Below are 288358 nucleotides of genomic sequence, written 5' to 3'. Positions count from 1 at the left end.
CACTTTCATACTAAATATACTTTATACTAAAACAAATACCAGAGACTGCTTAGACAAATGTCTCATGTGCTGAGAATGTGCTAACGTGCTAACCATAAATATATAAATCATAAAAGTTTAAGAACCACTTCATGGTCAGTATGGCGACCTTTTGAATCACGCTTGCGCCAGAGAATTATTGCACCTCGACTCAAATTGGTCAAAATGCTCCGTTCGACTTTTACGAGACCCTCTACTCTTGTGTTCTGAATTTTTTCTGAAAAAAGCTGTATTTTTTTAAAACATAATATTTACAGTGTAAGAATTCAGAACCAAAAATTAGCTGTTTGAAAATACATATTTATAAAATTGTGCCATAAAAAAATAAATAATTCAATTTGGTTAAATATGAAATGTCCAGAATTGGAGTTTAAAAAATTATAATTCAAACCTATTTAAAATACAACGTAATATTACATTTGGCAAAAATCACACTTATAATTCAAATTCAAAAGTCTATAATTCAAATTCAAATTCAAATTGATTTGGCATAATTCTGGCTCCATACAGTAAGTAAGTGATTTCAAATGATTTTCATAAAAGAAATTTGTTTTTTCTTGTTTATGTCCAGCATCATGCAACTGAGTCAACTAATGTATGCCTTGAAGAGATGAAATATGAAATTGGATCAGATGAAGCACTGAACCTTACTTTACCCAAATCCCCTGTCTATCACCAATAATAGAACAGAATGGAACAAAATCACCACACAACCAGGGTTGGTTAAATTTGTTATGGTGACTTTAATGCAATGCTACTATGGAATAGTATCATTATCATATTACATGGACAATCCCCCTGGAATAACCTGCAAGTCAGTGCCTTTCTGAAGGGAGATGGCTTATGGCTCACTCCTGTTAGGGAACAAACCATTCTTTAGTTTTAAACAGCATATTACCAAGTCACCATCTCAGTGAAAACACATTTAGCTTGTACTTCAGTGTACAGCATCTTCAGGCCAACAACCTCAACCATAACCCCTGAACCCAGTCCCACCTCTAAACCAGGTCAATTGTTTGTAATTAAGCAGCTTAGTGAGGAAAAACCGGCACACTAGCATCTAGTGTGTAAAACACAATGTGGTGGTATCCAGCAGCTGTACTGTTTTTTTTTTCAGTGTAGGGAGATTTCAACTGCAGCTCATATTTCACTCATGCAAGCTGATAATAATACAGAGGCTGATGGAATGGTTGCACAGTTTCCGTCCTGCATATAAGACATGAGACAAGTCCAATGAGAACCATCACAATTTTCAGTCTGCTGACAGTTAGTAAATAAGACTCAAGCATGAAGGCAGTAAATAAAGAAAGATAAAAGGTAGCCTATTGAGTGAGGAGAGAATGATTGCATGAAACACAGAGAGAATAAGCACACACACACACACACACACACACACACATGTTGGTCTACCTATCATTATGAGGACTTTCCATAGACATAATGACTTTTATACTGTACAAACTATAGATTCTATCCACTAAACCTAACACAACCCCTAAACCTAACCCTCACAGAAAACCTTCTGTATTTTTACATTTTCAATAAAACACTGTTTAGTATGATTTTTAAGCGATTTGAATTATGGGGACACTAGAAATGTCCTCATAAATCACATTTATAGCATAATACCCTTGTAATTACTAATTTGTAACTTACAAAATTGTCCTCAGAATCACAAAACACACACACACACACACACACACACACACACACACACACACACACACACACACACACACACATGCCCAAATAACAAAACCCAATAAGGCATCTGTGAGAAAGTGGGGCAAGTTGGCACACAAGCTATATCTCAGTAGCTATAAAGAGTCAGTATTTGAGTCTGAAGTCCAGTCACACAAATGTGTGCTTTCTCTACAGAGAATTTTCTAAGAATTTTCTTACAGAGTATTTGGTCTTATTTTATAGTAAAATATCAAACCATCCTTCAAACAATAAAAAGTGAGATATTAAGTATTGTTTTAAAGAGGCCCTATTTTGCTTTTTTGGGATTTTAATCAATCAATCAAATCCAGTCAAATCACTTTATTGTCACACGACCATGTACACAAGTGCAACAGTAGGTGAAATTCTTGTGTGCAGTTCCGAGCAACATAGCAGTCATGACAGTGACGAGACATACCAATTACAGTAAATAACATATTTACACAACACAATAATAATAAACAATGTACAGTAAACAATACACAAAATAAAGAATACACATACAATAAAAAAATAAAATAAAAAGTATGTAAAAAATATATATACAGTAGTTGTATTGTGGAGAATATAATTATGACAGTCCAGTGTGAGATATAAGCTTAATAAAGTGCAGTGATGATTATTGATCGTGACAGATCAAGTGTTCAAAAGTCTGATTGCTTGGGGGAAGAAGCTGTCATGTAGTCGGCTGGTGCGGGTCCTGATGCTGCGATACCGCCTGCCTGATGGTAGCAGTGAGAGCAGCCCATGACTCAGTGGCTGGAGTCTCTGATGATCCTTCAAGCTTTTTTCACACACCGCCTGTTATATATGTCCTGGAGGGAGGGAAGCTCACCTCCGATGATGTGTCTGGCAGTTCGCACCACTCTTTGCAGGGCTTTGCGGTTGTGGGCGGTGCTATTGCCGTACCAGGCAGTGATGCAGCCAGTCAGGATGCTCTCTACAGTACTGGTGTAGAACCGTGTGAGGATGTGGTGGTTCATTCCAAACTTCCTCAGCTGTCTCAGGAAGAAGAGGCGCTGGTGAGCCTTCTTCACAACCTTTACCTTTCCTTTCGTGTGTAATATAGCTGTTTGTGCATATAAAAGGTCTGCAAAGTTACAAAGCACAAATAAGTCCAAAGCCCACTCTTCCCCACAGAAAACACTGCCCTGAACTGCATGAAACGCCTGGTTTGCAGTCCAGCCATTACTTCCCCTATGTAACTATGTAACAGATTTGCATAAAGGCTACTTTAAGCTGAAACTCGGTTATGGTAAGGGCAGTAGGGATGGGCGGATCGATACTAAAGTATCAATACTTCCGATACTGATGTGGTTTCAAGAATATCGATCCTCACATAAAAATATTGATTCTGAAGATGTTGGTTTTTTTTTTAACTAGTGTTATTATTATTTAGATAACATGAATATTAATGCATCTCATAAGCTTCTAAGTGCAAAAAAAGAATTATAAGAGCAAATTGTTGCATAGAATTGGAACTATTTTTTTTCCGCTCATCTTGACATGCAGAAATGCTAAAATACACTAGCAGTCAGAGAAAGCCCTCACCCTTTCAGTTGACCATTTTTACAGGTTTATTTAAATTCAGACTAGTTAAAACATTGATAATGATCTGGAATCCTTGTTAATAAATGATAACCTTATGAAAACTACCATGGATTTACTGTAGTAATATCGTATTAACCATGACTGTAGTAACCACAGCTGTAGTAACCAGGTTTTTTTGTTTTGGCAGTAACCTAGGTTTTGATACAATTAACCATGGTTTTGCTACAGCATTACTGTAGTATCCATATTGTAACTTGTTTTTAGTAATAGTAGCCATAAAATAATATCTATGGTTAATTTTGTGTTTTATATGTTGCTTATACTCACAAATTTTTAAAAGATAAACAAAGCAGCCTAATCATTTTCTGCTCAGGCCTATAAATATAATTTAAGTTTCTAATTTTATCCAAAGAATTCGTAAAAATTACATTTATTAGAGGTATTGGTATTGATATCGCAATACTGGCCTAAAAGTAATTGTATCGGATTGAAAAGAAAATATACATTTATGCATTTGGCAGATGCTTTTATCCAAAGTGACTTACAGTGCCCTTATTACAGGGACAATCCCCCCCGGAGCAACCTGGAGTTAAGTGCCTTGCTCAAGGACACAATAGTAGTGGCTGTGGGGATCAAACAGCAACCTTCTGATTAACAGTTATGTGCTTTAGCCCACTACGCCACCACCACTCCACTACACTTTCGACACATGCTCTAAGCAGTTGACCAATCACAAAAGACTGGGCCAGCTGACCAATCACAACAGACTGGGCCAGCTGACCAATCACAACAGACTGGGCCAGCTGATCAATCACAACAGACTGGGATTTGTGGAAAGGGGGGCTTTAAAGGAGCTAAATTAGAGCGTTTCAGACGGAGGGTGAAAAGTGGTGCTGCAGCAATGTACAATGAGAAATATAATATGAGAAATATAATGTGTTTTTTGAATTTAAACTTGTTTTCTAAAGTTATTTTTCTTTCTCCAATGAAAAATATATTTTTTCTTGTTATAAGCATAAACACTACTACATTTTGTGTGATTTTCAGAAAACAAGACAACATATCTTGTTATTCTGCTTCTCAATTTATCTTGTTTTGGTTTTCTGAATATTTGAAGAATTTTTACTGAAAAACAAGACAAAATACAATGTTCTTAGTAGGATATTTTTTTCTACTGTAGCAGTGGTTTTGTTGAGCATGATATTCTGTTGCTTAACCACATATATTCAAGGTAAGATTTGCACATACACATATTTATTTGTCCCTGAGCACCACAGAGACAGCTGTCTTTAAATGATGTTGGCCTCCTCAACTCTGTATACTCCCTCTGTATCTATTGCTATCTTTCCAACAGCTCCCACCCCATTTATAAGGTTAGCCTGCATAGGGTGTGGACGATTGTCTGCAGGAGCTATTTATTGAGCCTTGCCATTTATCTGGGGTGAGATTGCTTTCCACACTAATAGGTTGTCTCTAGCTCTCTGGCCCCCCAGAAATGAGTGTTATTTCATTTTATGTGAACAGTGTGTACATTCATAATTTATAATGACAAAATCTTTAAGCTTGTCTGCTGAATCTGTCAGGTTTGGGAGTAGAGAGGTATAGATTTAAGCGCAGAGTAAGTAAACAGGCTTTATTAACAAAAAATGAAAACAAAACAAATGAAAACTTACTTTTAGGGTGAAAAGTAACAAGAGGCAGGAAAATATGGCAAACAAACCTGACAGAATCAATGTGCTCACACCAAACACAGTGACAAGACAGTAGAGCACATGGCCAACGAAACCATCACTGACCAAGTACTCAAAAAAAACATAAAAGACAAGACAGATGAGCGCATGCCAAAAGAAACAATCCTAAAGCCATGTGCTCACAAAGACGAGACGTGGAGCACGAGTATTCGGATCCTGATTCAGAAACAAAACCAAACTGGACCGAAGAGTCAGGAACCAGACACCATGCTCCGAACATATAAACACAGACTGGACAGAAGAGCACGCAGCAAGGAATACAACTCCAAAACCGTGCGCTCACACGAAAAACACAGAACATGAGTGTCAGGTTCCTGTCACCACAATAAACATTACTGACAAGGTGACAGGACCCTGACAGAATGTTTGATAGCACTTTCATCATAACCAAATTCTTACACATTCCTCTCTCATGAAATGGCCCTTTCATAAATTGTTGAATGCAATTACATATTTTTAAAGTAAAGAATGATTCTCTCACACACTCATTCACGCAGCAACAGGTGCCCATAGAATACAACACTGGAAAGGCATCTTGCACTCATTATATATTGTTTAGTAAATAACTGAACTGAATCTTGTTCTGTTCTGATCTTCTCTTGCAGTGGAAATAGAGGAATGAGAGATGAGGGGACAGGAGGGACTCTTCCTGTAGCCATCAATACAACTGCAGCACAAGACTAGAGCTTTGCTCTGTTGCTCGCACACACGCCATCCATCCATCAATCCATCCATCAATGCATCCATCAATCCATCTGTAGCCTGTGGTTTGTAAATAATCAACTCAGGAGACAAAACTATTTTTGGGTGGTTTTATCTGACAGCCGTTTAACAATAAAAACAAAACAAACAGCTGTTGATGGGGTTTTGTATGTATATATATATAAATAGAATGCTGATAAATGTCAGCCCTATGAAACACAGTAGGATGATAAACAGTCAAATGAAAAATGTTAATGAAATTAAATATGGTAATGAAGTACGGTAGAGGCTAATGTTAAATGAAAATACAATCAGGGCATAAGCCTACTGTATATCATTCACAACATTTTATGCATTTAACGTTTGGTTACGTATGTAACCTCCGTTCCCCGAGGGAGGGAACGACACGTTGTGTCGGAGAAGCGACACTAGGGGTCTCTCTTGAGCGCCGATATTCACCTCTGATCTATTGAAAAGGGCCAATGGGAGTTGCCAGTCAGTATTTGCATACCCCGCCCCCGGACATACAGGTATTTAAGCGGGGCAAATACGGGAGTTCATTCAGGATTTTTCTGAGGAGCCGGAAATGGTCCGGCCACAACAGTGGCTCGGTTCAGCGACATGGCGGAGGAAAGACACAACGTGTCGTTCCCTCCCTCGGGGAACGGAGGTTACATACGTAACCAAATGTTCCCCTTCTGTCGCTCTCTCCACGTTGTGTCGGAGAAGCAACACTAGGGGACCCATTCCAAACTTGTCATGCGCTGAACCGTGTACGTGAACCGCCGATACAGAGGCGGGCAGGGATTTCATCCAGTGCCGCGCATCGTCTGTACCTGGCTGCACGTACCCTTCCCCAATGCCCCATAAGAACATCGGGATCCTTCTAGTTACCCTGGGAGGGGAACAAGGTGATGTTTGCCAACATGGGAACGGGCCAGCCTGGCTGGGCCTCTTTTCTCTCTATTTTTCTCGCATAGAGCAATCACGGCCGGGGCCCTTACACGCATATAGGGAAGGGGTCTTACCCAGACCCTGCGGAGACCACACCTGCCCTTTTTCTTGGGGAGGAAAAGTGGTAGACACGTCACACAGCCGTCTTAGGGCTCATGTGGAAAGTATGGCGCGGTGGTAGATCCAGCCTCGAAAGGGGGGAGTTGCTACAGCACGGCGACCGGGCAGCTGTAACTGCCTAAGGGAGACACGGGGTCCGCCGTAAGGGGACAGAACCGTGGAATTACACACAGGGGAGTCCGAACAGGAGGCCTTCTTATTTTACCTGTGGAGCCCCTATACCAGTACAGGGTGGCCACCAGGGTACCCGCAGTGGCTTGGGTCGGCAAGTTCCTCCGCTGAACCGCGGACCCGGAGGGCTGGGGAGGAATCGACCAGGGTCCCGACTCGGAGTGGGAGCCCTGGGAAGAAGGCGACTACTTTACCTTGACGCCAGGAAAGGGCGCTGGGCGCAAGCGATCCACCCGGCCGGTCGGTCTACGTGTTACTGAGTTCTCACGGGCTCGGACCTGAGAAAACACGAGACGCAACCGACTCAACGCGGAGGTTGTAAAACCTCGCGAAGGTGTTGGGTGTTGCCCAACCCGCGGCTCTACAGATGTCTGCTAGGGAGGTGCCCTTGGCCAGTGCCCACGAGGATGCAACACCCCTTGTTGAGTGAGCTCGGACCCACAAGGGTAGGGGCACGGCCTGGGTGTGATAAGCCAGTGTGATGGCATCGACAACCCAGTGGGCGAGCCTCTGTTTGGAGATGGCATTCCCTTTCTGCCATCCCCCAAAGCAGACAAAGAGCTGCTCAGAGCGTCTGGTGCTCTGTGTGCGGTCCAGGTAAATGCACAGGGCGCGCACTGGACACAGCAACGAAAGGGCTGGGTCTGCCACCTCCCGGGGCAGCGCTTGCAGGTTCACTACCTGATCTCGGAATGGTGTGGTAGGAACCTTGGGCACATAGCCCGGTCGCGGTCTTAGAATCACAGACGTATCTGCCAGACCGAACTCCAGGCAAGTGTCGCTGACAGAGAACGCTTGCAGGTCCCCGACCCTCTTGATGGAGGCGAGCGCGATCAGCAGGACCGTCTTAAGAGAGAGGGCCCTGAGTCCAATTGATTCAAGCGGCTCGAAGGGAGGTCTCTGGGGTCCCCAAGACTACCGAGAGATCCCAGGAGGGAACTAGGCCTGGCCGGGAGGGATTCAACCTCCGGGCGCCTCTCAGGAACCTGAGGATCAGGTCGTACTTGCCCAAAGACTTGCCGTCTACAGGATCGTGGTGGGCAGCAATGGCGGCAACATAAACCTTGAGGGTGGACGGGGACAGCCTCCTGTCCAGCCTCTCCTGTAACACCAATCTGCAAACAAGCGCCACTTTAGGGCGTGAAGGTGCCTGGTAGAAGGGGCTCTGGCTTGGTTGATTGTATTCACAACGGTCGCCGGTAAGCCGGCTAGCTCTTCCGCGTCCCGTCCAGGGACCAGATGTGGAGGTTCCAGAGGTCTGGGCACGGGTGCCAGAGCGTGCCCTGTCCCTGAGAGAGGAGGTCCTTTCTCAGGGGAATTCGCCAGGGAGGAGCTGTCGCGAGAAGCCTGAGTTCCGAGAACCAAGTCCGAGTGGGCCAGTAGGGGGCCACTAACGTGACTTGCTCCTCGTCCTCCCTGACCTTGCACAGCACCAGTGCAAGAAGGCTCACTGGGGGAAATGCGTACTTGCGCAGCCCGAGGGCCAGCTGTGTGCCAGCGCGTCTGTCCCGAGGGGAGCCTCTGTTAGGGCGTACCAGAGCGGGCAGTGGGAGGTTTCCTGGGAGGCAAACAGGTCTACATGGGCCTTGCCGAACCATTCCCAAATCAGCTGGACCGACTGGGGGTGAAGCCTCCACTCCCCGCCGGGCAGGCGTTGTCGTGATAGCGCGTCCGCTACGACGTTGAGCTTGCCGGGGATGTGAGTGGCGCGCAGCGACTTGAGTCGCTGCTGGCTCCATAGGAGAAGACAGCGGGCGAGTTGTGACATGTGGTGGGCGCCAGCACGCCTTGGCGATTTATGTACGCCCCCACTGTGGTGCTGTCCGATCTCACGAGGACATGTTTGTCCCGAACTAACGGGAGGAACTTCCTAAGAGAGAGAAGGACGGTCAACAACTCCAGGCAATTGATGTGCCAACGCAGCGGGGCCCCTTTCCAACGGCCCGCTGCTGGGTGCCCGCTGCACACGGCACCCCACCCGGACCGGGAGGCGTCGGTTGTGACCAGAACGCATCGGGACACCTGCTGCAGGGGCACTCCTGCCCGTAGAAAGCAGAGGTCTGTCCAGGGTCGGAGTGTTTTGAGGCAGGCGGGGGTGATCCTTACCCGATGTGTGCCGTGGTGCCATGCTTGTCTCGGGACTCGAGTCTGGAGCCAGTGCTGGAGTGGTCTCACATGCATCAACCCCAGCGGCGCGACCGCCGCGGAGGACGCCATATGCCCCAGGAGCCTCTGGAAAAGTTTTAGAGGGACCACTGTGCCTGGCTTGAGGGAAGCGAGGCAGTCCAGCACCGACTGAGCATGCTCGCTCGTGAGACGTGCTGTCATTGAGACTGAGTCTAACTCCAACCCGAGAAAAGAGATGCTCTGAACCGGAGTGAGCTTGCTTTTTTCCCAATTGACCTGAAGCCCCAAACGGCTGAGGTGCCAGAGCACCTAGTCTCTGTGTGTGCATAGTAACTCTCGAGAGTGTGCTAGGATGAGCCAGTCGTCGAGGTAGTTGAGAAATGCGGATGCCGGCTACTCGTAGCGGGGCAAGGGCCGCCTCTGCGACTTTCGTAAAGACGCGAGGGGACAGAGACAGGCCAAAGGGGAGGACTTTGTACTGGAACGCCTGGCCGTCGAACGCGAACCGTAAGAAGGGTCGGTGACGTGGCAGAATTGAGACGTGGAAGTACGCGTCCTTCAGGTCTACCCTGCGAACCAATCTAGATGCTGAACGCCAGCCAGAATATTTCTCTGCGGAAAACAGCAAGCGTGCCGGGGAGGCGGGGGGTTTCAAGGGGGTTCACCCAGCGAAACGCAGCCTGTCATTGACCCCAGATCGTTTTCATCGCCAGCGGCGCCTGCCTCAATCCCGTGGGAAGGAGGCGAGGCGGGGGGGGCGGCTGAAGCGGCTCTCTCTCACTACAAGAGAAAGCCTACGACCGCAATGCTGTCATGGCTATGTTTTCGTACTGAAAACATCGTTCAGTTTTCGTACTGAAAACATAGACCATTCATAAAAAACGCTGCCTGCGTGTTTCGCAACCCAGGTACGCCAGGCGGTTTTTATGACCGTCAGAGGTGGGGAGAAATCACCGCCTCCAAAAACTACACAGGGGCGGAAAGGCATCTTCAGAAAGACGCGTCCTGAAAAGGACGTTCAACGCCGCTGTGTTTGCTCTTTTAGAGAAATTTACTCTTTTAAAGGTGGGGTATGTGATTTGCAAAACGGCCGGCAGATTTTGAAAATACACAACTCATAAGGTCCTACCTTCTCTCCTCCAACGCTGGCCCTGACTCCACCCATTCGAAAAACATGGAAGCGCAATCATGCACGATGCGCGAGAGCGAGCCAGGCTAACATAGGTTGGAGTTTCTGCATGACGTCACCATTTACCTGCTAAGACCGTCAACATGGCACAACATTCAGCGGTAAGTTGCACCAGATATTATTAACATTCAACAGTCACATAAATCATTAGTATTGTTAGAAAATTGATGTTTTTGAAATGTAAATATATATTGTATAAATATATATAAAATATATAAAAATATATTGGACATCCTGGTTGTCACCGAAGTTTATGGCTAAATATAGGGCTGACCGATATAACGTTATCAGATGAGATTGTTATGCGCATCTCGTCAGTAAAGCACATAACATAAAGTGCATTCATTGATTAGTAAATCGCCATCAGCTGTTTTCAGATGGAGCGGCGTATACTACACAGAGCCGTAGTTCACTAACAAGCTGGGCCGTGATAATGAAGGGTAAATTGCCCAGCTTGTCAGTGATGAACTACAGCTCTGTGTAGTAAATGCCGCTCCATCTGAAAGCAGCTGATGACGAACGGGACACGCGCGCCAGGGTGGTGGGGGGTGGGGGGCATGGTACGACCGTTTGATTGACACATTTTCTGTCCAGTGATTCTAGATGGTCTTGAAAATGATCGGCTGGAGTTTTTCGAGTCCTGCCCGTTCCACAGATGATTAAATTGCTTAATTTTCATTTCAGTGCTTCTAATTTACAGCCAGTAAGTGGGTTAGGAATAGGATTTCAAGTTATTTTGAAAAAATGGTCAAAAAAGAAAATCACATACCCCACCTTTAAGGAAAATAACTCTTTTAATATACATACTTTAAGGACATGTATAATTCTCATTACACATGTTCACCTAATTGGAAAACACTCTGGGCTATAAATCATTAAATAAGATATGATTCATTCTAAATGTACATACCCAGTCCTTGCATATGCACAAAACGGGGTCAAACTCCACACATGCAATCCATATGCATCTTTCAAAAATTATCCATAACAAACACTCAGTTTTAACATATGACTCTTCTGAACAGATATTTAATGCAATTTATAATCATTTTGTGTAAAATTTGATATTTCCCCAAGAATTCTCAACCGATGAACAAAATTAGCAACTACATCAACCAAAATGTGCAGTATAAAGCAGAGCACACGGTGTAGAATCCAGAGTGACGAATGAACCAGAAGTGACTGCTCAAAGTTAAAACATTTACACAAAATGTGAAATAATTGCATTTACACTATCAAATTTGGTAGCATGCAATTTTTATCTTAATTGTCACCTCTATTTCTACTTGATCCAACCCTTAACCAAACAATTTTTCTGGTGTAACCTAATATATGTTGAATAATTTATTTACCTTGGATGAAATCAGTTTATGTTGATGTTACCACATGAAGCAATTTTTTTGACCTGACAAAACGTTTTTAAAAATGAAACGGCATTTTCAATTAAACATACAATGATATTAGGTGATGTGACCGACAGTGTGACTAACTACTGTTTGAAAGGTTTAGCATTGCATTGAGAATACTGTTTCACACATACATATATATATATATATATATATATATATATATATATATATATATATATATATATATATATATATATATATTGAAATAATACTTTGTAAAAAGTAGTAACCTGCGATTGTTATAATAAGAAGTTATTTCTACCTGATCTTACCCTTAAAATGAGTTTTGTTGGGGTAATGGTCACACCACACTGTACAAACTGTAACCTTATGTAGTCATGTTTAGAAATGTTAAATAATAATTTTGACTTGAATGAAACCAGTTAATTTAATTTAGGTATAAACACAAAAAGCATTTTTTATTCAGTGAATGTTATGTACATGACTGTATATACTGCACAATGTGCAGTGAGCAGCATGCAGTGTGATATCATGCCATTATCAATATCTACAGGCTATGTATGCAATAGCCACAGAGAGAAAGAGAATGCAAGTAACAGCATTACACTGTCTCTGCATAATGAGATGATGGCAAAAGAGAGCAAAAGAAAGAGAGGGTTAGCCCTGGGTGTGTGTATATATATGCCAGCGAGTCTATGGATGTGAGGTCAGGCAAATGACTCAGCAGGTAGTCTCACACATGGCCTGCTGGGCGACTGAACGTGTGTGTGTGTATGTTCGTGTGTAAGGGGTTTGATGTCAGCGCTGCAGGTGATGTAATGCAAGCAATCCCGCAAAGTGCAACTTAAAGATTACATTTCGGAAATTAGACGCAACATCAGAGATAAGCTAATCGAAGGGACACTGTCCTAGCTGGACTGTTTATTTTGTGCGTAGATTGTGTGTTTGATCACTAGTATCTTTCCTCTTGTTCCATTAGATGCCATTAAACATATTCTGTCTGCACTCCACACCACAAAACATCCTACAAACTGATTAGGAAGACAGACAGAGAGGGAGACAGGGAGAGGGAGTGAGATGGAGCGAGAGAGAGAGGAGTCAGAAAAAACAGAGATTAAAATAAGGTGAAGATGGTTTGCCAGCTGGTTTACCCTGGTCATAGTTAGTTTAAGGTAGTCTAGCTAGCCAAGCTGGGCTTCAGGTTGTCCATCTGGTCTTGGTCTGGCCAAACTGGTGTTCAGCTGAATAAGCTGGTCAGTCAGCTCCTCTCCCCGCATGCCCACCTGCAAGTACCCAAAACCCTTCTAAAGCCAGTAAACAGACCAGCATGACCAGGCTGGGAGTTTTAAACTGGTTTAAGCTGTTATGTTCAGCAGGATGTGTGTGTGTGTGTGTCATTAAATTCTAAATCAAACTATTTCCTCCTGAAAACAATATTGATGTTAAAATAAAAGAATAAATACTTGTTTGGAAAAAAGAAAGAAAAAATTGCAACTGAAAGAGGTGTTTAGCACATCTGTGGCATTGCAGTTTACATCCAGCCATGCAAATACATTTCTGAGGGCACGATGATTAACAATATGACTAAAGCATGAATTAATTACTGAGCAATTTGCACAGACTAAAATTATTTCTGCAATTATTACTATTCAGATGAACCTTGGATCAAATAAAAAGTGCTAGAATGGTTTGCTGTGATGTACAAAAACACATGTTGCTGGCTGCTGGGCTGAGTTTTTATTTTCTTCAACCATGTTTTTACGTGCATTAAATTGTATTAAATTCTGCCTCCAATCTTTACGCTCTGGCCTGTTGCAACTGAGGCAAAAAGAGAAAAATATTAAACTGATCCATAAAGAGTCAAAGGCTTGATGCTTTATAAATGATTCATAAGCTAAGATTCAGCTCTTTTTCATTTTTGCATGTTTTAGTTATTGGATTAAATCTCAAGGGTAATCTCTCCTTCACACACACATTCTCACACATACAAACAGAAATACTGCCTTAGAGAACCATCAGACATTTTTTATGTTTTTCATCATAAGTGCACAATGCTTTTTACCTCCTCAAATTGCCATAATAGGTGAAAAAATAAAGCAATTATTTAGTCTAAAAAAAGTTTTTATAACTTCTGTTGTTTGTGGATAAAAATGTGGCGATTTTTCTCAAAGGAGTGACAAGAAGAATGTTTGCATTGCTAACCCTGCCAATCAAAAACAGCTTAAAACATTATGAAATAGCTTGATGGTCTTAACTGGTTTTAACTGGTCTTCCAGCCAAAACTTTCTGGTGTTTAGCTGGTCGGCCAGCTGGAGTGTCAATCTGACCAGCTGAAAAGAGTTCAAAAGACCTCTAAACTACCAAATGATGCCCTATCTACCTAGGACAGGTTGGCCTTGAACTTTGCAAAGATACTAGAAACACTGTCAACAACTCCAGAAAGTTTGTTAAATAAGGGAGACATTCCACATGTGCAGTGCTGGGCTCTTCCAGGACCAGGATGGAGAAACACTGCTATATAATGTGAATGTAAGAGTGGATGTGCAATGCAGGTGTTACTATGTGTGTGTGCCTCCAAGTTATGTTTGCACTCTAAGATACTGCTTATCCACTCTATTCATCTCTCTTTTAAGTAGGGCAGTGGATCAAGGTGCTTTTATTTCTCTCTCCCTGCTCTTCTGTTCTTTCTGATGACTGCAGCAGAATGGAAGTTTGAGGGTGTTCAGCTTGGGTTAGACCAGCCTGATCTTTAAACCCATTATACACATCGCTCAAAGCTACAACATCAAAGCACCTCTGTAACCGATGCTTCCATCTGAGCTCTGCTTTACAACTCCACAGCAACCTCCAATAACCTCCACAGTCTCCTCAGCTGCCATCTGCCTCTGTCTTTCTTTACTTCAATCACTATCTCTCTCACTCTCTCCCTGTTTCTAAAACTGAGTGAGCTGCCCCTGGCAGTGAAGGCAAATATGAAGACTTTTCCAACCAGAAGGGAACTTTAAGTAATTAACTTGCCTTCTAAGATAACTTCTTTTGGCTAAATTATTAGGCAGCATCCCATGTATCCTTCACGTATAAAGCAATGCCAGAATGAATTGTGGCAAGCTCTTTGAAAAAAGAAAACCAAAATGGTTGATGAAGTGAAAGAAATGTTGGTTAAAAATGTACTTAGAATCCATTAAATACTGAAAACCGTTAAAACAAAATAGTTTAAAAACTGTGTGCTATGTGTTTTTATGCTTAGGCTCGTACATCATTCATTTTTAATCTGAAGATTTATTGTCAATATGGACTAAATATTGGTCTGTTTCACACAAACAGATCATATACTGTTTCTTCAGAAGACTTTGATTAAACAACCTGAGTCACATTACGTTTATGCTGCCTTTTGGGCCTTTTAGGAGCTTGCAAGTTTTGGACCCCATTGACTTACATTGTATGGATAAAAACACACCATACATCTTCAAAATATCTTTGTTTGTGTTCCCCTGAAGAAAGAAAGTGTTTGTTGTTTAAAATGTATTTTTATGAAGCAAATATTCAGGTAAAATTTTTGTTAAATATATTGAAAAACATATTTTGTGAGGTAACCTAAAAAATCTGCTTCATGTAGTAACATCTAAATTAACTGGTTTGATTCAAGTCAAAATATAATTTTCCTTCACTGAATACACCTATATACATTAGGTTACACCAACATAATTTATGTAAATATAACTCTCCTGCATCACTAGCTGACTGCCACTATCTTGACTACAATTATTCTCAGTATACAAATGCTCAGTACTCCTGTTATATGCTCAAATTGATCACAATGAAAACCTGAAACACCTCACTGGCTTTCAGAACCCCTCACGCTATCCTGCAGTGATTCAGGGGCTCAGCGACAGACAGACAGGCTTTTTCCCTTGCGAGAAGGGTGATTTATGGAGGCTCTCAGATCTCTGAAGTGCCTACCGCAGTATGGGTATTGAAGGAGGAATGCAGAAAGAAAGGAGTACAAATGACAGCACAAAGAGATAGCAGGAATCTTAGAGACCTACAGAGAAAAATATGTCCTCTGTGCTGAGGAAAATGATAATATTAAATGTCACCCCTTTATTCCATCACTTCCTTTCTTGCTGTCTTTATCTCTCTGCATCCTCTTTCCTCATTCAATTTATCCTCCCAGAGCTTTCTTTCCTTCATTTCTCTCCCCTTTCTTTCTTCTCTCCCTTACTCCCTTAATCCATCCCTTCCTCTCTCCTCCAACATGCTCTTCATAGATTCCATCCATCATTCTGAATCTGGGTGATGGTGTTCCATTGGGCCATGGCAGGGCTCTTAGTGGATGGTGACAGGGAGCAATTGCCCAAGCCTTGAAGAGCACCACAGCAACAGTGAGCCTTCACATTCCACAGTGCCTGTTTTAAAGATGAGGTCACCTTGGAGACAGGAAGAGGAGGGGCATGGGCATGTGTGTGATTTAAGGGGTCTGGCAGACAAAAAGAACTCCGCTGAGAGGAAACATATACTATATGTCAAGGGTTTAAATCATCTGCAGAATATTATCAAGTGAAAACAGTAACTACTGCATGGGGCAAGTGGTAAAACAGTGAAGATATTAGAGCAGATATTATGATCATCTGCTTTGAATGGGAAGGAATGGAGGAGACAGTATGTGCATGTTCACATTAAAGTGCAAAGAGTGTGTGTGTGCACTGTAAAATGTTTTGTCACTGGATGTTTTTTGTTTTTTGCCCCATTCTGAGAAAACTCTAGAAACTGTTGTGTGTGAAAATCCCAGGATATCATCAGTTACAGAAATACTCAAACCAGCCCATCTGGCACCAACAATCATTCATACGATTGTCTAATCAGCCAATCGTGTGGCAGCAGTGCAGTGCATAAAATTATGGAGATACGGGTCAGGAGCTTCAGTAAATGTTCACATCAACCATCAGAATGGGGACAAAATGTGATCTCAGTGATTTGGACCGTGGCATGATTGTTGGTGCCAGATATATATATATATATATATATATATATATATATATATATATATATATATATATATATATATATATATATTTACATTTGAATTAAGAAGTTTACATACACTTAGGTTTAAGTCGTTAAAGCAAATTTTTTTTTACAACTCCCCATATTTAATATTAGCAAACTATTGTTTTGTCAAATCGTTTAGGACATCTACTTTGTGCATGCCACAAGTAATGTTTCAAACAACTATTTACAGACAGATTGTTTAACTTTTAATTGAACATATTACAATTCAAGTGGGTCAGAAGTTTACATACACTAAATTAACTGTGTCTTTAAGCTTTGAAAATTATGTCAAGCACATGCCTACCTTCAAACTCAGCGCCTCTGCTTGACATCATGGAAAAATCAGAAGAAATCAGAAGACCTAAGAAAAAAAACTGTGGACCTCCACAAATCTGATTCATCCTTAGGAGCAAACGCCTAAAGGTGTTCATCTGTACAAACAATAGTGCGCAAGTATAAACACCATGGGACCACGCAGCCATTATACTGTTCAGGAAAGAAGATGCATTCTGTCACTGAGAGATTAATGTAGTTTGGTGCAAAAATTGCAAATCAATCCCAGAACAACAGCAAAGGACCTTGTGAAAATGCTGGAGGAAACAGGTAGACAAGTATCTACATCCACAGTAAAACGAGTCCTATATCGACATAACCTGAAAGGTTACTCAGCAAGGAAGTAGCCACTGCTCCAAAACCGCCATAAAAAACGCCAGACTACAGATTGCAAGTGCGCATTGGGACAAAGAACTTACTTTTCGGAGAAACGTCCTCTGGTCTAAAGAACTGTTTGGCCATAATGGCCATCGTCATGTTTGGAGGAAAAAGAGTGAGGCTTGCAAGCTGAAGAACACCATCCCAACCGTGAATCATGGGGGTGACAGCATCATGTTTTGGGGGTGCTTTGCTGCAGGAGGGACTGATGCACTTCACAAAAGAGATGGTGTCATGAGGAAGGAAAATTATTTGGATATATTGTAGCATCATCTCAAGACATATGCCAGGAAGTTAAATCTTGGTCCCAAATGGGTCTTCCAAATAGACAATGACCCCAAGCATACCTCCAAAGTTGTGGCAAAATGGCGTCAAGGTATTTGAATGGCCATTACAAAGCCCAGACCTCAATCTGACTTGAATCAATTAATTTTGTGAATTGCATTTGTTATGTATTTTTTAATAACTTTTTCACATAGTTGACCAATGAAAATATAAAGAAATGTTTGTGTCTTAGGTCTAATTTTTCACCACTTTTACACACACTTTCACCCTCACTAGTTAATTTCAAATGGTCCTGTGGTGTGATCATAGAGTTTTATGCAGTTTCTTAGTTAATATGAAGTCATAATTGCATTAAAAAGTATGTATAGAATGATTAAGAAAATGCTGTTTAAAAAAGTTTTAGATGAAGTATAACATGTCTCACTGACTTCCCAATTACAGTACTGTACTTTGTTTCAACTTCATGTGGAATTAATATTAATCAATATAAGCATGAAACAATTTTAATTAAGCGGGAGACATTCATGATTTACTTGCTAAGGACTCTTGACATTTGATAAGGCAGGTCCTCAATAAACCTTTACAACAATGTTCACACAAGTTATTGGCTTTATTAGCAAAACAGTTTACAATGATGCTCGTATATTTGGATTGGGAGAATTACATTAGAAGGGAACTCAGGGCACAAGTCACACAATAGGCTGTGAACAACAGGCTGCCTGGCATTTTGCAGACATTTTTCACCCAAAGTATCTTAGTGTGTCAGATGAAGGAACAGTCTGCCTCAAGCAATCAGGGATTAAATGCCTTGCTAAAGGCCACAATGTTTATATAGTTATCTCTGTGACTCCAAATCACAGGATGCTCCCTACTGGGATTGAATCTGCAACCTTTGCCCAACCAGCCCAAGCCTCTGCTCAAAAGACCATCACAGCTGGTCACCAGCATATGTTTGGTCTTGGATACTTGATTGATTGATTGATTTGCAGTAAAAAAGTCATACAGATTGGAACAACATGGAGGTGAGTAAATGATGAAAGAATAAAAATGTTTGGGTTATCTATGAGATAATATTACAGTCTAAGCTGACATCTTCAGCAGGACTTTCTTAGCTATTAATGTAGTATGACTCAAAGTGATTTGGTATAGTTATAACCATTTTGATGCAGTAATACAAATTACCGTGACAAATGTAAAGAATTTGAGGGACACAGTCATAACACTGTAGTAGTTTTGACACTGTACCGTTTGGTTCTGACCTGTAATTTGCCTGAAGCTGCTAATATGACAGCCTCATGATAACAGCAACAATTAAAAACAAATGTGTATATATGTTTGTGTGTTTTACTCCCCTTGGGGCCTGTAGTCAGTTTGTCAAAGGTGAGGAGAGCCAGATGATTAGTGCTTCTGCTGCTTTGCTGCAGTGATGCATCCCTAACCTCCACCCCTGTGCCCACTCACTTCAGGCATGAAATCATAGCAGATGTCTGCACTTTGACGGGATTTCAGAGTCCAACATAAATGAATGCAAGAATACCTGGGCAAAATAGACTTCCCACAACTTTTTTAGACTTTTTATCCAAAGTGACTTACAAGATGAGGAAGGATCATGAAAAAGCAGACAGAGAGGGAGTCTGCTTAACAGAAGGTCATTCCACCATCGAGGTGCAATAAAGCCAAAACTCCAGGAAAATGATTTGTTGCCTCTTTGTGTTGGTACAGTATCACAAGGCACCATTCATCTGCAGAATGCAGCCTTCTGATGGGAACGTAGCTACAGTATACAGGAATGCATATGGGTTTGCTGCTGCAAAACCAGTGACTGTCTGTAAGCCAGTATCAGAGCCTTGAACTTCATACGGGCAGCAACCGGTAGCCAGTGCAGAGACAAGGAGGGGTGTAACGTGCGCTCTTGGGCTCATTGAAGACCAGCCATGCTGCAGCTTTCTGGATCAATTGCAGAGGCCTAATTGCACATGCACGAATGCTGGCTAAAAGTGCATTACAGTAATCCAGTCTAGATATGAAAAGAGACTGCATATTTGGAGAGGAAGGATCTCAACTTCATAATGTTATAGAGGGTAAAACATGATCGACTGTTTTGGAGATGTGGTCGGTGAAGTTGAGTTGGTTGTCGATGGTAACTGGCCATTTTGGATGATTTTATTGTAGATGAATCCAACTGAATGGTATTGTGCTCAACAGTAGGGTTGGCTGGAAAGATGATGAGTTTGGTCTTCGCTAGATTGAGTTAAAGGTGGTGATTCTTCATCCAGCCTAAATGTCTGCCAGGCAGGCTGAGATCTGAGCAGTCACCGTGGAGTTGACAGGCTCGAAAGACAAGTAGAGCTGTGTTTCATCACTGTAGCAGTGGTAAGAAAACCTGTGTGCTCGAATGATAGGTCCCATTGATGTTGTGTATAGAGAAGAGAAGTGGGCCAAGTACTGAGCCCTGAGGTACCCTAGTGCGAAGCTGATGTGTTTGTATACGTGTGTGTGTGTTTGTGCAAGTGCATTTTCTGTATATGTACCAATAGTTTTGGGACAAAATAAAAATGATTCATCCATAAAATAATGTTTATTATTATTAGTAGTAGAATTAGCATTGTAAAATGCATTAGGTTTTCGTGTAGGGGTATGTTTTGGTTTAGGATTTTGTCTTCATTTAGATAAAAATGTGTGTATTATGCTCTAAATAAGAGAAAACCGAGTTCATGTTCAGATCAATTTCATAAAAGTCAAAAATGTATATTTAATTATTACATACACACCCCAACAAATATTCACCCTGACTTTGACAAAAGCACACACACACACACACACACACACACACACACACAGAGCGATAGAGCCCCTTTGTGGTATGTCCTTATTATATTAGGATAGGCAAAGAGATTTAAAACTCAACAGCAATTTGAAGGGCTTTACATAGGCATGATACATAAAAGGAAAAACAAAGTCATATATATATATATATATATATATATATATATATATATATATATATATATATATATATATATATATATATATATATATATATGAATTCCAATATGCCAGTTTCTGATTTAGTATTCCTAATTAATGCCAACAGCTGTTCAAGAATTAAAGTTTAATGCAATTGTCACAAGTCATGTTACTATATAAATTACTTGGCCATTTTAATGAATGTCTCAATGCAAATAGGCCTTTGCAAATAGATTTGGTTAAGAAGGTGGAGGTGTGTGTCAGATACCACTCAGACTACTTACTGTTCTAGAAAATATTTGTGGCTCTTTACTGAAAATTAATGAAATAAAGAACAATAAACACTTTGTACATATTTATCATCATTTCAATAAACAAAAATAAATAAACACAGTCTCTAGATATCCCTTCAGTCCATATATGGAAATTCTTTGTCAAATCTTTTAAGTAATTTCATCATTTTCTGAAGAAAATGAGAAGTGTTCAGAACTCAATCACTTAACATTTATGCATTTGGCAGATGCTTTTATCCAAAGAAACTTGTAGTGGCCTTATTATAGGGACAATCCCCCCACAGCAACCTGGAGTTAAGTGCCTTGCTCAAGGACACAATGGTGGCTGTGGGGATCGAACCAACAACCTTCTGCTTAGCAGTTCAGTGCTTTAGCCCACTACGACACAGTGGTTTGAAGGAATCAAACTCCATTCATGCATCAAGAGGGTAACAAAAGACCATTATATTCCACAGACTGACCTGTATCTATACAATACAAATACCTATTTAAAACAGGTTCAGCTATTTAAAATGCACATTTACCATGACATTTTCTTTAGTGTGTGACACATTTTACCTTATAGAAACATTGAACGTATACTTTTCATAATTTATGTTGTACAACATATCTAATTAAGTTCTTAAAGTAACAAAAATAACTTAAATCACTTTAAACACAATGTTGTATCACATTTCTTTTCTTTCAATTTATATTTCACCAAAATGACTTTAAATGCATAAAAAAGACATTTAGTAACATAAAAACATTAATATCACAAATATGCAAATTACATACCTTCTGGAATTTTCTAACTCACTAAATCAACTTTCATTATGTTTTAGCCACCTAAAAATACAATATAGGTAATAAATATGAATTTCTTTGAAGTTGAAATCAATCCTCAACTCGCTTTTACAGCTATTTTAAAGCATTTAAAACATTAACATCAACTTCAGGTAACATCCACCATGTTATTAACATTTAGTCTACTATCACAATGGTAATCAACTCACCATTTAAGGGATGAAAACAACAAAAACAGTGTTTCCAACTACAAAAACGATGATATAATGATTCAAACTCTTTTGACACTTTTTTAACTTAATGTGACAGGGCGGAGGGCAGGGCCGGGTCATGATTCTACACACCTGGCCCCTTATCAGGCTAATCAAGCCTTCGAGAGGGATAAAGGCCAACTGCAGACGGTGCGAGATAGAGAGAGCGTTTACGGGCAGCTGTCCGTCACATGTGTTCTTAATTAAGTTCTTAATTAAGTTCTTAACTAAATAATTTATATTGTCAAGCTGGTTCTTGCCTCCTCCTTTCCATAACTCCCTTTACACTTAAATATACATTTTATCTCTCAGTATTTCTCTTGAGACTCCTCTCTGTCCCAATCCACTGAGCTACTGATGCAACAAGGGGGCGAAACTTAGACAGTAACCTCTTTGATTGGTTAACAAGTGTCAGTTTCTTAAAGAACCACACACATTCACATATAACTCAATCTAAAATGCATGAAACCATATACATTGAATCCAGATGTTTTATCTGGGTTGCATAATCTTCTAATCTACCTGGTAAATACCAGTTTCTGAACCAGTATTCCAGTTTTATTGCCAGTTTCTGATCCAGTCTTCCAGATACATTCTGGTTTCCAATGCAGTATTTCAGTTTCATGCCAGTTTCTGGCCCAGTATTCCAGTTAATGGCCAGTTTAGATCATTTCAGTTCAATGCTAGCTTCAATTTCAGTATCATATATTAATGCCAGTTTCAGATCCAATATTCCAGACAAATGCCAGCTTTATTGTAGTATTAAAACCAGCTTCTGAGCCGGTATTCAAGATTAATACAGGTTTCTGATCCAGTACTTCAGATAAATTACAGTGTTTGTCTAGCATTCTATTTTAATGTTAGATCCTCATATATTTTTCAAGTTATTGCCAGACCTGATTCAATGTTAATAAATGGTCCAATATTTCTTTAGTAATGCCTTTCTCTGATTCAGTATTCCAGATGTATGCAGTCTCAAATAAGCACAGTAACTGGTGTAGAATCTTCATTAGCTGTTGATAAATGGCATTGCTGTAATAATGCCCTCCCCGCTATAATGACTCGCTTATTAGCGACACCGCACACAAATTAGTGTGTATCTAAAAGTGTGTGTGCAACTCTAAATAGCAGTTAGATGAGTAGCAAACACAAGATAAAAGTATCTCTATCCCTGTCTCTAGCTCTTTTTATCTCTCTTTCTGCTGTTTCTCTCTCCTGCTTGATTGACATCTTATGTCAGTATCCAGGGCCCTGAGCCAGACAGCTAAACTGTGTGAGTCATTTTGAACAGAGCAACCATGCATTTACACACACACGCATGCACACACACACACACACACACACACACACAAAGCAATTTATCTCACACCTTCCTCTCTTGCTGACACAAGCAGTCAACATTTTCAAACCATAATTTATTTAAAAAAAAATTATTTAATTTTTTTAGCAGTTCTATTCACCTTTCTTGCATTAATTTAGTTCATTTAAGAATGGTGCTGCTGCTCAAAAAAATGAAGGGAACACCTAATCATCACACAGTATACCATCTAGGTTACTGTCGTAACCCCCATTCCCTGATGGAGGGAACGAGACATTGTGTCGGTTAAGTGACACTAGGGGTCTCTCTTGAGAGCCTCACTTGCCTCTGAGCTTTGAGAAAAGGCCAATGAGAATTGGTGAACAGAATTACCATGTCCCTCCCCCGGACATACGGGTATAAAAGGAGGGAATCGTGCATCTGTTCAGTCAGATTTTGCACTGAGGAGCCGAGAACATGGTTCGGCTGTTACAGTGGTTGGTACAGTGTTATGGCAAGAGGGACACAATGTCTCGTTCCCTCCATCAGGGAACAGGGGTTACGACAGTAACTTAGACGTTCTCCTTCTGTCACTCACGCGACGATGTGTCAGTGAAGTGACACTAGGGGTCCCTATCCAATAACGCCACGAAACTAAACCGTGTTACGTGAACTGCTGATGCTGGTGCAAGCAAGCTGTTGCGTGCCAAAGGAGCAGCCTGCGCCAGGCTGTACGTAAACTTCCCCAATGCCCCAAAAAAACGTCATACACTTTATAGGTTCCCGGCCTCCCTCTTTCTTTTGAGGGGGGGAACAATGCAACGTGCCAAGCATGGGAGCAGGCCACGCCAGCCGCTGCATTTTCTTTCTCTATGTTCACCATAGGGCTGTTAGAAGTGGCTGGGGCCATCTAACATTATAATACTCATCAGGGAAGGTGTTCTTTTCCGACTCCTATTCTTTCCCAAATCAGCTGAACCATCTGGGGGTGGAGCCTCCACTCTCCGCTGAGCGTGACATGTTGTGACAACATGTCCGCTGTCGTGTTGAGGCTGCCTGGGATATGAGTGGCATGCAGTGACTCCAGTCTCTGCTGACTCCAGAGGAGGAGATGGCAGGCGAGTTGCGACATTTGACGAGAGTGCACGCCGTCTAGGTGATTTATGTACGCTACCATTGTGGTGCTGTCTGAAAGGATCAATACGTGATTGCCCTAAATCAGTGGGAGAAACCTGCGGAGGGCAAGATCTACAGCCAGAAACTCCAGACAGTTGATGTGCCAATGCAGTCGAGGCCCTGTCCAGTAACCGGTGGCTGCGTGCCTGTTGCACACAGCGCCCAAACCCAGTTTGGAGGCTTCTGTGGCAATCACGACGCATCTGGACACCTGCTGCAAGGGGACTCCTGTCAACAGAAAGCAGAGTTCTGCCCAGGGGTTGAGTAGTTGACGGCAGAGAGGGGTGAAAAACACACAGTATGTGCTGTGGTGCCATGCACCTCTCGGGACTCAAGTCTGAAGCCAGTGCTGTAGCGGTCTCATATGCATCAACCCGAGCAGCGCGACCAGCACCGAGGACGCCATATGCCCCAGGAGCCTCTGGAACTATTTTATGAGGGACAGCGGTGCCTGGTTTGAATAGGGCGAGGCATTTCAGAACTGACTGTGTGCACTCGTTTGTGAGGCGCACTGTCATTGAGACTGAGTCTAACTCCATGCTGAGAAAAGAGATGCTCTGAACCAGGTCGAGCTTGCTCTTTTCCAGTTGCCCGAGCACCTGGTCCCTGTGGGCACTCAGTGACTCTCAAGAGTGAGATAGAATCAGCCAGTCATCGAGGTAATTGAGTATGCGGATGCCCACTTCCCTTAGTGGGGCAAGAGCTGCCTCTGCGACCTTCGTGAAGACCCGAGTGGGCAGCGACAAGCCGAAGGGGAGGACCTTGTACTTGTACTGAAAGGGTCTGTGTCTGGGCAAGATCGCGACGTGGAAGTACGCGTCTTTCAGGTCTACTGCTGCGAACCGATCTTGACACCGAACACATGTTAGGATATGTCTCTGCTTGAGCATCTTGAACGGGAGTCTGTGTAAGGCCCGGTTGAGAACTCACATGATTGTCCGCAACCAACTGTATTTCTTAGGTAGTAAGGAAGTAAGGGCTGTAGAAACCCTTCTTCATCTCGGCTGGAGGGACAGGCTCTAGTGAGCCCTTGTGTAACAGGATTGCGATTTACGCCCACAGGGTGTTGCCGTTCTTGCCATGCACCGAAGTGAAATGGATGCCGCTAAAGTGGGGAGGGCGCCTGGTGAACTGAATCGCATAGCCGAGTCGGACGGTCCTGACCAGCCAGCGCGATGGGTTGGAAAGCAAAAAGGGGACGTTCATGTTTGACATACCTGGTGGGGCTTCGCAGCATTGGGGAGAAGGAAATGTTGCTTCAGGAGGCAGAGTCACGTCCTGGGCCGCCTGTGCTGAGAAAAGACTCAAAGCACTTACCTCTCTCCGCATACCCAGCAGGGGCTGGGTTGGTGATGGAGGAGGAGGAGGAGGTCCTGTGGAGACATCCTTTGGACTCATCAGAACCATCCGGCTGGGGGTCTGCACGTGATACAGTTGCTGCCGTGGAGGCAAGAGGTCTGCGTCCGAGATGCTGCTTATTCTTTGACAGTATCTGTTTGGTGCCGGGCTGCCGTGAGAACGGCGTGTGTGTGCACCAGCTTGGTGACCCAAGTAATGAGGGAATTGCTCTTTTATTGAAAATGTGAGTACCGCAGCCCGAGCGGTGTGCGGCAAAGAAAAAGAAGGAAACCAAGGATTCTCCTCCTGGCCCTCCACTGAGGGATGGAGTGGTCTGTCTACCAGCTCCAGGCGAGCATCGCGTTCCTCGGGTCTTCCGCCTCAGGAACGTTTGGGAGCCTTGGGGTCCTCGACGAGGTTCGAGAGGCGGGGATAAGCCCGCTGGGCCCGGCTTTAGGCAGAGCTGCCTGTTGCCTTACAGCCGCAGGGGGAAGCCCACTGCGAGCAGACGGGGGTCGGCTCAAGTTGGAATGGCACCAAGGCATGATATGCTGGATCAGCGCCATCTATTCCTTTACTGCCGAGAACTGCTGGGTGAAGGCATGCAGGGCGGAGGTGGCCTGTCCAGTGGCACCATCAGGGACGATGTCATTCTACAGGCATTGGAGGGGAATGTCGAACGATCCCGCCAGGTGGCAGCGTTCTGTGGGCACAGGTGCATCGCAATCGCTTTGTCCACCTGGGAGACCTCCGTGTACCCGTGGGCCGCCCCGCCGTCGAGGGTAGTGAGAGTGGATGAGCAAGGAGATTGGATTTGGGCAGTAAAAGGTGCCCTCCATGATTCAGACAGCTCATTGTGCACTTCCTGGAAGAAGGGGACCGGGCAGGGGGCATGGCTATGAGCGGCGCCTTGACCCAAGGAACCAATCATCTAGCCACGAGGGTTGACAGGAGGATGCAGGGTTCCAGTGCAGCCCTATGCTCACGGCGGCCCAGGCAAGCATGTTGGCCATCTGCGCGTCGCCCTCAAACTGGGCGGGTCAACCCAAAGGTGGCAGCCCAGTCGAGTCCCCCGCGTCTGACACCGCGACGCTCTCCGATGCAGTGGTGACGTCATCATCCAGCCCGGGGGGTCCGAAGGAGACATCACACTGGCCATGGTGCGAGCTGGTCTCATCTCGGACCCGGACGGAAGCAAACAAGCATGCTGGGGGGGCGGGTGGTTCGTGGGGTTTTACCCGGCGAAGCCGTGCCCGCTGAACTCCCCAAATCTCGTCCATCGCCAGCCGGGTCAACCTCCATTCCGTGGGAGGAAGGTGCAATGCAGTGGGCGGCTGGAGTGGCGTTTCCTTTCAGAAAGGAAAGCTGTGACCGCAACGTTGCCATGGTCAAGTTCTCGCAGTGAAAACAAGAACCATCCACAAATGCTGCCTTGGTGTGATCAGGACCCAGACACGAGGCAGCACCTATGACTGTCAGAGGCGGAAAGATATCTGCCGCATCCAGGAACTACACACAGGCGGAAAGGCATCTTCAAAAAACGTGTCTTCAAAAAGACGTTCAACTCCAAATGTGTTACTCTTTTAGAGAAAATTATACTCTTTTAGAGGATTTATGCTCTTTTAGAAGCACTGTCGAAGTGCCCACGGCCGTGCAGAGAAGAGAAAGCAGCTGATAACTTGCCATAAGGTACAACAGCAAAAGCTCTGTAGAGTTGAGTGGAACAGTCGTGAACACCAGCTCGCTGGACACACAACCGCTCGGCTCGACTAAACAGATGCACGATTCCCTCCTTTTATACCTGTATATCTGGAGGAAGGACATGCAAATTCTTTTCGCCAATTCTCATTGGCCTTTTCTCAAAGCTCAGAGGCAACTGAGGATCTCAAGAGAGACCCCTAGTGTCACTTCACTGACACAACGTTGGGTGAGTGACAGAAGGGGAACACCAAGTCAATTAAACTTCAGGGGTATCAATCTGTCCAGTTAGGAAGCCTAAGCAATTGTGAATCAATGTCACATGTTTTGGTGCAAATGAACGTGACAACAGGTACACTGGAGAGGCAACAGCATGACAACCCCCAAAAAGGGAATGGTTTTGCTGGTGGTGGCCACAGACAATTGCTAATTCAGAAATCCTTCCTGACTTATTCTTCTCTAGTTTTGCATTTTGCTAGTGTCCTAGCATGAGGCAGTACCTGCAGCCCATTCAGGTTGCACAGGTAGTCCATTTCCTCCAGGATGGCATGTCCATTCGTGTCATCGCAAGAAGGTTTGCTGTGTCTCCCAGTACAGTCTCAAGAGCATGGATGAGATACCAAGAAACGGGCCGTTACATGAGGAGAGCTGGACAGGGCTGTAGAAGGGCATCAACCCAGCAGCAGGACTGGTATCTGCTCCTTTGAGCGAGGTGGTAAAGGAGGGGCACTGCCACAGCCCTCCAAATTGACCTCCAGTGGGCTCCATGAGGGTGGCATGAGGGCCAGACATCCTCTAGTGGGACCTGTGCTCACAGCCCAGCACCGTGCAGCTCGATTGGCATTCACCAGATAACACCAGAATTGGCAGGTCCGACATTGGCACCCCATTCTCCTCACAGATGAGAGCAGGTACACACTGAGCACATGTGACAAATGTGAAAGCGTCTGGAGACACCGTGGTGAATGTTATGCTGCCTGCAACATCATCCAGCATTACCAGTTTGGCGGTGCGTCAGTGATGGTCTGGAGAGGCATATATTTGGAGCATCGCACAGACCTCCACGTGCTAGTCAACGGTACCCTGACTGCTGTTTGGTACCGGGATGAAATCCTCAGACCCATCGTCAGACCTTACGCTGGTGCAGTGGGCCCTGGGTTCCTCCTGGTGCAGAACAATGCCGGCCTCATGTGGCAGAGTGTGTAGGCAGTTCCTGGATGATGAAGGCATTGATGCCATTGACTGGCCCTCGTGTTCCCCAGACTTGAATCCAATTGATAACTTTTGGGACGTTATGTATCAGTGCATCCCACACTGCCAAGTAGCGCCACAGACTGTCCAGGAGCTCACTGGTGCCTGCTCCCCTGATTGATTTTCGTTGTGAGTTTGAATCCAGCCCTCAATCGGTTGGTGATTTTGGTTTCCATTGACTGTTTTTACTTAATTTTGTTCTCAACGAATTACACAATGTACAGTAAAGATTTTGATCTTCGATATATTTCTTTCATCGAGATCCGATGAGTGATTTAAGAGTTCCCTTAATTTTTTTGAGCAGTATATTTTTAAGTACAATTATTTAATGTAGACTTTCTTTAAAATTCATAAAAAAAAGAGTTCATAAAACTTGTGTGCATAATAATTATAAAGATATCAGCAGAATTCTAGACAAAGAAACACATATATTATTGATACAGTATAACACTGTGAATGTTGTATCGTACATTATGTACTATCCCTCAGGCTATAGCATGCTTATACACAACTAAACAGGCAGTTCAGAGTGGTTTCTATTAGCATCTGAAAATTGATATAATAAATGAATAAATGCATGAATACATAAACCATATATGAAAAAGAAATAAAGCAGAATACTAAATCAGAATGACTAGAGGTCCTTAAATAATTTCCCTTCACGCATCAGAGCAACACATTTGCATCTTAAAAAAAACTGAGCGAGCCTGTATAAGTATATGTTTCTGTGTTTGTGGAAGGACAAAGTGAGTCAAATTTGATAAAAATTATCTTTGGAAACATTTGCAGACATCCTCAATTAGAAAATCAATTCAAAGTAAAACTTGTTTTTTTAAATGCTAAAAAGTTAATTATATTGTTAGTTTATGGCATGTAGATGTTTATATAGCTAGTTTAGTATCTCATTTAGTATATCCTTTACTCTGGTCAAATAGATTGTAAAATAAACTATACAAACAAGTCCACCCACATTATGTCCTTCTCTGAAAAGCTAACCACAGGAAATAGATTTCTGGTTCATGCAGAATGTGTGCTGCATAGTAAATAAATAAATAATAAAAAAAACTTAATCAAGGGGTCTGTATGCATTATAGTACAATAGCTGCATATAAGTTGGGCCAAGTGTGACTCCATGTGGTACACCTTGGTGAAACAGAGCCATTTTGGTTTGATTAGTTTAGAATACCAGTGCGAAAAGGCCACATTCAAGCCATTAGAAAGAGCATATCTTCAATTGTTGAAACAGTGCATACTCAAAAGGAAGGTTTGTCACTGTCCTTTTTGCCCTGCGCCATTTTGTGGCCTGTTCTGCATAATTAGTTGGCTCATTTCAGCTTAGTCCTGGTTCTTCCGATGGCCAGTTTGCCCCTGATTGGCCCCAAAGTGCATAGGACCACCGGTAAAACATCTGGTATACCAGATTACCAATCTAGCCCTGATTCTCTCCCACAGACAACACTGCTCCTGAACTAAACAAAACGGGGTGTTTGTCACTGTCCTTTTTTGCATATCCCTGCGCCGTTTTGTGGCCTGTTCAGTAGTATCTATGTCTCTATGTAACACATTTGCATAATGCCCGCCTATTGGCTACTTTGGCCGGCCTGCCAGAATGAGTTGGGTTAGTGTTGTCGCCATGTCGAGAAGATGCTGTTTTCTTCGCTGTGAAAGCAAAACCTCTTTGTTTGGAATTCCAAAGGCAGACGAATTGAAAAATCAGTTGTTAAAATGTATTTTTTACCAATATTCCTTTGCTGTACAACCACAGCCAATGCCGGATTTTTAAGACAGTTTCTCCTGAAAGATGGTTGTAGCAGGGCGGAGGGCGGGGCCGTGTCGTGATCCTATGCACCCGGTCCCGTATTAGGCTAATCAAGCCTTCGAGGTATAAAGGTCGACTGCAGGGTGTCGTGTGGGAGAGAGAGATCGTTAGCGGACATGTCCGTCATGTGTGTGTTTGTGTCTTCTTCTAAGTTTCTCATTAAACTATTATTTATATTGAAAAGCCGGTTTCCTGGTAGTCCATGGCTAACTTGCTCACTAACTCTCTCCAGAGAGTAAGAGGCTTACTCTCTGGTCCAACCAGGAGTAAGCCTCTGTTCTTTGTTAATAGCTCTGGCAAAAAAAGTTCAGCTACACCCATTCCAGCAAAAGATTAATAATTTGTATCCACTGCGTGTGTTTTACTTAAAGCTTTGTTAGGTTCACAATTATCAACAGTGTTCTTGTAAGAAAGCTACAAAATTCTCAAGTCATGCTTGCAAAGATGGTTCGGTCGATCAGCTTGTTCTTCCAAACTTTCATTATCAGACTCTGGCTCAAACTGGTATGACAAAAACCAGCGCCACTGTTACCATAGTTACAATAGTGTCTACAGTGTTTACTCGTTTATGGTAAGGGGTGTTACATTTCCGACACATGCTCTAAACAGTTAACCAATCAAAACAGAGGGTGAAAAGAGTTGCTACAGCAATGTACAATGTACATTATGAGAACAATAATGTGTTTTTTGAACATTAGAGCATAAATCTATTCTAGTAGACCACCAAAATAAAATGATGAACCTGTAAATTAGCATAATATGGGCTCTTTAAAACAAGATTTTTTTCCACAATTGCTGTGCTGTGGCCTCGGTAAAGGACGGTCTTGTGAGGGTGGGACAAAATCTGCCTCATTTGTTAGGGGAGTGCTACAGATGTTAGGAAGTTGGTAATGGAATGAAGGGAGCATAAGAGAAATAAATGGAGGGAGAGAAAGAGAGGGAATGTTGCTAGTCTTGGGTTGTGACAGCACAGATATCAAGGTTGGTGATCGTTTTTGTGTCTTTAGGGTGTATGGTATCGGTTTCATTAAAGGCAGTGAGGCATGGTGGTTATACAGCCATGAAAATAGGATAGATACTGATCATACACACACACACACACACACACACACACACACACACATGTTGTGTTTTCATGTTTTATGGGGACTTTCCATAGACATAATGGTTTTTATACTGTACAAACTTTATATTCTATCCCCTAAACCTAACCCTACCCCTAAACCTAACCCTCACAGAAAACTTTCTGCATTTTTACCTTTTCAAAAAACATAATTTAGTATGATTTATAAGCTGTTTTCCTCATGGGGACCAACAAAATGTCCCCACAAGGTCAAAAATTTCGGGTTTTACTATCCTTATGGGGACATTTGGTCCCCACAAAGTGATAAATACACGCTCACACATACACACACACACACACACACACACACACACACACACACACACACACACACACACACACACACAGTTTATCAGTGGGAGATGCCAAAGAAAAAATGTGTAGTGACATTATAACATGACACTGTATATGATCTGACATCAGACAGGGCAAAGAACACAGATACGGAGGTCAGTGCCCAGTTGCATAAAGCACCATAAGTTACATTTTCCCTTAAGATTGCCCTGAAGTTTCCCTTAAATTTAATGGTGTTGCAGAAAACAACTCTTAAGTTTTATTGGTAAATGTCATAATCCCCTACAATTTTGATAAAATTGTAAAAGAGTAAAAACAAAAGAGTGTTGGATAAAGCCCCTTAACTGCCATTTTCCTAAGTAAATCTCAAGAGTTACAAGGTTTCTAAAAATGGAGAAATGGCGAAGTTTATTAAACCAGTCGAAGAGTACAGCATGCCAAAGCAATTTGTTTGCTATAGGGAGAGCTCTTTAGACCATCTTAGCGATATTAAACAAGTGCTGGATTACTTTGGGGTATCGCTAACATGATGAAAGGCAATCTAATATAATACATCTAACACCTAAAATTCGCCTCACTACTAACTTTCAACCTCCAGAAAATTTGATTTAAAAATGTTATGCTGTAATCAAAAACGACTGTAATTGATGCATCCACAACAGAGCAGAGAAAAGTAACAGGTGCCACGTGACAATGCTGTTTATGCAATAATTCGGTAGAGGTCGGACAATAATTTACACATCAATAATGATACTGAGAATCTTTATTAGTCTAAAAACAGTAAAAAGTTCAAGTATTCTTTGTGTTAAAATTGCTCCAATGTCATAATAGTTCGGTGGTAGGGACATGAAGAACATGTCCATGGTTAGAGTAGAATCTTATTACGGTAAAACCTCGCTCAATTTAGTAAAAACCTAATGGTTTCCCTTACCTACCAGAAGTGTCTAAGGGATTGTATGCAACACCCTCAAGTCATTCCCTTAGTTAAGAGGAAATAACGCCTTAAGTGTTACATTTAAGGGTAAAACTTAACGTGTGTTATGCAACTGGGCACTGGTGAATAACTGGAGAAAATGTCATAGCAGTGGGGCCCACCCAAATTAGACACAGGCCCACACAGAATATTAGACTTTAGTTTTTGACTTCAAATATATATTTATAAAACAGTTTAAAACTGTATAAATTCTTATTTCTGAAAGTTTGAAAGAAATTCTTGAATGTGCCACTTCTCTGTTGTTAAGAAAAAAGTAATTTCCGGGCTACTATGCCCTTGTGTCACATGTGAACAGGGTGTAGGTATTTAATATTTTTTTGTATTACAGGAATAGTTCTTATTTTTACATGTTATTTTTTTAATTTTTTATATACCGTCTTGTCATACTAAGTCTACAATGCTTTTTTTCTCCATACCAAAATGCACCATTGGTAGTCAATTTGACTAATGTGCTGTATTCAAGTCTTTTGAAACCATACAATAACTATGTGTGAGGAAAATATTAAATGGTTTAATGAAAATCGTTCTCGCACTCGTATCTCATGATCTATTATTGATCTAATCTAAAATTATGCAAATGTAACTTTATAGATCAATGGACTGGAAATATACATAACCCAATACCTAGGCTTGATTATTAAGAGCTGCTCCTGGGGATATTTATTTCACAAACATGACATTTCACAAGATTAAATATTGTGACAGCACATGGATGTCCATGTCACTCAAGGTTTTGCCTATGCATTGCAAATGTGTGTGTTTTTCAGCTCACTCACTGCTTGCATTCATGTGGAAAACACTTGACAACGAGGTGTAGGAAATGCAGAGTGTGTATATGAGAGATGTGAGTTTATCCAGAGGCTGCATGTGCTGCCATTTAACTAAACTCACAAGCTTGCGCACACATACACACACACACACACACACACACAAGGATCCTTATTATTACTTCGGAGTAAAATAAATTATTAAAAACAATCTCTAATTTATGTCTGTCTTTGAAATGGATATGTGAGAGTGTGACCAATAATGTTTTTAACTGTGACATTTTTAATGTCAGACATCAAACATTCAGTCATTGAGCTGCCAGTTAACTAAATGTCTAAACGACTATGTGAATGTGCTGTTATAAATATTCTATATAAAAAAATTTCTTGTATCCATGGAAAGATTTCTTCACCCCTTAAAGCAACCTACAAACTACATGTGAGAGTATGTAACTAAACATAAACATTTGGGAAACTGTCTTTTATCAACACATCATTGCCCGCATCTGTTATGATTTCCAGTTTACTGTCACTGTATTGCACTGAGAGGGCAATAATGGAGTACTGCCCTAAAGGGACAGTTCACCCCCAAAAATTTTATTCTGTCATCATTTAGTTACTGTGGCTGTCAGTCCCTAACATACTGCTTAAAATCTACTTTTGTGTTCTACAGAAGAATGTCATACAGTTTTGAACTGCATGTAATTAAGTAAAGGATGACATCATTTTCATTTTTGGGTGATCTATCCCTTTAAGGCCCACATTTATATGCCTACTGGAAGTGTTGGGAAGTAATGGAATACATGTAACAGGATTACCTGTACAAAATATAATTAACTGTATTCCACTACAGATACAATTTAAATTATTAGTCATTAGAATACAGTTACATTCAAAATGTATTTTGATTACAGAAGACATTACTTAATTAATTAAGAAGAAAGTCTGGAGCAGAAGAAATAGAAATAACATTTGTGTAAATTGTCATCTTTACGTTAAGCTAAAATGCTATTTCTAGCCATTTTACATGCACGTTACCAGGCATGGTCATATTTATTATCAAGAAAATTCACAATGGATCATTATTTCTTTTTTCCTAGTAAGACCTTTTTTATTAGGGCAAAAATCATATTCTTTATAATAATTATTGTATCGTTTTCCTGTAAAAATATCTAAAAATCCTTAAAACAAGATAAATTAGATTCATCTTGTTTTAGAAAAAACACTGCATAAGCAGAAGCGGTTTTAACCACCATGCAATTGTGTAGGGCCCAGGATGTCGGGGGACCCCACCCCTAGTTAGGAAAGCTCCTAAGAAAAAAAAACAATTTTTTTTTAAATATATGTAGGTAAAAAGAGCTTTTTTTTCACTGTATTGTGGAAAAACTGGAAAACATGCATTAATGATCTTTATTGTTATTTAATTAAAAATGTTTAATGTACTTGACTACAACAGCTGATAGGATTAAAAAATAAATGTCATGTAGTTTTTAATGCATACATTTCAAAACGGGGCCGGAGTTGGTTGGTTGGTTGGGGCCTCAGAAATTGTTAACCCGCCCCTGTGCATAAGATATTTAGTTTTTTCAGAGAATGTATTTTTAACATGTGTATTTTGTCTTACTGTACTGACAGAGTTTTTACAGTAAAAACAAGAGAAAAAAATCCACCAGGGCTGAAGAAGTAATCCAAAGTATTTAGAATATGTTACTGACCTTGAGTAATCAAACGGAATATGTTACAAATTACATTTTGCAGCATGTATTTTGTAATCTGTAGTGAAATACATTTCAAAAGTAACCCTCCCAACCATGTCTACTGGTAAGTGTGCATGTGTATATATTCAGTGTGATTTGTGTGTGAACGTGTATTGTAATGAGAGTGAATATAGTCTATAATGGGTGCAATTTTATGGCACTTCATTGTGTTGTATGTGTGTGCAGTTGTGCGCCTTTCTTATTAAATCTTATTTTTCTTCCTTCTACCGTTAGCTAGTTTTTCTCATTCCAGGAAATGAGGTCTTGTTTGTTCCATCCTCGCTCCACTTTATCTGAATTTGTAATCACTGTGTTGAAAATATCAATGTAAGTACAAAAGCTTAAATTCTATTTTCATTGGGTTTCTATGAAACTCTGTCTGAGTCTCACTTTTGAAAGTGTGTGTGATGAATGAGCTTGTTTACCATTCACTGAGAATAGTGGAGCAAGAGAGAGAGTGTCGAGATATCTGAACTTTATCACAAAATAGAACCATCAATCATGTGCGACACACTGCACTCACACACACACACACACACACACTCAAACACACATAGACACTGCAGTTGTGGTAGATAAATCAATATCCTTATTGATAAATAATAGTGCTTTCATATTACGCAGCATTACAACAACAACATTCTGACTAGCTTTAAAGCTCAATCTAATTATGCATTTGGAATCTCTATAATTCATCTACACAGGTTTTTTTCTTCTGTTTTCAATCTGGGAAAAACAAAACAATGACACAACAACAACAAGAAACATAAATGGTTTGATGGTCTTAGCTGGTGTTCAGCTGGTTTGGCTTGTCTCCCAGTCTAACCCAGCAGGGTCTGTTGGTCTTTTTTGATGGTTTTACAGGGGTTTTAGGTACTTGTCAGACTGGGAGACCAGATAACTAGTTTTAAGCTGATTTAAGCAGTCTTTTTTTTCAAGCAGGTTTATAATTTTGGTAAAGTAATGACACTTTTTGGCAAGCTGTGTGTGTGTCAGTGTGTGATGATATCAAGCATACAAGAGTGATAGAACCTACACTATGTGCAGAATGTATTGAACAAATCCCAAATCCAATAAACAGCATCCAATAACATAGTACACAGCAATATCACAGAAACAGAAGCAATCAAAGGAACTTGACTCCACTTCATACTGCACAGAAATTCTACAAAAAAGAAAGACAGTAAAGGGAATGATTTCATAATAGGTGCAATTAACAATAAACCAGGACAGGTGAACTGTACAAAACATAAATGGATTGTCAATTAGACTGCAAAAGGTTGGTATCAGTGCACAGGTTAAACTAAAGCATGACAGTGAGTGTTCTTATGATGTGCTTAATCTGCTTATCATTTCCAGCCTTTAGATGAAGCCAAAAATATCATAATTTTGAGTTACATGCACATGAATGACCAAGTAAAGATATATTTACCAGTGGGAAATGGACGATGGAAGTGAATTTTCATCAAAGGTGACCGAATGGAATCCTGCAGTAGATGCCAATGAATGATGTTGCAAAGTCATCTAAATTTTAAGTGCTGCAATGAAATGGTGTTGTATAGGACAGATCTTATAGCCAACTAATAGGGTTGGGCGGGTTACTTTTGAAATGTATCTACTACAGATTACAGAATACATGCTATAATATGTAATTTGTAATTTTTTCCATTAGATTACTCAAGGTCAGTAACATATTCTAAATACTTTGGATTACTTCTTCAGCACTGGGAGATTGTTTTCACTTGTTTTGACTATAAATATCAGCCAGTACAGTAAGACAAAATAAAAATACATTCTCTGAAAAAACTAAATATTTATGCAGTGTTGTTTCTCAAGCAAGATAAATCAAATTGATCTCATTTTAAGGATTTTTTGATATTTTACAGGAAAACATATTTTCAAGAATATGATTCTTGTCCTAATATCAAAGGTCTTACTAGAAAAAAGAAATTATGATCCAACGTGAATTTTCTTGATAAAAAATTAAGATCATGCCTGGTAATGTGCATGTAAAATGACTAGAAATGTAATTTTAGGTTAGCGTAAAGCTGACAATTGACACAAGGTTTATTTCTATTTCTTCTGCTCCAAACTTACTTCTCTGTCTGCTTGTATGAATGTAACACATCATAAGAAAGTGTTTCACCGCTGTTCAAATGCACTTCCGATCGCATCATTTTTATATGTATAAATGTTTTCCATCTGAAAGGACTAAATATTAAAAAGATACAAATGACAATAAAATGCAAAGTAAATAAAAATACTTTTTTAATGTAACTGTATTCTAATGACCAATTATCTAGATTGTAACTGCAGTGGAATACAGTTACTTATATTTTGTATTTTACTCCCGTTACATGTATTCCGTTACTCCCCAACCTTGCCAACTAATGTAAAGCTAATGACTTCATGGTTTGCTTTTTACGAATTCATTTGTTATTAGCTACCATACATGAATAAATCATATTGTGAAAAAGCACTGCCGTAGATTAGGGGAGACAGCGGGTACACGTCCTCCCAATAAGGGGGTGAATTGTTTTCTATTGTAACCACTTTTGCCATGGGTGATGTATTATATGTTTGTTTAAAAAACTGATAGAATTAAAAGAAAAAACCTTGTTTATAAGGTCATTCAGTCAGTGATACTGTACCTATTAGAACACAACTGTGATAACACTATAATTATGAAAATAGTGTTATGACACTATACAATAATTTTAAGTGTTCACTTTGTTTTAAAAACCATTAAATAACAAAGTCCTAATGCAGTATTTATAAGCAATATTTAAGAAAACAGCCCATGTTATATGCTATGTCTCATCAGATCCACTGATGCAACAAAAACAAGAGTGGATGTATTGGGTGGATGCTTTTATACAAACTGAATTACAGTGCATTTGGGGTGTGCATTTTACCAATACATGTGTTCCCTTACATTCAAACCCATGGCTCCATATTTTGTTTCCTACTTAATGCTTCATATGTCATAATAATGACTTCCAAACAAAGAGATGACCAGGTGCACATGAAGACAGCAATACTCACTGTACTGTATGTGTCTGTGTAATTGGAGTTTAGGGAATTACTATAGACCCTTTACATTTCATGGTTTAGAATATGAAGTACATCAGGGCAGATTTCTACAGCTCTAAATGGAAGACCACTGCAAATGCAAGCAAATGACAAGACTCTGATTAACTTTCGTTTACTTTACTTTACTGAGCAATAATTTTAAAAAGGCAGCAAAACTGGAAAAAGTGAAATAGCACTTAATATCACTTAATTCTCAAGAAATTCAAGATAAATCTTGTAAAAAGTCACATATTAGGATGGCAGCAATGACACTTTGTCGGTGGCATTAGGAGATAATGCTTTCAAATGTGAATGCGTGTCTGTGTGCGAGTCTGTCAGCTCCTGGAATATGATGTTGAGGTAGATTATGAGTCAAAGCTCTTTGCACCTGGAGACAGGATTTTTAAAGCCTGTCTAATTAACTTATGGTTAGGGCACCGCTAATCAGCCCCTCAGAATGCCTGAATGGGTGCTAACACGCTAACACTGCCACACAGGAGCAAGGGTTTGCGTTAAATACATGCTGACTACAGTTTAAAGGGTATGAGCTGTCAGTCACAGATTAACAGAAAGAAACGGATAGAAAATGTTGTGTTTCCTCTTAACCTAGCTGCAAACACATGCACACACTCTCTCTGTCATTCTCTCTTGTTCAAGCACTTTCCCTAAAAACACTCAGCTTTTCTCACAGCAGGGTGTCACAGTGAAGACTGATTCTTTTAAGAGGGGCAGTCAACAGTTTTCTCCAGCAACAAAGAGGAGGAAAAAACAAGAATTTGAGAGAGAGAAAATGACAAAAAAATTGTCTACATTGCTATACTTCTGTCACTTGGGAGTTGATAGGCGAACTTATAGGTCGTTATTATTGTCTAAAATGATAAGCTTAGAAACTGTGGTGATACCTGAAGTAGAGGTCTTCACGGGTCCCAAAATTCATGCCCAAACCCAAAGAAAATAAATGTATTACCCACATCCGAACCGGACCAGTCTATTATTTGAAAGCTTGGACCTGTACCCATGCAGAACGAGAAATGCCGGACCCGAACCAGACTATCACTTAAACGCTGGGACCTGGCTGGGAGACACAGACCCGATCGACATAGATTTCACAGCTGATTGCTATTAACAAGTTAATATACAAGTTGTGAAAACAAAACTTTGTGTCTTACCTAATGTAACATTAGTAGTCTTCTCCCCTGTGCCTGGTCGTGATGCATATAATTCATCCTCCTTGTCAAGAAAGTTGGACTTTCCAACTTTCCAACTGGCGCCTTGTTGACGGTGCTCGGGCTTGTAAAATGGTGTTCATGACTGAACGCGTCAGTTCTGGCACGTGTAGAGCGCCAGTTCAGGGAAGAACGTATCACTCGGATCTATCGACGCAAACCAATCATGTGGGTGTATATGCGATAAGATCCGTTTTTGAGTAAGCATTTTGAATGGCTGCTTTATAAGTGCATGATTTAAATGTCTCAGATCCAGGATTGGCCAAAGTCTGCCATCACCATAGGGAAGCGGTTGCGCATAATGTGTAAGTTTTTTGAGAATGTATGAGCATCTCGTGCATTTGCAACAAGTACTGTATTCTTTATTGCATTTTGTAAATAATTTTTATTGCATAGGACACAGAAACAACATTTTTCAAAACATTGTGAGCAACAACATTCTTCTCCTGACGAACAGCAGTGGGAAGGTGGGGTAACAGTGTTCTGTGTCTCTAATCGAGCCTTCTTCGGAGCACCAGAGGGAACCACGGGCTCAGTTTTTGCTTCAAAGCGTTGCGCCAGTCAGGAGCATTTCCAATGCATGGTGGAGTTCCTCCCGTCGGCAGGAGGTGAGCGCTGGTACGGCTGTTTCTGTCTGGGCCACGGCTTGCGTGGCCTCACTGGTGGCTCTTTAGCCGGGCACTGGCTTGAGACAGAGTGGGGGTGAGGTGTCTGCGCTATGCTCCGTTTGGGGATAAAGTGTCTTATGGCTTGTGACTGCTGCTGAGATGTGACATAACACTCACTGTGCCGCCAAATAGGCTGGCTGGAGACACTGGAGCATTCAACAGAGATTTTTTTTCTCTGTCACTCATCTCCGTGAGTATCAGCCATCTATGCCGCTCCAGGACGACCAGGTTGCCCATGGACTTGCCGATGGCCTGCACCTATATATATATTTATATTCATATAATTTATATATCACACAAATTACAATGCTTTTTGTTTTTCAAAATGATACTCTACTGTTGCCGACACGCTGTGGAGAATCAGGATGCTGAGGTCCATTCACCATCGAAGCGTCAAGTGGCGAGGCGGAGAGATGTTCGCTGGAACACTGCAGGGGAGCGGAGAGTCTTCTCGTTGCTGTGAAGATTCCGACCGCTGGCTTGTGTGTTTTGACGGCGAAAGGTAGAGGGCTTCAAGACAAGAGATGATCGCTGTCTTAAAGGAAGAAATTCTGAGGTAATGGTGTCTGTGCACCTGTTTTTATAGCTGTCAGTTTCGCGCCAATACAGTCGGGGCTCAAACACCATTAATATATTGCTGTTATTATAGAGGTTTCAAATAGGTCATGTATGAAGGCATACCCCATGTGTTAATATGCAATGTCAAGTGAACTGAGTCATAAGGGAACTGACGTCGTTCATTATTTTAAGATGGAGTAACGACTGTTTCCCAAACCAGCACGTAGATTGCTCATTATAAAGTTGAACGTAAGTGTTTCGTTATGGGAGTTGTGCAGTCCAAAGGTGCTCATCACTTTGGCAGATATGTCCAGATGTTTGTCTTCTCAAAATGAAAATAATGTGGAAATACTAACAAACATGGAAGTTGTTTGTAACCTTGTCAAGGTGCTAAAATTGATTAACTATTACAGAATACAAATAAATAATTAAAGCTTTGGTAAGACAGGGTTTCAGATGTTTGCTCATCTTATAGAGATTCATAAAAGTGATGCAAGGAGTGCATGTAACGTGAATTTACCCGATGATCATCACATCATAATAAGGGGATCTCGTGTAGCCTGTGTTGCTTCTTTGGCTGGAAACTGAACAGAAGCACAAAGAACAGGATTAAAATGATGGACATCAGTACTAAACTACTCCTTTTATAGACCTTTCTAAACCGAATGAAGGGAATCTCTCATTGCACACTCTAACCTCAAATGATGAACATATTTTATTTATTTATTTAGGCCTATTTATTTAAGTTTTAAACTGCAGGATCACTTTACCCACATATTTCTAAAGAAATCTGTTTAATAAGATAATCGCTATCATAGTTATGATTATAAAATAATGCCAAGAAAACATTATACTGTATTATGTGTTATGTACATTTAGATTTATCTTTAGACCTATCACGTTACTGACTGTGCAAATTGTCAGTTGATTACAATAAAATGTGGATCCTAAGAAGTTTATGATGATTTTATGGGGCGTTGGGGACTGCACGTACCCTACGCATCTGACGCATCCTGTCGCTTTGGCATACAACTGCCTGCCCGCACCTGCATCAGCAACGCACGTCTATGTATAGAGATTTGTTGTGTAGTATGTAATTTTGTATGTAATTGTAATTTGTTTTTTCTTTGCAACTTTTTGGCTGCCTATCTTGGCCAGGACTCCCTGGGAGAAGAGTTACTGTAACTCAATGGGACTTTCCTGGTTAAATAAGGTTAAATAAATAAAAAATTTTAAAAAACGTACACGGTTAAGCGCACAATGTCGAAGTGAGCGACAGACAATGTCTAGGTTACTGTAGTTACCTCCGTTCCCTGATGGAGGGAATGAGACGTTGTGTCCCCCTGGCCACGGCGCTGAACCGAGCCACTGCTATGGCCGAACCTCATTGTCTGCTCCTCAGTGCAAAACCTGAATGTACAGACGCATGGTTCCCTCCTTTTATACCCGTATGTCCGGGGGAGGGACATGCAAATTCTGTCTGCCAATTTCTCATTGGCCTTTTCTCAAGTTCAGAGGTAAATGAGTCCTTCAAGAAAGTCCCCTAGTGTCGCTTCACTCGACACAACGTCTCGTTCCCTCCATCAGGGAATGTAGGTTACAACAGTAACCTAGATGTTACAAAAAGTAGGTTTAGTAGGATGAAGCTTACAACTGATTCAAAAGCATCAAGTTTAGTTAAAAAATTATCCATTATGTTTCCCATGGTGTGTAATTACACAAATGTTCATAACATTTATGACTTCACATCAGGAAAATGATTATCATCTAAATGGATCAATCGATCAATTGAATTCATACTTTTGGGCCACAGCCCTGGCAGGGGGACATGAAGTACCTAGTCACCAGACAACAACCTTTGCGTTTGCAGCCCAGTAACTTAACATCACCTGCCTCAGTGTGTCTGCTCACTCCTATACTCTTACACAGAACACATAAATTATATTCCTATACATTTAATTGTCTCTTATTAGCACTGTTTAGTCTGCATCAACAATTAAAGACTGAGAAGATTGATGCACTAAAATTTGAGAATACATTAATAACATGAAGAAATGGCAGATATTTACATCATAACATCTGGCTTTATGTATTGAAATTCCTTGCATGAGCTATAATGATTGTTTTGAATAATACATGAGTATTTATGCAGTTGTTTGACAGATATACTGAATTGCCAATTAAACATTTCATACAGGGATTCTGAATAAAAAACGTTACATTTTTAAACAGTTGTGTAGATTAATATCCAAACAGATCTGCACACACAGTTTCTTTCTCACATGCGATTTTCCCCCTCCCCTGAGACACACACACACACATGCATATAATCTCTGCAGAGTTGTTTTGGGATCTTTGCTCCGCCTGGTGTAGTGTTCGCTTAACTAATTGTACTCAATGTTAATGCAGAACCATTTTTTGCAGTGATAAATGATTAAGCTTCATTCATTATTCATAAAATGTAATAACGTATGAGAATAATGGAATGGGGTACTTTGAAATACTATGGATGGTTCCTTGTTTAGAAATAGGAAAACAATCAGAAACAACGGTTTTCACAAAATAAAAAGGAGTGGTGGTGGTGTAGTGGCTAAAGCGCAGGGCTGTTAATCAGATGGTCGTTGGTTCTAACCCCACGGCCACCATGATTGTGTCCTTGAGCAAGGCACGTAGCTCCGGGGGGGATTGTCCCTGTAATAAATGCACTGTAAGTCGCTTTGGATAAAATGTGTGCTTCGTGTCATAGATAGATTTGTTGGTTGGACACCAGTCATTTTGCTTCACTGCTGCAATCCAGGTTACCCCTTCATAATTTGTTTTTATCAAAAAAACAAACAACATGGTCCAAACTTTAAAGGTCACATTTCATTACAATCAAGTTAAACTGCTACAAACCAAGGAATATTCTTTGAATTGGTCTATATCCAGTTTCGCTCAGAAATACGTCATAATACTGAAGTAAAAAAATGGGTAACCATTTCATGTTGACTTTAAAGACTGAAAATTTAAACGCAGCACCTCATAGATCAAGGTGTTTTTTTGGAAACTGTGGCAGTGTGGAGGGTGGGGCCGGGTCGTGATTCCACACACTTGGTCCCTAATCAGGCTAATCACGCCTCCGAGAGGAATAAAGGCCGACTGGAGACTGCAGTGTGACAGAGAGAGAGTTACGGGCAGCTGTCCAACACCTGTGTGTGTTTTTGTCTCTTTGGTTTAGTTTTATATTAAACTATTATTTATATTGTCAAGCCGGTTCTCGCTTCCTCCTTTCCATTAATCCCTTTACAGAAACTGATAAAAAAAAAAAAAAAAAAAGAGTCTGTGTGTGTATACTTTTACTCACCCCTGTGTTCCATTACTGATACAAGCAAGCCAAGGTTGGTTTCATCTGTTAATGGACTATTGAGTTTTTTATGGTTGTTTTGTTCTACAGCTCTGGAATTAAGCTGGTCTGTTATCTTTCGAGCAGAGGACAAACAACTCCTTTTCCGCCCATCACTCTCTTATAAACACAGAAAAACAGCTGCTCCATGTATTGAAATTCTCAAAACAAATCTCTGTCTGTGATGCACTTTCGGAAAGCAGCGTTTGACACATTTCTGTGATTCTGCTAGAATAAATAAAATAATGAATTGAGAGAGTGTGTGTGTGTGTGTATTCATACTCAAGTGTCTAACTATATATTTGTATGTGTGTGTTTGTGTGAACTAGGATGTTGAAAATCTCTGAAGGCCAGAAAACTCAGTGAGAATGAAAATGTCGGTTTCTATTTACACTGAGATGTCCTGGCTCTTACAAGGATGTTCTTTTGGCATGCCTGCCTTGTAGAATTTATGCTGATGAGAACAGCTCTGCAAAAGGCCCATCAATATGCACTAGAACACATTCTTAAACACCAAAATACTTTCACATATAAATATCTCCTCTGTTCTGAAGGCCAACCTGGACATTCACAGTTATATTTATTGCACAATTGACAGGAAAAAGCCACCAATATCATAAATGCAGCCAGCCTAATGCATTTTTCAGGATAAGACACATTCCTGTAAATCCCTATTGAGTTTAACACAACATATTTTTAATTAAATGCCACAGTCTAAATGCGGAAAGTTATAATATGTCTCATCAGTGTGATTAGACTGAAGATAAAAGGGGTAATTTATGGATATTACGGAGTTGTGTGATTGTCAAAGTGCATGTTGCCATGCGTCTCATTCTCAATTAAATAGCTCTAGATCTCTTTGTCAAATCACAAACCTTTTCCTCTCGATATACTTGAGATCTGTGCTCTGCAGTTTGTCTCCCATGTTTGATTGCTGCTCACAGGAACAGTACAATTTCAGAAATTGCATGAACTCACAGGTGAGAGAACATGTATTTGGCATCTGTCTCTGATGATGACGATGATATAAATAAGAGGCCGCCAATTATGCTTTGTGAAACTGGGGAGTGTTTGATTGCAGAGCAAACAGCCTGCAGAGAGGCATCACCATAAGGGCCACTGCACGAGGGAATGCAGAGTACACATTTGGTAACGATGCTCCAGCATAAATTAAATTAACAATGAGAATAAACAGGGTTACCTAAAACAACTGCACAGGGCTTAGCTATTTCTTAGTATCATGTGTATTTCTTAGAATTTTCATAAAAATTTTTTAACTAAATTTGCATAGATTGCATGAAATCCTAAATCAGAGCCACTTACCATTGTCATGACACTCCATCTTCTTTTCTGTTGACTGTGAATGCAAATCAACACACCATGTGACACATGTGGTTTAATAGATGTAAGAAAGAAAGACCAATTACAATTAAGTACTAAAGAAAGTATGCCAATCAGACACATATATGCACATTTTACAAAGATGTCATTGCGTTTGGTTACATTTTGAATAGTAAATGGGAGATTTACTAACTTTAATCTACAACCCCAATTCCAAAAAAATGGGACTGTATGAAAAATGCTAATAAATGCAAAAAGGAGTGATTTGTAAAATATATTCGTCCTTTTCTATATTGAAAAGCACTACAACTACACATTATATGATGTTCTCCAGGAAGGAGAGGGCGATGTTAGAAACTTACTCTCTGAGTCCTTGATTGTGGCGGATGAGTTGTGTTGCATAGGAGCCGTTCTGTTCAATGCATGCCTTAAGGATCCACTTGGCACATGGCAGATGGAAGGGCTGGGGACCCTCTCCTTCTGGGAATTTTTTGGATACATCTATCACCAGGAGTGGATTTCACCTCAATACCGTCAACTCTCCCACACTGGGCATCCCACCGTCCCAGCCTCAGACTGCCAAGTCCCCAGCCATTCCCTTACCCATTCGTGGAGGAGGAGGAGTAGGACACCCAATCCTCAGTCACAGCCAGTGCCCACTCCTGCCACAGCCAAAGAGCCAGCGCCCATGCCTGCCACGACCAATGAGCCAGCGCCCATGCCTTAATTGAGATTGAGAACCATCTGATGTACTCCAAGTCTAGAGAAACGTTTTTATGCAAAGACTAACTTGACAATAGATTTTATTATTATGACTGATAAATGCCCTCCATTTGTAACCTAACGCCCCCCTCTCTACTAATTTGCTCTCAGCGCCCCCTGGCATCCTTTGAATGCCCCCGTTAATAACCCCTGGTCTATTGTGACTGTAAGTTCACAAAAGTGGAAGCTACAACTATAGGTATTAGGCTAGAGTATACAAGTTAAGTACCCAGTTTAAGCAAAGTATCATCAACTATGTAGTACATAGAGCCAGACCATTTCATTCAGGGAATGAAGTGTGGGGGGCATTCATCAAAAAATAGGTTGAGAACCACTGCTCTAGAGGGTTGTGTTGTGCTGTCAACTGGGCTTATTTACCTTTTCCCAGAAGTCTTCATAAAAGCATCATAAACTTATGACACTCTTCAAAACAGGGAGAGGTTGATAGACTCCTCAGCTCACTTGACCTCCAATCTCATATATGCCTCTATAGCTTGTATTAACATTAGAATATGTTGTAAGAGTCAGGATCAGAACTCAAACTGAAACTTAAATGGGTGTGATGAGCCATAATTGAGACATTGCAGTACTTTGATTTGGCATAAATCTGAAGCATTGTGCTACCACACATCTGAATGGTTCTATTACACATTTACATAAAAATCTTTTGGAGTGTGATTTTGTGGCAGTACTCTGTTGGTTTGCAGAGATGAAAGCAATCAACCCCTCAGGGTTGGTTTGTTATTGGCCACTCATACCCACCCCCAACCAATCACCTCTCCCTCCTCCTGCATAATCCATCAACGTAATTCCACTCCTGCAGATATAATGATTAATAAATGTCCACACCGTGCTGACAGAGCCCTTCCAGAGGCTCCTTAATCTGTTTAGTTTCACACTGATGACAGCTTGGGCTGTCACACAGCAAATTGGAAAAGCTTGTGTTTGGATGCATGCTGGAACACAATGCAAAGATTTTAGACAACATTTATCAGCCAGACAGCTCTGCAAACTCTCGTCCTCTACTTTTCTTTCTACTGCTCTTTCACATCAGCTGCCTTTCTCTGAATGCTTGCTTCACTCTGTCACTTCCACTGAAGGGATTCTTCAGATGATGTTTCGGTTCTCTCCTCCTCCTCCTCTACCTCTCCCTCTCTCCTGTCATTCATGACTTTCCTGCGCTCTTCACTTGCTGATTTTGCTTAGTGGTTCCCCCACCCTTTGCACTCCTTCTCCTCTCTCACTCTTCTGTTTCTTTATCTATACATACAGCAGAAGAGTACTATTGGCAGTTCTGTTTTAGTGAGCTAAATACAGTTACTTTTGCAGACAGTTCATTTATCAGCCTACTATATTATGACCAAATTTAGCGCTTTGTCTCTTTCATGTCTCTTTTTATACCCTTACAGTTAATTACAGTCAGTGGGTGATCAAAAAGTAAAAAGTAAACATTAATTCTAGTCATACATTGCACAGATGAGGGAAAACCCACCATGCAACTTCTCTCATTAATGTTATGCAGTGCACTCATTCAATTGCGTCATATATATTAATACTTTATGTATTAATAAAGTTTATGTGAAGATGCCCCCTTCTCGGTTTACATAAGATCTTTTTCAATTTTCAATTGCATTATGTTTTCAAAAGTCTGGCGATTAAAAATAAAAATGACATTCAATCTTAAACTGACTATGTGTACACAGCCTCTCTTTCTCTTTCCCAGCACCACTCTTTTGTTTCTTTCTCCGTTGACACTTATCTCAATTGAGTCTCTATTTCCCTCCCTTATGGATGCTTTTTCACTGATTTAGTGCACAGAAGATTTTCTTGGCATGATCCCCAGTGATGCAGACACAGCCATGAGGAGGGTCTGACTACACCAGATTATGAAGCTGCTGATTAAAGGATACGAGGTTGGGCTCTACTGAGCTCACAAGTGTCATTACTCCAGTCTAACGAACACTATAACCAGCAGAGCACAGATGGGTGTAATGTCCCAGAAGACTGCAGAGATATCAATCTGTGCCCTGGGGAGAGCTCCAGATTTACAGCCCAGGGCTCTTGAACACAAATGTTATATTTTTATCCTTCGATGGGGTAATTGCATTGGCCTAATCATTCTAAATGACTAAGTAAGACACAAGTACTGCTATAAAAGTAGTTTTGAAAGTGTAGTCATTGTAGCAAGCACAAAATAAACAAATACTGAGTTCACTGTTAATATAAAAAATTTTTGGACCTTTGGTTTTCCCGATTTTCATCTCAACCAACAGAGCAATTTGTGAAAACGAAATATAAAAAATTCACATGTAAATTAAATAGTCAGTTCAAAACAAAATTATGGAAAAACCATGTCTAATTGTGTAATTAATTAGGTTAAATGTGTATAAACATTTCCAGCGAGGTAAATTACAAATATTTATAAAGTTATGCACAAATATAATGAAGTTACACTGTCGAGCAGCACTATACGGTCACATTTCAGAACCTTGCACATGGACAGCAACTCAAGAAGCACTTAAAGCATGTCCTAGCACGTTCAGTTTTGAACGCGCGAGGACACACTTTAAGTGCTTCTTGAGTTTAAAGTGCAGTTTTGAGAAACGTACGTCAAAAATAATGAATATTTGTAAAATTGCTTGTAGAAAATGCTCTTATCCGCTGAGATCAAGATCTCGTTATTGGGGCCTAGATCAGTCCAGAGTCAAAATGCACCATATAGGCTAATTCTAATCCTTCACAGCAGTCAGTTCTGTTCACAGAATCGTACCCACATATCAGACTAACCAGAAATAATGTTATACAATTGTGTTAATCCTTAACACAAATTTTTTTAATGTATGCCTACCATCAATTAAACATGAATTCCATGCGTCCTGCCTGGAGAATTTCTGCAAATTTGTTGTAAAAGTCATCACGTTCACCTCTTATCTATTGAAATCAGTCATTAGCCACTGATGACAGCATCAGGATCTTTCCTTTCTGAGTGAAAAGGTCTTTTAAATCATATTTTGGGCAGCCTTTGGACAACAATTCCCTTTTCACCCTGAAATTAACGTCGATGAGCAGTTAATATTTGCCATCTTATTTGAATATTCTTTTATCCTTTTTTCCGTTCTGTTAAAACAGACTAAAATTTAAAATTAGATAAACAAATTTAAACTAAAAATCTGGAAAATGAAAGACAAAGAGGACTGAGGATTTTAGGCTAAATATAATAAACAAATATAATTTATTTACACAACAGGTGTGAACTTCAATAAAGAGTGATAAAGAGTTCAAACACTCAATCTTCTTGTTTTTACATGGCCCCCATGGGGCTCCCCCATAGCACCGACACTGCTTTACTATTCTTTACTACTAATAAATTTGATCTAGCCACATGTCTCATAGTAATTATAAGTTTAGTTTAATCACTGTGAAAATAAAATTGCTGTTGATAAAGGTTGATCATTTAACATATTCAGAAGTGTTTTAGGGCACATCTGACCCCCTAGTCACAATCATAAACCCTAAAATATGCTAATTTTGTAATATTTGCTTTCTTACTTTCGGACAGGCACATCTTGGGACAGAACGTTTGTTGATGGACCCCGCAGCATGTGAACATGGCGGCGGTCACAAGGCTGTGCTGCGTCCTCCGGTTATCATTTGATGGTGAGTTTTGCTAATTAACTCTCGTCTTTTTGATGCCTTTCACCTGCGTTAAGTGCAGAGACAATTGTTTATGAATTATGTGAAAGATCCGTATAAAGAATGTGTCGGTTATAGCAGGTTTGATGAAGAACTAGTCTGATCATGCTAACTGTCCCTGTCAGAAAGCTCGAGGAATGTGATGATTTACCTCATAATATGTGCCAAACAAAGGTTAACTTCGAAAATCATACATATATAACCGCAAAATATCTACACAACACCAACATAGATATCGTTCTCTTAGTCATGACCTCTGAAAATTGAATGCTGTCTTAAAGTTTACTTTTTTATTTTAAATGGCTTGTATAAACAATTTTTGTCATTTTAAATCGGGCTTTCAACTAAAATAGTTTCTTAGTAAGTGTGTGCAGTGATTGGTTTTGATTAATGCAGTTTACCAGGCAGCACTATACGTATAAGTATAGTACTATAAGTACTGCTGTGTATTAGCAGCAGTGTTGCCAGAATCGTTTGACATTTTCCAGCCCAGTGATAGCTCAAAACCCACCCAAATGCATATAAAACTGCCCAAATAGTGTATATGAAAATGAAATGCACATTAACCACAACACTACAGCATTTATTTTACTACAATGACATCACAATGAAGTGAAGCAAAGATAAAGTTTCCAAAAACCTTTCCATTCACCCATTTGTCTTCATTCACACATATTAACAAACACATGGGCACCGAAAAGGAACAAATATGCTGCTTTGGGATTTCAAGAAGCCAAATAAAGAAAGTATGCCACTGTGCTATGATTGCAGTTATGTTTTGCCTTTCAATAGGCCTATTTTTTATTTTTATTTCTGCCCAATTCCTAATGTGCTCTTAAGTCCTCATGGTGGTGTAGTGACTCACCTCAATCCGGGTGGCAGAGGACGAATCTCAGTTGCTTCCGTGTCTGAGACCGTCAATCCGCGCATCTTATCACGTGGCTCGTTGAGTGTGTTACCGCGGAGACATAATGCATGTGGAGGCTTCACGCTACTAGGCCCTCATAAATAGGCCTATTTATGAATTAATATGTCATATAAAGGTTAGATATAATCTGTCATACCATTTTACGCTGTTATGGCTCATTCCAAATTCCAAGAAAACTACATCTTTGTAGTCATTCAAGTAAGGTGAATTTGCTAATACACAGAACAGTCGAAGTTCACCTTGAGTGCCAACTTGACGATATATCCCACAGTGTTCTCAACAGCATTAAAGTTCTAGCCAAAAGGCACCAGTGGCCTGGTCTAGAGGTCGACCGATTAATCGGCCGACTTTTTACATAATCGGCATCGGCCAATATCCACGCATATCAAGCCGATTATTAGGCAGGCGCATCTGTGGGCAGCCTAGTGTTGTTGTGGAACACGTGTTCGATGCACGCTGCCCCTAGAGTCATTTTCCAGCAGAGTGAGCAGACCTCACCCAGTGCCTAAGGAGCTCTAAGTTCCTTGGAGAAAACAGTAAGGGTTAAATTTGTATAACTTCTTTAGATTTAATTAAAAACTTTTGATATGTTACTGCCAACTTCAAGAAAAAAACGTGACAAACGCGATAGTTGACATGACGTTCGGCTACTTTGGATATTGATAGCGTAGTTGAAGTTGCATTTTCACAGCAGAAGGGTTGCTATCATGTCACAATAAGGAAGCAAGAATTTTGCAATTACAGACAGTGAATCTGAGACTTTTATTTGTTCTGTTTGTGTGTCTTATATTTGAGAGGGTTGTCACTCAATGCAGATAAATAAGTAATAAAAATATACCAACTTAGTATAGGCTATTGAAGGACTGGCTTTGGTAAGCTCGGACGTTATCGATTCTGCTGTCGGTACTGGAGAAATTAAGAAAATACATTCTTTATTGCTATAAAGAGAAAGTTATTTTATCTCGCCAGCCATTTCTATGTATAATAATATGAAACCATTTGTTTGTGATGCAATTTAGCTATTCGCAGTCAGAGAGAGAGAGAGAGAGAGAACTCGCTCACGCGGTGCCACAGCGAGCACAAAACACGAGCCCTGCTTAATGAGTGACAGAACTAAACATTCAAACATAGCCTGGTTTAGATCTGTGATTATTAGTCTGATTTAATTTTAGATTTCGCCTTCCAAATATTATAAAAATAATATTTATACATAAGCCGCATTCTGTCTAGCACAACTTCCTTCCCTTCACAGCGGTGCACTGACATTTCTCCCTAAAACTCAAACTTAACATCAGAATCAGCACGATCGGTGATTGTTGTAAAATGCTACTGTTGCTAAATTGCCTGACGCGTTTAATAATAAAAAGAGCGCAAGAGACAGGCTACCGTTCCCAAGGCGGCGCGCACTCCGAAACAGACTGCAACGAGACAAGCAAAGTATAGACTACTTTGGGTTTCATGCATCTAAACGATCAACTATACACAAAAATATGTCAAAACGACAGGCTTGGAGATTCACTTAAACACAGTTTATGTCTTAAATGGACGTAGTTATGGAAATAGTTGGGGAGAAAATATGCTGCATCAGGAGCCTATTAGATCTGAACTCGGTCTTAAAGGGGAAGCTGTCTATTAAACATGTGACGATTGAGCCATTACTGCGAATCAAACAACAAAAGGCAAAGAGAAAATCACTTACAGCTCTTGAATGAATAACTTATGCATTAATAAGCATTAATCTATCTATGATAAACTATGCAGTGTTATTTTACAATTGATTACTTTATTAGATTTCTTTTAGACCACACCTGAACAGCAATGTTAGACCTTCCTGAAATAAAATTTTATATATATATATATATATATATATATATATATATATAACAAAAAGAACCGTTAAGAATACCGTTAAAGTACCGGCTCGATAAGCAGTATCGGTAAGATAGTAATACCATTAAAACCTTAACGATACCCATCCCTAGTTATGCCTGTGCTTCTCTTGGATGCTCTGAATATTGGATTACATGTCTGGATTGCCCCTTAATTAAAGCTGCATTTGGATCTCAACCTTCGTGTCTCGGAGCAGTTCGTAACACCTGCTTTGTTTATTTAATATATTTGTTATACATTATTTATAAAATATGTTTTTAAATTATACATTTTTAATTTTAAGTGGTCAAGTGTTCAATAAATGTATTTGTTGAGAAATTTTTGTCTATCTTAAGTAAATATTTGTGTTACATTTTATCTTTCAAATAAAAGGTTCAAATAAGAGGTTAAAAACAAGCACATATCGGCCAAATATCGGCCAAAATAAATCGGCAGCATTAATCGGCCATCGGCCGACCCGGATTTCAAAAGATCGGCATCGGAATCGGCCTGAAAAAAAAACAATATCTGTCGACCTCTAGCCTGATCATTGCAATTTCTCCAAGAAAAACTCCACTGATTAGTCCTGGCATTAATCACCAATTGATATAAGGATAATTTCCCCATTTTCGAAATGTTCTCTTACATTTTTACTGCTTTGTCATTCTTAAGATTGTCTAATTTCTATCACAAAATTAATGAGCAACACCTGCAGATCGCATGCATTCAGAACTTACTGGTGGGTGTGGCGACTCATAGCTCCTCTAAACAGGATTAAACACATTTTCTGTCAAATAGTGTTCTGACTATTTGATTGAATGATTGTGTGTGGAGACATTTTCTTTATTTTAGTTGCACGGGCAATGGAAATTCTTAATTTTATCATTTCAAAAACCCCGCCAAAATCTTTCCAAAGCAGCCCAAAGTTTGACCACCCACCCAAGCACATTTTTCCCTGCACAAATCATTGCAAGTAGACAATTATTGTAAATAGACCAACAGTGGGAACTCGCCCAAACTGGCAAAACTGATTAGTAAGGTAGTGGTCTTATATTTTTTTTGTAGCCCTCCTGTTCTTGCCAGTGCTTCAGTCCTTGATTTTGTTGCTCCTTTGACTTAAATTAAAAAAACTTAAATTATATATTTTCTTTATTAATTAATTTATCAAAACAGCATGTTAAGAACTGATGTTTCAGAAGCATTTGCTACATTTAGACTCGATATTTATCAAAACTATTAAATGTTTGGGGTGCAAAGACAAATCAGAAACCCATTTACAGACTGTCTGATCAAATTAATCCTATTATTGGTGGTGTGGTGTAGTTGATGTACTATAGTGTTTAATGCTGAGTACAAGCAATCAGATGCTGGTTTTGTTACCTTTTTAATGTTTGTTTAATTATTTATTTTAATTTACATTTAACTGTAATAATTCAAACACAGTGGAAGACAGGCTCAAGGTGTGAGAAAGTGAAGGGAAATATAAATAGCTTATGTATATAGGCCTATGTAGTATATGTTTGTGTATATATATATATATTTATATATATAAAACGCAGTATCAGTGTGTGAAATGCATATGAAATGCTGCATTATATGTATCCAAATCACCTTAGTGCCTTTGAGCATGACACTTTACCCCAGGTTACTCCATAGGAAATGTCCCTGTGATTAGTGTTCTGTTGCTTTGGATAAAATTTTATATTACATTGTAGCACATACTACATTTAGAAAACCCTACACCTCCTGTTCTAAGTCACCCTGCATCCTACTACATGTATTTTATTGGAAAATGTTCTTATTTGAATTTATTTGAATTTTCTCTCATTGTTATCCCCTGGTCCTGTTTTGGCCAAAATAGTTTTTTGGGTAATGATGTAATAATAATAATAATAATAATGGTTTGATAATCTTTATTTTATGTAATTGTTTGACCTCTGTCTCCCTTGTCAACAGGTGTTGGAACACTTAGAGCACTAGGGGGCGCTGCACACTTCTCCCTCTTGGCCAGACGCAATCCCACCCAATATGCACCAGTCACTGTAGCCCTGCAACAGACCAGACATGGTAGCTTCTTCAACAAATGTAAGTATCATATAATATGTATTCATTGGATGTTTTTAGATTCCTCAATGATTTTCATTGTGTGTCGATTAAAATCCTGGAGTGATGGTGTCTTAGTGGTTGGGTATCTGGGCTGGCAGCCCAAAGGTCTGGTTTGAACCTTGATGTTATGAGCATTAGTTAATGAGATCCCTTTTCACTGTTGTGGCTTAACCTCAGGCTGCTTCAGGTGGTACTGTCCCTGTATTTTGTTTACTGGAACTTTTTTCTGATTTAAGTATCTAATGAATGAAAACTGACAATTTAGCAATCCTCATAGCACTATTTTGCAAATGTTATGCAGCAAACTGTCTCATGGCAGTAGTCACCTTCAGATGCACCATTCTTAAATGGAGTACAGCAATTTGATCTGGTCCAGCTCAAACTGCAGATAGTTTGGGGACAATAGAGAAAGTATATGAATAGGAAATTCAAATCTTATAGGAAAAGTTAACCCAAAAATGAGAATTCTCTTATTTACTCATCCTCATGCCATCCAAGATGTGTATGAATTTCTTACTTCAAACAAACAAAGATTTTTAGAAGAATATTTCAGCTCTGTAGGTCAATGCAAGTGAAAAGTGATCAGACCTTTTGTAGCTCCAAAAGCACATAAAGGCAGCATAAAAATAATCCATATGACTCCAGTGGTTAAATCCATGTGTTCAGAAGTAATATAATAAGTATGGATGAGAAACCAAACAATATAAAAGTGCTTTTTTAATATCAATCTCCAATTTTCTCCACTCACTTTTTACATTCATTTTCTTTTGTTTTTGGCGATTCACTTTCTTCATGCATATCGCCGCCTACTGGGCAGGGAAGAGAATAGAAATGTATAGTCTTTGATTTAAAAAAAAGAAAACTGTCTCCTTTTGCGCTAACATCTATACTTTTCCAGCTACATTGACAACTTAGCATTGTGATGCTGTAGATATTTTAGACTTTTGGAAGGCAAAAGTCGCTTTGGATAAAAGTGTATGACTAAAAGTAAATTAAAATACTGCCATACAAGTCACAGTATCTACATCAACAAAACAGTTACCTGATTTTAGTGAGGATGTTGTAGTTATTTTCACAAGCAATTTTCACAAGACTGTCAATTTTCTGACTTTCACATGACAACATGATCTAAGATACACGATTTTGGTCAAAAAGTTAAATTACTGTGTTTGCCTTTACAGCAGATTAATCAATAATAAAAAATGTATATGTATCAGGAATCGTTGTGGAATCAGATTATGAATTGTAATTGGAATCGGAATTAATCGTGAGGTACCTAAGGATTCCCAACCCCAAATTGTGATGCCCAATTGTTTGAGAATTGTTTGTATTTGTATCATTTGTTCTTTTAAATTAATTGTTTTTACAGACTTATACATTTGTCTGAATGTTCCATTGTCATGAAAATACAATGATTATAAAGTGTAGATTTTGGTATTATAGAGACTTTCATTAAAATAGTGTGAGCATAGGAAATTATACAAATGAAAAACAGAAATCTGTGCATCTAAAAATGTATTAGTTTTTTAACTTCAAAACTGCTGAAGGATGTGCCTTCTGCATCTCCCTTGCAGATGGTGTAAGTGTAGGCTATGTTAAATGCTTTGGTTTCGTGCGAGACAGTGTGTATTTGGCGATGTTTGGCTGTCAGATAGAATTATGATATTTTTTAACTGCTTTTGTTGTAATCGAATGCTTCATTAGGCCTGGCAGCCTCTCGGTCTCATCTAATTAAGTCCTAATTAAATCAGAACAACATCAAACAACTCCCAATGTCCCACATTAGCCAGCCCCTCTAAACATACACAGAATATGGATGAAAAATGTAACAGAGCTTTGCATTTTTTTAACTCTGCTAACCATGCGTGTGTGTGTGTGTGTGTGTGTTCATCGCTATAGTTTTGGGACAAAACTTTCAAAACCTCCCTTTGGGAACATTAGAGAATATCCTCAATTTGAAAATGGATTCATAATGCAAATACTGTTGCTTTGTTAATATACTGTTGCAGTGCTTTGACTGTAGGTGTGTGTTTATTGACATCATTATGTTCCTTTCAGTGACAGCTGAACAGCTTTGGCGGGGTGTCCTAGCTGAGACTGGCGCTGGTGCCAGAAAGGGCCGGGGAAAGAGAACCAAACGAAAAGTGAGGAGAGATCTCAACAGAGGCCAGAACCTTGGAGAAGGTACATTCTATAATCATCCTCTCTCTTCTTTGTCTGCTTTAGAACATTGATGTTACACACTAAGACATTTAAAAGGGACATTTTCTACATTATTTTCTCACACTCACTGATTTTAAGTATTCAGCAGGCTATTTTTGCTAATCTACCCTCATTACTGTGTTTAATGATTTCTGTTGCAATTGGCTAACCTCAAAATAACTGTGTAGCTCTCACTTCCTTCATTCACACATAGTCATGAATTCTGAACAGGTGTACATATAGGTGGTCATATGTTAATGTGGGCATGGTCGTGACGTCAGTGCTGTTTCTAAACTGCCCATTTTTGCTGCATAGTTTCCTTAAATGGTCCAAATAGAGGGAGTTTAGCATTGGTAATGTTCAGAGTATGTTTTATTTCAAAAGAGAGAGGAAAATACTACTTTTCATTATATGTCCCATTTAAAAACAGAACTACATTTATTACCCACCAGAACTAAATGAACTGGTTTCCTATGGACAGATTTACACCCAGAACTACATTGAAAAGGCGATAAAGAACAGTTACCCGTAGCTATTTAGTCAGTAGCACTTCTTGGTGTTTTCCCCCTCTAAACCAGCGATTGGAATCTAACCTTCTAAGCTCTCATCACACACACAGAGGGCCACATTTATTGAGTGGCATTATTTACTTTCACATTAAAAGACCTCAGGGCAATTGATCGATTTTGCTCTATCACTCACTCTCTCATGGAGCCTTTTCTCAAAACAGGGTTTCAATTAGGAGCCAACAGTTAAGCGCTTGTGTGATTTCTTGTGTCCTCCTCAGGCCGTGCTGGGTACCTGTGGCCCGGTCTGAACACGGCAGTGTATAAGGATGGGTCTGTCCAGAGGCCCTCACAGCGGGGAGAGGCAGAGCAAAAGGAGGTGACGGAAGCCCTGGATCGCCAAAGAGATGAATGGGACAAACGTAGAAAGACCAAGATAAAAAGAGAGAGAGGATGGACCGGCCACTCCTGGGGTGGGATCAGTCTAGGCCCTCCAGATCCAGGGCCTAATGGAGGTGTGTGCCTATGTTGCTGATCATATGTATTACATACATAGATATATATAGTGTGGTTCAAAATTTGTGAAAATGCTTTTATGTTTTTATTTTTTTGTCATTACAAATTATATTATCAGCAAAGGTTGAGTGTAAAATTTGGAATGTTCCAAAGAGCATCTTGTTTGCTTTAATGGAAGTAAGGAAATCTGGCCTTTTCTACAAAGGAATTTACATGGTAAATGTCATAATTTTTAAAAATTTGCTTGCATTTAATTTGTGCAGAATCTTAAATATCTTCTTCAATTTACTTCATAACGTTTTTGTTTTAAATGTTTCAAAATCAAAACATTTTCCAGGTTTAAATAAGATTTTGAAATCCAGATTTTCAATGTGAACTCAGACTTAAAACCCCTCTTTACATACACATTCACATTACTACATACTGCTTTCATGCTGCATACTACATATGATGCAACACTTGCATCTTCAAGCTCGGGTTGCTTTGACACACTCAAACATACTTCTCTCCCAAAATGAGATGCAGACAGTGCAATCTTGTTGTAATTTGCACTGCTGTTCAGCGCTGTTCGGCCACTCACCATCTTGCCGTGCAAATGGTTTTCCTGCTGTCTGATTGGCCGACAGTAGGAAGGTGCAATCTCTGCTAGTCGTGGTGATGGATTGCCCAGACATGGTGAGGCCTAGAGTCTAAATCATGTCATGGCAACACCCCCACCTCCATCCAGGAGATATGCCTGTTTCTTTCTCAAGCAAAATGAAACACCTGGAATGAGTTTTTGTCATTTAAAAAAGCTGTGACTTTTGTTTGTCCTTTTTGTTTTTTCAGAATTGTACGAAGATTTTGAATCGCGAATCATTGAGGTGAGTACACACACCTCCTAATAATAAAACATTTTCATTTAAAGTCACAATTCAACAGTGCACATTGCATGTATTTCATAGAAAAAAAGTTTCATCCAAATGTAATAACTTGCTTCAACTCTGTAATGACTTTCCTTTTGTTGCTGAGCTCAGGGGCGGATTACCGACCGGGCCAATGGGGCCAGTGCCCAGGGGCCCTTGACTACCAGAGGGCCCTTGAATGCCCAGTGGTGCCCTGGGTTTTAGGGCTGCGCAATGTAGTTTGGTGATTCCCCCCCACTTGAAAACCCTTTTGGGCATGAACAAGTCATATGATTAAGTCATATGACAAGTTATGATGCAAGTCATAATCCGTCCCTGCTGCTCACATAGATCATGTGGGCTATTGGTTAATGTTAACATCACACTGATTTCATGTAGACAGTTTGGGCTATTGGTTAATGTCAACCAACAGCCAAAAAGCTACTTGGGCGTTGTTTTTGACTTGTGTTGTAGGTAATGCGAATTTCTAAAACCTGTATGTGATAGCTGTGCAGTATGCATAAGCCTCACTCCCCTGGCTTCAAGAGGCACACTAGCGACTGATGCTAGAGGCTGTAAGCTGTGCTTGAGGGTGTGTGAGCGTCTCTCTCATATGTGGCTGTATGCATCTCTGGTTTACTTCAAGTTACTGAACAACTTTTAAATGGGAGGCAGTCAGGGCACCAAATCTGCACAGTGCAAAAATTACCATGTACTAGTGTTTGAGTGTCTGGAGAATTATCTAATTATACACAACAATGAACGTTTGATAAACACATCTCTGCATAGGGCCCCAGGCTGGCACCAGCAGATGTCATTTTAGAATGGAAATCAGTACAGCAATTCACCTCAGGCCCTCTTCTTTGTTTCACTCTACTGTGTTTTGCCTGTTGTCTTTGTGTTGTCCTCTGATCCTTTCATTTCCAAAAAGCTTTATTGGAAGAGAAGTGGATAGGTTTACAGTGGAAGCTTTCCCCCTAAATGAACACTGCAAAGAATCAAATGGAACACAGGCGGATAATTCAGATGATTTAGGTTAAGTGATCTCGCTCTCTCATTCTGTCAGTCTTGTTCTCTCTATCTCTCTTTCCTGTCTCGTTGATGGATATTTTTGGGCTCTTGGCAAGAGTGACTAGACTGAGCCACCACAGACTGAGTCAGGCCCCTTCAGTCTTTTTCAGTCCCCAGCAAATTAACTTGTGTGGTGGAAAATATATTGATTGTGACTGGACACATGGTGGTGATACTGTTGTGTCCTTATATTACCCCAAGAGGCATGTGATCTAACCAGAGACATAGAAATTTTCATAGAGCTAGTAAGAGAGCTAGTTTTCATATTAGAGGGCTGACACAGAAATAAAGAACTTCAGCAGTTCTCCATAACCTTGAACCCCAAATCAAATTGAAGTGGTTCTGAAAAGCTTGGTGACATTATCAGGCATGCATTTTAAGTGCCACACATTTCTGACTCTCTGTGTTCTCCATCCCTCCCTCTCCCCCTCCTTTTCTCTCAGTCTCCTGGGTGTCCTAGAGCAGGAACAAGTAAAGACCATAAGAGCTCAAGTACTTATAAAGGCACATGAATTAAGCTAAATATTTCCTGTAAACCCAAGGACAAGAGTCGTCTGCCAAGAGAGAGGGAAGAGAGCCATAGTGCTCTTGATGGATGATGCATGAGAGAGAGAGAGAGAGAGAGAGAGAGAGTGACCTGGAGGGAAAGGGATATGAGAGTGATAAAAAAGATATAATGGTTATGTAGATGGATTAAAACAAGAGGAAGACTTTTACAGTTTCAGGCTCCCATCTGACAGATTTTTACTTACGTTTACCATGTCTTGTAAAGATTAGACGATCTCTTTCCTTCTTGGTTTCATCCGGACCGCGAATCATCATTACAATGGTTGCCCCATCTTACCGTTTCTACAGTTTAAGTGAGCAACATGTCAAAACTTTGGAGCTGTACACACCACGCTAATTCATATTTTTCTCTACCGCTGAACTCATTTCATTCCCGCTCAACCTGCTATAGACATAAGGTGCCGCATAAACCCTGATAAGTAGTTATTTTAACAACAGAAGAGACACTGTGAGCTGCAATATAGATGGATACTAGCATCTTTCACCTAAACATATTGCAGAAATCAAGAATGAAGCCAAGTGAAACAATTTGTCTGATATATGACTCTGATGGTTCAGCTAAGGCAGGTTTGTGACCGGACAAGTTAACGTGGCGCCTATAACACTTTTTTTCCCTGTCTAAATTTAGCTTCATTAATCAGCATGTTAAGAGCCTTTCATAATACACAAACTGATTTTTGTTGTAATTTTGTGAAAATTAATCAAAGATATCATCATCTCTGGCATGGATTGCAAATAAAGGCAACCAAAACTTTGAAATGACTAGTTATCCTAGTAGAGTTCTCTGCTGTTGAGAACGTTTTCATTGTTTCATAGTCAGCCTATTTATACCTACAGCCTATAAATCTATATATAGCAAACAGTATTTTTATGCTGCACTGTTATTTAAAATGTTTTTTTTGTGTTAGTAGATTGTCACTTTAAGGAAGATATAAAAATTGTCCATTCACACTTACATTTTATTTTAGGGGGCACCCCTGAAACCCCCATAGAGTATTTTTTTGATCTATCAAAAGGCCTCCTATACCCCATACATTCAAACACAAAAACTGGACTGCTTTCATTCAGCTCAAAAACAAACTGTTGATCTTATCTTTTAATATTCATATACATTTGCTCTCTACTGATGAACTCCATTAAATATTTTAATCTTTTTGTAGAACAGATCCCTCAGACCCCAACACTTTGGCTGCTCGGCCCCAATTATTGTTCAAAACACAGCACCATGGGGCTCATCTTGCTACAAAATCACCTGAGCTTTTTGACAGTTCCCCTTAAAAATCCAGACCAGAATGGTAATTGTGTCAAATGGAAATGATAAGCTATTCAATTGGAATTTGGAAATTAATGGTATTCAATTACTCAGGAGGTCAGTCCTTCCTGAGTATAGATGATCTTTCACATTGAAGTCCCCAGGATGACACACCCAAAAAAACTGGGACATAATTTCTTTAAAATCTAAAATGTATGCATCTGTGGAAATCAGACCATTGTGCCAATAACATGGTGACCATTTATATGATACCAAACATGATTGTTAAAATCCCTTTCATTCACAAAAACGTTATATTTTCATACTGTTGTTCTGAGTGATTTGAGTCTAAAGAGGATGGATTGCCGGTGGAGGGAGTGAGGGGAAGAGACAAAGACAAAACTCTGTTGGGAGAGAACAGATGAGGAAGAAACTCATTCACTCTGTGGGCTGTGGAGACAAATGTCTGTATGATAGTTTTTCTGCATGTGTGTTGTCCATCTCTCTGGATATCTCTAGATATACTCGCTGTAGTCGAGTCCAATTGTAGACACACTTTACCTTTTAGTCAAGTTTACATTGTAGGAAGTCTTTGTATTGTAGTCAAGTTTATGCTGTAGTCACACTTCACATTAATTAAGATTGCATTGTAGAAACTTAACACTGTATTCAGGTTTACATTTTTATTTAGATTAGATTCAACTTTAATATCATTGTGCAATATACAAGTAAACAGCCAATGAAGTGCAAATAACTTATATATATATTATTTATGGAGTATATACAATGTTTTTTTTTTTAGAGTGCAAAGTTATCAGGTAGAGAAGTAGAGACCAGCTCAATGCTGTCAATTAGTCTATGAAGTACAAGTACAAGGTGCAAATGAAGAAGTGTAATACTGAAGGTGCATTGTACAGAATGAAGTATAAATATATTTATATGGCCGGTGACCATAACAGTGCAAATGGCATCAGGAGGTAGAAGAAATGTGCCAAGAAATGTGCAAGGGAATGTGCAAAAAAAAATTGTAAAAAAAGTGTCATTGTAGACACTTTACATTGTAGTCAAGTTTACATTTTTGTCAATTATTATGTTGTAGTCAAGTATGTTGTTGTTTTGATTTACACTTTAGTCAAGTTGACATTGTAGACACACTTTGTTGTAGTCATGTTTACACTATAGAGAGCCTTTTCCCTGTTTTCCCCAAATTTAAAGTGTAGTCAGGCGTGCCATGCTCCGACCCTTACACACATCACTCACATCAGATTTTTTTTTTTCCATTGCACATAGACAATTCCTTTACAAATTAGTTCACAGAGACTCCAGTTAAAAAAAGATGGCTCCTGTCAAAGCTATCCTTTTTAAATTTCTCAACTGATGCAATAAAATGGATGAATTCATACTTAATAAACAGGAAGCAAAGTGTACTTATTGGTAATACTCAATCTGCATACCTAAACTGTAATATTGGTGTCCCCCAAGGGTCAATACTAGGCACAATTTTGTTTAGTTTGTACATTAATGACCTGCCCTTAACCTGTCCACCTGTCAACATACAAATGTATGCTGATGAAACCGTTCTTTATGTACATGCTAAAAACAAACATCAAGCTGCAAATGAACTAACAGCAGCCATGGCCCACATATCAGACTTGTTAAACAACTCATGTTTACACTTGAATGTAAACAAAACTGTTTGTATGTATTTCTCACTGAGACCTTCTGAGTCTCCCAAACCTGATGTTCTTGTTAATGGAGAAATGTTACAGTAGTGTCTGATTTCAAATACCTTGGAATCATCCTAGATTCAAAGCTGACTTTTAAAAATCAGGTTAAAAAAATCACCAACACCATCAAATTCAATTTGGCTAATTTTAGACACATCAGACCATATTTAACAACCGCAGCAGCCAACCTCTTTATGCATGCTATGATCTTTTCCCATATAACATATTGTTTCACAAGCTGGTCTCAAACAAATGCTACAACTTTGTCTGTTTGTCCCTATACAAACAGACAATAAAGATTTTTGATAGGTTCCTCCATTGTCATATAATAAAAAAATATAATCTATTCAATTTAGATAGTTTTAAAAATGTTGTAGATGCTTGCCTCATCTTTAAGGTGTTACACGGGCTTGGCCCTCCCCCGTTGAGCCAGTTCATAAAGCAGAAGGATAGCAGCGGTAGGGTAACAAGGGGAGTTACCAGAGGACACTGTACAGTACAGACGTAGTAAGTTTGGACAAACCGCATTCTCAATTAGGGCCATCTGTTACTGGAACAGTTTACCTACTGAACTGAGAGAAGGCACTAATTACCTAATGTCTAAACATAAACTTAAGACCTGGCTTAAGGCAAACCAGACTTGTAACCACTAGTAATCTAACAACCTTTTTACCACACTTTACATAATCTTTGTTTTTTTTATATACCTCTGTCACTCTTGTTATGTATTTGGTATTGTACTTCTCTTGCAGTACTTGCTGAAGCACTGTACTGAGGATAGTGGGCACTGATTTGTTGTAACCTGCTCAGGGACTATGGATGAAAATGAGTTTATTAGCTAAATCTGGTTCATTTACATTGAAGTGTAAACTGAAATGTTGATTAATGTGCATTGTCCCTGGTAAATAAATAAGTTCAGCAGATAGTAAGAGGTATAAAACAAGTGTTTTGACACCCTTAAAGTGCAACACCAGCAGAACAACATGCATCTCGTTTGATATAATACTCAATTGACATCCTGCTTTGGGCATGCTATTTAATTGGGGAAGTAGGCATAGTCGGACAGTCGGTTGTTTAAAAAGAGTGTGAAATTGAATGAAAGTGGTGGTTTAGGGCATAATCAGCCATGTAATTCTAATTTTCTAGATTAATCAGCTATGTAATTCTAGATTTCAGACCGTTGAAAGGACTCATGTAATTTCCTTTGAACTTGTGTAGTTCTTTCCGGTAGGTGGGCTTTTACTTTCAGCACAAAGATCCCTATCATATCAATGATACTCCTACAGCAAACCATTATGTAACAGATTGCAAAAAGGTGCAAGAGAGAATTCTTTTCTCTAGTCATTGTGGTAATACTGCCTTCTGCTGGTCACTTAGAGGAAGTACACATGAAGAAACTGGTCCCTTGCAGATATTGACTCCAATGTCATTTGTACTGTTTTTTATTTGATTAACAGGTCAAGAGTGTGTTTAACATCACAGCCAAGGAGGGCAGGAAAAGGTCTATCAGCGCTCTGGTTGCTGTTGGTAATGGAAACGGTGCTGCAGGTGAATCAGGGCACACAAACACACAACTTTAAGATTCTGTGAAGGCTGGATGGCTTGTTAATGGTAACAGATGACAGTGTGACTTTATGAGGAGAGGCAGATCTTTTAATCTCTCACACAGCCAAGTCTTGCTTTCAGGCCACTGTCTTTAATAGTCATAAACTGTCTGCAGTATATGGAAGAGGTAGGTTATAATAAGGTAAGGATTGCTATGCAACATCAGTAGTCTTTGCCATCTCTGGCAAGTACAGCACTGCTTTGACTGACGGTGTGTGAGTGGAGATCACACAGTGTCTTCACAGATGAGAATGAGAGCTCAAATATCTCCATTGACATATTCATGTTGCTTATATTGTCATAAATGGTGCGAAAACTGTCATGTCCCTCTCACTAAATGTTTCTGTCTGGCTCTGGCCAACACTTAATTAGTTTCATGGTGGTTCGCAAGTATCTTGGCTTGTTTATATACACTATGTGAACTCAGATGTAAGACCGTCTCCAATGTCTGCAGTGGTTCTCTTATCACGTTTTTCATAGAATGCGAAGTGCTCCTTGTTATTTTCACTTGTAATTCCGTATACATTTTGCTGATATAGGTTTTTACTATTCAGAACAATTATTTTTATCAAAATTATAATAATTAATCGTGAATATTTGAGAACATATCAGGACATCTTTTTTATTACACATTTATTGCACTTTCATGTTAGTCCTGATGGTTACACTTTACAATAAGTTTCCATTTGTTAACATTATGTACCTACATTACACAGAATATTGTTTCACTAAATGATAAAATACTAGACAAAATAAAAGTGCTAAATATCAACTGAAAAATAAAATTGTAATAACACTCTTATTAGAGTTGGGAACTGAGAACCAGTTCTTGTGCAGAACCAGTTTCGAAAAAAGAAAAGAAAAAAAAGTTAACGTAACCGTATGATTGTTACGACTTTCAGTTCAATTAACGGTTCATCAATGCGCATTTCTATGCTAATGGTGACACAAAACTCGGCGTGTCCAGTGTAGTCCCATTCCCAAATAAATAGCTCTTATGAGCTGGCTATTTTTAGTAATTCATAGTAATTTTTTGAAATTGTCATGTATTATTGTACTTGTAAGACTTCAGTCAGGCAGTATAGTTACTGTTTGGTTGTTCATATGACAGCGTGCTGTTAAAGATACACATGATACACGGTAGATGCAATAAGAGTTTCATTTCTTATTTTCAAATAATTCTTCTTCAAAGGTACTAAAATAATCATGAATGTAACTTCAAAAAAATTCATTATTCTGAAGAATTTAACCTGGATTCCTTAATTCCTTACGATTCCCATCACTAACTCATGTGAAGTAAAAACAATGATTTTGTTTTGTTTCAATGTTAAAACGAGCATAATTGAATTCACGTGATTCACAACTAATACAATCTAATATGTGGTTGGAAAAATACAGTGCTGATGTCATTGCGCTGTTTTGTAAATTTCTCTACAGGATTTGCGCTGGGGAAAGCAGCAGACAGAAACACAGCACTAAGAAAAGTAAGCCACCAGTCGCTCAATTAACACACAGCACACTTATTGCAGGGATGGTTCCCCCTGAGGTTAAATCAAGGGCAAAATAAAGATGGAACAAAACTCTGGTTTTAATAACTCTTCAGTTTCCTTTGCACATTTGCAGGATTTAAAACTCCAGTGTTCTGCTAAAGCTAACCAGATCAGGTAATGATTAAACCAATTTGTTTTACAGGCTAAGAACCGAGCTGTGCATTATCTCTACTACATCGAGAGATACAACAACCATACTAGTGAGTCATACTCTGCTGTCATATTACTTCACACACAAAACTTAAACACGGTAAATATCATGTGTGTTTGAGGGAAGGAGGTCACTCAGTTTATATATTTGTTTGTGAATTTTTATAATGTTTGCCTTACAAAAAAGAGAACTTTGTGTATGAGAGTTTTTTTTTATGTCTTCTTGTTCACCTTCATGTACAGTATATCATGACATCGAGTCCACCTTTAAAAGGACCACGCTGAGAATAAAGAAACAGAACAAAGGTAACAGTGCTGACCATAAACACATGCACATAAAAATGTGTACAATTGCGAACACAAGCTGTGAACATGGGCACAATCACTGCACCACAGCTATGGTGTTTTAAAACATCTGGCCAAGTTCCAATTCCCCTCCACACCTGGTCTGAGCTCTACTGAGTCTAGTCCACACATCAGATCAGGATGGTGGCTACTAACCTGGTTCTGAGTCCAGCTCTGCTTCACACAGTCTGTGTCTCTGATTCAAATCTACAGAGTCTTATTTGTTTCCATGGCAGCCAGCCAAGTCACACTGTACTCCCAAAGGAAACGTGTCCACACACTTTTCTCACACCTCGAGCATGAGCTGCCCATGCTCACATCTCACCTCTGACACCTGAGTAATGAAACTGGCGAGAGATGTTATGACTGGATCTGAAAACTTGGTAACTGAAAGCATCAGAGCCTTTTTATCTCTTTACACAGAGATCTGCCATCAACCCCATCTATAGTCTTATTCTGTCATGTAATATGTTTATTGCGGTCATTTATCACGCCATGCGGTTAAACTTACAATGGAAATTTTATCTTTATCCATCTCTTCTACCTCATTTCTCCATTTACTCACTTTCCTTCACCTTCTTCCTCTAATTTTATGTTGTTTTTCCTCTCTCTCAGGTTATGGCTTGCATTGTCACAGGGCAGTGATCACTCTCTGTAAACTGATTGGAATAGAAGATATGTATGCAAAAGTGGAGGGTTCAGTCAATCTGCTCAACATCACCAGGGCTCTCTTTCATGGCCTGGCCAATCAGGTGAGAGATTAAAACGGTAGTTTAGCTGATCAGGTCAATCATCATCTCCATGTCTGAATATATCTGAATGGCCTATTTGATTCTGTGACAATGCAGGTAGGATGTTGTGGCAGGGCGGGGGCGGGTGGTGATCCTACACACCCAGTCCCGTATTAGGCTAATTATGCCGCTGTGAGGGATAAAGGTCGACTGCAGGGGATCATGCGGGAGAGGGAGATCGTGCGGGAGAGGGAGATCGTTAGCGGACATGTCCGTCATGTGTGTGTTTATGTTGTCTTTTAAGTTTATCATTAAACTGTTATTTATATTGAAAAGCCGGTTCTCGCCGCCTCCTTTCCATTGATCCCATTATAGATGTGTTCCTGAATCAAATTTTTTTGTTTGTTCTGGAAAAACTTTCTCCCCAATTTGGAATGCCAATTCACAATGCGCTCTAAGTCCTCGTGGTGTTATGTTGACTCTCCTCAAACCGGATGGCTGAGGACGAATCTCAGTTGCCTCCGCATCTAAGACCGTCAATCCACACATCTTATCATGTGTCTTGTTGAGCACATTACTGCGGAGACCTAGCGCGTGTGGAGGCTTCATGCTATTCTCCTCGCCATCCACGCACAACTCTCCATGTGCCCCACGGAGAGCGAGAACCACATTATTGCGACCACAAGGAGGTTAACCCAACATGACTCTACCCACCCTAGCAACCGGGCCAATTTGGTTGCTTAGGAGACCTGGCTGGAGTCACTCAGCACACCCTGGATTCGAACTTGCTACTCCATTGGTGGTAGTCAGCATCTTTACTCGCTGAGATAGACAAGCCCGAAAAACTATTAATAATTTTACTCTGATCAACCCTTTTTCTCTACTCCTAGTCCTTCACCAGGATCAAATCTTTTCGAGGAAATCAACCTTATATAATCATTATAAGTAGTAGGAATGGATATATTAATAGTGGAGATGCGAAATAGGATTGGATAAAGTGGGTCAAAAAGCTAAATCGAACCCTGGTTGTCCACAAAACAAAAGTGCTATTTACACCTAAATTGGTTTCCAGAAATCATAAATGACTGGAAAAGTCATGGATCTTTTTGGTAAAAAAAGGTGGGAATCCTGTTGTTCAAGACGATTTTTGCACTCACTCAAGCAGCCAAGTTGCTTTAGACTGGTTACCCACTGAAGCTAAGCAGGGTTGAGCTTGGCTAATACCTGGATGGAAGACCTCCTGGGGAAAAGGTTGCTGCTGGAAAAGTTGTTAGTGAGGCCAGCAGGGGGTGCTCAGCCTACAATCTGTGTGGGTCCTAATTCCCCCAGTATAGTGATGGAGACAAAAAGTTACCGTCTTTCGCAAGAGTCGTTAAAACGAGGTCCTGACTCTGTGGTCATTAAAAATCCCAGGGTACATCTCGTAATGAGGTGTATCCCCTGTGTCCTGTCCATTTGCTCTTATCAGTCATGGCCTCCTAATAATCCCCCTCCATTAATTGGCTATATCGCTCTACTCTCTCCTCTCCACCAACAGCTGGTGTGTGGTGAGCTGACTTGCGCACTTTGGCTGCTGTTACATTATCCTGGTGGATGCTGCACACTGGTGGTATTTGAGGAGAGTCCCCTGTTTATTATGTAAAGCGCTTTGAGTGTAGTATCAGAAAAGCACTATATAAATGTAACATTCAATCATTCATTTGAACAGCAGGGGGGGATTGGGAGGCATGGGCCCAGTTTTGTTTTTATTTTCCAAGTCCGCTCTACTTGGCAAAATCACAGTCACCTAATTGATACTGTGTAAGATGTCCTAACAAAATTATTTGTGTTATTGTGTGGTCATTTTAAAGGAGTTCTGCTTTAAAATGACAAAAGATCAAATATTTCACTTGAAATTAAAAAGTGTTTTGTAAATGAATAAAAACCCACAGTTTATTTTCCGACAGTCCTGTCTCCAGAGAACCAGACACTTTTATTAAGACTGCTCTAATGAGGTCAGCCTGCTCCATTTGAACTATGTTAGATACCAACCCGTAATTCCACAAAGGAGTAGACAGAAAGAGGCCAAATCAATTAAAATGCTAGTCAGTTCAAAAGTCCTTGCTGATTGGCTCCCAGGAGAAGCAGGCTTTGTGAAGAGAGATTGAGAAATATCATTGCAGAATAAGCCGTAGTTCAACAAAGTTAATGGGGCTTCAATGTGCATGATCAAAGGAGACACACAGGAAATTAGAGACCCTCCAAACTGTCACTGTATTTTTTCAGGCATGTAACTGACTCTTTCTTCCCTGTCCCACCACAGGAGACTCATCAGACTCTAGCTGATAAAAAGCAGCTTAACGTTGTGGAGTTTCGAGCTGAGCAGGGGCCTCTGCCGATTGTGGTGGCACGACCACAGCTGGGTGCCCGTAAGGAGCCTGAGGTTGAAGATGAGGTGCCCAACAAACGTCTACACTGGGCTGAAGTGAAGGCTGCCCAGGGTGTTAAGAGATCAGCGTGGGCAGGGGTTAAACGGACCATCTGGTGATCTGAACTAGACTCTCAATAGTGCCATCCACACTGCAGGCCAACTCCCTTGCACAGATCTGACCACCATATACTTGGGAGAAGGTTTAGAGTTGGGGGCAGGTGCTTGGATTCGAAGCATGCTCCTTAAGAGTCATTTCATTATAAATTAAAGGTATTAAATTGTTGCTAACCATTTTGCAGAAGGAACATTGAAGTGAATGTGTAAGCATTTGAGTTACAATTCTTCAGTTCGTCAGACTTTCCTCACACTTACCTGTGTGTCATATTAATGTAAGAGCACCAACACATCTCAAATAAATCCAGTTTGGGTAAATCTTTGAGTACTATCAGCTTATTTCATCTTGCTAATGTCTAAGCAGTGTGTTGTGAAGGAGCCTAATAAACGGAGCAATGCATCAAACTTAAATTTTTCAGTAATATCATGAAATTCAGGAGTTCTGCTTTTTTCAAAATTGTAGTTTTTCCAGTAACAAGCTATTTTTAGTTTAAAAAAAACAATAGTGTTAGCATGACAGAATTATTTATCACTGTTTTCACACTCAGCTTTACAATTGATTTAGATGTGGTAATAATCAAATGCACTCTTTCCAGTAGTGTTGGGAAATCTGATGCACTTCAGTAAATCTCATTCAGATGGTTAAATTCAAACACAAATACACATTCATTTGAAGGTTTGAGTCGGGTTCCCAAAAGTTTCTGCACATTATTTGTCTTTTTGGCATATATTGTCTTTGTAGTAGGGATGCACTGAAATGAAAATTCTGGGCCGAAACCGAAAATCCAGGATGCTCTTGGCCGAAAACCGAAACCGAAATTTTTACCTATTTAAAAAAAAAAAAAAAAAAAAACGTGTATAATTGTATTAATTTTATACTTTTTCATTAATTTCATGAATTTAATGAATCTGAATTGAAAAACTACAAACCAATAAAATAAATCACACTTTTATTGAAAGTAGCACACCAATATTGGACAAAAAAATATATTAAAACTATATTAATATTATTCTTCTTTCAGTTCTGTAAAAATCTAATTTTACAGATTTTATTAACAATTATCCAAATAATGTAAAGTTTTAGAAAACTATTATATGCAAAACAACAGTCAAGTAATTAACTTAGCTAACATCTTTCAAAAAGTTTAAATATGCAACAGTAATTTTAATTAAAACAACAGGCAGAATGGCAGAGGGCCTCTATTCCACTGATCTATATATATATAACTATAATATATAATTATATATATAGATCAGTGCTCTATTCTGTTTATGTAAACGTATGTACACTTTAAGTGAAAATGATTGTGCAAAACAACAGTAATTGAACTAAATCCAACCTCAACTGTAAACGACAGATGTATCCTCGAGTGAAGAACAAGTGTAATGTAAATGCTATTCACATCATATTGGACCGCTTTCTATTTAAGTACAAGTGACAGGTTTCTCTTTAAGAACAAAAGTTGCTAAATTTCTGACAGTCTCTCCTGTCAGAAAGCTCATCAAGAACATGAGATGCTGCACTGAACAGTTTCTCACTCTCTGTGCTGGTGCTTGGGCAGATAAATACCTGGAAAGCGGTCTTTGTTTATGCGCCAGTAGTCAAGGGGATTGTCGCTTCTGGCGTAGTTCCGCTAGATACGTCAAGTTGTGTTGTAGCTGCGCTAGTTGTCGCACTACTGTGGATCGGGGCGCTTTCCTGTAGAATATCTTGCTGTACTGTGTGTGTGTGTGTGTGTATCTTGAAAGTTCTGCTGAATAAACACTGCAGATCGCAAATGTGATGTCCTTATCAGAAACTTTGAAGAATTTCCACACCGCTGACATGATCGGCCTTTGCTTGGTAGTGTCGTTGTGGAATTATCTAACAGCCGTGATGAGGGCTAGATCGATCCAGAGTGAAATCTGAGCACTGAGGGGCGGGGCGAGGAGGTATATATTTTCGGCTCATATTTTCTGGCCTTTTTTCTCTTTCGGCCGAAAACCGAAAGTGCCATTTTCGGCCGAAAATTTTCGGTGCATCCCTACTTTGTAGTAAAATAAATATCTGACACAATTGTCACAATGGGTGCTAGTTGAATTATTTGTATTTTGTGTAATTGTATTTGTTCAAGTTTAATGCTGTTGTCTTAATTCAGATTGCTTTAATACTAATTACGGAACATAATTACAGTTCAAATGTTGTAATCAAACAATATAAGCTTATACTGTAGTTATATAATTAATTAAACTAAATGTATTTAGCTACTAGCTGTTAAATGACAATTCTCCCATCATTTACTCAACCTCATGCCATGCCAAATCTGGATGACCTTTCTTCTACTGAACACAAATTAAGATTTCAGAAGGTAATTTGTTTATATAGCACAATTAAAAGCAATGGGTTGACCAATCTGCTGTACAATTTGTAAACACATACAAAGAGCAAAATACACAAAACACTAATATACAACATGCATCTAACTTCTCACATAAAAACATATCAACAAGTAGAGTTAGACAAGAAAGCCAGAGAAAAATAGTAATAATTATAATAATAATATTTCAGCTCTCCATACAATGCAAGTGAATGGTGATCAGACCTTTAGCTCAACAACAACAACAAAAAAACAAAGGAAACATAAAAGTAAGATGACTCCAGTGGTTAAATTCATGTCTTCTGAAGCTATATAATAGTTGTGGGTGAGAAACAGATGTAAGTACTTTTTAATTTTGCATTGTTAGGACCTACAGAACTGAGATGTTCTTCTAAAAATCTTTGTTTGTGTTCTGCAGAAGAAATACTTTTCTTACACATTTGAGATGGTATGAGGGTGAGTAAAAGATGAATAACATATTTTGGGGAACTTTCAATTTAACTTGACTGTAGTTTAAATATTTTCATTTATTCAGCAAGTTGTTTGAATCTCCACAAGCTTCCAATACGGTTGTTTGAGTGTCAAATACCATTTTAGTGTTTGATAGATGGTCTTCTGTTCCATGGCTGAATTCTCAAATATGTTCTTCACCCTAAGAGAAGCAGTTTATGTCACAGGTGTTATTCGGGTATTCTAAATCAATGTGTGTTTGTGTGGGTCTGTGTCTATGTTTATTGAAATCCTTCTCTTTGGCTTGCTTTTTCTTTTGTACATAGTCATGCCCAGAGCAGAGTCCTATTGGTTGTGCCATGTTGGCTTTTATAACTGGGGTTTGAACTGTATTTGTTAGTGTGTATAGGAGTAAGGTTTGGACATGCACATTGTTCTCAGACACAAGTTTGATGAGGGATTTTTCCCTACATTACCAAAAAATTAATGTGTGTTCACTTCTGTCACAAGCTCATCTCTAACACATGAATGTTTATGAAGACCAGAATACTGTGATCTATACATTATTAATTGAACACATTATGAATCTGTGAATACTGTGGTTGCTAGTCACTTATTTCATTTATGAAAAATACATTAAGCATATTTATAATCATACAATATGTGGCCAAAATCATATGGGCATCCAAACACAACACTCATTTTGCATGAGCATTTACTCACCAATGAGCATTGCTAAGAAATTCTGTTCGCTCTGGTGCTATAACAGCTTTTACTCATTTAGGAAGGCTTTCCTCTAGGTGTTGGAATATTCCTTTTCAAGCAAAAGGTGTTCAGGTCTGGGTTTTGTGCAGGCGAGTCAAGGTCACCCACACCAGACACCATTAACTAATTTCTTTATGGACCTAGCTTTGTGCACAAGGGCATTGTCATGCTGAAACCGAAAAAGTATGCCCCATTGTACTAAAAAGTTTTTCTAATGCGATTGCATGGCTTTATTCTTGATATCTATGGTCCTGCTTGTAATAGGTGTGAAAAGTGAAATAGCACAACACAAAGACACTCAGGCATTCATTTATACACAGAGCATTCAGTCCCGTTTTCTTATTTTTTATTATAATTATTATTACAATATTATGTTGTTGCCGTGTAGTATTAGTGTGTAGTAGCTAAATATACAAAAATTGATTCATCAGTTACAAAGTTCAATTTGAATATACAAAACCCACATACTGTTTCTTCATCAACACTTTCAGTAACCTCTGGGCCAACTAATTAAAATATGTCCCTTCCCCCAAATGTTCAAAGCATCAAGAAAACTAAAAAAGGCTGAAATCTAATCTAGTATGAAAAGGGTGAGGGTTAATTCCATCATAATTTAAGTTAATTGATGGTGTTTTAGTCACAGCTGTGGCCGGTGCATTTGAGTCAAGTGCTCTCAATAAGGACTGACCCCTGAAATTTGCCTTTCTCTGCCCTGTGCTTTTCCAATGTTTTTCCACCATTGTGGCTATTAATTTGTTTTCCTTTTCTCCAATTTATTGTTTTGACCCCTCAGAAGGATTTCCACCGAACAGCAGAAAGGATGCAATGGATGAAGTAGAGCAATGTGGCAATATAGGAGAACACCTGAGAGGAGAGATTATTAAAAGTTCAGTCAAATATTAATGGAACTTCACAATGGAACTTCAAAAAGCTGTGCAGTGAAAGGTTGAAGTGTACATTCAGGAGCAGTCACCATGTCTGGACAAATTTAAACAGCTGGGATTTACTGCATTCAGGCTTTTGAGGGAAGTTTCAAGTTTAACCGGTTAACATTCAGTGTTGGGTGAATTATTCTGAAGTAATCAACTACAAATTACAAATTACTTTTTTAAGTCATAATCAAATTACTTAAGAAATCACGTTACATATAAAGTACTTTCTAAAACACTTTTTGTTTTTTAATTTTATGTATATTGTTCCTTGTCCAATGCCACACGCCCTCCAGCTGTCACAGAAATACAAACAAATGTACATATAAATATGATTAATATTTTAAATGTAAAGTACTATAAATAATCATAGTTTAGAAATACTGTATGTGTAACCCAAGTAATGTATTTTAAAGTAATCTCCTTAATTGAAAGTCAGTAACTAATCTGATTTCAAGAATTCAAAATGTAATGCGTTTTACAACCTTTTTGCTGTACTTTTTTTCATATCGCTACCCCTTTGGCAAATCGCGGCACCATTTTGTGGCCCATTCTGCCAAACGACCTCATCACATTCATTTTCAATGAGAGCTGGCGACTTCCCGGCAACACGAGCAACGGCGACCGGATGTGGGCGTGTCCAGCGATGCAACAAAGTTGAGAATTTTGTAATTTATGCAAATGAAGAGCGACTTTCGGGAGCGACAGCCAATATGCAGTATCGCCACTCCCAATAAGCAGACTCCGCAGTCTGCGTAGGGCACCAACTCCCTAGGGGGGCACAATCTTAACCTAGGAGGGCACCAGAAAGTCCACCGGCTGCCCTTACGCACACTTTGTTTTGTCGCACTGCTAACCTAAAGTGTAGAAATGGTGAGATAGGGCACCCGTTGTAATGTTGTCTTGCGGTACGGATGGAACCAGTCCGGGGTGCGGCCACAGACCGTGGTCCGCTAAATGATGACCGCTGGTAGCCTGTAGTGTGTTTGGCAGATGGTTATGTATTTATAGTTTTCATACTATTAATCTTAGTGTGTGTTTTGTTCTTACCACTGCTGCAATGTCGATTTGGTAGTACTTTTTGTAGAGATTTATGGGCAGTGCTGCATAATCTTTCAAGCTGATGGTAACCCCGGCCAGGGATACTGAGGCACTCAGGTAGAACATGGCAGCAATCAGGTGATAAATAAAGTCCTGTACACAGAAGACATCATCGGAGCCAGTTTATTGACTATACACACACACACACACACACACACAAACATACAAACACACATGTTGGTGCAGCTATCCTTATGAGGACTCTCCGTAGATATAATGATTTTTACAACTACATACATTCTATCCTCTAACGCAACCCCTAAACCTAACCCTCACAGAAAAATGTCTGTGTAAACATTGTTTAGTATGTTAAGCAATTTGAATTATGGGGCACTAGAAATGTCCTCATAAATCACATTTATAGCATAATAACCTTGTAATGACCAGTTTGTAACATAAGAAATACCCCAGCTCACCGCTGTAGCCCAGGAGCTGCGGTTCTTGTGTCCTCCACAGGCGAAGATAATGAGCCAGAGGAGGGTCATCACAAAGCAAAAGACGGATACAAACATAACCCATCCCTGAGGGTTCTCAGGTTGCACTAGCGTTGAAGCCACTAGGATCCATACTAACCCTCCAAACACCTGTAGGATAAGCAAACATGCATAATTTCAGCACAGTTATCTATAGTGCATACCCACAGTGCTGCCCGTGCCTAAATTCACCACTTATCAAGCAGCAATGAAGCATAGACCATCCACACAAACTGGCACAATGTCAAATTGAGAAAGTTTCATTAAACACAAAATCCCAGTTTACATTTGTCTTTCACAATCAAACTTCAGTTATACTTCACAACTACATTTAAGGGGATTGTTCACCCTAAAATTTTAGTTTTGTCATTTGCTTGTGTTGTTCTGAACAGATTGTATTTTATCTTTCCTGTAGAACACATTAAGAAAATTTTACAATAATGTTGATGCTGCTCTTTTCTTTCCTACAATGAAAGTGAATGGTGACTGAAGTTGTCAGTTACTAAAATTTTGCCTTTTTTGTTTCATGGAAGAAAGTCATAGGGGTTTTGAATGACACTAGGGTGACTGACTAATGACATAATTGTAGTTTTAGATTAACTATCCCTTTAATTTATCTAATGAATATGAAGTAATATAACAATGTGCAAATAAATAGCTACATCAGATACCTGTTGATCACCTCTTTGAATCTAAATAACCAACATGAACAGAAACAATGAAAGGAGATAAAGTGAAATTATCCCATAAAATACTGCTGGTAGGGCACCTGTGCTGCAGACACTGCTTAAACAATGACCTAAAATAAACACACATTGTCCCATGTTTTTCTCTCTTTCTCGTCCACTAATCCTCCCATTCACACTCATACTGCCAGTATTGATACATGACCTTGCAAAGTTCACATTCATGTCCTTCAAAGCTCAGACTAAAGCCTAGACTACCAGAACTACAAAGCAAACTATATTTTTAAACATCATCCTAGTGTTATATTGTGTGAAACACATTAATCCCGGTGTGAAATGCTGCTAAGGAGGTGCTGGGCTAGGACCCCGACGTCTGGAGGAAATAAAAATAAACTAAAATAAGAAATGTAAGAACACACACACACACACACACACACACATGTTGTGTTTCCATGTTTTATGGGGACTTTCCATAGACATAATGGTTTTTATACTGTACAAACTATAGATTCTATCCCCTAAACCTAACCCTACCCCTAAACCTAACCCTCACAGAAAACGTTCTGCATTTTTACATTTTCAAAAAACATAATTTAGTATGATTTATAAGCTGTTTTCCTCATGGGGACCAACAAAATGTCCCCACAAGGTCAAAAAGTTCGGGTTTTACTATCCTTATGGGGACATTTGGTCCCCACAAAGTGATAAATACACGCTCACACACACACACACACACACACACACACACACACACACACACACACACACACATATATATATATATATATATATATATATATATATATAACGATTACGGTATGTTGCAAATTTTAGCTGGAATTGTGGAAATAATGCAGATTTGACTAAAACCAAAACATGATAAAATATTTACTGTAAGGATATTATGGTAGCCTAATCAGAGTTTCCGCCAAATTATCGTAGTTACAAGGGTTTTTTTTTAACAATTATGTAGGCTAAATTTCTGAGCTGTATATATTCCTTTCACGCACCAGTTCGGGAAGGTAAAGCATGTCCGGTGCGGTTGTACAGATCCGTAGCCCGCTGGGCAGACTCCCCATCGACTGCGCGGCCGTTGCCATCGTCCCGCTGCCGCTATCCGTAAACCAGAGGAATGAATGGAGTAACGGAGCCACAGGTGCGTCTTTTCAATGTCAACTTGAGACCTGAAAAACCTGCTTTGCCATTATTAATGCTTGCGTATGGACACTCCCTCCGTGAGGAGAGCAACGGTGTTCTGCACTCACTCAGGTTGTGAGAGGCAGGAAATCGGGGTTGTGTATGTTTATGGGTGCTGTTTGTAGCAACAGGTTGAGTAATACTGAACCGGTCAATCAGTTAAGGTATTCACAAACGTATGTTTGTATTTCTTTTATGGTGTACTGTAGAGTTTCCAATGACTTCTTTTGTACTTTCTTTTATAATCTGAGCTTTAATGTTTGCAGAGAGCTCGAATTACATTTTCTACCCCTACCCTACCCCTAACTTCACACATGTATTGCATTTAAGCAATTTTTAAGGCATTATATAGTTTGTTTAATTTTCTTCTTATATATTTATATAAAACCTATTATTTGCTTTATTTACTAAATATTTTTTCCAATTGAGGCTTTTCCAGGATGTCTCCAAAGGAAGGTTTTTTGCTCACACCTGGGGAGTCCCTTCTGAACCCAGCATCTCTCTCTCAAGGTTGTAGTTTTGAACAATGCTGAGAACATATCTTAACTTCTAATATATACATACAATATAGGTGGTGTCTGTATGGAACAGTATGGTAAAATCCTAATTAAATGTAGGCTATGCTTATGGATTCTCACTATGTTTGTCAATTCTCCTCATTCCTGCAAGTTATACACAATCAAATAATGTCGACAAATATTTCTCAGAAATATATATAAAATAGATTTATTTCTAAAACAACACACAGATGATATCAATACAATACAATTTAATTTAATTGTTTTGACAGCCCAAACACACCTAAAAGCCATATAAATTCTTTACATTAGATAGAACCACTATGTTAGAGATGTTGACACAATATAATCCCTTCAAAACCCCTCTCCAGAGTTTAATTCTTAATCTAATTCAGAACAGACCTATGGATCTTTTGATAGATTTGGCCCTACATGAACGTTGTTTGGTTTTTATTTTTGCTTTGTTTTTACATAGATTTGTTTTGATAGTCATCTCACACCTATTTCTCCTCCTAGTTTGAATAATCACCTCCTAAAATGTGATTGGTGGTTGGTTAGGCAGAAGGTTTCTTCTTGATATGATGTTGGTTGTTTAAGGTAGGATAGCGATATCCGTCCCTGATATCCCTTGGATTGCTTGAAGGTTGGTTTGGTTTGATTTGGTGGTTAATTTGTCCCTGCTATTCAGATGGTTAGTTAGAGGTTTGGTTTAGGTGGGGGATTTATATGAATTATGTGACCATTGTCATGTGGTTGGTTTCTTATTTGGTTTATCTGGGGCTAAGTTGGCATGTTCTGTTGAATGAGTGTTTCTCTCCTTTGACTTTGTTTTTCAAGATAACTTCCATTGTAGAGAAGAGAGAATTGCATGAATGAAGTACAGCAATGTGGTAATAAAGGCCATAACCTGCAAATACAAATATACATGTAATGCTAAGCTTTATACCACTACAGTTTAATCACATTTAGACTTTGAAAAGACTGGATCCACTTTTGTTTGACCCAAACAAATAAAACGTTTTGACAATGATGAGTTATTTTCTACTTTCCTTTGGCTATGTGAGGACAGATATCTAGCAGAGCTTGTGGCATAACAGGTCATGTTTCCTAAGTGGGGTGAGTAGGAGTCACATCTAGGATCATCCCAGAGGAAAAATGTATTGCTCAGAGGTTTCCTTTGATTAGCTCAGGAGACTTGGTCGTGACTCTCAGATATCTCTCATTTTAGTATTAACAGTGTCTCAGATGTTTCTCTTAAAATTCCTTAGGAAAAATAAATGTAGACACAAATGAGATATGGGAGAGTTCTGAGAGAAAAGGAGTCAAATTTGAGAATGTGGCATGAGAAACATGGGCAATCTTTATTTATTTATTTGTTTATTTTTATATAGCTGTAATCTCTTTCAAGACTCCATTATAGAAGTATTTTATTGATCAGAGGTTGCTCTTTCTAAGCTCAAGAACATGGCATTTACATTTATGCATTTGGCAGACCCTTGTATCCAAAGTGACTTACAGTACACTTATTACAGGGACAATCCCCCTGGAGCAACCTGGAGTTAAATGCCTTCCTCAAGGACTCATGGTGGTGGCTGTGGAAATTGAACTGGCAACCATCTGCTAACAAGTTCTGTGCTTGAGCCCACTATACCACCACTCAAATTCAAGCGTGAGAGTGTTAGAGTATTTTTCTCTGGAGAAATATGTGAGAAGCAGCAAACGGCTCCATTTGATGTTCATCTAACCTCATTTCTGTCTACAAACATTTGAGATATTAAAGAGATCTCATTTGTGATTTTTCTTTCATCTGGGATTCCATCCTAAAATCAAGTTGATAAAATGTTGTTTGTTTGACATACATTCTTATACATTTAAAGAAAATTACTTCAATATCCAAGGAACCCTAGTCCTACAGGCAATGGCTTTTTTAATTATTCAATGCCTTGAAGAAAAAAAAAATTGCTGACGCTGTTGATTGAGTTTACCTGGCTTGTTTTGTACCCGGAACATTCCTTTAACACAGAGGTTCATTAACCAAAATTGAAAATTCTCATTGTATAGCCACCCCAACATTATTCCAAATCTGTATAACTTTCTTCTTTTAAGTGTAGTGGTGTCTAAAGATCATGGTAAACGTACAGACTGATATTTCTTACCAGGCCAGGCAGTATGCTGCTCTGGTTTTTAACAGTGATGAAAATTAAGAACCAGTAAGAGGTGGATGAGAAAGCAGAAAATGGACACAAACATGACCCAGCCCAGAGGATTTGCTGGGACCACATAGGTGGAGGCCACCAGGGTCCATACCAATCCACCAAATACCTGGAACATACATCAAGACAAATATAAGATAATACCTGAAAAAACATAAATACAGACATTTCCCCCAAAAGTGTGTGTGTCTCTATGGCACAATCACAACATTGCACTGTTTGTTTGAGCATCCTTAAACCATTCACTCAACCAATGGTGTGAGTTTGTGGTGGGGCTATCTGTTTGGCCCACTAATGTAAAATAGGAGGAGTGCTCTGGAAAACTGTTTGTACACAATTGCAATCTGTTTAGTGACACTAGTTCATCTTTAAATTGGTATGGAGGACACTGTACTTTTAAAAGTAATTGTAATGTTCAAAATGCTCTCATTTATTCACTAAGTTGGCCAGGTTATTCCTGCTGTTGAGTTGCTATTGAATAGACTTAATGGGTGTAGCAGGAATTAGTCATGAAATGATGCCACCTGAAAGCAATTCACTGAATAACTGTGTGAGGAAATATTCTGCCCTTACTTCCATGAGTACCAACATTCATTCTGCCATTCAGGCCCTGGATGTATGAGTATTAGATCATATTGCACAGAGTTCATTGCAGAATAATAATTTAGTATTAGCACAGTTTTCACCCTCATTCCCTCTACAGAAAATGTATCTCTTGCAGGTTGCCCTGAAAGCACAGGTTATATGGTAGTTCTGACTAATATGACTACAACTATGTTTATGACTACAACTATATTTTTAATGAGTTTCAAAAACTTCCTGACAGAAATTTAAAGTGCTTGAGATTGCTCTATTGTTCTGGTGCTTTGTCACAGTTTTTATCACTTTATATAACAATGAAAACACACACACACACACGCACACAACCCAACCCAACACAGTACAACATTTATTAATCATTAAACAAAAATCACTTTTGATTCATTCATTTAAATTTATTTGCTGGTATGTTATTTGTTTCTAAATTAATTGGGATGTTTTCATGCTCTTGGCAACCAATAATTCACAGTACAAAATCATGTTCACCTTTGTTGCAAGTACATTTACATTTACATTTATGCATTTGGCAGACGCTTTTATCCAAAGCGACTTACAGTGAAATTATTACAGGGACAATCCCCCTGGAGCAACCTGGAGTTAAGTGCCTTGCTCAAGGACACAATGGTGGTGGATGTACGGCTCAAACCAGCATCCTTCTGATTACCAGATTACCAGTTATGTGCTTAGACCACTACACCACCACCACAATAAACCATGTTTTTTTTCCACACAAACAAGTGAGTCCATATTTAATGTAGTCTGGGCCATATTGACTTTTACATTGTGTAGTTTTGTTCATGGTTCTTGAGGATGAGGACATGTCAAGCAATCCATCCATTGGGATCTGCCTAATTTGGCAAGCTTCCACCAGGTGGCAAATTAATATGCACCAAAATACTAATACACTAAAGTAGTGTATAAACAATGCAATGTGATGCATGGATCTCTGATGTCAATAACAAAAGATATGGGAAGCCTGTTCTCCTTGATATGTATTTTTATTTTGCTAATGCACTTTCTACAATGCATTACTGTAACTAACTATGCATTATAAAGTTAGTTGCATTTTACCTTTTGCATATAGCTTTGTTTTTCCCTGCCGCAATACTTTTAGAACAGACCACTTTTTGGTTTGTGACCCACCAATTGAAATACATTAAGGTAAAGCACAATGAGCTTTATAAACAGACTGATTTATAATCCAGATTAAAATATTTTCAGTCCTCACCTGTCTATACAGTCCCTTTATTTATTTAATTGTTTTTGATAGGGCCACAAAGCCAACACACCCTTTGTTTAAAACGTTTAACACAACTAGCACAAACCAGAACTACAGAGATACATTTATTTTAAAAGGAGCCCAGCCCCACAGTATACATCACAGTTAATTTGCCTCTCTTAAAAGATTATTGTCATACAGGCAGTATGAACCTGTGGTTGTAAAGTAATGTATTCTCTTATCAGTATTCAACTCGCCCAACTGCATGGATCCAGTTTAAGATTAATCTTAAAATGTATTATGAGGTACTAATGTCATGATTACTTAACCATTCACTGAAGTAGCTGTGACAATCAAAATACTTTTCTCTGTATTGAGAATGTTGGCAAAAATTTAGGAGATGATAGAGATACACTATGTACAACCTGATACAATATTTATGGGAAGCTGCTGCTTTTGTGAGGTCCTGTGTCTTAAACTGTGTATAATGTAAGACAACCCAGGTGAGTCAAAGTAGTTATTTCCCATAAACGTTTTGAATTAACTTGGCTAATTGGGATTTGCTCCCATTCGGACATGAGAGTATCAGCGATGGCGAGGAGAGACAATGACATTCGGCTATGGGTCCTGGCTCAAAAGCTGCGTTCCAATTAATTTCAAAGGTTTTCAATGAGGTTCAGGTCTGGGCTTTGTGCAGGCCAATCAAGTTCTTCCACAGAGGACTCAATAAACCATTTCTAAATAGACTTTGCTTTGTCCACAGGTGGATTGACATGCTGGAATTGAAAAGGGCCTTCCCCAAACTGCTGCAACAAAGTTAAAATCACACAATTTTCTAGAATGTGATTGTGTGGCATAGCATAAAGACCTGTCCTCACAGAAATTACTGTTATATGTACTAGTAGCTAAACTGTTATTGTTGTTGGTGTGAGTGTTTTTGCATTACATATTTGTTTAAATTAAGAGTATTAAACCGTATGTGTTTGTTTATATGTAAATGTGTACATTTACATATACTATTGTAACCCTTATTTTGTGAACACTCCAGTCTCCGTAGGCGTGAATGACATAAAATAAACACGGGTTACAACGGTGTAATTCAACTTATCTTCTTTATTAGAAGTACCGGCCAAACAGCAATAACAGCAGCACCTGTGCACTCGGTGCACATTTAAGAAGACCCAAGACTCCAGGCAAGCGCCGTCCCACTTCCAACCTTTTTTCCTCCACAGGGGAAATGCACCCCGAATTAAAGGGACACTGACAAATACAACAATGGAAAACATATTGTAAAACATTTTTAACTGTTTAAGTTTTGCTACTACTCTTGTGTGAAATAAAACACTACAGTACAATGAATTATAAATTACCAAATTAATTACTAAATTTAGAAATGACATTTATAATGAATTAGCCAATTTTAGATTACAGTATATCTGAGTATTTGTAAATCATGTATGTGTGTGCATGAGTGATTTTATAAGGATTGTTGCTGTAAAATGGTGTCTGTGCAACTTACAGTACACACATTGCAGGGATAGTCCTAAATAGAGCAGGGCAATGAAGTCTCAATCTGATGGTTTTGAACCTACAATCTTTCGGTTATCAGCCCAGTTCTTCTACCACCAGGCTACACCTCCAGGATATTCTTACCCTACAAATGCTATTGTTGAATTTGGTTTATTTGTTGGAACCATGGTAGTGCACATGCTTACAACACATAAGCAGGTTTGAATCACTTATCATGAAGTTATGAAGATTCACTGGTCAAAAGGTTTGGAAACCATGTTTTTCCTCATAACATGCTGTATATGCAGAATAGGCAGAGGGTTACATTAGTATGATGAATGATGTATACAGCAGATTTAGAGTGAGTAAACTGAAACCCCTTCCATCTATTTCTGTTTCACATAGAAAATATTAAAATATTTAACAATCCAGGTAAATCTTTAACCATTATATCCAGTGATATCAGTTAACATCGGAGCCTGTTTTAAAGGTGAAGGTTCTCGCACACTACACCCTTTTAGACCCTTCACCAGGGTGTGTGTGTGTGTGTGTGTGTGTGTGTGTGTGTGTGTGTGTGTGTGTGTGTGTGTGTGTGTGTGTGAGCGTGTATTTATCACTTTGTGGGGACCAAATGTCCCCATAAGGATAGTAAAACCCGAAATTTTTGACCTTGTGGGGACATTTTGTCAGTCCCCATGAGGAAAACAGCTTATAAATCATACTAAATTATGTTTTTTGAAAATGTAAAAATGCAGAAAGTTTTCTGTGAGGGTTAGGTTTAGGGGTAGGGTTAGGTTTAGGGGATAGAATATAAAGTTTGTACAGTATAAAAACCATTATGTCTATGGAAAGTCCCCATAAAACATGGAAACACAACATGTGTGTGTGTGTGTGTGTGTGTGTGTGTGTTTTGTCGGTTTAAAGATAGCAGTGTCTTTTTAATTCCACTCTTAATATTAATACATATTAGCTGAGATATGTCTGCAAGAACACGTACTACCCCCTCCCCTCTGTCTGTCTCTGTCTCTCCCCCTGTGTGCCAGACAGACAGGCTCATACAGAAACTAACCTTTGTCTGACGGCTGGTGGATCATGTGTCTGATGAAGACACACATACCCACACCTGGTTGCTTATGGGAATACTCGTAGTGTTACACCGCTTCAAAAATGCCAGTTTGTTGCTGTATTGATCTGGTTACCTAAGGTAACAATGACATGAAATGTTTATGAGTGATATGTTTTTCTTTTGTTTCTTCTGGTAGCCACTATTCACCATCACTTTTGTGCAAACAACAGAGGAGCAAACACCTCATATCTTACAGTCTGGCAGTATGTGGTACTAGTAGTTAAGTAACTAGGCTAATAATAACACAAGGTTAAAAACTTGATCTAAGCTTGGGGCAGGGCCAGATGTAGCTAGGGTGACCAGACGTCCCGAAAAATTCGGGACAGTCCCGAAATCCAAGCAGTTGTCCCGAATCCCGAATCCTGCCCTAATTGTCCCGAAAATTAGAACAAAGTCTCAAGAGCAGACTCTCGAGTAGTTATAGTGTGATAGAATATTAAAAATTGCTCATTGCCGTCCTGCAGCCAGCTCCTGTCGGCTGCTCATTGCAACCATAGACAGTAAAAGCACATAGAGAGCTGCAGTAGGCTACGTAGGCGGCAAGGCGCGAATTTCATGCTCAAAAAAATCACAAGGAGTGATTTGATTGGATGTTGCTGATGTTAAAGCGCAGTGTTTGTTTTATATGTTTCATGATGACACTTGAGTTCAAAGGTTTTTTTTATTTGTATTTCTGTGTTTACATGACAGACAGTCATTTCATTCAGAATTCCTCAATAAATAATTTTGCCCAGATTTTTGAAATTCATTAACCCAAAATTCACCAAAGTGGCATTCAACTGATCACTAAGTAGTCAGAACATTACTGATGTAAAAAAACAGCACCATAACTATAATTTTTGATCAAATCTAGACAGGGCCCATTTCCAGCGGCCATTACTCCAACACCCTATCCTAGAGTAATCAGGCTAAATTGCTAATTTGTCAAACACTATATATCATTATATTAGCATTATATCAAACACGGTTAAATGCTATTTGGTTCGTTAAATGAAGATTAACATTGAATTTGTGTTTGTTTTTACGTTGCCACATGTGCCTTAGACTGGCATGTCTTAAGTCAATATTAGGTCAAAAAATGGCAAAAAAAGAAACAGCTTTCTCTAGAAACTCGTCAGTCAATCATTGTTTTGAGGAATGAAGGCTATACAATACTTGAAGTTGCCCCCCAAAAAACCCTGAAGATTTCATACAAAGGTGTAAACTACAGTCTTCAAAGACAAGTACAACTGGCTCTAACAAGGACAGAAAGAGATGTAGAAGGCCAGATGTACAACTAAACAAGAGGATAATACATCAGAGTCTCTAGTTTGAGAAATAGATGCCTCACATGTCCTCAGCTGACATCTTCATTGAATTCTACCCGCTCAACACCAGTTTCATGTATAACAGTAAAGAGAAGACTCAGGGGTACAAGTCTTATGGAAAGAATTGCAAAGAAAAAGCCACTTTTGAAACAGAAAAACAAAAAGAAAATGTAATAGTGGGCAAAGAAACACAGACATTGGACAACAGATAATTGGAAAAGAGTGTTATGGATCTTAACCCAGTTGAGCTTTTGTGGGATCAGCATGACTTTAAGGTTTGTGAGAAGTGCCTGACAAGACAGTCACATCTAAGGCAAGTGCTACAGGAAGTGTGGGGTGAAATGTCACCTGAGTATCAGGACAAACTGACAGCTAGAATGTAAAGGATCTGCAAAGCTGTCATTGCAGCACGTGGAGGATTTTTTTTAAAACTCTGAAGTAGTTTAAGAAGTTCTGAATTAGTTTTTTTCAAATTATAATAGTATTTTTTTCATTATTCTTCATTATTAATATCCTGACTATACATTGTGATCAGTTGAATGCCACTTTGGTGTATAAAAGTACCAATTTCTTTCCATAAGAATAAAATCTGTACATTATGCAAAATTTAGTCTGCCAGTATATATATATATATATATATATATATATATTGTTTTATGATTTCTGCATTCGGTAAAAGCAAATCGGGGTGGGCTATGTTGCAAACATTGTGGGTGGGCTGTAGACCACCCCTATCAATTTTAAAATATCCCCAGATATTTGTTGTATTTACATTTTTTTGTCATTGGCTGAAAACAGCACACTCAAGAAGCGACTGCTGCGAACCAGAGAGTCGGAGATGTCACACGAGAGAGAACTGAATTAAGAGATATTTGTTTGCAATTCATTGGGTTTTAGTGCCCATAAAGAAGCCTGGTAGTGTGCTGTTAATATACCACAGGCTCCCTCCTCTCATCAAATATCTCCCACTCTTTCCACCTCCTCCCCAAAATCGTGCAGCGTGTATTAGCGAAAGAGTTCTGTTTGTGTTTATTTTGTGCAAATGACCATCTGACTGCTTAATATCCAGCCTAATACAAGACTACTTGCCAAATAAATAAATAAATGGACATGAAACATTGATTTGTGTTGAAATTATGTATTATGTGAGAAGAAAGAAATCAGCTAGCCAAAATTCTACCTCTTGTTTGTGACTGAGATCTGTTGGTATTTATTTTGTAATTAATGACTGTCTAAGTCCCCATTATCCTGCCTATTACATGAATAATTGCCAAATAAATAAATAAATGGACATGAAATTATGTCATTATGTGAGAAGAAATAAATAGCTGAACAGAAATCCACCTCCTGTTTCTGTAGGTGTTTATTTTGTAATTAATGACTCTCTGACTGCTCATCATCCAGCTCATTCAAAAAATACTTACTAAATAAATAAATATACATGAAACATTGATTTCAGTTGAAGTTTTTTTTATAAGCTTGTAGTGATCCGAGAAGTAGTAAAGATGGCTCACAATACCCGAATGAGTGTTTGGATATGTGGATGTGCGGTTGTTACGCAAAACTTTCAGACCACTAGATGGCGCCATTAACCAACCAGAGAGCCGTATAGTATGTATAATTAATATACTTCAAATCACTTTTTCTAAATAACCAGGGAAAAAGTTCAGCATGACTGGCTTATACAGACCACATGTACAGGCATTTCCCATTATAAACAGTTCAAACGATGTAAATCATATCTTCCAACAGGTTTGGGTAACATTTTTTCTATTTTCTCCCCAATTTGGAATACCCAATTCCCAATTTGCTCAAGTCCTCATGGTGGCGTAGTGACTCGCCTCATCTGCCACCGCACCTGAGACCGTCAATCCGCACATCTTATCACGTGGCTTGTTGAGTACAGAGACATAGCGCGTATGGAGTCTTCACGCTATTCTCTGTGGCATTGAAGTGAAACTCACTATGCGCCCCACCGAGAGTGAGAACCACATTATAGTGACCACGAGGAGGTTACCCCATGTGACTCTGCCCTCCCTAGCAACCAGGCCAATTTAGTTGCTTAGGAGACCTAGCTGGAGTCACTCAGCACACCCTGGATTTGAACTCATACTCCAAGGATGATAGTCTGCGTCTTTACTTAATGAGCTAACCAGGCCCCAACTTTTTTCTTTTTTAAAGATTCTGCTTTTTCAAAGTATACTAAAACAATATCATAGAAACAAGAATACTGTTGTGTTTAATTTTCAACAGCATGATTGTGAGTGTGATTTTGCTTTTATGCAACCGATCTATAAAATATAAGTTAATATTGTGTGACTTACAGTTTGGACACAATATGAATGAATTAATGTTTCATTTATTATGCGCTTTTCTGACACTACACTCAAAGCACTTTATATAGTGAGCAGTGGACTCTCCTCAACCACCACCAGTGTGCAGCATCCACCTGGATGATGCGATAGCAGCCATAGTGCTTCACTATGCTGTACCACACACCATCTATCAATGGAGAGGAGAGAGTAGAGTGATACAGCCAATTAATGGATGGGGATTATTAGGAGGCCATGATCGAGAAGGGCCAATGGGGGAATTGACCCTTCTCACCAGGGTTAGAGGTTACCCTTATCTTAATAACCCTAATATGGTCAGTTAGTTTGTCTATTTCTAAGACTGCGACAGTTCCAATCCCAAAACCAAAGCAAGATCAGCCATTGCATATTACCAAGCTACCAGAACCAGTATCTCTATTGATTATAATTTCTTAGCAAATTCTGAGGATATAATGGGCAATTTTAAATATATGATATAATCCATTCTTTAAAGGGTAACTAAACCCCTGCTCAGAGTCTGACTCCACCCACTAGCAATATTTGAAAAATGCTCGAAAAGTGGGCAGACCCCAGCGGGGATAGAGGGGACGAACCGAGGGCGGGAATGAGCGGTGTGGGGGGGGACGGGGTGGTGTGCACCTGAGACCCGTAGTGACAGATTAATTGACAGCTGCTGTCAGACTCTAAAATGGAGAGTGACTGGAGTGACGCAAGTAGCTTTGCCACGGAGCGGTCTTTTGAAGTCGAGGACCTTTCTCCCCCACCTTCACCTGAAGTGGAGGAGGGTGAATTGTCTGTGGACACAGGGCCGGAGCCATATCAATTCGAGCCGCTGGCTCAAACTGCGGTTTTAACTCCCTGTTGAGCATCCGAGTGCGCATTCACCTTCACTCGCGTGCAGGAAAAACAAACGAAACGCTGTTCAGTGATGTTTATCCTTTTAGCAGGATTTTTATTTAGCAGGCTTCACTTGAACATAACATCAGTTAGCTGTTCTCTCAACATAGAAGAATGTGACGTAAAGCGTAACGTCATCATGTACAAAACATATACCTCCAAATAAAACTATACAGGTAGTCAATACCGTAATACAATGTATAAGGGTGCAATACGTTTAACACTCCCGCATCGCGAATGCGCGTTTGTCGGCCCCAGAGGATTAACTTTAGCCTAACCATAAATTGTGATTCAAATATATATGATCACTCACCTCAAGACGCCGCTGAGGTGGTGGAGTCCATGCAGGAGGAGCAGCGTTTGGCACTGCGTCGCTTTTCAGCACGAGCTGTTTGGAGAAGCCCATTTCCACCTCCATTGCGTTGGAGAAGCAATCCCGCTTAAAATGCAGTTTGCACACTCCTACAGCTCTAGGCGGGAACTCGCGGTCTTCCAGAACAAGGACGTGCAACCCTTGGCACCTAATTTCCAAGTCTATATGGAAAGCAATACAGTCCAGAAGTGCTGTTGCAACCAGCAACATTACACCTACCTACCATCCTGACCACTGTACTAAATACAGATAATCTACGCTAACTTGAAGCTATCCTAACTGACGCAATACTATGCTACTAACTAACTATGCTTCTAACAATACTACACTAACAAATATGCTAATTAACTACCTAGGCTACACGAAATAATCTAAATAACTATATAAATGCTATGCTAAATAGATGCTAAAATACTCTATCCTGATCGTTTTCAATACTCGCAATTCCAACTCCTGACTCGCTACAGTGGTTTTGACGAAACAAGATGGTTTTTATACTGCCATGGGCGTGGTAGCTCGTACCAAGGGCGTGGTGAGCTGGAACCTGCTTACGTCAGCTGTCACCGCTTACGTCACGAAGTACCGCAAACAGCCAATAGGAAAATTCAACTGCAGTAGCCACCGTTCAACCTGAAGAGGGCAGCACTCAGACGTTTTTACACCATATATTGTAGAATTAAAACACTTTAAACACAAATGTCAAAAAAATTACTTGAATCAATGACCAGTACTAATAAAGCCCCATTCTTACAGATCATTAACAAAAAAAAGTTGGTTTAGGGTTTAGTTACCCTTTAAAAAAAAAAAAAACCTTTAATTGGCTTAAACATTATATTATTAGACTTATGTTTTTGTTGATCATATATTAACAACAATTACAGAACATTATCAAAGTTTTAGCAACTTTTCATTTTAATTAACTTATATCAAATGTCACATTTAATGTGAATTAATGTTTTCTGCTGTTTCCCCAGTAAAGCACTGCTCCTGCTGTTTGAACGAGCACTATTTGTGACTGCTTGTGTCTTTCCGCATTAGGCTACTGTGCATTAAGATGAGCAGAAGACTAACTTATGCTATCTTTTTTCACTTCAAAACCAATGATACACTTTCAATAACATGGTAAATAAATAATAAAATCACTGACTAAAAAAATAAAGAGAGTTGATGAGTTCATATTTTATTCTGAGGATGATCCTCTCGAGTAGTGAACAGTATTGAAAGTATCTATACGTTAGGATTGTGTGTGTGTGTGTTGACTTCGGGCTCCAACTCCTTTCTGTCACCACAGCAGCAGGCCGCCCAGGTGTGTCATTTTACTAACTCAGGTTTCATGTGCAGTTCTGAAATATGAACGCCCTGTAATCCCTCCCTTCCAAAGTGTCCTGTCCATCTTCTCTAATTGATGGACTGGTGAAGTTTACTCATCACTGTTACATGGCAACTCATTCTATTGATGTTCTGTTACAGATTGAGGATAGAAGAATACACTATTTCAGTCATACATTTTATTTCAGGTATCTGTCAGTCACCAATGGGTGAGCGGTGTGGTCTCAGGGAAGAAACGGATTGGGTGGATTATTAATATATAACATATATTAATTGATGGCGATTCATGTCTCCATTTCTGTAAGATTCTGATGCCACACCTCAGGATGACTGGGCAAGGCAGTGTGCCAGAAACAAAAAGAGACAATGGGAATGAGTTTCTAAGTGTGCAAGAGGTTAGGAGTGGAATATGTTTAAATGAAAGGTGTGTTAAAGACAGAGGTGTGTGTACTTAAACCATATATGTGTTTGTGTGAGAAATATCGAGAGTGAAAGAGGGAGGGAGTTCTATTCAGGAGCGTTACTTAAAAATAGAGCAATATTTTAGGTGCGGGCAGCCATAGGATTCTTCACAAGACCAAGTAAGAAAGAGACACATATGTATGACTGATCAAAACTAGCAAAAAAAACAGCCCAATACTAACACTTCTAAAGCAAATACAAGGATTATAGACTGTACATTTTCAGATTTCCTTTCAATTGTAGTCCTAATGTAAATAATGATGCAGCATTACATTTTCATTAAAAAAAAAACCTATACAACATCATTAATTCCAAAGACAATGCATTTAGTTATTTTGTAAATATTACAACGTATTTCAGGTAGGTCAGGTTGCTTGAAAAATATACTGTATAATAATATTATGTAATGTGCTACAAAGCTACTTCAGGTGTATTGCCTGTTGTTCTCTTACATCGAAATCCTCCAACATTTTTCTTTAAAAATCCTTGTTGTCTTCTAATTTCGTGACCAGCATTTTGTATCCTTTGCGCTTACGGGTTCGTCACTTCTCACCGGAGCTAACGCTATGCCTACGTCATACTTCGGAACACGACTCTTTTGTGAATGCATGGACGGCCGATACCGGAAGCCAGTGATTATAGTTTATAAAGTTATAAATATGGATATTTTTCGGATATATGGATTACTTTTTTGATGGATGTGCTTTTTTGGGCTTCAAAATCTAAGGTACCATTCACTCCCATTATATAGCTTGGAAGAGCCAGGATATTTTTTTATATAACTCCGACTGTGTTTGGTTGAAAGATGAAAGCCATATACACCTAGGATGGCTTGGGGCCATCCTAGGTTATGGAATAATAATTATGGAATAATTTTCATTTTTGGGTGAACTAACCCTTTAAACAAAGTTATAACAGAACAACAATTTATTTGTGTTTTTAGTATTTAAATAAAATAAAAAAAAACATTTTCCAAAGATTTGTTTCATAGACTTTAGAACAGATATGATTAATTAGATTGTAGAACAGTTTATTTCCTTCATTTGGCATTTCTGGTATTGATATTAGGATTCATGGCGACAAGACACTTGGCTGTAAAAGGACCAGGGTGGCACGTGACAGGTCAGTCTCTAGTGCTGGGCACTACTGATGAGGTCATAGGAGACCTGTGTGATGTCAAAGGCTTGATGCATGTATTGGGATGACAGCATAGTTTCTACTGTGACTTTTTGGGAAGGGCTATAGATGAGATGAGCACGTCGAGACTCCACCGCCTCATCAGCCCAGCAGGAAGCGGGCATCTCCGCAGAGTACAACAATGGAAACACACTGCCCATGTACACCGTCACAAACATCTGCTTTAACACATTAATGTCCCTCTGCACACAAAGCCACATGAATTGTTAGTCAAAAGCATGCAAAAGATATTAACGCTTTCATTTAATAAAAAAATTAAATGCATAAAAACACACATTGTATGTGAACAGCATAAATAAACACTTTAAAATCCTAGCAGTGTAAAAAAACTGAAATGTATTCAATAACTACCTTATCAGATCTTTTCAGGTTACTCGCTGATTCTGTCCATGACTTCTGTAAAATATAGTTTGATGTTTAGCACTTCCTATTATTCAACAGCCACCACTGTGATATACCCCCCATGTGTGTGTGTGTGTGTGTGTATCTCACCCTAAATGCATCCATTAGGTCCGGCTGATCTAGAACGTCAGGAAAGGAAGCTAGAATTGAACTGCAGATCAGATCTAGGATGAAGAACCAAAAAAACATTGTTCTTTCTTTTTTTTTTGTTTTTTTGGACAGCACTATAATGGTAATGCATTGAAATTCATTGAAATACATTGGAGTACCATGTAATAACCATAGTATATGAATATGGTATTCATACAGCACTATGGTATGGCATACCTGATACCACCGTAGTAGGGGAAAGCTAAAAATATTTACCCCCCCCCTCCTCCCGCATTCCATTTTCATTCCATTCTTATTTCCAATTTCCATATATTATCTGGCCAGTCCCTTTCATAACAGTTTACAAAAGGTACATAAACAGTTTTGATGTAACAATAACCTCAGCTGGAAGGACAATATACAAATCAAGTAGAAATTAAAAACATAATGCATGGAGAAAATTGAACTCTACTTAATAAGAACAATAAAAAACTGACCTTTTCATAAAACCCCTTTAACAATTTCTACAGAGATATCAAATATCAGATCCTGTATTAACCTGTGCCCACAGAGTATGCTTTGGCAGGCTCATCCATTTGCACTCAGAATCTACAAAACGGTGTGTGTCAGTTAATGTTTGTTACCTGCACTCTGCATAGTGACTCTGTCCAGTAAAAGAGCATCGGCAAGAATTTGCCTATATATTGCCAGGAGAAGTAGTGTGGACAAACTTCCAACTATAGTGGCTGGCAGCAGACTTATGGAACATGAGGAGGAAAAAAAAGTCAATCAGTTACAAGAAAATGAGTGCTGCTTCATGAGTATTTATCAAAGCCTTACAGCCTACAATTACTCAATTCAAGACAAACCAACTGGTAACTAAGGCCTAAATTTGTATAGAACTTTTCTAAAGGGTTTTTGTGAACTCAGACAAACTGTATCCATGTGAGGTGAGAGAATGTGACGGTTTACTTCAGAAGTTCTCTGTTGCGTGTGTTTACTGATTTGAGCTTAACAAGGAGTTTGGGCTGCTTCCTGGACAGCAACATCTGCTGAAGCACACCAGTGGGATTCCCTGTGGAGAGAGCAGAGGAGATCAGTTTATGTGTATATGAGAATGAGTGTGTGTGTGTTTGTGAGAGAATGTTACCTTTCTTTGTGGATGTAGCACCCATATCAGTGTCTCTCTCAAATGGTGTGCCACCATGAATAGTGAGCTCTTGAGTCCTGCACACAAACACATACAATGTAGGTGATATGTTAAACATTTAATATGCTTCCATCATGTTCTGCATCAATATTAGTTAATGAGTGTGTTTGTGTACCGTTGGGCAATGGGGGCTCCACTTTCATCAAACAGTTTAAGGAAGGCCCAGCCACAGCTGAGATCTCCTCTCTCCCCTGTGGACTGAAACAAAGCACAAATACTTTAAAATTCCTGTAGAACTGCTTACCCAAGGAAACCGGTCACTCTTGCAGAACCTCTGGCCCACAGAACCCCATTACTCTTGCAAAATTGCAATTTGATCAAATGGGTAAGACTATTGGAATGTGTTTGTGAAAAAATTTGATACTGTAATTATTATTTTGTCTTTCTAGGGATAGACTGACTGATATTGATGAATATTGCTCACATTTCTTATGTAGGTTACACCCAATTCAAACAGAATCCCGAGATCAGGAGATTCAGAGTCACAACGCAGGAAACAGTCACCATCCAGTAGGCAGGGCAGCATCCCAGTCATCTAAAATACAGCAGATACATAGGGTAAAATGCATATTTTAATAACAAATAAACTCTTACACAGAATATGCACATGAGCAAACATGAAATAGCCAAGCCAATTGCATTAGTGCAGTAAAGTTAGTTTTAGTTTCACAAATTGCTCTTTTACTCTGCAAACAAAATGAACAATAATGCACTTTTTTGTGATGTTGATTCAAAAATATAACTGGTCTGATCTGTTACCACACATGGATGGCATATGAAATGAACATTACCAGATTACAATTCAGAAGTAATCTACCCAGCACTGGTAGGAGTGTATCCTGTCTATGCATGTGTCTTGTGTGACAATACATGCTTGTCTAGTGCATGTACATTATTTGTGTTCAAAGGGCTGTGTGTGCATGCATTTTGAAGTAGTTTAGTCTTACCCTTGGGGAAAAGCTCCAGGTCTTTGGGCTCTTTGAATTGTAAGTGGCTCTGACTGTGTGAATGTTACTCAGAACCTGACAACGAAACATTTTAAGTCAATCTTCAGAAGGAACAAAAAGAGAGAGAGTGAGAGAGAGAGAGAGAGAGAAATTGCTGTTACATATACAACTGCATACATGACACTAGTTTGCAATAAAGGCTCATTGTAAAGACAAATGCATGTGCTTTAGAATTGTTCTGTAGTTTATAATGACTCATGCTGAACCATCAAAACAGGCTGTGTACAGATTAATGTTATTCAACACTATAATACTCCACTATAATCACACACTGAAAAACTTCCTAGTCCTCCCTTACAGGTTTAAATATTTTTAGCACAAGTGATAAATGAATACTAAACAGATTTCACATCCACAGTGTACAGAAATAATTCCAGAGTCGTGAAAACAAATATTTTACTGATAAGAGTTAAAACTATGATATATTTAAGCAATATCACACTCGCAATCGTGCTATATGGCCCTACATCAGCACTGCTGTGATTCGGCCGTAGGCAATCACAGTAGTGCTGATTTAGGGCCATATAGCACTTCAATGAACAAGTACATTTTTAAAAATGAGGAAAAAATTAGTATGGTCATAAAAAGAGCATTTGTGCATGGAACAACTTTCTTAAGCGAATTATCACAATCTGCCATTGCTGGATCAAAACAAATGATGCGTCCAGACCTCCGTTAGTAAATAAAAAATGTCACTTCAGAAATATTATCATGGCTTGTAATGTTTCGAACAAGTTATTGGATAAACAAGGATGGATGTGTGTGTGTGTGAGTGAGTGGGGGAGAGAGAGAGAGAGAGAGAGAGAGAGATGGAGCATGTGTGATCACCTGTTACCACACCCAAGCAGAGATGCTGTTAGCTTTCTGGAGATCAGCATTCTCAGTAGAAATATAGCCATCCAAGTGGGGGTAATTCTCCCTATTTTGCAGTAGCCAGTGAAAGAGTCTTTAACTACAGAAACCGCAATGTCCTCTGCCATTTTGAACAGTACATTTTGTCCTATGTGGAAACTCCAGTAAGAGGTAAGTAATGAGTTGTGTAATTAATCTGTGTCTCTCAGCTGTGATGAGCCATAATACTGAAGTTGTTCATTTAAAGGCATTTAAAGCTATTTTCTAGCTGTAGTTGTGTATTTGTAGTAATATGAGTGATCACGGAGCGCTGTTGTATGTAAACAATGACTGACGGATTCACTTCACGTCACCAACTGCTCATATTACACACAAAAATTTTCTTTTGCCACCACCTGCTGGCTAAAACATATGTAATGTCAAAAAATTAAATAAAAAATACATGTAAGAGACACTTATACTGTAACTCTTGACAGATCTGCACTGCTCTTACACTTTAGTTTAGAATGGCATGAACACAGGAGGAGTGATACACACACAGTGAAGCGTCTGAGTACTGATGGTGTCAGACCATCAGAGCTCATGGAACGTCACTCGTCCAATCAGATTCGAGGACCGGAACTATATTTGAATGTATATTTGAGCTTATTTGAGAATTTTTTTTTGAATATTTGAGTCAAGACTCAAATATTGCACTTTAATACGTAAATGTTTTAGATCTTAAAAATGAGCTGTTTGTACAGTAGATTTAAAATTTCTTAACATTTTCTTAAATAAAAAAAATCATCCACCCCATTGACATCTGGCACCTATTTTTTGAGGGGGTAGAAGTGGCAGTTCTGGCTCACTTGGTGCCCTAGGTGAAATAAGAAAAAAAAAAACCACTTTTTAACAATTTAGTAGTTCTTTTTATAAGTGTAATACGCGATAGAAGAGACTATTTAGCAGAGACGGGCCACTTCTATTTAAGTGAATGGGAGAAATTGGAAAGCCCAAACAAGAAGCACCCAACGGTCAACAGATGAAATGTCATGTAAGCACCAAAGGTTATTTTTATGGCAAAAATAGAGTAGTTTATAAAGCAATGACAACCAATAAACAAAAAACTATCACAGCTCTGTAAAAAAGATGTATAAGAGATGTAAGACACATGGAGACAGAATCTCTCATTGACACCGAATTAACAACAGGGAAAACTGAAGCACACGTCCCGCAACAGTGCAGGTGCGGGCGGAATGATGTGTGGGGGAAACGGGAGAAAGAAATGACCCGTGTGACTCTGCAAAATATAAATCTATTTGAAAAATATTTTTTTTAAGATTTATTTCATCTATTTAAGGTACAGAGTGTTATTTGTGCTCCATGCAGCAGAAAGTCTCTTAGTGCTATGAATGTTAACACTTTATTAAAGAAAGGTACAAACAACATTTTGAAACCAGCCAAAGGTCAAAACAGATATTTGGCAATGTAAGAGTGATAACAAAACCTGTTTTTTTCTCTCACTCTACCTGTTTTTTGTTTGTTTGTTTTTTCCTCAGATTGGTAATTGGAATAAAAATAGCCTATGATACCAGAGTGGGACAGAACCTTATGGGAGTGGGACTGAAAATTCTGTGCACTACCTGCAAGCTTTTGTGGGCATTAGCAGGACGAAGCGTGAAAGTATTTTTTTTATTTTGCGGGAGAGGGAAAGAATCTCTTGGGAACATGTCTGAAAAATCCATCCCGCATAGACCTCTACTTTATAATTCATGTCCAGTATTTCACAAACACCTGCAGAGCGATTTTGGGTAGCTGATTTGGTGGGAGAGGGAGATATTTGATAAGAGGGAGCCTGTGATACAGTAACAGCAGCCACATGGTTACAGCACACCGAGACATTACCAGGCTTATTTATGGGTATTAAAAACCTATACAATACACAAAAATATCTCTTATTACCGTTCTCGCTCGCATAACATCTCAGATTCTCTGGTTTGCAGCAGCCGCTTCTTGAGTGTGTTGTTGCTTTCGGCCAATGACAAAAATATAAAAACACTACACATTTCTGGTGCCGTTCAATGCACAAATTGGAAAAATTTATATATTTGATTTAAAACCATGTTTCCCAAATGTTTGATTGGGTGGGTAAGACTCACATTTGGGTGGGCTCAGCCCCACCCTGCCCATGCCTACATCTGACCCCGGGCCCCTGTGTCATTAAACCCATGAGTCTGATTTGTTTTTGTTTGAAAATGGTTCCACTCTGATTATTGCCCCACATGAACAGTCAGAACCTAAAAAGATTTTCCATGTAACATTTGTATGTAAATGTCTCTGCTAAAACCATTAAAATGAGGAGGCAATAATAGTGGTGGTAGGTGTGCAAGTATGTGTATCTGTTACCTGGGTTCCATTAAATGCACAGAGACGAACATGCCTGCTGAGCACCTGTAACCCAACCCCCGGGGGTGGAATCATTCTACAGCTCCAAAGGGTTAGGGTTAAACTCAATCGAGATGGACACTCATGAACCTGGACAAATAACCACAACCATCATAAATGCTCTAATCTATATGTTTATTCAGATGCAGCCAATACATTTGTTATACATAATATATTAGCAAATTAAATTAGTGAGTGTGTATTGCATTTGGACACCTTGCCAGTGTCTGGGTCCAGATGGAGGTCTTTAAAGGAGAGTTGTGATTGACTAAGCTTGGGCTGAATAAAGTGACTTGCCCTGTAAGAAGTCCCTGCAGAGCAAAGCACAACACAGACACAAATAAGTTTGTATAATATACAGTATATATGCATTCTTACCATATATTTGAATTCTAACTATAATAGAGAACATTTAAAGTATAAATCAAATAAAAACATCCAAAAACGCATGCCCTTTCAACTACTTAAGTTAGGTTAGGTTGTGTGTCTATAAGTGTCCATGTCAGAAATTAACTTTAAGAGGCAATATTTGCCCCCTTGATTTGATTCGCAGGGGATTTTTTACAGTATCTTCATGAGGGCACATGTGTTCTGATTTATGATTAAATCTGCTGTCATTTTGTGTGGTATACGTATAGAAGATGCCTCCAAAGAGGAGAGGATTTGATCTGAGTTTAATTAATTTATTAACAAATCTCTATCTGAGTAATTGTACATAATTTTTTTATGCATTAAAGAGATAGTTCATACTTTAGATACTTTATTTCTTCAGCAGATCACATATTTCAGCCCTGTAGGTCCATATAATAATGGGTGCCAAAATTCTGATGCTCCAAAAAGCACATAAAGGCATCATAAAAGTAATCCATACGACTCCAGAGTTTTAATCCATATCTTCAAATGTGATATAATAGGTGTGGGTGAGAAACTTTTTTTTTTTGCTTGAAATTCTTCTCCCTGTCCAGTAAGGGTCGATGTGCAAGACAAATGTGAATCACCAAAAACAAGAAGAATGTAAAAGTGATCTGTTTCTCATCCACACCTATCATATAGCTCCAGAAGACATTTATTTAACCACTGGAGTCGTATGGATTACTTTTATGCTGATTTGTGCGATTTTTGGAACTTCACATTTTTGGCACCCATTCACTTGCATTGTATGGACCAAATGAGCTGATGAAAAAAAGTCACATCTGGGATAGCATAAAAGTAAATAATGAGAGTTTTTGTTACTTTTGGTAGCATTTTTGCCCCAAGCAAAATGACAGAGGCTCTTGGCTCAGTAAAGAGAACTACTGATCCTTCATGCTTAACCTCAGTTACACAAACTAGAAGTACTGATCTAGAATCACCTTCCTCCAGAAATCTGGAAAGAGTGGAGGGTCTGAAGCCTGGAGGAATTGCACCCATTGCTGCCAGCACATCTGTGGCATCTAGCTGCAAATTCAACACACAAGCACACATTTGTATGTGTATGTGCCAGTTGTTGTCTACTGTGTGGTTAAGTGAGGACTATAAAAGTTTCCGTGCATGCATTAGTTTGTAGCTTATTAAGGGTGCATAAAAACAGAAATATACCTCAGTAACAGCCTTCCGAACTGCGTTCCAATTGGATGTTTTGCTAGATGGAAAAGACTGCATTTAAATTGAATTCACTTAATTAAACTAAACTTTATTTTCAGATTCACATAAATTGTGAACTTAATTCACTCTTCTCAGACATACACAAAACAATACTTCGAAAATCAATGATGCAGAGAATGTGAATACAATGGTGTCATCTAGGGGAGAAATAGGGAATATCACCTGGACTTTGTGTCATGGGTCTCAGACTCATGCTCTTCCTCACTCTCCCCCTCATCATCATTCTCTCTCTTGCTTTCCTGTTGTGAAGCCATCTGAAAACACAAAGTACATCAAAAGACTGTGATTCAGCAGTGTCAATTTTCTAAACATCAAAAATCTGATGTCCAACCTGATATGAAATGACATGTCCTGATAAGAAATTACATGTATTGCTTAGACTTTCATTATTCATTCTAAAGTATCATTATATTTTTATAAGAATGTGTGACCTCGAGCAATCCCAGACATCTGTGGAATATGCTCCAGACTCATACTTGTAATGCATAATGGACAGTGAAGTCAATCAAAACAATAATAATAAAAAAACACAAATACATTTTAAAAGATCCATCTGAAACACATCCTCTCTTCTGAAAAAGCTGACCTTTTCTAGTGCTGACTTTACACAGAGTACCTGTGATATCAGACACACCTTGAGGAAGGTTTTGGGCACCAGACCCTTCTGTCCTTTTGAGTTCTGAGCCAGCCACCATCCATCCTTACTCTTTGAGAGAACGTTCAAAACTTCTCCTTTCTTGAACAACATAAAAACCAACAGATCACTCAGTCCAAGAAAATAACCACTGTTCAATGCAGTGTTATAATAGCTAACGAAAACTAAATGTAAACAATTTCGTCAACTGAAATATATATATTTTTTTAAATGATTGGAAAAAACTGAAACTAAACTAAAATACATTTTTATAACAGAAACTAAAAAAAAAAAATTATTTTTTTTGTATTTATGTTTTATACACAGTAGGGTGAATATGGGCAAACTGGGGCACTTTTGGAAATGTAATTTTTTTATGTGTTACTTTTAATTACATAACCTGACATTATGCCTTCATAGATAGCTTAGGATGTCTCCTACCTTACTCAAAAGCAAAAAATTAAGAATTACACAATACTACGATGAAGAACCTTTTGAGACCCTCTTTTGACCAGATCCCAGATTTGTTTCAGACAGTGTTGGTAAAGTGAGACTCTATAGAATCTATAGAAAACATCTACAAATTAATTAAAATTAAATGTAATTTTTTCTTGCACAATTTTGCATCATATATCATCTTATGTAACATTTAGAAACATTAAGTCAACTTTTTTTTATTTATTTACCATTGCTTTTCCCAGCTTTGGTCATGAAATGAGCTCTAACACATATCCTGATTTAAAATAATAATTTGTTTACTTATCAAAGATTAGTTTAGTAATGATTTTTAACCATTTAAGGAAATACATATGAATACAATAGGGGTAAAGCTAAACTGTCCCACTATACCCATTTTCACCCTGTATTATGCAATTTGAAACATTTAAATTGTATCGTAATTAAACATGATAATGCCACTGGATATAGGTAACACAAGACTGCCCTGAGAAATGTAATGACGTTAGACATTTTAAATGAAACCAGTAAATTTAGCTTTAGCTTTGGCAGCCATAAAATACTAAAACCAAAACTAAAAGTACCTGGATACTGAGGTCCCCCTCCTCCTCTCCAGTGAATACACTGAGAGCAACATAGGAGATAGAACCCTGTCCTGTTGCAGATGGACCGATATCTATATCCTCATCACCACTGTCAGCATCATCATCATCATCATCATCATCATCATGTACTACTTCTTCAGCATCGTCTTCCTCTAAACTCTCATCTTCATCATCGCTGTCATCCTCCTCACTCTCTTGCTCTGCATGGGATGAACTAGGTCCATCCATTCTACATACAGGCAAATACAGGGTCTGTTATACGTCTGACCAGTATTTGATGAAAACTTCTTAGACATAAACTTGTTTCTAAACATAAAAGCATTGCAGACACAGTGCCTTTAAATTTAGGCAAAAGTGAAAATTGTCAGTAAGAGGTGACCAACGTTTTTTTGGAAATCAGTGATCTGTCTTTTATTTCATTTTGGTGCATCTTCTGATATTCAGATAGATCACTTAGTTATTTTAATATTAGTTCATTGGAATGTGTCTTGTTTCTAAGGCACCAGGTATTCAAGTTTTCAGGTCGTCTAAAAACTAGGCTTCCCTGAACAGATCTGAAAACTATTTACAGATTGTGGGATGGCCAGAGAAATAAGACTGATTTGGGATCTGTGTTGGTCAGGTCTGTTAGAATTAATGGATAGGTTAACATACTCATCCTGAGGTTGTAGTTCAAGAGCCAGGGAATGCAGACGCTCCTGTAGAGTCATCAGACGCCTCTCTTCTTCCCTCTTAGATTGGTCATAGTTCCCCACTGGAGCTGGCTCATCTGCCTGCGTTTGCAAAAACAAATATAGATAGTACAAATAGAAGTTCTTTCGTGTTTAATGTGATACAACATTGTAATACTAAGTATAGAACAGAATAGAATAAAATAGGTTTTATTGCCAGTAGTAATTAGAACAGTAACAGACAGAGACTTAAGATAAAGTGTAGTTACTTTTGTTAATTGCTTTAGATTCTTCATAGTACCCTCAACCGTGCGCTGTAACTCTCTGCACCTAAAAGATCATTACAAATCATCTTGGACGTGCAAAATACCGTCAAAATCAAAGTCTATACATGTACCATTTTGGATGTTAATCTTGATGCTTAAAAACAAAACAAATAAAACATCAGTCTATTGCACCTCTCTAAGGTGTCTGTCCTGTCTGATGCACTCAATATTCCAGCCTGCTGCACAAAAGCGTCGACCTGCAGACAGACAAAGCAATTCTACAATAGCAGAATACTACATGTGCCATTCAAATCACTGAACTTAAAAGACAATTCGTGATTTGCACTTAATCAGTTACAAGAGACAATGCTTGTTCTAGTAGAACACTGAAACAAAAGCTTTGGAGTTTAATGGTGTTGTCAGATTTGTGCAGTTACCAAGCGTTTAAATCCAATGCTAAATCAAACATCTGATTCCACCAACCCTTCTTTTTATGTCATCTGTCTCTCTTTGGATGTTTTGAAGAGGTCCTCTCCTCTTTGGAGGCATCTTCTATCCGTATTCCACACAAAATGACAGCAGATTTAATTATAAACAGTGTTTTGAATATGTGATTTGAAGAAATGCCCGAGACGTGCTCAGCTTTACTGAAACAGAAAAGAAAAGCAACGCCATGACAGACGCGCCGGGTGTGGTTGCTAAGATACTACTGTATGACCTCATCACCATGCGCGGGAGAGCCCTGTTAGAAGCGAGTAAAGATCGAATCTCTGGTAAAAACTTGCCCACAAAAAGTGGTTCTAGATGTACCAGAAAGCAGTTCCACGTGGTAAAAAGCTACACCATTATTTTCAGTTGAGTTTGTATGCAAGGTTTCCATCTCCAGGCAGAAGAGTGACAGAAAGCTTTTTATTGAACTATCAAGTCGTTTAACATTGTATTTTATTTATTTATAAATTTATATTTTTGTGATACAGAAAACCTTTGAGCACATGAAACGTTTTAACTTTATTCACATATCTGTGCTGTGATGTTACGTTGGTTGTTTAAAGGATTAGTTCACCCAAAAATGAACATTCTCTCATCATTTACTCACCTTCATGCCAACCCACATGTGTGACATTTTTTCTTCTGTTGAAAAATAATTAAGATTTTTAGAAAAAACATTAAAGAAAAAAAGCTTTGAAGCTCCTAAAAGGACATAAAGTCAGCACAAAACGATTTGTGCTTATCTGTTTTGGATAAGAACAGACCAAAATATAACTCCTTTTTCAATCTAAATCTTGACATCAGTCTCCAGTGCGATTGATTTCAAGCTCGATTACACTTCCTATAGTTTCATGTAGCACGCTATGCATGTGTCTAACACTAGTAAGTGTAATCATGCTTAATATCATGATTGTGCTCAGGCACTGTAATGGCAAGGTGTACAGTGAAAAAGTCTGTTCTCACCCAAAACCAATTGTATAGCTTCAGAAGACATGGATTAAACCACAGGAGTCTTAAGAATTACTTTTGTGCTGCCTTTATGTGGTTTTAGGAGCTTCAGATTTTTGGCCACGATTCAATTGCATTGTCTCAGAGCTGAAGTATTCTTAAAAAATCTTAATTTGTGTTCTGCAGATGAAAGAAAGTCATAGACATCTGGGATGTCATGAGGGGGAGTAACTAATAACAGGATTTTCATTTTTGGGGTGAACTATCCATTTAAGCAAACACTGTCTATGCAAAATTGTCAAAAACCCCAAAGTCAATATCAGGTATAACAACCGCCACACGCCTGGTTTCTCATGGGACCCACATTTAAATATACATTTTTTTTTTTTTTGACAGTATACTTTAAATTGTTTGGAAATACAATTATTAGCTTCTAGGGATAAAAGGACTGTATTTTAGTACCATTCATTTTCCATGTTTCTTTCAAGGATTTAGATGTCAAAGACTGATTAAATAAAATCAATCAACTGTAAAATAAAAATAACCAACCAGTTCACCTTTTTTTTTTCACCTATTTTGAATATCCATCTTCTGTGGGCCCAATGCTTGTCATGACTCTGGAGCATCCTTTTTTTGGATCTCAAGATATTTTAAAGTTATGCATTGTCACAACAATTGTATGTGCTGGCAGAGTACTTTTTTATATAACAAGTCAACAGTTAATCAAATATTTCCATTTATTTCAACAGACAGGGAGAAAGCACAGACATTGTAACAATGTGATTTATGGCTTGAACAAACATTGCACAAAAAGTCTTAGAAATACCACATTTTGTTCACAGTTTAAAGCCTTTGAAAACTATATTGCTGTATTCCAGCATGTACATTGTGTGTCTTTGATCCAAGATTGAAAGCTTGATCCCGCTGAATGTTGGAGAGGTGCTGTTATCCAAGACCTTGTTTACCACCAGACACCAGAAAACTTGCAACATTCTTATAAACCTCTTGTTTGGCTTGTCTAGAGTTTGTTTATAAGTAAATCTGATGGTTTCATTTTGCTCTTATTATGAAACGTACATGTCTCACCAGGTCAGCCCTTTAATATTAGGTGTGTTAACTTTATGCATCGCAGATCTATTGGTGCTGTGTCAGTCTACTATGTCAGTCTATGGCAGAAATAAGAGTATGTTAGTATGCCATTACCATGGTGTTTATTCTGACACATTCAGTTCGATGTAAACTCACACAACTCCGTTAAAATTTTTTAAATATATATTTAAAGGCTGATTTCCTCACAGTGATTTGGTCACTGTGAAGGTCGGGTTTAGAGAAAGGTCCTGGTAAAATTATCTATGGTTTTACTACAGTAATATTGTAGTTACCATATATTTTGGAGAATGCCATAGTTTAAATGCAATGGTGTTACTACAGTAATAAGCTATTAATATAGTAACCATGTTTTAATTTTGTGGTTACTATGGTTAATGTAGTAAAACCATGGTTAATTTTTGTAAGGGAGGATTAGGGTTTGACTTAGAGGTAGGGCTTGGTGTAGGGTGTCTGTGGGACTCCAAATAAACACAAAATGCTACAGTGGCACTATACTGTATGTTAGTAATTCATTCGATTGGCAAATATCTGCTACTGTTTCCACAGTCTGGCCGTGCTTTATACATTTTTCAATCCAAATTGAGTCCCAAGCCCTCATACATAGAATCTAACAAAGACGCTTTTGGTTACTATTTACTCTAAGTGCAAATAGCCTCTGCTTGTTTTTGTACTGTATAACAGTAAAAATATGCTGTTGTACATTGTTTTATTGTTGTTGTTTTTTTTTTTCAAATTAAAATCAATTAAAACCAGTATCAAGGATTATGATGACACATCACTATTTTACCATTTAAATAATAAATCCCATTTTTATTTACATCGCTGTAATGAGAATATCATAATGACCACATTTTTATCTCACTTTTTGCTTTACTTTAATGAGAATTGGGGGGTTAAATGTGCACACTGTCATGAAAATAATGTCACAGTGTCATAAAAATAGGCTTCATTTTCAAAATGTAATTTCTTATTTGTTACTTTTGATTTCGGAGTAAAGTAGGTCCAGGACATTTCTGTGAGAAGTTTTGTGAGAATCAGCCAATTGTATATCTAGAAAGTGTGATTTTTTTACAGCTTTATGCTGAAGCTAACCTACATTTTTTAATTACGCTGGCTTCTTACATCCAAGTATGTTTAAAGTTTACAACATTAACCTGTCTTCTGAAATGAAATCTCTAATTTTAACACTAGCGAAATTTTGAACAATAATTTATTTGACTGTTTATATTGACTTATGCTACTGTTATTATTATAATATTATATTTCATTTTTTTATCAGTTTCTTAAGGAATTTCCTCAATGGCTGCCTTTCGAGTCTGCAGCTGAGGAGGTATCACGCCTTCAAGGTTGCTACGCAACAGCCGTCTTCGGTCACGCATGTGCGCGGTGCATAGTGGGAGTATCCGTGCGATGCTGAATCAGTGCAGGAGCGGAGCAGGGGAGGCTGAAAATGGTGCAGCATCAACAAGGAAAAAAAGCGCAGCGGTCGCGCAGATGGAATGACGAGCCTTCCCCTAAACACTCACTTTGAGATTTTACTCCGACGACAGAAGAAGAGGTTAGTAGATTGAAGTTTTGTTTTACGATCGTTTGCCATGTAATCATTTACAAAGCGCTTCTGTAGCGATCAGTTGGCACCTTGTCAATATTGATGCTGCGCTGGCGCGAGCTGTAGCCTCTTATGCGCGTGCAGGTGCCCAACCTGGCACGCGAGAAAGAAAAAAAAAACTGTCACGGTTATGACAAACTATTAAGGCAATCGTGTCTAAGTCAAAAATAGAAACTCATCCAGTTTTATATATTATTTATGCTTAAGGAAAATCATGAATAATTTACATTACATGCTACATAATGCAGCTGTACGTCAACAGCTCACATGGCCTGTCAGTGGGAGTTGTAGTTTTTGACATGTTGGTTTGTCCAATGACGCGACAATCTGTTGTCTGGTTGATGAACAACATATCCCAAAGTGCTTTTCGCTTTAGGCTCGCGCAGGGGAACGTTCTACTGATTGTTAGTCATTGACCCAATGGACGACAATGAAATGATGGTTTGGGGGCGGGACTCCGTTTTCATGGCTGCTCTTTGGTCCAGAGCATGTTAGGGTGGGGTCGGTTCAGACGGATCAGTTTGGCACTGCGGAGAAAACTGAAGATGTCAGGAGACAGAACCCACGCAAACCCGGCGTTTTAATTTAAATTTAGTTGAGTCACAATTGTGCTCGCAATGAATGCGTGTGAAATCATAATTGTGTGTGAGCTTTTATGCTGACAGGTGAAGAGCCTGCTGCACGATGAGGATTTTCCTTTAGTCCCATGCACGTGATCTAATAAAGAATGAAAATGGTTATATCTGTCAGTAGCCTACACATACTAAGTGCTCGATTAAAACATAGCTTATTATTCATTCTGTTTTCAATTTGTCTTAGATATGCCTGAGAATTCTGCAAAATAGATTCAAGAAGCAAATTGGCATCGTAAAAAGCCGTACAGCATTAATAGGCTATACAGTACATAAAAATGTTAATTATATTTATATTAGGTATTTATGTTAGTTCTCCTGGAACCTTAAACATTATTCAGCAACCTTTATTGAATGAATTCCGGCCAAAGAAAAGAGCTCTTTAATTTAGTTGCATTGTTATGGATGCTGAGATTTTAGAGGTGGAGAATGAAGGTATTCAGTGACTTGTCCCCCCACTTTGACCACTGTGCCCCCCACTTCGACCGCATTTCTATCACCAACATTTTATTGCAGTGGGTGTGTGCACATGAAAACGTATCTTTAATTGCACCAAAAAAAGGAGAACAGATGATAAAGCACCATACCACACAAAGTGCCAAGATAATCAGATCACAAAATAAGAATTGCCCCATGTGCATACAGTCTTGATACACTGACATGCAGTTTCTTTCCTCTAAAAACAAGGAAAAAAATATGTTATCCCCTTTCCTCCCCAAATTGGAATGCCCAATTCCCACTACTTAGTAAGGTCCTCGTGGTGGCGCGGTTACTCACCTCAATCTGGGTGGCGGAGGACCTCATAGGAGAAGTCAATCCGTGCATCTTATCACATGGCTCATGGTACATGACACAATTTGGTTGCTTAGGAAACTTGGCTGGAGTCACTCAGCATACCCTGGATTCGAACTCACGACTTCAGGGGTGGTAGTCAGCGTCAATACTCACTGAGCTACCCAGGCCCCTAAAAACAAGAAAATTGAGTGTTTGAACACTTCATCACTCTTTAGCATAGTTCACACCTGAAGTTGTTTTAGTAAATTATATTTGTTTATTATATTTAGCCTAAAATGCACAAATTATCAATCCTCTTTGTCTTTGATTTTCCAGATTTTTAGTTTATATCCATTCATCTAATATTATATAACAGAAGGGGGAAAAGAAAAAAGGACAAAAAAAAAAATAATCAAATAAGATGGCAAATATTAACTGCGAGGGAAAAGAGGTGATGTTAATTTCAGAACTAAAAGGTAATTGTTGACCAAAGGCCGCCCAATATATGATTTAAAAGATCTTTTCACTCAGAAAGGAAAGATCCTGATGCTGTCATCGGTGGCTAATTTCTGATTTCAATAGATGAGGCTAACAAAACTAATTTTACAACTAATTTGAAGAGATTCTCCAGGCAGGATGCATGGAATTCGTGTTCAAGTAACGGTAGGAATACGTAAAAAAATGTGTGTCATAGCAGTTGCATTGCAATATTTCTAGTTAGTCTGATATTTATGATTTGGTGAACTGAATTGTCTGCTGTGAAGGTTTAGATAGGCTAGTTATATGGTGCGTTTTGTATTTTTACTCCCAAACTGTATTGCAAAAGGCTCTGGACTGATCTGGGTCCCAATAACGAAATCTTGATCTTAGCGGTTAAGAGTGTTTTCTACAAGCAATTTTACAAACGTTCGTTATTTTTTAACATGCATTAATAGTATCCATCTGCAGAGCAACAGATCGCTGCTGAGGGTATAAACGGCTGTAAACTCTATAATCAACCCTTTCTCCATTGCAGCTCAGAGATTTCAGCTTGTGAGTCACGGGAAGCTTGATATAATGAACTCTTCACAAACAGGAAGAACTTCAAAGATCTTTCAATATAAAGGTCCCGCTGATATGAGCGCTCTGTTCAACTGATTGCATGAAATTGAAGATATAATGACTGAAAAAATATTGAAAGCTGTCGCAACTTGCAGTAATACTCATAGTAACAATAATATAATATGAAATGGTTATATTATTCGATTATTATCTGTAAGCAATCAAACAGAAAAGGCATAATTTGTATCTATAACAATTTATGCAGTTCTTTTTGACAAGTAATTTTCTGTGTAATTACATAAAAAATTTGATTTTTTTTTTGTGTATATTTTAAGTATAGAGTTAGTATCGATTCTGAGGTACCAGGGCTGGTATCGTATCAATGCCAAAAGGTTGGTATCGGAACAAACCTATTCTCTAATTACTACAGTGATTAACCATTATAAAGTGAAAAGCAGATATAGTTTCAGATAAATGATGGTACTGCACTGTAAAATATACTGTAAACAAAGTTTTTTTTTTACAACGTGCATAACTTTATAAACATTTATAGTAATTTACCTCACTGGAAATGCTTATCCTAATTAATTATACAATTAGCCTATTGATTTGCAATCATTTTGTGCTGAACGACTCTTTATTTTATACAATCACTGCTTTGTTCATCAGGTGTTCATTTTTTATATTTTCTTTTTACAAATTGCTCTGTTGGTTGAGATGAAAGTTTCCAGGATCAGTAAAGACAGCGAGTTCAGTATAACGAGATTAACCATTATTGCAGAGACACATGAAAGCTTCACTTTGGGGATATTCACCAATCAAAGGGAGGACTGCTCTTTACTCCCAAAAGTGATAACGGTAACAGCAATGCTGCATATGTACAGTGGTGCGGGCGTGAGGATGAGGAGCCAATATACAGATGAATTTCATGCACGGCAGCAAGTTATTGAAATTTTTCCTTCTCTCTCTGATGTATGTACATAATGATATTAAATGATCATAAAGTTTAGCTATCACAGAGTCTGCTTTAAACAAATAATCAAGGTGTGTGGAGTATCAGATAATGTATGTATATATATATATATATATATATATATATATATATATATATATATATATATGCACTTTGTTACAGCTCAGTGAAAAGCATTGTGCATTGTGGGTTGCTGACTCTGAAGGTATTCCCTGCTTTTTCCTTAAATGCCTGCATGACTGTCTCAGATGAAGGTGACAGAAGTGTCAAGGCGAGAATTTTTTAATTTGTGTAATCAGTTTCACATAATTAGATCTATTTATAACCCGTTGCATTCCTCAGAGAGGGGACTAATTATAAAAGTCAAGAGTGATTGTGAGCTTTTTAATTGTAAATAGAAATATATTTTCTGTTGCTAGTTGGTCTTAAAGCTTTTAGCACACAGTCCCTATAAATGTGATTACAGAGCACACACTTAAGTGAAAAGTAATCTCTGATGTGTCCGTTTTACAATGTTTAATAAATGACTGTAACATTATGAGAACGTGCTTATGGGTGTAGTCTAGTTATGGCAGACCGGCCGCTGTGTCTGACAGGCTCTTGTGGATACCTGATATGCTGCAGACATTACAGAAGATTCTGAGCCTCTCTGCCAGAGAGGCTCAGAATCAGAGGTCTATTTCCTGTTCAGAATCAGGATCTTTGAATCATTTTGAGACAATTGGAAATAGTAATTAGTCTTTGTACAGTAGACAGACCTCAGTCAACCAATGGAACCTTTTCATAGACTGCCTTATTTTAGCAGTGTAAATGTAGCTTTCTTTTTAAAATTATTTAGTGTAAATTTCAGTGATTATGCTTTGTGTGATATTTCCCTTGAATTAGTTATACTAGTTACCATTGCTGCACTGGTGTTTCTTATACAGCTGCTGAGGGATTGATAGTAAATGTGGCATCTGCTCTTCTCTGACTGTTGTAATACAGTGCTCTATATTTTGCCTCATGTGGAAAGTCGGGGAAATGCAGCAGTGGATTTTTACCTGCTGTTGAAGCAAACGGTTAGCAAAGGTAATATTTGCTGTGGTGTATCATTCACCGCTATTCAACAATGATGATTTTAATGTTATTGAAGGGATTGTTGGATAATGTTGGTAACACTTTACAATAAGGTTAAATTTTTTAACATTAGTTAACAATATTAGTCAACAGGAACTAACAATGAACAATACTTTTACAGTATTTATTAATCTTGGTGAATGTTAATTCAAGAATGCAACATTTTTAATATCAAAAGATATATTTGATAACATTAGTTAATGCACTATGAACTAACAATGAACAATTGCATTTTTATTAACTAACATTAACAAAGATTAAAATATGTAGTAAAATATAGAAATTGTTCATTATTTGTTCATTATAATTTAACCTTTTTGTAAAGTGTTACCGGTATGTTTGTGCAGTCCATGCTTTGTATGACCTGAAAGGGGATCATTGATTATGGATTAATACCCAGCCCCAGACACTGACCTCCAGAACAACATATTTCCATTCCTTTGGGTGTCATCATAGTATTTCTATTTTTGTTTTATTAGTTGTGTGGGGTTTGAGCATTATTTTGCATTGGGAGCTTAATAGGATAGTTCACCCAAAAATGAAAACTCTGTCAAAACGTATTCATTCTCATGTTGTCCTAAAACCACAATACTTTTTTCTTCCATGGAACACAAAAGGAGATGCTAGGCAGAATGACAGCCTCAGTCACCATTCACTTTCATTGCATCATCTTTCTGTACAATAATAGTTAATGACTGTCGCTGTCATTCTGCCTAACATCTCCTTTTGTTTTCCACTGAAGAAATAAAGGCATACAGGTTTTCATAATCTTTTAGTATTGTTTTTTTTTATTTTTTTATCATTATTCTGTAACATTACATTGGGGAAAGCTTCACATCATCTTGTTTTTGAGGTCTTTGTTACAATATGTAAATGTAACTACATTTTAAAGGAATATTTCACCCAAAAATGAAAATGCCATCCCTGTATGACTTTTTCTTCTGCAGAGCACAAACAAAATATTGTAGAAGAATATATCCGCTTTCCAGTAAATTCCAGTAAATGCAAGTGCAACTTTGAAGCTCCAAAAAGGACATAAAACAGCACATAAGTAATCCATACGTCTGCAGTGGTTTAATCTTTGTCTTCTGAACAGTATGATAGGTGTGGTTGAGAAACAGATACATATTTAAGTCCTTTTTTTTAACTAGAAATCTCCAGTTTCACTATCACATTCTTTTGTTTTTGGCCAATCACATTCTTTGTGCATTTGGCCCCTACTAGGCAGGGAGGAGAATTTATAGTTAAAAGATTTTCTTCTAAAAATCTTCATTTGTGTTCAGCAGAAGAAAGAAAGTCATACATATCTTGGATGGCATGCTGGTGGGTAAATGATGAAAGAATAAAAAATTTTGTGTGAACTATCCCTTTAAAGAAAAGCAAAACAAAGTAAAGACAGACAGACAGACAGTGGCTGGCTGGATGGATGGATAAATAGATTGCAGAATTGCGTATTTGTGTTAATGTTCTAGCATTCCAGTTTAGCGCTCAATAGGGCATTTGTGTGCACACTGTGTTGCAGGTAAATGGCAGGGTTTGGTAAAGTGCTGGCCAGCCGATGCAGTGTGTAGGGCCCGGTGTCCAAGCCGACGAAAACATGAACGGGGCGGGGGAGCAGGTCGACATCCTGCCCTCCAACTGCTTGGTTAAAGAGCGCTGGAAAGTGGTAAGTGTGTGTGTGGTTGATTGAGATTGTGTGTGGAATATATGATGGTGTCTACTAGTGTATCCATTGGTTTAGCATTATAATAACACAAGATGAAATGGTCCACATGTGGCAACAGATGCTTTCACATCATTACACACTGGCTTCTTTCCAAAAGCATCCGAACCATTTGGTTGTGGGCCAATTCATAGAATTTCTCCTTCAGAAACAAGTACATTTCCTTAAAATTATCTGTGGAAAAGGGAACAGATTGCCACAGCTTTTTTACTGTAATAGTATTTTTTGTGGGGATTGTGCCAGTTCTTAAAAAGAGTCTGACACATTATTATCTGCTTAAACTTAAAGGGTTAGTTAACCCAAAATTGAAAATGATCCCATAACATCCTAGGTGCATATGACTTTCTTCTTTCAACAAAACACAATCTTAATTTACACAATTTAAAAAATATCCTGGCTCTTCCAAGCTTTATAATGGGATTGAATGATACCTTTTGAAGCCCAAAGAAGCGCATCCATCCATCAAAAAAGTAATCCATATGGCTCCAGAGAGTTAATAAAGGCCTTCTGAAGTGAAGCATTTTGTATAAATGTATTATTTTATAATCTATAATCACAGGCTTCCGGTAATGGTGGTCTGTGCATTCACAAGAGAGTCGAGTTCCGGCGTATGACGTAGGCGTAGCGTAAGCTCTGGTGAGAAGTGACGAATGCGGAAGCGCAGAGGATAGCGCAAAACAAACGCCGGTCACAAAACAACAACGAGGATTTTTAAAGAAAAATGTCTTAGGATTTCGATATAAAAGAAGAGGAGATTTAGTTTTTTGACCAGCTCTATTCGTTTGAACCAGAGAAAACCAACCAGGAACTCCAGGAGATGGAGGAGGCTGCAGCAGCAGCACAAAGAAAAGAATCTTGGAGACGGAGAGTACGGGAGATGTGGTGGTGCTCATAAAGGACATGCGTGGTAATGCCAACAGAGGCTGAGAGTGTTTGCTGCCATGAATGGAAGATTGGAATGATTGGATAGATGCACGAACACTCCATTTTAAGACTAAGACAAATCTACAGTATAGCTAAAAAAACACACTTCTTTTCTCTGTTTTCTTTTACTGTAAACAATGCGCGCTTCCGTGTTCATCACTTCACTGGAGCTTACGTTATGCCTACGTCATATGCCGGAACTCGACTCTCTTGTGCACATGCGGACGGCCGTTACTGGAAGCCAGTGATTATAGTTTATAAAGTTATAAATATGGAGTTTTTTTTACAAAAATGCTTCACTTCAAAAGGCCTTTATTAACCCCCTGGAGCCGAATGGATTACTTTTTTGATGGATGGATGTGCTTTTTCGGGCTTAAAAATCTAAGGTACCATTAACTCCCATTATAACGCTAGGAAGAGCCAGGATATTTTTTAATATAACTCTGATTGTGTTTGGCTGAAAGAAGAAAGCCATATACACCTAGGATGTCTTGAGGGTGAGTAAATTATGGAACAGTCTTCATTTTTGGGTGAACTAACCCTTTAATCCAGTCAGATCTCACACTGTAATGATCAGTATAGGACAAAGCATGTTTAAGTGAATATTAAGGAATATGTTTAGTGCATGTTAATTTAATGGAATGTTAATTTGTCACTACATGACAGTGGCCAATGGAATTTATTTCCACAATGTCATGCAATGTTATCATGTTGAGTTACAGGGACAGTCTCGCTTAAAGGGATAGTTCACCCAAAAATTAAAATTCACTTAACATTTACTCTCATGCCATCCTAGATCTATATGAGTTTCTTTCTTCTGCAGAACATGAACAAAGATTTTTAGAAGTAAATCTCAGCTCTGTGGGTCCATCAAATGCAAGTGAATGGTTGCCAGAAATTTGAAGCTCCAAAAAGCACTTAAAGGCAGCATAAAATTAATCCATACGAATCTGGTGGTTAAATCCATGTAATCAGAAGCAATATAATAGGTGTGGGTAAGAAACAGATCAAAATTTAAGTCCACTTCCAGATTCTTCTTTTTTTGGCAATTTGCATTCTTCATGCATTTCGCTGTATACTGTAGCTGGTCAAAAAATTTTAGTAAACAAAAAAAAATAAATATTGATCTGTGTGCCATCCACACCTATCATATCACTTCTGGAGAAATGGATTGAACAGCTGGAGTCTTATGGATTACTTTTATGCTGCCTTTGAGCTTTTTAGTGCTTCATAGTTCTGGCCACCATTCACTTGCAATGTATGGACCAACAGAGCTGAAATATTCTTCAAAAAATCTTAATTTGTATTCAGCAGAAGAAAGAAAGTCATACACATATGAGATGGCATGAGGGTGATTAAATAATGAGAGAATTTCCCTTTTTGTGTGAACTAACCCTTTATGCAAATAGTCTCGATCATGAGTACAATGGTGATAGCCTAAACAATCACCATTTGCTGGGTTTAGGAGATTTCAGTAATATGATCAGTAGGTCAAATTTCAGCCATTCAAATTTTCTCATTCTCCTTTTGGTTTGGGTTTCAGTTTAGAGTGAATTCAGGTAAATTGGACCACTTTTTTGAATGAGATCAGAGGTGAGGCCAGAAATCTCCAAATGAGTGGACCTTGGTGAAACAGGGTGGACCTTTGTTCTGTGCCTAATTTCATCATGCAGAAAGTGCGCCCCTTTCCTCGGCTTTTATGAGTTTATCTACGTAATACTTAGAGTTGCATAATTACATGTACAATAACAATTATTATTATTATTTATTTTAATTTTTTTACTATTATTAAGTTTATTATTAGAAATGTACCTTAATAGGTCATATTGATGCAGTTGTAATGAGGTTGTCTCTTCGTTGTGTTAAATAAAGCACTCAGTTGACACATCTGAAGCCTTTGGTGGATTTTATTCTGTTTAAAGACATTGAAAAGCATTGGTCAGTCCCAATAATCATGCTTACGCATGTTCCACCACAACCACTCTCTCGGCTGGTGCAAATCTTAATCTTTATGTATGCACAATATAGGACAGGTATACAATAATTACACATATTTAAAATATAAAGTCTGTTCCTGTTTAAACACATTGAAAAGTGGTGGTCAGTCCCAATAATCATACTAATCCATGTTGTATAATGAGGATGACATTAAATCAAACATTACTACACATAAAACATGGTAGCTTGAGAAGAGAGCATACATTACACTGTCATACATGACAAAACAAAATACATGTTCTAAGCCATGTCTTTAACCAAATACACTTTGATAAACCTATATTAATGATTTATATTCTAGAGCTCTCGGGACGGATTTCACTGGAAATTGCATACATACGTCATTCGCCGGTGCGTGTTGACGTCATATCCGTACACAGAGAACATAAGCTCTGTCTACTATAGCGCGTGTGGGAGTAGTGTGAACCTGAAAATGTGTTGTCACAATGGCGAGAAAAATTTACCATGGATCATTCAAAACTGCAAACCTCTAGAGAATAACCGGTTGTAAAAACAAAGAAATCCTGTACAGATTAGAGTCTACAAGCAAAAAGGGAACGCGACAGAGTCCGTAATAAAACCTGAATCAACATCAGCTTGGTTTTTCTGAGGTGTCGACCTCAACAGGTAAGATATTTGATTGTTATGGTTTATGTATAGTTGTGTAATCACACACACACACACACACACACACACACACACGCCTGTGAATTTTACTGTAATTGGTGTAGAATGTTTCACTTGCTAGCACACGTGTGTATTTATCTTGATAACGGCAATAATTTATATAAATAAAGCTTTTAGTCCTAGGCTTGCCAAGGACATGTGAGTCTTGAAATGATGTTGACCACTGGTTGGTAACAATGACAATCTATAAATTAGTCACTACCATGGTATATTTGGCCAGAATATCCTGTAGTTATAAAAAATTTAACAACATTTGACCTTATCAGACTAGCAATCGTTATGTGTAATGTTAACGAACATTGCCTAACTTTTGTAACATAATTTATTCCAATAAGTCAAAACAACAGCATAAGTTATAGCACTTACCTGCTCAGAAGACATGTTTTCGGATATCCGTCTTTTCCTTTCTTTCCTTATTTATTTGTCCATTTGCTCTGATAAGATGTCCTGTATTCATGTGTACACTGGTGCCTTGAACCCATTCATCTGCGCAGAGGAGCAGAGCCGAAGCGCAACCAAAACAATGTTCTTCCACAAGACACATGCAGATTTATTTTTTAACCGATAGAGGACCTAAAATTACATAGTGTAGCTTTAACAGCTGTCCTAGAGATGGGGTCCAGGGAATGTTACATTAAAATGGAGGCTAAAGAGTAGGCAACACAGAAGAGAAACTTCTTGTTCAAGAACCATTTCTGAGGTTGTAGCCACTGAATTATGACACATATGACAATTCACCTTTCGTCCCAATGTCCTTGCATCCTGTGATGTTCTGAGATCATATTCAGCATTCTCATAGACGACACTATTCCTGTAAATTGTTCCCAGATTATGAACAAAGAAGAAATAGTGAGAACTCGTCATATGCGCGTGTTCCTCTAGACACCAGTGTACGCCTGAGCACCAATGCAGTAATAAACCTCTAAACACACAGCAAATCAGAGACGTGCATCGGTGGCTTCTCTTTCATCTGTTTTCCAATTGATACAAATTGTGCTTCCTCAAACGTGTAGATGATGAGCAAAATTACCTGCTAATTTCATATCTTCGTGTACAGAAACATCTACCACACTCCCAAATAATAATAATAATAATAATAATAATAATAATAATAAATTAATTGAGACAAAGCGTGGATACATAATCTTGGTGCTAAGCGCAGTAAGCGGATCTGTTTACAGGCATTACTGTAGAGAGCTGCGCAGTGCAGAGAAGCATGCCATAACCCATTTCAGTTCATCATAATCATATCAAACTATTTATTTGAAATAAAAACTTTTTCTAACTATATTTATAACAGGAATATGATTATTGTCTTGCATGTGAGCTTTTTTATGTGCAACAAAATGCAGTTTCTTTTTATTTGAAAACTGTTCTTATATTCCTGCAGTTTTGATTGGGTGGACTAGTGTCACTCTGGCCATGTGGCCTCGTGCCTGAGATGAATGACAAAAGAGCCCCAATTTACCAAAATTCACCCTATTGTTGGTCAAAACATCCAGGCAGTTATAAGCCATAAAACTTTTCCTTCTCATTAGAGTTCAGTTGGTTTTTACAGTTCAAGCTCTGGACTCTTTTTGTTTTCTTAGTAACCAACCCTACAATTGGATACTTTTGCTTGTGAAATATATCATGGCTGACCAAACATGGCAAGTCTGTAAAAAAAAAAAAAATTTTTGCTTTTGCATGATGCTGCATCCAGTTTGGGTGTGGCTAGCTGTCACTTTAAGTCCAAGATGACTACCGTATTGGGTAGCGCACAAAATTAAAAAAAAATAAAACAATTCAGAATGCACTTTAAAAAACAATGCAGTCATGATTGACCCTCTATTATTTCTCTGTGTCTGTATATTCAGCTGAAGAAGATAGGGGGTGGCGGGTTTGGGGAGATATATGAGGCCTACGACCTGTTGACACGGGAAAATGTAGCTCTAAAGGTGGAATCTGCCCAACAGCCCAAACAAGTGCTAAAAATGGAAGTTGCTGTACTGAAAAAACTGCAAGGTGAGGAGACAGAGAATACATGTACATTTTGTGCCCTTTTAATCTGTTCTGATACATGTTTATTTAGATCATGAATCAGATGGTTGAATTGAAGGAAGGGATTACCTCTCTCTCTCTCTCTCTCTCTCTCTCTCTCTCTCTCTCTCTCTCTCTCTGTCATTTATAACCTTCATAAAGAACATGCTAGAAATTTCCAGATGTCCTCTGGTCACTGCCTCTGTCTGTACCTGCTCACTAAATGTGTTTTGTATGTGAGAGTGTGTTTATGAGAATGTGTATGTGTCCGTAGTCTACACTGAATGGAAAATGTCAGCTGGAATATAGCATCTGAAACATATGTGTAATATCTGTGACATTGCTGCTTTGTGCAGGAAAGAATCATGTTTGCAAATTCATTGGATGTGGGAGAAATGACAAGTTCAATTACGTTGTAATGCAGCTGCAGGTACGGTAGGATTTTAATTCTGTTTCTATGTGTGTGTTTCTGTATGTGAGAATGAGAATCTGCAGCTGATACTCTCTCTCTTTCTCTCTCTGTAGGGAAGAAATTTGGCTGATCTGAGGCGTAGTCAGCCTAGAGGGACGTTCAGTTTGAGTACGACTCTACGGTTGGGGAAACAGATCCTGGAGTCCATTGAAGCCATTCACTCTGTGGGCTTCCTGCACCGAGACATTAAACCTGTACGTCTCACTCTCCTCTCCTCTCCGTGCCCGTCAGATAGTCTCTTAAGACAGGATGGTCAATCTGGCATTTATTTTTTCCAATCCATTTGCCTGGCTGTACCCCACTACACACACACACACAGGACAGCTGATACTGGTGTCTCTTCTATCCATAGTCTAACTTTGCCATGGGCCGGTTGCCGTCCACCTGTAGGAAATGTTACATGCTGGACTTTGGATTAGCTCGTCAATACACAAATACAAATGGGGAGGTACGGCCGGTGAGTATTACTTTGGCTTTATTGTTTTGGTAAATCTAAATACTCCTACCTTCTTTATATTTTCTCAAATGTTTCTATTCTTAATTGAATGGGTTTCAAGCATAACCCAAAGAATTGCTTTCAGTGCAAAGACAGAAAGTTTGTTAATAATAAGAAACATTTTCCATTTTTCAAAGTTTTGTTTCCTGTATATGCACTTTATTTTTTTGTATAGTTACAATGTTTTATGTTTCATTAGTTATTTTGTTGTATTTTCCTTTCACTAATAAATCTTATTATTTGTATTTTGAATTTATTTTTATGTTTCACTCTTCTCAGTTTTGTTTTGCAGTTCTGTTTTTGGCTCTCATGTTGAATCGCATGCTCCCCCGCCAAAGATGTTTGTCCCTGTTACCATAGCAACAGTCACATTGTGAGTTTTCCAAAATCAGCCTCCTTCCTCTGAAGGCTTATAGAAACTAATTTCTAATGCCTGTGCCCTTAAATTATAGATCCTTAGTCCTGCAATTTGTTCACTTTGCTGCTGCACTTAGATTTTTGGACACATCCACACCTCTGCTAGACCATCTGATACCTGCATCCTGCACCTTTATATGTAATGTCCCTGTACAGCATATGTGAGAAACTCCTCGTACATGAGCTTAACAAATGCACACAATCAAGGCAGGAATCCCCCAAAATAGGCAAAACAAAAAGTAAAAAACATGTATCATTTTTGTTGCTACAGGCTTCTAAACTTTTCTTCTCATGTTTGGTTGGTTTTGCTTTATATTTACTTAATCCAATCTAACTCAAAATGTAATATTAAAGTGGCACGAAACCTTATTGTGAGGCTCTTTTAAATGTCTACTCTAGCCAAGGACAGTAGCAGGATTCCGAGGAACAGTTCGCTATGCTTCAATTAATGCGCATAAAAACAAGGTGAGTCTAGTCATAACACTTATTTATGCTAAACGAAAATGTACTGCTCCTATAAAAGTTTAAAACTAACAGACTTTTACTTGGCCAAATTCTTCATTTTATTTGAATGTAATCACTGCACTCTTAGTAAAATCCTGTGACCTAGTGAAAATGTAATACTGTTTCGCATCATAAGTGGGGGTTTTTCTAATGATGTCATCTGCAAATAGTTTTCAATACCTGTTTTTTTATTTTAATTCTTCTTAACAGGAAATGGGTCGTCACGATGATTTGTGGTCATTGTTTTATATGCTGGTAGAGTTTACGGTTGGACAGTTACCCTGGCGAAAGATAAAAGATAAGGTAAGACACATTAGCTCTCACATTAGCCAGTGACTATGAACATAATGGCATTGAATTGAGTGAATTAACCTTCATTGTACTCAGTCATAAAAGCTTTGTCTTAAAATATTTAAGGCTCTGAGTTTTTTCCTTTTAAATGTTTTTGTAATGTGTGTCTGATGAACAGGAGCAGGTGGGACAGATTAAAGAACGTTATGAGCACAGGATGTTGTTGAAACACATGCCTGCTGAGTTTCATATCTTCTATGACCATGTGCTGGATTTAGATTACTACACCAAACCTGATTATCAGGTAAATCATTCAAGTACACAGCTAGTAAACCAACTGCTCTTGTATATACACCAGAAATACTTTTCAAAGTTGTGTTTTTTGGCTCTTTGGACTGTGGTGTCATGCCTTAATTTTGAAGATCACCTTTAAATCTTAATTTTCTCATTCTTTCTTATTTTCTTGGTCTTCTCTTGTCTCCGTAGTTGCTAATGTCAGTGTTTGAGAACAGCATGAAAGAGAGGGTGATAACAGAGAATGAGTCATATGATTGGGAAAAAGCAGATACAGCCCTTCCTAGTAGCACAAACACACCACCACAACAAAACACAAGGCAAACTGCTGCCATCGTGGGGTAAGAATATAAACATGTTTACACATTCTCCTACAAAAGATCGTGACAGACCACTGACTTTGAATAGACTCAGATGGGACTGTGGATTGACAATGATCTGACTTTAAATATAATCTGATTTGACTCTGAATTGACTCTGATGTGACTGTGAATAGACTCGTGACTTTTAGTCTGATTCTAATGTTACTTTGAATAGAATCTTATGTGACTCTGAAAAGACACTGATGTGACACTTGATGTGACTGAAAGATTCTGATGTGACTAAAAAGACTGATGTAATTCCGGATTGACTGTTTCACATTATAAGTGTTTTTATTTTCTAATGATGTGAAACTGTGAATAGACTTTAATGTAATTTTGGATTTATTTTTTTGTGAAGAGATTGACTCTGATTTGTCTGTGAATAGACTCTGATATAAACACTAGATTGACTCTGATGTGACTTTGAATATAATCTGATGTGACTCTGGATTGACTCTGTTGTGAGTGAACAGATTCTATTCACGTTACTCTGGATTGACGGATGTGAATTAATAGATTCTAATGTACCTTCGGATTACTCTGGCTTGACTCTGTTGTGACTTTGAATATAATTTGTTGTGAATACGTTACTTGGATGCAACTCTGAATTGACTCTGATGTTACTCTGGATTGACTCTGATTTGACTCCAGATTGACACATATGCGACTTTGAACAGTTTCTGAGGTGACTCCCGATTTACTTTGATGTGAATTTGGAATGACTGATGTGACTTTGAAAAGAATCTGCTGTGATTATTGATCAACTCTGAGGTGACTTTGGATTGACTCTGATGTGACTGCATAGATTCTGAATTGACTTTAAACAGATACTGATGTGACTCTAGATTTACTCTCCTGTGACTCTGGATTGAATCTGGTGTGACTTTGTATAGATTCTGATCTGTCATTCAATTGACTCTGATGTGACTCTGGATTGACTGACGTGTTTCTGGATCTGTTAGGATTCTGATATGACTCTGGATTGAGTCTGATGTGACTAAATATAATCGTTTGTGAATCTAAAATGTCTCTGATGGCTCTCGATTGTCTCAGGTTGGTGAATGTGACACCAGTACCTGGGGAATTACCAAGAGAAAACACTGATGATGTTTTGCAAGATGAACACCTGAGTGACCAGGAGAATGCCCCACCTGGTCTCATACCCAGTAGGCCTAGCGAACCTGAACCAGCCCAGCCTGCTTGTAAAGGCTGGGACGAAACTGACTTCAACCGTAACAAACTCAGGATCAGCATTAGTAAGGTAGTATTTTATGTGTAAAGCATTAACATTTAGTTAAAAGATTGTGTCCTCAAAAGACAATTGAATAGTAAATCTGGAATAGTTGCAAGATCTCCAAATGAAGAAAGTTGCTGAATTGGAATACATCATCATTTCCAACTAAACAACATAAACAATACTGTAAATATAAATAATTTGTGCAACACTTTCAGACACAGGTAGCGGCAGAAGAGGGGGAGGAGCCTGCTGGAGGGGTGCGGTCTGTGTCCCCAGTGAGGGGCGGTGAAGCAGACACACAGGCCCGCCCTCCAAGGTACCGGAGAGTTAACAGCCCCGAATCAGACCACCTGTCTGCTGCTGAGGATAGAGGAGATGGCATGGATAAACGGTGAGGAGAGCTTGTGATTCTATAAAGTTGATCATCCTGCCCCTCATGGTGACCTTTAGAAAGGTATTTTACTTTTTGTTCACCCAACCAACCATATGCATCTTATTACTAAGAAAAGCACAGAAACTGCTCTCAGAGGTAAAACCATGTAAAGATTTGTTTTGTGCTATAACATTTTGCTCTGGCATTTAGGACTGCATCTGTGAATTTAATAAAAGAGAAGTGCATTCTCTGTACACATTCATCTTATTATGGTAATATATGGCATTTTGAGGATCATAACAGCTTTCATTCTGAAGTAAAAATAGGATTTGTAATAGGACTAGACTAAGATACAGTCATATTTGAATGGAGACAATACATATTTTCATGTACCCTTTTGGTTTGAATTTATGTTTTTTTAATATTATTATGTGATGTTTATTAATCCAAAAAATATGGCTTGATCTCAGAGTTTTATTATTATTATCAGATTAGAAAATCACATCATATTATTTATAATAATATATTATCTGAGACTGATTTAATAATATTGTTCCAAAAGACATGTCAAACTGCTTTGGTCAAAAAAAAAAAGAAAGCTTATGTTTTTAAACCAATGTTTTCATTATTAGTTGATTGTACACTCCAGCTATTTATGCGAATTACAACAAAACAATTTTAAGCAGACAAATAGAAGTTTTCATGTATTGGAGATGTTTTTATCAAATTTTTATCAAATTTTATCAAATCTAATTTTATATAATCTAATCTGATTTCTTTTGGATTACTTATTGCATGTTTTATTCATTGCAATCTAATTTTAAGTGTATTATTAGTTCACCAAAAAAAGAAAGATTTCTCAGAATTTACTCACCCTCATGCCATCCCAGATGTGAATGACTTTCTATTTTGTTCAGAACACAAGATTCAGATTTTTTAAGAATATTTTAGCTCTGTAGGTCCATAAAAGTTATGTGTGCCAAATATTTGAAGCTTCAAAAAGCAATTATAGCCATCATTAAAGTAGTTTGTTTGACTCCAGTGGACTAATTAATGTCTTATGAAGTGAAATGCTAGGTGTGTAAGAAATATATGCATATATATCAATATATAAAAAATGATTTACTAAACATTTACAAGGGTCGAGGTAATGCTCATTGGCTAGTTCACGTGAGAACTGACGCATGAAATATGGAGAAAAAAAATGCAGTGATCTTTACAACAGAGGAGCATAGAGAATCAAGCATAGATGCCTAATTTTGGCTGGTTTGGATACGTCAACTGTGTCGCCATCTTGGAACAGTCAACAAGGAGAGCTTTTTGAATCGGAGTGAGTGGAGGAGATGCCTCAGCCTCTCCTTTAAATGCCTCAGATCCTTGCTCAGACTGCTGCATAAAGTCCTTTTGTGTTGAAAAAGTACCATGGTCCATAGAAACAGCTGCCAATAAGGGATCTACGTATGAATACTATGCAGAGGATGCTTACACACTTATGTCGCGTGACATTAATTAGAACTGTCACGAACATCGAGAGCACCTCCCCCTCCAGTCGTCGGAGATCAGATTCACCGGAGTTCTGAGTATAGACTACATTTCCCATGAACCCACATACTTAGGTCTGATTACTACGCAGCTGTGCCTTGTTTGTTATTCCCTATTTAATCAGTCTTGTTCTAACACTCTTTGCGAAGTCTTGTTTTGCTCCGGCTACAATTCCAAGCGTTTGTTCCAGTTCATTATCCTGTCTATTGTGTATCGACCCTGCCTTGTTCCAGTACCGTGTTTGTTAGCCGCCAGCCCTTTGTTACCTTTGCCTGTTCCAAGTTCGTTGATTGTTTGCTGCCTGCCCCGATCTCCTGCCTGCTCTCACGTTGATTCTGCCTGCCTCCTATATTCTTGTTTGCCCGTGTTGACCATTGCCTGTACCTCTTCTGTGTCTTCATTAAAATACTGCTGATGGATCCCAACCAGTCTGTGTCTTCGTTACAAGAACACTGGAATCATATAGATTATTTTTATGATGGCTATATGTACTTTTTGGAGCTTCAAAAGGTTGGCACCCATTCACTTGCATTTTATGGACCTACAGAGCTGAAATATGCTTCTAAAAATCCTAATTTGTGTTCTGCTGAAGAAAGACACCTTGGATCATTTTTGGGTGAACTAACCCATTAAGTACCATAATACCCTCCATTCATTAACATTAGTAAACATGAAATCAAACAACAATTTGCTATTAGTCATTCCCTGAGTCTCTCTTAATAAATCTAATTACAAGTACTTATTATGTAATCCAGTTTACATGTAATCAATTATTTCCCAACACTAACTACAAAATATGTCTGTAATTAACTCCTAGGGATAGTTTATAAATATATAGCTTTCCAGTTGACTCTGTTGCTTAGTCTTTGTATGTTTTGTGGCAGCTCTCGTATGGATATGCTGGGTTCTCCATCTAGACACGTCTACTCTTCCCAGCCTGCTCAGATGCTCTCTTTAGATGCTGGACAGGGAGATCAACTTGGTGGTGGGCGCCATGATGTTTCTGTAGATGGAGACCAGGAGGCCCACAGCAACGCTTTCATCCGCTCAGTCCCGCTGGCAGAGGAGGAGGACTTTGACAGCAGAGAATGGGTGATGATTGATAAAGAAACAGAGCTGAAAGACTTCCATCCTGGGGCAGAGCCTACCACCTCAGGCACCACGGATGAAGAACCGGAGGAACTACGCCCCCTGGAGGACCACGAGGAGAGGAGAAGGAGGGGAGGTGGTCATGGGATGGGTGGAGCTGAGGCTGTGGTACGACCCAAAACGCAACGTGGGATGATAATTGTAGCAGAGGAGGGGCCAGGACCAAGCCCTGCCCATTCACCTTGTCACTCATTGCCTCATACCTGCCCGCGGAGGAGCGAGTCGCAGCCTTTTGGACCTGATGGAATGGTAAGGGCACACCTTGGTGTACTGTATGTGTGTGAGCATGTGTGAATGGATCACACTCAACAGGTTTGTGTGTGAGCTTTGCTTCAGTATTTAAAGATATAGATCACCCCAAAATGAAAATCTGTTATAATTTACTTACCCTCATGTCATTCCAGACTTGTATAACTTGAACCCATAGAGTCTTATATAAAATAATAAAGGAGAATTTTTCCTGATTGGTCTTTTCAATACAATGGCAGTTGATAGTGACTGAAAGCTTATATAAAAAGAGTATCATGAGTAGTCAATGCGATTCATGCATCATATTCCAAGTCTTCTAAAGGCATACGATACCCTAAATATTATTTTCATATTTTAAATAACCATTTACTTGTAATATGATGTCAAGCCACATGGGCTACTTTTATGACACTTTTGTGTCCTTTTTAAGCTTAACCCTTTAATTGGAGATTTGTTTTGTCAAATTTTTAAAACTACAGTCTTGACCAACTCAATATAGGTATCATTTTAAAGATTAGAAGCTCTACTTTTCAATACATGCTGGCATTATGACCAAAACTGAACAAGTATTTTGAAAATTACAGAAAAATCAGAAGTGTTCCTTTTTGATAATTTGATAATTTTGCTCTGTACAAATTATTGCTATCGATAAAAATACCAATCTCATCAAATTGCCATGTGTCATATGTTGTTGGAAAGCTCTCAAAGTGTAGAATACAACCAGCTAATAATTTAGCAAGTAATAGCTAAGAATATTTATTTAACATACATCTTAAATGTAAACAGGTGTTGCTTAAATGTAGCATTTTCAATTTTAACTTCACAAACAAAAAACAGAACATAAAATATCAGATACAAATACTTTGATGAGGTAATTATCTTTAAAATGAGATAATATTATCTACTAATAATAATACATAAAATATAACCCAAATGAAACACAATGTGCATACATCATCTGGAATCTTGCCATCTTGCTCAGATGATGTCATCGCAAATTCTGTAGTGTCATGGAATGCTAAACCAGTAGGATTGGGATCAGATTGCTCCAACCAGTGGTGATAGTCCTCCATATTTGGGCAGAGAGTCATGTTATCAGTCACAGTATTTGCATATGGCCACCAGGAGATGGCGCCAAGCACATGACACAGATTTAATGATGAATCAAATGGCACAGAATGATTTCACTCCTGTGAAATCTCATTACTAAAATCATGTCTTTAGTCATTGTTTTTGCATGTTTAATTAGTTCTTATGTACACTTATTATGTTTTATTTGTTTGGAGATAAATTTGTAACTTGTAATTTGTAAACTGGGATAAATTATTTTTGTAATGCTTAAACATTTGATTGCTTTGTTGTATCGGCACAAAAGTTTTCTCAGTTACAGGTGACATGATTGGGAACAAAACAAAAGCAGTTTTTCTGTGCCACCTTATTTGCACCCTGAGGTATATAATTCAAGTTTTTTGTGATCTTTCAGCAGTTTCTTCGGCTGAGAGTCTCAGTATTTTGAAAAAAGTTTTGTATATAATGATACCAAACACTTGACCCTCCTTGTTTTTATTTTGTATTATAATCCTTTAATTGTGGGTATGCCACTGATACAGGAAATCTTTAAAATCACCCTCAGAGCTTAGAGGGTTAAAGTGAGTCTCTATCAACTGCCAGACCTGGATATGCATTAAAAGTTTTAATTTTGTGTTCCACTTGAGAAAGAATGTTATACAGATTGGAACAACATTAGGGTGTAAATTATTACAGAATTTTCATTTTCGGGTGAACTATTCCTTAAACCAGTGGTTCTCAATCGGTAGGGCGCGCGCCACCCCCCCCCCCCCACGATGGAAGGGAAAAAAAACTAAACTACTGTCATAAAACTACTGTCATAAAAAGTTATAGTTTTGTATATACATAACTCCTGAATGAAAATTAAAATGTGTTTGGACTGATTAAAAAAAAAGTTTTGAACAAATTTGATTGGTTTGTCGATAGTGAGCACAAATGCAGGTAAGCGAGTCATTGAGTCGTTCATTCAAACGATTCGTTCAAACGGCCGATTCATCAAGAATGAGACAGATGTTTGTGAATGGGTCATTGAATCTTTGACTCAACCGATTCGTTCACAACACTGAATCATTCAAAACACGATTGAGTATTGCTGTGAGATGCGCTATGCTAAATAAATAACAATACATTGTTGTAACAGCAATATCTTTTTGTCAAAAGCGACAAATCCAGCGACTTTTACTGGTGTTTTTGGAGACTTTTGTGGTGTTTGGAGACTCGAAAGCACGAATCACTCTGCAGTTAGGCGTACTGTGCTCAACGAACAGCGGGTGCTGCCGTGAGCCCCTCTCCCATCCACAAGCACTCACAGGCGGTCAGTCTCTCAGTAGCCTCGCGCAGCAGTCAGAGCAGAGAGGAGACACACATCCCTCCGCGTCCAGGCTGCAAATGAATCGCGCATGGCCGCCGCCGTTCCCGCCCTGGCTTACAGAGCGGGGTATAAATGTAAATGTTCACTCACTCTCACACAAAAATAAATCACTGCATTTAAATTGACTCACGACATAGCTTTCCATTCACTCTAGTGTAGTCTCTTGCCAAGTTCGCTTGTGCCAGCTCTCGCTAGTCTTATCAATCTCGATTTACATAGGCCTTTACTACAAAACCCCAACATTCTTTTTAAAGACTAAACCCACAAACATTCTTTTTTAAGATTAGATCAAATCTCAGCCCTAGCCAGTATTTTTTTTTTAACTGCTTGGCAGTAGCTACACTTAGCTAAAACTACCCACACGACTAAGACACACACACACACACACACACATACACTGACGAGGACTACAATCGTTAAGTATTAAAATAAAATCTGAATTGTCTGCAAAATAATTATTAAAAATAATGTGGCCACACCCACAATTAAAGATTGTGCCTAAGTCCCGACTGATTAGCCCCTGATACGTCTCTCAACATACAGCACACACACAGTTACATATTGCGTAAACTTTATTGAAAACACATCAAAATGGAGAAATTTCTTGTGAGGACCAACAAGCCAACCGACGCACCACCAGCTGCAAAAAAGCTTCGAAGTTATGATGAAGCATACCTGCAATTTGGGTTTACAGTCACGGCTGATCTGAGACCTCAGTGTGTCGTGTGTGCCGAGGTGCTGGCAAACGACAGTATGAAGCCCTGCAAATTAAAAAGGCACCTCGAAACAAAGCATGCTGGCATTAAAAATATACCAGCTGAATATTTTAAAAGAAAGCTTGATGGCCTCCATCAGCAACAGGCAACCATTTCAGTGCACAGCACTGTGTCTAAACAGTGTTTGGAGGCATCGTATGTAGTGGCCAAAAGGATCGGTAAACTGGGTAAACCGCATACAATCGCCGAGACTCTCATTTTGCCGGCAGCGCAAGACATGTGCAGAATAATGTTGCAGCAGCCAAACTCGGTGCAGTACCACTGTCCAATGACACAGTCGCTAGGAGAATTGTAGACATGTCCAATGATATCAGAGAGCAACTGATAGAGTTCGTAAAAAAGAGTCCTTACTACGCGCTGCAGCTGGACGAATCCACTGATATTACTGGGCAGGCACAGCTCCTCACCTATGTCAGGTATCTGCGGGACAAGGCGATTGAGGAGGATGTCCTGTTTTGCCGGCCTCTTCAGTCGCACACTACAGGAGAAGCCATTTTCAATGTCCTTGATATTTTTATCCGTGAAAATGGTTTGGCTTGGGACCGATGCGTTGGCCTATGCACGGATGGTGCGCAGGCAATGACGGGGCGTGAGCGTGGCCTAGCTGCTCGCGTTCAGCAAGTAGCTCCACTTGTGAAATGGACACATTGCATGGTCCATCGCGAAGCACTAGCTGCTAAAAAAATGCCGGTTCTCTTTGACACCGTGCTGAACCAATCCGTGAAAATAATAAATCTCATCAAATCACGGCCGCTAAACTCTCGCTTGTTTGGGGTCCTCTGCCAGGAGATGGGGTCAGGGCATGAACAGCTGCTTCTGCACACTGAAGTTCGCTGGCTCTCCAAGGGGCGGGTGTTACAGCGATTGTATGAGCTGCGAGAGGAGGTGAAGTGGTTTTTGACAAATCAAATCAGATCTGGCGAAGCATCTGGATGACACTATGTGGCTTGCGTCTCTGTCCTATTTGGTCGATATGTTTGACCGCTTGAATGGCCTCAACCTGTCTTTGCAAGGCCGCGAAACTCATATTTTGCTCCTTGCAGACAAAGTGCACGCCTTCACACAAAAACTAGACCTCTGGCATGGCCGCATCAGTCGAGGGAACTGCGACATGTTCCCCAGCCTTGCAGACTTTATCAGTGATGCAGGCACGTCACACGATTTCTCCTCCCTATTTCAATCAGCGTCGGAGCACCTGTCAGCAATGAGAAAACAATTTGCGACGTACTTTAGAGGATTATCGCGCTTTTGCGTGGGTTCGAGATCCGTTTGTGTGCACAGCAAACAAGCTATCAATTGATATGCAGGAACAGCTTATTGAGCTGAAGAGTGACAGTAGACTGAAGGAACTCTTTAGCTCCTGCCCTCTTTCGTCATTCTGGGCAGCATTGATGCAGGAATACCCTGAAAACTGTGACGTCGCCTTGAAGATTCTCCTTCCTTTCGCGTCGACATATTTGTGTGAGGCAGGATTCTCAAAAAATGACTGCACTCAAAATGAAATACCGCAATTGTGCACAAATCGAGGATGATTTGAGGCTATGTTTATCAAACATTGAGCCAAGAATTGAGGATCTTTGCAAGGCAAAGCAGGCTCAGGTCTCACATTAACATCACCTACCAGCAAGCTTCTGTAAAAAATGCAGATGATGCCTACTATTAGGCCTAGTAATAATAACAATAATAAAGCATAATTTAATATCAGAGGTCTGGTGCCAATTCCCAATTATAGCAATAGCCTAGTAATGATAATAGGCCTACTGATGATAATAATAATAATAATAATAATAATAATAATAATAATAACAACAATAAAGCATGTAACCTCATATAATTATATAGCAATAGCCCAGTAATGATGATAGGCCTACTACTACTCATAAAAATAATAATAATGCCTGCAAGCTCACATTAGAAGTCTGGTGCTACTGCCAATTATAATAATAATAATAATAATAATAATAATAATAACAATAAAGCGCAGGGCGGGGCGGGGGGCACAGGGGCCCCAACTGCAATGAACCAGCTTTGGGGGGGGCCCAGCTTGCAAAAGGTTGAGAACCCCTGCCTTAAACATTGATGATGTGATTAACTTATTAAAAATGAATAAGGCCAGATTGTAAAAAGCTAATGCCAGGATTGTCTTAATCTTAGACTTCAGCAGAAAGATTGCATTTAGATTAAAAAATGCATAATAATTTATCACATTTTCCTTTTTTTGGTACTTTTTGTAATGATATTCAGGTGGTAGCAATCTGCATTAATCCTTGTTAACATTAAAAGCTCATCATTAAAAATTCATGCTTTTAAGTACATAACAACATATCAAATCTATGCCTTTTCACTTGCATAGATTTACCTTTTATTTTGTGGTTAATTTGAAAGTTGTTATATGTTCATGACTGAATTCATGTATATTTGGTTTTCTTACATCTTTGTGAATAAACACATAGATGACATTTTCTGCCTTGGCTTGATATAGCAATACAGAGGGACACCCAAAAGGTTTTGGGGCTGTTTTCTATTTTCGAGTAGATAGGGAACATACAAAACATATACATCGTGGTCCAGAGCAGCACGGTCGTCAATACAGTCACAGAGTAGGGGATGCATTGGAAACAGCCCATTTACACTACTATGTTCTGACTTCATTTATATTGACGTTGCTTGACAGGAAATTAAATATACTATATAATAGGTCACAGATGGTGTAATAACCGGAGAAGAACCTCAGAAGTAAATTGCACTTGACACGGCCCATTAGCGTGAAATTTCGCCAAACCCACTTGTGCCTAGACTTTGCTCATGCTTTCACAAAAATATCAAAACTTCATTGCCATGCCCACATGACGTATTGCATAGCGCTGCGCTTAAGGCATGGCACTCTAAAATAGGGCCCATAGAGTTCACATGTAGAAACAATCAGTTCAGATAATAAAGTATTCTTTTTAGAAGTTTCTATCCAAATGACAAGTCCACCACACTAATATGTTTTCAGTTAAAAACTAGTTCCTCTTGTCATTGTTTTCTACAATTTGCAGTACTAAAAGTCATTTCCGAAAGTCTCCCATTTCTGTGGAAAACATTTATTTTGCTATGGTTAGAATCCGCACTCTAACCATAGCAAAATAAATGCGTTTTCAACCTGAAAACTAGTGTACTAGTGTGGACTTGGGACTTAGAGGTAGATATGACAGAACTCATCATCTCTAATTAGGTTCTGTAATATCTCTGTGCTGTTTAGATTATTTGTTAAAATTGAGAAAATTGTAGTGTTTGTGTACTGATTTTACTACCTTTCTGCTAAAGTTTTTTATTTGTTTAAACACATCAGAGTAACAAAGTCCTTTTATGAATGTTTTTTTTACCAGTATTTCAAGAGGGTTGCTCTTAGCATACATTGTTTGTACGTGTGTGTTTGTACGCACCCATGATGTACATGTATGTATGTATGTATGTATGTATGTTGTAAATTCTTGTTCATACATGTTGTGTTTGTATGTGCTTGTTTTTGGGTTGTATGGATGTGTGTATTTTACAGTATGTGTGTTCACGTGTGTGTTCCTTCACGCTCAACAATTCACAGCCAAGCTTAGTTTGCTCATTGGTCATACAGGGGTCTGTGTGCACACTTTGGCTCCTTCACAACATATAGAACATACACTCACATGTAAGATGAAGCTTTGACGTTCAGACAGATGTGGGCTGGTCTTGTCCTCCAAATGAGTTACAGCACATCTATGTGTTTGTACCACCCATTTAATGTAATGTTTTCGTTATCTCTTGTTTCTATTGGTGTGCTTTTGTGTGTGCTCTGGGGCACTGTCACACACAGATTTAGACAAAAACACGCTTATGATAGCGTTTTTCCTCAATACTTCGCGTTTTAGTTTTTCCTCAGCCTGATTCCTCTTTTCCTCCACTCTTATTGGTCTTTTTCAGTTGGAGGAGGACAGGCCACACCCACATCACTCATTCCCGAGGCCCGCCCATTTGAGAAGACTGGCGTCGTATGTGTTTTCCTCCGCTACCATGGACACGGAGCACTTCCCCCATGACCCCACCCTCGGGGGAGCGGCCATTCAGCGCAGCCGCTCGGCTGAAAGCAGCCCCGCACACCGACACGCCCATCGCAGACACATGCCACTGTTGCCAGGCAACCCCAGAGCCAGGCATTCTGTACTCAACCTACCGCGCCTACACATTCAGCAAATGCTGGCAAAACTTATGAACAAGACGTGATCCCCCACCCTTAACACACACAGACACACACTTGTGGTGCGTTTATTAGAGGGGGAGCACATCATAATGTGCCCATTGATGAAACAAATTCAGTACGGAAGCTTGGGCAATAAACTTGGTCTGTGATTGGGAGGCACACACGTGTGTTTGTGTGCATGTGTGTATGTAAGTAAGATATAAGATACTCTCCAGCTTAAAGGGACAGTTCACCCAAAACATTTTTATCTGTCACCATTTACTTAACCTTGTGTTCCAAACATTTTCCAACTTTCTTCTGTGGATGCTACAGACTGACAAGCCTCAGTCACCACTCACTTTCATTGCATCTTTTTTCCATACAATAAAAGTGAATGGTAAATAAGACTGTCAGTCCCTACATATTCTGCTTAACATCACCTTTTATATGTTCTGGGGTTGAAAGTCATTTGGGTTTGGAACAACATCATGGTAAGTAAATCATGACAGAATTGTCATTTCTGGTTGAATTTGTCCTTTTAATCAATTAGGACAAATGGAGAGAGAAAAAATTATATTGTACTCTACACAACAAAGCAATGCTGTAAAGTGTATTCACTCATAAAGACACTGTACACTACATAAAAAAATTAAAATAAGAAAGAAATCAAAAACAAACACCAAGGCAAACAACATATATTTAACTTTTTGTGAAATGGAGGATGTTTAACGCAGAGCTGCTGGTGTCCAGGGGACAGACACATTGACTACAATGCAGAAAATATCTTTATGTCCCATAGACCTCTTAGATTCTCATGAACACCATCAACTTCTCTGGAATAGGACCGATGTGATGGTGCGATTGTGTTTTCAGGGTTGAATGTCATTGTGTTATAATGAATGTCATCCAAAAGCAGATATAACCAAACTTAAAATGGTGTGGGTCTGTGTAGGTGTGTGTGTATGTTTGTGTTTGCCTTCTGTGTGCTGTGCATGTTCATAAAGTACACTAGAAGGACAGAGAGTGCTTGCTAAGCGATTTTTTTGCACAGTCCATTCACATTAGTATGATCTCAGCAGTAATAGCACATATATAACCTGTCAAATGCCACAACACACACCTCTATAATTGGCTTTTGTAAGCAAGCATGACAGAATGTGAATCGAAAGGTCTCACTAGGGATTCTTATAGCCGAGTGAATGTAGGAAAGACAGCAACGTTAATCATATACTGTTTGGGATCATCGTGATATCACATTTGTCTTCCATTTTAGCTATATAAAGAAATGTAAACATTATTTTGTCAGTCATAATTGTTGATCAGAGATATCTGAAGAGTGTTGAGGAATAATTATTAGGGATATCTAAATATCTTAGGGCTACAAAGATTGTCATCCTAGCTGATGAAGTGATGTTAGTAGCTAATTAAATTCTGGAATGGAGATATTCCATGTATTAAAGTGCAATAGAGCTCCAGGCAATAGATTTGTGTAAGAAAGACTGAGCCTCTTTTTATTACACATGTGTTTGAGGTTTGATACTCATATGCAGACATTTTAACTTGATTATATTTTATCATTCAGCAAACGGATGTTGCCTTTTTTTTTCTCCTCTGGCCATTGACTTGACATGCTGCTTCAGTATTTTAAGTCGTAATAGCTGTCACCTTAATCAATGCATAAATAATCTGTTTAGATGACACATCAGTGCATTGTGAGGTCATAGTGATCAGATCACACCTTAGATACTTCCACTGACATATAGGAAACATGAAGCAGCATTTACATGCAAATCATTGCTGTATTTGTACAGTAGGATCCTTCAGCTGCAGGCACAGAATTAAGGACCTATCTATGGGAGAAAAGCTTGAAAAGATGGATTGATTTTGAATTGTCAGTATGATAATGCCTCACTTATAATTCATGCCTCTGCTGTAAAAATGCTATTACTCAATGCTGGATATCAATACATATGCAAACCATTTTGTTGAATATCGTTTGGTTACGTATGTAACCTCCGTTCCCCGAGGGAGGGAACGACACGTTGTGTCGGAGAAGCGACACTAGGGGTCTCTCTTGAGCGCCGATATTCACCTCTGATCTATTGAAAAGGGCCAATGGGAGTTGCCAGTCAGTATTTGCATACCCCGCCCCCGGACATACAGGTATTTAAGCGGGGTAAATACGGGAGTTCATTCAGGATTTTTCTGAGGAGCCGGAAATGGTCCTGCCACAACAGTGGCTCGGTTCAGCGACATGGCAGAGGAAAGACATAACGTGTCATTCCCTCCCTCGGGGAACGGAGGTTACATACGTAACCAAACGTTCCCCTTCTGTCGCTCTCTCCACGTTGTGTCGGAGAAGCGACACTAGGGGACCCATTCCAATCTTGCCATGCGCTGAACCGTGTACATGAACCGCCGATACAGAGGCAGGCAGGGATTTCATCCAGTGCCGCACATCGTCTGTACCTGGCTGCACGTACCCTTCCCCAATGCCCCATAAGAACATCAAAATCCTTCTAGTTACCCTGGGAGGGGAACAAGGCGATGTTTGCCAACATGGGAACGGGCCAGCCTGCCTCAATCCCGTGGGAAGGAGGCGAGGCGCGGGGGGCGGCTGAAGCGGCTGTCTCTCACTACAAGAGAAAGCCTACGACCGCAATGCTGTCATGGTCTATGTTTTCAGTATGAAAACATAGACCATTCATAAAAAACGCTGCCTGCGTGTTTCGCATCCCAGGTACGCCAGGCGGTTTTTATGACCGTCAGAGGTGGGGAGAAATCACCGCATCCAAAAACTACACAGGGGCGGAAAGGCATCTTCAGAAAGACGCGTCCTGAAAAGGACGTTCAACGCCGCTGTGTTTGCTCTTTTAGAGAAATTTACTCTTTTAAGGAAAATAACTCTTTTAATATACACAATATGTATGTGTGTCTGCGCTGTCGAAGCGCTCAGGGGCAACAATGCACGCCGTGCAAAGTGAAGGAGAAAGCCGCTGTTGTGCGCCGTCAAGATCCAACAGCATGCAGATCGTCAGAGGAAACCGGAACGTTTTATAGTGGTGTGTAAACTCGCAGCAACTGCAGACAGACCATCGGCTCAAAAGAAATTTTCTGAATGAACTCCCGTATTTGCCCCGCTTAAATACCCGTATGTCCGGGGGCGGGGTATGCAAATACTGACTGCCAACTCCCATTGGCCCTTTTCAATAGATCAGAGGTGAATATCGGCGCTCAAGAGAGACCCCTAGTGTCGCTTCTCCGACACAACGTGGAGAGAGCGACAGAAGGGGAAGCAGAGTTTCTTCTTTCAAGCAGATGTGTTTAATTTTTCACCAAAAAAATAATAACTGCTTTACAGCCATTGGTACACAGCTATCATTTTGATAGAATTTACACTTTTCTGGGAAATCATCCTACAAATGGCTTGCCTATAGTTGTCTCTGCACATTAATCTGGGATAGAAGAAACTAATTTAACAGACAAAATTTCACACTTCAGTTTTAAGTATAATTTGCCTCATTGGGGCCAACTGAAATAAGCTCTGAGTATCGAAAACATACATACAATACATATGAAAATGAAATACAAAATTTTGGCACTGAGACCCAAATCACCCAATCAAATCCAAAATATTTCTCAGTGTTCCTTGCAGTTGGCTCCAGTTATCTGTGCTGCTTTCATTGTTTTAATGCAATTCACACAAATCACTGTTTATCTGGAGTCACCAATGTACTGTAACTTGTATGTTCAGAAGAGTTTGTGTAGTGTGAACAGTGTAAGACAGCTTATCCAAATGTCTTCCTAACCAAGAGGATGAATACAGACTGAATGGCTGTAAATAGAGACACAACAGACCAGTAGTAATCATAATAGCATAATAGTATGCAGTATTGTTGGTCTAAAGATGGTTAATTACTGTGGTTATATCACATTTTAATCTTGAAAAGACGAATTATTTTTATTTAAATTCAGTACACTTTCTAATGAAGAAAATTATTGCCAGGGTGATTATAGTACATTTACACACTGGAATAGATTTAGTGTGTTTAAAGGGATAGTGAACATTATATCATTATTTACTCACTGCCATGTCGCTCCAAACCCATATGACACACTTCTGTGAAACACTATTTGTTCTCATTGTATGGAGGGAAAAAGAGCAGCGTCAAAATGACTTCTCTTGTGTTATACTCATACAGTTATACAGCTTTGGATCTGTAGTGAATAAATTATAACAGAATTCTAATTTCATGTGAACAAACCCTTTAAATTGGTGTTCACTTTTCACAATGTGAGAAAAGGTCTTCAAATATAGAGGAATGTTAGAGGAAGTTTCTTATTTTACAGTTTCGCTCTTTGAAATATCTCCTCTCCTTACTGCGAGACAGTAAATCATTTTGTTCAATACTTTTGAATCTGTGAATCTCTTTGTTTCATTCAGTACCATGCAAATATTTGTTGTTGTTGCTGATTTCATTATTCACTCGGGCCAAATAATGTAGAACTGCCTTTTCATTTCAGGCCTGTTTCATGCCATTCAACATTCATAACATCTCACATTCTCCATCTCTAACTGGGTCAAAGTCAAGCTCTTTAAAACTCCCCAAAGACAAACCTTGAGCTCTGAGCTGCATACAAGGACGTATGTTCACACAAAGCACATTGAATTAAAAAAGTAACTGTTTAGCATTGTCAATTTGTATTGAAAACACAAAAATGGATAATTCATATTAAAAACAATCTTTTTAAAAACTTTATTTAGTAGCATATTGAGAAAAGCATAAAAACAGAAATTTGTGGATGGCCACTCAAAGATAAGGATTGTTGTTTATAAATGTTTAGCAATTTATTGAGTCAAGATTTATATCATACAGTTAACTTTTTATTGCTCATAATGTTAATAATCAGCTGATCCTAGCTAGCTCATAAGTACATGTGTGAATCAGGGTCAACTTTGAACAGCAAGAGTCTTTCACAAAATAGCTTTTTTTAGTGCAGTCAACACTAAATAGACTGTATAGTAGACATGTAATATGTACAAGCATGTATTTTAGGCTTTTGTAAACTATAACTCTTTGGACAAATATTTTAACTTGCTGTTGTACAACACATTCCTCTGTCTCATTTGCTGTCTTTGTGTCTGTGCTGTACATACTGTCTTTGAGTCTACACTTTAAAAAAATTGTAGAGAAAATATTACTCTGTAAAATGGACTTTTGTGCCTTTTTAACCATGTATGTCATTCTAAAAGGACAATCCTGCAAACCTTGTATACAACCAAATCACAAGTAAATAATCAGATAAATGACTGAAGAGTGCTCTTTTCTTTTCCACACAGTGAGCTGTGCATGATGGGAACTGTTTTTAATCTGGTTTGTTGTTGCTGTTCACTAAGTTTGTTGAAAACCTAAAATTTTGGCAAGTGTGTAATTTCTGCACCACTAGCGTTGCCAAATGGAATTCATAAAAGTTTTGTTTTCAAACAGGTTTTGGTTCTCTAACAATTCCCCGGTCTGGCAAACATATTACTCATTAATTGGTCGTGATTCTCAAACAAACCTTTGAAATGCTTTGAATGCAACACAGTGTTTACTGTTTTTTAAAGGGACATCAACATATGAATGGCTCACTTACAGTTGAAGTCAGAAGTTTACATACCCATAGGTTGAAGTCATTAAAACTCATTTTTAACCAATCCACAGATTTCATTTAAGCAATCTATTGTTTTGGCAAGTCATTTAGGACATCTACTTTGTGTATGATGCTAATCATTTTTCCAAAAATTGTTTACAGACAGATTGTTTCACTTTTAATTGACTATATCACAATTCCAGTGGGTCAAAAGTTTACATTCACTAGGTTAACTGTGCCTTTAAGCAGCTTGAAAAATTCCAGAAAATTATGTCAAGCCTTTAGGCAATTGGCCAACTAGCTCATTTGTACCTGTGGATGTATTTTAAGTCCTACCATCAAACTTTGCTTGACATCATGGGAAAATCAATAGAAATCAGCCAAGACCTCAGAAAAAAACATTGTGGACCTCCACAAGTCTGGTACATCCATGGGAGCAATTTCCAAAATGCCTGAAGGTACATGTTCATGTGTACAAACAATAGTACATTGTTTTGTAGTTTGGTGCAAAAAGTGCAAATCAATCCCAGAACAACAGCAAAGGACCCGGTGAAGATGCTGGAGGAAACAGTATCTATTTCCACAGTAAAACAAGTCCTATATTGGCATAATCTGAAAGGCTGCTCAGCAAGGAAAAAGCCAATGCTCCAAAACCTCTATAAATGCCAGACTACAGTTTGCAATTTCACATGGGTACAAATATCTTGGAAATATCCACTGGTCTGATGAAACAAAATTAAACTTTTTGGCAATAATGACCATCGTTATGTTTGGAGGAAAAAAGGTGAGGATTGCAAGCCGAAGAACACCATTCCAACCGTGAAGCATGGGTGAGGCAGCATCATATTGTGGGGGTGCTTCACTGCAGGAGGGACTGGTGCACTTCACAAAATGGCGAAGAAGGAAAATGATGTGGATATATTGAAGCAACATCTCAAGACATCAGCCATGAAGTTAAAGCTTGGTCGCAAATGGGTCTTCCAATGAACAATGACCCCAAGAATACCTCCAAGTTGTAGCAAAATGGCTTAAGAACAACAAAGTCAAGGTATTAGAGAGTCCATCACAAAGCCCTGACCTCAATTTGATTGAAAATTTGTGGGCAGAATTGAAAAAGCTTGTGCGAGCAACAAGGCCAACAAACCTGACTCAGTACATCAGTTCAGTCTGGAGGAATGGGCCAAAATTCCAGCAACTTTTTGTAAGAAGCTTGTGGAAGGCTTCCGACGATGTTTGACCAAAGTTAAACAATTTAAAGGCAATGCTACCAAATACTAACAAATTGTATGTAAACTTCTGACCCAATGGGAATGTGATGAAAGAAACAAAAGCTGAAATAAATCATTCATTCTACTATTATTCTGACATTTCACATTAACGGACCTAAAACAGGGAATTTTTTCTACAATTGAATGTGAGGAATTGTGAAAAACTGAGATTACATTTTTGGCTAAGGTGTATGTAAACTTCTGACTGTATGTCTCTGCATATTCAGCTGGATATGAGGAAGTATTTTAATATCGAAAAAATTACACACTTCACCTTTATATCAACATTTCCACTGTCTTTTAATCACTGTTCCATTGATTTATTTTGTCTCTTTTCTACAGGAGGTCGCAGTGGCTGAATGTTTGCCTTCCTCCTCGCAAACACGTCTGAAACGAGTAGACTTCATGTCTGGTGTGTTGATGTTTGATGATCTAAGAGAGGAAGGCGCAAAGGCGGGAGTGTTAGGCAGTGATGGAAGCCCTCGCAGTAGTGAGGGAAGCCCGGAGGGTGCTGTTTCCACCCTGCTTGCCCCTGCCCACCGGGACCATGACCAGGAAGAGGGCTCGCGCACCCTTGTTCTCGTCTCCGCTGGTAATGGACAGGTTTCACCTGGAGATGGACAGGGTACCCTTGCCGCATTGACTCCACAGGGAGAGCGACCTGTGCCAGATGAATCAGAACCTGGGACTTTCTCCTCCGTCATTAAGTCAGAACCAAGGCCTATCGTCATGACAACTGCAGCTGTGATCACCGGTGGTTCTTCCTCGCCGCCGTTCACCAAGGTGGAACGAACTTTCATCCACATTGCTGAGACGACACATCTCAATGTCATGACAACCAGACATCGTCCATCTGGACTGGATGAGGTGGCAACAACAGAGTGTGAGGAGTCAGGTGGAGAGAAAGAGGAGAAGGAACGAAAAGGGGTCAGTGAAGGAAGGGAAAAAGAGAGCAATAGTGAGCAGATTACAGTAGAAGTAGAAGAATGTGAAGCAGAGGAAAAGGAGGGAAATAAGGGAGAAAAGGAAGAGAGTGAAAGAGAGAATGACAGAGAGGCTGAAGAATCAGCGAAGGAGAATTCGAGTAAGAGTAGTAGACAAGAACCAGAGACTGTGTTTTTAGCTGAGTTACATGACCAGCTCAACAACACAACTATTGGCCCTGAAGAACCCCATTATACGGAAACTAAAATGGAAGTCAAACCAGACAGCATCAGACCAGATGTAGACCTGTATCAGGAATTTAAACAAGAAGAGTGTCCTCCTCCAACTCCTCAACAAAAGAGAGATAATAAAGTAAAAGATGAGGAAGTTGTGTCTACAAAGGAAGCAGACTTGCCCAATAGAAAGGCAGAGTTTGTGGGAAACATCCAGCCACACCCACAGAGACGGAGTCGTATTCCCGTGCTTGCATCTGAGGAGGATACCGGCTCGGAAAAATCCTCTCAGACGAGTCAAGAGCAGTTGCAACGCACTCGTAAAAGCCGACAGCAACAACTAGCCCGTCTCGTTCTGGAGCGTAAACAGTCACATCTTGTTCGTTCTCGCTCAGCCTCTTCCCACTCCCCGTCCCTTTCGACAACGGCCTCTGAGGATGAAATGCACCAATCAGATGACTCCACTAAAGGGGAGAGAGGAGCAGAAGGGCAAATTAGGAGCAGGATCCCTCGGCCATTTACACCCATAAGTGTAACTTCTGACCAATCAGGGAGCACGACCCTCCCGCAAACCCAGAGATCTGTCTCTTTCATTCAGTACAGGTGGGTGGAGCAGTATACCATCTTAAAAGGTTTTCATTTTCATCTACACTACCAGTTAAAATTTTGTACATACTTGTGCCTAAATATGAATTTCTTTTAAAAAAATCACATTGGTTCAGACAGGTCATGTTAGTAAAGCTTGCAATCAGCTGACAACATCTACCAATACAATTCAGACAATATCAGAGTGTTTCTTTTTAAGTCCTTCATTCATTCCTTCTTTCAGCTGCCTTTCAATTGCATGGTTTCAGTTGTATGGATGGACAGGGAGTTTGCCCAGAACACCAACAGATTTCTTTAAATTGTCTATAAGCCAATAAGTAGTCATTTGACAGAAGTGGTTCTGAATAAACTAAAATTTTAAACAACAAATTATTTTTGTGTCTAATCTGTTAGGAGCTAGCAGTGTAGATTGCAGTATTTCTAACCAACCCTTTGGAACCTTTACTAAAAAAAAAACTGTGTAAGGAAAATATACAAAATTCAGTCATTTCAAACTGGCCTATAATGTAAAGTGACCCTTTTCACAGACTATGATGAGGCGTTTCCTCTTATTTAGCAGCGTAAATCTAGGAAACTAATGACTCTTTATTTTCTCTTTCCAACAGAACCAACGGTTCTGTCAATCCCAGGATGCAAAAATCTTCAAGTCTGCACACAAATATCCATCAGCAACCACCGAAACCTCAGCTCCGCCCCTCTAAAACACTTCCACCCCATCCTCCTTCCTCAGGCCCCTCACGCTCACAAGGAAGTTGGACCGCCACACGTACCTTATCTCGTACCTCAGCTCCTAATGTCCCCAGAAGCAGTAGCACCTCCCCTCGAAGTTACACCACCTCTCGCACTGATAGCCCCTCCCCCCAGCGCATCCGGCGACAACCTGCAGCCAATGAAACGCAACGACAACCCCAGCAGCCCAGACCTTCTTGCCCATCACAGTCCAAATCCAAACCTCAGGACCCCACCCCAAAAAAGAACAAACTCCACTCATCAACCACACCCCAAAAAGGGAAGAAAGATCCACTAGAATCAAAGACTAAAATTAGATAATTACAGCATGTTGAACAAGGACGTTATTCCTCCCAATGATCGTTCTATCCTCTCTGAAAGCTCTAGTCCTTCCATTATCCTAGGCATCACCATTTAGAAACTGCTAGCTCATAACAATCCCTCTCCAAATCATCTGTGTTGGACTGAGAACCTCTCATGAACCACAGCAAACTCAACCAAACAATATGGATGGAAATGTTCTTTATTTAGCCTAGTGACTGCAGTGGTTACTTAAATACCTCTGATGAAGAGAACCTATGACATTTACAAACATACATGCACAGGGATTGTACAAAATTATGTGCATGGGGAAGTTGTCATTAATGAAGTGTGTTGGACTGATGAACACACCTCATATGCCTTAAACCTGCAAAGGAAATAATTGCTGCCATCACAAAAAAGCTTCCACAGGCTATACCCTCCTCTACACGGTGCAAACACTACTGTCATGTCAAATATACTGAATAACTACCAATCACATCAAATGTGTTAAACTTCTTGTTCTGGCTTGAAAACACTTTCCATCCATGTTCAGATCTGGTTTAAGTAAATGACTGCAGATACATACTGTTATTTTAATGAAATATGATTTCCACCATATTTTTGACCAACATCATAATGTTAGAATCTGAAAAAATAAATCTTTATTCACACTTGCAGAAATTTAAGTCATTTTGAAAGTCCCTAATACACTTAATATTCCACTTGTCATTTTGTGGGACAGTCTTTAAAGTCAGTTTCCACATTCAATTTCTGTGTTTTTATTAATAAAAAAATAAATACAAATAATAATAATAGTCACTTGCACCTACAACTTGGTGCTTCTATGCAGAATGTAGCAAAAAATCTGAAATAGGCCTAAAAAAAATTTAACCTCTTCTCAGAACTAAGCTGACTAACTCTGTTGCTACAATTTAATGTCAATCATTTAATCATCTTGTCCCTTCCCACTGTATATGATTATTTTCTCTGGGACAATCCATCTGTGACACTTGTCTGCAAAATGGATTTGTTATCAAATCCTGGACCATCACTGCTCTAATGGCATGTGTTTGATATGCTCATCTGTTTCTGTTGGTCTTTTGCAAAACTGTAGATAATATAAGCAGCACTTTTGAAAACACTTTTATATTTTTTTTGAAAACAACAAAGGTTTAAAAAAAGATTAATGTATGACAATAGGACTACTTGTGACACTCTTAGGTCAGTAAAAGGGGGAAAATTAGGACGCGGAAACCAGCTTCACTCTTCAGGTTGATTTATTTCAGCTTTCAAACAAAACTCAATGTAAAGTGCTTATTTATAAGGTTTCACACAAACGTAAAGTACTGCTGCCATCCACAGCGTTTTCAGTTTCAAGTCATCTCCCTGATCACTGTTAATGCAAAACAGCTGCCAGAGATAATTTTCCACAGGTGTCAGTCCTTACCATTCCCACTCTCCCCGCCTTGCTCTCCACAGACGTCACTCGGCCATGCCCATATCTCCACATACCCCCTATCGTCCAACTCTGGCCGGGGAGTGCTTCTGGCCTATCACCCCCAAACCCCCATTTCTAGAAAGGGAATCTGCCACAGCCACTTGCGCCCCTGGATCCTATAAAGGATGGAGAGCCAGATACCAATGAGTGATTCGCACATTGGGATCCTTTATGCGATGGGGCCACTGGAGTGTGCCGTGGTCCGAACAGAGGGTGAAAGCATGCCATAGCAGATAGTACCGGAGGGTGAGGATCGCCCACTTGATGGCCAAACTCTCCTTCTCAATCCTGCTGTACCTAGTCTCGCTCAATGAGAATTTACGAATAATGTACAGTCAGGGATGCTCCTCCCCTCCACCATCTTGGAAATTACTGCTCCCAACCCCCTGTCATCTGTCTGTAATATAAATGGGAGAGAGAAGTCAGGAGAGTGTAACAACAGCCTGCCACAATGTGCAGCTTTCACCCATGTGAACGGCTGCTGACACGGCTCCGTCCACTGGACCTGACCCGCTGAAACAGCCGGGGCCCTAAACAAACCAAACAGAAGCATCACGAATTGGTGTAATCCGATCGGTGTGGAAAATGCTGTCTTCTCACGGGACATGGGAGTTAAGCAGATCTGCCAATATCCCTTTGTTAAATCCAGTGTCGAATAAAAGTTCAACAATCTGAGGCATTGGGTACGCATCAAATTTAGACACTGCATTGACTTTACTATAATCCACACAGAAACGGACCAAACTGACACTCTTCGGGACCAGCTGGCTCAGTCACTGTGGGATTCTTCTATTAATCCCATATCTAGCATGGCCTTTAATTCTTCTCGAACCACTTTTTTGTATGACCAGGAAGAGGCAAGAACACGTCAGAGAATTCTCCTTATAACCTGACAACCTCCGTAACTTGTGACTGTGAGAGGTGGTCTCTGCAAGCGAGGGGTGACTCGATTGATGGCTTTTAAGTTCACCTCCGGTCTGAGAATGCCCGGCCAATGGAAACGGGTCATCAGACAGATTTGTGTTTTTTCCTGCCCTAAGTGACCCGCCATTGGATTATAATTAGCCATCTGGAATAACACTTCCCGATGGTTCTTCGGTACTAACAGTTGGGTTGTTTGTGTCCTGCGTTACTCGATACAGCCGTTTCTTAGTAATATGGGCATGATATTGAATGGCTGGCTGGAGCCGTTAACATCAATCACATTTACATGGTCAAAGGCTGGCCTAAGGGTTTAGTCTCATGTCTGCTCCAGAGGAAATCCCCTGCAGGGTATCCACTATGGGTCGTGGCTTCCCCCTCCCTTGGGTCATCCAGACGTGGAGCCGTGTAGGCGACCCTGCACTATTCCGGCCAATTAGTACCCAAAATTAGTGGATGGGTGAGGCAGGGACTAGCCACAGCCTTGACACTATGCTATTATCCCCGAAATTGAATTATGACACTAAATTCACTAAAGGGTCATTTTGAACATACATGTGCACACACCTTACCTTCACCATTTGGTCTGTTCCCAAAGCCTCGGATTGAACCAAGCTTTGGTAAATGGAGGTTTGATTACTACCTGAATCCACCAAGGCTTGGTATGTACCCGCCTTAATAATCACAGGTATCCGGTAGGCTCCTGCTCGATCGGGGATGGCCTGTGGCACATCAGGGATCCGGACCAATGTCCCCACCTCCATCACAAGGCATTGGTCCTGGAAGTTCCCAGGTTCCCTGCAGCTCCAGCAGACCGGCCCAGTCTTCACGCCCACACCTGTGGGAGAGGTTTCACCATCTTTGGGGAACAGAGTGGGAGAGATAGGAGAAACCGGTGGGTTAAAAGATCCTAGGACCGGGGCCCAGGGAACCGGTTTATGGGGCACAACTTCTGACCTCCTGAACTGCCGCTAAATGGTCCTCAGCCAGCTGGACGGCTACATCCAGCAACACCTGGTGGAGACACTGGACCCATTCCGCTTTCCCATTTGGTAGCCAGGTGATAAAATGCTCCAGCACCACTAGATCTACTACTGCCCCAGCGTCGCGTTCGGCTGTCTGCACCCATCGCCGGCAGGAGTCACATAGCTGTTCGCAATGACAAATGGGCTGACGAGCTCACCATGAACCAGAGAACGGAACCACTGGCGATGCTGTTCTGGGCTGCGACCGACCTGCTGCAGGATGGTTCGCTGCAGCTTCTCATATTTCTGGAGGACTGCCACCGGAAGCTGCTATGCCGCAAGTTGGGCCTACCTAGTCAACAACAGAAAGTGGTGGACCGCCCACTGGTTTTGGGCCATCCCCAGAACTAAGGTGCTATCACAGATTGTTTCTACCTGCCTGCTCTAGTCATTTGGTGTGTTTTCTCATCCAGTGCTTGGATTCAAGCCTGAACATCTCTGAAGATTGTCAAAACTGTAGGAAGCAGAGACTGTCATTAGTGCACACTAGCCAGTGTTATTTGTGAGTTCTACATACTGTACTTGTGTGCACATTAACTTAAAGGGAATGCTTTTTTTAACCATTCCCACTACAGAACCATTGCATGCTGTTCTTTGAATGAGAATACAGGGAAATACGTTCTGCAATATGTTCCAGAATGTTCTATCTGCGGAGAATCCAGAAGACTCTTTCTGCTCTTAATACCAACAATATAAGGCAAAGACAGCTCTTCAGTGCATTCCTTTGTGTCCATTGAGAAAGAGAGAATTTCCGTGAATGTGAAGAGAAACCTTTCTGAGTTATACAATAAAAAGGCATTACAAATATCATTGATGCCAGTCAATAAACAGAAGTTCCATCACAGTTTCATTCTCAGTCTGGATTCTATCAGAGGCTGCCAGACAACACTGACACCAACCATGGGTATTTAAATCCGTCTTAATACATGCTGAAACCTTTCAGTAAAAAAATTGAAATGTGGGCCAATTTAACAACTAAATAGTTTTTAAAATATAAAAATGGCTAAATGTCTTCACTGTTATTTATCCTGAAATATTTTGAAGCTGATACATTGATTATTGTCTGAAAACCAGTTCTGAAATTGAAACAATCACAGAAAAGCTAGAACACTATGTGATCACAACACCTTAGATTTTAGTATTCTCTAGAACTTTTCAGTGATAAATGTTTAGATTCATCTGTTACCCTTTTACTGAAGAATACTGATAACAACAGCAGGTCATGAACGTTCTGTTGTATGTTAGTTTTATATGTAATTTATGGCTGATCAGTTGAAGGTTTACTGAAAACCAGCTATAAAATGGTTTTGGGTCAACTGGGAAAATTATGAAAACTAGAACACTATGTGATCTTTGTGTCCCTTGAACTGATTAATGAACTGAAGGGATGAATGGGGAACTTATTTGTACTTTGGACTAGAAACAAGATAAGTTAAACTGTAAAAACACTCCACAGAATAAGTTATTTTAAAGTTCAAATTTTGGACAGAAAACCTTATTCCAGCAATGACAGCTGTCAAGATGAGATTGATACTTGGAAAAAAATCTCCTTTTTTCTACAGGTTGTGTTCTTTCTACATGATTAAGACCAAAAGAGAATTTTAAAAATAATTGTAATAAACTTATTTAGGTCTTCTCCAGTAATTTGAAGTTAAATATGGAATGCTGGGGTAGAATCTCATTCTGTTATTGGTCAGGTCCTGGTGCTGCAACTTTTGTAAATAATGTGGCTGAAAATACCTGTTAGTTGGCATTACAGTGATTCTACACATTAGCTGCTTGTCAGCATACTCCAATCTAATTTGTTTGATTGGGATTTGAGTTCAAGAGTGAATCCAAATGGTGAACTATTCCCCAAAAAAGTCAGCTTCAAACTTTGATATTGGTTCATGTTTTTAACCATGGCTTGACCATACAGTAATTAGAAAGACAAAAATGCTTTGACTGAAGAAAAGTTACTCAGCAGCCAAAACAGCATCATTCTGTGTCTGAAAGAGAAAGAGAGAGGAAAGGAAGATTGGGTAGGGGCTTCATTTAGCCTTAATTTGTGAAGTGCTGTTGGTGTATAACCTCCAACCTTCTGACTTTTTGACTCTGGTTGTCAAAGCTCTCCACCACCACGGCACTCAATGAGGAACACCTGCACACTGGAATCTTTAAACTAAAGTACAGGTGAGTGTCAATTTCTGGCCTCTGTTCTTTCTTGGAAATTTTACAACAGTGTTGAAAATGTATAATCGTGTTTTTAAAGAGCAAAGACAAGAAGACAATCACAGATAAAACAGCTTTCTATTTTTTATCAGTGCGATTGCACAAGCTGCTTTATCATACTTAAGGCTTTCGGTTCAATGATATTATAAAAGTGTTCAACAGAACAGAAAGCGTCTCGGTTACTGATGTAGTAACCTCTGTTCCCCGATGGAGGGAACGAGACGTTTTGTTGATGAGTTGAAACTAGGGGTCACCCTTGGGAGCCCAGACATCTCTGATCTTTGAGAAAAGGCCCATGTGAATTGGCGAGTGGGATTTGCATGCCACTCCCCCGGACATAAGGGTATAAAAGGAGTGTTGCTTGCAAACAAACATTCAGGTTTCGCACTGAGGAGCCAAAGACCTGGCCATTTCAGCGGTTGGTTCAGTGTTGTGTTAAGAGGGACACATTTAATACAGTGTGTTGTACCCCCAGTGGTCTAATGCCAGCTATGAGGCTAATGTAGGGTGAAGGAATGGACTTTCAACTCAAAAGATAACTTTTTATTGTCGTTCAACCATATACAGTTAGTATAGTACACAGTGAAACGAGACAACGTTCCTCCAGGACCATGGTGCTACATAAAACAACATATGGCAAGCACAGAGCCACATGAAACTACACAGACTAAATAACATACCTATATAAAGTGTATGTGCAAACGTGTGCAAAAAGTAAGGGAGAGTACAATAAATTACTAAAAAATAAATACAAATTTTGTGTTTTTTACACAATGTTTTCAGAGTTCACTGAGTCCAACAGTACAATAACTCCAGGTTAAGCCAAGGCAAAATGATTTATTCAAATAGTAAATGGTGTTTCACACATGTCCTCAGCCCTTTATTCATTTTTCATTTCCCTTTATGATTTGTAAAAAGATGCACCTAATAAACAAACAACAGACAAAAAAAAAAAAAAACATTCTAGAGCAAATAGTTTTACAAAAAATATTTGCCAACATATGTGGACAGCAGGACTAAGTTGTGAAATTTTAAGTAATACCAAGCAAGCGAAAGTCAGATTTTGTTTTAATCAAATGGTTTGTGTCTAGGAATGTATGATTATGTTTTTGAGACTTTTTGAGATTTATTTGGATTTTCTATAAATCCAAATAAATAATTCTGATTACAAGTAATGGCCAGCATAATCAAATCACTGCAAACCATGTTAAATTCAATTTTTTATGTTCTGATTATCATTGTCCCATGTCTGCCAAACACGTTGATTGGTCCAAACATCATCTTCAGCCTGAAACAGATCTTTTGGTCAGATTTTAGGAGTGAATGCACTTCATAGAAAGCTATAGGATGAACCCTTGCTCTCTTTCTCACTATTTAGTGAATTAATTAACTTCCAGTGTGCTGTCTGTCTGCACTGGTCTCAGAAAAGTTCGAAATGCACCTTATTTTCATCCACATAAAGCCTCTTAAAGCAACATTTGTCAGCTTTTGCATGAATACATTTATTCCCAATATGAAAATCACAGTAAATATATAGGAATTAATTTACTAATGTTAATGAATAGAATCATATTGTACAGTGATTTCAAAATAAAATATAACAAAATGTATATCAAAAAGCAAAATGACCCACAGATTTGTTACTGTGAAAACTGCTCAATAGCACTCATCCGAGTACTTCATGTTTATCAGCGCGCCAAAGCACGAAAAATTTACAAAATATTTAAAGCAGCATATTAAACAAAACTAGAGATGCTGCTCTTTACAACCAAACATGTTTCAGTGAAAAGGTTTCTTAACAGAGGTACTTTTGTTGGTGCTGTGCCCAAAGAAGCAGTTCACGGTAATCAACATCATGGTGTTTGGTCACGTGACACAGTGTGTCAGAAGTTTAACCCTTAAATGACTCAAAGTGTCCTGAACAGTATGCAATTTAATTAAATTAATTTAAATTTGCGTTGCATATAGCGAACCAAAATAGCATAATTTTTCCTGCTTCCAACACATGATATTCAAGAACTGACTGTTCACTTGCTGCCTAATATATCCCACTCCTTGACAGGTGCCATTTTAATGAGATAATAAATGTTATTCACTTCACCTGTCAGTAGTTTTAATGTTGTAGCTGATCAGGGTATATACAGTATGTATGTATGTACTGTATGTATATTAGATCAATTGGGTAATTCTCGCAGAGATAGAGGGGTTGGGCCATATACACTTGTCATTCCTCGGATCACTATCCCTTGTCACTTCCTGTAAAACAACTTTATCGCTGCCATCCCATCTCATCATTGTGACATCAGCCATATGGAAGCAGAGGGAATCATTGTAAATCTGAGTAGGGAGCAGAGACTGACTGTCAGTAATCCAGCACAGGAAGACAGGACTCCTACTTCTTGTCACTTGTTCTCCCATCCTCAGTTCCACCTGCTGTCAAACTTCTCCAGCCCTCCAGAGGTTGCTGTTTTTCAGTGCCAGAATGGATGAGAGGATGACAACAGCACATTTATCATCACTCTGGCCATACAGGTAAAGTCTCATAACCACCAAGGCCATTTATAGTCCCTTTATACCCCTCTCACCACTCATATTTTCTCTCTATCAGTTTGATTAAGTTTTTGATAAAAGGGGACTGGCCAAATCATCTATCACCATATTTTGGTGTCATGGCTGGAAGTGTGTTCTTTGGATTGCTCTGTGACAAGTTAGACAGACATTGATCCTTAAAGAAGAAACCTTAAAAACTTAAATTCTATTCTTTTTAACAAACATTGGCAGATCAAGTGTCAACAAAGTTAAGAAACCTTGCAAAAGATTTAATAATAAATAATGAGAAACATGAACTGTACCCTTGATCCCTAAGACCAGTGCTCTCTCGCTCTCTCTTTTGCACAACAATGCTCAACAATAATCTCTGGTGCAGGATCCTCCCAGCCTGATTTGTATCAATGGACCATAATTGGATGGAGCAAAGGTCATACAGATCCTTTTTTTCACCTAACAACCACAATTCCAATCTGCAGGAAGTCGCTGAAGAGGATGGTTAAATTTGTGTTAAATTGTGGGTTAGGTTAGGTTTGGTTAAGGTTAGCCCTATCCCAACAGAGGAGATTGAATAATTAAGTTAATAAATACTTTTGTTCCACCTAATTGGAAAAAAAAATAGGCTTGGAGGGAGTGGTGGTGGTGTAGTGGTCTAAGCACATAACTGGTAATCAGAAGGATGCTGGTTCGAGCCGTACATCCACCACCATTGTGTCCTTGAATAAGGCACTTAACTCCAGGTTGCTCCAGGGGGATTGTCCCTGTAATAAGTGCACTGTAAGTCGCTTTGGATAAAAGCGTCTGCCAAATGCATAAATGTAAAATGAGAAAAAGGGATCAGATTTAGAGGTAACATTTTTATGGATTATGCATAAATCATTTGTCTTTTACTAAAGATAAATATTAGAGTCCAACTGAAATCTGTAATAAATAGCATAAAATGTATCCATATGAAATGACATTTTGTCTGCCTGATCTCTATGACCAGTACTCTTCTTCTCTACCATATTGCTCATCAAGGGTTATTTTTGGTGCAGCCTCCTCCCCGAATGGACATTCCAATTTGAAGCAGCAAAATGTATATCTAGTCCAATTTCACATCTGAATTCATAGGGGTGTCCCTTTTCAGTTTTGTTTTGGCATCAGTGATGTTGATGTATCACTTTTGAATTGAGATGCAATAATGGGCTGAATCTGATATTCAGAATCTGAGTTTCTACTCACACAAAGCTATCGTATGAAAACAGGGTCATATGGATAAATGGGGGGACTAAATATTCCTTTCAGACTGGAGCAGGATAATACATTAGTACCACAGAGAGAGAGAGAGAGAGAGAGAGAGTAAAATAAATTATCCTATCAAGTATCAAATTAAATGTATTATTGCTCTGAAGGGTCATGGTTTACTGTGTGCTGGCTATTTAGGTATGGTCGGAGAAACATACTGCTGGTGTCCTATGTCTTATCTATAGTATTCAGTAGGGCCAGTGCCTTCATTATGTTTGCTATGTTATGTCTGTAACATATCAATTGTTCTCAGTATGTCTTTCTCTCCTTTTTTACCCCTTTTTCTCCAAGCTTTTGCTCTATACTTCATCTCACCTCAAAACAACACAGATGCTAAGCCTACATAAAGAGTCCTCTATTGACAAGGATGTTCATCTCGGGCCAGTTTGCTCAACACTGCAGTTTTCTCAAAGGTAATACTCAATGCTTTTCAATTCACAGTGTTTTAGTCTGGAAAAAGGGAAGAAATGTAGTATGCCTATATCAGTGTTTACAGAATATTTTTGCAATGTTTGACTAAAGTGCATATTTGTTCTGCAATTATTGAGTGGATGGATACTGAACACTGCACATTTATTGGAGTGTTTGTCAGTATTTCCTGGGCTGCAGGCAACATGCAGCTGGCAGGCTTTGCCTCATTGGAGGATGCATATGGTCACATCTCTTCTTCTTTCTGCGGTCACCTGGTGGTAAGGGAACAGCATGCATGTTTTGTTTTGTTTTTTTTACAAATAATTTTGTATTTCTGAGACACCTGATCTCTTTCACATAAATACACATTCATCTGGCTCTTTTTGGGACATGGCCTGTTAAAATAGCTTTAAAATTGAGATATATTTTAAAGAAAGAAATAAAAGTAATGTCTTTCACTAATGTTTCTCTGATGTAACTATTACTATAATCAGTTTCCAATGATCAATTTCATTGGTTGATTATTGACTGATGTGCTGAATGTACTGTGTGGATAGAATGATTGGTTAATATTTTCATAGGTGGATCCCTGAATCAGCACGATGGCTCATAGCTGCCAACGGAAAGTCAGGCACGGCATATAATGTGCTAGCTTTAATGAGACGAGACTTCACATCCAGAGTCAAGTCAGAGGTATCCAGGGTCCTACTTGTCATTTTTATTTTTTATATTTTCTGGCAATCGTTTAAGTATTCGTGAACAACGTAATTTTAACGTTTACGTATGTGGTAATTAATGCAATGTGGTAAAAACATATTATCTGTTTAAAACTGTTTAAAACCACTCAACTAAGGAGACTTGCGTCTTTATAGGCATAGTGTGGTAGGTCTGTATGTGTCTGTCTGAGAATATTATTTTGTAGTCTTGTAAAGGGTTTCTTTCAGTGTGTATGTGGATGGAAAAAGCATTATAAACAGGCAGCCATCAATTTAAGCTCATATTCTCCCTCCCCTCATTCAGGTATGGAGTTGCAGCTACATACTATGGCATCAGCTTTAATATCACTGGCTTTGGACTCGATCTTTACCTGACACACTTCATATATGCCTCCATAGAGGTGCCTGCAAAAATCCTCATCTACTACTGTCTCAACAAAGTTGCCCATAGACTCTGTCAAACAGGAACACTGGTACTTACAGGATTCTGCATCCTCATCAACATCATCACACCTACTATTCCAAACAATGCTGGAACCAAACATTCTGTGTTGTACCATGTTTAGTTACCATCTTACCTTGTTTAATAGCACCATTAGACCACTTTTCAAATCACTTGGTTTTGAAAATATCCCCTATTTTTTCCTTCTTGTCTACAGGCAGAATGGGCTTGGAAACACCAATTTCATGGCTCGACTGGGAGCATCCATTTCTCCTCTTATGATGCTTTTAGAAGGTGTATGGACACTCCTCCTACAGATGGTCTTCTGCGCATTTGCCATCACCTCTGGTCTCATTGTTTGGCTTCTCACTGAAACCAACAACATAAGATTGCCAGAAACCATCGAAGATATTGAAGAGATGAGGTATAAGAAAAATGTTCACAAAACTATCATTTTTTTGCTTTTATGTTTTAGCAGTAGCAGCTTTAAATGCCATCATCTCAGTTTTATTATTTATTTATTCTTTACAGAAAGGAATCTGTCTATATCACATCGGAGGATCACAGTGGAGTCCCTTTAAAGAAGCCACTGCAGACACAGCTCAATGAGTCAAACACACACACATCACTTTAGTAATTTTAAATGCTACTTGCCTCATTTATAAAAGCAATACACTCTTGGGGTTTGAGTGTGTTGCATGAATATTATAAATAAATATATATTTTAAATAAATATTTTCTGGTAAATCATTTGTTCACACATCCGGTAGATACAGTCTTCATATTTATTCACAGTTATAAGTGCATTCTGGGTCATTCTTAGAAATCCATCAATTTGAACCTGAACTCAATTCTACCTGGTTTAAAAAAAAAAAGGGTTAGATCATTCACCTCTTTACCTGTATTGCCTTTAGATATCAAGACACCTAGATAAGTCAGTTCTTTTTTGCAGTTTATGTAATATAATTATATTTAACTTTCTCCATGTATTTAGGTAGTCTCTTTCCAAGACACACCCCACAGTGGACAGCACCAACTTATCTTTTAAATAAATGATTTATTTTATTTCCAGACACATTTATAGACATATATGTAAAGTGCAATGTTTTGTTACCTTTTCCCATGTTTTTTTTTTATCATAATTAATTTTTGTATTTTTTGGCTCTTCCAATAAAAATGTTTTTGTTCCCAAAATTCCTTTCCCGCTCCATTTTGCAAATAAAAAGCTTTTGATGAAAAACATCTAAATTAAATTGCTATATTAATCTAAAATTATAGATATTGGCCTGCAGTGTCTGAAAGATTACAAATATATTATTAAACAACTTATTATGTATTATACATTATTTATACATCTTATATTCTTCCAGAGATTTTGGAAATACATCGTCATTAGTAAACAACACTGTGCCGGAATGAGGAAAAAATTGCCACATGCATTGACAACATTTTTATTTTTTTTTATCAACATCTTGCTGACTATCTAAACTTTATAACTAGTGATCCAATAACTATCACTATTGTGACCTTGAGCAAGGCCTGTTCCTGAATGAAACACTGTGATTTTTTACTGGATACACCAATTAATGTCTTTTGTATGACCAAAATACATTTAATTATACATTTATGTAGTTGATATTTATGAAATGTGCTTAAATAAGCTGTATTTATTTAGTGATTTCAATGCAGTTAGACACATATTTTCTTGTAAATCTTTCTGCTGGAGAGAATGGATGCATTATTGTGTTTATAAATCTTCAGTCCTTCCAATAATCATACTACATGACAAATACTCTAGATGGCAGCAGTGCCAGACCTCTGAGAAAGAATGTTGAACTGTAACACAGGATGCAGACAGGTGTCATGTAGTTTGACATTTTGAACTCTGTAAAAATACCACATGCTGATGATCACTAATCTTTAGGCCAGACCGGTTAAGATTGCAGCGATTCTCTCATCAATGTGGTCAAATTCTGATTTTACTATTGGTGTTACATCACAATCAGGGCATTTTCTTCCTTATAATATCAATTGTTGTTTACTATAAATAGCAACTACAAAATTAGCTAATTATGCTAATTTAAGGTTTTAACACACATTTTATATATATGCTTTTGTAGCCCATCAGACTATGTACTCTCCTGTTAACTCATGTTATTCATTTATTTAGTAGAAAGATATCCAATCAAACAGTTAGTATGAGGTGAAACCTTTTAAAAGTGGTTTAAAGACTCCTTGTGTTAGATGATTATTTACTCAGGGTAAACGCTAATGTTAAATCTGGAAATACTGAGTGTAGAATTGTATAAACAGTGTTTCTGTAATGTTTTTGTTAGTTAGGGTACTACAGTATATGCGTGGTGTGTATAAGAGAAAGAGAGAGAGACAGAGAGAGATGCCTGTTTTGAGTATGTCAGTATATGTGATCATAATGTTCTACATAAGAGTAGTGAATGTTTTAGTAACCCTAACCCCTAACCCTAACCCACCTAACCCTAATCCATCCTAACCCTAACCCTTACCCTTACCCTAACCTATCCCTAACCCTAAACCTTACCTTAACCCTAACCTAACCCTAACCCTAACCTAACCTAACCTAACCTAACCTAACCTAATCTAACCTAACCCTAACCTAACCTTAACCCTAACACTAACCCCTAACCCTAATCCAAACCTAACCTAACCTAACCCAACCTAACTTAACCTAACCTAACCTAACCTAACCTAACCTAACCTAACCTAACCTAACCTAACCTAACCTAACCCTACCCTAACCCTAACACTAACCAAACCTTACACTAACCCTAACACTAACCTAACCCTAACCCTAAATTTACCCTAACCCTAACCCTCACCCTAACCCTAAACCTAACCCTAAAACTTACCCTAACCTATCCCTAACCCATCCTAACCCTAACCCTAACCCTTACCCTTACCCTAAACCTAACCCTAAACCTTACCTTACCTTAACCCTAACCTAACCCTAACCCTAACCTAACCTAACCATAACTAATGCTAACCCTATCCTAACCTTAACCCTAACACTAACCCCTAACCCTAACCCTAATCCAAACCTAACCTAACCTAACCCAACCTAACCTAACCTAACCTAACCTAACCTAACCCTACCCTAACCCTAACCCTAACCCTAACCAAACCTTACACTACCCCTAACCCTAACACTAACCTAACCCTAACCCTAACTTTACCCTAACCCTAAACCTCACCCTAACCCTAACCCTAAAACTTACCCTAACCTATCCCTAACCCTAAACCTTACCTTAACCCTAACCTAACCCTAACCATAACCTAACCTTACCTCACCTAACCATAACTAACGCTAATCCTAACCTAACCTTAACCCTAACACTAAACCCTAACCCTAAACTTATCTAACCCTAACTAACACTACCCCTAGCTTAACCCTAACCCTAACCCCTACACCTAACCCTAACCCTAACCTACTCTAACCCTAATCCTAACCCTAACTAACCCTACCCCTAACCTAACCCTAACCCCTACACCTAACCCTAACCCTAACCTAACCTAACCTAACCCTAACCCTAACCCTAATGTTTTTGTTAGTTAGGGTACTACAGTATATAAGTGGTGTGTATTAGAAAAAGAGAGAGAGAAAGAGAGAGATGCCTGTTTTGAGTATGTCAGTATATGTGAACATAATGTTCTACATCTGAGCAGTGAATGTGTAAGTAACCCTAACCTAACCCTAACCATAACCCTAACCTAACCCTAACCCTAACCTTACCTAACCCTAACTAACCCTACCCCTAACCATAACCCTAACCCTTGTGGGGGGATAGATAGGGATAATATATCAAATTTAAAACAAATATATTTATATATATATATATATGTATAGGGGGAGTGACCGGTATTGAATAAAAAACAACTTTTTTTATATGTGTGGTTGTGTCCTTTAATTTAATAAATTTGGATATGGGTTGATTTTGATTGATTTTGAGCACTTATATGAAGAATAGCACTTATGGGGCTCGATACCATTAACTTTTATTTTCTTTATAAAATCCTTTTGAACTTGATTGTGAGCACTGATTAGAACTTGGTTTTTTAAATGTATAGCACTTAAGAGGTTTTTATTTGACAGCTGCAATCTCTCTGGTTTTAGTTCTGTATATTTATTTACTTTAATAAATATATTTATGAAATATATAATATATCTATATCTATATTATTTATACATATGGGGTGTTGGCACCTATTAATCTTAACCCTATTGTCATAAAATGACTTGACAAGAATATAAAACCCCTGCTATACAAGATTAATATCCATGTCTCTATTAATAGATCTATCCAATACTATAATTAGAGGGTGACTTTGAAACCAAATCCCAATCTTAAACTGGCCTTAACCCCTCTGGTCCTCAATATGGACCCGTACTTTTGCTCTAGCTACAACTGAATTGGGCCTCAAAGCTGACCCTAATCCTAGCTCTAAACCTAATCTTACTGGGCCCTAATGCTGTCCCAAAATCTAGTTCGAACTCTAACCTTATTAGACCCTAATGCTGACTTAAATTTTAGCCCTAACCCTAACTTTACTGGGCCCTAATGCTGTCTCTAATCTCAGCTCCTATCCTAGCCTTACTGGGTCTTAATGCTGTCCCAAAACCTAGCTCTAACCTTATTGGACCCTAACCCTAACCCTAACCCTAACCCTAACCCTAACCCTACTGGGTGGATCCTAACCCTAACCTAATTGGAAGATGGGAGGGTGGTGAAACCTGGGATGGTGGCAGAGTGGATCCCTAAGTGGGCTATGCCATCAGTGGTGAAGGTTGAACTGAAGAACCACCAAGGGCGTACACGTGAGGTGGACAGGCCACGGGGATGAACTGATTACTGCACCGGACCAGGTGAATCCCCTAACCAGGAGGGAGGGGGTGAAGGGATTCAAAAGGGTAACATGAAGATATTTGGAGGGGAGAATGGGTTAATAGGAGAGGGATTCCAGTATGCATGTCTCCAATGTTGGTTTTTTAAAAAAATAGGAGAAATTTTAAAAAAAGTAATACATAACCTTCAAGAGTGGGGTATTAAGAGGAGGTGTCTCTCTCTCTTTCTCTCTCTCTCTCTCTCTCTCTCTCTCACTGGGTACATTGTTTATGGAGAAAGAAAACAATACAAAATAAACCAGAATCGTGAGCCAGTATTACCTAAAGGAAGAAAATAATATTATATTCTTTTCCTGGCACAAAAAAATTAAAACCATTTTTCCTGCACCTAACCCTAACCCTAACCTACCCTAACCCAAACCCTAAACCTAACCCAACCCTAACATAACCCTAACTAACCCAAACCCTAACCTAACGCTAACCTAACCCTAACCATAACCTTAACCCTAACCTAACCCTATCCCTAACCCTAATGTTTTTGTTAGTTAGGGGACTACAGTATATAAGTGGTGTGTATTAGAAAAAGAGAGAGCGACAGAGAGAGATGCCTGATTTGAATATGTCAGTATATGTGAACATAATGTTCTACATCAGAGCAGTGAATGTGTAAGTAACCCTAACCCAACCTAACCCTAACCTTACCTAACCCTAACTAACCCTAACCCTAACCCTAAAATTACCTAACCCTAACTAACCATACCCCTAACCTAACCCTAACCCCTACACCTAACCCTAACCCTAATCTAACCCTTACCCTAACCCTAACCCATGGTTTAAAGATTCCTTGTGTTGGATGATTATTTACTCAGGGTAAAAGCTAATGTACAATCTGGAAATACTGAGTATAGAATTCTATAAACAGTGTTTTCTGTAATTTTTTTTTTAGTTAGGGTACTACAGTATATGCATGGTGTGTATAAGAGAAAGAGAGAGAGACATAGTGATATGCCTATTTTGAGTATGTCAGTATATGTGATAATTATATTCTACATCAGAGCAATGAAGCCCTGCGATGGACTGGCGACCTGTCCGGGTGTCCCCCGCCTTTCGCCCAATGTTAGCTGGGATAGGCTCCTAACCCCTGCGACCCTGTACACAGGATAAGCGGTTGATGATGGATGGATGGATGGATCAGAGCAATGAATGTGTAAGTAACCCTAACACTAACCGTAACCCTAACCTAACCTAACCCTAACCCTAACCTAACCCTAACCTAACCCTTACCCTATACCTAACCCTAACCTATCCTAAACCAATCCTAACCTAACCCTAACCCAACCCTAACTAACCTTAACCCTATCCTAACCCTAACCCCTACACCTAACTCTAACCCTAACCTTAATCCTAACCTAACCCAAACCCTAATCTAACCTAACCCTAAACCTGACCTAAGCCTAATCCTAACCCTAACCTAACACTAACCCTAACCAAACCCTAACCCTAACCTTAACCTTAACCCTAACCTAACCCTAACACTAACCTTACCTAACCCTAACTAACCCTAACCCTAACCTAACCCTAACCCCTACACCTAACCCTATCCCTATCCCTATTCCTAACCCTAACCCTAATAAGTAGTAAGTGATATCAGCTCTCTGGATGCTGATGGAATCCGAGTAAGGCAGAGAGACTATCAGTATTCCAGAACAGGAAGATGGGTCCCCTGCTTCCTGTCACATGTTCTCCTATCCTGCTGTGCAGGGAAACAACACAAACACTTCTGAGCTTTCTGTAGTGGAGTGCCAGAAGAGATGGGAGTATGCCAATAGCATATTCAAATCAGATTTGGCAACTGAGGTAATTAAATTCAAAGTATCAAAGTAAAACATTTTTTATAAAATTGAATAACCATTATTTTGCTTTTCTCTGAATTTTTAAACTCACTCTATCTGGCTCTATCACCTTCTATTTACTCATTAAGTCAAAGTTAATCGTTCAAATATGTTATGATTTTTATTTTATTTTATCTAAATTACATAAAATTAATCTGAGCTCAAATGTGGGGAATGTGTATTTCTTGGCTATTTTTTATACTATCTGCATAATCCTCCCACTGAATTTGAATCAAAATGTTGTGTTGATAGCACTTGATTTAGCCCTTTCATCATGATTTACCATACTGTATATAAAACATTTCCATAACTAGGCCAACATACTTTAATACTGTAAAGTAAACAAATTTTAAAGACTAAAATTAAGCTTTCTAGATTAGGTATCTGCAGCCCTCAATACAAAGGCATACAGAGGAGTCTACTTGAATATGTTTCTCTTGTTTCTGTTGCATTTTTCTAGTTGAATAATTCTTTTTAGAGCAGCATCTTATATATATATATATATATATATATATATATATATATATATATATATATATATATATATATATATTTAAGATGCTGCTCTAAAAATAATTATTCAATATATATATATATATATATATATATATATATATATATATATATATATATATATATATATATATTTATATAATTTATTTCACATCAAAATGTTGATTGTTTAAATTTTTTTTTAAATAAATAAATAAATAACTACACTGTAAAATGTACAAATGCCATGGTTAAAAAAAGGAAAGAAAACGTTATTTCATTACATTAAAGGAATATTACGGGTTCGATACAAGTTCAGTTCAATCAACAGTATTTGTGGCAAAATGTTGATTACCGCACACAAAACCAAACCAAAATCAACGTTACAGTGAGGCAATTACATTAATGGATTGTGGACAATATTTGGGTGGTGTATGTGAAATGTATAATTTTAGCACTGACATTAATTCTTCTGTTAAAATGAATGTATTATTTGAGCTTTAAAGTGGTTTAAATTATAATTTCTACCATATTTTTAGGGTTTGTTGACATTACATTGTCATGGCAACAAAGTTGTAAAATTGCCTGTAACTTTACACAGAAAAGGTTAGTGAGCGATTTAATCACACTAAAATAATTTCACATATTGTGGATACACTTTTAAAATAGTGGGTATTTTAGCATTAAAAATTGCCCCCCATTAGTTTCCATTGTAAGTTACAGAAGCCCTGAACCGCAAGGTGAAAAAAAAAAAACATTTGTGTCTCAGTTTGTTCCTGAGCCTATGTCTTACATTTTTTTCTCTCTTCAAAAATAAAAGTTTTCTCTCTTCAAAATTTTTTTTTTGTCTTAAATTTTTTTTTCTTCACTCTTCAAAAAACAAAACAAAAAAACTTGCGGTTCAGGGCTTCCGTAGTAAGTGCCTCACTAGAACCCAGATTTTTTTTTTTTTTTTTTTTTTAAGAAAATTAGGGGCAAGTCAAAATTAAGTTTTGAGGTAATAAATATTTGGCCACAAATGCTGTGGATTGAGCTTAACTTATTAAACCTGGAATATTCCTTTAACATACAGTATACAGGAAAAAAAAATGATAATATTTAAAAGGACAATACATACAATTTTACAGTAAAATATTGTAAAATATTTGTATAATTTTTTTTTATGTAAAAGTATGATTTTACCATAAAATTAATGGTAAAAAATATATTATGTTTAACATGAGAATCAATGTTGTAAAAATTATGATATAAAAACAAAACAAAATAATAATAGAGCATCAGAACTTCCTGCTGAGACATATCACATTTCATTATATTTTCAAGTTATTTTATTTATCATGTTTACACAGGGTACATTGGGCATTGAAATGCTTGGGACAAGGCTCAGATCACAGAAACAAAGGCAGTGCAGGACAATTTAACATTTAGGCAAACAGCACAGACATAGAAGTAAATACAGGGAATGCAGATGCAGGGAGGTATTCGTAAAAAGACAGTACTGTGTCAGGAGCAGTGTTGGGTGTAATGCATTACAAAGTAAAATAATTACTGTAATTAAATCACTTTTTATTGAAAAAGTAAAGTAAGGGATTACTCTTAACTTTTCAGTAATTTAATTAGAGTTATGTCTGATGTAATTGTGTTAAATACTGTATAGATTATAGAACAATTCTATATAAAACAATAGTGAATTTAAAATTGATATTTAACATCTAATGTTAAAATGTATGTTTTCGAATTGAATGCAGCCCCCTTAAATTCTTTGGCCAGTTCATGAATAATTTATTTGATTTTATATTATTTATTTGAAAGAATTAAAATAACAATTTCATGTCTATCCTTATTTTTTCATCTGGTCGAGGTTGATAAGTGTTTTAGAAAGTAATTAGTAATAAGTATTCCAATTAATTTTCAGACAGAGCAATTAGTATATTAATCTAATTACACTATAGAAGATGTAATTAGTAGTTAGTAATTAATTACTTTTGTAGAGTAACTTACCCAACACTAGTCAGGAGTAGGGGTGGGGGGTTCTTACCCATGTAAATAATGCACACGCACCCGTCTGTCCACATGATCTGAAAGAAAATGTTATTCATCAGACCAGGTCAACTTCTTCCACTGCTCCATGGTCCAGTTCTGATGCTCACGTGCCCATTGTAGGCGCTTTCGGAGGTCAACAGAGGTCAGCATGGGCACTCTGACCGGTCTGTGGCGACGCAGCCCCATATGCAGCAAGCTGCGATGCACTGTGTGTTCTGAAACCTTTCTATCATGGTCAGCAATACGTTTTTCAGCAATTTGTGCTACAGTAGCTCTTCTGTGGGTTCATACCAGATGGTCTAGCCTTCGATTACCACGTGCATCAGTGAGCATTGAGCGCCCATGTCACGGTCACTGGTTGTCCTACCCTGGACCACTTTTGGTAGGTACTAACCACTGCATTCCGGGAACACCCACAAGACCTGCCATTTTGGAGATGCTCTGACCCAGTTGTCTAGCCATTACAATCTGGCCCATGACAAAGTCACTCAGATCCTTACGCTTGCTAATTTTTCCTGCTTCCAACACATGAAATTCAAGAATTGAATGTTCACTTGCTGCCTAATATATCCAAACCCTTGACAGGTGCCATTGTAATGAGATATAAATGTTATTCACTTCACCTGTCAGGTGTATGTATTTGTATAGCTCTGAGCTTTATCCCACTGTTCTCAGGCAAACTAGCTTCACTAGCTTCTTATTCACTTTGTTAACTCCATCAAATCTAATTAAATGGGGCCAAATATAAAGAATGTTCTATAATTTAGAACATTCTTGTCTGTTGTAATTATCACTGTTCGCTGACTAATCCAATTTGGCACATGTGCAGTACTTATCATGGCTACTCATATCTGTTGTGTAGCACTTAGGCAAAATGGCATGGGCTACAACATTTTCTTGGCACGTCTGGGTGTGTCTGTGTCTCCACTGATCCTGCTATTGGATGATATATGGAGCCATATCTCTCAAGTCATCCTGTCTTCTATTGCACTCTGTGCTGCTCTTGTGGCTTATCAGCTACCCGAGACATGAGGCAGGTGTCTACCTGAGACTATAGAAGGGATATCAAGGGAATCAGGTAACTATGCATCTTAGGATCTCCTAAATGTCTGAGTTTAATGGTGAGTTTCCAGATCCAGTTTAATCTGGGAAAAAACCCCTGTTTCTCCATGACAGGCCTATTTTAGTCATCTTAAGCATTAGTAGGATTTTGCTCAGGGCCCAATATTCTCAGAAACGGCCCTGGTCGCATGAAAGTCAAACACAGCACTCAGTGTTTCAGACTTACAATGACTTGTTAGGGGCGTACACCCTACAGCTGTCGCAGAAACACAAACAGATGCACACATGAACAGAATTCATGTTTTATATTCTACATAAATAATATTATTTTAGAAATATGTAACACAAATAATGCTTAAAAGTAATTAACTTAATTGAAAGTCAGTAACAGTAAACTGATTACTAGAATTGATGTGATACACTACGTTTTGACTAAAAAGTAATTAGATTACAGTAACTAACAGTGTAATCAGATTATAACCAACATTGTTGAGGAATGTCCCCAAATATACAAACTATAGCAAAATACATAACAATTTACATAACTTATGTAAATAAGTAACACGCATAAACCGAGACTTTGGCCATTTTTTTTTATGGCCAAAGTACAAACTGCATCTGCAACCTTTGAAATGTTATAAAAACTCACTACACAAGCTAAGAGTTTTGTATGTAGACACATAAAAGAAAATCTGTACATCAAAAAGAATGAAGTTTGAAGATCTACTTACAGAGATCAATGGCTTTGGCAGATTCCAGATGATGATTATCTGCATAAATTTTATAGGACGATTCACAATTCCGTGTCACTTTTTGTTAAGCAACTTTATTGCTGCCATCCCATCTCATCACTGTGACATCAGCCCTCTGGATACTGCTGGAATCTTTTGGAATCTGAGTCAGGAACAGAGACTGACTGTCAGTATTCCAGCACAGGAAGACGAGACCCCTGCTTCATGTCTCATGTTCTCCCAACCTCAGTTTCACCTGTTGACAAACTCCACCAATACAAAAGAACTTCCTGTGGTCCAATGTCAGAATGGATGGGAGTATGACAACAGCACATTTATCAGCACTCTGGCAACACAGGTGAGTGTTAGTTTAAGTAGGGTGCAGTACCTTCTAAGATAGATTTAGAAGGTACTGCACCCTACTGCATTTGAAAAACATTTATTTGTAAACCATTAAATATGACTGTTTTTAAAACGTTTTTCAAATGTTACATTGCAGTTGTGGGGATGTAAAAATGTCTACTGTTTTCTTAACATGAGTAGAGCATTACTCAACGATTAGCATAACGTTCTTGAATATGGGAAATCTTCCTGATAACAAAATTTGTCAACTTCAACAAGTTTTCACTTTTTTCCAAATTTTTTTAAGAAATCATTATCATAAGATAACTTTTATCAAAAACGAATAACATTATAAGGCTGTTGTGATAAAATTATTGTAATTATATTTGAAATAACATTTTGTAACCTTTACAAATCATTTGCCAAAGTTGTTGGAATGTTCCCTTTTAGGTTAGATATTAGTTAAGCTGTTGACCATTTCTTGCTGGTGCTGTCCTCCAAAGTTACTGTTTGTCCCATCCGGACACATCACTATTCATTTCACTCTGTTCTCTAACAAACATTTCTCTTTAAAATCCACATCATGCTTTGCAAAAGCTGTTTTCCAACTCTCTCTTTTTCAAAGTGGGATCTGGTATGTGATAGTAGAGGGCTGAATAAAGTTGTGGCCACCATCTTCTTCGTTGGAGTGATGTTTGGAGCAGTTTTTTTTGGAGGCCTGAGTGACAGGTGATGTTTCAGTTTAAAATAGAAACAAAATTACACATTACAAAAATTGACACAAGATGTAGCATAACCAGGGACTAAAAACTAAATGTTTTTCATTTTGGTTCGTTCTGAGCAAAAACTGTATTTTTTTGTTCCGGTTCAGAAGTTCTACAGCCTCCTTTCCAAAAAGTTTCCATAAAAGAATGGTTAATAATGTTCGTTTAAAATGACAATACTCTGCAAGAAGGGGTGGGTGAAATACCAATTGCAGTGTTGCCAGATCTTGCAAAAGAAACAAGCAATGTGGTCTGGAAAAACAAGCTCATATTAAGCCACTTGCCTCACCAAAATAAGCAAATATAAATTAAATATTTTCCTGTGTGGTTGATGTATTGGCATAGAAATCATAACAAGCAGTTAATTAACAGTTTAAGTTTCATTTTATTTACAGATCTGCTTCTGAGTTAAAACCTGGCAGCATCAAATCTGTATTATTGCATCATATCTAACAACAATTCAGTGAAGACTTGGACACATCTGAGAAATGAATTTTTACTTCTAATAATGTTTTCCTTGTACCTGGATTAGCTGTGAATGTTCTGTATATGTAGTAAAATTATACATAGTTGCTAAAAAGGTCTTCAATCAGAGAATGCCATATCTACAATGTGGCATTAGGCAAATACGTTTGTGATGCAGCGGTTTCCTTCAGGATCAAATCACGTTTATTTTTTTCGAGCAACATGAATCCTTTGGCCTTAAGTTTCCTGAAAAAATGATTGGAAAAAAATTAACTGGTTATAACCGGTTAACAGCGTATAAAAATAACATTTGCAACAATAAAACCTCACTTTGTTTACGGGTTTTGGTTAAGTTCTGCTAAAATTTATTTAGTTTTCGGTTATCATTCCTTAAACAATTTTTAGTCCCTGAACATAAGATAAATGTAAACATGTATAATGAAAATTACTTAAATATGAACATACCTAAAAATGTATCACTGTGGCTCTGTTGAACATTCCTCTGTTTGTTTTGAGTGACCATCAAGCCAGACACAGCAACACTGGCTCAACCAATGAAGAGAGTTTGGGGCGGGGCAACCTGTTTGTTCAACCAATGGAAGATGTGATGAGTGGAATGTTTGAAAACACAGATTATTTTTGGTGATTCTGTTCCGCAGAAATTGCGCACTTCACAACATGTAGAGAAGGCAGTCGTGAAGACGAAATTTTCTGTGTAACTGAATATAACTCCTGTTTTCATGTAGATTTGGGCGTAAGCCTATGTTGCTGGTGTCATATGTATCAGGAATGGTTTTTGCAGTGGCCAGCAGTTTTTCCTCCTCCTTCATCATGTTTGCAGTGCTGAGATTCTTCACTGGATTCACCATCACTGGCATCATCATCGTCTCTACTGTACTCAGTGAGAAGCCCTCAATTGTTCCTGATTCAATCCATTTCTATTCTCAATCCCTCCTCCTCCTCGTCACAGTATAAAACAGTTTAATAGACTATTTGTGCTTCTATCTCCAGGTGTGGAGTGGGTGGACATTCAGCACAGGAGACTAGTGTGTGTGATTGACAGTCTGGCATGGGCTTGTGGCAGTACCTCATTGTCTCTGATTGCATTCAGTGTGAGAGACTGGAGATGGCTGACAGTGGCTGTCACTTCACCTTTACTTCTATCCACAATCCTCTGGTGGTAACAGAGCAAACAAATCCTGTCAAATTAAAAGATATATTTATCAAACAAAACAAATCAACAAATAAATGTGTGCAAATGTTCTCAAGGGTCCTCTTTATCACTCTTGCTGTATGTCAGCTTAGACTTTAGGAATGCATCACAGACCAAATGTTTGTTATAGGTGGGTTCCAGAGTCGGCTCGGTGGCTGATAGCCAATGGGAAGATGGAAAAAGCTCATTACTATCTTCATAAATGTGCTGTTATGAACTGCAGAGAGGAGGCCACCTCCAGCCTCACCAATGAGGTGAGTGAGACATATATTCTCACTTAAAAGAAGGGTTGACCGTTAGTCTTTTTTTCATCCTCTCTCAGTAGGCTACTTTCATCTTTCTCCTAGAATCTCTCTAGCATCATAGTTTCTGATGGAGAAAAGAAAAAGTATTCTTACCTGGATCTGGTCAGAACTCCTAAGATGAGAAGATTGGCTCTGCTCACAGGAACCATTTGGTGTGTAAACGAGCTGCCTAATGGGCATGGGCTAAATTTGACTTAACTGTCACTACATAAAAGAACATGGAATGCTTTATTGTATGGATATTACAAATAACCCATTCAAAATCAGATGACTTTTTGCATCTGACAGGTTTTGCGTTGCCACTATCACCTATGGAATAAGCCTCAACATCACTGGATTCGGACTAAATCTGTACCTCACTCAGTTTGTGTATGGGGCCATTGAGATTCCAGCTAAACTGAGCATCTATTACCTGCTGGATAAGATTGGCAGATGCAAAACTGAGGCTGGTGCTCTGCTATTGGCAGGAATCAGCCTCATGATTAACATATTCTTACCCAGAGGTGAGCCCATCTCATTTGACTTACAGTAAACAAAGCAATAATGGACAATTAATTTTTTTTTGTTGAAATAAATAAAAATAAAAGAGAGAAAAGGCTTAAGTAAATTTAGACACAGTAAAATGTGAAAAATTAAAATAAATAAATAAATAAATAAATATATATATATATATATATATATATATATATATATATATATATATATATATATATATATATATATATATAACACTTATGTTTGAAGGGACATTACAGAGAAGGGATAAGAAAGCACTTCACAATGAGGAAAACTGCCTGGACAAAATTGTATTGCCCAGATTAGCCACTAGAGGTTGCATTTCATTTCTTTATTCAGTAATGCACAGTGTTTGCTTAATATACTCTCCCTCTCTCTCTTATTCAGATCAATGGGTTGGTCGTACTGTGGTAGCAATTCTGGGTAAAGGTCTCTCTTCTGCTGCTTTTGCAACAATTATATTATACAGCTCTGAGCTTTATCCCACTGTCCTCAGGTCAGTGTCAACAAAATACTACTGTATTTCCTCAAATACAAATAAATAAATATTTAGATTAAATATTTATCAAGGACTGTTATGTAGTTATGAATCCTGATATCCAAGATTATTATATACAAATATTTTAATGTACATTATATTAAAATGTCACATTGGTGTGGGTCCTATAGGCAAAATGGGATGGGTTTTAACTCCTTCCTAGGCCGTCTGGGAGTGGCCGTGGCTCCTCTTATCCTGCTATTGGACAGTACCTGGGGTTACCTCTCTCAGGTCACCCTGTGTTCTGTTGCCCTACTTGCTGCTCTGGTGGCCTATCAGTTACCAGAGACACGAGGCAGGTATCTACCTGAGACTATAGAGGATATTGAGTGTACTGGGTAAGTCACAACCTCCAGTATAAGATTTTTTTTTTACAACAGCATCATTGGGCTCATTGCATTCAATCAGTGTGGGGGAGATTAGGAAAGGGATGGGTTTTGTTGTTGTTGTTGTTGTTTTTTGAGGCAGCTATAATAGTAAATGGTGTACAAATCACACATTTTATTTAGTATGATTCCATTTGTTATGATGAATATATCTACTTGAATAAATATATTTTGGGCTGAAATATCAGTAAAAAAAATTGACACATGGAAAGCAAAGTAGAAGTTGATGTGGTATGTTATTTAACTAGGTCCCATGTCTTTATAATGAATAGGAAAAATGTCATAAAACATCTTGAAACGCTGGAAGAAGCAGAGAGAATGACAACAAATAGAAAATGACAATGGTGGCCTGCTGAGAATTGTCAAAGACTGTGTGTGCATTCAACCCTTTTAAAATGAACCAAATGAATATTTTGCCCTGTTGTTCGATTGTTTAGTGTAAGCATTTTGTTTAGCTTTCAAATTAAGACAGTAATTCCAGAGTTCTTTTAAAATATTTTTATTAGTTACACAACTAAAGGATTTACCATTCTCTCCAGTGCCATGTAATGATTACAAAAAATATATCTAAATAAGATGCTAAATGGAGGTGTGTGTGAATGCAGATGGAAATTATGTGTGTATGAGGGAATGTTAAACAGAAAGAAAGAAAGAAAGAAAGAAAGAAAGAAAGAAAGAAAGAAAGAAAGAAAGAAAGAAAGAAAGAGACAGAAAGAGCCTATGTGTGAGTGTCTTTATGTATGTATGAGTGGGGATTGTTGTTTTGTATGAATATTTTCTTAGATGCCAGAGGCCATTTCTAATTCCCAATTAGAGCACATGTATATGCAGTTAAAGTTGCATTTGATCTGTGCTGTAAAATAAACCTATTCAGTTTACATTAATAATGTAAAATAAAATAAACATGTCTGTACCAAATAAAAAATAAAAAAAGAAGCTTTTTCCTTTTTGACTTAACGTTCACTTGGCATTTCATTCTCTGCATTTTCTTTCTCATAAATGTAACAGCCCACCTTTCCAGTGTTCACACCTTTTGGTCCAAAAAGGTACCCGTAGCAGGGCACATGGCAGTAAGGCCTGCCCTCGTGCTGCAGTAAACAAAAAATAGTATTAGGGAGACTGAATTACTTATTAAGTGATCATTATAGTAAATATTTCACAGTATTACATCTATTTATTTGTTCTAAGGACTCAGGAATTATTGCTTACATAACCTCAATTTAGGTTTCAGCCTCAGCTACCGTTTTAATTGTGTAATGTAAAAACTATTTAGAATTTTTTACAATTATAGAAATACAAAATGCATTTGAAACTAATTTTATATAAGAGATTTTTTATTTTTTATTTGCGTACCTCTGCATGGCCACCAGGAGTCAGTGTTTTCTTGCACCTCACACAGCGAAGGCAAGGTCTGTGCCAGTTGCGCCCCAATGACATCACCTTCTCAGCTGCAGCATTAGACCATGATATCATCAAATTACATGACAAATTGCATCATATCAGTAATGTTGATAGCGAAAGTGCTGATTTTTGGTTGTTAAGTATTACAAATTAAAAGATAATATATGTTACTTTTTATTTAAAATGGTTGCATTTGCAATGTAAAATAGTATGGAGGCCCAAACCTGCAAAAATAAAAAATAAATAAATGTAATAATAAGAAAATTAATAAAGGAATAAATGTCTTTGATAAAACAAATATAATTAGTTTTTAATGAAATCTAGTCCTGAATTTATTATTGTATGACTTTTTTCCTTTATTATTTTCTGTATTTATTTTTACTTTACTTTTATTCTTTTTAACTTTTATTTATTTATTAATTTATTTTGCCTTTTTTTTTTTTTTTTTATGTGGTCATTTATTTTTATATTTATTTATTCCCACATATATTTATTTCCATATTTATATATTCCCATATATTTATTTATTTATAAATGTATTTATTTTTACTTTTCTGTGTGCAACATGGAAATGAGGGAGGCAGTCCTTGCGTAGCTCCAGTATATCATTGGTTGAGAGCTCAATAGTTCTTATCGGAAGCAAATAAGATGGACGTCCCATCTTAGCGCCCTCAGGATCACACAGATTTTGAATATGCCTATGCAGGGAAGCATTTAGCAGAGTCTAACAATCCAGGATGTGCTTCCGACATTCATACCAGCATACAACTCTCCTAATACATCAATAAGCACCTCTAATCTAAATAAAACAGTGAATGAAGTCGATAACCACGCATCAAATGACTAAGTAGCGCAACTCTCTAGACACATATGAAGTCTCAGCTATAGTTTTTTTATTTATTTTTTATTTTATTGGAAAATTATGCAAACACATAATATAAGAATAATTCAATGAGACTTGAGCAATTATGTAAATTAACATTGGATGATAATATAATACAAGAAGTGGAGATAAGAGAAAACTAAAATAAATAAATAAATAAATAACACGATTATCCAAAATAGTACATCAATTAAATATACAGAGGCAATGAATTAACAAATTATGATACAAAAGTTTGTCATAAAATTTAACAGTTTTGACACTTTTATTTTTTATTGTTTATTGTTTTTAGTGTCCTAATTAGGCAATTAAAGTCATGGAGAAAATGAATAAATGTGGATATTGTTGAGGAAAATGTACATTTATGAATAAAGTGTTTTGCCAATAAAATAATAACATTCCTTATATATTCTATATTATAATCACAATAAGAAAAATAACAAATTATACCGCACAATGTTAAGGCAATATCTGATTCAGTTTTTGAGGTAAAGAATTAGGTCACACCAACATTTTTGGATAAGGGGACATTTAAAGAAAAGATGTTCACTTGACTCAAGACTGTTTTTACAAAAATTACAATTCAAATCCTTATTAGGATCCCTATTAGTGAATTCCAAAAAAAACCTTCCACTTGGGGTAATTCGTTTTCTTGAAAGAAAAACATTTCTTATGTAGCCTGTGGGCCTGGTTAGGATTGGGTCCCTTTAGTTTACTCTCGTTCTGACTCTTTCATTTTCATGTTTAATCACGTCACTAATTGGTGGGTGGAGCGGGCATTTAGTAAGCCATCAAACGCGATTGAGGCAGGCTTCTATATAAACACCTGGTGTCCTTCGACTGGGACAGTGTAAATGTACTGCTGGCTCTGGTGTGGTGAATCAGCGATTCAGCTGCTGTTGGAGTGTTGAGGTATGTTCAAAAGCGTTTTTCTTGTCTGTCATTTTTCACTGTGGGTTAGATTGCCAAGCGAATATTTGTTTTAATAGAGGAGCCGACGCTGATTGAGCTGCGGCGTGCCATTGTTTTCCTGTCTGACCATGTATGGGCGAGCGAATTACGGCAAAGTAATGCCAAACTACGTCCGCGTTTAATGAGCATCGGCTGGAGACTGTGACTGCAGTGGGATGTTTACATTCAACTTAGTGTTCCCCCTTTTCAATGTGAATGTTACGACAGGTATGTCTTGAATTATGTTCTGCCCGTACTTCTTTCCCCTTGCTGTTCTAACTAACGTGTGTGTATTTATGAGGGTATTTTTGGTATCCAAAGATGTACACCTTTTTTTTATATGGCTATTTTATCCTGGCATATGTGACTGCATTTAAAAACGTGATTTGCATTGACTGAAGTATGATCAAACAAATATTCTTAATGATGTGGTTGTGTTTTCAGATTTCGGAGTTGCTAGCTGCTGTTCTCCATACTGTGTGATTGTGTATGCTACTTATAGTATAGGTATTTTATTATTATTTTTTTTTCTTTCCTTTTGTGTTTGTTTTCCTCTAGCCTGTTGGCTGTAGCTGTTATTGTATGTGGTTGTATGAATTGTACGTCACCGGCTAGAGTGGGTTTATTTATTTGATTATTTTCTTTATGCCCAATTCCCCTTTGTTTGTAACCAAGCCTCGGTGTTAGTGGAGCCAGGGTAACTCCTGTAGAAGAGACCTCACTGGAAAGCGGGTTTCCTTTTTCTTTGTTCTTTTTCCTTTTTTTCTGGTTTAACGAAGAAGTTTGCAGTGCCGTGTATTTGTGAACCTTAATGCCTTTTTACCATATATATTAGAGTGCTGTGAGTGTACAGTGTGTAGACATTGAACTCTAGTGTGTATTACTTCAAATGAAGTCTGTGTCTTTGTTCACCGGTGGTAGTGCGAACTTAGCCTTCCTTTAGTGTTTTCTCAACTGCTTTACTGGCTCCTGTGCGGATGGCTTGGTATTCCCTGGTTATTGTCACAGAGGAGGCTCCCGTACCACCTCCTCTCTGCCACCAGAGGGAGCCTTCTCCGGAATATTAACTATTGGCTCTGAACTCAAATTCCCATAATACCTCTTACCTGGGACTGATTGCGCTTCACACCTGCACTGCATTTACACACACACATAAAGGACACTTCCACTCACCACTTCTCTGCGAAGTCTTGATTTGCCTAGGTTATCATCTTGATTTGGGCGTTTATCCCGTGTCTTGTTTATCTGGTTTTGATCTTGGACTGTTTCCTCATTTGTACGATTGTTATCTGCCTGGCCTGACTTGGACTGTTCTTGGAATTCTGATTATTGCTGCCTGCCCCGAATTCTGCCTGTTGTCTGGATTACCCCTGCTGTTTGATCTACCTTGCTCTGTCTGCCCTGTTTGACCCCGCCTGTACGACCTTCCTTATTAAAAGCTGCAAATGGATTCTACTGAGTCTAGTGAATCATTACAGAAGACTTCGCCGACAACCGATCCAGCAGCAGTCATGCAATTGACCACTGAGCTCACAACCCAAGCTTCTCGTCTGAACCTGCATCACCAACAATTGAATCATTTGACTACACTCACTGAACAACTCGTACGAGGGTTGCAGGAACTTCGTACAGCAGTTGTTAATGCGCCAAGTACTCCCGCCGCCTCACTACCTCAAAGTGATCCTTCAGATACAGTGAGTTCATCAGTTAATCCTCGGCTCGCTTTCCCTGATACAGTTTGATGGTAATCCAACTAAATGTAAAGGTTTCCTACTACAATGCACACTCTTCGTTGACCAACAACCAACTCTTTATTCCACCAATGCCAGCCGCATTGCATTTGTCTGTTCTCTGCTCACCCGCAGAGCACTAGAGTGGGCTACTGCCGTTTGGAGACCAGAGGGCTCCCCATTTGCTTTGTTTGAAGACTTTATTCAACAGTTTTGTCAAGTTTTTGAACATACCACAGAAGGAGGAGATGCTGGAGAACAACTCTTAACTCTCACCCAGGGGAGGAAAACTACAGCTGAATATGCGCTCACGTTTCGCACGCTCGCTGCCCAAACCAACTGGGTCGAAAATACATTGAAAACTCTCTTCAGGAAAGGACTAACAGTTGAACTTCAATCCGAGTTAGCCTGTCGAGACAAGGGAAAGAACTTGAACGAATATATAGCTCTGGCCATTCAAATCGACAACCTTATGTGGTCCAGACGTACCACCCGAGCACCAGTCCATTACTTACCCGAGGCAGCAGCAGCTCACGAACCTATGCAGATCGGATTCACTCATCTTACTCCAGAGGAACGTGAACGTAGAATGCAGAATCGGCTGTGCATGTACTGTGGTCAACCTGGACACATGAAGCTCTCCTGTCCTGTCCGACCTTCTAATCGCAATCAATCGGTGAGTCATCAGGGAAAACATCTAAATTCTGCATCCAGTTTCTCTCTCCCTATTCGTTTGACCACTCAAGATCAAATTACTGATACTACAGCATTGATAGACTCTGGAGCAGCGGGAAACTTAATTTCTCATACATTTGCCAAGCAATGTAACCTCAAATTAAACCCTTGTCATTCTTCCCTAGCAGTGGAGGCGCTAGATGGACGTCCCCTCGGAGAGGGCAGGATCCAGCGTGTAACGGAGAGAGTAAAAATGCACATTGGGTCTCTTCATTCTGAGTACATCCAGTTTTACGTCATTCATGCTCCACATCATTCTATCATTCTTGGTCATCCCTGGCTTCAAATCCATAACCCACACATTTCCTGCAGAGAAGGTCAAATAATTCACTGGGATGAGACTTGTAACAACCGCTGCCTGTCCAAAGTCACTCGAGTAACCTGTTCAACACCAGAATCTGTCACATCAGACCCCGAACTGGGAAACATACCCTCTGCTTATGCCGATCTCTCTGAAGCCTTCAGCAAAGAAAAGGCCTCACAACTTCCTGAACACCGCTCAACCGACTGTGCCATTGATTTAATTCCGGTACTACACCCCCAAAAGGAAGAATATTTCCCTATCTAAACCTGAATCTGAGGCCATGAAACAATACATAGAAGAAGAGCTTGCTAAAGGTTTCATTCGACCTTCCACATCACCAGCCGCTGCCGGCTTCTTCTTTGTGAAGAAGAAAGACGGGGGACTCAGACCATGCATCGATTATCGAGGGTTAAATGAGAACACTGTCAAATATCGTTATCCTCTACCTCTTGTTCCAGCCGCCTTAGAACAGCTTCGTCGAGCCAAATACTACACCAAGCTCGACTTACGCAATGCTTACAGTCTTATCCGCATACGTGAAGGTGACGAATGGAAAACTGCCTTTTCCACCACTAGTGGGCACTATGAGTACTTGCTTATGCCGTTCTGCCTGTCAAACAGTCCTTCCGTCTTCCAGGCCTTCATGAATGACGTTTTCCGGGATATGCTGGACAAATGGGTGATCGTGTACATTGATGATATATTGATATACTCAGACTCACTGGAGGAGCACATTCGCCAGGTCAGATCAGTTCTCCAATGACTCATTCAATATCATCTCTATGCCAAAATGGAAAAATGTGAGTTCCATCAGACAAGCATATCCTTTCTGGGATACATTATCAGTCAGGAGGGAGTAGCCATGGACGAGAAGAAGGTAAAAGGAGTGCTGGATTGGCCATTACCCCAGACCATAAAAGAATTGCAAAGATTCTTGGGATCTGCAAATTTCTACAGAAGATTCATCAGAAACTTCAGTCTCATAGCCGCTCCTCTAACAGCTCTAACCAAACGTCACAGCTCTCGTATACTGTGGACCCCCGAAGCACAACAAGCATTCCAAGACTTAAAGACACGATTCACTACAGCACATCATTCTACGTCACCCTGACCCGGAATGCCGATTCATCGTAGAAGTGGATGCTTCCAATACAGGAGTGGGAGCCATATTATCCCAGCGACAAGGGAACCCTGCCAAGATGTATCCACGTGCTTTCTTTTCCCGCAAACTTACCTCAGCCGAACGTAATTACGATGTTGGGAACCGTGAACTATTAGCCATGAAATTAGCCTTAGAAGAATGGCGTCACTGGCTGGAAGGAGCTAATCAACCATTCATCATTCTCACCGACCACAAGAATCTGGAATACCTACGATCAGCCAAGCGTCTCAATCCCCGTCAAGCTAGATGGGCTCTGTTTTTCACCAGGTTCAATTTCACCGTCACATATCGCCCGGGTACCAAGAACACCAAAGCTGATGACCTCTCTCGGCAAACTGAGGAGATAGCCCAGAACTCCAATCCTGAAAGTATCCTTCATGAAAACCTGTTAGTAGCCCCTGTCCAGTGGGATATCATAACCGAGATTCAACAAGCAAACCTTCAGATACCCACCCCCACCGAATGCCCAACAAACCTCCTCTTTGTACCTGAAACACTACGTCCCCGTCTCCTCGATCAAGTCCATTCAACCCCAAGTTCCGGTCATCCCGGAATCACTGCCACTATTCAACTACTCCAAAATCATTTCTGGTGGCCCACCCTTTCGTCCGATGCCATCAAACACATTCAAAGTTGCATCAACTGTCAAACCTCCAAATCACTCCGAAGATTACCTGCTGGTCTTTTACGTCCTCTCCCAACACCTCAACGACCATGGTCACACATTGCTGTTGATTTTATCACTGACCTACCCAATTCCCAAGGCTACACCACCATTTTCACCATAGTGGATCGATTCTCCAAGGCCTGTCGACTAGTTCCCCTCACCAAGCTTCCCACTGCCTTCGAAACAGCAGAACTCCTGTGCAATCAAGTGTTTAGATTATATGGATTACCTGATGATATAGTATCTGACCGGGGACCTCAATTCACTTCCAGAGTATGGACAGCTTTCTTCAAGCATCTGAATGTGAACATTAGCCTCACCTCAGGCTATCATCCACAGTCAAATGGTCAAACAGAGCGCCTGAATCAAGAAATAATCCGCTTCCTCCGAACTTACTGTCAACAACATCAACATGACTGGAGTAGATACTTATTTTGGGCCGAATACGCCCTAATTCTCTGGTTAAACCCGCAACTGGCATCACCCCCTTTAAATGTATACTCGGCTTCCAGCCTCCTCTCTTCCCATGGTCTGGTGAACCCACAGAACTCCCATCCGTCACGGAATGGTTGCACAGGAGCGAGGAGGTCTGGGATCAAGCTCACACACACTTACTGCATGCTATCAGACGTCAAGAACAACAAGTCAATCGCCATCGTCGCCCTGCTCCAGAATACCAGATCGGCCAATGGGTATGGCTATCAACCAGAGACTTACGACTCCGACTTCCATGTCGCAAGCTCAGTCCCAGGTATGTTGGCCCATTCCAAATTGTTAGACAAATATCCCCAGTATCATTTCGTTTAGAACTGCCGGCTAATTATCGTGTTTCTCCTACTTTTCATGTTTCTCTGCTGAAACCTGCTGGTGGTCCCCTCGGAGAACCGGAGGGGGGGGGGCGCCTCTCAGAACCCCCCAGCTATACTGGTCGACGGCGAGGAGGCGTACCATGTGCACAAGTTGCTGGACTCCAGACGTCGGGGTAATATTCTCCAGTATCTGGTTGACTGGGAGGGGTACGGTCCGGAGGAGCAATCCTGGGTCAATTCAAGGGATATCTTGGACCCCACTCTTACTGAGGAGTTTCATAGGATGCACCCGGAGAAACCGGCCCCTCAACCCCGTGGAAGACCCCGACGTCAGTTGCCTCCTCGCGTCAGGAGCCGCTCGCGGGGGGGGGGCTCTGTTACCTCCTCTCTGCCACCAGAGGGAGCCTTCTCCGGAATATTAACTATTGGCTCTGAACTCAAATTCCCATAATACCTCTTACCTGGGACTGATTGCGCTTCACACCTGCACTGCATTTACACACACACATAAAGGACACTTCCACTCACCACTTCTCTGCGAAGTCTTGATTTGCCTAGGTTATCATTTCTGAGCGTTTATCCCGTGTCTTGTTTATCTGGTTTTGATCTTGGACTGTTTCCTCATTTGTACGATTGTTATCTGCCTGGCCTGACTTGGACTGTTCTTGGACTTCTGATTATTGCTGCCTGCCCCGAATTCTGCCTGTTGTCTGGATTACCCCTGCTGTTTGATCTACCTTGCTCTGTCTGCCCTGTTTGACCCCGCCTGTACGACCTTCCTTATTAAAAGCTGCAAATGGATTCTACTGAGTCTAGTGAATCATTACAGTTATAGGTTCATTTGTTTGATTTTTTTTTTTCTTTGACCAACCAACATCTTCAATTATTCCTCAATAAATATTGTATTTTTATACTTTTCTAAGAACCTGTGTTTGTACATTTTATTGGGGTAGAGTTCCCCTTGCTCTGACACTTGCAATAACTAGTTTAGCCCAAGGGGTGGCGTAGTCAGTTGTACAATTAGGGGTGCCACACTTATAATTGTATAACTACATTTTGGGTCGTAAATGTTCTTATCTTCTACTAGAAATGTTTGTTCAGTCTTTACAATCTCTCGCATCAGCTATAGTTTACACGAGGTATGGCTATGACCTGATGACACATCAAAACAAGTCAAGAGTAATCGAGCACACGCTTCAATCTACAATAAACCAATGGTAAGCAGGACCAGCCCACATAATTATCATACAAGAGACAGAAATGTAAGAATAAATACAAAAATAAATAAATGTGGGAATTTTTAAATATGGAAATGTGGGAATAAATAAATATAAAAATAAATGAATGCATAAATAAATAAAAATAAAAAAGGAAGAATAAAAAAGTTTAAAAGAATAAAAATAAAAAGAGCAAATAATAAAGGAACAAAAGTCACACAAAAATAAATTCAGGAATACATTTTATTAAAAACGAATTATATTTGTTTTATCAAGACATTTATTCCTTTATTTATTTTCTTCTTATACATTTATTTATTTATTATTTTTGCAGGTTTCATCCTCCATAAAATAGTACATAAATCTAAACCTGTAAACCAGTTAGTGTTTTGGACAAAAATACACAAAGAAATCTTTACATATTTATAAATGTGCAGCAAATGCCATATAAAGCCCTCACCATTGACCTGCACCTGAAACTGAGCTATTTTAAAACCTTTATAAAAAAAAAAAGGAACAAACAGTCTCACAGTGGTCAGACAGAATGCTGCATTTATCGACCACAGCGGCAGCAGCAGCAGCAGCACCACACACACACACACACACACACACACACACACACACACACACACACACACACACACACACACACACACACACACCAATCCTTGAAAGCTCTCAAATGTCTAAAAAGTCAGTTGTGATTCATTGGACTCACCGAAATAAACTGCTTTTCCACAGCCGGGACACAAGTACGTTTCTCCAGCAAACATACGTGCAGGAGCAGAGGAAGCTACATACAAAGACAAAACCTTTAAACTTTCTATACTCTTATGTACGTGTCCATCTCATAAATTTGTATAGAGATGCATTTCTAACTTGTGACTCCTTATATTGGTAAGTAGACATGTAATAAGCAGGACAATGTACAGGCAGACAGTTACAATTTCAAAATAATACCCCCACAGGGTGATCAAGATCCTGATGCGAAGTGGACTGTGCACTATATCTATTACTAAAATGTCCAAATACCTTCAGTTTGGTGTGATCAAAGTGAAGTTGTTCTGTACATAATTCAGCATCGATAATGATATGTGTGACAAGTCTGTTCACATAACTACAGACTCAAATTAAACATTTCTGCCTCACACCTCAGTAATGTTGACCGTTAACAGTTTTAGATCACAATTTTGGCTCCAGTTTTCATTTTATCTGCGTGAACTCTAGAGACGCTCACATGTTTAAGAAACAGATTATGTTCAGAGACATTTCTCCAGACGTTTCCACAATGGTCTTTTAATACATCCTTAAACCCTCCCCTAACATTCCTCCAACGTTCCGGCTGTCGGAAAACCTATTAAGGGGAAATATTTCAGAAAGGGAGCCAATCAACGAAGACCATTAAAATTCCACTGCGTAAAATCCCAAGGGGGTCACTTTAAAAAACTATCCCCCCACCCCTCCATCACTACACACACATTTCATGCCTGTCTCCCACTCAGTGTTAAAATAAGTGCAGAGGAAATGTTATGGAATGTGTGAAACAATGTGGCTTTGAAGAGTGTGTCTATATATAAATGTGTTCATCCTTTACACATTGTTAGAGAAAATGCAAAAAGAGTGTGTTTGTATAAACTTCTGCATGTGTGTGTGTGAGCACCCCATAGGGAGTTTGTTGTTCCTAAACAGGACATGTAGTTATGAGTTTAATACCCTCTTTCTTATCAAACTGCCGAAGTTAAAAAAAAAAAGCGGAGTATCACGTACAAATTTGTGTGTGTTCAAAAGTACCTTTAGGTTGATGATAGTTGATCTGTGTGTTGGTCCAAGGTGTAGTGGGCAATCCTTCTGAAGGGCTGTTACATGATTTGTTGACAGGTGTCTGAGGTGGTGTGTCATATATGTAAGACCCCGCCCCTCCGATATTTACACCTACCAATAAGAGAACAGAACAGTGAGTACCATTCCATTACTGTCTGTGAGTGTTTGTGGACGACGGAGCTGATATCTAATGTAAGTGGTCACACTCTCCTAATGCAGATAGCATTATGTAAAAGCCAAAAATACATTCTTGCTTATGATCAAATTTTTTTACTGTAGAATGACACGCACTTGTATAGTAACATTCAAGCTCAAATAAGCACTCCTCTGATTGTGCGTTAACATAACCTAAACACTGAAACCTACCATCTTACTAAACATTCTCCTACTGCTAAACACACACCCATCAATTACCAACCATGCATGACTGTCTCACTCTCTCTTATGTCATTATAGGGTCTGCTTTAACTCTTCTAGTGTCTGAAGTGTTTAAGAGGACAGAGGGACTTTTAAAAAATATGTGTATGTGTGGGGGTGTGTGCATTTGGAAAAATGGTGAACACTGTTACACGTTAATGCGGTGTTGTAAGTTTATGTGCATGTGAAGTAATCATAGGACTGTGCCGTCATCTATACACAACTGCATCCACAACAGGCACTAAGACTCAGATGTCTCTAAACAAGCCCTGATTCAAACCCTCATTTCCTGAACATGGATACACAGCACACTGATCTTTTCACAGACCCGAATACACATCACAGACACAGATGAAAGCCTGTCAGCCCCAAGAGCCCCACATTATCTCTTATTGTATAATTCATCTTATTTTCTATACCTTTTGGTCCAAAGAGGGTCCCGTAACATGGTTTATGACAGTATGGCAATCCGTCATGCTGTTTGAGAAAGAGAGGAAGAGAGAGATCACTAATCTGGGCAGTTGGCACATTTCGTTCTTCTTCTTCAGTTTATTATTCTTATTGACTTGTTTATATCAATCATTAATTACCACTATTACTAATTAGTTTACACTGCACTATTATTTTATGTTATTTTATTTTACTTTTTTTGTTGCCCTATTCATATTTTAATTATGAAGATTACTTGTTTAATATACAGTATTTGCACAATTGTTTTACCTTTTTTTATTTTGTAAAGGTCTCATTGTATGCTGCAAATTCTTACGCAATAAAAATGCATTGCCAAGCAGATAAAACACTAAACTGAATTAAGAGAGAGAACTTAATTGCTCATTCTCCAGTTCAGAAAGAATCTTCTGACATTGCTGATTTTGGGGGGAAATCTGCAGAACTGATCTACACATGCTAAAATGTGTTGAAATGAGCTAAAAGCAACACACTTATTGGTAGCAAAAAAGTATAATCAAATTAGCCAAAACATTTAACAAACGAACATGCATGGGGTGGGGAACATGCATGGGGAAATTTTCTGCACGTGCAAATACCATGAGGGCCATGATACTTAATCAATAGAAATGCTCTCAAAATATCCAAAGCTTACAAATAACAATATTCTTTCAATAAGACTTCAATATAATAAAAAAAAAAAATAATAAATAAACAAATTGTCTGGCACTTTTTAAGCAAGGTAAGACATTCAGCTGTGTGTGTACTGTATGTGGGAGACAGAATAAGAGAAAGAGAGCTGAATCATGCAGGATTTTTTCTTTATCATTGTTTATCTTCCTGTTCCTTCCTGCCCCTCCCAGGGTGCATAAAAATACCGAGTCAGGCCCACCTCGGACTGAAACTCAAGCCATCTCACACACACACTCACACTCATACACACGTTGGTGCAGCTATCATTATGAGGACTCTCAATAGATATAATGATTTTTAACAACTATAGATTCTTTGCCCTAACCCTAAAAAAACCAATTCTGTATTTTATTATTAAGCAATTTATATTATGGGGACACTAAAAATCTCCTCATAGACCACATTTATAGCATATTACCCTTGTAATTACCAGTTTGTAATTACACACACATTTCAGTTTGTGTATGTGATTTAGTGCATGTGTGTGCATAATAAAGATATCTGTAAGATTCAAATCCAAATATCAAGCCATAAATTGTGAGACCTGGTGTTAATATTAACATACAGTTATCAAATATTAATATTGCGGAATAGGACTGAACAGCATAGCTCAGGGATTGTTCACCCAAAAATCCTTTCTTGATTTACTCACCCTCATGTTGGTGCAAACCTGTATGACTAACTTTATTTTGAGGAACCCAAAACTTTATGGCATTTTATGTTATGACAGGCTCAGTCACCATTCAATTTTAATTGCATGAAACAAAATCCATAGTGTCAACATTCTTCAAAATTTCAAAAGAAAAGCCAAGACATAAGGGTGAATAAATTATGACAGAATTGTTATTTTTGGGTGAACTAACCCTTTAACCCCCATTAAAAAATCTTAAGGACAATAATCTCAGCATTCATGCAGAAAACACCCCAATGTTGTGACAAGCTAAAAGTACTGTTTGTGTTCTAACTAAGAGCCATTTCCCAAATAATAAAGTTGAGGCTGCCTGAACTCTATTCTGAAATGCAGACTACACCTGCAGAGAACCAACTCCATCAACATATCAACCTCCTGCTGTTTCAAACACAATAGGAGAAAAAGAGTTCAGACAGTTCTCAAAATAAAGAGAACACAATGATGGAAATAAAAGAGTAACAAGACTAAATATATCCTTCAGTGAAACAATGAAAAGATGTGTGTTAGTGTGTCCATCCATTTTTGTCAACATCAATCAAAAAGCAATAGAAAAAAACAGACCCTCTTCAAGAAAAAAACTCTTTTTAAATGCCCACCTTGTAATTAAACTAAAGTTTTGTGTGTTTGTGTGTGAGGGTTCTGTTTGTGTGAAAGCAAGCATGAGTGTGTGAGGGACAGAGAGAGAGAGATAGAAGGAAGGAAGAGAGAGAGAGAAGAAAGCAGAAAGGCAGAGAATTGTTTTCTGGTTTGAATGAACACTATCTTTGTCCCTCCATTGTCCTTGTAATCATTCTGGTAAAGACCCACAGTGACAGTGAATGTGTGTGTGTGGATGTGAAAGTGCATATGCAAAGATACCTATTTGTTCTGCAAAATGATTTGAACTGTAGCAGCTGCATTGGTCTGAACGTGTGTCTGAAAATGACAGATTGTGCTATTTCTCCAGGAATTTTACTGTGGTTAAGAATATTATGATTAACATTTCCCGTATGAGGCGAGTTGTAGTAAGCTAAGACCCAGCACTGGAGGAATCTGTTTCTCGTCTTGTTTCACCCAGTCAGCCTGTACATGGCTATTCTTCTCTGTCAATCTCTTGTCGACTTCACATTTAAAAAGTTGCTTTAAATAAGCAAAATCAAACTCTTTAAGTAAAGAGTACAAAAGGATTTTTACTCCTTTCATTGCTATTTTGACAATCATCGTACAATTTATGTGTATGGGAATGCCTTCTTATGTAACAATTTTGATAAAATAAACAAGTCAAATTTTTCCCATCCAAGAAAAGGATTCTGTAATTGCATTTTCTCCCTGTCAGACAGAGAGCATTCCAGACAGCAATAAGGTTGCTATAAATACTGATTATCTGTGTTTACGGTGTGTCAACTCCGTTGTAGAACTTTCCATTCTTCTTCACTAACTTCTACCCATATTTGTTACATGAGACAATTCTGTGCACTGTTGTGTTCGGGGCACTTACTCATGGAGTGTAGACTAACAGAGGGATGCATGAACAATCATTTACCCCAGACAGTAAGAGGGACACAAGACAACTCAGACCGCTCAACTAGAAAATGTCTAATACATGTCAAGACAATGAGAAAGAGAGAGAAAACAAGGGCAGAGGAAAAGACAAGGAGGGAAGCAGAAAAAGGAGTGGACACTTGTTTAGCATGGATGACCTAGAATCAGTGTCAACTCGGGGGCAGGATCTCGTGATATAATTTAACATGTCTGGTCTTCACTTTGAGAAAATCTGCTGGTACAGTACATCCAGACCAACAATTAGGTTATTCAGCATCCCAGTCTGTAATTTCTCTGACATTAGTGATCATGTCAGTGTGGTCTTATTCTGTAGCTCAACTGGTAGAGCATGGTGCTAACAACTGCAAGGTACAGATAAAACATCCTGATAAAATATATAGCTTGAATGCACTGTAAGTGGCTTTGGATAAAGGTGTGTGCATGGCAAAATCATAATGAAAGGGGTCAAACTGGTCGATGAACTACCAGCTTTGAGGAACTGTAGTCAGAAACTATGGATCCTGTCATCTCTGACTAGACTTTATTATTCTGCCTTGAGTCAGTTCTGCTGTGTTCAGTTTTCTTTTGAGTTTTGTTTGTCTGCTTAGTTAGTTTTGTTTTTTGCTCATATCAAGGGTCTTTTGTTTCCAGCCCTGTTTGGCAGTTTTCCGTTTATTCTATCACAGTTTTGTTTTTTTTGTATTTTACTTTTATTAATAAAGTATTTTTGGGTTAACCACTGACTGTGTTTCGGTTCTGTTAAAAAATCTGACACTAATCAATTAATTAATAGTAAACTACACAGGAAAAATACAATCTGTATTACTGATTTAGATATAAAATGTATGTATATATACTGTATATCACTAGAGACATCAACACAGATTTTAGAAATATTACTGTAATAATCAGAAAACATAATATACTTCTTTTATGATATCTCGGTATCCAATATCAGTTTTAGTCCTGCTTACCTCTGCATGGCCTCCAGGAGACAGAATCTTACTACAGCGTTCACATTTCAGACAGAAACGGTGCCAGTTTTTCCCCAGAGAGCTCACTTTCTCTGCTAAAGCAGAAAGAGAGGCAGAGAGAAGAGACAGTAATGTATTGCATGATCAATGATGAATATGTCAAGCCAAGGCTAGCAGTTTTCACTGAAGGAATGCATTTCTAAATTAGAAACAATAAGCTGTCCTGTAGTGATAGCCTTCTTTATTAGTGCAATAACACACTACACCAATCTTTGAATGGAAAGACCTCAGAAATAGTCTCAGCCTCACCCCCAGGGACCATTCATGGATGTATATTTGAGCAAACATCATGCATGATGCACACAGAAAATGGCTAGAACTAGCTAAAATTGTCAGATTCAATCCGACTGGCTGGATCAATTTCCAGGAGCCATAGCTTTTAATAAGTCTGCAAGGAAACAAAATCATGTTTACAAGGTAAAGTACCATGCTGCTAAATGAGCACTTCATAAGATTTAGTTGCTGGATTTGCTCATGTCTGCAAGGTTCATGGCATTGAAACATTTTATTTGGCAATGTTTACATGCACTAATTTTCATCAACCCGAATAAATTAAATCTGACTGCAGATTCTGAATATACTTTTATAGGTCCCCTAAATTTTGCAGTCCAATACAAATATTTGTTTACATGTGCATTACATGTATTCCGAACAAAACATCTGCACATGCAAAGAGCGTTAATCGTTGTGTTCTGAAGAAGCGGAGAAAGTGAGAATGGCACAAAATCATAATAGGTGTTTTTGCTTTATTGAGATATCTAAAAAATATACCTTCTAATGTTACTCACTCTACTCTGCATACAAAGAATTAGAAGCAGCATCTAATACCCTGCCTGTCTGACTTAACCACATATGCTACTGTATTTGCCTCATACCTATTCCTCCTCCAATCTTAGGCATCACTGGATGTGAGTATGAAGTAAAGACAGGTGGGTAAGAGTTGTTCTTAAAGGAGTTTACAGATGTGGAATGGAAACAATAATAGGGAATTTAAGCAAAAGCTGCGGACGGGATGCTACCCAAAAATCACTAGGCAATAATGACTGCGGAAATAAAGCATTTAATCATTCAAGAAAATAAAAGTTAGGCTATTTAAAACAGCAAGAAAAAGGATGCTTGCAGAGTTAAGTAACTGTCAGAAGAAGAGTTTGACTCTTGTACAATATAATTAGCCTACATTTAAAACCTAGATATTATTAATAGGCTATTGGTATTTTTTATTCAATGCCTATAAACATGTGTAATTTAACATAAGTTTTGAGGAGGATGTTTAGGCTATTTACTGTGTTCATTTTGCATCATCTCTTGTAAAACATATTCTAACATATATGTTCCTAATCTGTCACGTACGATCGACTGTCACTATGGCAAAGAAGATTAGAAATTATGGTTTATTGCGGACCGTCTGAGCACTGATGGAGGGATTGTGCATTCTTGGTTTAACTCGGGCAGTTGTTGTTGCCAATCTGTACCTGTCCCTCAGGTGTGATATTCGGATGTACCGATCCTGTGCAGGTGTTGTTACACGTGGTCTGCCACTGCGAGGACGATTAGCTGTCCTTCCTGTCTCCCTGTAGCACTGTCTTGCTAGCACAGCAATTTATTGCCCTGGCCACATTTGCAGTCCTCATGCCTCCATGCTAGGGATGGGCATTTGGTTATTTTGTCTACTCGAGTACTCTGACAAATTACTTGAGTACTAGTTGAGTACTCAAGGGGCAATTATATGTTCATAACTGTATATATAATAACATGTCTGACAAACATCTATGGCTGCTGCATTGCGTCTTGTTGTTCCGGTGTATCGACTATTCATTATTATAGGCTGTTATAAAATAGTATGCTGCAAAACGTACAAAAGATGGCATAATCAAAATATAATGCATCATATTTTGTCATTATGTGAAGATTCGCTGCCCAACTTTGTCCAAGAATCCCATGCCAAGAATGTGCACATCTGTCTGTTCTTCCTTCAGGTTAACGTAGTTATCTTAGTTAGTGTGCACCAGTTTTTATTGTGAGTGTCTGAGCCATCTATTTTCAAATAACAGGAGATGCCACAACCATTGCGTTTTAATATGCGTGTTAAGTTGAAGTTTAGTTTTGAAGATGCTGCAATGTGTTCCATTCAACTGCGCAATGTTTGAAACACTCACCTGCTGTACACTGCCACACACGCCTGGTGTGTGTGTGTGTGTGTCCAAATGTTCACTCTTGTGAGGAAAGCCGCAATGCTCTGTATTGTTGTTGCTGTGAATGAAGCATTCCATTCAACTCGGAGAGTCTGAATTTCCACCTTTCAACTAAGAAAAGTGCAACGGAATGACACTTTATATCGGATATCTAACTTGAAAACTTGAGTGGAAATCTTCATTCATTAAGCCGCAATGCAGGTGTGTGTTACGTCACGCAGGGCAGGGAGGTTTAGTCAGTGACAATCATTCACTTTTATTATATAATATCCATTAATGAGTCAAAGCAATAGCAAATGTTTTGCAGAGACAGGTGTTCAAAACATGGTTAATAACACTCTCTTTTTTTTTGCTTATTGTAACAATAGTATTGCAGCATCGTATCAGTTTGTTTGCCATGAGAAGCCTCTGATAATCAATGCACCCCTCAAAGTCAAGCATTATCGTTTATTGTGATATATTGTTTATTAACCTCTTCCCAATCCTGTAAAATTAGCCTAAAACGCCTAATCAAGGCATACCCAAAGTAAATTTAAAGCTGTTCTTGAACCGTTTGGAGTACATGCATGGTTTTGGTCACATTTGAAAGGGGACACTCTGAAGTTTTTTCCCCAGCAGTCAGAATTACTGTAAGTGCTACTGATTCTGAGTAATAGAAGTTTGAACACAATGAAATAGAAGTTTTTTTTTTCCGCCTGAAATTTTTTTTGCATACAGATGCCTGCAGATGACTATAACTTGTAGCTATTAGCTTGAGAACACAATGGGATCACAGCATGAAGCCTTACCTAGTCCAAGTTCAAATTTTAGAACAATACCATAAAAAATGAATATTTTACACATGTTTTTCTAAGGGTACACCCAGGCGTTTTACAAAAGTGCCTTTTGGATACTCCAAAAGGACCCTTTGGTAACCTAGGACAAAAAGGCTCCTACTTTTGAACGCTTCAACGTCATAATTTTGGGCTCTAATGAAAGATGACACTTAGAGCTATCATATTCCATATCCAGATCCACTATTAGTTTTGCTGACACAGAGTAACTGATGCATAAACACATTAGAGTGCCTTTTCCTTCTTGAAACTAAATGTTGTGCATATAAAAGAGTCAAAACTAGTGCTATGGTGGACAATTTGTTTATATAAAAAATACACAACAAACTATTTACATGAATTTTTACACAAAGTATTTACAAACCATTATAAAATTGTACATGTTTCTAGCAACATGCCACTCATTGTAGCGGTCACATTTGGGTACAAAGCACAAAGGCAGAACACAGGAAGAGTACTTCACTGGTGTCTTTGCATGACACTGCCTGCACTTCAGACGACCAGCGGTGCAAGATTTGGTGATGTGCAACGGCCTGTGATCTGCTCTTCGTGGAGCAGGAGATACGGGTCTGGCTGTGGAGTGAGACCCCAACTCTGCCAGCTCCTCTGAAAGCCTTCTGGTTCATAGGGACCTCTCCTTTACATGGGGCTCCTCTCTTGATGAGGTGCTGTCCTGCTGCTCCACTTTATGTGGCCGCTTGCTGAGTGGGGGAGAATAAATAAATGTAATTTACAAAGCTAGACACAACTTTTCCATCTTTTCTGTATTATATATATATATATATATATATATATATATATATATATATATATAGTTTTTCTTTTCGAGTGTGTAAATATGCATTATTGTATGTATATTTACTGTAAATACTGTATACTTTGCCAATGTACTATGGAACAAAGAGATGGGCCTACACCTCCCCCATCAATTCAGCATTGTAACAAATAGATGGGCCTACACCTCCCCACCTCCCCGCATTGTAACAAATAGACTCTCAAACACAACATATATTCTTATTTTCAACTTATATATATATATATATATATATATATATATATATATATATATATATATATATATATATATATATATATATATATATGATCCATTTATATATATATAATATATATATATATATATATATATATATATATATATATATATATATATATATTTACAGTAAATATACAAAACATCTATATAGCATGTCAATAGATCTGAAACAAACAATGAACTAAAACCTCACACACGCACATACAAATACAAAAAACACGCACAAACGGTTCAAACACTCACTGAGGAAACACACGACAAAGGGTAATTACAAAATGTGTTCATTATTCAAACTAAAGCTTATTTATGCGAATATACAGTAATATATGTTATAAAACACAAGAAAACACTTACTTGTCCAGAGCCATGTCTCATCTCTCCATATTTCCTCTGCCTCCAAATCATCCGTATTGTTTTCAGAAATTTCATCTCCAAACTCAGAATTTTGACAATGAATGCCTTCTTATATCACATCCTGGGGTGAAAATCCTGTTTTTCGCGTCCGTTTCACCATATTTAAATCGCCAAATGTGTAAACAGTTCCAAAACAGCTCTCCAATATTTTTACGCACAGACGCACGACACACTCGGTAATGGCAAGGCAATTTTGCGCACACACATTACAGAACCATGCGCTAATCTTCACACTAAAGCTGCATATCACTGTTTTCAGAATTTCATTGGCTATACGATGCGTCAGTCATTTCCACTCTTCGATGTAATTGGTTTGATCAGTAAACAAAGGAAAGTGGGTATGCCCTTACATTCGACACAGACTGTGGTTGGGTATTGAAGGCTTTGGATAGGACATGGAAGCTCCTATTGGGTCAAATGAGGTGTCAATCGAAAGGTCAGAGTGCGTGCTTCCATTTTGATACCGGATATAGGAAATGTTTACATCTGAACTGAAGTTATTATCGATAATATGTGAAAGATTAGGCACAGCTGCCAGGTGCTTTGAAATGATGCAACAAGAGTCTGTGGATATTTATTGATGTAATAATGTGATTTGGACTAAACATTTTACTTGATTTGATCGTTTGGACATTTGACAATGAAACAACACCGTTTTTGTCGGGAAGTTATGGCTCAGTGGACTACTATGAGGCTTCATAGGTGAGTTGCCTAAATTTTGTTTTTGGTTGTTTATATGTTGGTGGTCTGACAAAGATATAGATTGTACCTGCTGTTGTGATTGTATCTTAAAAAGGTTTACATCGTTCGAATCACGAGTATCTCAGCTTTCCAAATATATGTATGTGGCAGCGGGGGCGTGGTCAAGCGCCCGTCCGGGAGAGAAAAGCGGTAAGGGCGCTCACACCTGAGCTAAATGATGACTAACACCTGTGTCTGATTGCAGTAACATGAGGAGAGCGGCATAAAAAGGGCAGGAGCGACGGAGCAAGAGAGAGAAAAGATTAAAAGACTTACCCTTTAAGTTGACACTGAAAAGAAAAGATTAAAAGACTTACCCTTTAAGTTGACACCGCTTCCCTTGTATTGTTCTACAATGTATTATGTTTACTTTTTTTTTTTTTTGGAGTTTTATCTTTCAAAAACATAAACCTCTGAAACACACCGTGGGTCGAGTTCGGCACGTCGGACCGGGAAAGCGTTAAAACCAGAAGCACTTGTGCTACATCATATCCGCATTCATTGCGTTGTCCAAAATAATCTCACATGCACAAAGTCTAGTGTGACCGCACTTTCAGCGCTCTTGAGAGCGAATGATGATGAACAGCATCTCAAGCGCTCTGTTGTGCCGTCTACCGAGGATTGCTCCAAACTCCCTGAAAAATATAAATGAGGTATAAACTTATAAATTATAAACTTTACTAGTGAACACAAAGCACTCCAGTTTCACCTTAATTTAATGACTGTGTAATGGTGAATGTCCGTGGTCATTGCGGGTACATTCACGCATTGTGAAGCTGTGTTATACGGCGAGGAAATGCAGTGTAAGCATATCACAATATTAATTCAGATTTGATGCTTTTGATATGTAAACGTGCACAACCCGATCACTTTATATAGCGTTCATGTTAATAGTACGTTCGGAATCATCGATCGGACTGATTTCATACTGATAAAGTTTTTTGTGAGGGTTAGGTTTAGGGGTAGGGTTAGGGGATAGAATATATAGTTCATACAGAATAAAAATCATTATGTCTATGGAGAGTCCTCATAATAATAGTTGCACCAACATGTGTGTGTGTGTGTGTGTGTGTGTGTGATATGCTAAACAATGCAGACACAAAGCAGAGGAAGAATCTGAATCTAAAGAAACACTCCAATTAGTTTCCCTGCAAACCCTGCTCAGTCTAAGATAATTTAAGCTTTGCAGTCAGACTTGCTCTAATCAAGGGGTTGCTGACACGGGCATATTAACTCTGACAAGCAGTTTTTTGGGGGTAAAATCATATAGCAAACAACCCACTACACTGATATTTCAACAGAAATGAAATAATGAAAAAGTAGATTTGTTTATCTTCAGTAATAATAATATATAAATATTTGGTTATGTTGTGCAACTTCAACTGCATAAAACAATCTTGCTTGTATATGTTCGGTCACTCATGATCTAAGCTATCTGCTCCTAAACTTAAAACCAAAAAATCAATAGTTACGATTGTCTGAGCAAACACACAGTAAACAGTAATGGACTTTGGAACATGGAGTGAAATGTGTGTATGATTTAGACAAGAGAAAACTGTTCAGTTTGCAAGTCTTGGAGCTCCATCAAAACCTTCTGCATATTCTCTGTATATAAAAGCTGAGTGTATGTTAAAATACCCACCATATGGGCTAAGATATGATACACATAAAAGGCAGATTGGTGTGTAAACACTGAAATTATGGCATGTGGGGAATTTAACCCACCTCCCCTAAATGCCTTACACACTAACCAGCCGACATTCCTAGGGTCTGTCTGACTCTCTGTCTCTCTCTCTCTCGCTCTATCTCTCACATACACACACACACACACACACACACACACACACACACACACACAGACATTTCATCGCACAAAACTAGTCCGGCCAAACAGAGAGCACACAGAGTCAAGACATATTCAGAAGTCCAAGATCAGCGGGGATATCAAATCAAGCTGACATAGAGTTGAAGTCAGAAGTTTGCAAACACTTAGGCTGGTTGTTATAACAAATTTATTAACCACGTGACATATTTCATATTAGCAAACTATAGTTTTGGCAAGTTGTTTAGAACATCTACTTTGTACATGACATGAGTCATTTGAGTCATTTTTCTAACAACTGTTTAGACATATTTAACTTTTAATGGACTACATCACAATTCCAGTGGGTCAGAAGTTTACATTCACTAAGTTAACTGTGCCTTTAAGCAGCTTGGAAAATTCCAAAAAATTATGTCAAGCCTAATTGCAATTAGCCAATTAGTTTCTGATAATTGGCTAATTGGAGTCAATTGGAGGTGTACCTGAGAATGTATTTTAAGGTCTACCTTCAAACTCAGTGCCTCTTTGTTTAACATCATGGGAAAATAAAAAGAAATAAGCAGAATAAAAATGGTAGACCTCCACAAGTCTGGTTCATCCTTGGGAACAATTTCCAAATGCCTGAAGGTACCACATTCATCTGTACAAACAATAGTATGCAAGAATAAACACCATGGGACCACGCAGCCATCACAACACTCAGGAAGGAGACGCATTCTGACTCCTAGACGTGAATGTTTTTTGGCGCAAAAAGTGAAAATCAATCCCAGAACATCATCAAAGGACCTTGTGAAGATGCTGGAGGAAATAGGTAGAACAAGTATCTATATTAGGACCCTATGGTTCCCACGTTGCGGAATACACGTACGGAATCGCAGAATCTAAACATAGTAACAGAATTTACTTATAAACACGGAATCTCTCAGAATTTGCATATTTTTCTGTGTTGGTATTCCAAACCTAAGTGTTTCACATAACTCATGATAGTTTAAAATACTTGCAAACATAACCAGTCAGAGACTTTTGAATCCTGCTAAAATATGGCTAATTGAGTCAGTGTTGCCTAGAAACCATGTCTCCAATATTCATGTTCACATGTGAATTGCCATCATTGATAAGAAACATGTCTAAACTACTTGACTCCGGTAAGACAACCACATCTAAAAAGTTACGAACACACGTTTTTTTACGAATTAACTGCCAAGTACCAGGTGGAACAACATCCCAATGACTACTACGAGTCTGGCCAACAGCTTTTCTGTATGTTTTGCCAACATACTATTGACTGGACTTGTGCTAGATACGTGGAATGACCATCTAAAATCGAGAATCCATCTCAAGAACAAGGCGAAATCAACTACCGGTAGCTCAGCCCTCTAGGTATCTATCGAAGCTACCTCATCATCAATAGATGCTACATGCGAGTTTGTAGAGGATTTTGTTGCAATGTGTGCAGAGATGGACATACCACTTGAGAAAATGAAGAAGATACATCCCTTTCTTATGAAGCATTGCAAACAGGGAGGCGCACTCCCAGAAAACGAAAGTAGCCTGAGACAGATTCACCTGCCGCACATCTTTGACCAACACATGCAAAAAGTGCTGCAAGAGATCCGTGGAAAGAAAATCTTCGTTGTTGTCAATGAAACTTCAGACAACCGAGATCGGAGTGTCCTCAACATTGTAATAGGTGAGTGTTTATTAAATTAGCTTTTATTGTAGTAACTCAATTGTAGGTTTAATAGTGGCTAGGTATTCTATAACTTTGATTTAGCTCACTGCTGCTCGTAATTCATGTACATTTCTAATATTAACACCTAAGGCACATTAGTCTATTTGGAAGAAGTATTATAAGTAATTTAGCTGACTTTTTACAAGTAAAAATAAAAAATGGAATTTGAGAAAAATAAATGGATTTCATAGGGCCCTACTATATCCACAGTAAAATGAGTCCTATATCGACATATATACTCATCAAGAAAAGGCTGCTCCACCATAAAAAAGCAAGATCTTACTTTTTAGAGAAATGTCCTCTGGTCTGATGAACCAAAAATGTAATTTTTTGCCCATAATGACCATCATTGTGTTTGGAGGAAAAAGGGAGAGGCTTGCAAGCCGAAGAACATCATCCCAACTGTGAAGCATGGGGGTGGTAACATCATGTTGTGGGGGTGCTTTGCTGCAGGAGGGACTGGTGCACTTCACAAAATAGATGGCATCATGAGAAAGGAAAAATTATGTGGATCTATTGAAGCAACGTCTCAAGACATCGGCCAGGAAGTTAAAGCTTGGTCGCAAATGGGTCTTCAAATGGACAATGACCCCAAGCATACCTCCAAAGTTGTGGCAAAATGGCTTAAGGACAACAAAGTCAAGGTATTGGAGTGGTCATCACAAAGTCCAGACCTCAATCCAATAGAAATTTTGTGGGCAGAACTGAAAAAGCGTGTGCGAGCAAGGAGGCCTACAAACCTACAGACTCAGTTACAAGAGTTCTGTTTGGGAGAATGGGCCAAAATTCGAGCAACTTATTGTGAGAAGCTTGTGGAAATCTACCCAAAAGTTTGACCCAAGTTAAACAATTTAAAGGCAATGCTACCAAATACTAACAAAGTGCATGTAAACTTCTGACCCACTGGGAATGTGATGAAATATATAATTGTCTCTACTATTATTCTGACATTTCAAATTCTTAAAATAAAGTAGTGATCCTCACTGACCTAAGACAGGGAATGTTGTCTACGATTAAATGTCAGGAAATGTGAAAAACGGAGTTTAAATGTATTTCGCTAAGGTGTATGTAAACTTCTGACATAAACTGCATCTCCTCTTCAGCATGGCCAGAAACAGTTACTCTATCCGCTAACCTGCAACAGAAGCACAACAGATCCTCTCACTTTGTCCAAGAATCCCATGCCAAATTCTTACGTAACACCATCACCCTCTTTTCTTTTCACAGGCTATAGCATTTTCTAACCCTGTGGCTAATGGATGCCAGAGCAGAATACTAAAGAACATCTGACAATAAAGAGCCAGACAGGAGAACATCCTCTAATGTGGTTGTGGGAGCATCAGGGTCAGATTTGCTTGACCTATTAATAACAATACCTAGTTCTACACAGGCTGCAAGCTAAACCCTAATGTTGTTCTGCACAGTTTGGGCTCACTGAGACCCCTATGCTCTATATGAAAAAATCATAATAGCAATTATGAGATGAACCTATTATTTTTATCTAATAACTTTTCCTCTGACAATGTTAAAGCAATTAGATGGATATTATGGAAGCCATTATACAAAGTATGCATACACTTTTTAGAAAGTTGATTGTTTGCCTATCCAGGATTTCAGTTTGACCATAGCAAGTTTGTATAGTTAAAAATTACATTAAATCTAATACAAATAAATGCATACAGTGTGTATACAATAAGAGAATACTATTATGTGGAAATTAATGTATTTATTAATATGTTATGTCTGAAGTCTCTGAGACCCAAGACAATCAGGGGTTTGACCAAGTTGATATCAGCAACATAAACACAACATAAAATTAGAAAAAAAGGGGGAAAAAAGAAGCAAAATCATTAAGTATCAACCTGATACTGTGTAAACAATAAGCGTTTTAGTTTTTTAAAACTAAGGATTTAATTCACACCATATAATATGCCTTAAAGAGAACAAATACGCTTTTCAAAGACTTATAAAAGCTTATATAACAATAATATTTATATAACAAACTCTAAAGTTTGCAGTAGTTTATTCCCAAATAGAACTACCCTTCACCTTTCGGCATGTACTTCACCTGCCCTCCAAGTTAAGTCAATTAGTAATTTGTATTCAATACAATGACTGCCAATTATAGTGGAAAAACTCTCACCGAAATACACCGTCTTGTCGCATCTTGGACAAATGGACGTCATTCTCTAGAACAGTCTCGCTGTCGCGCAGGTTCGGTTCGTCTCTCAGTTCGCTGCTGGTACCTCCGCGATGCAGCACACATACCGTTTGCAACACGAGTCGCGCCACGGCGTTTATTTGACTTTAAAGAGCCGTTGTGCGTGCTTGTCTCATGAATATTAAATATGTGACGTGACGTTCGAACAGTAAGCCTAACGAATTGGCTGGAGAACGAACGAATTCGACTATGATAAAGCTCTTGCTCATGAATATTACTTACGTAATGTAAATGAACGCTCCTAGAAGGTTACTAAGCAACGTCATCTTGAACTAATTAATATTCATCGCCATAGTGGGATTCGTAATTCAGCATCTTGCTTTCTCATGAGCTGTGAAAAATTAGGATTGTTTTAAAATTTTACGTCAATCAAAAACTTCCGAAGTAACAACTTTATTATTTTATGTGATACTGTCTGGCTAGATTTATCAATCCCGGAGAAATGTGGATTCTGATTCAACCGCAAAATTTAAGAGTTCACGTGACTATTAGTTAAACTATTATTGAAAACTGTTTTGATAATACATATATATATATATATATATATATATATATATATATATATATATATATATATATATATATATATATATATATATATATATATATATAGGCCTATATTATTTTTAATAAAAATAAAAAAAAGATGCTCAATATGTTTTTACTGCCACCTGGTGGTGATAGAAATCTATTGTCAATAACTGGATAACCAAACATCCGCCCATCGATCTGTTTATGGATGATCGCAGTTTTTCTTAATACATTTAGCCATCTTGGATGCGCTTGGCAGTAAATATCAGACTTTTAATTGTGTCTTTGGATTAACACAGCACTTCGCCTTATGTGTTATTTACCACTTTTATATGTAATATTATCTGAGCGAAACGATTAAGCAATATCATCGCAAATACTCTGTAATCTTTACTCAGAATGTTGTTGTTTTTTATTTGTTTTTTTATACATGCTGTATACCCCTGCCTTGTTCTAATGCTCTTTAATATGTAAAGGTACTCTTTCAAAGTGATCCAATCAATTTTGGGTTAGAATAGACCAAAATATAACTCGTCAAGTCTAGGAAGTTTAATCAAGTTTGAAATCATGATCGTGCCTGACTACAATGTTAAGATGCAAAGTGGAGTTACATTTTGTTCTGTTCTCTCCCAAAACCGATTAGATCATTTCAGAAGACATGGCTTAAACCACTGGAGTTTTATGGATTATTTTTTTGGTTCCTTCATGTTCTTTTTGGAGCTTCAAAATTTTGGTCACTATTAACTTGCATGAACCTACAGAGCTGCGATATTCTTCTAAAAATCTTTGTTTGTGTTTCGCAGAAGAAAGATTATCATGGACATCTGGGATGGCATGAGGGTGAGTAAATGATGAGAGAACTTTCATTTTTGGATGAAATATTTATTTTAACATCTTTTATATATTTTAAAATAAACCACATTAATAAGAAACTGCTTTCTTTATATGTTTTTTTTTTCTTTCTTTTTTTCTTCAGAGTATAGGCTAGTTTATTGAAGTAAACATTTTCATAACTCTTTCCAGCACTGCTCACAGTCCTTTCTCTGGAAGTTACAATGAATGTAGTCTCTGTAACTGCACTTTCAACCCCTTGGAAATAAACTATGATCTCACACTTGTGTCCTCAAAGGAAGGGGTCATACACTAGGTCACCTCATCAGAGACCTACAGTTTACTAAATCACACATAAGTGAGCAAATATATAGAGCAAACACACACAAGTGTACCGTGAGTTTATTATTCCCCAACAGTGAACAATATAAGTACTATAGTGGAGACGAATGTTTTGCTCAACACAGAATGCTTTTAACATTCACTGATAAAAACAAAGGTATCATTTTATCTTTTTGTCATCACTGTGGCATGATTAAGACCTCATCTGCGTAATAGAGGGAGATGTTCGGACTCTGAATGAGATCTAGCTTGTCGTCAGTGCACTCATAATAGCATGATAGCGCCCCCTACATCAGTTAACGTGACTTAGCAAGTATGTCTAGATCAGAGGTGCATTGTTACTGAAACAATATTTTTTTTCCTCATTCACATATTTCCAAATATTTTGTCTAACAGCCTACAAAACTAATGCAGACACAGTAGATGTAGATGACAGCATTTCTCCGGATTTGGAATTAGCCAATTTAATAACAACAATTTACATTATAAGAGACTTTAAGTGGTTCATGTTCAGTAAAATTATTATTGTATAATTAATGACGTTTTATTTAACATCAAGGCTATTTAACACATCCAGATATTATTTTGTTAATATTATTATTAACTACGTTGTAGCATTTAATCATTTTAGCACGTGAGCATGACACCGAACTGATGTAGAGTGTGAGAAGCGAGTGCCCGTCTGTGCGCGTTTATGGCACGAGCATCCTCGTGCCATCAAATATCTGGACAACGGACGGAAAGAAACAAATAATTTGCAGCGAAAATTCAAATGAAGAACGTGAACGGGTTGCCCAGAGCCTCCGTTAATTTCTGACGCTGAATGGAACAAGAGATGGAGATAAGAGATGTAACAGATGTTTAAGTGTCTCTCTTCTTCATGCAGCTGATACATTACAATGTATTTTTGCTATATCTGCCTTTCTTGCAAATGTGCTGCATTAGGAATAATGAGGGAGCGCCAAGAGATGAAAGGCCCACGCTTTTGCAGTGTTAACAGCTTTGTTGATCATAAACAGGAACGATATAGTTTTATCGCGGAATTAGGAGCCACTTGTGCTTTTAGGGGGCACACTTTTAACATGCATTTTAACCTACTTTCAGGATTATTTCAAGTCATTTTTTTACTGCAATCTCTAGAAGTAAGCTAATAAAACAATTTAAAATCAAATGAATGTTTCATGTTCATTTATTTCACAAGTAATTTTGTATTGTAATATCACATTTTTAGCATCTAAGAACAACTAGCCAATTTTCAGCATCTGAAAAATATATATGACAAATCTAACACATATAGACACTTATATGTGACAAACGTATATAACAAACCAAACATATCCACAAAACAAATTAGGCAGTCATCTGGAAATGTGTTTGATAATCTTGGCTTTTAGCTTTTATTTATAAAAGATGTATTCTGCAATTTCTGTGGTTCCTTGCAAACACATCAACAAATTCTTCAAGATTCAATTTACTTGCACGCTTGGATTCAATACTCAAAACACCCAAGTTGCTAACTCTCTCATCTGCCATAGTAGATCTCAGATGTGTCTTGACCAGTTTTAGAGTGGAGAAGCTCCTATTATATGTGTTCTAACTATGTCTACCAAACAACTCAAAACCTCATTCTGAATTGCTTTGCTGGTGTATTTGGCATTAGGGATAGAATGCAACCAAAAAGAGTTTTGTCATGTTTGGCAATTGTTTCCAAGATTGCTATGAAGTTACCCCTGTTGTCTGACCCTGCCGACTCATTGTGTCCTCTTTGAGCAATGTTCTGTGTGGCAGTTAGTAGATGTACTTCAGCTATTGTTTTCAAATACTCCAGATTTTCTTTAATCTGCTTGTCATGTTCTTTGTTTAAGGCATTTAGCAAAGTTCTGTTGTTTTTCACTGCTGTCTCATAGTCTTTAAATGCAACCAGGGCTTGCTTGTGGTGCTCTGATCTTGCATGAATTGCAAATCCCCCTTCTTGTAGGTTGCCTTCTTCCATTTTTTAAAACCACTCTCAAAAACTGACAATGGGCTGTTGGGAGGTCTAAAATGTCAACAGGCGTAACAATATGCAGAGTCTAATATTCTGGAGTACTCAAGCCAGGGATGAATCTTGTACCATTCTGCTTTGAAGCTCCTCTTCCTGTCCCCCATCAGTGTCTTTGGATATGTTGTGAAGAGTGGCTGCACAGGTGGAAGATCTCTACTCTTGGAGATATCTGTGTAAGATGAAAGAGTCACAGTGAATAATTATTTAGCATTCCATAGGTATAAATCAAGCTCAAATGATTAAAACATAAACGTTTTTGGAAAAACGGACTGTTCAGATGAAGTGCTTGTAGATGCACAGGGCTCATCTTGTTCACACTCTGCCTCAAAGTTGCACTCGGCAGCCTCATCTCTTTTCTCTTCTTGCTCTAGATGTTCAGTGCTCTCACTCTCTACACTGTCCAGTGTCTGTCTGCTCTCTGCCTCCAGACCTGCTGACTCTCTCCACAACTAAAATACCTTGCTGATGGGATCTCTGTTCTTCTGGACTTTCTTCTTTCTCTAAGCATTCATGTATTTCTGACTCTTTTTCACAAGCATCTTCTCTCTTCAGTCTTCACTGACCACTATTTTTATTTTTAAAGAAGGACATTATGTCCTTAGGGTTTTCTCTCTTCATTTTAACTACGAAGGGGAAAAGGATGAAAAGAGAAGCTCACTCAAAAATCCTATCATTATTTACAAGCCGTTTAAAACCCATTTTACTTTCTGTAGATATAATGAAAGGAAACATGTATAAAATAAAAGGAAATAGTGATTCTGACTGTGATGAACTGTCAGGCTCAAAAAGGGACAATAGAAAAAAAAAACTTACAAATAATCAATATACAGTATAGAATAAGTCATATTTATTCCTTTTACTGTGATTTTATTATATTTTGTCCTTTTTTGAGCATGACAGAACACGGATGACAGAAAATCATTAGTTGACACGACATTAGAGTTAGAAAATAACAAGTACATTTTCAATTTTGGTCAGGTTATTCCTGGGATCTGAGGGTGTTTTGGGCCCTGGAGAAGTTTTGACATGCCTTGACATTTGTGCTTTTTTTCAGTTGCTTAAAAACACATTAATGGCTAAAGTCTGACAACACTGTATTCAGCACAAACTGGGCTACAATAATATGTGAGCAACATGTGTGTACATGTTTGTATTTTTGAGAAAATATAGTTTATGCATGTTTAAAAAAAAAAAGATTTAAGTCAGTGAAATAACCTGAGACAAATATTATTTTTTAAATTAAAAGTAGAGATTTTAAGCGTTCTTCAGAAAGATGCTCACGGAGACTGCTGAAAGCTCACCCTTTTTATTTTTTTCTTTATTTTACAAAAGCAAATGTTTTTGTTGTTATTGTGAGTGTACACAAATAAAAGTAGAACCTTTATAGTCTCTAATTATGTCTTACAATTATTCGTGTGCACAAAGTGACAGAGAATTTTAAGTTGTTTTCGCTGTTATGAGGAAAAAATCAAGCCGGCGCGTGCGTTGACCCCAGAGGGTTAAATCTAAATTCTGGACATCTAACATCTCATTAATTGAGTGATTGACAAATCCTTCATAATAAATAAAAGACTTACCAGATTTTATCTTCACACTTTCGTCTGCTTCACATCACCTTCTAAAAAGACAAACAATTAATGTAGGCTTATATTTTCAAAAGCGGAAAATATAAAGTTAAATATTACCTTGTTAAAAGAGCCTGACTGAAAATTAAATTTCTTTAAGGTGTTACATCTGTTCTCTGATAGCTGCTGACTCTTTGCTAAATTTGCATAGTCATGATTGCTTCATATGTAGTTTTAAAAATACTAATATAAGCAACAGCGGACAATTGGTAGGTTAATATCATTTCTCACTACGTGAACATGACTGAAATTAAATATTTTTGTTACCTGTATCTTTTTTGGGAAAAGATGTGCAGCTCCTCTCTGAAGTGCGTGGTCTCTGCATACTGTTCCTCTCGAAATAAAAGTTATGGCACAATAAATAACTTTATTTCCATTACTGCCACCCACAGGACAAACTGCGCATTGCACCCAAAATTGATTGGCGTGATCCCATTCCAAATTTAGGGGGGATTTTCATTACTGCCGCCCACAGGACAAACTGCGCATTGCACCCAAAATTGTTTGGTGCGATACCGTTCCAAATTTAGGGGGGCCAGAGGGGGGGCCATGCTTGTTGACAGGGGGGCACTGGCCCCCCCCTAGAACCGCCACTGAATTTAATAGTTGTATGATGATGTTTGAACTGTAAAGTGTGGTGAGCAGGGTGGAGCCGACCAGCGTCTGGGCAGAGCAACACACCGGCCTTGCCTTCAAGCGAGGAGATGTGTGAATATTTAAGGAGACGAGACAGTGGCAGACGGGAGAAAGATGCAGGAAGCTTGTCCGCATGTTTGACTGTTTTTATGATTTGACCCACCTGGCTGAAAAGCAGTGTGTTTTTGTTTCTTTGTACACTTATGGTTACATATAGATAAAGATTAAACTGAAAACGTAATGATTCATTTACAATCAGCTATGTTTATGTTGTTACACACCATTACAATTACGGGGACAATCCCCAGGAACAACCTGGAGTTAAGTGCCTTGCTCAAGGACACAATGGTGGTGGCTGTGGAGATCGAACCAGCAACCATTTTTGTATTCATATTGTGGGTATGTGTGTGTGTATTTATAAAAGCATAATATATAAAATTACAATTTGAAGACAAATGTTTTTGTTCAAAATATAAGGCACCTATGACTTTTGCACAGTACTCTGTGTGTGTGTGTGTGTGTGTGTATTTGCTCTATATATATGCTCATGCACCAGCACACTATAAACTTTCTGGCAGTAGGGACTAGGATTCTGGGCTTATCCACAACAGTCCTGACACCTGACACATTCTTGCCATATTTTATATTCCAGCTGAAATTTGTGTGCCCGTTATGACAAAGTTTATGACTTCAGATGATTCTGTAAGGTTCAATTCTGAGCATTTTACTCATATAATGCACAGATGTCTAACCTTGGGATCCATAAATGTAAGACAGAAACCAAAAAGACACTTCTGATTATATTAAGATATATTATGAAAATATATAAAAAAATCTGTGTGAAAATAGTCTTCACCAGTGCATCATGTGAAACTTTTATTATAAAATATTTATGCTCTTGAAAAGCGCAATATCAAAAGGTTTTAATCTATTCAAAAGAGTACAATTTCAGTTTAATTTACAAAACATTTAAAATAATAATAATACAAAATTCAGTTTTGAAAAACTGTTGGAAATTTGAAGACAAAATCTAATCTGGAAAAAAGACAAATCTAATGTCCAATGGCTTATGTTGTAAACAGCAGTAGCATCCTCTAAAATATTTAATGATTTTTTTAAAACATTAATAAATGTGATCATGGATCAACATGTGCTCTATTCAGTCTAAACATTTCAGGCAGAGCTTTCACCCTGCCATTCATTTCAAGAACATGGAAAATTGGCCAGGGGATACACCCAGTGAGTTCATTGGTGGGGTCGATGTGCACCAGCTTTGTTAAAGTTCAAGGGTCAATCTCCATGGGAATGATAGTAAGGATGACATCCTCATTGCCTCGTCGAACTACCACACTTAAAGTGGTGTCCTTTTTGATGGCTGAACTTACATCCGTTGCAGTTGAGATTTGCTGACCATTGATGGAAATTATGACATCATGCTCTTTAAGTCCACCACTGTAAAAGAGAGAGATAAAGCATTTGAGAAAGAGCATAAGGGAGTAAGAGGTTTAAAATAATTATTTTTGATTAAGGACTCTTCATGACTCAGTCTGAAGACTGAAATCTTCCCAGTACAAATCAAATATTGCTGGGTTTCCCAGAATTATACCAAAATAACTTCCAAAAACAACACTGAAGGCCATACGCCATGTCATTTTAACGTTGTAGAGCTACACACTTCATCAAAAAATCAACATTAAAAGCCTAATGGCTCCATAACTCAGACCTTATCACTTCGAATGGCCTTTTAAAAACAAAAATTAACCTACATCTCTATTAGGGCATTCAAAACAAGCTCATGGATACAAACCTCCATGGGTGGAAATACTCTAAATACTTAGGTTACATAGTGGACTTCACAAACACTTCCTATTTGCTGGACTGTAACTGTGACATTTGGTGATCATCTGTTACTCAATTGTGAATCATAACCATAGTAGCTTTGCCAAAAGAAAGAAAGCAGTTGTGTGTTAGTCTGGGTGCCATCTGAGCTTGTTCATAACATCCAAACTTAACTAAACTAAAAAATGTCCTTGATCAGGATGTGGTAGGCAGTGGATTGGACTGCTGGGTGTGGAATTACATCAAAACAGTGTTTCATGCGCTAAGAATATTATTACAACAATCCATGACTAGTCGATAGAAAATCTTTGGGTGTTTTTGAGAAAGTGTTGGCTTTTGTTCTGGCATGTAATGATGACACAACAAAATGGTCATCTAATTGCTTCATATGATGTGGCAGTGACTGTCACAAGATGTGAATAAGTATTGTTTGGATCAGTGAAGAGAAGCCACGGCATGGATTTAACTGCATGGACTACAGTAAGTTTGGAATAGCATACTACAATAATACTCTTAATTTTTCAGGATTATATATACTGTGCACAGTACATCTGTACATCACAGTATCTCTATGCATGGAGTACCTGGCTGATCTACAGTACTACATTTGTCAAAATATGCGGTATAGACCATTTCAAGAAAGTTTAAGGAAGTGACGTCTTTTTGTTCCCTGAACAATTTCTGCTAGTTGTCGAACTCAGACTGCATTCCCAACGGTATAAATCACCCTCCGAAGGGCACTCGTAGGGAGAACATTCATGATAGTCATGCTGTAAGTTCGCTTCAAACTGAATTTCCAATAAAAATTACTTTTAAACTTAGTTCTGAATGACCCTTATTTTTGAGCCCTACACCTTTTAGCCTTTCAAAGCTCTCACAGTGGATGGTTAAGTCTTCGAAGGGCATAGGGATGATCACTTCCGAATGTAATGCACCCTCATTCAAACAACAGCAGGAGGTGCTTTATTCATAGTGACTTTATCAAAATTAACATTAATAACAAGATTGTCATAAAATGTCATTATTAAAATGTAAACCATGTTGTTCTGTGGCTGGATGTTCCTGGATGCCTGGAACTAACGGAAATTAAAGTGTTTAGATCTCCATAAAAGCTACAGAATATGGTTGCATGAACAGCTTCAGTGAAGTGAGCAAACTCTAGCACACGTCTTATGTCTGTTAGATGAACACAATTTATGCCTAATAATTGTAAGTTTGATAGGTAGAGCTCTAAAAGATTATTTAATATTACATTTAGTCATTTAGCAGGTGTTTTTATCCTAAACAACTTACAAATTAGGAACAAAAAAAATAAATCATTACCTTGTCCACAGGTCATGCAGACAGCTTCACTGAACGGCCTCATTTATTATAATAGGAGCCGATCTCTCCACTGAGGAAATAATTGTGAACACCTAAATTATGATACAGTTTCATTGCCTCTCTCGTGTAGATGCTCAGAATCAACAACACGTCTGTATAAGTCACTTCAGGAAAACATTTGAGATTATTTGAGGAAAATATGTTAACTCAAAGTATTAGTTAAAGGATCCATTAATGATATCGGAAGTGCTTCAGGAATAGTTGCGTTGTAATTCTTTGTTATTGTTTACATGCTTGAAATGGTCCATACAACAGAATGCAAGCGCTTGACTTGGCCCTCCATTTCTAGTGTGATGAATGACCTGAATTAAAATCAGCCAAAATCTCTTTCTTGACTCATTATTTGATCTGACTGCCAAATGTTAAATATATTTTACACAAATATAAAAACATTTTTTTTACATGATGATAACTGGACACCACTCACTGAATGAAACATGTGACAATATAATTTACAACATTTTAATTGTTGCATAATGTTTTCTGTTTCACATACTATTTTTTATGTATGCAGTACACAGTATATACTGTGCATTATTCAGTAAGTATTAAGATAGCATTCCATTCCAAACATAGCCATGCATGATCAGCACCTTAGATGGTTCTCTCTATCTTATACATACTCACATACTGTAGTGGTTTCAAATAATACTGATCAAAAGGTTTTAGTGAGATTCAATAAACATTTTGGCCTGAAACAATGAATATCAACAGGGTTTTGTATGTGTGTGCGTGTGTTATGAAAAGTAGGGGTCTACTCTAAATTTAAAACATGCAGAGGTAGACAGAGCCAAAGACTATATCCCTCTAGGTATGATGGCAGAGGCAGAGAAAGCATGTCCACATGGCCAGTAAAAACAGCAGCTGAGTACTGCCAAAGGAGTTGGCCTGCACTTTTGACCTGTTTGGCATTAATGGACGTATAGTTTTGGTGACTCACGCTGCAGCTGGGGTTTTAGAGATGACCTCGATGACATAGGCTCCTGACGTGATGTCAGGGAAGTCTCGCAGTCGACCTCTCAACTCTTTGGACAGTCTGCGAGAAGGAATTAACACATATTTTGCTCTTATGGAAAGAAATTGGTACTTTTATACACCAAAGTGGCATTCAACTTATAACAATATATAGTCAGGACATTAGTAATGTGAAAAAGTATTATTACAATTAGATTTTTTTTTTTTACTACTTTAGTTCTCATCAAAAAATCCTCCACGTGCTGCAATGACAGCTTTGCAGATCCTTGGCATTCTAACTGTCAGTTTGTCCAAATACTCAGTTGACATTTCACCCCACGGTTCCTGTAGCACTTGCCATAGATGTGACTGTCTTGTCAGGGGATTTCTCACACACCTTACAGTCTAGCTAATCCCACAAAAGCTCAATGGGGTTAAGATCCATAACACTCTTTTCCAATTATCTGTTGTCAAATGTTTGTGTTTCTTTGCCCACTCTAACGTTTTCTTTTTCTTATTCCGTTTCAAAAATGGCTTTTTCTTTGCAATTCTTCCCATAAGGTCTGCACCCGTGAGTCTTCTTTTTACAGTTGTACATGAAACTGGCGTTGAGCAGGTAGAATTCAGAATCAGCTTAATTCCCAAATATGTTGACACATACAAGGAATTGGTCTTGGTGACATGAGCTTCCAGTGCACAACAATACAAAACAGCAACTGACTGATGAGTTTCTAGAGAAAGCTGTTACTTTTCTTTTGCCATTTTTGACCTAATATTGACCTTAAGACATGCCAGTCTATTGCTTACTGTGGCAACTCAAAAACAAACACAAAAACAATGCTAAGCTTCATTTAACGAACCAAACAGCTCTCAGCAGTGTTTGATATAATGGGAAGTGAGTTTCTAGTAAATTACTTTTTTCAAAAAGTGATGGTGCTGTTTTTTACATCAGTAATGTCCTGACCTGAATATATATATATATATATATATAAATCAACAGCCATCAATAACACTCACGATATAAAAACAAATATCTCATACAATTACATAATGCAATATTTTCCATAAAGCCCAAAATTTCCCCTGATTACCTTATAAACTTTTGCATGTTTACTCATGAATACTTTGTAGGGATTAATTTGTTTGATGCATGGCTGTGGTTTTGCACTTACGCAGGAGTGAGGGTCATCATTCGAACACCAATATATCTTTTAAGCATTGCTCCTTGACCTATTGAATAGACAGATGAAAAAACAATACGTTTGTTCTCTGAGTGGCTGGCTGCTTGTCTCTCCAAAGTTTTTCATTACATATACATTTTGGATATTAATGTATTTTGTATAGGCCATGTCATACCTCTGACCTGTCTGTCATACGACTCAGCGAGAAACTGTCGTATCTTGTCTGAAGGAATAGCAAAGGAGATTCCAGCTGTCACCTTCAATGTGTTGATCCCAATCACCTCACCATCCTACAGGACAGACAACGATCAGTTACAGCATATACACGACCATCATGCAATGCAGAGATCTGAATATAATCTATATTAAACTACATGTTTAATATAGATTATACGATCTATACTAATATAGATTGTACTACTGGGTAGCTGACACCTAATGTGTCCAATGACTTTTTTTAATCAGCATTAAGATTTTAGAGTACAATCGATTTCTATGCACAGGCGAATGTGTAATGTTTTACATATATAAGAAGTTAATATCTATGTTCATTCAAGATGCTGACCAATTTAAACACATTTTTGCCTTTTTTATTACATTTAAATGGACAAATTGTGTTTTTTTGTTTTGTTTTTTAAATGCAAATATTCTATGCACTATATCAATTATAGTATATAATTGATAATTATTCCAAATATATGAGCAGAATGATGTTTAAAATAGTTTTAGATCAAGTGTAGAATGTCACACCGCAGGACATGTCAACTTTCCAACAATATTTCATGTCATCTACTGTACACTACTGCTGTTCATACAGTACAATGTCAATTTTTCAAAATACCAATGAAAGTCATTTTGAATGGGTACGATGAGGTAGAAACAGCTCCTTAAAGTAACATCTCAACAGATCCCCATTTTACAGTCTATGATCCTTTACATTAGCACAATAACAGCAAAAAAAGATGCAAGATCAGCACTCGAATATCTAACATGTATGACAAATTGCTAGAGTTCACCCATGTCAAATTGTAATCTTACTGGAATGAGATTACTGTAACACCAGACACACAAATGCTGGGAAAATAATAATGTAATATGCATGCTCACAGTTTTGGAATGAGGAAATGCTCACCAGATTGACTAATGGTCCTCCTGAGTTGCCATACTGTAAAAGAAAGCGATGTTAAGCATTTCATGAGTTAAGACATCCTTGTGTTTTATGGCTTTTTTTGTGTGTGATTGAATGTGTGAGCCTGTACTTAAGAACCCCAGAATTGGTTTGACAAGTGCATTTCCTATTGAAACAAGAAGTTTAATGGAACATATCAAAGTGCTAGCCCATTTTTAAAAATATCTAATAGACTTTTGGTTAGAATATGGGATGAGGATGTTGTTATTAAAGAAAGCATTTGAAAGCATTGATATTTTTTGTCCGTTTTGACTGAGAAATACTATATTTTAATTGCGTCTATCTGATTCATGTTGCTAATTCGAATGAAGGCTAAATTTGATCAACATTTAAGAGTACTTTAGCATATAAATGGCCTCAAAGCTAACACACGTGGACTAAAAGCCACAAAATGTATAGAGAATTTTGTTGCATAACTATTAACTAATAATGGGGTTTCAGTAAGATGATTTGCAAATGTAAAAAAAGAAAGAAAGAAAAAAGAAGAAATAAAGCAACAACACTCAAATAATTCTGGCAGGTGTTTCAAACAGTGCAATAATTCACTTACATTAATGATGGCATCAGTCTGAATGTAATCCATATCAGAGTTCTGCAGGCCCAACTCTTTCCCCCCTCTCTGCGTGGTGCTTACTATCCCTGTGGTAACTGTGTTCTGGAGGGAAAATGGGCTGCCGATGGCAACCACGAATTCTCCTGGTCTGAGGTCAGCCGATCGGCCAAGCAGAAGCACTGGAAGCTTACTCTGTTGGCCAGGACACAAAGAGAGAGAAAGAGAGAGAGAGAGAGTAAATCACTTTTATGTCACGACGGGAATGCTCCATTATTTTAGCATCTGTCTATAAGACAGAAATATCCTCATGTTTCACAATCTTAAGGCCAACAAAGTTATATGTTTTTATCCAATAGTGGCCGCCCAACAAAGCTGTTTTAGATATTTTTGTAACTTTATATCATTGTAATGTCAGTCATGTGATAAATTGTGAAACAGTGGTACAAGAAGGCATTCCATAATTCTACCCTTGAATTTCCTGTGCCCATAATTGCCATACAGCCAGACCTACATTACAACACCTCTATGATTCCACTATCAAGTGTCTGCTATAGAGTAGTTTGGATCTTTAAATTCAGACCTATGAAACCTTATCGCCTTGGCTGGCAACCTTTATGACATCACGGAAAATAGCCACTTAGGACAGGAGGGATCGGAATGCTGATTTTCCCTTCCTGTGGGGAATCATTTACAGAATCTTGCCTCTCAACACAAGGGCTTCTTCTGGATGATCATAGTGACAACAAAATTGGCGATTCACCTCTGAACTGGTGCCTATTTTGTTTACCAACTTGACAAATAGAGGACAGCAGAGACTCAGAACTTGACACAACAGACATATTTACTTTCTCCTTTTTGTGCATATGTGAGATGTAAGATGAGAGATTTATGAAGGAAATATGGAATGGGAAACCTTCACACTGTATTTGTAACATTAGACAGTTCAGACAAGTTGAGACTGTGCTGTAATGTCTGTCTGGTCTGAGCTCTTTAAGACATGATTTCAAGGTTATAGGAAGATTTATATAAAACCCCCCATTCCTTATAAAAGTGTTCTACAATATAACTGCCATTTCATAAGATGCCAGGCTGGTAAGAACTTTAGGTGTTATATTAGAAAATATTGCAACCACAACTTGTTTTTGTGAATATTTTAAATATTTAAACTGTAATATTCAACTTAAATGTAAATATTTCACCCAAAAATGAAAATTATTTAATGTCGTTCCAAGCCTGTATAGGCCTATAATATCACAGAGGACATTTTGGAAAAATCTTTATGTAGCTCTTACCATAAAAGACATACAATGTTGATGCACAAATTATTTAACCCTGGACGTATAGGGTACTGAGGGTACCTTCAACTGAGGTAAAGATTATTAGTGAATAACGACTTAAATTTTGGTCTGTTCCTCACAAAAATCTATTGCATGTCTTCAGAAGATTCGTTCTACATTTTTAAAAACTATGAAAACAAAAAGCCAAAATATGCAACAACAACAACAACAACAAAAACAAAACTCGACCTGTGCTACCAAGGTTTTAAAAAATAGTAGAGGATAAAGATGGTGATGGTTGGTAAACGAGATTAAAATCTATCCCTTTCCACTCAATAGGGACCTGGCAGAGAAATGCAGACTACTGTTGAAATGAAATAGCTGACAATGAAGAGGTTTGATAACACAGAAAAATAACTATTCAAATCAACCTCATATTTCCAATGCTTAATTATGAACATTGATAAAGATAAGAGAATTTTCCAGTTTTGTGAAATCTAAATGAATGTGGTATAGATCAGTCTAATCAAGGATGGCACATTTCACAGCTGTGAAATATATCTGTTAAAATGTGCACTTACTGCAATCAAAGATCAGCTGCTGACAGTCCTGTTGGGAACATCAGTGTTCTATTGGGTTACCATTGCGAAAGGGTGAGATCATCACACACACAAAGGTCACTTCAGTACTCACACCACTTATTAGCCACAGTGAAGCTAAGTCAGCCATTTTGTGTCAATGTGCCATATTAGTGAACCATTTTGTGTCTGCGTTAAATTATAGTTTCTATTTAACATCTATATGGAAAAACCACCCTGAAAGCTTCTCTCTCATTTCTCGTTCTTTCTCCTCACCACAAAGATGACTCACTGTTCATGTCCAATCTAAAAATACACTGTAAAGAAAACAAAATTGCATTTTATCCAGCTTATTAAGGTTTTTGAGTAACAGATACAACGAAATGTGAATTAATTTGCATCTACATTAAACACGTTAGACCAATTTGCCAAACAGGTATTTGGATGAACAATTTCATATTGAACAATATTCATGATTTGTGAGTTCCCAGCATGCATTGCAACATGAATAAACTATGCAGTTAGTTATTTATGCTGTTATTGTTGTTTTTTTGTTGGCACTGTTAGTCACTGTCACTGGTCCTGTTTGACCTACTCTGAGTGGGATTCAAACCGGGGTCTCTGGAATGGGAAGCGGGCACACTAATGAGAAAGCCTAAAGCTACATCCTCTAGCATGCCTCTTGAGGCCAGGGGATTGAGGTTTACACACACTGCACAGCTATCACGATTAAGAGCTCATCATTTTTAACTTAATGAGGTTTGTTGAGGTCTATTGTGTGCCTACAGTATGTAACCAATTGTACATACTGCCTTGGATGGTAAGACATACACTTCAGAGGCAAAGATTGTAAAAGTAATTGAAATGGTGACAAAAATCACACTGAATCATGTTGCCTTGACATTTTAAGCTCAAAAACAATTTTTTTTTTTATAGTTTTCAGGCTCTCATCTGTATATTAAGGCATTGATTACAATGGCAGGATATCAAAAACTGCTCAAAATAGCTAAAAGCTTAAAATTTTGTAATTCTACAACACAACGTAAATATAAACAGAGTTAAAAAAAAAGTCCAGTTACTCTACAAAAAGTTTTTGATTTGCTACCAATTACCAATATCCCATGAGGGTTGTTGAGATGATCTAAACTTAAATTGATGTAAGAGAAACAACAATGATAGTGATAAGCACAAAGTGTCTTACTTTTTTTACACTGATTAATGTTGGCGGATTTGTAGGCTGATTAGTGTTGTAGGATTATTGCTTGTTAGAAAATACACAACATAAGGTATGCTGGTGACTATGCAGGTACTTTCAGCAAGTTGGGAATGTACAAGCAGGTCATGAACTCCAATGAAAGAACAAAGCTTTGCTAACGGTATGCGAGACTACAGGTCAGCTGTCCCTTATAAACAGTAACCAGCAGAAAGACCTGCATCCATCTGGCCAATAAAAGCACAAAAGATCTGAGTTCCTCAGGTGTTTTGTTAATGATACAGCAGTCTGGGAATACCCTCTCAGTCTGGGGCATGTAAAAACAGTATCAACCTCACCCAGTGCATATGAAATAACACCAAAAGAAAACCTTACAGAAACAACAAAGTCTCTGTGAAGTCTCCAAGATAAGGCTAGGATAGAGATCTTCAATGAGAGGTAGAAGGTATGTGTCACGACTCACAAGGGGCACTTAGAAAGATCAACAAAATAAGGTTTTATCTAGCTCAGATGTAAAATGATCACAAATAAAGGCCTGAATTCCACACAGATCCTACACTATACCAACCTGATCCATGTCAGGATGAGAACAACAATGTAAACAAATACCACATGACTCTTCATAAAGAGAGACGCCTGCATATATTGTTTAATAATGTCCTTTAACAAATGTTATTCGTGAACGATCCAGTCAATTTCCTTCCATATAAAATTGGAAACATAATTCATTTTATATGGTGATTTTAGCTTGTTGGGTTCACTCTAAGGAAACACCAGTTTGCAGACCTGAAATGGCCATTTTCTGGACTGTAATTACACTCCCCACATCTTTAAAAGCCATTCCAGTAACTACACTTTAACAAGCACTTATGCAGGTGTAAAATGGGTACTGTAGTCTGGGGAAGATTGAGGTTATTATTAGCATGTTGTCATAAGCTACACAGAGTTTCCAGAGAGTCCCTTAGTTCCATTTGCATACACTGCAAGCAGGAAAGGGATTCAAAGAAAGATCCACCAACAGTGGGCGACAAGGCGACTTGGAACAGGAGCTTCTGAGATCGCTGTCCTACTTATCATAATTGTGCGCTTCAGTAGGCACCTCATCCCACATTGTGCCTCTAATTAGTGCACTGTGAGTCACTTTAAAGGAAAAGCATCAGTTTTATTGTAAGTAATGAAATCCAGCTGGTAGGTTGTTGTTGGATGTGGTTGTGGGATATTTTCAGTGAGTGAAAATTGTATTACTCAGAGGCTTCCTTTCAAACTAAAGGAGACTTAATAGAATTCTCAATTTATTCATTCTCATGTTTTAAATATCAACTTTGTTTTGGTTGTTTCCCCCAAAATTCCTGAAGTGAAAGAAAAATGGACACAGATGTTAATTGTTGACATACAGTAAAGTGAGAAAATAGTAAGAACCATGGTATGGTATCTCAAAGTTAAATATGTATATAAATGAATAGGTGTCATTAATGTTACTTTCATTAGGCTACTATGAAAATTGTTAATCCTTTATAATTATTCTAATTAATAAACTAATACATACATAATACACAATAAACTGATAAGCATTGTATAGCTAATATGAATGTAGTAATGTTCACATTAACACATTATCTAGTATTACCATATATCCTACATAAGAGTTAATGGTTATTTGTTTTATTTACTATAGTGTGCTTTTCAGTGTATAGTGAATTGTTTTCCTAGTTACATTTAAAATAAATAAAAATAATCTGATATCACAAGAAAAAGGCACCACCGACAGTAGTAAAAGGCAAAAAATAAATACATTAAAAAAATACATTTGATGTAATAATTACGAGACACAATTGTCCAGCATTTGTTAAAAGTATCAAAAACTAGCATGGGAGCAATAACATGCAGAATTTTCACAAAGTTTAATTGCATAAGTTAAGTTTAAATGTATATATACACTGTATATGTACAGTTGAAGTCAGAAGTTTACATACATTTCGGTTGAAGTCAATAAAACTCATTTTTTAACTACTCCACAGATTTACAATTAGCAAAGTTTTGGCAAGTAATTTAGGACATCTACTTTGTGCATGACAGGAATAATATTTCCAACAACTGCTTATAGACAGATTGTTTCACATTTAATTGACAATATCATAATTCCAGTGGGTCAGAAGTTTACATACACAAGTTAACTGTGAATTTAAGCAGCCTGGAAAATTCCAGAAAATGATGTCAAGCCTTTTGACATTAGCCAATTTGTTTCTGATGGGAGGTGTACTGAATTGGTGGTTTACCTGTGGATGTATTTTAAGACCTACCTTAAACTCAGTGCCTCTTTGCTTGACATCATGTGAAAAAAAAAAAAAAAATCAGCCAAGACCTCAGAAGGTTTTAGACCTCCACAAGTCTGGTTCATCCTTGAGAACAATTTCCAAATCCCTGAAGGTGCCATGTTTATCTGTACAAACAATAGTACGCAAGTATAATCACCATGGGACCACTCAGCCATCATACCACTCAGGAAGGAGACGCATTTGGTCTCCTAGAGATAAATGTAGTTGGGTACAAAAAGTGCAAATCAACCCTAGAACAACAGTGAAGGACCTTGTGAAGATGCTGGAGGAAACAGATAGACAAGTATCTATATCTACAGTAAAACGAGTCCTATATCGACATAACTTGAAAGGCTACTCAGCAAGGGAGAATCCACTGCTCCAAAACTGCCATAAAAAAGCCAGACTTCATTTTGCAAGTGCACATGAGGACAAAGATCTTACTTTTAAAAAAAAAATGTCCTCTGGTCTGATGAAACGAAAATTTAACTGTTTGGCCATCATAACCTTTGTTATGTCTGGAGGAAAAAGGGTGAGGCTTGCAAGCCGAAGAACATAATCCCAACTGTGAAGCATTTGGGTGGCAGCATCATGTTGAGGGGATGCTTTGCTGCAGGAGGGACTGGTACACTTCTCAAAATAGATGGTATCATGAGGAAGGAAAATTATGTGGATATATTAAAGCAACATAACAAGACATCAGCCAGGAAGTTAAAGCTCGGTTGCAAATGGGTCTTCCAAATGGACACTGACCCCAAGCATACCATAGTTGTGGTAAAATGTCCTGAAAGGACAATAAAGGTATTGGAGTGGTCATCACAAAGCCCTGACCTCAATCAGATATAAATTTTGTGGGCAGAACTGAAAAAGCATGTGCGAGCAAGGAGGCCAACAAACCTACAGACACAGTTACACCAGTTCTGTTTGGAGGAATGGGCCAAAATTCCAGCAACTTATTGTGAGAAGCTTGTGGAAGGCTACCCAAAACGTTTGACTCAAGTTAAAAAATGTAAAGGCAATGCTACCAAATACTAACAAATTGTATGTAAACTTCTGACCCACTGGGAATGTGATAAAAGAAATAAAAGCTGAAATAAATAATTCTCTCTACTATTATTCTGACATTTCACATTCTTAAAATAAAGTGATCCTAACTGACCTAAGACAGGGAATGTTTTCTACAATTAAATGTCAGGAAATGTGAAATGAGCATTCTGATTGGTGGATCAGATTTCTCAGACTGCTAAGTGCAAGTGTAGAAAGCATCTCTGTACACTTAAAAAAAAAACATAATTCATGCAATGGTGCGTTAGTAGATTGGAAGTTCAGGTCAAAAGCGCACTTGTTGTTCTGGCGGCCATACGTATCATCACTTATTTTAGGTGGGCACTGGACATATGCAAAATTCTAAGAAAGATATATGGGCATACATATGCCTGCGTATGCCCTAGAATACACTACTGGGTTTAAATGACAAACTGTTTCCACGTTGCTGTCCCACATGGCAGCTTATGTATATCTTCTATGCCTTTGCACACATACAGGCTCAAATTGCTTCTCTGCTTCTCTGTGTCCACATGTGATTAACATTTTGTCCTGTAATATTAAATGACTAACTTTGGCACCACCAGCAGTCAGCCATATTAGTAGTCTGGATTGCACTTTAAAGCCACTGGAACATTGATAATCCAAAGAAAACTCTGTGTGCTCTGCATGTATTAGCCTTGTAGCTTTTAAACTAATCAAGGACCTCTTTCTTTGCTTTGGCCCATTACCAGAGCAGACTGGAATGAAAAGGAGGACATGGGAGTTATGTGACTAATTGTGTGATGAGCTGAGACAAGAAAATTAATCATCTTCTTGGAGGTTCAGCTAATCTCTTTGGGAACAGGTATGATGTGAAATTCAACTGATCGTATAGAGGCTTGGACTGAGTTTTCACCTCAAGAGCTTTCCGTACTGTTCATTGTTGCCTTCAATAAACAAATAAACAAATACATAAATAAATAAAAACATGCATGAGGCAACATCCAAGTAACAAACTGGTTTTATTCAAGTTAAAAATATTATTTATATCACTAAATTTACATGAATACACTAGGCTATATACCAACAAAACTAATTATATCTTTTTTTATTATTATTTATTTATTTACAAAGAATGTATCTTGAATATGAGTGTATTTTGTTGTGTTGCACTGGCAGATTTTTTTACTTGTCATTTCAAAGTTCTCAAACTGTGTCACAAGACAAAATACACTTATATTCAATATACTGTAGATTATCTGACAAAACAATAAATAAAATATCTTGCTTAGACAGTTTTGCTTATAAGATACATTTGATTAATTTTAAAGATATTTAACATTTTCTTTTACAGGAAATTGGTCAAAGATGAAGAATCTGAGATAGATATATACATCAGTGTTTAAAATGAGAGATGTGTCCACACACAGATTTATTTTCTGTCTCTAACCACATTTCCTCTCTCTCGCTCTCTCTCTCTCTCTCTCTCTGAAAGGGAAAACACTTTCCTTCTTTCCTGTTTCTGAAGTCATGGGCTTCTGGAAACAGAGTACTGCTTTCCCAAGAGACAGCCACCATAAAGAGGAGCAAGAATGAGTAAGAAAGACAGTATGAAGGACAAAAGTTTGAGAAGAAAATACAGAATAATCTGTTCTACTCCCCTCTCAGTTCATCCACCATGTGCTGTCCATTTTCAGCATGAGGTTAACTGTGTTTGGTGATGTATATGCTAGTTTCTTCCTCATCTAGTCAAGGCATGAGCATATGTGGCAGTGTGCGTGTGTGCGTGTGTGCGTGCGAGCGTGCATGCGTGTTGTGAAGTTTGGCATTACTAAACTTTTTCAAACCTCTCAACATGTGTCATTAAATGGGAAGAAATTGCAGTAATTGCTCACAGGGATACAAGTCTCACACTCATACACAGAGAGTCTCCCTGGGGACTTTGCAGTGTCTGATCTTTTCCTGGAACTTGAACTGCAACTAACTCATTGCATTCAAGCAAATGTCCTCTCTCTCCCCCTCTTTCTCCCCCAGTTTTTTGTATCTCTTTCTGCCTCTTCATCTGCAGCACCCCCCATTTTTTTTTTACTCTTTCCAAATGTAGCCTGTGGGTTTGAGACGGTCTTTGTTTCTCTCTCTCATCTCGTTCCTTCACCGCTTCGGCTCGCTTTCACTCCCCTGTTGCTACGGTACCTAATGTGGGTGGGAGTGGTTAGAAATTGAGAGCAGGCAGGTATATAGGCACCTGGGGTCCTCATGCCGGTAGTGATACATTGTAGCTAGCTGCCAACGGGTTGGAGTGCAGCAGTGTTCCGGGGTGCTGTTTATAGTGCAAGGTATGTCCAAACTATCTGTGTTGTATGATTATAATGGCTACTTGGGTTCAGTGCACTAAGCGAGGTCTTATTGTCTTCCTGCTGGGTTAAGGTGTTGCGAGTGACTGCCAACAGCACTACTGTTTGTGTGTGTATGCTTCCGAAACATGTTGGAATACCTAGATTGATGAACACAGAGGAGGTACATTTTAATCTGGCTGTGTTAGCGTATCCGCGCTTGTTTATTGTTTTGGTTGTAATGGGGCTGTGTTGTTATGTTCGCCAGCGTTTCGTGACCCTGGTGAAGTGGTGAAGCGCCGAAACACTGTCTACCCACGCAATCGTTAGACGGCAGGCAGGTATGTAATGGCTATGATTATTAGGTGTTTGGCGTGTGTGCGTGTGTTTAGTAGCTATATGTAATAGACTGACTGATTATGAATTTTAGGCACACAGAGCACTCACTGCGTCTCTTGTTTTTTTTATTGAGGCTACAGCCAATTTTACACAAATGTCCTGATATTTAGAGTAAGTTGTCTAAACATGTCAGATACAGGTTTGAATGGTCTCCATTAAATGTTCTCTTGCAGTCTATGCACACACACACACACACACATGATTAAATGATGTCACTCAGAATCACTACCACTCACTCAAACTGGGGCAAACTCTTTAGCTGCTGGGCATTAAACAGCCCTCTTATTGCTTTCTCTCAAAACGCTATGAGAAACACTATGGTCAAAAATTAAATAGGGCTTGGGGCAAACATGCCATCAAAAGTGACAAAACTGCAACAGATGTTTACAGTGTGGTAAATGTAATTTTTTTTATCTGTTATTTAACATTTGATATAAGTCATATGGTTCTATTTAGTTAAGATTGTAGAGCCTGTAGGTCATATTAGTATCTTTATCAGAAGCAGATGGTAAAGATGTACTGATATGAAGGAAAACAACAACAACCTAACATCAGATCTGAAAACATTGAACTTGAAGTAAACACTTCAAAATGCTCTATGATGGTAAATAGCAGAAATCTATACAATTGTCTAAACTCTATTCTTGGAGTGTGTTTAGTGTCATATATATATATATATATATATTTTTTTATTTAAATAGGATTTTATTATTAACAGCCATTAACGATAATATTGAGAATTTAAATTAATTACTTCAACAGAATAATCTGACATAAATGGAGGGCATGCTTTGCTTGTATGCTTAGAATAAAAAAAATTTAAAAAATACCCAGAGAAGGTAAAAAAATGCCCCTGAAATTCAATTCCAGGTGGCAAATATGGTTCCTTAATAAAAGTAAATTTCTGAAACTGGTGGTATCGGTTTTGGCTACAAAGATCAGGATAAGAAGCAGTCAAGGAATATGATCCTGGAGCAGTGTGCATTATTAATGAACACTGGATCAAATTAAACTTGCAGTGTAGGCTTGCATGTGCTGTATTTCTCTGGAGAACAAAGGTGTAAGAGCTTGAGCGATAGTGAAGTTTGGACTGTCAGTCAAAAACATACTGCCTGGTGTCTATCAGCCTGATTTGACATATATTTTATGAGTCTGCACTGTGCAATGTGAATAACCCTTTAAAGTTTAAGTGTGCGAGGGTTTAAAAATTTTCCCAATAAACCATATATGGATTGTATTTATGGGGTTATTAATGTTCCTACTTGAGCTCTCCTTTCCAAAGTTTGTGTCTTCAGAATATTACAGAGTACATTTCAGAAATATGTGTGCCAAATTTGAATACCTGTAATCTGTAGCTTGACCATGTAAAGGGATTCAGGGAAAGGAGGAGGCGAGAACTGGCTTGACAATACAAGTAATAGTTTTAATGAGAACTGAAACCAAAAGACACAAACACACACATATGATGGACAGCTGCCCGTAAATGCTCTCTCTCTGTCACACCACCTGTGTAATTCTACAGACCTGGCCTGATAAGGGGCCAGGTGTGTAGAATCCCAACCCATCCCCGCCCTCCGCCCTGTCACAGACCAGATCTATTTATTGTGTTGATGAAACACTCTCCATGTGTTTGGATTTTGTTTCTTTCATGTATGGTGTATCACAGTTCGTATTCAGGCTTGAACCTCTAAGTCTTAAAAATCAGGATAAAAAAATGTAACTTTCCATTTATGAAACCCAATGAAGCAGCTTTCTGTGAAAAAATAAAAAAAAAACTCTAAGGCTGTTCAATCTGTCTACCTCAGTCTACAAACTACACAGATGTTTGGTCTGTTGTGGGCTAAACATGCAAATTGCCTGCTGAGAAAATAATGTACATTAAACAGTTCTGTCAAGCAGCTTTCTAGAGTATTACTTGAGCCATGTAGTCTCTGTGTCAATGTGTGAGTGCTTAAAAAACATTTCAGCATGACGAAGACAATACAACATCTGTTCCTTGGGTCTGGTAAACTTGCTTTCTCTCTGTAAGTATTTATAACCTCCCCTATCATTCACATCCTCATCTTTGTTTACCTTTCGACTGTTTGCCATGTAGCCCTCTTAAAAATGGAAACAAGTACTGCTAAAGGATAATCCTGCTGTACTGTATATCAGCCTGCTGCCAGGCTAGTTAGAGACCAGGATTTTTTCTAGAAGGATACTGTATATAATGGCAGTATGTGTATTTAAAAGTTCGTCTTACCGGTGGATCGATCTTTAAAAGGGCGATGTCTGCCTTTTCGTCGACATCTTTGATCTTGGCGTCATATGAGGCTCCGTTTTTGAGTTCCACCTTCACTCTGTTTTTATTGGCAACCACATGGGCATTTGTCACAATGAGGCCGTCGTCAGACACCACAAAACCTGACCCACTCGCCACTGCCATCTCTCGCTTTGAATACACCATCCTGAGAGAGAAATTACAAAAAAAAGAGGTAAAGAAAGATCAATTGAAGATGAAACAAATACTCTGTAACTAACTTGAAAGCACAGATCAACACTTTTTCCGTCCCTGCTGAAATAAAAACAGCTTAAACCAGCTCATGGTGGTTTGCTGGTTATTGCAGGTTTAAGCTTTATCTGGTCTCTCAGCCTGGCCAAGCTGGTGTTTAGCTGGTTTGACTGGTCAGCCAGCTGGTCTCTCAGCCAGCTAGCAAGTGCCCCAAACCATCAAAACAGACAAGCCTATTCAGTTTGGCTAGCCTGAGAGACTAGCCTAAAATGCATATGTAGACTTACCCCCCCAGAGCAAGGTGAAATCAAGATGTTTATTCTATATGAAAATAATTTGTTTTTTCAAGGAAAATGAGCTGTAATGATAATTTTATTTAGATTTATATCTATATTTATTTATTTCTCCCCTTTTCTCTCCAATTTGGAATGCCCAATTCCCAATGTGCTCTAAGTCCTCGTGGTGGCATAGTGACTCTCAGTTGCCTCCACGTCTGAGACCGTCAACATCCACGCACAACTCACCATGCGCCCCACCGAGAGCGAGAACCACATTATATTGACCACTAGGAGGTTATCCGATGTGACTCTATCCTCCCTAACAACCAGGCCATGTCTGCTGTATGGCAGAGGCAGGCTAAATACATACAAATTGTGCCGTTGTGATTTAATGTGCTGAGCAACGTAATTTATCCCACCGTGTCCGATATTAAATCCAGTGCGACATACTTTGCAACAGGAGTGGGCATTGTCGATATGGCTTTGAGATATTAAATTGAATTCTTACATGCAGCTGTTGTTAAATTTACATGTATATATATATATATTTTATTTTTTTGCCAGAACACCACCTGAGTATTCTCCTCCCATTTAACAGTGATGCTTCATTCAACTTCCCACATCTACTACCTGCACAGATATCAACAGCTCAACTGGGTTGAGGTCACAAATGGGTTGAGGTCACAAATGGGTTGAAATCTGTATAATGTGTCGATTGTGTGATTAGGATGTGTTTCATACAAGATCTGGCAACTGGACAACCTTGGAATAATATATTGATGTGATTATTCATATAATGAGGTTTGGGCCATACAAATTATGGGAATTTCCTGATATAAATAACAAAATGGGAGAGGGGCAGTAGATGGGTGTGAAATACGGGAGACTCCTGGGAAAAATGGCAGTGTTGACAGGTATGCTTAAAATTTAAACAACTATTCAACTAAATGTAAAAAAAAAAAAAAAAAAAAAAAAAAAAGTCAGTTCACATTGGTCAAAGACACCTTACTTACTAAATATCTGGAATGAAAAGACCACTTCATGTAAAACTTAGAGTAAAATAGTAGAAGGCAGTGACATTTTTTAACACCGTATGCATTTTAGGGTTAAGCTGTTTTTTTGTGTTTTTTTCAGCAGAGATACAACACATATGTGAGAATCTTACTTGCGGTACAGTTCAATATGAACCACAGCAGGGCCAATCTTCTCTACAACATCAGCAATGAAATTGTACTTGTATCTCAGGCTGTTTGGGTTTTCATGGGCCGCTGAAATAAAAAAGACATGAAATGAAGATCTGCAACTGGAGACAAGGACATCAGAGGACAGACTTCTGAAAATATCAAATGACATCTCCTTAACAGGGAAGGGAACAGAATATGCGACTAGTCGTTAACATAAAAAAATTAAGTGGTGGAATCTTTTTTGTAAATATACAGTATATGGGACTTCTGTTGCTCGTGCAAGTCATCCAAACACACACACACACACACACACACACACACACAAACAAAGACACACACACAAAGACACACACACACAGAAACACGTGAGTAGCCAGTTCAGAGGAGTCCACTGGAGGACGTGTCTGGAAATGCTGAATGTCACCCTCTGTAATTTCACCATAAAGGGAAAAAGTAAGATATATTTTTCCCTTAAAAACAAAGGAGTTTATGATCAACACTCAAAAGATAATTTTAAGATTCTGCTTTATAAAAATTACATTTATTAAAAAAGCTCTTACACATTTTATAATCACCCAGGGTCTTTTGGGTATTCAAAGCAGACACAAATGCAGACAAGATAGCAATCGTCATTTGAGGCAAATCAGTGAGGCATTCACCTCACTAATGTAGGCGTCCTTTTAATTATAAAGGATCACAGAGACCCCATGAAGACCTGGCTGTTGGAAAGCATGTTCAGGTTCAAGAGGTGAAAGTCTCTGTGGCCAGACGTGTTTGTGCTGAGCGAGGGAATATTAAAATGAAAAAGTGGAGCTGTTTAGGTAGAGTTATGCTGTTTGCTCAAGTGTAATTAAAAACATTTCCAGCGTGGCGCTGGCATGCATTCTGACTTACTGCAAGTATTCCAACCTAATTATAGTTTTAACACTCTGTCTTCTCAGTTTTGCAGGAAGAAAATGTTCCAGATTAACATGTTCACCCAACCAAACTCTTGACTTTTAGTGTCCTGGTGTGAAATTAACCTCAACGAAACAGAACACTCTCGTTTGAGACCTCACACTATTTTAAACATGGCAGCTACAACATTCTGACTTGTTTGATATTGTAACTTCTATGTGCATGCCTACTGTATGTTTGCAGTGGTTTAAATGTAACCCTACTGGATCAAGGTAATGTGTTCTAGCCACTAACACTACCTCCATCTGCCATTGGTCCAACAAATTGATAGTCCCACCACAAACTGATGCCATTGGTTAAGCCAGTGTTGCTGTGCTCGTCTGGTGGGATGCTCAAAAAACAAATCTTTCCTTCAGCCAAGCAATGGAAAAGTATTTGTTTTTTCCCCCTTTTGAAAGAGAAACCTATGATTAGGTCAAATGCATGGGCGGATACAATGGATAATACTTGGACCGCGCTCAGGTACTGAAACAGAACAACGCCTTTCTGGACATTCTATGAATTTACTAGTGTTTTCTAGCCATACTATCACTAAAACTTTCAAAAAGATTTAACCGATGCTACTGGTGATGTATTTATTGTTAAAGACTCCATAACCTTTGCTAACAGCACTGTGGAACAATAAAATGTCATAATCACTTTGACAGCCCTGTAAGAACTAAAATCATTTTTGACATTTGCACCTGCATGGTTTTGTACTCCTCCATTTGCTGACTAATTCCATCCTATGGAATGCTGGACACTGAACTGGGCACAAGATTCAACCAATCACAACTGACCAAAAAGGAAACAAAAGTTGATATTATAACTGAAGAAAATCCAGTGTGGTGAGACTGACCAGCTCCAGACGAACATTAAATAAAGAGACAACATTCTGTCTAAAATTACTTGTTTTGAGAAAAGCACACACACACAAAAGAAACTGAAGTAAAAATCATAGTCAAGATGGACAAAATATTTTTTTCACATGATGATGCTCAGATTATCTAAAATTGATCAGAATAACCAAGTAATGAAAATAAAATCCTAATGTAGTTCAGTTAAATTCCACCAGCCCTGTTCATGTGGCAATAAATATTCAATTCTATTCTATTTTGATCATTATTCCCACCAGTCCAGTTCATGTGGCAATAATACAATATTTATTCTATTCTATTCTATCCTTCTATTTTATTCTAAGTTCCACCAGCCCTGTTCATGTGGCAATAAATACCTATTCTATTCTATTCTATTCTATTCTATTCTATTCAATTCTATTCTAATTTCCACAAGTGCTTTTCATGTGGCAATTAATGAAGATTCTATTCTATTCTATTCTTCTATAATTTGCACCAGCCGAGTTAATGAAAATATTATATTCTGTTCTAATAAAATAACAAGTTTATTCTCTCATCCAACTAAGGGAGCTAACACAACTTGAACAGTGTTAACAAAATCCACAGAACCGGTTGAGGGATTAAAACCTTGTGAACATAAAAACATCATGCCTGTGGCTCAGAGTTATAGTTATGCTGTCCAGCTGCAGTTGTGTTAGCTCCTGTCTGAGGCCTCTCTGCGGGTTATGTAAAGGCGTCAGGCTCTAAGAGTGTGTTTATTTGAGTTCAGTCAGGGCCTATGGAGGTGAGCAGAGACCAGGAAGACAGTCCTTACTGTGGGAAAGTCCTACTGGCCTATATTACACTAGAGAAGTGCAAAAACTAAAAGGAGAAGTGAATGGAGGTAAAAGGGGGTAGAGAAAAGTTATTTTCATAGAATCTGCAAGATTACAAGAGATGGTAGATAGTAGGATCTTAACATGCTAATGGAACAGATCTAAACAAAGGCATATTCTGCACAAACAGAGTATGCACACACATACTAATTTACATAATTACATAATTTAAACAATGCACACTAGTGGACCAAAGCATTCGAACAGATGAGAGTTTACAGTATGAGCCCAATGTTGTCGCATGCATTTTTGACCACTTTTGACCACCTCTGGTAGTTGAGGTGGACAAATATCAAAACGCTTTGGACCATATTTACTCCTGTGTTTGGCATCATGTCATTTCAAAATATCACCCAAAATGCATCTTAATCCCATGTGTAAACAGGGCCTCAGGGAAAAATAAAGAGTTAAGAAAAGAAAGCTGTATTGAAACTGGATAAATATGAGCCCCATCAACCTTTGTAGGGCTACTGAACAAATGTGCAGAAGTCTGGACAAGAGAAACCCCTGAGTGTCCATGAAAACCACAGAACAAACACACACAATATATAAAAACAGATAAAAGCACATAGAATCAATGTATGCTATGATGACCCTTCCTGCCCATGTCATGTTCAGATTTAGGTTTGATCAATAAATAATTATCTTTAATGTGCATTGTAATAAGACGTATATTTCCCTGGTCTTGCCTGCATGCTAGGGTATGGCAACTGCCATACTCTGCCATAAGCAAACACTGCCCATGTTCCTGACAGACTAACACATATGACTCAGAAATTGACCTAAATCTACAGTCAGCTGAGGAAAAGTTTGCAGGGATTCAGGCAGAACTTCAGATCCAGATGAAAATGACATCATGAGCTCTGCAGCGCAGTGTGTTTTCTTTAGTTGAGGCCAAGACTTGGAAGTCAGACCTCTGACAGCTTGGCACATTGCCAACTGCTTTTATTAGGCCAATATGCAGGGACGTGTCACATGTCAACAGTTAAGCCAAATGGATCCTCAATGTTCAAATGACTAAACTTTCAACCAATTCAAAGTCCTGATATTCTTTCTCAGACATAAAGTTCTCAACGACTGGTGTAATGTGTTCTGCCATGCAAAGTCCAAACAAAATTTGTCACAACTGAAATCAGGTATCTTAGACTTTGATCTGTCCTGTGACAGACGGGTTTGCAAAAGTGTTTTAAAACTGCTGTAACTACAACATGCACTCCAAGTAACTTTAAAGCCATTTTTTTTCAGATTTATTGCTGGTGTAGTTACTGAGTTTTGCCTATGTAAGGCAGTATTTCAGCACAAGTTTTTGTATGCCAACGTGTGTATAAGTGTGTCTTAGACAGTTGCTTTTCATGTGAGGACCAATCCACTATCAGGACCAAAATCTGTTGACATTTCACCCTAAAACTGGAGCTCACACTGGCCCATACTTTCAAAAACACTTCCCACTTAGGCCAATGGGGAAATTGGTTTGAATTTCGGTAATCACAGGCCAAGTTTAGCTGAAAAACTTTCAACCTACTGTTTCCAAATTCACAGAGGAATCAGTCTATATGACTACAAAATTACTAAGCGACTGCTGTTTAATTGTATGCACAAGCTGCAACAATCTAGAAACTAACCAAGAGGGTTTATGATGTAAAAATGGGATGCATAGTTTTGCAGATGATTTGAGGCGATGATAAAAATACCACGAGGCAGAGATGTCATCTTAAGTCAGCTGCCAAAATCTAGATCTCTCTCTCTCTCTCTCTCTCTCTCTCTCTCTCTCTCTCTCTCTCTCTCTCTCTCTCTCTCTCTCTTCATTCACCATATATGCATTGCTCTCTATTTCTCCACATAATTACATACATAGTTGTAGTTACAATATAAATACATAGTCATTAATAATTTAAAGTCATCACATGCTTACACAATTGTATTATTAGGCCTACTTCTGTAATTGCCCTATACCACGATTAAGTGTGTTATTAAACACGTTATATATTAAATAAGTGATTTAGCACTCACCTGTCCCACACGCTCCCCGCTGAATGAACAGTACGGGCGGCTGCTGTAGGCTCTGCGCTCGGTTACTGACTCGCTTTAGTTCGCAGACGTTCCGATACGAGACCCCATCACTGCCACACACCGGGTCGCTGCTTCTGCAAACGCAGAGCCCACTTTTCCCTCTTCTTCTGACAGTAGCAGAGTACCCCACTCCTCCGGTGACAGAGCACTCCAGACCCTCTCCACACACTGGGTCACCCAGTTTACCCACTCCGCCGCACGCCTCTCCTTCTCCGGACGCGCACACCAGGCAGCAGTTACAATGATCCATCACCTGCCCCGTCGGACAGTCTTTCGGCATCGCCGGACACATGGACTTATCACAGTGATTCGGACAGCCTCCGACCACGTAACGTTTACTGAGGCGCGCATCGGCATTCAACGAAGTAACCAAGACGCCGATGCTGAAGAGAGTTACCCAAATCATAGTTTAACAAGTTTAGATAAATAAGGAATGTAAAGTAGATGAAAAATATGTAATGCAGGCTCGAATATCTACAGAGGACAACAGAGCTTCACCCAAGCGAGAATAATCGTAGATTGAGCTCTGTAAATTGTTGAGCCTCGGGAGCGAGCACAATACGCGTCTCTGCGTTTCTGCTGGCGCAGCGTTTATAAAAGCGCTCCGGATTCCGCGCGGTCCGGCGCACTTCCACACAATGACAACAGGCTCTGCGATTGGTGGTCTGAATGGGTGAAAACTATTGAAACTCTTGTGTAATCAGAGCAACGTGATCCTACTGCCTTCAAAGGCAGCTGCAAATTAATTTCTTAAACTTGCATTGGGGGGAAAATAAACTACAAAAGAGAAAGAGACAGAGAGAGATAGTGTTTCCATTTAGTATTGTCCAGACAAAACAACAACAAAACACCGAGTTACAAAACGTATGTGTTAAATTGCTGCTTTTTTTTTTTTTTTTTTTTAACCATATAGACTAAGTATCTACTTTAATCTTTATTAGGGATGTCTCAGAGGTCAGCTCTCAAGGTGCTTCGAGTTATTGTAACGTATGCTGCTGCTGCTGGCAATGAGGAAGGAGTGAAGAACCCAAGTTAAGTTTTATTAAATAAACGTGAAATACAAAACCCTAACTTTAAATGAGAACTAAACTAGACATAAACATGACTAAAACATAAACGTGGCTTGACAAACTAGACTTGGCATTCTTAAACAAAACAACAAAGTTACACTTACAAACAATACTTGACGAGAGACAATGACAAACATGAGGGCTTATACAGACAGATATGGAAACAAGACAACCAATGAAAAGACAGAACTATAAACAAGATAACAAGACTAATAACCTAAAACCATTAACAAAATAGAACTAATAAAAAAGTCATTTAACAATGAACCAATGAAAACAAGACACATGGAGGAAAACATGAGATCACATGACAAGAACAAGGAACTAGACTTTTCAAAATAAAAGATATGAAAACATTAACCAACAGAATAAACATGAACACACACACATTAAACATTACATATCCCACCACCCCACTTGGGGGTGGCTCCTGGGCGTGGTCTGTCGTGACAGGGCGTGGAGCATGGGATCAAGGCTGAGCCCGTGGGGGGGTGGAGAAATGAGTGGCTCGAGGGTTAGAGCCATTGGGGCTGAGGATCAAGGTGGAACCGTAGGGATGGAGGTCCCCTGTGGAGCAGAGTAAGGCCTGGACCGTGGAGCAGAGGCTTGCTTATTACATGGCATGGAGCAGAATGAGGTGTGGCCGTGACATGGCATGGAGGAGGCCGAGGCGTGGCTGTGACATGGCATGGAGCAGGCTGAGGCTGTGACATGGCATGGAGCAGGCCGAGGCGTGGCTGTGACATGGCATGGAGCAGGCCGAGGCATGACATGGAGCAGACTCAGCTGTGGCTGTTACGTGGCATGGAACAGGCAGAGGCATTGCTGTGCCGTGGCCTAGAGCTGACTCTGCCGTGGCTGTGCCGTGGCCTGGCGCTGACTCTGCCGTGGCTGTGCCGTGGCCTGGCGCTCAAATGACCTCTGTCGTCGTGGGCATGGACTGTGACTTGGGAACTACCTCTGTGGTTGTGAACAAGGGCAGAGAATCAGAGACGACCACTGTAGTCGTGTACATGGGCAGAGACTTGGAAAACGATCTCCGTGGTCATGCACATGCGCAGAGACTTGGAAATGACCTCCGTGGCCGTGTACATGCGCAGAGACTTGGAAACGACCTCCGTGGTCGTGTGCATGGTCAGAGACTTGGAAACAAAAGCCTTTCTCCTCCTCCTCCCAGAGGCCGAATTTGGCAGCGCAGGCTCTGGGACAGATGAGGCTGGCAACGCTGGCTCTGGAATGGACAAATCTTTCATCTTGTTGGCAGTGGCAGGCGTGGGCGTTCACTCGTCGGCCGTAGCAGGCGTTAGCTCATCGACCATGGCGTGGGACGCTGGCTCGTCGACCATGACGTGGGACGCTGGCTCGTCATCCGCCTCCCCCCACAGTGAACCTAGAACCAATAATCCAAAAGTCAATATACCGAGCCAGGCTGAGGGACTGCGACTGACATCAAAAGTGGGGATTGGCTCTTTCAGTCTAAAACGGAAACAGTCCTTGAGAGCCACCTCATTAAAATCCACCTAGCAGGCCATAATGCAGAAGTCCTCCACATAATCCTCCAGGGGACGATTCCCCTGACGTAGGTGCAGGAGCTGCACTGCTGGGCTCATTATGGTGGTCAAGTATTCTGTAACGTATGCTGCTGCTGGCAATGACAAAGATGGAGTGAAGAACCAGAGAGCAGTTTTATTAAATAAACTTTAAATCCAAAACCCTAACGTTAAATGAGAACTAAACTAGACATAAACATGAACATGACTAAAACATGGCTAAACATAAACATGGCTTGACATAAGCTAGACTTGGCATGGCTTAAACAAAACAACAAAGTTACACTTACAAACAATACTTGACAATAGATAATGACAAACATGAGGGCTTATACAGACAGACATGGGTAACAAGACAACCAATGAACAGACAGAACTATATAAAGATATAAAGACTAATAACCTAAAACCAATGACAAACTAGAACTAATAACAAAGTAATTAAACAATGAACCAATGAAAACAAGACACATGAACATGTGAAACATGAAATCACATGACAATGAACCACAAGACAAGAACCAGGAACTAGACATTTCAAAATAAAAGACATTAAAACATGAACCAACAGAATAAACATGAACACACACATTAAACATTACAGTTATACTGTATTGCATAAACACCCATAGATAGACGAACAGTAATTCCTTTACACTTTAAACCTGCATATTCATTCACACATACACAGTAAGAATGTACATAAATGTTACATTCATTATTGTTATGTAAAGTTATCACATTGTATTACTCTAAGAAGAAAACAGACCCCATCTTCCAAATGGCAAATTAATTTAACCTTTAATTAAAGAGAACAGACTAATTTACTTGTGGTGGTACTGAGATTTAGCATACTTCAACAATTTACAGTCACTTGAATTAAGCCTAAAAAACATTTTTGTGGTAACACATGGACTGCAGCATTCATGGACGAGAGTGAGTCCAAGCATTTTATAGGCCTATAATGTGTCATGCAGAGCTTGTTCATATACAAACTATATCTGAGAAGCTAGCAATAGGACTTATGGAAGTATATATTGTGATGCCATGCATGATTCTGCATGTGTAATATGTAAATATAGACACTTTTATGACTAGACCCTTGGGCTGTTTTTTTTTTTTTTTTTGGTGTGTATTTCCGAGAGGTTTGGCCTTGGGAGAGTCCCCTGGCCTGAGGACTGTAAAGCTGGGTTGTTTTTGTGGTTATAAAAGTGGGAGATTATACTGATTCCATCATGAACAAAGACTATTAAGTTAGACAGTTCTGAGTAATGATTTCGTTTTCTCTTCTATTTCAGTGACAATAGCACTGAAATGCACAGCCAACACAGAGGAAACTTGAAGAGACTTGGGTGAAGATAATGAGTTAAAAACAGTGAACAAGAGAAATGGTGCATGCATTTTTCCCCCAATAAAATAATTTTGTAGAACTATAAATCACTATACAGTTAACCATTAAACTTTAAAGGGATAGTTCACCATTTACTCATCCTCATACATTCCAGATGTATATGAATTTCGTCTGCAGAACACAAAAGATTTTTAGAAGAATATTTAAGCACTGTAGGTCCACACAATACAAGTGAAAGGGTGCCAAAATTTTGACACTCCAAAAAGCACATAAAGGCAGCATATAAGTTATCCATTCGAATCCAGTGGATAAACCATATCTTCAGAAGTGATATGATAAGTGTGGGTGAGAAACCAATCAATATTTAAGTCTAAGTTTGCCAGAAATTCCTCTTCCTGCCAAATAGTTGGCGATATGCATAAAAAATGTAAATAAACAAAAACACAACAAGAATGTGAAAGTTCAAGATCACTCAGATCATTAGGATCACATCAGCTAGAAATACCAAGGGTTCACTCTAAGCAAGGAGAGTCTGCTTTTAGCTATTATGCCAGCCGCAGCTGGAACCAGCTTCCAGAAGAGATCAGATGTGCTCCTACAGTAGTCACATTCAAATCCAGACTCAAAACACATCTGTTTAGCTGTGCATTTACTGAATGAGCACTGTGCCACTGTGTGTCCGACAGTTTGTACTTTATTTTATTTTATTCTAAACGGTTTCAATTATTCTTATTTTTTTATTCTTATTTTAATCTCTTCTATGTAAAGCACTTTGAATTACCATTGTGTATGAAATGTGCTATATAAATAAACTTGCCTTGCCTTGCCTAAAGTGGAGATTTACTGAACAAGGAGGAGAATTTGTAAAAATGTACATAAATAATGATCTGTTTCTCACCCACACTTATCAAAAAGTTTCTGAAGACATTGATCAAACCACTGGATTCATAAGGATTACTGTTATGCTGATTTAATTTTTGGAGCATCAAAATGTTTGCACCCATTCACTTGCATTGAATGGGCCTACAGAGCTGAAACATTCTTCTAAAAACCTTCATTTGATTTCTGTTGAAGAAAGTAAGTAACACATGCGGGATGGCATATGGGTGAGTAAATGATGAGTGAATTTTCCTTTCTGGGTGAACTATTCCTATAAAAACGTTTTATTTCAGCCATTATATTGTATGAGCTCTAGATAAAAATCTACGTTATTAACAGAAATTGCTTGACCTTCCAAAAGAGTTTCGGTTCTGCTATTTTACAGCTTAAAAAAAAAATGATGATCCATCTATTAACCAAATTACAGCTGTCAATGTTTGTGGAAAAAATGGTTAACTCACAAACTTGTAGCACCTAAGTCAAAATCTGGTCCTTGTCAAATACTCCAGCCTGGTTTCCTTACATCTTTTTTTTTTTTTTTTACCCCAAAACGTTTTGTTGAAATAAAACCTTTGATCAAAGTTAACACTGCTTTTATTTTGACTGTTGATGTCAGCTGATGCAGAAGCAGGTGGTGCTTTACTTTGGGGGAATACTTATCAAAACACATTTTCCAAAAAGACAGTGTAAATATATTGTCGGTCAGCCATGCAGTTCTTTGATGTATCCATCGTATTATCTTCACAGCAGTCATGATCCAAAATATGGTGACATCACTTCCTGTCCAGTGACAGTCTCACTAAGGTCAGTATAAAATTTAAATGGTACATACACAAAGGACATTGCCTACAAATCCATGAAAGTATTTTGACACCTGCATATGCTTAAGGGTCAAGAATAACCACTTTGATAGTTTGGGCTAATTGCCTAATATTTTGGAATAGTTGTAATATTAATGAATCATGTGTGTCGAGTTATTTACAGCAGTTTCACAGATGTTTTTATTTTTAGAGTCCCACTGAGCAGTACAATTATTTAACAGTTGGACAGGCGAATAACTACAGTAGCCTACAACTTCCAACAGGGGGCAATAATGTCCCAATTTCATTGACAGATGTTTAAAGGAATGTATAAAAATATATATTATGCTATTATTTACCCCGTCTCACACTCATGTCCAAAGCCAGGGACACAACAAATACATGTTGGTAAATATCTAAGCTGTTATTTTCTTTCAGAAGAATTGGAATATAGCACATTTGCTACTTAAATGGTGCACTTTTTTTTTTTTTTGGTCATTTTAATGATCAACAACCCCAGTTCCCATTAATATTTGTTGTATAGAGAACAGCAGTTTTGACATTATGCAAAATGTCTCAGTTTGTGTTCAACAGAAGAAAAACATAATACGAGTTTGGATCTACATGTGGGTGAGTAAATTATGACAATAAAAATGTTTGGTTGAACTTACCCTTAAATATTGTAAATAAGTATGTAATCTTTAAGAAAAGGTCATAGCATAGTTACAAGCAAAAACTGCGGGTTAATCGATCAATCAGAAAAATAATATAACAAGTTTTCTACTTAAAACAAATGTCTAGCAACTGTTTTTTATGGCAAGTTAAAATGTGATATTTAATCAACTGGGTAAATTCAAAATTGCTTTATTGTTTTGAAATTTTTTAAATAAATATTATAAACAAGATTAAAACAGCACAAAACAAAACAAGACACGTTAAAACTGCCGGACCTCTGTGAGAAAAAGATACAGGCACTTTTTTAGACGGCCCTTCAGGACCGTACCAGGTAACTCGGTTCACAAAGGGCAAAAATATATCACAGTCCAAAAATAAACATACACTGAAAAGCATTTTGTCATAGTAGTCATACTTAAATCCCCCAAAAACTCCCACAAAAAAACCCCAACAGAGGCAAACATACACTCGTACATAAAAACCACACTCAACTAGTCAGATATTCCTGTCATCCCAAGAATGCCAAATGGCCACCAACACGACAGGGAAGTGGGCAAATTATACACCGTCAGTCCGCTGGTATTACTGTACATAACCCATTGAATTATTAAATTAACTGAAGATTTGATCCACAAGTGTTTAGTGAAGTAGGAGACAAACAACTGTATTACAGTTACAAGTACTCACCCATATCATGTATACATGCGGATAAAAGGTAGTTAAATGCATGTCAGTCAAAATAAACCCCAGCTTAGTCCATAGAATCAACTAGTCATATTGACAGTATATAAACATACTTATAAAAGAGGCATTAGGAATTTGTATGTTAAAAAAATACAGAAAAAATTAGGCATGAGCTGTAAAGCCCAAGCAAGAAAACAAATTGTCCATCTATTTCATCACAGCTCAACCACAGTCTTCTAACACAGTCCCAGTCATCCATTCATTTTAGATGTTTAGGTGTAGGACCTTTGGTGTCTGTTTCATGGTAGTAGTTTTGCTCCCAAGCCAGAATTTTCTGGTCTAGCTTTACATGACTCGAGACAATATATTTTATCGGACATAACCTGTTTTACAGTTCTGAATTTGGTCAACAGGTTAAGTCCAATCAGCTAGGATCCAGATTAGCTCAGATTTGATCTACAAAAAGTCCTGGTTATTTTCATTCTAATCCATCCTTTCACATCATGCACATTTTAAAAGAGAGTATATCTCTGGGTCACATGTAAAAGCTTGGCATATAACTATCAGACCTCGCTGATGGGCAGATCCCCACTATCCAGATCAAGTTGCTGCGATGGAGCGTCAAGCATCCCAAAGCTGCTGCGTCGTCGCCAAGGTGATTCGTGAGTTACTTGGAGAGGCGGGTTTCTTGCAGTGACAGGCGGGCATGTGGGCGGGGCTGGGGCAGCAGGCTCATGAAGTGCTCGCTGTCCCAGGCCAGGCCTCGTGGGACCACGGGATTCTGGGTGGGCTGACATGGCATGGCTGGGCGTCCAGAGGGTGTTGTGACCCGGGTGCTGGCGGTAGAAACAGGAGCTGCCAACATTGTGCTCCTAAACGGGGAGAGGGAGAGATGGAGAGGATACAACTGAAACTTATTCAATTAGTCAAGTCTATATACAAGAGGTTCAGGACAACTGTTCAAATTTCAGCAAGATTAAAAGGTACAGTTGTGAGAAAAGACAGATGTACTACATGAAAGCATTAAGACTAATGCAATAAAGATTAAGAGCAGTCTCAGTTGTGGGTAAAAACATCCGAGAAACGTTTAAGGAGTTTTGGATGAATACAACAGTAGAAGGTGAGAGGTACCAGAGACTAGATCCAGCAGAGCACCAGATTAGAAGTGTTAGCGTTCAGTGAGCACAGCTACAGTATCCCCATCACTGGAAAACACGGCATGAAAGAATGTGAGAAGAAGAGGGAGGTATAAGGTCGGAGAAGGAAAGAATGATGAATGAGAAAAAGAAAGAGGGACAAAGCAAGACAGAGAAAGCATGAATGAAAGAAAAAACACAAGAATTAAAAAGTTAGGAACAAAGCACAAAGATTGGTTAGAGAAAGGTTAGACCTGCATTCTTAAGGCCAAATTATACTTAGCACGACCACATTGTTGATCGCTCCACACACAGTATGAGTGACATAAATTGCATCATAATACAGTCCGTGCACAGGCCAGATTTTCTTGACTTGTGGACGCGGTTATCGTCGGTGCGCATCGTAGGCGTATGAGCCGGCCATTAACTCTTCTAAAAGAGTATTACAGAAAAGTAGTAGAGGGCATGTGTCAAAAGCATTCATATTTGCTCGAGATCAGAAGGGTATACTCACAAAGGCAACGTGGTCGAACAGGCAAAACGAAGTATACCTGGGCCTTTAGGGTTCATTCCCAGAGGACATGTTCTTGTGTTCAAAACCGCTAGACTCAGTGGAAAAGAGTACAAAGTAGGGGTCTCAAGACACGTTTTAAAAAGATTTTAACTTCTTTTACCTTGACAAGGTGACGTAAAAACTTGGTGATCATGGCATGAGATGCATCAATGCAAAAACGTGAACAACGAGACATGAAGACTAAACAGTCAAAGAATAGATGCAAAAACTTGTTAATTCATTGTGTGTAGTTATAAATAATAAATAAGCACAATAAAACATATCCTAGATCGTAATATAGACTTATCTCTAGTACCATCTGAGCAATTCAAGCTTTAAATACCACCTGTATTAAGCGAACCTCCAGCTGTATAACGGGCAGATGTACAGACAGAACAAACTGCATTCAGGCCCTGTCCCAATACCCATACATAAGTGTGCGTGCACATGGCATCAAATTTGCAAGTCTGTCCTATGTCTAAAACATGTCAAAGCTCAGTGCAATTAACCCACACTGAGTCCACACTAGCCCAAATACTGCTTTGGAGCAGTCTTTCAGGCAAAGTGTATCCCAGAGGTCATTGCATTCAGGAGCCCACATCCTGCTTCCAAGCGAAGTACCACCAGCAACAGCACAAGATGAGAACGCGTTCTTGCATTCAAACAATACTGGACGGAGAGCAATAGAGTGCAACAGACTGGTTCCCAAAGTAAAATCTCATAATTTTTTTCCATAGACTAATTGATCATAAGACTTCAACAATAACTTATAAACCTTAAAAGTCAGTCCTACCTTGAGCTCTGAGGTTGTTCTTCAATGATATATGCTTCCGTTGAAGCCATCCATTTGCGATATTTCAACATCATTGTTTAAAAATTGTGTTTGATAGCGGAATTCATGATAAACAACTACATTACCCGTTGACAACAAAGCCTGCGAAACGTGCCTCGGACTGACTGCCCACTCCCATGAAGTACTGTAAATGACATTAAGGGTGAAGAGACATCGACTCAATAAACTACATTTCCATTTGTAATGTGATGAGGAGGAGGAGCGTGGCCGGTAATGAATCAGATGATCAGCGGGAGAGTGAGATAAAGGGGAGCTGGAGATGTTCGAAAGAGAGAGACGCATGTGGCCATGCTGCATGTGTTTATGTTTGTTTTACGTTGAGTTTGACATTAAAACTTTACATTTACTGTTCAGCCGGTTCCGCCCCCTCCTTGCCCGTCCTTTTAACTTCAGTGGTGCTGAAACACAGGAGGGAGGAAGGATGCGCTGTCGCAGAGTCCGCGCCACTGCTATCTACCAAAGGAGCAGCCGCGGCCATCCGCTTGCAGAAGGAGGGGGTCGTTGCTGGCTGCCGAGAGCCGGAAGAACCTGACGCGTCCTTAGACAAGAGCTTATAATAAATCTATCTTGGAGAAATTGAAGAATTCAATTGCAAAATTGATTTCTGTGGAATGTAGTCCAATGATAGGCTCTACTGTAGGTTCAATACTATGAAAATAAACAATATATTGCCTTCTAAAGCCAATATATTTATCTAAACTTTTTGTATTCACTTATGACTGTTTTGCTCATCTGTCACTATAAAGTAGTTTTAGTTATCCAAATTATTCTATTTATATTTTCTATGTATAATGATTCAATATTTATAATTATATCTATTTATAATTATTTAATCATTATACATAGAATTATTGCTATTTGAGGGGCTTTTTCAGCAAATATTTATATGTGCGAATAATTGTGATTAATTAAATATTTTCATCAATTGACAGCCTTAACTGACACCTATTGGTGTCAATTTTCACACATTGGTCGGCTATGAACTCACTCCCTGTTTGCCATTATGTGGCTGTGTTTAGGCATGTTGTGGTGTGTTCACACTCTGCACTTGAGGTCCTGCAATCCATTTTTTTTTTAATTAACTTTTTAATGAGGATAAAATGACTCCACCTGTAATATTGTATTGCCAGTTTGAGGACTGATAAACAACAGAAGAAATATAAAACATTTAATTCTTTAACCAGTTTGAGTCCTCCAAAGTGTCCACAACGTTTTACTAAATGATTGTGTGAGAAAGTGCAGACACAATTATACAGACTAACTTTTCCAAAAATTGAGGCCCTAATGTCAGAGTTTATGGCACAAGACAAACATCTTCCCGATGTTACATACATCAAAATGCAAAAAGAAAAAAAAAAAAGAAAAAAGCATGTGTAACCACATCATTATACTGTACATACAACTCAAACATCCATCAAAAACAAACTAATTTAAAACTGTGAATGTTAAACTGTGATTCTGTGAGGTTCCGAAATAATGTGCAAAATACCTTAGAAATAGTTTAGTAGGGAAAGTGAACGTTCAAAGTCAACAAATTAAAAATGAACCCTATTAACTTACACGACACAACATTCAACTTAAAACATTAAACTTGCGCATTCTAGGTCATATTGTGAATGATCCTTCAGTGCACGTATTTCCAGAGAAACAAACAAAAAAAAAAAAAAAGGTTTGTAATCATTCATACAAAATGTAATAACTTGCTAAGCTTCAGAAGCAAATTTCCATTTTGGCTTATGCCATTTCAAGTTGACTTTAATTGATAATAGATTAGAGCATAATTTAATTTAAACACAATGTGGAAAAACTTCATGAACTACATTACTATATAATAAATAGACACAGATGTGCTGAAAACAATGTTTGAAACACGAGAAACAGCGTTTTGAGTGTGTAGTGGGAGACTGCAGTGGGCTGGCAGAAAGGCAAAAGCATTAGAAATCGAGAAGAGCCCCAATATTAACCGTTAGTTCAAAGGAAAGAGCCACTCAGTGTTGAGAATAAAAAGATGAGAAAAAAAAACAAGAAGAGAATTAGCAGGCAAACTTGAGGTCAGCAGAAAATTTAGTGTATAAAAGGTAATAAAATTAGCGTATTCAATTTCAACTAGATTTGTATTATTATCAGGGCTGTCGATTTAACGCATTAATAACGTGCGATTACGCAATGCTTTCCTGAGAAATGCAAAATTGTAGAACCACCCGTTTACTCCAGAGGGCAGTAAGTGAAATTTCAGCTGTGTGAGCAACACAGTTTATTACAGTGAACAAAACATTAACGACCTTTCAGCGGACACACAACACAAACAAGCGTTACGTTCTTGCATTCAAAACACTTGAAAGAGTGCAAATGCGAACTAAGGGATTTCAAGATGTGTTTAAAGATAGAGTATTAAACTATATTTAACATGACACAGTGACCTAAACATTTTACTTTTATGACGCAACACACCCGAGACGCGACAAGCATGTCTGACCCAGGTCCTATGGTCTTTACCTCACAAATATTTAATTACCAACGAGGTTAAGGAGGTGTCCTTTAAACTGTTTTTACCCAGTCAATCTTTATTTAAGAAACATGCTCCCTGAAATAGATCCACTTTGCTCCTTCTCTAATGCTGTAGATGAATTTGTCCCTCACCTTTTTTGGGAATGTGTCCACGCTGCAGTATTTTGGGGAAAATTTTGTTTGTTTGTACGTACCACTATTTTAACTAGTTTTTCTTTGCTTTATAAAGATGTTTTATTTGGTTTTCACAGTTTTGATAACTTAGGTTAATATTTTCTGATTAATCGATTTATTTTTCTTGCCAAGTTTTTTATACATAAGTGTAAATTTATGTCTATAAAGCCCCTATTTGCACTTTTTGGTAAAGACTTAAAATATTATTTAAATAGTCTTTGTACCTCCAAACAACTCCAAAGCATTGAAAACCATTGCATGTTCATGTAATGAATATAATGTCTTGGTATTATTGTAATATATCTGTAGTATTGTGTACTATGTACTCCTGGCTTGTTTCTAAAAAAATAAAAAAATGTCTGACGCAGGAGTACATTTTCGGGTCCTCAAACAAGCCCTCATAATAAATCTCAAACTGATTGACAAATTCACTTGTGTAATGGATTGCTGTGAACTGTATGCCAATGATTGACTTATGATCAATAATATGGTAGTAAACAATACATTGAAATATATACATATACATATATATATATATATATATATATACACACATTGAAATATATATATACATTGAAATATATATATATACACATTGAAATATACAGTGAGGAAAATAAGTATTTGAACACCCTGCTATTTTGCAAGTTCTCCCACTTGGAAATCATGGAGGGGTCTGAAATTGTCATCGTAGGTGCATGTCCACTGTGAGAGACATAATCTAAAAAAAAAAATCCAGAAATCACAATGTATGATTTTTAACTATTTATTTGTATGATACAGCTGCAAATAAGTATTTGAACACCTGTCTATCAGCTAGAATTCTGACCCTCAAAGACCTGTTAGTCTGCCTTTAAAATGTCCACCTCCACTCCATTTATTATCCTAAATTAGATGCACGTGTTTGAGGTCGTTAGCTGCATAAAGACACCTGTCCACCCCATATAATCAGTAAGAATCCAACTACTAACATGGCCAAGACCAAAGAGCTGTCCAAAGATACTAGAGACAAAATTGTACACCTCCACAAGGCTGGAAAGGGCTATGGGGAAATTGCCAAGCAGCTTGGTGAAAAAAGGTCCACTGTTGGAGCAATCATTAGAAAATGGAAGAAGCTAAACATGACTGTCAATCTCCCTCGGACTGGGGCTCCATGCAAGATCTCACCTCGTGGGGTCTCAATGATCCTAAGAAAGGTGAGAAATCAGCCCAGAACTACACGGGAGGAGCTGGTCAATGACCTGAAAAGAGCTGGGACCACCGTTTCCAAGGTTACTGTTGGTAATACACTAAGACGTCATGGTTTGAAATCATGCATGGCACGGAAGGTTCCCCTGCTTAAACCAGCACATGTCAAGGCCCGTCTTAAGTTTGCCAATGACCATTTGGATGATCCAGAGGAGTCCTGGGAGAAAGTCATGTGGTCAGATGAGACCAAAATAGACATTTTTGGTCATAATTCCACTAACCGTGTTTGGAGGAAGAAGAATGATGAGTACCATCCCAAGAACACCATCCCTACTGTGAAGCATGGGGGTGGTAGCATCATGCTTTGTGGGTGTTTTTCTGCACATGGGACAGGGCGACTGCACTGTATTAAGGAGAGGATGACCGGGGCCATGTATTGCGAGATTTTGGGGAACAACCTCCTTCCCTCAGTTAGAGCATTGAAGATGGGTCGAGGCTGGGTCTTCCAACATGACAATGACCCGAAGCACACAGCCAGGATAACAAAGGAGTGGCTCTGTAAGAAGCATATCAAGGTTCTGGCGTGGCCTAGCCAGTCTCCAGACCTAAACCCAGTGGAGAATCTTTGGAGGGAGCTCAAACTCCATGTTTCTCAGCGACAGCCCAGAAACCTTATTGATCTAGAGAAGATCTGTGTGGAGGAGTGGGCCAAAATCCCTCCTGCAGTGTGTGCAAACCTGGTGAAAAACTACAGGAAACGTTTGACCTCTGTAATTGCAAACAAAGGCTACTGTACCAAATATTAACATTGATTTTCTCAGGTGTTCAAATACTTATTTGCAGCTGTATCATACAAATAAATAGTTAAAAAAATCATACATTGTGATTTCTGGATTTTTTTTTTAGATTATGTCTCTCACAGTGGACATGCACCTACGATGACAATTTCAGACCCCTCCATGATTTCGAAGTGGGAGAACTTGCAAAATAGCAGGGTGTTCAAATACTTATTTTCCTCACTGTATATATACATTGAAATATATATATATATATATATATATATATATATATATATATATATATATATATATATATATTTCAATGTGTAATATATATATATATATATATATATATATATATATATATATATATTTCAATGTGTAATATATATATTTCAATGTGTAATATATATATATATATATATATATATATATATATATATATATTTCAATGTGTAATATATATATATATATATATATATATATATATATATATATATTTCAATGTGTAATATATATATTTCAATGTGTAATATATATATATATATATTTCAATGTGTAATATATATATATATATATATATATATATATATATATATATTTCAATGTATATATATATATATTTCAATGTATATATTTCAATGTATATATATATATATATTTCAATGTGTATATATATATATATTTCAATGTGTATATATCTATATATATATATATATATATATATATATATATATATATATATATATTACACATTGAAATATATATATATATATATATATATATATTACACATTGAAATATATATATATATACACACAATTAATATTTAAAGATAACCATGTTTTACATCATTATATATTGAATTATTGTTACATGAGGGGCTTTCTCAGCAAATATTTGTATATGCGATTAATTAATCGGGACACCAGGTAATTAATTAGATTAAAAATTTGTATCGATTGACAGCCCTAATTATTATTAATGTTTGTGTAAAGTTTGCTATTTTGAAAAAGCAAAGTGGAAAAATTAAGCTAGGTATATCAACGTGGTGTGTGTATGTGCATTAGAGGCTCCTCTAAAGCGAAGCGGAGAAGATGGGAAAAGGGCAGGTCAAGGGTCTGAGCTCACATACGTGTTGCCTTGAGTGACGCGTGGTGTGTACCTCTGAATACATGGGCTTGAATGCCTTCTTGCCTGACGCATCTGAAACAACAGTGCAGAGCTAGGTTAGAGGAAGAATAAGAGAGATAAAGAAAGAGTAGGAAAGAACAGGAGAGATACAGTGTACCCAGAAAGTATATGGATGCTTAAGCCACACATAATGTATGTCATTGCTCTAGATAAAAAAAAACTGGCAGAGTGGCATCTGGAAAGATATGATCCTAAACCATTTCCCTTTACTTTTCTAAGCCATTTTTGCATATACTAACCGGTCATTGTTAGTGGATGGCAGTTCCCTTCAAGTTTACGCAGGTGTCCTAGCAGAGTAACCAAAAGTGTAGTTCATTGCATTAAATATGGACATGTTCTACTATGTTTGACTAGCAGAATACCTTTGAATACACAGTCTTAATTTTGAATGACATATGTGCAGTATTGTTGTCAAACGCAAAATATTCATGCGTTTTTGAGTGTCGTCTAACGGCACATTCCGGGTTCAATACAGTTAAGCTGCATTGACAGCATTTGTGGCATAATGTTGATACAACAAAAATGTATTTCGACTCATTTTCTTTAAGTTACAGTAAGGCACTTACAATAAAAGTGAATGAGGAACATTTTTAAAGGGATTAAAATGGCAGAAATGTGACATTTATAATTTTATAAAAGCACTTAAATTAATTCTACTGTTAAAACTTGTGTACTATTTGAGCTGTTAAGTTGTTTAATTATTCATTTTTATGGATGCTTTAGGGTTTTACGGCATTACGTCATGGCAACAAAGCTTTGAAATAACTTTGGATTTAACGTTACAAAAAAAGGTAAGCAAGCGATTTATCACACCCATTCACTTCGATTGCAAGTGCCTCATTGTAACCCAGATTTTTGCTTCATTTTTTTTAAGAAACTGATTTTTTACATAATCAACATTATGCCACAAATGCTGTCGATTGAGCTTAACTTTTATTGAACCCGGAATATTCCTTTAAATAGTATATGTGTATACTGTGTGTAGGGAGAAAGCATGAGAGATAGAAATGTATAAGAGACAGATTTTGGCCCACATGTTAAACGTGAAATAACACTTAACGCATTACCAATCTCAAGCCCAAACCACTGCAGTCAGGTTATTAGAGTCAGTTCACTCCCGTGAGTAGCACGCATGTGTGTCAGAAGGAGATAGATGTTGTGCAGATAAACTACTGTGGTTTAAAAAAAGCAAAGAATAAAAAATAAAATACAGCTGCACCAGCACATTTCACATGTTCTCAGCTCATGAATTCCTCTCCATTGTTTTGCTCACAGGCGAGCAGGAGTGATTACCTGTTTTTGGATACATGTGTGCCTAGGTTAACATGTTATGTGTGTGTGTATATGCTAGCTGATATAATTGTGTGTGTACATACAGTGGTTGCGGACCGGCCTGGGCCCCTCTGAGCCACTATGGCTCCTGAAATGGCCTTGATCCAGCTGTGCATCTCCTCTGGACTATCAGCCTGAAACAGAATGATATAAATAGATTTAAATTAATGGAATAGTTCACCCAAAAATTAAAATTCTCTCATCATTTACTCGCCCTCCTGATATCCTAGGTGTGTATGACTTTCTTTCTTCAGCAGAACACATTTGAAGCAAAATAGAAAAATATCTTAACTCTATAGGTTCTTAAAATGCAAGTAGATGGTGATTTGACCTTTGAAACTCCAAAAAGACCAGATAGTCAGCATAAACTTCATCCATACTGACTCCATGCATTAAATTAATGTCTTTTAAAGTGACACGATCACTTTTGGTGTGAAAAAAAAATAAAATATTCAAGTTCTTTTTAAGTATAATCCAGCACTTATGGTAAGTTTCACAAGAGGGTGGAGTTCACGCGGTCTCTCATGTGATGTATTCGTGTTGCCATGTTACGGACGTAATCTCACGTTCTCCACTTGGCTGAGACATCCAGGATAAGCACACAAACACACTACTGTGAGTAAAGAAACCGATAAATACAGATCTAATCCAAAATCATCTAAGCTTCTGTACAGCGTTCCTCCTCCTCACTTGTAAACAGCACTGCTCTTCCATGTGTGTCTCACATGCAATGCGATTAAGTCACACGTATATAGTGCTGCTGACTGGAAGGATAATGTACGAGTTAAAAAAAAGGACTTAAATATTGATCTTTTTCACACCAAAAGCAATCATGTCAGTTTGAATCCATTCTTTTAACAGATGGAGTCAGTATGGATGATGTTTATCCTGACTATCTGTTCTTTTTGAAGTTTAAAAAAGTCAAATCACAATCCACTTGCATTTTAAAGGTGCTGGAAGCGATTTTAGCCATTCTGGAACATTAATGCACTAAACCGTTGTAGTGGCCACAACCCCCCTTTCCAAATCACTGCCCCCAAAGATGCCTTGAGACCAAGGAGCTTTAATTGAGACCGACTCAAGAGCAGAAGCCGTTGTAAATCACAACAGTATAGCAAAACATGTTTCAGATAAATTTTTTTATAGATCTGAAACAAGGACTAAAAACAAAATGTGCAAAAACTATATATTTTAGTTCCAGTTCAGAAGTTCTACAGCCTCCTTTCCAAAAGGTTACCGGTTAGCACAAAATAAAATAATGGTTAATAACATTCTTTTTATTATGACAGTACTCTGCTGGGTGGGTGAAATAGCAATTGCAGTGATGCTAGATCTAGCAAGAGAAACAAGGAACCTGGTCTGGAATAACAAGCCCAAATATAAGCCACTAGCCTCACCAAAATAAGTGAAGAAAAAAAAAGCAGTTCATTTTTAATGTTGTGGATTTATTGGCATAGAAATCATAACAAGCAGTTAACCAACAGTAAATATAATTGTATTTACAGATCTGCTTACGAGTCAAAACCTGGCAGCATCAAATCTGTATTAATGCATCATATCTAACAATAATTCAATGAAGACTTGGAAACACCTGAGAAATTTACTTTTTACCTGTAATAATGTTTTCCTTGTACCTGGATTAGCTGTGCATGCACATGTAGTAATTATACAGAGTTGTAAAAAAGGTCTTCATTCACATCCATAACGGGCGATTAGTCAAAGTAGTGCAGCAGTTTCCTTCATGATCGAAGCACATTTTTTATTTTTTTCAGGCAACATAATGTGTAGTTCACTAGTTTTACTGTGATAAACACTTTGGCCATTAGTTTCATGAAAAAATTATCTGAGAAAATTTTACAATTTATAACCAGTTACAAGCATTTACAAATAAAGCTTTCCCTCGAGAACAACTGAAAATCAGTTTGTTTCCGGTTTAAGGTTATGTTCTGCTAAAAATTTAGTCCTTAGTGATCAGCTTCAACAACAAGATTGAGTAAGCGCAACATGACTGACAGGCAGAAAGCATCATGGACCGTGGCCCGCAGAGATATTTTTGTTTGCTGTTTACAGAATCTAGAGCGGACACAGAGACTCGTGAGATATCTCAGGACATTTATTTCATAAATATCTTTCAGGTAGTAGAAACATTTTCTGCATACCTTTCCATGAAGAGAAAAAAAAAAAAAAAAAAAAAGGATCTTTCTGGACTTACTGAGCCAAAATATTTTTCAAATTTTCTTCAAATGTGTTCTGGTGAAGAAAGAACATTGTATTCATCTGGGATACCATGAGGGTGAGCAAATGATGAGGCTTTTCATTTTTGGGTGAACTATCCCTTTAATGGGATTTTTTTCACCCACTTAATTGTCCACCAGGGCGAACACTAATGCATGCCAGGACATCTCACCTGGACATAAAATGTTCTGGAGGATGTGACGACTTCAAAGAGGTTGTCTCGCATCATTATTTCACTGAAAATGCAAAGTAAAAAAAAAAATCTGATTATTTATCAGATAATTTTATAATATAACAAGAACATCTTATTGGCTGAAATTCTACACTTGTTTTGTACCCGTGTTTGCAATCCTGCACCTTATGGACCTCCTTCAGAAGAATAACCCGCAAAGGCTCCCGCTCCTGAAAGAAAAAGGATGAGAGAAAGAGAAACAAATAAAAAGGTAGTCTCATAGAGCCAGATCTATGACTAGTGGTACAAGTGTGGTCCATTTTGGAGGTAAATCTTGCCAATATAGACATACTCATCTGAGTATGTGAAAAAAAATAAAAATAAAACTGTGGTTGTTTTACATTCATGGTACTCAACAGGTGGTCCGCAGGCCACATCTGGCCTGTGTATCACAGATTACATTTTTTAAAGAACCACACTTTTACAAGAATCTTGCTATATCTCTTCAGTATTTATGTTTTAGTTTTTTTTCTTGTTAATACATGTGTCCATGATGTATTAAATAGCATATAGCATTGTGTGCTTGCCTAATTAACATAAAAAAATCTATTACAAAATTGTAATTAAAAAAAAGATAGAGTGCAGCTCCCAAGGCTAAAGGGACTTTAGCTTTTTGCTTTCTGGCCCCACAGATTTCCAAAGTTGAGTACCCCTGGTTTACATGAATGGGTGAGTAAATGTGAAATCGATGATCCATAGATACAAAACAAATTATAGACAATCATGGAAGCTAATTCAAATAATGGTGCAACAATTACAATTATTTCACGGACATTCAGTAACTCAGTAAACAAAGTATAATAGTTCTGATCAAGCACAACATGTTTACTTGTTACAAATTGCCTCAAACAAAACACCTGACTATATTTAAATAAATAATGCCATTAATCTCACAAACTTTGCCAAACCCAGCAACTAGATTTTCATATGAAAGCAAAAATCACACAACTGGCAGATGCTTGGAATTTCACAGGAAGAGTGCTCTTCATGTTGAGACAGAGTGCTGGTATTTGCTTTATCTTTTGTTCAGATTTGAATAATAAAAAAAGAAGAACACTAGTGCAAAGAATAACTAGAACTAATCTGATCTTGCTTTCATAAAACAGCAGTCTGACACCATCTGGCATAAGATGTCTTCTCCAATAAATAAATCTAGGCCTATCTGCTAACTCTTTTACATTTTGTTGCTCTTAAATTGTATAGTGCAGCCATTAAAACTAAACTGAAAATCAAGAATGCTGGTGTGGATGCTGATGCTGTAATGAGAAGCAACCAACCAATACAAAATAACAGAAATTATTACTGCATAAGGGAAGAATTAATGTCAACATACCTGTTCAGACTTAAAGTAACTCATGGAGTTCTGCTCCAAAACAAAATATCTCCGTTTCCAGTTCTTCATCTGATAGAAGAAAACAGTGACCTGGAATTAATTCTCTCCAGTAGTCACCAAAAGCATCATAGAATCCATTTTTCATGACATTGATTTTACACATATGCCAAAAGGATATTTTTATTATCTTTATTTTTGGGGGATTCTTTATATTTTTGCAGTCTTGAACATACTCAGACCTGGTACCACAAGACACTCAGACTCACCAGAGCGCCCTGTTTGACACAGTATCCTGCTTTTATCACAGTCTGATCTTGTGCTGCTCTGGTGTGCATATAGGGTGGATGGTTATGAGTCTTCCTCAAGTTCACTTTCTCTGCTCCAACACTGTGACAGCCCTCCCCATCCTGCTGAAAAAGAGAGAATGAGAGAAATCATTATATATATATATATATATACACATTGAGAAAATCTTTGGGTAAAATTTCAAAAAGCTACATTTGCATAAATTGAAATATTTTCATTTCCATTGTGACATTTTCATGACAAGAACTTTTCCCCACAAAAAACATTTCTACTATAATCCAGATGTTTAACTCGAGTTTGTTTGTAATTTCTATTATTCTCAATGATGATTCTAATGAACATAATATCGGGTTTTTTCATATTACAGTAAAAATGCACTATAATATAATTTTTTATATTTAAAATCATCATAAAGACAATAAAACAAACATAACCATTAGTTTTTAAATACTTTACCATTTCAATAATATTTCATCATTTTTCACATTACAGTTGAAAATTAGATAATAATTATTATGGTAATAAGAATTTGGGTGGGCTAAAAATGTGCTTAATTGTCACAACTTGATGTGAAATGAAATGTAAATTTAACCTTAAAAGGTCCTCTAATTGGCTCATTACCAATGAAAGTACCTGTGTCTGTGTGACGACAGCCACTCCTCCAATAATCTCGGTCCTGTATGGGCCCTGTTTCTTGTTGCCATTAGCAGCCAACATTTGACCATCAGGGTGGACACCATCAGAGGACTTAGGAACCTGAGAGAGAGAGAGAGAGAGAGAGAGAGAGAGAGAGAATGTAAAGAAAATGCAAAGAGCAAGAGAGACCGTGAGGAAGAGTATAAGAGATAGAACATACAGGTGAAACTCGAAAAATTAGAATATCGTGCAAAAGTTCATTAATTTCAGTAATTCAACTTAAAAGGTGAAACTAATATATTATATAGACTCATTACAAGCAAAGTAAGATATTTCAAGTCTTTATTTGATATAAGTTTGATGATTATGGCTTACAGCTTATGAAAACCCCAAATTCAGAATCTCAGAATATTAGAATATTACATGAAATCAATAAAAAAAAAAAAGGATTTTAAATACAGAAATGTCGGCCCTCTGAAAAGTATAATCATGCATATGTACTCAGTACTTGGTTTGGGCCCCTTTTGCATTAATTACTGCCTCAATGCGGCGTGGCACTGCTGAGGTGTTATGGAAGGCAAGGCAAGGCAAGTTTATTTATATAGCACATTTCATACACAATGGTAATTCAAAGTGCTTTACATAGAAGAGATTAAAATAATAATAAAAAAAATAAGAATAATTGAAACAGTTGAGAATAAAATAAAATAAAATAAAGTACAAACAGTCGAACACACAGTGGCACAGTGCTCATTCAGTAAATGCACAGCTAAACAGATGTGTTTTGAGTCTGGATTTGAATGTGACTAATGTAGGAGCACATCTGATCTCTTCTGGAAGCTGGTTCCAGCTGCGGCTGGCATAATAGCTAAAAGCAGACTCTCCTTGCTTAGAGTGAACCCTTGGTATTTCTAGCTGATGTGATCCTAATGATCTGAGTGATCTGTTGGGTTTATATTCAGTGAGCATATCTGCAATATATTGAGGTCCTAGCCCATTGAGTGATTTATATACCAGTAATAATACTTTAAAATCAATCCTAAATGTAACTGGGAGCCAGTGTAAAGACCTGAGGACTGGTGTGATATGTTCATATTTTCTGGTTCTGCTCAGAATCCTGGCAGCAGCGTTCTGTATGAGCTGCAACTGTCTTATGGTCTTTTGGGAAGGCCAGTGAGGAGTCCATTACAATAATCCACCCTGCTGGTGATGAAGGCATGCACAAGTTTCTCTAGGTCTTGACTGGAAACAAAGCATCTAATTCTTGCAATATTTTTCAGATGATAGTATGCTGATTTAGTTATTGCTTTGACATGACTACTGAAACTAAGGTCTGACTCTAGAGACACACCAAGATTCCTGACTTGATTTTTAGTTGTTTGACCCCTAGCGTCAAGTTATGCATTCACCTTGAGAACGTCATCTTTGTTTCCAAACACAATGACTTCAGTTTTGTCTTTGTTTAACTGAAGAAAGTTTTGGCACATCCAACTGTTTAATTCATCAATGCATTGGCACAGAGAGTCAATGGGGCTGTAATCGTTAGGTGATAGGGCTAAGTAGATCTGTGTGTCGTCTGCATAGCTGTGGTAAGCAATTTGGTTCTTTCTCATTATTTGGCTCATTGGGAGCATATACAGGTTGAATAGGAGTGGCGCAAGAATTGAGCCTTGAAGAACTCCGCATGTCATGGACGTCCACTCAGACTTATGGTCTCCTATACTCACATAATAACCTCTCCCTTCTAAGTATGACCTGAACCATTTTAGGACCATCCCAGAAAGCCCCACCCAGTTTTCGAGCCTGTCAAGAAGTATGTTGTGATCAACAGTGTCAAATGCAGCACTGAGGTCGATTAGTACCAGTACTGATAATTTGCCTGTATCAGTATTTAAGCTGAATATCGTTTATTATCTTTATGAGCTGTCTCTGTGCTGTGATGCGATCGGAAACCAGACTGAAAATTGTCAAAGTATCCATTTGAGTTCAAGAATTTGTTCAGCTGATTGAAGACAACTTTTTCAATGATCTTTCCTATGAAAGGCAGATTTGAGATCGGTCTATAGTTGCTTAATATGGTCTTATCCAGATTGCTCTTTTTCAAGAGGGGCTTGACAACTGCAGTTTTCAGGGAGTTTGGAAAACTCCCAGAGAGAAGTGAGGAGTTTATCACTTCTAGAAGATCTGCTTTTAAACAGTTGAACACACTTTTGAAAAAAGATGTGGGAAGTGCATCAAGGGCGCAGGTTGATGTTTTAAGGTGCTGTACGGTTTCTTCCAAGATTTTGCCATCAATTTCTTTGAAATCAGACAAAGTAACTACTTTCTCAGGTTGTGGTTTGATTTGCCTGACCCCAGCACAACTCAAGGTTGTGCTGATCACCTTTCTGATATTATTGATTTTTTCAGAGAAGAAAGAAGCAAACTCACTGCACTTGCTGTCTGAGAGCATTTCACTGGGAATCTGGCTTGGGGGGTTTGTCAGTCTCTCTACAGTCACAAAAAGAGTGCGTGTGTTGTTTAAGTTGCTGTTTATAATATTCGAGAAGAAAGTCTGTCTAGCTTTGCCTAGTTCCATATTAAAAGCATGGACGCTGTCTTTGTAGATGTTATAATGGACTACAAGTTTTGTCTTCCGCCACATGCGCTCTGCTTTTCTGCATTGTCTTTTCATATTTTGCCCTGTTGTTGAGTTTCTCCAAGGTGCTTTTTGTCTGCCACTCTTCTTCCTGACTTTCACAGGAGCAATATCATCAATTACACTTTTAACTTTTGAGTTAAAAGAATCAAGGAGTAAATCAACAGAGTCAGCAGATATACTTGATGTTAAAGATATAGCCTTCATAAATAGTACACTAGTGTTCTCATTTAAGCATCTCTTCTTGACAGACACAGATCTAGCTTCAATGGCAGGAGAGATCAATATATCAAAGAAAATACAGAAATGATCAGACAGTGCTACATCCTTAATAACAATCGATGAAATGTTTAGACCCTTACTGATAAGTAAATCTAGAGTGTGTCCATGATTGTGTGTGGGTCCATGTACATGCTGAGTCAGATCAAAAGTTTTTAAAACAGTTATGATTTCTTTTGTCATATTGTTTTCTGCATTATCTATGTGAATGTTAAAGTCTCCAGCAATGGCAAAACAGTCAAACTCTGAGGTAATTGTTGATAACAGTTCTGTAAAGTCCTCAGCAAAGGCTGGAGAGTATTTTGGAGGCCTGTAAATAATGATAAGTAAAATGCGTGGAGCACCTTTTAACACATATAATATTCGAAAGACGGGTAATTCCCAAATGATGTTTGCTTACATTGATAGACATCTTTAAACAGAGCAGCTAAACCCCCACCTCTACCTTCTCTGCAGACACTCAAATAAGTAAAGTTAGGAGGGGATGTTTCATTAAGGACTGTTGCACTACAGCTGTCTTCTAGCCAAGTTTCATTTAGAAACATAAAATCCAGGTTGTATGTGCTTATTAAGTCATTGACTATAAGTGATTTATTTTTAAGTGAGCGGATGTTTAAAAGTGCTAACTTAACAGTTTTTGTCCCCACAGCAATCTTAGTTTGGCGTGTAATAGGCACCAGATTAGATGGGTTTGCTGAATGGCTTTTGAAGGCCTTAGACTTTCTATGATGTAATCGAACAGCAATAGAGAAAGATACAGGCACACTGGGTTCCCGCTTGTTTTGTAAACATTTGAGAAAGTTACTGTTATCATAGCGGGACCCAACACATATCACTGAGAGCTGGTATCAGTTGTTTTTGGTTCACCTCGAGCAGATGGAGGAGGGTGTGAGCCCTGGCGTTGTGGCAGAGGTCGAAGAGCTCTCACAGGAGGAGGGGAGGGCGAGCTGGGCCCGCAGGTGCTTGAGGGGCCTGACGTTTTTGCTTGATATCTGGGGGCTTGCAGCAAAAGAGTGGGATAGTTTGGTTCCAGCATACACCAGTTCTTCCATTTTCTCTGAGAAACACAGATGTGGAGATGCTGGAGAGAGGGATAACGTGTCTGGTGAGAGGGGCTGTAATATGCTGTCCTGGTTTCCCTGGATGTTTTCCAGAAAGTCGTCCTTGGGTGCTGAATCTTGGAGCAGTTCTAATATGTCACAGTCTGTCTGTGGTGAACTTTGTGGGCAGGGCTCAGATGAGAGTGTCCATGAGCAGAAATTGTTGTGGCTGAGTGGTGTTATCATTGTCCTTGTGTGATTTGTCAACTGCATGTCCATTCAGGTGCTGAAGTGAAGTCCTGTGGTCATTCATACTGTGTCCAGGTGTGTGTGTGCCATTCAGATTGAGTGGATTGGCACACACTGCAGAAGAATGATTGAGGGAGAAGTAGATATTGTCCTTTAGCACTCTTGAACCAAGTTTGTTTGGGTGGTGGCCATCCTGTCGAAACAGTTGCCTCTGACTCCAGAAAAGATTGAAGTTGTCAATGAAGTTAACTCCCTTTATATTGCAGGTTTTTGCAGCCATGTATTAAGCCCAAGCAACCGTGAAAACCTGTTTGTTCCTCTTGCTGGAAGTGGTCCACTGATGAATGTTTGAACTTTCAGTCTTTTAAGTGTTTCAAAAAGTTCATTGAAATCCTTCTTAAGGAATTCTGATTGCTCTTTATGAATATCATTCTTCCCCACATGAATGATGAGTCGATTTGCAGTCTTATGTTTCATCAGAATGTTCTGAAGTTCCCTGTTTACATCCGAGGTTGTTGCTTGTGGAAGGCAGCATGTAGTAGTATCCCTGCTGGTAATGTTTCTGATTATGGAGTCACCCACTATCAGAGTCCTGGGCCCAGCCAAGATGCTTCAATAGCGGCCTTCAGCTCTTCTGCATTGTTTGGTCTCATGTCTCTCATCTTTCTCTTGGCAATGCCAGGAGAGAGGTCAGGCGAGTTTTCTGGCCAATCAAGCACAGTAATACCATGGTCATTGAACCAGGTTTTGGTACTTTTGGCAGTGTGGGCAGGTGCCAAGTCCTGCTGGAAAATGAAGTCAGCATCTCCATAAAGCTTGTCTGCTGAAGGAAGCATTGAAGTGCTCTAAAATGTCCCGGTAGACGGCTGCGTTGACTCTGGACTTAATAAAGCACAGTGGACCAACACCAGCCGATGACATGGCTCCCCAAACCAACACAGACTGTGGAAACTTCACACTGGACTTCAAGCATCTTGGATTGTGTGCCTCTCCATTCTTCCTCCAGACTCTGGGACCTTGGTTTCCAAATGAGATGCAAAATTTGCTCTCATCAGAAAAGAGGACTTTGGACCACTGAGCAACAGACCAGTTCTTTTTTCTTTAGCCCAGGTAAGACGTTTGACATTTGAAGCCCATGTCCAGGACCCGTCTGTGTGTGGTGGCTCTTGATGCAGTAACTCCAGCCTCAGTCCACTCCTTGTGAAGCTCCCCACACATTTGAATGGCCGTTTCCTGACAATCCTCTCCAGGCTACGGTCATCCCTGCTGCTTGTGCACCTTTTTCTTCCACACTTTTCCCTTCCACTTAACTTTCTATTAATGTGCTTTGATACAGCACTTTAAGAACATCCAACTTCTTTTGCAATTACCTTTTGAGGCTTTCCCTCCTTGTTGAGGGTGTCAATGATGGTTTTCTGCACAACTGTCAGGTCAGCAGTCTTCCCCATGATTGTGAATTCAACTGAACCAGACTGAGAGACCATTTAAAGGCTCAGGAACCCTTTGCAGGTGTTTTGGATTAATTAGCTGATTAGAGTGTGACACTTTGAGCCTACAATACTGAACCTTTTCACAATATTCTAATTTTCTGAGATTCTGAATTTGGAGTTTTCATCAGCTGTAATCCATAATCATCAAAATGATAACAAATAAAGACTTGAAATACCTTACTTTGCTTGTAATGAGTCTATATAATATATTAGTTTCACCTTTTAAGTTGAATTACTGAAATTAATGAACTTTTGCACGATATTCTAATTTTTCGAGTTTCACCTGTATATGCTGTGACAGTCAAACAAACAACATTTTCTATTCAGTAAGTCTGCAGATGATTCAAGCAGTTCATAGCTAAACGTTTGGGTTCAGTTCGGTGTAGATTAATTAGCATTTGTCTGTAAATGTGATACCCCTCTTAATATAAATTAGATTTCACAAATATCAAGTTTGCAACAGTCCTCATTATCTCACTATTTTATAATCATCTCTATGTACTAACTAACTAGAGGTAGGGGATAGAAGTCAAATGAATAACTGCAATATTCTTGAATTTTGTATTCAATAATGATGCTGTATATATCATGTTACATACATTTATGAAAAGTAATAAGAAAAATCTATATACAATTTGTATTTTTTTTTTTGTAAAATTCATGTCCAAAGTAATGGCCTTTTCAAATTAGCACATGCATTCCATACCATGCGGCTTTTGCATAACCACAATATAGACTTCTACCTTACCGGTAGAAATTTGAACCGGTTTATCTCTAATAAATCACTTGCACATGTGACTATATTTCACTCCATGGGACTAAAACAACCACTAGCTAGCCACTGGCTAGCAACCTTAAGAGTAAAGCAGGTGAAGAAGAATTAAGCACCGCAATCCTTTTGCTGAATAAAAAGCTGATGATTGGCTAAAAGACCAGTGTAATGCACTTAGAAGGTATAATTATTGCAAAACTTGAGTGCTTGTGGCTGACAGAAGTGGAACCCGATATGGTCTTTTGCTGTTGTAACCCATCCACCTCAAGGTTCGAGATGTTGTGCATTCGGAGATGCTATTCTGCTCATTACAATTGTACACAGATGGGTTATCCGAGTTACCGTAGCCTTACTGTCAACTCGAACCAATCAGGCCATTCTCCGTTGACCTCTCTCTTCAACAAGGCGTTTCCTTAAACAGAACTGCCACTCACTGGATGTTTTTTGTACCATTCTAAGTAAACACTAGAGACTATCGTGCATGAAAATTCCAGGAGATCAGCAGTTACAGAAATACTCAAACCAGCCCGTATGGCACAAACATTTTTAATCATGCCATGGTCTAAATCAATTAGATAATTGTTTTCCCCACTCTGATGGTTGATGTGAACAATAACTAAAGCTCCTGACACGTATCTGCGTGATTTTATGCATTGCACTGTTGCCACACGTTTGGCTGATTACATAAATCACATGCATATGTAGGTGTACAGGCGTACTTAATAAAGTGGTTGAGGAGTGTAAATGAATACTTTATATTTATATATGAAGATGTTCCCTTCTCGATTTGCTTAATATCTTTTTTTAGTTCTCAGTTGCATTATGTATTCATGTCATCAAACCTCTGGTGAGTAAAAACAAAAATGAACTAGCCAATGGCATTTCTTTATCCAACATGTCCATAGATGGTCCGTAGATGGTTGTAATAACCCAACGTTTTTTTATTTTTGTATAGAGTCACAGCTGTTATGCAGCAGAAACGCTGTCAGTGTGAAAGCACAACACAAGCCTTGTGTTGCCTCCTTATGTCTATGGTGTGAAACAAGCCTTTCTCAAAAACAGCTTATTGTGAAGCCTTCAATCCATAAGCCCACACTCCAAGTCTCTCTGGCATACAGTGAGAGAGTTCCTGCCATTGCTTGTGTAAGTGTGGCATGTGGATATTAGTGATGCATAGAGTTAGAGTAAGAATAGAGGAGAAACAGAGCCACTTGTAGAGTACAAGTGTGTGGGAGGACATTCTGAAGTGGTGATGACCCAGAGGTGAGGATCATTCAAACAATACAACTTCCCATCAGTCATCCAAGTGACTCACACATGAAAAAAAGCCATCAGGATGAGAAACTGACAGGACAGGGTTTTTTTGAGAAACTTTTAACTTCCTGTGTGTGCGACTCAACATGTAATCACAGAGGGGAAAAAGAGAGAACTCCAATATGGAAACAGTCATAATGAGTGCAGGAAAGTTTCTGACTGCTATTCAGCAAAGTACTTTTTTGTTTGGCATACTTCAACCTGCATTACTTACATACATGCATGACAGAGAACGTAAATCATAATTTACTTGTCAGAAAACATGTATGCAGCGTAACTCAAATTCCCTGAATGGCTTAATCTTTACATGTTCCTCTATGTGTATTAGTCTTGATCATCAGATTAGCATTGTGAGTTTGTTAATAGCTAGATAACTAATTCAAACCACCCAGGATCATAAGAACAAAAGCTTGAAAGAGAACTGAAATAGCATTTATTTGCATGCAATGAAAAGAATATATGGGTGTTTTTATATTTACATTTACATTTATGCATTTGGCAGACGCTTTTATCCAAAGCGACTTACAGTGCACCTATTACAGGGACAGTCCCCCCGGAGCAACCTGGCGTTAAGTGCCTTGCTCAAGGGCCCAACAGTGGCATCTTGGTGGTGCTGGGGCTTGAACCCCTGACCTTCTGGTCAGTAACCCTGAGCCTCAACCACTGAGCCACCACTTTGAAGTTAAACTACTATGCTATAACATTTGAAAATATGCACTTTTCAGCAAGTGCCTAAAATTTTGCACAGTACTGTACGCGTTTGTATACATTTACGCCTGTGTGTTTGTGTGTGCACTTACTGTGATTTTGGTTGCATTATTGAGTGCACTGACCCATTCCACTAGATCCTGCTGATCATTTGCCTGCAGAAAGTACTTCCTCATTCCTGCATTGATGACTGCAGACATAGAAAAAGACACAGCTTAACCCCACTTACCATCATGCAAATATCCACAACCACCATCTATAGAAGAATCACATCTGTAATATTTGCTCACAGAGTATCTCTGTGAAATCTCAGTGTATCAAAACAAAAGGATTAGTGTTTTTAAAAAGGACCATAAAAGCAACAAGACAGAGACATCATGTATTTGAGAAGACTTTACAGATTACCACAGTGTCAGCGCATCAAGTCAATCAGATACAAATCAATTTCAGGGTGAAAAGCTACTGGAAAATGGAGCTGGACACTGTTAATTCAGTGGCTGTTTTAACCACACAAGGACACACAATTAGAAAATGGCAAGATTGTGACTCTTGGTACATGGCAAAACATTTAGCACATAAAGGAACATCAGTGGCTTTTATTGTGCTGCACTGAATTCTAGCGTCTAGCTGGGATGAAGAGATGAATGCTAAAAAATGCTAGAATTCACTGCAGCACAATAAAAGCCACTGATGTTCCTTTATGTGCTAAATGTTTTGCCATGTACCAAGAGTCACAATCTTGCCATTATCTAATTGTGTGTCCTTGTGTGGTTAAAACCCTCTACCAGCCTCCACAATTTGACACTAAAGTGCTTTCTTCACTGAAAAGCAAATGGCAAATTAATAAAGAAAAGGAATTGCCAAATTGTAATTTAGAAGGTGCATTTAATAATTACTTATTAAATGTGCTATTTTATGGTTACATTTAATTGCATTTTAAACATTAAGTACATGATTTATTAATGCACAGTTTTATTATTAAATACAAAAACATTAAATATATACATTTTTAAACATTCATTAAATAAACACATTTATATGTATCCATTTACTTGTCCATTAATAAATTGATTAATATATCCACGTTTTTACTTTTAAAATGAATAGATTGATCACTTATTCCTTCATTTAATAGGCACTCCACGGCTTCCATGTGTGATTGTACTGAGGAACCCCGCTTTCAGAGTTTGCACTTATTTCGATTTCCTGCATCGCCTTTGTTGAAATGCTTGATATGGTGTGAATGCAAAAATAGTTTAATATAAATATCGATACATGGATCTAAAGTATCTATACAGGTTCCCAATATTTCAATGCAATATTTTCCAGGACATTTTGAACCCTATTTTAAAGAGCGCAACATCTTAAATCGCAGCCCTATGCGATACATCATATGCGCAAAGTCAGTGAGCATGGCCATGACGTTTTGGTATTTTCGTGCAACCCCGGAAGGCTGTGATTTAATAATGATACGATAATTATACGAAAATATACAAATAATTATATAGTCTGTATGTGCTGCGTGTTTCAGAGCGCTCTGCCATACTAAAGACACACAGAGCACATGTGATGATCATGATGCAATGCTTTTGTATGAGAAACCATCTTAACACATTCATTTTCAAGCACGCAGCATGTGCATATTATTTATTTATTTCATTAAATTGCAGCATTGTATACTAATAATAATAATAATAATAATAATAATAATAATAATAAATATAATAATCAAACTAGGACATAATGTGGTTTTTATTTAAATAACTGCATAAAAAAATAAAAAAAAAGGTTAGCCCCAAATATTCTGCGTTTTATAGCCAATTCCATTTTTATTGAGGCTGGCTATTGTTACGGATTTCCCGATTCAATTCGATTCCGATTCACAAGCTCTCAATTTGATTCCTATTTCGATTTGAATCAATTCAATATTGATTCATATGGGTTTATTTAAGTTACAATGTCCCTTTTGCTTACATGTAAAATACATTCTCTCCCAGCTAATGCTGTTAATAATATAGGGGACCTTGTAATTATGAAAATATAAATTTTACTAATTATATTTTATTACTTTTTCATTTGTCACATTTTGGCTTTTTAAAAATGAGCAAATAAATGTATTCAATAAATAAGATATTAAATTTCATATATTATTTTTGTTACATATTCTATTGTTAAATTGTATAATTTGGACTATTTACAAGTATTTACACAGATTTGTTGAACACGTGCTAAAACCGGTAGGCCTACAGTCTTTTTAATAAAAAAAATGGTAGTTCTGTAAACCGTGCCTTTAATTAAGTTCATGTTAACTACAGAGGAGTCGAATAGCTTTACCTCACCTGTGCGATTTAGATGTTTTTTTATTTTGTATTAAAAGAGACAGAATTCAAATGGCAAATGGGCTGCGTGGATCTCATCCTTGAACACAAATTACACAGAACAACTTTTACTCTCAAGATGCTGTGAAAGGATCTTGCTGCTGAACACTTCATGACTAAACTACACAATTACTGTTAAGTGAAATGTAAACATTTAACAACCAGTTGCCAAATATATTCACTTTAGTTGCAAAGCATGAAATTTGGTTGCAAATGTGAGTGATTTCCTCATTGTAGCAGAGGGTTGTGCAGTGAGTGAAAGATCAGTCTTGGGATTTAAGAATCGATATAGAGATTCAAATGAAGATTGTGGTTAATCGGAAAAACAAGATTTTTACAAACCCCAAATTTTTATGACTGGATTTCATGATACCATGCATTATTTCTGCATACGTGTGGTAACGGTGGTATCTCTGATCATTAAATTAATAAAAATTAATTTGCATCCCGAGGTGTGAAGGCCACGCCATGTTGTTTCACAATGCGCGGCAGGCGGCTGTGACAAAACGTTACACATTTTTTGTATTTGACACTTTTCATTAGTCCTGATTTTTACCATGTTCTTGTACATGTAAAAAAAAAAATGGTTAGCGACACAGTCACTACAGTTTTATTATACTAAATATTTTCCAGAACAAATAGAATTTATTTTATTTTCGTGACTATTCCATGACTGAAAAACGACATGGCAATATTACAGGTTTTCCAGGATGCGTGGGGACCATGATACAATACTGTGAGAAAAAGTGTTGCAACATATTATTATTTGACAGCATCAACACAGCCCTATGTGACATAAAAATGCAACAGAGCGGACAAAAACAGTCTGGTCAGCAAAATAACAATCAAACCCTAATTTCAGACCCCAAAAGATGAAGAGATTAAAACCAACCACAGCAAAGCCACTGTAGGTAGTCATTTGTTTGATGCTTATATTAAGGTACAATACCCCAAGAGAAAGATGTGGTTAGTAGCCCTGCTCTAAAGGCACAATGGTGACAGCTGGATCACCACATATGACATTCAAAAGTTCAACTTTATTATTTCCAGCCCAGATCTGGAAGGGCCACTTGTATCAGGATCATTATGAGCAAAACACATGAGCAAAAATCAAAGCCACGGACCTGCCATGTCTGTTTATATTTCTGTCTGGATTAAAGCATCGGCTACGGTAAATTAACTAAATCAAAGATGAAGAAAACTGGTGCCTATTTTAGAGGAACTTAACTTATACACATGATTTCAGGAGTACTTTAGAATTGACAGAAGCATCCTGTAAAGAACAAGATTTTAGAAGCACACATGCACACAACTAGAACACACATCTACCAAGTGACCAGACCACCGTTTCCTGTAGGGATGTCTCGATACCACTTTTTCCACTTCCGATCCGATTCCGATATCGGAAATCTCAGTATTGGCCGATACCGATCCGATACAGTGTTGTTTTTTTTACATAATCAGTTTATAATATCTTTACAGTATTGTGTGGAAATAATTGGGTGTACTCTTTAATAGGCTATGTAAAGAAAAACAAACTGTTAACTACACATTATTTCAATATAAATGTATAGCTTAAGAAACACTTTATTATTAACTAGCATACTGGCACTCCCTGAGTTCTGATTACGCGCACCTGCATATCATTAGTGGCTAATCAATGACTGCATAAATAAATACCCCGCTTTCGCACGCGCTCTCACACACACACTCTCTCACACACTCTCACACACTCTCTCTCTCTCTCTCACACACACACACACACACACACACACACACACACACACACACACACACACACACACACACACACACACACACACACACACACACACACACACACACACACACACACACACACACACACACACACACACACACACACACACACACACACACTCTCACTCTCACTCTGTGCCTATTCTCATCGATAGTATTTCTGAGACTCCAGAACTTTCTACTATGTCAATCATGTGTCTTCATTATTGCCTGCATGTATCATAAAATTGTTTTGAGTTATCTCTTTCATCATATCTATACACTGTCTGGATATTACTTACCTGCTGTTTGCCACTCTGCTTAACTGAATTTACTCACAATATTTACATCACTGTTTCAATCGTCTGCTCAATAAACCCTGCAGAGTTCATATCTCTGCCTCTCCGTGAGTCTCCCGTGACAGCTTTAACTTTTAAACCCTCACCCTTTTTATTCACAGTTTAATTCGCTTCTTAATTAAATTCTGGTTAAATGCACCTCCAGTGCCTTTCTAAGTCCATATTATAAGTGAACCGAACTGCTGAGCATCTACATCTGAGATGTTCGTTTGTAGCGCACAAATATTGTGCACGGGTGAAGGCTATAAATAGCCGTGCGCGTGTGTGTAAAAGCACCATTCACTACACGCTGAAGCTGCGCGTGCAAGAACATATATGTTTACTTATTAAACACAGCCTATTGCAATTCACAGAGCTATCACGTGGCTTCAAGTGGCTTTGAATAAAATGCACTAGTCATATGAACCGCTTTAATGGTGTTTTAACAGTTCTTTTATGTCATTTTTTAAGCTTGACAGTAACGAACATGACTAACACAGAGTATCGGATTTGGGTCGGGCTCGTCGGACCGATACCCGATCCGTCTAAAAACGTCAGTATCGATGCGATGCCGATCTAGGTATCGGATCGGGACATCCCTAGTTTCCTGTTTCCACTTATGCTCTGCAGACAACTACCATGTGCAGTGACTGCATGTATACCATGTGAGAATAAGTATGCACTCAAATTATCCAAGTGAGAACAGAATCGTAAAAAGGCCTTCTTTTTGATGGAGCACCACTTAAACAACCGATTATTACAAGCCCTTCGCAGAAGCACAGAAGCAATGTTTAGAGTAAAAACAAGTTTTAAACCAAAGTTCAATATATTTATTCAGTGCTTAGTCAGGATTCAAGCCACATCCACTTCAGGCACTAATCAACATCTGCTTGAGGTCTGTTCACACCAAATAAGAAGCAACAAAACAAAAATTTTCACAGCAAAATTATTCACCAAGTCAGATGCCATTTTTCCCCCAATCATCAGGGATAATTCAAGCATTCAAACAAGTTAAGAAAATGTTGAACCAGCCTCTAAATGAAAATATTTTGGAATTGGTGTCAAGGACTTCATAGAAATGCATAATTTAGTTTTAAAACATTTGGCTTCTATGCAATATTCAAAATGAACTGAATCTAAAGCATTATCAGACACTAATGGTGTAAATTACACCAACTTAAAATACAAGTATGAATTTGATAACAACTTTGCACCAGAGTGAGTGCGAAGTGAAAATTCACTCAAGTGTTTGCAGGTGAGAAAATCTTACCGAAGCAGTATTCAGCCTTTGGCCTCTGTTTGGTGGCATCACTAACCTATGAAAGGAGAGGGAAAAGAGTGCAGTGTCAGCTGTAACATGGATAACTGTACCACAGCCGATAGAAATAAAAATTTAAAAACTACTGTGGTGATCCCACAATACAATATTTGTATCAGATAATTATAGCGTGATACTGAATGGTACCTTATTCATTTAACATATTATTTACATGGTACTCCATGACCCCTTTTATACCTGGTATTTAGGGATGCACCGATATGGAAATTACGTTCATTTAGAGTATTTGAGGGTTGATAACCAAAATATTTGACGATAAATTTATATCTGGATATAAATCTACATTTTGTGTGTCTGATTATAAAAACAAAAGGCCCATCTTATAAAGCCACATCTGGAGGACTTCTAATGAAATCAGTCATATAAAGTGGATTATTGTTTTATTTTAAAACAACTTAAATGGCAGAAAACAAGGAACCTTCAAGAAACCTCTAAAGCTTTAAAATCAGTTACCACATGAAGCCTACTTGCATAAAGACATTTTACAATCCTATGTCCAACTTCTTATTTAAAAATGAATAATGACTCTTAATTGGATGAGTGAGCCATGTTTATAAATACAGCGCATTGCACTTGATTCAAACACGCCCACATGGCGAATAGTATGTGTCTGAAAAAGCCATAACTTATCGGCTTTAATATTGGTCACATTTTCTTATCGGACCGATACCGATATGACTGCCGATAGTGTGCATCCCTACTGGTATTAAGATGCATTTCAGCTGATTTGTTCACAAGACGTTAAAGCTAAATACAGGTGTAAACTGGGACTAAAACTAAGAGTTAAAACTATGCAGGTTATGTGAGGCTTTAAAGGAAATAACCATCCAATTGAAAAATTTTAAAAAGCTATTACAGAAACAATCACAAGAACGTCACAGAAATTCTTCAGTGTGCATGATGTCAACATGTAGAGAAAACAGCTCGAAATGTCACACTTGAGCTTAGATTCATTTCAAGTGTATCTGAGAGAAACAATATGGCAGTTTTCTTGTGCTTTTACACACTGACGTGATGATTGTTGTATGTCATCATAAAATCAGACACCCTAAAAATCTGACTACAGGTGGTTACAGGAGATGCATTTGAGTGACCAAGTGTAAACGGCAATGTGCCACTGCAATTTAACAGCCTATAAATTTCTCAACATGTGATGATGCAGAAATGGCAGAATGTGTGAAAAACTGTTTTGTGCGTCTTACCTTGGATATATAGGTGAGACTGAGGGAACTCACGTGTTTGGCACCTGCAGGAAGGTTCTAGAAAGCCAACAACAAATATTACTCCCTCAAACAGCAACCAAAACACTTCACTTCATTACCAAGTTCTGCTTTCAAACTTCAAGTTGAGCAATTTATGTAAGAGCACTTTTAACAACATAATATCCCATTAACCTGTGGGTTGTCCATGTACCAGACCAGACTTCCCTGCTGCGTGTCCAGGATAAAATAGCGCCGTAGGAACTTGCCACTGTTCTCCACATCCTCGATGTCCAGGAAGCCGCAGATGCGGTTCTGCCGGTCCACGTAAGGCATGTCCCCCTCTCTTCACACTACACATTCCTCCTGCCTCTCATACCAAAAACTGCTGTAGAGACATGAGCAGCATGGGTTGGGATAGGGTAGAGATCAAGAGAGAGAGAGAAAGAGCGAGAGAGGGTGGGGGGGGGGTTATATAAAGCTGAAGCACTTGAGATGCAGTTAGTTAAAAACCTCCCCTCTTTCCTTGACCCCACTCCCTTCCTTTCAATCTCATGCTCTCTCAACTGAAAAATATGTTCTTTCTCTGGTGTCTGTCAAAACCATTTCCAGCTATCTACACAGGATTTAAATAACAGCATTGCTCTGCATAAGTAACTACCAGGATCTTATTTCAAATTAAGTGGAAAGAAAAAACAAGAAATGTGCTTTTTAAAATTGATGGCAATAGGGCTGATCGATTATGGCAAAAATCATAATCGGGATTATTTTGGTCAAAATTGAGAACACAATTATTTAATACGATTAATCATTGACTTTGGAAACATCATGCATTTACTGAACTTTATTTATTGAACTTTGTCTTTTTAACAGTGGATTTCCTTAAAATGTAAACTGCACTGGGTAGGCAAGGAGACTATTGTTATATGATAATTATTTATGTCACTTATGTCAGTCAAATAAAGGAAAGCCTCCATCACCATCATTTACAGCAGGGCACCTCTCACTTCTATGCAATGAGATACAATTTTTCATCATGTTATTGCAGCAAGATCTACCATGTACAATAAAGACTAATGTATTATCACAATATAGGGCTGCAACTAACGATTATTTTGATGATCGTGTAATCTAGCGATTATTCTGCGATTATTGCAACAATTAATCATTAACTCTTAAACGATTATTCAGCTTGTGCCCCGACTTAAAAGGTTGTATTAAACGTGCTTACTAACAATAAAGAGGACACAATCATACATTTAAAAATACCTCTAAATGACATTCAATGAAATAAAGGGAAAAATACTTTAAGTTCAATTCAGTAAATAAAATCACTGCCAGAAAATCCTATTGTTACAAGTGTTTTTGTCTTGTTTTCCATTTAAAATTCTCAAAAAATCCTTCAAACAAGATATATTTAATTGAGAAGCAACATATAAGATATTTAGACTTGCTTTAAGAGAATGTATCTTAAATATACAGAAGGTGTATTTTTTCACTTGGTTAAACCTTTGAGAGTGCAGTAAAGACTAAATATACTTCTATTCTATATCTTTTTTAAAGGATGTTTTAAAATATTTTATTTTAAATATTATATTCAACATTATCAGATAACAATTTTTTCTTCTGCCTTATAGCTGCTAAAGAAAATGTACATTACTTTAAATGAGTTTAAAGCAAATAACAAGCCAAAACAAATAATAAACATATATTAGTGCAGTGTATAATGTGGCGAAGACTACTCCCTTTCACCTTACTGTTCACTTCAAGCCATCTTTATCTCATAAAAAAAAAAAAACACTCTCTTATTAATAAAAAAAAAAGTTGACAGTTTTTGAAGTTTCAATCTTTCCCCCTTAGATCAGGACATTGGCGCAACTCCTAGAAGAGGCGCTGACTGCACAGAGAAATGCCAGTTTCTGAGTTTGTAGTTAATTACATGACCTGCTTCCGTATTATTTGAACTTTAATGAAGATATAACACATTAAATATATCTGCATTTAAGATGTAATGCCGGGGTGTTTCCTTTAAAGAGCTCCGACTCCACTTATTCCACAATGAGAGTGCTTCTGAATTCACTTATTTTGTATTTTTGTATAATTCCCTTGTACTTTGCAATCTACATAAACTGAAGCTGTTTGGAAAGTTTAGAGTGCATCTGGACTGTGAGCGGTGTAATTCTTCCTCTCCTCAGTCAGGTGAGAACTGCAGTGCAGTGACTCTCGCATATCATCATTACAGTTTAATGTGATCTCATGTTACGCTAAATGAGATCAAACGACTATTCAGCAATGAACATTTTTGTCGTCAATTTTTTTTTATTGTCGACGTTGTCAATAACGTCAACTAACCGTTTCAGCAACCTATCACAATACTAAAACTTCAATAGTGAAATTTGACGAATCTCAATACCAGCTTCAAACTACAACACATAATAACACCAACTTAATATGGGAGAATGGTTTCAAATTCTGAAGTAATTATTCAAGACTATTAAACAGTCAGTAAAAAAAAAAAAAAAAAATGAATAGAAACAGATAAAAATAATAGAAAAAAATAAATACAAAAATTAAGTATATTCTGTGCTTTTTTAACAGCTTTAAAAGTTTTTTTTTACATCAGTATCAAGGATTCAAGTAAACATACAGAATGAAATGCAACATGAAACTACTACTGGTCTTCACTGTATGACTGTAATACTTTAATAGTTTTTAAGGCTACTAAAGTTACGCAGTGAGTGGTTTCCTTGTTCTGGTTTTTTGATTATTATATGTCTATTATCTTACATTTATACTTACAAGTCCGACATTTTAATACAAATCCGAATTTTTCTCAGCAGGTTACGTTCACTTTAAACATCACTCTCTGTGTTTTCATGAATACCTCACCAAGACGGGCATTTTGGCATAATTATGAAATGTATTTGACCGTTCAGCTTTTTCGGAACACACCCACATGTTCAGCACACACACATACGTTGCCTGTCAATCAAACAGTGAATTATAAAATGACATGCTCTGGATTATTTTCAACAGCAGAATAAGAATAAATAACTTTCTAATAAGTGGCACAGGCTTTCACAAATACAGCTGGTTATTTTTTCGTTATTGACGTTTTAATCAGTCTGCTTGTCCGGTCGGAGAAGTAAAATTCTCTTTCACTTGCCCCTTCAAAAATCCATTTGTCCCGGACAAGCGTTAATGTCCCAGCCCTGATTAAATATTCTCTTCAACATTCTCCAATAACAATTTTAGCTTTATAACAAAAGTATAGCTCCTAAAGTAAATGTAAAGATTTTTAGATATTATTTTGGAAAACAAGCCAAAAAAGACTAATCAAAAACGTATTTTGTTTCAGTGTATAATGGGCTAAAAGTTCACTCTCTCACCTTTATGTTCACTTCGATCCATCTTTAACTTTTTCTTCTTAATAGAGATTGAATCGCCAATTTACTTCTTGATAAGATACACAGTGAACGTGACACATATATTACGATTCACTACATCGTGAGCCATCACGTTATAATCTAGCAGCAGCAAACGCACGTGAGTGATGAGCGACCCCAAACCAGAGTGTGCATCAGCCGGGAGAAGATTCAGTCTCTTCTGCGGTCATTCACGCAACTCAGATGTGGCGCTGACCGCATAGAGACGTTTATTTTCATAACCCGCTCCCTAAATATTTGAACTTTGAAAGATGCTTTAAAGTAGGGCTGCCCAATTAATCGTAATAAAATCGAAACCGCGATATGACCTTGTGTGATTATTAAACTGAAAAGGGCTGCGATTTAATTAAATAAATTAATAGTCTGCTCCCTTCAAAGATTATTTTCGCTGCTCTGTCCAGTCTATATTAAGTTAGAGCATTGTTACAGTGTTTTCAGAGCGGTTCTGTGCTCCACAACTCCCTCTCATGCTTAGAGTAACAGAAGTGTTCTCAGTTCGGTTCCATTTGCTTACGTGCGCTAAACGCTTTATTTAAACTAAACTGGCGCGTCCTGCATGAAGTGTTTTTTATTATTATCTGCGGTAGCAGCATCTCCGTCTCCGCAAGGTAAAGATATCATAATAATAATGCATAATACAAGATGGGGTACAATTCAAACATCTTTATTAAATGATTACTGAGCAAACAGCATTAAAAGTAACAGCTGTAGAGTAGGGTGACCATACGTCCTCTTTTTCCAGGACATGTCTTCTTTTTCATACCTTCTAAATTTGCGAAAATGTCCTGGATTCGACTGTAGTTGCATTATGATGTGCATCTGGTCTAATACTTTATTGTGAGTGTGCGCATGTTTGCATTGCTTTAACCCATCTTTGTAAGTCCTGCCATCTCGCACACTAATTGGTCGATTATAAGAGGCTTGCAGCAACTATTGGCCAAATTCCTGCCTGTCAATCTCTCCACGAAGCGCTGTTGTGTTCGGCATTAAACAGTTGCTTAAAGGAAAGTGCAAATTTACAGAAGATTTGCACAAAAACATTCCCATGCTTTCGTCCAGGTCAAGATCCGTAGTAAGCAGAATGTATGACATGTAAAGATGGCACTTATGTGTCAGTTGCTAATAAAGGTGCAAGTGATTTAGAAGCACACATAAAGGGTCAGCAAAAGGTGAAAGTTCATCAGGTAAATTAGCACTACTTTTTCTGACCAGGCAAATTTGTTATCACATTGCTTCATTTTCCATGGCCATTCAAAATAATAGTAATAGTAAATGAAGGTACACTAATGGCATCAAATATTTTATTTTAGTACTATTCAAAAGAATGTTGGAAATGTGTATTTATATACGTTACATGTTATGTTATGCTAATAGAGTGTAGTTTTCACTGTATTCAATTTGCATTCATTGTAACACTGTTTTGAACCCTTTACCCCCGCCAGGTACAGGTACACGGTGGATGGTAACATTTGAATATGAAGAAGACTTTGTTCCACTGTTTATATATTTAATTGTTTGTGGTTGAACTGAATAAAGGTCTCAGTTTGGTTTTTTAAGAGGGTTCAAGTGTGAAAACCCCAGTAGCCTTTTTGCAGTTGAACATGTGGAAAACATTACCATCATAATCGCAGTCGCAATATTTTTTTAAATAATCACAATATGACTTTTTGTCCAAATCGTGCAGCCCTATTTTAAAGATATAATTTTGGGGTGTTTCATTGCAAAACGGAATGCTGCACAACAATAGTTTTATCTAGATTATCTTGTTTTCATAATCTTTAGATGCCGAATTCATAATTGAAAATAAAATTTGATTAAATGCCCAGCCCTAGATGGCAATGTTAACAAATAGCTGGAGTTCTAGGCTTCATTCATCCATGTTTACATGCACAATCCACCTGTATTATTTTCAATGTCAATTACATAATTAGAGATTTGCATTTTATACAAAACAACAATACATTCCTCATGATAAACAGCAGACTGTTCTTTCTTCAATAAGAAAAAAACAATGTCTAGGTATTAAGGTTGATTTGGTGTAGAGTGGCAAACCCTAGAATTCAAAATTTTAAATACTACAGGAATGCAAAATATATCAGAGACTATATCTGTATCGGCCAATATTAGCTTTTATGGTTATTGTTTTATAATTATATGATCAGTTTTTCCTATTTAAACAGTATTAGGGATAGGAATTGAAAGGATATATTTTCCTACTGTAACAATAAAAAATGTAAAGATTAAAAAAGCTGGCTCAAAGTCAATTCAGGAATTAGACTGCACTGATCACCCTGTCTGTTCCATGCTACGGATTCAAAAGGACTGGCTCAGGCATAGTTTGGGAACCACACTACACTGATCACGCTTTGTGTTTCGCTTTCTAGTTTCAAAAGAACCAGATCATAAGAGTCATCCGTTCAAGAATTTAACTACAATTAGAGGTCGTAATGGGTCCACACTAACCCGAGGACCGGGGTTCGGATTAGGGCTGGGACAATGCTGACGCAAAATATGTGCGTCGATTCGTCAGACCCAAAACAAAGATGGCGGCGGCGGAGAGTAGTAGCAACACGAGTGGCTCCTCAGACTATCTTGAAGTGCAAGGCGGCACGCACTCGTTCCTCTAAAGTATGGGAATTCTTTAATTTAAAAGGAAAAAATTCCGTGATATGTCGTCTTTGCAAAATGGAAATGGCCTTCCATTCTAGCATCACGGCAATGCACCAGCACCTGAAGAGGCGCCACCCGGGAGCAGCTGCATGTTGAAATGCTCACATTCCTCCACTCCAATATATGACTGTATTTTGTCTTCACTCACACACACACACACACACACACACACACACACAATTCTTATGGTGAAAGGAAAGTGTCAGAGTGTAAGTTGTTATTTGCATGTGAATGAAGATGCTTTTTTCAGTAAGCTAGGCCTATGTTCAACATAAATGTTGAATTCTGCATGTTTATTTTCATTATTTTTTGTTGGAAAAGCACTTTCTGTATTAGCTTAAAGCCCCCAAGTTTACAATAGTTACTGTATTCTTTCAATAGCTCTAAGAAAGGGTGGCTGGGTGACCTTTTTATTTTTTTATTGAATGCTAGACATCAGAATGCATTATTTTGCTCTTGTACACTTTTACTTGAATTTTATTTTGGAATTTTGAGTTTATGAAAAAGGTGAGTGGCAGAGTGTATTACTAGTATATGTTGTTGTTATTTTTATGTGAATGAAGAATTAAAAGATGCACTTTTTTCAGTAAGCTAGGACTATGTGTTTTCAACATAAATGTTCAATTCTGTTGGTTCAGGAAGGACGCCATGACAGGCTGCTGGCTCCCACTGTCGCTGTTAATGTTTATAATTTTTTTGTTGGAAAAGCACTCTCTGAATTAGCTTAAAGCCCTCAAGTTTACATTGATTACTGTATTCTTTCAATTGCTCTAAACAAGTATTTTGGGTAAACTTTTTATTGAATGCTAGACATCAAGTTGTTGTTATTTTAATCTGAAAAAAGAATTACAAGATGCACTTTTTTCAGTAAGCTAGGCCTATGTGTTTTCAAGGCTTCAAGGTTTTATTGAATGTTACCTCTGACTAAGAATGCATTACTTTGCACTTGTATAGTCTTTTATTTTGGAATTTTAAGAGCAATAAACATATATTGCAATGATCAGGAATTCATGTTTTTTTCATTCAGATATGTAAATCAACATGTATAAATTGCTATTAGTCAATTAATGGGGAGATCATCTAATCGAAATCAAATCGGACTAAATTAATTTTTAGATTAACCGATGCATCGAAAAAATAATCGCTAGATTAATCGTTTAAAAAATAATCGTTTATCCCAGCCCTAGTTCAGATCCACATTTTATACGGTCAGCCTGGTTGGGTCCCATTCTATTTCTATGGGTCCCGGGTCTATTTAACATTATGTGTAATACCAGAGTCGATCCGAGAAGACCCGGCCGTTATTAGAGAGTTCTGATAATGATGGTGCTGTGTGTGTGTTGTAACTTGCAACATTGTAAAATTAGGATGAGAAAGTGCAGGCCGGGAAATAAGGTGAAAAACGGAGCAGAGCCACAATGAGCCAAGCGACGTCAGAGGCAGAGTGGAGTTAAGGCACAGGATAGCAAATTAGCAATGCTAACGTTAGCAGCCGTGGCAGTGAACAAGCAATCATTATTATAGTTCAAAAGGGCAAACAGTCGAATTCATCTTATGCAAGTTACAAAAAACTGAAAAGCTGATTTTAAACAGGTCACATTTGTCATCCGTCAACGTGACAGTGAGTGGACTTTTGAAGCTGAAATAATGATTGGATAAGCTATGCCGTTTCAATCAGCAAGAGAGGAATCACAGATAACCTGATGTATTTCACCAACTTTCTTGGCAAGGAGGATGAATTATATGCATCACGACCAGGCACAGGGGAAAGCTACTAACGTTACATTAGATAAGACCCAAAGTTTTGTTTTCACAACTTGTAAATTAACTTGTTAATAGCAATCAGCTGTGAAATTGGTGTCAATCAGGTCTGTGTCTCCCGGCCGGATCCCAGCTTTCAAATAATAGACGGGTCAAGTTCAGGGCCAGGCAGTACATTTCTGGGTCTCTTTGGGTTTGGGCACAAATTTTTGGATCTGTGAAGACCGATGTTAAAAAATAACAATTTGGCCGATACCGATTTTTTGTGTGTGTTTATGTTGTTATTTAATCCCCTTTTTGTGCCAGTGAAACAAAGAAATATTCATTATAAAAATAAATTAGCTGTTTTTAAGTCTTTCAGCCCTGCATCACACCATCTTTGAATGAGCACAAATTCAATCATACAAAATTTATGAAATAATGTTTAATATACCTTCTTTCACATGACAAAGATTTTTTCTTTTTGTGATAAATTACTTTTTCAAGAGCCTTTTTAGCTTGCTACAAATCTGCCTACTCAATGAGAAGAATTTTTCAGTACATAGCCCAACAAACATTACTTTTGTGAAACATAAATGTAATTACATTTAAATGTAAAAGTGATTATAAAATCAATAAAATATAAAAAAAAGATAAATAATTAATAAATACAAACATAAATAGGACTATCTTTCAGCTCTTGTGTTTTTCATACAGAATACAAAGTTCTTGTGTTTCCATTAAGCACAAACTTACAGTAGGTTGAAACATTGGTCTGAACATAACCCTCTTTACAAAACAAAAAATGACCTATTAAGAAATACCTTCCCATACTTTTGCAAGCGAGCGCCCAGTGGCACCTGCAGCTGTATGGCTGTACGCCATACAAAATTGGATCTTTTCAGCGAATTGGCCAAACGGGCTTGCAGAATGGTCCCAATTGATTCGTGATTCAGTACAATTCGTTCAGAGCGCTCTCACTGAATCATTTGGAGCAGTTTTTCACACAGTAAAACCGCATCTGGATATTTATGGATACAGTGCTGGATACACTGTAAATTTACCTACTGTCAACTGAAACAAATGGCTGTCTGTTTGAGAGGTAACTTTGAGAATCTTCAGCTAGTGCTGTGTCAAGTAAACAAGGGGCTGTTCAAAGTGAACGTGTTTTTGTGTCCGCTCGTGCGGTTTTTCAATTCCATGTGAAACATCTGTATCATGGGAGAAATGCATTTTTAGATGCCGTGTCAAGTAAAATAAAAACTTCTTCAACTGATATAAACGCATCTTGAGACTCCTGTGTTCTGCTCTATTCGTTGTGGTGCGTTTTGCTTTTTTAGCGCAAACACGTGTCTGTCTGAGCGGTTACTGGAAGAAAGGCTTTAGCCAATAGTTACATGAATGCTACTTATACTCCAGAAAATAAATAAATGCTTATCTCAAAGTCACCAGAATTTAACACTTTGGTGTTTTAGTACCACCTGTTGGACCTGTCGTATCTGCAGCTTGGTAGGCAACTGCTGTCCAATTCTACCGCAAATAACCAGCGTTTATAAACAGATAAACATTGGCCACTGCCATCGGTGAATGACATTGTATCTGCTGATGGCAGTAAACAAGGTAAATATCAGTCGATACCGATGATTGGCTGATAAATCTGTGCATCCCTAGTAATAATGGCAATAATAAACATATTTTCAGCTATCAGTTTCAGCCACAAATATCTATATTGCTGCATCTTTAAAGGAATAGTTCGTCCAAAATGAAAATTTTATTTACTCACCCTCATGACATCCCAGATATGCATGACATTCTTTCATCTGCTGAACTCAAAGGAAGATTAGTAGAATAATTTCTCAGCTCTTTTGGCCCATATGCAAGTGAATGGGTGCCAAGAAATTCAGAAATTCACATAAATCAGTATAAAAATAATGCATAAGACTCCAGTGGTTAAATCAATGTCTTCTGGAGTGATAGGATGTGGGCATTTCACATTCTTATTCTTGTGTTTTTGGTGATTCACATTTCTCAAGCATAATACACCCTACTGGGCAAGCAGAAGAAATTGTAGCAAAAAATGACTTCAATATTGATCTGTTTCTCACCTACACCCATCATATCACTTCTGCGGATATAGATTAAAACACTGGAGTCGTATGGATTACTTTTATGATGCCTTTGTGGTTTTTGGAGTGCCAACATTTTGGCATCCATTCACTACGATCCATTGAATTGTATGGGCCTATACAGAGCTGAAATATTCTTCTTAATGCATAATTTGTGTTCTGCAGAAGAAAGTATTTTCTTTAAATCTGGGATGGCATGAAGGTGAGTAAATGATGAGAGAATTTTCATTTTTGGATGAACTATCCCTTTAATGAATACTTGTATTAAAATGAAGCAATAATGCTGCATTTAGATATTAGCCAAAGAAATAAAACCATATAGCTTCGTCCTCAAATGACTATTCAATTTCACTACATAATCTGATTCTTAAACATTTCTTTTTGCAGTTTTCAACCTGTTGTAGCCTATGACTGTTCAAAATATTCTTATAACATGTGCATATAAAGATCCTAATAGCTCGGAGAAACAAAAATCGAGAGTAAAGAAAATAAAACCACTATTCTCTGACTCTATTCTGAGGGCAGAGGCATTAATGGCACAACTCATAAACAGACAAAGACTGTGAACGAAGACAAGGCCTGCTGTGTCATTGCCCTGCATAAGCAACAATGAACATGAGTCACTTGACTAATTAGCATAGAGTGCTGTTTGGCCCCACCCTGGGTTCCAGAGCACAAAATCAGCCTTGTGTTCAGGAATGTTCATAGGTTCTAGAACAGCCCCATTCTTCCAGGTCTGAGAAGTGTATGCAGCCTTCTAACGTCATATGCAAAACATGACATATGCAGCCTACATGCTTGAACAGCAGCACACAGACAATTGGAGCCGTTATCAGCCGATGTGCTGCTTATCACTACCGCTAGAAGTAGTGAAACAGCGAGGAGTGCTCCGATTCTTCATTCTATATTGGGCAGATAGAGTCTACATGACAGGTCTGGTCACGTTCTAGACAGGATTTATTTTAGTGTGTGTATGCTCCTCATGCACTAGACTAGACCAACCACATTAGTACATAACGTAGATACAGCATTACTAACAAAAACTAAATGAAAAAAATTTTGTGAACAAAGAAAAACAAAACTAACATTAACACGTCACTAAAACAGTCTAAAATTAAAGTTACCATTTTGTTTTACATTTTAAATAAATTATGTGTATAACAAATATTGAAACCTTCCCAACTTGCCTTCATTAAACATGAAAGTGCAATTAGATCGCAATAACACAACACAGCCCTGATATATTTAATGCTGTTCATCATATTTATATGAATTTGGCAGCCGAATAATACCAATATCAAAACAAAAATGAAAAGCAAATATACTTAAAAAAAAAACTAAAAAAGGTATCAGTCATAGAGTGATTAAACTAAACTGACAAAAAATAAAATAAGATAGAAATAATAAAACAAAGCTATAAAAACTATAATACCCCTGTCTAGTTAGAGGCCTAACTCTTTATTCCTTTGTCTTAAAGGGATAGATCACCAAAAAATGTAAGTTCCCTTAATATTTACTCACCCTCATGATATCCCAGGTGTGTATGACTTTCTTCACCAGAATATATTTGAATATATATATATAGGCCTATATATCTTAACTTAATAGGTAGCGAATGGAGATTTCTCTTTAGAAGCTCCAAAATTCACAGACAGTCAGCATAAACTTCATCCATACGACTCCAGCGGTTATATTAATGTCTTCCAAAGTGATACAATCGCTTTTGGTGCAAAGATGATAAATATTGAAGTACTTTTTAACTATATTTCAATATGAGGGTAAGAGAGGGTGGAGTCCAAGACTCTCGTGTGACGTATTCGCATCGGTTGAGACATCCTGGATAAGCACACAAATGCACCATTGTGAGTAAAGAAAGAGACAAATACCAAAACCAACCAATCTACTTAATATCATTCTTCCTTCTCACTTGTAAACAGTGCTGCTCTTCCGGCAGTGACTCTTGTGACTCAGTTCTGTCATGTTTCAAATGCCAATGCGATTACATCACACAAGCATTCCACTCCTGACCGGAAACATGATTTAGAGTTAAAAAAGTCCTTAAATATTTATCTTTTTCACACCAAAACAATCGTGTCGCTTTAGAAGACATTCAATTAACAGCTGGTGTCGTATGGATGCTGTTTATGTTGACTGTCAGTGATTTTTGGAGCTTCAAAAGAGAAATCTCTGTTCACTTGCATTTTAAGGACCTACTGAGCAAAGATATATTTCTTCAAATGTCTTCTGGTGATGAAAGAAAGTCATGCACAACTGGGATATTATGAGGGTGAGTAAATATTAAGAGAACTTTCATTTTTGGATGAACTATCTCTTTAAATTGGTTTGCAGGCTCATATCCTTGTTTGAATCCCAGATTAGAAAACAAATCTGCCTTTTCACTAAATCCAACGTCCTAGATATGGCAGATAAAACACCACTTTATCCGCACTGTGTATTATTGTGTGCATGAGCGTGTGTGATTAAGAGTGTGTGAGTGAGTGAGTGAGTGAGTGGTCATCCTCTCTGTGACCTAATTCACTCCTATTACTATAAATCAAAAGCTAGCATGTGTCCTGTGTGGTTTGTGTAGAGACTCCGGTAAGACAGACAAGCACCTCACATATTCATCTTAAGCAGGTAAAGTTGTCAGAGAGGTTGAACCTAGCTCATGCCCTAGAGCTAATTCCCGCAATTGCAAACATGTACATACACACACGTACACACTCAAAAACATCACTCCTGTGTGTGTACAATGTGCATATTGCATTTGTACAGAAAACATACTCCAAAGACATGCACAACAGATATAATAGAATAGAAAGTAAAACCAGAGGTCAGGTTCCTCAAGTCTTATTTTGTTCACCACTAAATAACATTTAGTTTTTTCCTTGCTTCAGTCACTTCAGCTTGCTCACAGGGGGCTTTCAGAAAACAAGGGGTAATTTTCAATAAAGCTGCATTGAAACTATGTGTATTGTGGAAAATGCTATACAAATATAAATTAAGTGTAGACAAACTTATTTTCTCAAGAAAAACATGAAAACTGTGAGTTCATATGAGTTAAGTTACTTTATTACTGTATATAGCTCTGCTTTTTGCTGCCAATGTCAGAGACTGCTGTGCATTTATGATTTAAAAGACATTTTTGTTGAATCCTCAAATAAATTTGAGTGAAACATTTGTGGGTGCTCATATCATATCATCTGCTTGTAATAAGGGCAAGTCAAAAGCAGAATGCTGATGACAACACAATTCAAAACCAAAACCCTAAGTCAGCGCAACATCAGAGATCGGTTACCACCACAGTGGTCGTTTTACTTTTATGGTTGACTCCACTTTGTTAAAGTCCTAAGAGACTGCCAACATAGGATATATCAGTATACTTGGCATTGGTGTGCAATCTGACTAATGTACTTGATGTTATAACAGATGCTTCAGTGTATGTGACTTTCGGTACACTTTTTACAGCAGTACTTACCAATGGTGGTAGTTTATATACCTCCCTTAAAGGTGCACTCAGTAAGTTTTTGTTCATGTCGTCTTGGACTTACACTGACACCTAGGGGCATGGATGCAGCATCATTCCAAATGCACTGGTTTTCAGTTCAGATGCCACTGTATAAAATCACTATGCAAAGTCAGCTATTATTAAATTTAGCTCACGAGTGAAAGTGTCCAAAAGCAGGATGCTTACTGAGATTAAGCCAGCAGTATTTGGTAGGTCATGTGATCCTAACATGGCAGCCCCCATGAGTAGACCCTCTCCATGTAAAATAAAACAGCTTTTATTAGGTTACTAATATGACTGGACTCAAAATCTGAGTCATTATGAGTATACATATGTTTCACAACTGCAATTCAATTATTTAGGAGTGAAATCTTTTAAATTAGGAAAATATTACTGAGTGCACCTTTAAGAGGAATTAATTGAACTTGCAACCATTCAGTTATAAACCCACTATTTAACCATTAGGCTAGACTACACCTTGTCTATCCATATGTTCTGATCTATAACTCTAACATTAACTAAAGTAAAAGCAAGAGAGATCTTCGCTTACACACGGTTTTAATTAAACAGCCCTTAATGTAAATTTAGGCTTCATTTTTAAATGTTAAAACTACACCTGAATCTACAACTACAGCACAGTATGGACTGATCATGAACCACAAAAGCAGACGAGGTAAGTCACATTAACAATAGTCGACAATAAATCAATACATATGAGATACATTTTTTTTTTTTTAAAGAAGATTAGTTTGTAATCTGATTGTAGTAATATCACAGCTACAAACGAAAAACGATCTACAAGACATAACTCCACACGATTAAATATCACAAGTAATATTTTGATAATATGTTTTTAGACTGTTATACTTAACATTGTTAATGTATGTCATGGATGAAACGTCTAAAACAAATGTCTGTCAGCAAGCAACACCGCTGAAAAGCCCAACCTCGCCCTGTCTCCGTATGATCCTACATCGGTTTTTAGCATTTAACTTGACTCTATGTCCATATACGAAATCAGTTAGAGACCAGTGAGCCAGAAAAGATACTTTTGTACGTCTACTCACTCGATTTATTCTCGCTGAAGTGGAGTGGTTCGGTTCTGCCCATCTCCTGTTTGTGTCCCCGTTCACAAACTTCAGGAGTGGTTTTTCCTGCAGGAGCGGAAGTGGCTGTACACGTCACTGCGTCAAGTTTATTGTCTCTGTTCCCCCCACCTCTATTTTTATTTATTTATTTTTCATACATGAATATATATATTTTTAAATATTAATTGTATTATTTATTTATTCTGCTCTGGCAAATATCATGGAACCAGTCAGGTGGTCTAACATTTTGCAAAATATCCAATTGTAACCATTGATATGTCTTTTGAATTTTAAGTTAACTATTGACTTCAAATGCTCTCAAACTGGCATGTCACGACCAATACAAAGATTGCTACAGATCTTGTTATTCTAACCTAAAGTAAGGTGACCAGATTTCTGAAATTAAAAATGCTAAGGGACACTAAGTTCAGTGTTCAATAGGTCATTGAAATTTCATTGTAGCCTCCTTGTTAAAATGGATGATTGTATGTATTTTGACCATGGTGAATGTGCTGAACTATGCACTAAGAACTTATTTTGGTTAAAATTAAAAAAGTAACCTGGTTGCCTTAACGTTTTGAGTTTATTTAAAATAAAATGTGATAATAAAATAAATAAATAAATTGAATAAAAAGTAGTGGAATTAACTTTGAATTGCCATTGTGCCATAAGTTTACTCAATAAAAACACAGATGCTTATGTTATGTGAACAAATTAGTAAATCTAAGTTGATCTGGCAAAAAATATAAAGTCTAGTTTTTTACAGTGTTGTATATTATGCTTTATAGAATACTGTAGCCTATGTCTCAATGAAATTCAAACACAGAATTTTTAGTGCTCTTCTGTTTCATCTTCAATGAGTTCATTCTTTTCTAGAGATGACATCTATTGCATCTGACTCCACAGCACAGTCCTGCCCTTTCATATCTTCATCTGCATCTTAATCTTTTCATGGAATGCAGTGAAGAATGTAAACATTTAGCATCAAAATCATATTTTATCATATGACACAAAGATATTCAATAGTGTAGCTATAATAATGGTAATAATTATTATTATAATTATATTTCACCTAACTTTTTGGACCTGTTTTTCTTAATTGCTATCTTATATTTTGATCAAGTCTTATGTGGTGATTCTTTTCACTCACTTGTTTCCCTGCAAGGTGCAAATCTATGATGTAATGTACTGACTTTACATTTCTTTGCAGATATTTTTTATTCTTTTTTATTTTTCCATGTTATTTATGTCAGATTCTTATTTTAAATACATTTTTGGTATATGTTAATACATATATACTCTTCAATTGCCTGATCCAGTTCTTAATGGCAAAAATGGACCGACCAATAAGGAAAGAAAGATTAATGAAATGAAGCTGCTATAGCCCCCTCTGTTGGTCACAATAAACAGCAAACAGTAGGTTTGCTGCTCGGGCTTTATTGCGTAGGAATATTTCACTATGAATAGGCTACTGTCTTGAACACTCTGGAAAAACGGGGACAGCTCCAGTCGGGGACAGGCCACCAAAAACCGGGACTGTCCCCGGAAAACGGGGACGTCTGGTCACCTTAACCTAAAATGAGAAGGGCATATCAACTCAGATTACACGTTTAGCAGTCAGTGTACAGTCATATACATTTTTTGTATCTTCTAAAATTATTTTGTTAAGAATGCAGTGACGACAATGTGTCAGGCTTAAACGTCTTGGTTATGTAACCTCGGTTCCCTGAGACAAAGGGAACGAGACATTGCGATAAGGGAGTGCCTTCTTACATGACCTAGTTGAAACCTCTCTACAATAACGCCAATATTCTCAAATTGGCCATGATGTTTGAGTCCTGCCTGTTTTGGCGTGAAACTGTCCGCTATAAAAACAGGTGCACAAACACCATTTCCTCAGAATTTCTGACTTAGTACAAGGAGCGCATCGCTCCTACCTCAAGAACTCTGAGTCTTAGTATGGCAAGTGTTCACAATATTTCGTTCCCTTCGTCTAAGGGAACCGAGGTTATGTATGTAACCGAGACGTTCCCTTACGACTCAGTTCTCTTGACATGGTGTTTATTAACGCATAATGGAAACAGAATCCCATCATGCCAGACTACATGACATAACCTCTCAGAAAGTGACAACACAGTCTTGTGGGATGGTGACCAAGATGAGTGCAGTGAGTGACCCTCGTGTTGGGCCAGGAGAGGAGCACTCAGGACGAATATATGAACTATAGTCATATAGTATGAATTAACTCCTTCAGGAACCCAGTCAGGAAGGGAGTTTATTTATAATGTAAGTGCTTGTGACTAATGGCAAATTACAATGGCCTAATGCAGGCGTTGTGTAAAAGATGGGGAGCTCATCCTAAAAGGGAGGAGCATAAATACATATATTTGGCCAATGGATAGCAAGTGCTCTAAACAGCGGTCTTAAAGGAAGAGCATGCACATATCAACAGAGTCCAAAGACACGAAGGGGGGCCCTGCAAGAGCTTTTAGGGCTTAAATTAAGTCCCAAGTCAGGACTGTAGCCGGCCAAGGTGGGTTTAATCATATTGCTCCTTTAAGGAACTTTTATGGTTAAATTATGCTTGCCTATAGAGGTGTTGACTTCACCTGCGTGATAAGCAGATACAGTTGCCACACACACTTTGAGTGTTGACGGAGTGTATTAATCTGTATAAATGCATGGCCGATGTGAAGTGTTGGTTGGCAAGCAACTTTCTCCAATTAAATGAGGATAAGTCAGAGTTTATTCTTTTTGGTCTAAGGGGATGTGGGGTAAATATAGATGGCTTATCATTGCTTCCGGGAAAAAACTTTCCTGTGTGAAAAACCTGGGCGTTATTTTTGACACTGAGCTCAAATTTGATGGGCAAATAAATGCTGTTGTTAAAAATAGATTTTTCCATATTAGATCTATAGCAAAGTTGCAGTCCATCCTATCTTTTGATGATTTTAAGTAGGTTGTGCATGCCTTTGTGTTTCTCGTTTGGTCTATTGCAATATTTTGTATCTGGGTTTGAGTCAGGCCTCTCTCGCCTGATGCTGCTAGGCTTTTAACTGTCAGTTCTGGTGCTCCGTTCAGGGAGGTTCCACAGCTGGGGCTGGGAATGCCCGATTGTGCCTTGCCGCCGCCATAAATCCCAGTGCTTTCTTAAACAGATTCAGTGGAAGTGTTCTTCCCAGTTTGAACTGAGACAGACACTGTAGATTGGTCTGAATGCGTTCGCTGTGTGCGTGCACCCGCTCAATGAGTCGAGGTGGTCTCCCAAAAAGGAGATTTGTTGGCTGGGGGAGAACGTGCTCTTTGCCCGGTTCATATTGAGTCCCAAGCTGTTTAGAATGTGTCTTTCGCACAAGGAACACTTAAGGACCGACATCTTTAAAAAGATGCGAACATGTAAATTACTCTTTTAGATATATAAATATAGAAATAAATATATGATTATATGTATATCACACAAAATACAACACACAATATACAATAGCTTTGTAAGTATACACAAACCCTAAGAATATCTCAGCTCTGTAGGCCCAGCCATGCAAGTGAATTGTCTTCAGAAGCGAAAAACAGATCAATATTGAATTACTTTTTTACTAAACATTCTCCTCCCTGCCCAGCAGGTGGCAATATGCATGAATAATGTGAATCGCCAAAAACTAAAGAAGAAGAATGTGGAAGTGAATGTGGAGATTTATAGTAAAAAAAGGATTAAACATTGAACTGTTTCTCACCAACACCTATCATATCGCTTCTTTAGACATGGAGTTAACCACTGGAGTCATATGGATTACTTTTAGACTGCCTTTATGCTTTTTGGACCTTCAAAGTTCTGGCCACTATTCACTTTTATTGAATGTACCTACAGAACTTCAAAAAAGAAGTGTTTTTGTTAAGCAGAAGAAAGTCATACACATCTGGGATGGTGTGAGGGTGAGTAAATTATTGAACTATCCTTTTAACTAGCATGGTTGAGTGAGGTGTAACAGCCAGTCTGAATTTTTCAAGCTTTGTGATTGTTATGAATGCTGTCCTTTTCTTGTACCAATGTTCTAAAATATCTAAAAATACAAATTACAAAGGGCACCTTTACATTTCTATAGGGTCTGTTGTAAATGTTATTATTTTAATTTTTTCAATTATGTATGCATTGTAACAATTCGCATTTGAAATTGAATTTAGAGAACCCATAGATGTTCTGTATGTTGTGTAATTCACAGTGTAATATGATATACAGTACAACAATCAGCTTTCTTTAAGCTTGTACTCTGCAGAGTTCTGGGAAATAAAGCAGTATAATAGGTATGTACCTTTGGTTACACATATTTGCATCTGATTTTATCAGACAATTAAATAAACAGAAGTCAATTTAACAATATACTCAGCTGTGACTTTTCCATATTTATGATCTTGCCAAATATATACTTACCAAAGTGTCCAAGGCTGTATAATATTTTATGAGGTGTGTCATTCAGAAATTTGGAGACTCTTTTCCTCATTAGTCTGGTTTTATGTTTAAGGGTCATAATGCTTAAAGTCCATAGACAAATTTGAAGATTTTAAGCTAAGATTAAGTTGTTTTACACATTTTAATATTTTGTTTGTTTGCATGATTGTAATTTTTTGTCAGTCATAACAAAATGTATATTCTGAGAATTTTAGGCATTTAAAGTGACACTTCTAGAAGCTGCTATGTAAATATACATATAACAAAATAAAATTAAAAAATATTTAGTGCTTCTACTGGGTTTTGACAGGAAGATTTGTTTGCTTGCCTTTTTAATGTAAATTGGGACTTAAATTAGAATTTGTTTCACCTTATTTTTGTTTCTGATTCTAATTATTCAGCAGGCAATAACTCTGGAAGCAATTTTGGAATTATAGTTTCAGTGTTTCTACTGTATTTTAGAGCATTCATATTTTAGTCATCACAGTTCTTGCCTGATTTATCTCAACTGTTGCATTTGTATTACAGTTTATGTTCCTGTTAGTTATGAAGAGTAATTTACATTACCTGTAACTCATCATTTATCATCTATTCTGATGCATTTTAACTACCTTTCTTTCTGTAGAAAACAAACAAACAAACAAATAAACAAAGACATGTTCAATATCAAGTACAGAAATATTTCTTTGACACTGTACTACTTGTATTTTCTGTATATACTCTTTAAACAGAAATCTCACTGCAAAACTGTCTTAACACAATCAGCACGCTTTATGAACATACTGGACAAATCTGATGATTTTAATAAAATTACTGCATTTGATTATACAAGCAAATTATATTGTATTCCAGAAAGTGGACATACTTTGTGAAAGTTTGGAACTGCTGATAGCTTTATAAGAACAACAATATGACTTATCACTGTCACTGGTTCAGAATTATTTGAACAAAATGGAGTAGGCCTATGTTTGCAAAGGCCTCAACTATATTATCTGTACTACAATCATCTGATCATTATCGTTTGTGATACTGTGTCAACAAGTCCCTAAAGTAACACCAAAAGACATCCAGCTGTGACTTTTCCATAACTAAGAATTATTAATAGTTTTATTTCCAACACAGGCTCCAGGATATTTGTCATAAGTACATCCTTTTTAGGCTGGTTTTGACTATAAAAGTGATGGTGGAAAGGTGAAAGACAAACTTGATCAGAAGAGAAAGATGGAAGTTTTAACTGCCCTTCTCTGTCTGCTTTTAACCACTCAAGGATTTCAAGGTAAAGAACGTTCTCAATTTCATTCAAAACAGCTGCTTGCTTGATGTGCTCTGATTCTTTGGTGATATAGGCCTATACATTTATTCAGTTATTATCATGAGCTATAGGCATTTCATACATCATACTTACAGAAAGAAAGGCTTACCTTAAATATCATGTCTGTGTCACATTACAGCCATGGACAACAGGAAAGTATCCTAAACAATCCATTGTGTGGGAAGTGGATATTTCATGCTTGTTTTGATATATTTATTTTGTTTTGTACAGAATCTTATGGGCTATCAACGGATCCCTTAACAGGTATTTGAACTTATGCTATTACTGTTTCTGAGGGGAGGAACATTATGCCAGTGTGATGAAAAGCATAATGTGATCACATTACTGTTTGCTAATAGTCAAAATAGATTGTTTTGAAAGATACAGAATGATATGCAAAGAGTTTTTAAGCTTTTATTTGTGATTGGACAATTATTCCTCAAAATAAGGTTATTTTATTATGCTTATAATGCTCATTTGCTAGTGAGATGGTTGTGGGCCATGGCTTTATATCAGTTGTGCAATGAATGTCTCAATGTTTTTTCTCAGGAGTTATCTGATAGTTTGCATTAAGTAAGACTATTTTTTTATGCTTTGTTTTCCATCTCTATTTGAAGTTCCATGTGGCGACACCATGACAGATTGGATGGGTGAATTTTTCAGCCCTCAGTACCCTAACAACTACCCCGATAATGCACAATGCTCATGGACCATTCGTCGCACAGGGATAGTGACTGTGTTACTGACCTTCACAAATATTGAGTAGGACACTGTTCTTTCATTATTTGCTTCTAGATTATTGCCACAGGCTAATTAAATTACTTTTCAGAATATAATTTTCTAATTAAGGAGGTGAACAGAATACTGAACATTTCCTTTATTGATATAACTTTATTTATATATATTTCTTTGTTTCCAAGGATGTTTCCAAGGTTTTTGTGAAATGTTTTGTGGATGCATGTCTGTTCTCCAATATTCATGGACAAAATATTAATATGATAAAAAAAAAATGCATTTGCATTTGATTTCTCTCTCCTGTCCTCTCTGCTTATTAGTTTGGAGGAATGCTGTGACTACATCAGAGTCTTTGATGGCCCTTCTACCCTCTCCCCTTTACTGGGAGAACTGCGTGAAAACCGAAGAACAACCTTCAACTCCTCCAGTAATGCTGTGACTGTGGTTTTCATCAGTGATGGAAGTATAGCAAAAAAAGGGTTTCGTGCAAACTGGGTCTTTGTAGGTACGTGACTTATACTATGAGGAGTGGTGGTGGCGTAGTGGGCTAAATCACGTAACTGTTAATCAGTAGGT

General features: G+C 38.2%; 8 protein-coding genes and 1 pseudogene across 16 annotated transcripts; 4 read left to right on the top strand and 5 right to left on the bottom strand.

The window, feature by feature from the left end:
- Nucleotides 1-50135: 50135 nt before the first annotated feature.
- Nucleotides 50136-71119, top strand: mrps5 (mitochondrial ribosomal protein S5). The gene is made up of 11 exons (XM_052153308.1): nt 50136-50218; nt 55008-55136; nt 57216-57341; nt 58147-58380; nt 59210-59244; nt 65340-65430; nt 66925-66971; nt 67180-67237; nt 67431-67493; nt 68148-68284; nt 70566-71119. Exons 1-11 carry the CDS (start codon nt 50170-50172, stop codon nt 70788-70790), a joined length of 1194 nt encoding a protein of 397 aa, XP_052009268.1. The 5' UTR covers nt 50136-50169; the 3' UTR covers nt 70791-71119.
- A 3551-nt stretch (nt 71120-74670) lies between these two features.
- malb (mal, T cell differentiation protein b) lies at nt 74671-78719 on the bottom strand. Of its 2 annotated transcripts, XM_052153309.1 has the most exons (5): nt 78559-78719; nt 76806-76973; nt 76339-76482; nt 76146-76263; nt 74671-75223 (listed from the first exon to the last, which is right to left on the bottom strand). In XM_052153309.1, exons 1-5 carry the CDS (start codon nt 78646-78648, stop codon nt 75108-75110), a joined length of 636 nt encoding a protein of 211 aa, XP_052009269.1. In that variant the 5' UTR covers nt 78649-78719; the 3' UTR covers nt 74671-75107. The 2 variants fall into 2 exon arrangements, with proteins under 2 accessions (XP_052009269.1, XP_052009270.1); XM_052153310.1 differs by lacking the exon at nt 76146-76263.
- A 14775-nt stretch (nt 78720-93494) lies between these two features.
- nphp1 (nephronophthisis 1) lies at nt 93495-104772 on the bottom strand. 2 transcript variants are annotated; one of them, XM_052153306.1, is made up of 20 exons: nt 104573-104772; nt 104282-104346; nt 104093-104153; nt 103807-103925; nt 103132-103381; nt 102092-102193; nt 101620-101711; nt 101392-101434; nt 101166-101250; nt 100030-100124; nt 99775-99903; nt 96478-96552; nt 95955-96065; nt 95646-95728; nt 95471-95547; nt 95293-95395; nt 94965-95077; nt 94321-94394; nt 94180-94224; nt 93495-94010 (listed from the first exon to the last, which is right to left on the bottom strand). In XM_052153306.1, the coding sequence occupies exons 1-20, from the start codon at nt 104636-104638 to the stop codon at nt 93762-93764; spliced, it is 2037 nt and encodes a 678-aa protein (XP_052009266.1). In that variant the 5' UTR covers nt 104639-104772; the 3' UTR covers nt 93495-93761. The 2 variants fall into 2 exon arrangements, with proteins under 2 accessions (XP_052009266.1, XP_052009267.1); XM_052153307.1 differs by having other exon boundaries at nt 104527-104639.
- A 3276-nt stretch (nt 104773-108048) lies between these two features.
- On the top strand, nt 108049-145295 carry ttbk1b (tau tubulin kinase 1b). Of its 2 annotated transcripts, XM_052153382.1 has the most exons (15): nt 108049-108194; nt 114304-114447; nt 119970-120117; nt 120489-120562; nt 120658-120798; nt 120957-121061; nt 121917-121982; nt 122232-122324; nt 122491-122616; nt 122799-122947; nt 124022-124229; nt 124421-124596; nt 127005-127518; nt 142177-143594; nt 144203-145295. In XM_052153382.1, exons 2-15 carry the CDS (start codon nt 114340-114342, stop codon nt 144645-144647), a joined length of 3771 nt encoding a protein of 1256 aa, XP_052009342.1. In that variant the 5' UTR covers nt 108049-108194; nt 114304-114339; the 3' UTR covers nt 144648-145295. The 2 variants fall into 2 exon arrangements, with proteins under 2 accessions (XP_052009342.1, XP_052009343.1); XM_052153383.1 differs by lacking the exons at nt 108049-108194; nt 114304-114447; nt 119970-120117; ... (1 more) ...; nt 120658-120798; nt 120957-121061 and adding an exon at nt 121396-121473.
- Nucleotides 145296-147765: 2470 nt separating this feature from the next.
- LOC127662324 (solute carrier family 22 member 7-like) lies at nt 147766-156321 on the top strand (annotated as a pseudogene).
- Nucleotides 156322-166716: 10395 nt separating this feature from the next.
- LOC127662257 (solute carrier family 22 member 7-like) lies at nt 166717-171729 on the top strand. The gene is made up of 10 exons (XM_052153384.1): nt 166717-167141; nt 167751-167854; nt 169101-169255; nt 169366-169534; nt 169698-169821; nt 169915-170024; nt 170161-170375; nt 170776-170884; nt 171058-171264; nt 171585-171729. Exons 1-10 carry the CDS (start codon nt 166761-166763, stop codon nt 171649-171651), a joined length of 1641 nt encoding a protein of 546 aa, XP_052009344.1. The 5' UTR covers nt 166717-166760; the 3' UTR covers nt 171652-171729.
- On the bottom strand, nt 171664-198930 carry LOC127662258 (cysteine-rich protein 2-like). Its single transcript, XM_052153386.1, has 7 exons — nt 198727-198930; nt 187736-187830; nt 183829-183886; nt 182963-183103; nt 181890-181964; nt 172666-172760; nt 171664-172400 (listed from the first exon to the last, which is right to left on the bottom strand). Exons 1-7 carry the CDS (start codon nt 198767-198769, stop codon nt 172266-172268), a joined length of 642 nt encoding a protein of 213 aa, XP_052009346.1. The 5' UTR covers nt 198770-198930; the 3' UTR covers nt 171664-172265.
- Nucleotides 198931-205676: 6746 nt separating this feature from the next.
- Nucleotides 205677-230367, bottom strand: LOC127662574 (serine protease HTRA1A-like). Its single transcript, XM_052153822.1, has 9 exons — nt 229685-230367; nt 224988-225090; nt 223296-223500; nt 211910-212104; nt 211303-211335; nt 210346-210460; nt 210162-210219; nt 208976-209071; nt 205677-206265 (listed from the first exon to the last, which is right to left on the bottom strand). Exons 1-9 carry the CDS (start codon nt 230148-230150, stop codon nt 206097-206099), a joined length of 1440 nt encoding a protein of 479 aa, XP_052009782.1. The 5' UTR covers nt 230151-230367; the 3' UTR covers nt 205677-206096.
- Nucleotides 230368-236242: 5875 nt separating this feature from the next.
- On the bottom strand, nt 236243-281369 carry LOC127662522 (pleckstrin homology domain-containing family A member 1-like). Of its 6 annotated transcripts, XR_007972894.1 has the most exons (14): nt 281271-281369; nt 266909-267101; nt 266717-266773; nt 265446-265491; nt 259794-259891; nt 251209-251331; nt 250536-250679; nt 250270-250338; nt 249042-249106; nt 248877-248940; nt 246514-246603; nt 245377-245424; nt 245079-245149; nt 237581-237625 (listed from the first exon to the last, which is right to left on the bottom strand). XR_007972894.1 is itself a non-coding variant. In XM_052153741.1 (13 exons), exons 2-13 carry the CDS (start codon nt 267047-267049, stop codon nt 237421-237423), a joined length of 1173 nt encoding a protein of 390 aa, XP_052009701.1. In that variant the 5' UTR covers nt 267050-267101; nt 281271-281369; the 3' UTR covers nt 236243-237420. The 6 variants fall into 6 exon arrangements, 5 of the variants coding, with proteins under 5 accessions (XP_052009701.1, XP_052009702.1, XP_052009697.1 ...); XM_052153741.1 differs by lacking the exon at nt 245377-245424 and having other exon boundaries at nt 236243-237625; XM_052153742.1 differs by lacking the exon at nt 245377-245424 and having other exon boundaries at nt 236243-237625; nt 245109-245149.
- Between the last annotated feature and the right edge of the window lie 6989 nt (nt 281370-288358).

This window comes from Xyrauchen texanus, chromosome 22, assembly GCF_025860055.1.
Source record: "Xyrauchen texanus isolate HMW12.3.18 chromosome 22, RBS_HiC_50CHRs, whole genome shotgun sequence".
Taxonomy (NCBI): Eukaryota; Metazoa; Chordata; class Actinopteri; order Cypriniformes; family Catostomidae; genus Xyrauchen; species Xyrauchen texanus.
The sequence above is the reverse complement of the archived record's forward strand: the minus strand, read 5'-3'. Positions and strand labels throughout refer to the sequence as shown.

Bases quoted from the DNA above. Each gene is read 5' to 3' on its own strand.
- mrps5 (XM_052153308.1), top strand. From the start codon at position 50,170: ATGGCGGCGGTCACAAGGCTGTGCTGCGTCCTCCGGTTATCATTTGAT. The intron at 65,431-66,924 runs GTGAATCAGGGC...ATTTCTCTACAG, and splicing joins TAATGGAAACGGTGCTGCAG to GATTTGCGCTGGGGAAAGCA. The intron at 66,972-67,179 runs GTAAGCCACCAG...TTTGTTTTACAG, and splicing joins GAAACACAGCACTAAGAAAA to GCTAAGAACCGAGCTGTGCA.
- malb (XM_052153309.1), bottom strand. From the start codon at position 78,648: ATGGCAACGGCCGCGCAGTCGATGGGGAGTCTGCCCAGCGGGCTACGG. The intron at 76,974-78,558 runs GTGCGTGAAAGG...CTTATCCTACAG, and splicing joins TGCTTTACCTTCCCGAACTG to GTGTTTGGAGGGTTAGTATG. The intron at 75,224-76,145 runs GTTAGCAGTGCG...CTCTCCTCTCAG, and splicing joins TCACCATTTCTACACTTTAG to GTGTTCTCCTATATTGCCAC.
- nphp1 (XM_052153306.1), bottom strand. From the start codon at position 104,638: ATGCCTCCAAAGAGGAGAGGACCTCTTCAAAACATCCAAAGAGAGACA. The intron at 104,154-104,281 runs GTGCAATAGACT...ATGATCTTTTAG, and splicing joins AGGACAGACACCTTAGAGAG to GTGCAGAGAGTTACAGCGCA. The intron at 96,066-96,477 runs GTAAGACTAAAC...GCTGTATTTTAG, and splicing joins CCTGGAGCTTTTCCCCAAGG to ATGACTGGGATGCTGCCCTG.
- ttbk1b (XM_052153382.1), top strand. From the start codon at position 114,340: ATGCAGTGTGTAGGGCCCGGTGTCCAAGCCGACGAAAACATGAACGGG. The intron at 121,983-122,231 runs GTGAGTCTAGTC...TCTTCTTAACAG, and splicing joins TTAATGCGCATAAAAACAAG to GAAATGGGTCGTCACGATGA. The intron at 127,519-142,176 runs GTAAGGGCACAC...TCTTTTCTACAG, and splicing joins CTTTTGGACCTGATGGAATG to GAGGTCGCAGTGGCTGAATG.
- LOC127662257 (XM_052153384.1), top strand. From the start codon at position 166,761: ATGAAGTTTGAAGATCTACTTACAGAGATCAATGGCTTTGGCAGATTC. The intron at 167,142-167,750 runs GTGAGTGTTAGT...TCTTTTTCAAAG, and splicing joins TCAGCACTCTGGCAACACAG to TGGGATCTGGTATGTGATAG. The intron at 169,535-169,697 runs GTAACAGAGCAA...TGTTTGTTATAG, and splicing joins CTATCCACAATCCTCTGGTG to GTGGGTTCCAGAGTCGGCTC.
- LOC127662258 (XM_052153386.1), bottom strand. From the start codon at position 198,769: ATGACGTCCATTTGTCCAAGATGCGACAAGACGGTGTATTTCG. The intron at 183,104-183,828 runs GTATAGAAAATA...TCTTATTGGTAG, and splicing joins GACCCTCTTTGGACCAAAAG to GTGTAAATATCGGAGGGGCG. The intron at 181,965-182,962 runs GTACTTTTGAAC...CTTTGTATGTAG, and splicing joins CAACTATCATCAACCTAAAG to CTTCCTCTGCTCCTGCACGT.
- LOC127662574 (XM_052153822.1), bottom strand. From the start codon at position 230,150: ATGATTTGGGTAACTCTCTTCAGCATCGGCGTCTTGGTTACTTCGTTG. The intron at 209,072-210,161 runs GTAAGTGCAAAA...TCCTTCTCGCAG, and splicing joins ATGATGACCCTCACTCCTGC to ACTGTCCAAAGAGTTGAGAG. The intron at 206,266-208,975 runs GTGAGTCACCAA...TCTCTTTTACAG, and splicing joins TCTAAAACCCCAGCTGCAGC to TGGTGGACTTAAAGAGCATG.
- LOC127662522 (XM_052153737.1), bottom strand. From the start codon at position 267,049: ATGCCTTACGTGGACCGGCAGAACCGCATCTGCGGCTTCCTGGACATC. The intron at 259,892-265,445 runs GTAAGATTTTCT...CTATGTCTGCAG, and splicing joins AAAGGCTGAATACTGCTTCG to TCATCAATGCAGGAATGAGG. The intron at 248,941-249,041 runs GTACAAAACAAG...TTGCATTTTCAG, and splicing joins GTGCAGGATTGCAAACACGG to TGAAATAATGATGCGAGACA.